General features: G+C 38.3%; 1 protein-coding gene, 1 long non-coding RNA gene and 2 pseudogenes across 13 annotated transcripts in view; all 4 read right to left on the bottom strand.

Moving 5' to 3' along the window:
• LOC118650081 overlaps window positions 1-848 on the bottom strand; it is a 2882-nt gene extending 2034 nt beyond the window's left edge. The window contains exon 1 of the long non-coding RNA XR_004965848.1: window positions 1-848. This exon is cut by the window's left edge and continues 188 nt beyond it. This is a non-coding gene — a long non-coding RNA (uncharacterized LOC118650081).
• Window positions 849-9734: 8886 nt separating this feature from the next.
• LOC118650601 lies at window positions 9735-10533 on the bottom strand (annotated as a pseudogene).
• Window positions 10534-23750: 13217 nt separating this feature from the next.
• PPP1R12A (protein phosphatase 1 regulatory subunit 12A) lies at window positions 23751-180709 on the bottom strand. Of its 12 annotated transcripts, none has more exons than XM_036297875.1 (25): window positions 180211-180706; window positions 126395-126525; window positions 103402-103520; window positions 88428-88587; window positions 82714-82858; window positions 75033-75107; window positions 74319-74407; window positions 74006-74163; window positions 68725-68849; window positions 62157-62372; window positions 60866-60960; window positions 59977-60081; window positions 58650-58838; window positions 58076-58252; window positions 50932-51022; window positions 49485-49685; window positions 49073-49241; window positions 46592-46713; window positions 42574-42639; window positions 38151-38167; window positions 36380-36515; window positions 34354-34458; window positions 31654-31701; window positions 27609-27659; window positions 23751-25177 (listed from the first exon to the last, which is right to left on the bottom strand). In XM_036297875.1, exons 1-25 carry the CDS (start codon window positions 180445-180447, stop codon window positions 25091-25093), a joined length of 3114 nt encoding a protein of 1037 aa, XP_036153768.1. In that variant the 5' UTR covers window positions 180448-180706; the 3' UTR covers window positions 23751-25090. The 12 variants fall into 12 exon arrangements, 9 of the variants coding, with proteins under 9 accessions (XP_036153768.1, XP_036153769.1, XP_036153770.1 ...); XM_036297876.1 differs by having other exon boundaries at window positions 58650-58817; XM_036297877.1 differs by lacking the exon at window positions 58076-58252.
• Window positions 180710-225615: 44906 nt separating this feature from the next.
• On the bottom strand, window positions 225616-225832 carry LOC118649730 (annotated as a pseudogene).
• Between the last annotated feature and the right edge of the window lie 21732 nt (window positions 225833-247564).

Raw genomic sequence — 247564 nt, 5'->3', positions numbered from 1 at the left:
AGAATATGAACAATAAAAGATCAGCTCAGATTGAGTCTTCAAGTAATTATGAGAGGTGTTTGTTAAAAAAGACACTCCTAGGGATTCATATATTCAAAGAGAAAAAGAATGAATTCAAAGGTAATGTCATGGCGATGCATATGATTGATGAAAAGGATAGCATTAATGGTTATAGGAAAAGTGCTTTTATATAACTTAAAAAAGGTAGAATAAATACACAACCTCAAAATACGTCATTGACCAGGAATGTATTCTCCCCTGAGGCGCAAGAGCTTTAAAGCCACATAAAATATTTCATTGTCTTGTGATTCATAATGCTGGCACATCTTACATCATATTCAATTAAAGAACAGTGCTTGTTTCTCTACATCGGCTTCCCACAGAGAAATGAGGGACATAAAGGCAAGTAGCATTGTCAGAAGTAAAATCTTGGTTGGAATCCCCATACCTCACTTTAAAGTGTCTGCTTCCAATATTACTATGTGCTCATATATTTTTCAGCTGGCAACAGTTTAGTTTGGGTTTAAACAAAGCAGATGGTGCCTGGAGGTCCTTTTTACATGCATTTGCTTTGACTCTGAAAGGAATGAGTCAGTATGGCAGAGTAGTTCAAGTTTAGCATTCGGTTTCACAAAGATCCAGTTCAAACACTTTATTTCAAGTTTCTAAGTCTCACTTTCCTCAATTGTAGAATAAAGAGTTATAATAATGCCCACTGCATTTGGTTGTAAAGAGCCTTAATCACATATAAACCAACCAACACAGAGTCTGGCACATGGTAAAAGCTAAGGTACTATAATTATTTTTTAGCTTTTTATTAGATAATGTTTGAAGAATTATAGGACTTATATGATGGCATTTACTTATTATGATGGGAATTCAAGTCAAGTCCTTCTTGCTTCATGAAGTATCCTTAAGCTATAACAATCTCTTCTGCATTTGACACTAATTGTACACTTGGAGATATCTTTATTATAATTTGCCATGGTATGGTAGAGATTATTGCCTCAAAGCGTGAGATGAAATGATCATAAATGAGACTTCTGGGAAGAGGGACTAATTATATTTTTTCCTACTTCTCCCATTAAATATAATGTAAAATGTGCCCATTACCCATAAAACAAACATAAATAGACTCTGAAATATGGAGAGAAAAAGACAGACCACCTGGGGACATTATGATGGTAAATTCCCTGGGTTTTCTTCTTGCCTTATATATCCTGGAATGGGTGTTGGAAAAGCTGTTAACCTAGAAATACTAATAGGTACATACAAAAACAAGCAAGCAAACAAATAAACAACCCCAGGTTTATCTAACCGAAGGGCCAAGAAAGGGCAGCCTAGCAATATAGAAAACTTTGAGACAATAACCACTCTACTCCAGCCAAACACCACAGTAAAAAACTCTCCTCACCCCCATCCACATCAGGTAAGGCCAAATGGGAGCCTGGACTTCCATCCTCTCCAGGCTGCAGTGAAGATACCAATGTGCCAACAATGGGGTGTCGGAGAAGACCAAGGTGGGAAACTGGAACTTTTACCCCCGTTAGGCAGTGATGAGCTCTCACTGCATACTGCCCAATGACAGTATAAACCATCTGGGAACACCCCTTCCTGGAACTCATGCACATTCCTTCCTACTTCCCATTGTGGTGGTGCCAGGGGAGGCCTTGTGGGAAGATAGGACTTCCACCATTGCCCAGTGGTAATGGTTACAAGGCCATTCTGCCCACCCCTCCTTGCTGTGAACAGAAGTCACAAGGAGAGCAGTACTGAGGCACTCCTACCTCTCCCAGCCAAGGAGATAGCAGTGGAGGCCTAGCAGGAAGCTAGAACTCACACCCACACCCAGCAGTAATAAGAGCCCCCACCCGAGCTGCCAATAAAGACTGAGTCTTGATCCTCTACTTCACCCGGAAATAATAAGGCAGCGTTCCCACTCATCTCTTCCCCTACTGAAGTGGTGTCAGAGGAAGCGAGCTAAACAGAAGGTTTAAATAAGATTCAGAGTGTCATAACATAATACCCATAATGTCCCCATTTCAATGGAAATTCAGTCACTGTACCAAGAACCAGGAAAATCTCAAATTGAATGAAAACAAAATAGGTACCAACTACTAGAAAAACTAGCACCAATTACACATAAGTTTTTATTCCTCCTGAAAATACTTCCTCATTCATTCTATGAAGCTATTATTACTCTGATGCCCAAACTAGACAAAGACAGTTAAAAAAAAACAAATAAAAAACCCCACAAGCCAATATCCTTCATAAATGTAGATGCAAAGATCCTTAACAAATATTACCAAATAAAATTCAGACATCCATATACATCCATATTTACATATATAATACACATATATAAAAATTATACATACTTGGTGTAATATTTGAAAATTAATCAATGTAATTCCCCATTAATATACTAACAATAAAGTCGCATGATTATACCAAGTAATGCACAAAAAACATTTGACAAAATTCAACACATGATAAAAATGTTTAGCTTGACCAGTGTGGCTGAATGGTTGAGCATCAACCCATGAACCAAAGGTCACAGGTTCCATTCCCTGTCAGGACACATTACCAGTTTGTGGCTCAATCCCTAGTATGAGACTTGCAGGAGGTAACCGTTCGATGTTTCTCTCTCATCAATGTTTCTAAATCTCTATCCTTCTTCCTTCCTCTCTCTCTAAAATCAATAAAAAACATTTAAAAAATCTTTACAAAAATAGGAATAGAGAACCTCCCCAATTTGATCAAGATCTTCCATAAAAAACCTACAGGTAACATTATACTCAATGGTGGATGATTATGCTTTTCATTTAAGATCAAGAACAAGAAAAGAATGTCTCGCCCTAACCGGTTTGGCTCAGTGGATAGAGCATCGGCCTGCGAACTGAAAGGTCCCAGGTTCAATTCCGGTCAAGGGGCATGTACCTTGGTTGCAGGCACATCCCCAGTAGGGGGTGTGCAGGAAGCAGCTGATCGATGTTTCTCTCTCATTGATGTTTCTAACTCTCTATCCCCCACCCTTCCTCTCTGTAAAAAATCAATAAAATATATTAAAAAAAAAAAAAGAATGTCTCCTCTTACCACTCTTATTCACCATAGTGCTAAAGTTCTAGCCAGTGCAATAAAGGGCAGAGAAAGGTATATAAACCAAGAGGGAAGAAATAAAAACTGTCCTTATTTACAGTCTGCATAGAAAATCCCAAGAGATCTACAAAAAACCTCCTACAACTAATAAGTGAGTTCATTAAGGCCACAGGATACAAACTGAGCATATTAAAACCAATTACATTTCTATATACTAACAATTACTAGTAATATGTTGACATCAACATTAAAAACACAATACCATTTACAATCACTCCAAACATTAAAATACTTAGGTATAAATATCAAAAAAACAGGATGCCTGTACTGAAAATCACAAAACACTAGTAAAAGAAATAAAAGGAGGTCTAAATAAATGGAGAGATATACCATGTTCATTGATTGGAAGATTCAACATAATGAAGATGTCCATTTTTCCTGATTTGATATATAAATTTAATGCAATTTCTATCAAAATCCCAGCACGATTTTTGTAGCTATAAAAAAGATCATTCTAAAATTTATATGAAAAATCAAAGACAGGAGAAGAGTTAAAACTATTTTGAAAAAGAAGAATGAAGTGGGAGGAATCAATCTACCCAATTTCATGATTTTTATATACTTCACTAGAGGCCCGGTGCATGAAATTCGTGCACGGGGGGGGGGGGATCCCTCAGCCAGGCCTTCGCCTCTTGCAGTCAGGGACTCCTTGAGGGATGTCCGCCGGCTGGCTTAGGCCTGATCCCCAGCAGTTAGACATCCCTTCCGCAGTCCGGGACCCCTCGTTCCTTACTGTGGGAGAGGCTCCCGCCACTGCTGCTGCACTTGCCAGCTGTGAGCCCTGCTTCTGGCTGAGTGGTGCTCCCCCTGTCGGAGTGCACTGACCATCAGGGGGCAGCTCCTGTGTTGAGCATCTGCCCCCTGGTGGTCAGTGTGCATCACAGTGACTAGTCATTCTGGTCGTTCTACCATAATGGTAGCTTCGGCTTTTATTATATAGATTAATCAAAACAGTGTGTTATCAGTGGAGAGATAGACAAATTAAACAGTGGAATATAATAGAGAGCCAGAAAATAGATCTATATAAATATGCCTACCTGATTTTTTGACAAAGTTACAAATGCAATTCAGTGAAATAAAAATTGCCTTTAAAAAAAAGTGCTACTAAAAAGAAAAATAAGGTACTAGAGCAATTGGAGCAAATGCATTAAAAAAGCAACAGAATTTCACCTGGTAGACATGGCTCAGTGGTTGAGCGTTGATCTATGAACCAGGAGGTCACGGTTCAATCCAGTTAGGGCACATGTCAGTCCCCAGGGTGAGGCATGCAAGAGGTGCCAACCAATGATTCTCTCCCATCATTGATATTTCTCTCTCTCTCCCTCTCCCTTCTTCTCTGAAATCAATAAAATATATATTTTTTAAAAAAACCAACAGAATTTCAACCTAAACCTCAGATCTTATCCAAAAATTATCTCAAAATAGATCAACTACATAAATGTAAATTTAAAAATTATAAAATTTCAGAAAAACTCACAGTAAAAAAATCTTTGAAATCTAGAGATAGACAGAGTCCTTAGACTTGACCCAAAAACAAGATTGCCGGGAGCCGGTCCATGCTTGCTGTTTCAAGGGACCTGGCATATATGGCATACTGTTTTTAATATGTTTGCTCACCTTCTTGGCACTATGTGTTTTAACCAAGGTCTCTGAGAAAGATATATGCCAGGTCCCTTGAAACAGCAAGCATGGACCGGCTCCCGGCACAAGATCCATAAAATAATGATTAAAATGAAAAACTTATGCTTTGTGAAAGCTCCTGTTAAAGAGGATGAAGACAGACTAGTGTTTAAGTGCATAAAGAACTCTCAACAGTACAGAACAAAAAAAGCCAATTAGAAAATGAACAAAAGGCCTAAAGAGACATTTCACCAAAAAGGGAAGTACAGATAGCAAATAAGCACATGAAAAGATGTTTAACATTATTAGCATTTGGAAAATACAAATTAAAACCACAATGACGTATCATTACACACCTATCAGAATGGCTAAAATTTAAAAAAAGTAGTGAAAACACTACATTGCTGGTGGAAATGTAAATTAGTATACCTGTTCTGGAAATTATTTAGCAGTTCCTTAAAAAATTAAACATGGCCCTAGCTGGTTTGGTTCAGTGCATGGGGCCTGCAGACTGAAGGGTCCCAGGTTGTATTCCAGCCAAGGGCACATGTCTGGGTTGAGGGCTCAATCCCCAGTGGGGGGCGTGCAGGAGGCAGCCGATCAATGATTCTGTCTCATCATTGATGTTTCTATCTCTCTCTCCCTCTCCCTTTCTCTCTGACATCAATAAAAATATATTAAAACAAACAAACTAACTAACTAAACATGCAATTACATAATGACTCAGCAATCTCACCCCTGAGCATTTATCCTGAAAAAATAAAAACTTATGTTTACATGAAAGCCTATACACAAATGCTATAGTAGCTTTACGCATAAGAGCCAAAACCTAAAAACAACCCAGATAATCTTCCTGGATGAATGGTTAAATATCTGCGGTACATCATATCATGGAGTGCTCTTCAATCAAATGGAATGAATGTTTGATACATGGGACAATCTGGATAAATCTATAGAGAATAATGATGAGTGAGAATGTAAATCCTGAAAAGGCTACATACTATATGATTCCGTTTATATCATATTCTTGAAATGACAAAATTAAAAGAACTGGAGAACAAATTAGTGGTTCCTAGGGTGGGGATACTAAGCAGGGAGTTGGGGCAGGAGGGAGGCAGGTGTAGCTTTGAAAGTACAACACAGGGATTCCTGGGGTGGTGGAATTTTCTGGATTGTCTTAATGCCAATACTTGGTTGTGATATGGTGCCATAATTTTGCAAATGTTACCATTGGGGGAAACGGGGTAAATGGTACATGGAATTTCTCTGTGTTATTTTTTACAACTGCATATGAATATATACTTTTTTCAAAAGAAAGTTTAAATATATATATATATATATATATATATATATATATATATATATTCTGGATTCTGATCCTATATCCAGATGAACTTTAAAAAGACAGTAATTACTCAGCCTCCGTTTACTCATTTGTAAAAGAGTAAATAAAGGGTGTACTATATCCTGGAATTGGGCAAGTAAAGAGAAAATGTTTAAGAATTTGCACATAGCTACATACTTGGAATCAGACTTCTGGAACAGAAGGGACCCATACTAATTTTCTATTTCATTGCTCTCCAGATTATTATTTTCTGGGCCATGGAAACCATGGGTTGGACATTGTAGAGAGTGATGGGAAGTAGAGTAGAAAGTGTGTCCATATATCCTTCTCCTTCTAACATTCCACCCCCATTCAGTCAGCCTTGCTTTCATTTGTTTTCCATACTAGAATTCTCAGGGATTTTGTAGAAAAAAAAAGTTTTTTTTTCTTCCCTATTTCACTAACTAGGAGACTGGCAACCAGAAAGGTTTAGTGACTTACTCAAAATGCGATTGTTGGCGGTGGAGCTATAAACAGAACCAGCACTATTGACTCTAAGTCCAGTGTTTTTTCACTAAATCATGATGCCTTGTTATTTTGATTGAATTCTCAGTATTTTTGTCAACAATGCAAGTAGCTTCTTAAACAGCTAGTAATTTGCTAAAGTAATAACATTTATTGCTGTCTAGAGCCATAACTTTATATACCATTTTCCTTAAACGGATGGGTCGAAATTGTAGACCTGTTGATAGTGGTGGCATTGGATATTGTTTATAGGTGGAAAGCATTCAAGGAGTGTCTTACACATCATTCAGAGTACATATTTGGTAAAAGCTTGTTAGTGCCACCTAGTGGTTCAAGTGAAAAGCACTAATTCAGAAGACATTTTAGATTCCCCCTTTTGTTAAGGCTATTTCAATTACTATACTAATAAAAAACTTTCTTCTCTGATAGAGCAAATTAATTACATGAGTTATTTTCAAGCCCAAATTACTTAATAGTTGTAATTAATTTTAAATCAAAATAGTGAATCTTTACTTAATCCAGATCCTTAGGATTTGCGTAAAAAAACTAATAGGCAGGTTACTCTAGGGACTTAAAAGTCTTAACTCATTCTTAAAAAATAAAATCTGCAATCCATATTTTTTATTAAATCAAGTGTTACTCTGAGTGAAAAAAATATCTCATGATCATGTTAAAAACTCATGTCACATGGCTGCAATTAGAATTAAGTGTTCAACTAAACCACTAAAAGGGTTTTTAACTCTTTGAAGTTTTCTAATGAACATACATTTCTTTCAATGAAAACCTATACTTAACGGATACAATCCTTCTAACATCAAAGCAATTATTTGAGCAGACCAAACCCATCTCAACAACTATTGAATCCTTACAACACTTAATTACTTCAATATTCTTATCATAAAACAATTTTCTTTCTTTTATGAGGGGTCATGAAAGGAGTGAATCATAAAATCATTTATTTGCTCAAGGTGTTAGTAACTTTAGAAACTGCTGGTCTTCTGGGATGGCCCACATAACAAGGCTATTTTCAGAACAATTATGACAATGGTGACTAAATACTTAAGTACACAAAAATATCTGGTAGACAAGGATAAGGGAAGTTGTTAACAAGTCTGTGGAGGGAACAAATCCAAGAACATAGGCTACAAAAGCAGCCATTGAGAGGAATGGAACCAGGGACAGGAAGAGAAGAGAAAAAGATAATAGGAACAAAGGTGAGGTACCATCTGGCAAAAAAAAAAATAAAAGTCTGAGACAGTGCTTGAGAGGGCTGAAAAAGTTTAACAGGAGAAATTTGGAAAACAAATTTAAGTGCCCATTTAAAAGTTTCAACCTGTGCAAATTATACTTTACATTGTACAAGATTTATTTTAATAATTGAATACTTTATTAATTTATTTATTTTACTCCTCACTTGAAGATATTTTTCCATTGATTTTGAGAGAGAGTGGAAGAGAGGGAAAGACAGAGAGAAATATTGATGTGGGAGAAACACATAGATTGGTTGCCTTCTGCACAAGCCCCGACCAGGGTTGGGAAGGAACCTGCAACCGAGGTATGTGCCCTTGACTGGAATTGAACCTGGGACCCTTTGGTGTGCAGGCCGACACTATCCACTGAGCTAAACCAGCTAGGGCAATAACTGAATATTTTTAAAGCATTGACAAGGTATATTTTCACACTACCAATTAAAAAAATTGTTAAGAAAATGTGAAGCAAATGTAGCCCACTTCCAAATGCTAGGGTCAGAGATGAAGTTTATGAGTAGCACTCATTAGTATATCAGGCAATATTAAGTTCTTTATGTAAGTTACCAACTGACTAATTGAAGTTATTTCCTGCTTTTAAAAAAATCTGAACATTCTTGGAATACCCTCAGGTTTTTCCAGTTAAACGGTTAGACTGAATGTTGATGTTGAAGACAGGTGGGAGCAAAATAGGTTTTGAAGGAAAAGTACATGAAGCCTTTTGTGGTTGACTTCTTGAAGTTACGTGAAGTGGAATGGGTGTGGAGTCAGATTGTTTAGATCCTGGCTTCATTGCTTATGTATGCCCTGAGCTCATGACTTCAGTTTCTCCCTCTGTAAACTGGGAATTATTCTGCCTCTTATGGTCATTGTGAGGATTCAATCATATAAATATATTGTGGCACTCGGTAGGTGATCAAGAAATGTTCATTTCTTTTTTCTTGGAGACTAAACATACCAGACAATATTAGTAAAGCAATCAGCAAAGCATTCAGCGTTCTTTCCCAGGGTCTTTTGGCTTCACTGGCAGCACAGATCTGTACCGGCAAAGAAATCAGGAGCTGTTTTTAATAAGTTTCACATAAAATTCTTATGCCCTAAGAATGTATTATTACACATAATTATAACAAGTAGATTTTGGATCTAGGGAGCTATATTTTTAAATCTAATAATTACAGAAACTCGCTTGTTCTATATTAACTTGAGGTCGCTAATTTCTTAGTGTAGAGCCAACATGGAATTTTTTAAAGAATAAGAGAATAAGAAGTATGTAGGCTACAAAAAGAACACTTCTATTTTTAGAACCAGTTATCCACCAAATGGGAAATGTTGGTGGTGTCTAATGAGATTTTTGTACAAAGATTTGAGAAAATACTCTTGCTTCTATTAACATTTACAAAGATGTATAAATGAATACAGATGATGATTTTTAAGGATTTTTGAATCATTCCCCCTTCCAATGTTATTACTGTTTAAAACCCAGAGCATAAATATGCTACAACTGATTAAAGGCCACCATCGAGATGTGATGTTTATATTAGGGGCTCTCAACAACTGTTTAACACTCACCTACGCTCATATTAATAAGTTGTGTTTATTGATGTATCCATTACTTTTAAAAATAATTTTATAAGTTTAATGTGAAATTTTTAAAAATGCAAATAGGCCACTTTCTTTTTTTTTTTTTTTTAAATATATTTTATTTTATTTTTTACAGAGAGGAAAGGAGAGGGATAGAGAGTCAGAAACATCAATGAGAGAGAAACATTGATCAGCTGCTTCCTGCACACCTCCCACTGGGGATGTGCCCGCAACCAAGGTACATGCCCCTGACCGGAATCGAATCCGGGACCCTTCAGTCCGCAGGCCGACGCTCTAGCCACTGAGCCAAACCAGCCAGGGCGGCCACTTTCTTTAATTTACAAAAACACACGAGTAGAAACAAAAGCAAATTAAACATTCCCACATTTGTTTACACCACTATTTTTTCATATCAACATCACCATTCAAACACTAGGAAGCAGGTGGCGATTTATGACTGGGAAAGAAAGAAAACAAAGACAACCTTTCTACCATGTGGGTTCTATACTGTGTAGAGCTGTGCTCACAGAGACAGTGTCTCTGGCTTCTCCACTGTGCGGGAGTTCAGTTGTATATAACATGGAAGCTGTTCAAAAGCTGAGGGAGACCAGAAATGATGGGTTTTACCCTGGTGCATTGTCACACCTTTCAAACAACAGTAGGGCTACCAGCTTGTCATTTTTAGGCACTGAAAACAAGGCTTTCTCTTGAAGTTGAACCAAAAACAACTTCTTATGTTCCCTCGGTTTTGAAATATGTGCAGGACTCTATGATTACTGAGGAGGTTCAAAATTTGGTCTCCACCAGTTACCAATACAGTCCCCAATGACCCAGTCTTACAGGACTCCATCCTGATGACTATCTCTGTCATTAACGTTAGTCCTTCAACTTCATCTTCTCCTGGGTTCAGTTCACCACCAGGTAGTTTGAAGAAAGTTGTTCCCAGCTGGAGCAGTAACATTTGGGGTAGCCGGCGCCCATGTACAATCAGAACCCCTTCTACAGTCCTGCTCATCCAATTTTATCAAATTCCTCACTTATGCATTGAAATCTGTCTGCCACATAGAAGCTCTTCCTCCCTCCCTCCCTCCCTCCCTCCCTCCTTCCTTCCATCCTTCCTTCCTTCCATTTTATTTTTAAATATATTTATTGATTTTTAGAGATAGGTGAAGGGAGAGAGATAGAAGAACATTGATTGGAGAGCAAAACATCAGATTGGCTGCCTCCTGCACATGCCCTACCGGGTGGGATCCAGCCTGCAACCCAGGCATGTGGCCTGATGGGGAACTGAACCAGCTGCCCTTCTGTGCAAAGAACGACACCCAACCAACTGAGCCAGTCCAGCCAGGGCGAGAGGCTCTTTTGTATCAAAAGTATAATTGATGAGAGGATAGAGGGTGATGGTGGGTTCCAAGGTGAGGGGCTTGGTCTGCTGGGTGTACTTGTTGACACCCCACCCCTCCGCCAGTGGGTCTGCGAGCTATAGGACCTGGGTGGCGCCGCAGTCTTGCTGGTGAGCAAAGGGGGAGAGACAGGGAGGCAGACTGGCCCGTTTGGGCAGTGGTTATCTGCATCCCACTCAGCAGCCATTAACATAGACATACTCATTCTTAACTCAGTGGTTTACTGATGAACTGAGCAAAAGAAAAAAAAAAAGATTGATAAAGGGCAAATTCAGCCCCTTTTCAAAAAATCTGGCAATATTTAAAGTAAAATTATAATGGAAATTTTAACTAAACTTTTAAAACATTGACTAATAATTATATGTAAGAAGTTGTCCTTAAGTGTGCCTATTTATATAATTTTCCACTTGAAATCTTGTTTAACATTTCCCTTATGAAACCTCTAAACGTATTTGTCTCTTTATTTTTTCAAAGTAGATCATTTTAAAAATTAAAACCCCTCAATATTGTTCTTTGCTTTTCTGAATTGATATTATTCTCTTTATTGACATCTAATATTATTTTACTTAATTATTGAACCATTTATTCACACAGTTTTAGGTGCATCTCACACTGTAGGGGTTTGGATTTGCCTGTGTGCCTTATGCATAATTCTAGCCAAGGCAGCAGGAGAAACACTTAGAAGTGCGTTTCTTTGACTATTCTGAGCAGCCATGGTAACTTGCCTTTAGGGTTACAATCTCAGGGGGAGAAGGGTGGAAGTGAGTTACCCACCCCCCCAGATCCAGATGGAAAGGAAAGAGGACAGGTGAGGGGTGAACTCCACAGTTACAGTCACTGGCATGAGCCTCCCAGGTACATGCCCTTGACAGGAATCGAACCTGGGACCTTTCAGTCCGCAGGCCGACGCTCTATCCACTGAGCCAAACCGGTTTCGGCCAACATGCTTCTTTAAGCATAGATATTACTGTATAATATTTTTGTTAGATTCAATGCATATCTCTTTTTTCTGTTACTGCACTAGTTTTACCTCCTAACATATCACACATATTTTGCATGCTTAAAATAGCCTCTAAAATGAATTCAATTTGTATGAAGTGTAAAGGGAAGAAATGACTCATTTCAGGGACTTCGACAAAAATAAGACTTGCTGCTGACATGGTCTGGTAGGAGGACTGATGAAACCCATGGCCTATATAACTCCTGGGAGGTGCAGGGGCGGGAGGGGAGTCGGGGAGAAAACCAGGCTTCACAAAGTGGGGCCTATTTTAGCCGAGTCTTGACAGCTGTGTAGGAAACAAGGTAGCTCATGGGCAAAAACATGGAAAGTCTGGGGTTTCTTCTGAGAGTGCAAATATATTACTGTGAATGGAGCTTAGCTGGCTGGGGCCTTAATCATTAAACTCTCAGAACAATGAGGTGCTTGGTTCTGGTCAGCATCAAACAAGTCTTAGGAACAAAGCCTGTGGCTTGTGGACCACAGAAACAGCGTTTTAGTCAAACTAAATATAACATCGGCCCAGAAAAGCAGAATGACCGCACTGTCCACATCCTTGAGAAGATAGGCAGAACAACGCCATAGGTGACATCAGGACCAGGTGCAATGATCACCTACCCCTGTCCTGGCCTCAACCCATCAGTAGAGTCGGAGACCCTAACTCCCTTAGTCACCATGATTAATGATGGCCCCCTATATAACCCATCTCCTGATAGCATCTGAAAATTGAAATCTGCTTTCAAAATCTCTCCAAAAATCATCACTCTACAAATAAGTTGTTTTCCTTTTTCCATATCCGTTTCTGATTTGCATCCAAAGGCATATATTTTAGTTGTATATGTATTTTTATTCCTTACTTTGTGTAATATTAGGTTGAAAATATTAAATAAAATATTCATGGTTCTTTCTGGCAAATTTAGTTATTCTTCTACTACATAAGGTAATTCAACAGGTTTAAAACCCAGGCTTTTGGCAATGAGTTGACAATAATTACCTCTGTATAATGATGGAGTCCCCTTGTTTCTTTACACTTCTCCACTCTTGCAAACCATCCTGCTCCCACCAAACAGCTGACCCAAGGATGACTCATGTTATTCACACAAACACACCTTTAATTTATTCACGTCCTACATCTGAAATGCCTCTTACTCCATTCAAACTCTTCCCATAAAAAAATGTTTAATTAAAAAAAAAAAAAAAGCCAAATTACAGGAAATGTTATACACTTCCCCACTGGGATGCCTCTCTCCATGCAAATTCTATTCATTAAAAACAGTTTAATTTTAAAAATATCACTTTATAGAAAACTTGGAAAATACAAGAAGAAATATTACCTGTAAAAGTACTCCCTGTACAAAATGATATATTTTTGTCCATTTGGCCTAGCCTTTTCTAAAACTAGTTTTTAAAATTGTGTAATACAGAGCTTTTCTTTCCAGTAATGGCAGAACAGCTTGGACTAAGTCTCCCACAAATAACAATTATGGATTCTGGGCACTCTCCCTCCTGGGAACACAGCCACGCCTTCTGCCTCTCTCCCCTTCCCAATCTCCTTCCCCCCACCAGGCTGGGTTTCCTTGCCTCTCTCATTCTCCTAAGCTCTGGGGGTCCTTCTTTTGCCTTTGTAACTTGTTTCCTGAGCCCATTTCTTTTACTAATCACTTCTTCTACCTCTGTGAGTTTCTAAATAAACTTCCTTTTATTTAACAAACAAACAAACAAACAAACAAACAAACAAAGAAATAAGCAATTACTGACTCTGGACAAAATATAAGAAATAATTAGAGAATGACCAAAAGCAGGCATAAATTGGAGAGAACTCCGCCCTGGGAAAAAGGGAACTACACTTGGTGAGATCCATGTTTAAACAGATTTACTCCTGAGGGTGTCCCCTGTGAGTGCAGGGGAGGGCAGCTGGAGCTTAAGCTGGATCTTGAAGCCTGAGGTGTGAGAGGACAGAGTCTGGGGCTGCTGGAACAATTGAAAACTGAGGGAAGATTTTGGAGATAAGAGCCATAGAGATGAGAGTCCTCAAATCTGTGTATAAACTTCCTTCAAGCCCTAGCTGGTTTGGCTCACTGGATAGAGCCTGGGGACTGAAGAGTACCGAGTTTGATTCCGGTCAAGGGCATGTACCTTGTTGTGGGCACATCCCCAGTGGGGGGTGTGCAGGAGGCAGCTGATCGATGCTTCTCTCTCATCGATGTTTCTAACTTTCTATCCCTCTCCCTTCCTCTCTGTAAAAAAATCAATAAAATATATTTTTAAAAAACCCCAAAATAAACTTCCTTCAAATTCTTGGATGGCCTCTTAATTGCGCATGCATGGTCTCTGAAAGCCCAGGAAAGCAGCAACTAGAAAATGCTAAGGAGATATTTTGGTTGTTGCCCACCAGGAAAGAGCTAGAGTATGGGTTTGAAACCTACCTATATTTTTAGTCCACTTGGCTATTATAACAAAACTAGTAACCCAGTGCACGGATATGTGCACATTGAAAGGAAATAAATTACGTGGCCAGTGGGGCTGGACTAGGCAAGGTGGGCTGGACACACCCTGGAGCCAACCTTCCAAGGTCCCTCCCCAGCTGGCTGCACCTGGGGTGGTGCAGTGAGCAGGGTCCTTCCAGCAGGTTGGGGTCCTTTGGCCTGGTGGAATCGCAGGGCTCCATGAGGAATCGGGCTCCCTCCCCTCTGGTTCTGGGGTGCATCACCTGAGAACTGCCACTGCCAAGTCACCACAGCTTGGCAGCTCCTGCATTGAGCGTCTGCCCTCTGTTGGTCAGTGCGCATCATTTCTACCAGCTGGTTGGATGGTTACTTAGCCTTTTATATATATAGCTGTCACAGGCTGGCTTATAAATATTTATTTCTCACAGTTCTGGAGGCTGGAAGTCCAAGGTCAGGGTGCCAGCAGGGCCAGGGAGGGCCTTCTTCCAGGTCACAGACTTCTTGTTGTGTCCTTACATGGTGGAAGGATCGAGGGAGCTCTGTAGGATCTCTTTTATAAAAGCACTAATCCCATTTGTGAAAGCTCCACCCCATGACCTAATCACCTCCTAAGGCCCGTTCCTAATACTATAACATTGGGTGTTAGAAATGAATCGTGAATTTTAGGGAGACACAAACATTCAAACCACAGTAACTACCAACTCAAAGGGGCCTGGTAAACACTTCAAAAAAAGTTTTCTTGGGGAGAGAGATATAGAAACATTAATGAGAGAGGAACATTGATCAGCTGCCTTCTGCAGGACCCCTACCTACTAAGGGTCGAGCCCGCAACCCAGGCATGTGCCCAGACCGGAATCTCTGGCTTATAGGTCAACCACTGAGCCACACTGGCTGGGCAACACTTCAAGTTTTCAATAAAAACTAGAGAGGGGCCATACCTTTAGAGTAAAAACTATTTTCCAGGACTAAAGTTTTGCTTAGAGGTTAAGAATAAATTGGAAATAGATCCATCATAAAAGTATATTAAGTAAGCTTACAGAAGTTCAGAGTCATCAGCCAGTAACTTAGCTGCCCGCTAGAATGGAAATCAGAACACTTCAGAGGAAAATGAATTCATGTTCATGGACAATTATTATCTACAATGTCAAGGATAAAATATATTAAACATGTAGAGAAACAGACAATGTGACTCAAGATCAAGAGAAAAAGTAGTTAATAGTAACAGACCCTGACATGACCCATATGTTAGAATTAGCAGGCAAGAACTTTAAAGCTGTTATAATTTTTTTCAAAGACTTGAAAAAAATAGTCATAGGCCTCAAAGGTGAGAAGACAGTTGATTTTTTAAAATTTAAGCTTGTAAGACACCTTGATTTTTAAGACACTTGCCTTCCCATACCTGCAAGTTTAGGCTTTTTGTCTCCCTAGCAAGCAGAGAAAAAGTGATGTTAAGGGGATTGGCTACCTCCCTTCCCCACCCCACCCTGAAGTGTATGGGACTGTTATGAAATTGCTTGTCTCATATATATAAAAAAAAAAATCCTTCTGGCTGGGCCGATGTGGCTTGAGTGTAGACCTATGAGCCATGAGGATACGGTTCGATTCCTGGTCAGGGCACATGCCCTGGTTGCAGGCTCCATCCCTCCTGTGGGACATGCAGGAGGCAGCCGATTAATGATTCTCTCTCATCATTGATGTTTCTCTCTCTCTCCCTCTCGCTTCCTCTCTGAAATCAATAAAAATATATTTTTTAAAAAACCCTTCTGTTTTATTTGATTTCCTAGTAAAATGAACTCAATTTGTCTGCATGCGCCCTTTTCCCCATCCAGGGTATATGTGCGATGATGGGACACATGAGCTTTTATTTTTAAACAATCACTGGTGTTACTCAAGGCTTGTTCTCTATATGATCACTTATCTATTAATGTAGGATACTGTACCTACGTTTTAGGTTATCACAAGGGATTTTATTTTTGAATTCTCTATTTCTCTTCAGAAGATTAACAACTGATGATAGAATGCAGTATGTCTCAAAACATGGCCCCTGGACCAGCAGTATCAGAATCACCTGGGGAATTGATAGAAATGCAAACTCACTGGTCCCACCCCAGATTCTAAATACTGAATTAGAAATAGGAGTGAGGCCCAACTATGTCTGAACAAGCTCTCTAGGGCAGTGGTTCTCAACCTTCTGGCCCTTTAAATACAGTTCCTCATGCTGTGACCCAACCATAAAATTATTTTCATTGCTACTTCATAACTGTAATGTTGCTACTGTTATGAATCATAATGTAAATATGATACGCAGGATGGTCTTAGGCGACCCCTGTGAAAGGGTTGTTCGACAGCCAAAGGGGTCGCGACCCACAGGTTGAGAACCTCTGCTCTAGGGAATTCAAGTTTGAGAACCACTGTTTTAGAGGAATGATAAAGCTAACCATTCCTGGGACATTGCTCGGACAAGAAAAATGGTGAATACTACACACTTGGATTATAGTACTCTGATCCCTCTTGGAACATCATGACACGGAAGCACATCTTTTATTCCAGATTTTGCTTTTGAAAGCAGAAATAAGAAACCAGCGTCTGAACAGAAACACTACAAAAAAAGTAGAGACATGGGAAAACAATGTATATTATATGTATAAATCATTGGTAAAATCCATGAGAAAAATCATTTCCTGAGAATTGATCTAAAATGTTCATTTTGTCCCATGAACTGATGTGTTTCTTTGATATCATGATGACTCTAATAGTCCATTTTTCCATTTCTAACTTGGTGTCAGGAGTCTTTGCAAAAGTTTTACATTTGATTAAATGCTTCCCCTTATGAAACTCAACCTAGGTTTCCTAGTACAGTTATTCTCAATTTATAATCTGATTCTTATCTCTTATAAAAATAATTTTATAATTTAGCCCTGGCCAGTTGTAGCTCAGTTGGTTGGGCACTGTCCCGAGCAACAAGAGGTTGCCAGTTTCATTCCTTGTCAGGGCACATACCCAGGTTGCGAGCTCAATCCCTGGTTGGGGGTGTGCAGGAGCCAGCAGATCGGTATTTTTCTCTCACATGGATGCTTCTCCCTCTTCCTTCTTCTCCTTCTAAAAATCAATTAAAAATTTCTATAAAAATTTTACAATTTATAGGTAAAAGTAGTAAAGTTCTGGAAGGATCAAGTCTATCACTACCAAGAAAGTGTAGTGCACAGCTGTGGTCCGTAAATGTCTAAACCAAGTCCTTCATCTAGCTCCTTGGTGCCCCTCTCTCCCACTACTCTTCTTGCTCACTTGTCTATAACCACATCAGCCTTACTGTCTGTCAAACACTTGAGAACATGTGCACCTCTTGGCTTTTGCTTTTGTTGCTCCCTCTGGTTGGAAATTCTCTTTTCCCAGATGTCTGCATTTCTTGTTCTCCCCTTCTTTGAGTTTTGGCTCAAATGTTACTCAGTGAGGCCTTCTCTGACTATCTCGCTCCTCAGTCCTGAAATCGCTCATCCTTCTCTATCCTTTCCATATTATCTTCTAAATTAGGGTACTTGCTTATTTTCAATCTTTCCCCTCGTTGATGTAACCTTCACAAAGCGGGGACTTAATTTTGCCTGTTTTGCTTCAGGGTTTATCGCCACCACAGAGGCAAATGTCAGGCATGTACATGCTAACAAGAACTTATTGAATCACAGAGACAAGTTTGCAGGAATCAGAATGTTTATATTTAACTAGAGGTCCAGTGCACGAATTCATGCATGGGTGGGGTCCGGCCGCCTGCCCCAATGGGGGGCTGATTGGGCTGCGCCTGCAGGGGAGAAGGGCCACGTATGGGCAGCTGGCTGGCCGATCCCACTCCCTATGCGCAGGGTGGGTGGGGGGGGGGGGGAGGGTAAGAGCTTATTGTAGAGTAAAATAAAGGAAATAGCTTAAAAATATTAAAACCAGGAAACAAAGCTATGCATAGGGTCTGATACACAGACAATACTAAAATCCAGCTCCCTTCCTCCCTGGTTTTCCTTACTACTGGTCACAGTAAAGCAAGTACCGACACCAGAGTTGCAGTCTAGCATGGAGTAAGAATGAGATGGTAGGACTCTAATTTTAAACAAAGGAATAGATGAGACTATAAAACTCTTATGCAAATCATTATGTAACAAGATTAGTGTAATGTGGAGGCTGATAAATGGTCCAGATGATCTCATATTTTGAGTACTATAAGTTTTAGAAGCATCCACATTAGTGATAATCCTGACATTCCAACAACTATAAATTTTAATGGAAACAAGGACTATTGAGAGCAGCAATTAACAACAAATATTTTCTATGGCAAATGCATTTGTATGTTACACCTATAAACTCCCTGCCACTCTCCCCTATTTTTTTTCTCTGCTAACAACAATTGGAGCTATAAATAGATTAGATTCACATAAGTAGTCAGTGTTCCTGGTACCCATCAGATGTGACATGGTTACAGAGGTGTACTTTTTCCTACTTTCCAATGATTGAAGGAAGTTCTCCAAAAGCTACCTCGATCTTTTCCCCTTACTGGTCCCAGAGTTAAAAAATTAGGCATTTATGGTAACTATGTAAATTATTCCAAAATTTTGCTTTAAAATATTCTAAGACAAGCATGTCAAACTCGCAGCCCATGGGCTGCATGTGGCCCACAAGGAATATTTTTGCAGCCCAGCCAATAAAACGATATGCAAGAAACATTTTAATAAAAATTTCATAACTTAATTTTTATAATATCCTGTTACACGTAATTATTAATAACAAAACACAATGTTTGCTAATGACTGATTACTATAATCGTGTTGCATTCATTTCCCTTACGCACCTTACGCGCAGGCGCACCATTTCTCTCCACTAAATACTAGCAGTGAATATTTTAGCAGCCGATAGCCACGTCATGAACTTCGTACTGACTTGTTTGGTATTCGCAACAGGAAATATTTCGCTTTTGGAGAACAAGAAATAGGTTTATTTGCATTACACTTATTAATTTGTGCAGTTATCCAGTGTCTGGTAAGTTAATGTTCAAGAAAAAATATTAATTTTTATTAAAATGTTCTATTATTTTGTTAACGATTACTCATTTATTTCAGCCCTCTGTATTCAGCATGTCTCTATCAAAATAAACCTGTTTCTATGAAAATTGAAGATTTTGGTTTTTTAGGGCCCACATAAACTTAAACCTTATTTGGCCTGTGCTAGCCTTTGAGTTTGACATGCTTGTTCTAAGACAAAACAATACTATTAACGTTTTCTTTTAATTAATCCTTACCCAAGGATATGTTTTTCATTGATTCTAGAGCAAGAGGAAGGGAGGGAGAAAGAAAAATGTTGATGTGAGAAACATCGATAGGTTGTCTCCCACATGTGCCCTGGGGACCAAACCCAGAATCTGGGTACGTACCCTTACCAGGAAACGAACCTGCGATCCTCCCATGCACGTCAACACTGCAACCACTGGGCAATACCAGCCAGGGCAATACTATTACATTTTTTAATACCACAAGATTGTTTGGAATTACTAGTTATCAGCTAGTGAAGCTGAGATTTACATTTACACCTGAATCCAAAGCTTTTTCCACCATGTCAAGTGTTTAAAAATCGGTACCCTAAATCTTAGCTCTATGGACCCCTTTACAAAAGTCTGATTCAAATTGTGTGCTAAAATGCTCTTAAAAAGTTATAAAAACAATACACTTAGACACATGCACAACTGCAAAACACTAGAGAGCACTTATGGTCTACTTACACTGCCAAGTGACCTTATTTTTGTGTGGAGCTTTTCCTGCCCTATACCTGTGTTTGATATTCTTTAGGGCAGAACATATTCACTCATATAAAATAGAGTAGTACCAAAACATTGGCTTAGCACATTTATTATAAAAGCAAGTGCAGATAAGGTGCATATACTCAGCAGTACTCTAAAACCCATACAGTAACAAATGAGGGGGTCATGCTGTCTTATAGAGGCCTATTTTGAGTATTTCTTTTGGGGTGGGGTCAACTCTATGGGTAATATAAAATACACATTTATCTGTTTTATACATTGGTATCCCACATTTTTTCACTGGAGAAAAATTTGCTGCTAAACCACAGCATATTAATGTTACTTGGGAATAAAAGATTCTTGGGAATTAAGCTCTGATCAATTTTTAAAAATCTGTTTTTGAAGAATGCAAAGGAAGTTCTTTTGCATATTGGTATGTGAAAATCTTTTACAAACTTACAATGGTCTGTCGGGTATAGTTAGAATTTATACCAGGGAGTCAACTGGCTCCTTGGGCAATAAGACATTAATATTTAAGTCCCGCCAAAACCGGTTTGGCTCAATGGATAGAGCGTCGGCCTGCGGACTGAAGGGTCCCAGGTTCGATTCCGGTCAAGGGCATGTACCTGGGTTGCGGGCACGTCCCCAGTAGGGAGTGCAGGAGGCAGCTGATCGATGTTTCTCTCTCATCGATGTTTCTAACTCTCTTTCTCTCTCCCTTCCTCTCTGTAAAAAATCAATAAAATATATTTTTTTTTAAAAAAAATATTTAAGTCCCATTGAAGAGCAAGTGGTTTAGTAACAGTAGGCCCTAACTAGATGTGGGGGTGAGGATGGCGTATTAGAGGGGAAAAAAAACACACCAAGGAACACATTTCCCAAGGATAACCAAGTATTTTAAGCCTAAAATATAGACTCATAGGTGATTATGCAATTTCATGCAAATATACCATCATACTGACACCGTGGGAAAAGTCCTCGATTAAGAACTGGCAATAAACAATAACCAACACTAAATTGGGTTAAGAGCTCTATTCTGTATGAGGCTTGGAATGTTGAACAGTTAATAATCTATAAATCTTAGCTTTCTCACATATAAAATGAAGACAGACTTTATCCAATCTGTTTTAAGGATCAAATAAGGTAGACTACTGAAATGGACTTGTATCCAAACAAATCTTCAAGAAAAATTGAGTGTAAGGAAGGGAAAGTAAATCTTTCTTTTCTATTCCCATTCTCTCAGTTCTACAAAGTACAGACCCACAAGGACAAAATACAAACCCTACTACCCTGGGTTACTCAGGGCAGAATCTACTTATATTGTTCATTTATTCAAAATATTCCCCCTTCTTTCTCTTCAGCCTTTAAAAATGAAAATGTAGTAAATTTTTGTGACCTAGATGTTTACTAAAATGTAAGCAGTAAAAATCTTGGATAACTTAGCTCAAAAAACTTTACACCTAATAAACTTTAGAAAACTTTCAATAAAATTATAATAAGATAGAATTATTTATGTGACCTGATTATAGAATCTTAAACTTCTGACTCCTGTTTTTATTTTGAATTCATTACTTTGTAATCCGGTCACTTTGTAGGCATGGGACAGCAATATGACACTCTCCATACCACTTGCCTAAGAAAAAGACCACTCTGTTTAAATAGCACTCAAAAAACCTTTCCAAAATGTAAGTCAAGAAATTTAGTTATATATAGAATAAAATAGGAAAATAAATATTTCATTCTATACCCAATCCTCTCGACAGCAGCTCTCGTATGCACATTATCTCTGTTGAACATGCACATTCAAGGTACACAAAGACCACACACATACAACTTGGAACATCACAGAAAAGATTGCTTATCAGCCAGCTTTCATCTTTGCAACCAACGATTTTCACAAGCAAGATATGACTAATGGATAGTTAATTAACATGAGATTTGCTCTGTATTCTGCTTATATGAAAAAGTGAAGGACAACCCACAAGGCTATTATATCCTATGAGAAATACATGATCCTAGTTTGAAGAAAATTTGGCTCTCTGGATATTTTCTTCCTACAAGACTCAATGAGTGTTGACACTGAGAATCATGACTATTTCAAATCAGCCAGGATTAAATCTTGAAGCAAGATAATACAGCCTAATGGATTGATGAATATCTACTTTGCTTTTTTATATGAATACTCTCCTAGAAAGTTCTATAGCTGCTTTTCATTTGGTTTTGAAGTACTGGCATGTGGAATTATTTTTTTTATGGAGGACAGACAACAACTGTAAAAATCTATCATTCTGTGAGCATTGCACAGGGAAAGTACTGGGAAGTAAAAAAGAAGAGAGTCTAATTCTCGTATTGATTTAAACACAGGCTTATTATAAATCCTCTACCAAAGCTCCCCACTGAAAGTGCCTCTTACCTACTTATATGTGTTAGTAGATTGGGGTTGAACAAATCTAGGTTGGAAAATGATCTAATATTTTACATCTCAATGGAATATTATCTTTATCTGTATCTCAAGCCGATGCTTGCAGCTAAAAAAAAGCACAGGTTTATTTTAGAAGCCACCAAATGTTTATGCAAATGAAACATTGTGCTACAAAGCTACTACCTTGAAACATAGTTAGCATTATTTTTTACCCACTTATCATAAAAAACTAGTTCTCAGATTCTGCATACAGACAGCTTTATGTAAAATATATAAACATTTGTCCAAATTGGTACACAGATTGCATAAACAAGGCAATTAAGACTGCATTTACAGATGTGCATGTACAATGTTATGCAAATTGTCACAATATTACAATTTCAAAAATTATTCAAATTGGAATCAAAGTAAAGCAATTAGTGAAAAAATATCCATGCAGAATTTAAATGTCTCAGAACAAAATTTAAAATGTCTCAGTAAAAGTTCACACATTTAAAATAGTTTTATTCATTTTATTTGTATATGTCAAAATACATTTTTATTTCCAAAATAGTGGGTTTTGCAACTAGTTTCATGCAGAAACAAGGTCTGCTCAATACTACCAATAAAATCAATATAGCACAGTAGCTGTTCAGTTTTAGATACAAAGAATAAATAACCTAAATACAAAACACTAAAATATTAGAAACATGTATTTAATCATTCTTCACAGGCATCCAAACTTCACAAATATAGTCCTTAGCATGCCTAACTGTTGTGCAACCAGAACATGTTGCAGTCACTCAAACTGATCAATTATCTGGATATTTTACGTCCATATAAGACCATGGAAATTCTCTATATTCAGATCCACCATTCATACAGTTCAAATATAACCAAAAATAAAATTCCCACAACTATCCTTGTACCTTTAAAAATCAAGAATCCTGAGCTTGGTAGTAAGAGCATAACCTTCTATCTTCATAAAACCAATCGAGAGAGAGGACATGAAATCCTGCTTACCAAAACACCTTTTCCCAACCCCAAAGTAATCTAAAATAGGCAGTAGAACACAATGACCTTTTAAAATGAAGGGGTACAAATTCACATTTGATATAGTATACAATACAATCAATATTACAATTAGCTACTATAAGCTTTACAATGTACAATTTATTCAAATGGCTGAACTGTTCAGTGGTTAAGGAGACAGTTATGTGCCCGAAAGATGTAATATTTTTTGCATGGTTTAATGAAAATATAAAAGCTATTTGTCCAAATAAAAGCCATCTCCATTATGTACTTGGTTTTACTTTTTTTTTTTTTTTTAAAGGCCACTGAAATGTATAAAATGGTCTGAACATCATGGTGGTATAGAAGTCAATGCCTCTTCACATGGCAATAACAGTGCATTTAACATTAATTCACGGTTAAGTCTGCAAATGATTTCATAGCATTACTTTGGCTAGCACAACAGTTTTAGACAGCACTCAGATAAATATCAGTATGTGAAATGTGAAGCAATTATCTTATGCAACTTTAATTATGGTTGAATACTATCAAAAACTGAAAATAAGAGTAAAAGCACTTTACAGTAGAAAACTTTTATAAAGATAGGGCTCCACATAATGTGTTACTTTTAAAGTCTTTATATCACATTGTTAGCAAATTCAGTTTTTAACACTATGATGGAGTAGCCTACTTTGCATTAACAGACATTTGAAATAAGAAATAGTCAAGCATGCCATGGTGTTCTAAAAATCAAAACAATACACTTATTTATATATACAGCATCACTCAGTACCTGCTAAAATGAATGTGAAGATTATAGAATCTAACATCTTGTACTACAATAATAAAAAACAAACAAAAACAAAAAAGTGACCAATGAAGGCAGAAAACAGGACTTAAAAGAACCTAACCTCAACTGACTTTAAAGCATTCATATAAGAAATAAATGCAATATTGCACAAATAGTGAAAGCAAATGTTCCACCAAGCAGTTCAGTTCCAGGTGGGACACAACACAGCATCCGCCTAATACATGAGCCTAATACATGACAATGACCTCAGAAGAGCAAGTGTTCTTTTCTGTAAGTGAAAAAGCCGTGAAAACATAGAAAAGTCTGCCACATGAAGCATTACAAGGAAAAACATACAAACCCAAACTTAAATGTAAAGCAAAAAAAATTTAAATATCGAAAAACTGGAAACGGTGGCACATCAAAAATGTTGAATAACTGTCTTCTGTGAGAGCTGCAAGTTTTTGTTGACACAAAAGTATTTATGTACAACTAAGGCTTACTGGTTAAATATCTGAGGCATATCTGGCCTTGAACACTTTCCTTATATGCTGGAGCTGTAAACAAGTTTTCTCAGTCTTTAAAAAAAATCTTCTCAGCAGCTGCATTAACATGAAACAATGGTCTTGATACAAGAGAAAACAAAACAAAAAACAAACCCAGAAAATTTAAACAAAACTCCAAGATAAGAGGGCATTTGGCAGGATATCCAGAAATGACAGTCTCCAAAGACTCTTTCCAGGTTTCCAGTGACTGTCAATTATGGTCCACTGGGTTACTAATATGTGCAATTCCATTATTTGCTGCTTTTTATTTTATTTGGAAAGTTTGCTTATAACTCTGATCAAGGCCCCATTTTCGTCCTTTAGCCTCTGGTTGTCTGCTTTTAGGTCTGGTAACATCTATAAGGGGAAAAATGAAGAAAAAGTTTTTCCTCAGTAAAAATATAAAATATTATTCTTAATAAATGTTATATTTTCACCACAAGACACATGAACAAGCTTTGTCAGTTATATATTTTCCTAGTGGCTAAAACATATAGCAGGACGTAAAAAAATCCAACCCCCAACTTGTGAAGCTCATTAGTTGAATAAATGATGGAATGAACAGCTTATTCTCCCAAAGTTATCAGTTAAAATGTACTAAGTCACTTGATATTATGACCCACAAGCACACCATATTAGAACAGCCAGGAAAAAGGAAGCCTGTTTTTGTTAGGCTAAAATGGAGCTGAAAGGGAGCTCCTTTTAAGAGTTCCTATCAGTATTAAACCAAGGCTTTTTGCTCAATTTACTTCAGAGCTCAAACCATAACACTTAGATGTTTCACAAAAAAAATCATCATATTTGGGAAAGATTTGAGGGAGTTAGACTTGTTCTAAATTTTTAAAATTCTTTAAAGGATTCGTATATGGTACTAAGTTTAAGTACCTAGTACAATGTCCGAAACTAGGTGCTCATTAAATGACAACAAAGCAATTATTACTATTATGAGATAGAATAAAATTACATATAAGCAAAAGTAGTAAGCCTGTATTTATAAAAATGTTCAAGAATAGAAAAATAACCAGTTATTTGGAGCAAACAGAGAAACACACCCTCACATTCTCAAAATAAAGCAAATCCATTTTCTTTTTGCAGACAAACTGAACGAGAGGGTGAAAATATTGTAAAATGACATGGATTTTCCACCAAGTAGAATGATTTAAATTACATGTGCTCTGCTAGATTTGCTAGGAAATGAAACAGCTTATATTTTGGACATTAAAGCATACTTTTAAAGATATTTAGCAAAATATAAGCAAAATCTATATGAAAAGTTAAATTTTATGTGGACCCAACCAATTCTTACCTGTGTTTGAAATGTATGGATATAAAATACAGTAATCTGAAGTGTATGTATGAAGTTTATGTATTAAGAGAACTAAGTGAATATTAAGATGGCCCTTACTGAAAGTGACATTTTGGAAAACAGATGATGCATGCTTAATCTTCATCTTCAACATATATGCGTACAACACGTTACATTATGTTCCATTTTCTTTCTAGTTAAGAATTTAATATTCGTAGAGCCAAAATGTGTACAAGCTTTGTGAAAGTGCAGACAAGTCTTTTACTTAAATTCCAAAATCATTCTCTAAGTTTACTGTAGTTTAAATATAGAATTAGTGACACTTTCTAACATTCTGAGAAGCCATGCATAATTAAGGTTATATGATAAGCTCCAGACAAAATGGCATTAATTTGTAAAAGTGAACTCAAGACACGCTTACTAATACAAAAACACCTGCCTGGCTCTACCAAGAAGAAATGATGAAACTATAAATTATAGGTTCACAGACTGCAGTTTCCTACACAACCCTGAGCGCTTGGCTACCACTCGTGTCAAGGCCCTATTCTCAGTCAACAGTCGTTCATTTAACTCTCTCAGAGTTTGAATTTGCTTTATTTGATGCAGGTTCTGCAGGAATCAGAACATAAAGAAATAAAAATAAAAAATAAGAAAATGGAGAAGAATACAATAAAAACATAAAGAATCACAGACAATGAATATAAGAAAAAATTAATTCTTAAAAAATATTCCATGAGCTCTACAAAGATATACAGTGTAGTCCTAAAATTCCATATCAAACAAAATACATAAGCAAATAAAATCCAAAAAATTTGTCTACAAAGGCACTCAATAATAATGTTCTATGAAGTAATCAAATAATTTAATACTAAAACACTTAAATCTTGAAATTCTAGTTCTATGGGCCCAACTTCCTATTCATTAGTTTCTAATTCATAGTGTGAAAGAGATATTTTATGCGAGACAATGTGATAAGAGTTAATGAATTAACTATGCTGTTTTTTCTGTTTCTGCAAAGAGTGTTCCTCCCAACATACAAAACAAATAGTTATTTCCATAGGAAATGCAGAACTTGATAAAATATAGCTCTGCTTGTCTACTATTTTAATATCCTTTATTTTCAAAGGAGAATATTTTTATATTGAAACGTCTCCACCATTTATTCTCCAAGAAACAGAGCATGTGAATGCGAAGAACAAATAATGAATCCCAAATCTTAGTCATTATTGTCTAATATGTTCTGTACTGAACATCAAAAGTTCCACAAAAATTCATTAACGAAAAGATATATGTGTTAAGTACTTTTCTAGTCCACCTACGATCTGGATTTAGGAAGAAAGAGAAGCTTGGATATAGATAAAATCACAAATTGCATAAACAGCCTTGAGAACAATTACTGTGAACATAACACCTATAACAGTACTGTAAAATTTGAGTTCCTAAACAGCACTATGTCTCATAAGTAGCATGGTTTATACTTACTTTGAGCTCTTCTTCCATTTCAGATATTCTTCTTTCTAGAGCTCTTCGTTCCTAGGTCAATTTAAAAGAACAATATTAAGTATATAATAATTATATTCTTATGTTCTCTTCTAAATTGTGAAATAGTGCCACTTGAGAATCAAAAATCAAATCAGGAGCAGTGTAGAAAAAGGTGTGATGCCAGTGATGTGTAAAGAGCTTTCCAATATTTGAGAAAGAAAGATGAAAGTCATTATTTGCATTACTTTCTATAAGCTCTTTCTTTAAAGCTTTGACTTTCTGGTAAGATGCTACATAACATCTTCAAACTATTTTAGCTCACGTAAAATGCAAGGATAGAGTAAACCAATACTGAAGACTTAGGATTGTATAGGAAAAAAACAAAAACAAAAAACTCACACAAAGATGCAATTATTCTATAGTGTTAGAAGCAGAAAAGCAAGAGCAAACGTGCCTAAAATACCCGTACTTTAAAATTTCCATAGGATTTAAGAGAAGTTCATCTCTTCCACCCAAATTATTTACTAGCCATTATTTACCCAATTGACTTCAAAGCTTATTCAGTTGATACTGTGTAGCATTAATGCAGTGAATCTAATAAGAAGCAACTGCAGCATTTTATTTTACATTACCTTATTTCAAAGAGTGACGGGCAAAGGCAACATACATTTTTGCAGTGTACTGTTTTATACTCCCTCAAATAATAAGCATTCTAGGGTGTTATGCAAAAAAGCAAGCAGCAATAATTAATGTGCTGTAAAACTTTGGTTAGGTCATACCGCCCAGAAGATACTGACTCTTGCCGGTCACCTTTCAGATACAAACCATTTAAATTACTTTAATTATACCAAAACTACTTCCAAGACATTCTTTCCCAGATTAATAATTAATGTTCATATTTAGTGAATCAGTACATTTACTGTAAATGTTAATGTTTTTAAGGGTATGTAATTTAAAAAAATAGATGAAATCTTACTAGTTTGATAAGTACCATGTTATTCTATTATCAGCATGTTATTTTCATAAACAGACCTTTCTCCTAGTTAATAATACAGCTATGACAAATTTATAAAAAACAATGAACTTCTCAAAATACTAGGACATATGTCATATTTAATTCTTATAAATTTTTGAAATACCAGAAATAGCATAACAGCATATTTTCTCCTACTGATAAGTAATTGCCCCACCACCTTCAATTTTATTAGGTGACTTCAAGATTTTAACTACTTAGTGATAAAGACAAGAACACCATACTAAATTGCCTTGTTGCCCAACTGACAACCATAAAGTTATAGGAACTTCTGATGTCTGACAAATAAACTACTAACATTAAAAATATGGTTATGAGAAAATGCATGTAAAGTGCTTACCCCAGAATCTGCACTTAAGAAAGTGCTGAAGGAGTGTTAGTAGTTATTATTAATACTATGACTGTCAATGTCTGTTAAATTGAGAATGAATTAGCTACTTTGTAACTTATCTGCATTTGACAGACAGAAGAGGTCAGGTGAGAATGTCAGAAAACAAAAATATGTATCGTGTGCCTAAGCTTAGGATAAACATAAAAATATCAGTTATCTCTCATGACAGGGTGATGGATGATTTTATTTTTTTCTTTTGCTAAATTTTTTGTAATAAGTATATATTTTTGATTAAGTTATCTGCCTTTTCATCTCAACCATAATATGGATAACAGAGGAGTGGTTTTTATTTCTACATGTTAGATATAAAATTCAATAATAGTTCTATTGTGAAAGAATATAATATTAAATTTAATAAGTGATTCAAATTTTAGCAATTAGTTATACAAATAGTTTACACACACACACACACACAAACACACACACACTTTTTTATTGACTGATTTGAGAGAGAGAGAGAAACATTGATTTGTTGTTCCACGTATTTGTGTAATCACTGGTTGACTCCTGTATGTGCCCTGACCAGGGATCAAACCTGCAACCTTAGCACAACAGGACAATGCTCTAACCAACTAAGTCACTTGGCCAGGGCACCAAAATTTTTTTAAATGGTCTAGAACAGTGGTCGGCAAACTCATTAGTCAACAGAGCCAAATATCAACAGTACAAGGATTGAAATCTCTTTTGAGAGCCAAATTTTTTAAACTTAAACTATATAGGTAGGTACACTGTTATTAACTTAATTAGTGTACTCCTAAGGCTTAGGAAGAGCCACACTCAAGGGGCCAAAGAGCCGCATGTGGCTCGCGATCCGCAGTTTGCTGACCACAGGTAGAACAGTGGTTCTCAACCTTCCTAATGCCGCGACCCTTTATTACAGTTCCTCATGTTGTGGTGACCCCCAATCATAACATTATTTTCGTTGCTACTTCATAACTGTAATTTTGCTACTGTTATGAATCGTAATGTAAATATCTGATATGCAGGATGTATTTTCATTGTTACAAATTGAACATAATTAAAGCATAGTGATTAATCACAAAAACAATATGTAATTATATATGTGTTTTCTGATGGTCTTAGACGACCCCTGTGAAAGGGTCGTTCGACCCCCAAAGGGGTCACGACCCACAGGTTGAGAACGACCGTCTACAACCTTAGTTGATGTGGCTCAGTGGCCACTAGAGCATCAGCCTGCAGACTGAAAGGTCCTGGTTTCAATTCCAGTCAAGGGCATATACCTCGGTGGCAGGCTCAATCCCCTGCTCTGGTCATCCCCTGCCCTGGTTGGGGTGTGTGCAGGAGGCAACCAATCGATGTGTCTCTCTCACATGGATGTTTCTTCTGCTCTGTCTTTCCCCCTCCCTTCCACTCTCTCTAAAAATCAATGGAAAAATATCCTTGGGCAAGGATTAACAACAACAACAACAAAATGGTCTAGAACATAATTTTTTAAAACTGCTGAAAGCATAATAAAACAAGTAGTTATTTCAAGACACAATTTAGTAAAAGGCACAGACACTAACAGACTGTTTATTTATGGACTCTGACTCTGTATTTTAGTATCATTTCTCTCTCTCTTTTTTCAGTCAGAATGGTAAATTGGCTATTTTTAAAATGGAATGAGAGAAAATGTTTTTATATCAACTGCTTCTAATTATTTATTCTTTGATCTAGAGATCATATATGCCCAGGATGTAATTTCTTCTCTGCTTGAAATCTTACAAGTCACCACTCACTTGCATTATAGATACTCTTAGAGCACTTGTCCTTTAACTTTTGATCTTTTATACATTTTCAACTGCTCAGACTAAACTTGTAGAGTTATTCCTATGACCCTGAGCAATAAAAATAATAAACAGAGAGAAATGAAAGTGAATATATTAGAGCCAGATAAAAAATTTAGAAAGACATAAAATGGCAAAAGAATTTCCTTATAATCATTTTTTTTTTGTTTAAAAGATTTTACTTAAGTAAAATACTTAAACTCAAAATGAAATAAATATTATTAACTTTTAAAAGAATTTGAAAATTTGATGCTCACTGAAGCTTTAAAAAAATTACTTCAAGAATGAAAGTATTTTAATTTTGCAAAGAATTAAACTAAATGTATGCATGATTACAATGTTTTCAGTATATTACTATAAAAATCAAAGAGATAAATGGCATCTCAAAAATATCAGATTCACTATCATAATGTGTGTTTACATTTCAGAATTAAGGCAATATATTTTTAATCAATTAAAAGAATAATATGACAAATTGTCTTATTTAATAAGACAATTTCACACCTACAGATACCCCACAGACACCCCAAAGAAGGTAAGCTAGAAAACATTCTAATTAAATTTAAGAGTATTAATTTAAACTCATTAAAACTACCATCCACAAAAACTAAAGGGAAAAGAACTACTGTTGCTTACACAAAACAATAAAATGGGAAAATGATCTATAATAATAAAAGCGTAATATGCTAATCAGTCCAACGTCCTTCCAGACGGCCTTCAGGATGAAGCAGGGGCTGCGAGGGAAGCTGGTGCTGGCAGCTGGGGGAAGGAAGGCCTACTCTTGCATGAATTTCATGCACCGGGCCTCTAGTAGTCAATAAAATGGACACTTACCCTTTTTTCCATTTCCAATAGTGACCTATCAGTGTATCTTTCTTGTCTCTGCAAGAAAAGTAAGAAATATATAAGGGATATAAGTGTAATGAAAAATAAACAGGGTGTGTGTGTCATTTCAGATGTTTATTGTTATAAATCAAATTCAGAATTTCTATCATGATGAAACTGTTTCAGCTAATCCTTATTTCTTTCTGAAATTTAAATTTATATTTTAATTGCAAGAAATTTAAAACAAAGGCTAATATATATACCAGTTCAGAACATGAAATGAATCCTAAGAATGCTTAAAAGATTGAAGAATTAAATTACATTCAAAAGCACCTGGAATAAATCAGAAATAGATGGAACAATGCCATCAAGTAGACATTAAATAAGTTTTAGATTGAAAATTAGTATTTTATTGGGGATTTTTTTCCATATAACAACATTTTAGCAATTTTATGATTCATTTACCAATTTCTTAGGTTAAAAACATCAACTTTTGTTAATATTTCTGATAAATATTCTTGATGTTATATTAAAATCAGATTTAGTAAATGTGGTGAATTGACATTTGACAAAATTTATCAAACCAGTTTCTGGCCCTGACCAGTTTGGCTCAGTGGATAGAGCATCGGCCTGTGGACTCAAGGGTCCCAGGTTGGATTCCAGTCAAGGGCATGTACCTTGGTTGCGGGCACATACCCAGTAGGGAGTGTGCAGGAGGCAGCTGATTGATGTTTCTAACTCTCTATCCCTCTCCCTTCCTCTCTGTAAAAAATCAATAAAATATATTTAAAACAACAACAACAAAAAAAAACCAGTTTCTGGTAAGTTAACCTATTTCCCTCCCTTGGAGACTATATATGGAGGAAGGTGGCTGAGCTAAGGCAGGATTCAAGGATTCTAGAGTCCATTGGCTAAATACTATCAAATACACCTAAACTTAAAGATTTTTAGTAGAATAATAGTTACCAAATCTCTAGACCTAAAACTATTTTCAGAAAACTAGTTATATTTTCATGTACAGAGGCTCATTAAGCTACTAATGTAACCTGAAGAATGATGACATTCCAGTTTACTATGAAGCTTAAGGATAAGCCAGCAAATTTTAACTTGTATAACATTCTAAGTATTTGACATGTCACTATGAAATGTGTTCACTTACTTCTCTGTGTATCTTTCCCGCCCCCCTACTTTTTAATTTTAAAAAAATATATTTTTATTGATTTTAGAGAGAAGCATCAATGATGAAAGAGAATTATTGATCAGCTGCCACCTGCACGTCCCACACTGGGGATTGAGCTCGGGCTTGTGCCCTGACAGGGAATTGAACCATGACCTCCTGGTTCATAGGTCAATGTTCAATCACTGAGCCACACCAGCTGGGCTCCCTCCCATTATTAAAATTAAATTTATTGGGCTGATATTGGTTAGTAACATTATATGAATTTCAATTCTATAATACATCAAATGTATATTGCTCACCACCCAAAATCTTGTCTCCTTCTGTCACCATGTATTTGACCCCATTTACTTCTAGTAAGCACCATACTTATCTGTGTCTAAAGTTTGTTTGCTTTGTTTGTTCTGTGTATCTTTACAGTAAAATCTCATTAATTAATAAAATCTGAAGAGCCTTCATAACCTCATAAGGTTAGCTTGGGCCCTAGAATTTTAGCACAGCTTGCATTCTGCATAGACAATTGCTTTACAACATAATAATGGCTAACAGCAACAATAAAAAGTGGTAACAAGTACAAGTTCAACACAGAAAATTAATTTTAAAAATTATGAAAAAGATGAGTGTAAAAAAAGGAGCCAAAGAAAGCATGCAGCATAATTTATTGAATTTTAATCAGTGTTTTCAAACTGGATTCTAAGAGTTGTACTGCAGAAATGTGCTTATGCTAAAAAATCCCATGTGAAATTTAAACAAGTTTGTTTTCTTAACAATGACAGGATCCCTTAGAGCCTTTGATATATAAATAGACCCTGTAAAATCTCTGAGATGTAGAATATATAGTATTTCCCAAGTTTCTTGGATCACAAAGCTTTTTTTTTTTTTTTTGAAGTGGGGGCAGGAGGAGGAGAAGGGAATATGCCTATTATTGTCTCCCAGGACTAGTGTTCCAAGAAAGAGCTTGGGAAACAATTCCTACACCCTACACATCTTAGAAAAAATGAACAAGGTTTTTAATTCTGCTTAGCTATTTTTCTTGTCTAAAATACTCTCCTCTAGGCTATTGCATAGAAGGAAGGCAAAATGAGTTATAACTACAATTATCTTCTTCCAGTATTACTATATCATATCACCATTTTTTTGAATAGGAAATATTTATAATGAATAAAAATTATTATAAAGAAATGTTATAACTTTAAGGAGATTCTGTATAGATGCTTTCAATGCCTTGCTACATTTGGTATTCTGGAAATAAGCACTTAAATCCTTCATGTACTACATAAGTATTAAAAGGCTTAAAAATATTTAGACTTTCCATTATGAGGCTATACTTCTAGATTTTCAATTCACTTTAAAAAAAGGTAGATAAAATGATCATTAAGCTGTATTATATTGTTTCTTTCTGACTAATAAATAAGCTATTATCAGTAACCAAACTTATGTTTAGAACACTAGAGAACACTGCAATGTAATCTTTTGGATAGAATAAATCACAACCATTGCCTATAGAGTAACGGAAGGAAAAAGGTTCAAACCTGGGTAGCCTTTTCCAACTGCAATTTAAGATCTGTCAGTTCCATGTTTGTATCATGTAGCTGTGCTTTCAGCTTTTCATTTTCAGCCAGAATTTGTTCATAAAGCTACAAAAATAAGGGAAGAAGAACAAATTACTTTTGTGCCCTAATAGTTTAATTACTTTTCCTATTGATTACTTCACAATATTAAAACTTGTATTGAAAGATTAAGGTAACATGAGATTTTAAAGGATACATTAAAATATATTTTAATGCTTTGTGGTTGCAATGCAGACAGTTTTGATTACACAGGTATATTTGTTCTACATAAACTCTTAGAAACTAACTCTAGTATTTAAAATAAAAGCACTAAAAAGTCAGACTTTTGAGTATCCATTAAAGAAATTCAGTTTTCTGATAAAGAGGGACAGAAACTGCACAGTAATAGCTGGAGCTCTGGAGACACTGTGATTTTTATTTGTGGTCTATGAGCTTTTCTGCCTATCATGCCCTCTTCAATTCCTGATAGTGAGAAGTATCAATTGCATTTATCATTATATTTGTATTATTTTTTCTAAAGTTAAAAGACAAGTGAAATATATCTTGAACACTCACAGAATGCCTGAATTTACTACTACTTTTTCTCTCATCTCTACTACAACCACGAAAAATGGCGATAATATTCTCTTAGCTAAACTATTCTAATGCTAGACTTACTCTCCTGACCTCCATCTAATCTGTTTTGTATGTAGCAGCAAATTAACTTTTCAAAATGACAATCTCAATTTTCATATACCAACCATTCCATTAACACCTCCATTTAATACATTAAAAACCCTCTAATGGCATCCCAATGTTCTCAGTATAAGGATATCCTTAAAATAGCCTGTAAAGCACCATATGGTTTTTGTCCCAGCCTTACACATCTAGTTGCAATCTCATACCACCATCCCTTCCATTAACTAGCCCTAATGAAAATTTAACTACTTCAATGTATCACGTACCCTTCCACCATCAGGTCTATGTGCCTGCAGTTCACTCTCTCTGGAACACTTTTTTCTCTCCCATTTTTTGCCAGTTAACTACTAATCATCTTCCTGTTCTTTTGCTCCAGTTTCACTTCCTTAGGAAATCCATTGTCAGGCACTGACACTTTCCTTTATAGATTCATTTATAAAACTGTTTCCTTACTGTATAAAACTTTATATAACTTTGTTAACACTTTATAAAACTGTTTCAGAATACTTGTTTTAAGGTATACATACATTAGTATGATTGTAATGTCTGTCTCTCCCAATACATGGAAGATACCCATACAAGCAGGGACAATATCTCCATCTACATTGCCCATGAGTGGAAGTTCACTCCTGTAACACAGTTCAGTGTTCACTTCTTTACTGAAAAAAAGAAAAGTGACTGAATCTTATTCATAATGAAAACTAACCTTTCTGGTTTGGCTTGTAAGAAAGTGGGTAATTCAAACAGCTGCCAAATACCTGGGAACATATACAAATTCTACAAGCCTTCTTTTTCCCCAACATACTTCATCAGGTTTATGCCAAGCTCATAATATGAAGAATTGTGACAATCAGAATCCTCGATTATTGACTTTCCATTTATTTCTTAATTACTTCCCCCTTAATCATTAACAGCAGTTGAGCTACCACAGTTTTTGACTTACTAGGAAAAACTATATTCTCCTAGCAGAAGTTGCATTCTTTGGCTGCTTCCTAGTAACAAATAAAGAAGTGTGTGTACATGCTTGTATACACACATGCACACCCTGCCCCAAAGCCTCTTTTCAGCTAAGTCACAGTATCAGAGTTACTGGTCTGAGACATTTAAATGTAAAATAAAGTCTTGGGCACTTTCCCCTTTCCTTTAAAAAACAAACAAATGAACAGCTATTTATATTCTACTTACCATCAATTGCTCCAAACTAAAAATTAGAGTAAGATATTGATTTCATTATGAGTTTCTAGGAATATCTCAACATATATATCTTAACAAACAGATTATTTTAAATTAAACTAAATAACCCAAGTACCTTTTTAAAGTCAGTTGAGTCATCCTTTTCTAGCCTGCTACTGTAAGATTTTCTTTCTTCTAAGTAACTGTATGATCCAGAGCGACCCAGCAAGGAATCATACCGATCACTAGCTGACGTAGAACTGGTTTCATATCTTCAAAAGATGAGTTTAAGTCAAAATCTTTATTATAGGCTTTCACAACTTACATCAACACACATCCTACTATATATTAACTTGATAGTCCAAATAGTAGATAACATTCTCCCTCATTTGTTATCTAATCAACTTTTATAATATACTAGAGGTCTGGTGCCGTGCACAGGTGGGATCCCTTGGCCTGGCTGGTTATCAGGGCCAATTGGGACCGGCCAGCTAGGGGGAGGGACCACAGGAGGCTGGCCAGCAGTGGGAGGCTGGCTGTGGAAATGCCAGGGGGCAGCTCCTGCATTGAGCGTCTGTGTCCTGGTGATCAGTGTGCATCATAGTGACTGGTCGTTTGGTCGACTGGTTGTAACAGTCACTTAGGCTTTTATATATATATATAGATAATAAATGCAAAGTTATTTTTAATACTACTAATTTCCATTTTTTGGGGAAGAGATTCAATATTTCTATATCTAAAAGTCAAACCTGGTTTCACATTATGATAAATTATATCAAAATTTTTAAATTGTACATTTTTTTCATATTTTATCATCTTTGAAATCAGAACATGGCTTACAACTGATGGCGTATTATAATTTAACTAGAGGCCTGATGCACGAAATTTGTGCAAGGGGCTCGGCCGCCGCCACCACGGTGGCTGCCTTAGCCCCCGCCTGCCGTGGCTTCGTCTGGAAGGACATCTGGTCTAATTAGCATATTATGCTTTTATTATTATAGACTAGAAGCCCGATACACAAGATTCATGCACTTGGGGGGGGGAGGGTCCCTCAGCCCGGCCTGCGTCCTCTCACAGTCTGAGAGCCCTTGGGGGATGTCTGACTGCCGGCTTAGGCCTGCTCCTCGTGGCTGCCCTTGGCCCTTGCAGCCCTGGTTTTGCCCAGAAGGTCATTTGGCTGTCTGGTCTAGTTAGCATATTACGCTTTTATTATTATAGATTGGTAGCAGTTTTCTTATTTTTAAAGTGGTATATAATTATGCTTTAAAATTATAACATTTTTTATTTGATGAATTAATAACAGTCTATTCAAAGTGATGGATAACAGATTTGTAAATAAGAATTCTCTTATCTGGTTCAGAATTCAGGGTACATTTTCTAATAATGCCTCTACATTTCAACTCAATACAATCATCAGTACATAAAACCTTATTCCTGGTATTATAAGGCTTTGGATAACAATTATGGTAAGGAAAATGGAATGGAGATTAGATTCAAGGAAGTTCTCTAAAAAGATCAATAATTTTGAGCTAGATGACATTTTTTTAGTGTTTGCATGGCTTTCTTTTACTTAAAAGCAAATATGAGAGAAGATTCTGAATACCTAATGAAATAAATTTCTGGTGGGTTTCATCAGACTCTGTTGTTAATAATAACATAGTCATTATTGAGGTAACTTAGGAAGCTTAGGAAAACTTAAAAGTTATCATTGTTGTAAAGATAAGAAAAATCGTAACTTACTGGGACTAAGAATTAGAAGTAAAGACTTTGACAAAGACAGTTACTAGGTCATCTAAATTATGGATAGATTTTTACTACTCAAAATATTTTATCAACTTATAAAATCCATAAATATCTAGCCACATAGTTTTTAGAGAGAATGAAAAGGAGAAGGTAGTAAAACATACCTAGAAATGGAATCCGTCTAGAAAAAAAAGAGAAAAACAGAGATACTAAATTTTATGCTTCATTAAAGTAACTTGTTGATTAATCAAGTAAATTTAACAATAAAATAAATACCGTTTTCACACTATTAAACTAACATCTAATTACTATATCTGTTTTAACTTTAACATGGTTGTCCTTAGAAATAAGTTCAACAACACAGTCACTGTTTATTTTTACATGCACAATATTATATAATTACATTGGGCAATTTATGGTCAATTTTTTTGTGAATTCCTACAAATTCCACCATATATTATTTTTTTAAATAGAAAAAAAATAGACCAAGACACATATCCATTACTATACCCACTCAGCAGAAAAAAAATAACATACTTTCATTAAAAAATGTCAAGTTTACTATGTGCTAATTCAAACAACTACTTTTCTCATTTTTCTATTTTTGAGGCAATGACATGAGAAACAAACAAATGAATACCTAAGGTATTTTATATATAACAGTATATATATATTTCATTTAAAATTTACTTTCTTGAAAACCCAGCTATATGTCCTTTAAAGTTTAGAAATTAGAGGTAGAAAATTATATAATTATTTAAAAAATTTCCAAACAAGTGGTATGCTACACTGAAGTTCCAATAACTCTTCTTATCTAAGTTGTGTAATAATAAATAGTACAAAAATAATCTTACTGAGTTTGGCCGGTGTGGCTTAGTGGTTGTGGGCTGGATCCACAGTAGGGGCCATGCAGGAGGAAGCCAATCAACGATTCTCACTCATCATTGATGTTTCTATCTCCCTCTCCCTCTCCCTTCCTCTCAAAAATCAACAAAAATATTTGTATTTTCCTATTACATTTATCTTCAACTGCACCATAACATTATTGGTTCCTTTGGGACTGTTTGAAGTCTAATTCACAGACTAAGAATGTCTTACTAAGTTGTATTTAATTTTTTTTGCAAAATCAATTTTTCATTTGTTTCCTATTTTCTTTTCTTTTTTAAAAAATATTTTTTATTGATTTCAGAGAGGAAGGGAGAGAAAGAGAGAGATAGAAACATCAATGATGAGAGAATAATTGATAGGCTGCCTCCTGCATGCCCTCTACTGGAATCAAACCTGGGACCCTTCAGTCCGGCTAGGGTACTTGTTTCCCATTTTCTGATGTAAAGCTTTTTTTTATTAATTTATTCTTTAGTTACATAACAATTTTTTTTAAAAATATATTTTATTGATTTTTTACAGAGAGGAAAAGAGAGGGATAGAGAGTTAGAAACATCAATGAGAGAGAAACATCGATCAGCTGCCTCCTGCACACCTCCCACTGGCGATGTGCCCACAACCAAGGTACATGCCCTTGACCGGAATTGAACCTGGGACCTTTCAGTCGCAGGCCGATGCTCTATCCACTAAGCCAAATCGGTTACGGCAACAATTTTTAAGTTAAAATTTAATTTTAAAAATATTCAAATTTATAAGTTACTAAGAGTGTAAGTATAGCATGAAAGTTCCCACCACAAAAAATTATTTTTGTACCTTTGTGTGGTGATGGATGTTAACTAGACTTAATGTGGTGATTTCTCAATATATACAAACATTGACTTATCGTTCTGTACACCTGAAACTAATATGTTACATAGCAATTATATCTCAATAAAAAAGGTGCAGAAATAAAAAAAAAGATATTCAAATTCAGGAGAATATTTACACATAAAATGTGTACATATCAAACAAAAACATCACATCTCACCTCACAGTTTGCACTCTGATTCACTGATTTAAACTTAAAAAATAAAAACTCTATGCAGTTACTGAATTCACTCATATTCTATTTCTTTTCTTTAAAAAATCATGGTGTTGTCATTGTTTTAAAAATATATATATTTAAATTGTGGTAAAAAACATAACTTTTACTATCTAAATTAGTTTTAAGAGTATAGTTCAGTGGTTAACTATATACACAATGTTGTGCAACAGATCTCTAGAACTTTTTTATCTAGCAAAACTGAAGCTCTAGGCCAGGGGTGGGCAAACTTTTTGACTCGAGGGCCACAATGGGTTCTTAAACTGGACTGGAGGGCCGGAACAAAAGCATGGATGGAGTGTTTGTGTGAACTAATATAAATTCAAAGTAAACATCATTACATAAAAGGGTACGGTCTTTTTTTTTTTTTAGTTTTATTCATTTCAAACGGGCCGAATTCGGCCCGTGGGCCGTAGTTTGCCCATGGCTGCTCTAGACCTACTGAATAACTCAATATATCTTCCTATCCCTAACCCCTGGCCACCACAGTTCCACTTTATGTTTCTATGAGTTTGACTACTTTAGATACCTAATATAAGGGGAATCAAACAGTATGTCTTTTTTTGTGACCAGCTTATTTCACTTTATGATGTCCTTGCTCTTTGTGCTCCAAAATCCTTTTCCAAGTAAGAATACCCTTTTAATTTTTCTGATTACAGTGCCATAAGCTCATACAAAAGCACTGCAATATAAAAAATTTCTCTAGCTGCTCTGTCTGTGGAATAGCCTACTCTCTGATTCACTTCTTCACTAATAAACCCTTTCACTTTAAATTCTAAAAAAATAACAAGTTTCTCTATTAATTCCCCATCCCTCAAATCCCTTAGTTAACTTTTATATACATATCCATGTGAACACATAAAATATCTATCTATGCAAATACATTTTATTTAATCTATTCACTACCAACAGACGTTTAGGAGTGTTTTCAATATTTTGCTTAAAGAGCCACATTGTTATGAACACCACTGTAGATTTATCTTTACACTAGAGGCCCAGCGCCCTCGGCCTGGCCTATGGGACTGGGCTGAAACTGAATCTCCAATATCCCCCGAGGGGTCCCGGATTGCAAGAGGGCGCAGGCCAGGCTGAAGGAACCCACTGGTGCACGATCAGAGCCAGGGAGGGACCACAGGAGGGCTCCAGGGCATGTCGGCTGGATCAGCCAGACCCCAGCAGCAAGCTAACCTACCGATCGGAGCATCTGCCCCCTGGTGGTCAGTGCATGTCATAGCAAGTGGTTGAGTGGACTTAGCATATCATTAGCATATTACGCCTTGATTGGTTGGACGGCTGACCAGATGACTGGATACTTAGCATATTAGGCTTTTATTATATAGGATAATTCAGTTACTTCTAGATTTCTAGAACTGAATTGCTAAATTTAAAGGCATAAACTTTTATGCAAGGTTTCTGTATTGTATTGCTAAACTAATCCCCCAAAAGGATACATTTATTACAATCCTAAAATCTTCTATGAAATGCCTATTTCAAAACTATGCCAAATCTGATCATTATCAACCTCTGCAATTTTATTTTATATTATGTCTTTGATTATTAATGAAATTAAGTACATTTTCAAGCTGCTGGCCATTTGTATTCATTCTTTTGTAAATTGATACATTTTAAGTATTATGCCCCAATTATTTTTTCACTGTACAAATTTATACAGTACAAATACTAATATACAGTACAAATACTAATCTTTTAAATGTTAGAAAAAAAGGCTAAGATTCTTTTCTTCTACCTGAACAAAAAACATGTCTCTGTGTTTTAAACATGTCTTATTAAGGGCTTCTTTTCTGACATATTATAGTTTTACATGTTTAAATAATCAAATTGAAAAAGAAATTAAATCTCTTAATCTTTTTTTATGGTTTCTTGCTTAGTGTCACATTTAAATTCGTAATTACTACTGTCACTTATATGGTAAAAGTATTACCATACAACAGCTTAATGAGAGCAAATCATAATAACCCATGTAACAAAAGCCCCAGTTTTGAAGTAATAATAGTATTATGATAAAGTAATTCAAATTCTCTGTGATAAAATTTATTAATTTTCTTTAAAGATATATCCTGAAGGCCGGCAGCTTGAGCTTCACATGCAATTCAGAATTTTCAAGATTGTTGAAAAGTCCTTTAGAGATACTAAATTTCTAAACAAATATGAAGAAAATTAAAAAGGGCTATGGCCTTTTCCAGAACATAACTGCATTTTAAAAAACTAAAATCTGGGTCTGGTAATTTATGAATATTCTTTAGATACTTCTCTTTGCTGAAGGGTACTATTCTATTTTTGTTTTTCTTTTCAACTTTGAAGACTTATTTACATGCAAGAAACTACATCTACCTTAGAGTATACAGTTTGATGAGCTTTGACAGTTGTGTATATCCATAAATTCAGTACAATCAAGATTCAGAACATTTTCACTGCCTCTAAAATATTCTTTGCGCACCTTTCCAGTCCTTCCACCCCAGATACCAGCAAACCACTGGTAAGTCTATCCCTAGCATGAAGGTACAGTGTGGAGCAACTGTCTTTCATGGATAAATATAAACACAAAAAGTAATACCTGGAAAATAATACATACTTCAAAATCCAAAAAATAAAGGTTTTACCTGAGTTTCTTTCTTATTGGATCCCTCTTCTGTATCTGATTGTTGCTCTTGTTCATTTTCATCGCTCTAAAATAGATAGTCAATTTCAAACAGTTGATATTTACATACTTTAGGGCTTTTCTGGTTTAAAATGGCCCTTGCGAAAGATCTACCAGGGAAATAAATCAAAAAGTACACTGACTTTTACATGGACACTTTTTCTACCCTATTTTTCTGGCCTATTTGTCAGCATGGCATCATCCAAGTAGTTTAGCATACATGGTGAAGAAAGGCAATCTACCTAACAACTTCATAATAGGAATGAGGAAGCCAGAGGCCTAGCATGAGGAAGGAGATAGTCCATTTTATATTTTAACTAGAGACCATGGCAACTCAGCACTGACTGCAGGACTGACTTCCAGTCGCTCCAGCCTTTGGTCGTTTTGGATGTTACAGACCCTGGGTTTTTATATATTAGGATAGTACTGCATGTACTTCAATCATCAATATAAGTACTATTTAGTCATTCTATATGTACTATATTCAATCATCAATATAAGTACTATTTAGTCATTCTATATAACTATAACGAGGCAACAAAAATAGTTAAGTCATGATCTTAAGCAAGAAAAGCTGCATTCTATAAGCCCAGCAAGATTTATTCAACAGTGTTAATATGTTTAGGTCGTTTATCTATCTGGAAATTCGTTTGGAGTTTATAATACACCAAACAGAAAATCAGTTTCAGCATATTAAAAACCTAGAATCCCAGAATATAGGAATATCCTATTAGAAGGTCTTGAACATCTCAACAAACCTTAAAGGGTTGAAAGAAAAGGGAAATTTGCATTCAAACATATCTGTCTTAGGCTCACCATAAAAATATCACAGGCTTTACAATTAGATCACTCAAGAGTCACATTGGTATAGCTATTTTTAGCTATGTGACTTAGGGCAAACTTATTTTAATTTCTCTGAGCTGCAGTTACCTTACACATAAAAGTAAGGAAATAAACTTTATAGAATTGCTGTGAGGATTAGTGAGAATCTGTACAAGCTATCATTTTGGTAACTAGTAAAAAATTATATGTGAACACCAGGTTGGGAACAGGCGAAATCAATGCTGCTGCTGCTATTATTACTAATTAATATATAAATATTTTAATTCCATATCATGGACTAATTGTCTTTATACATTGCAGCTTCATGGGAAAACACAGGAACTGAAAATTAAAACAGGGGGAAAGCTTCGAGGTCCTGAAAAGTAGTAGCTAAAAAAAAAGGAACCTACTAATACAATAGAGCAAAAAGCTGCCCAAGTGCACACTACCCTTTCTTTTTGTATGTTGTATGATAGAGGTGTGGCTATGAAGGGGAAAGGAGGGCTCTGCTTTGCTGGCTGATTAGAACACAATTCAATGCAGGCTCAAATTAAAAAGACAAGTGTTGCCAATATGGATTTCAGGAAGGACCCTTATAATGCCAGAAACTGGAGTTGTAAGGAGGGCTGGTCTGAATAACAGTGGGGGAAAATAAATACTATACTGTAACTAATACAGCTTTGCCTATTAAACAACTAACATGTAGTTTCTTAGTTATTCAGAAGAAAAAAGAATTTTACACAGTAAGTTACTCTGTCAGGGTGCTAAACTGTGGGATTTTATTTTACTGTTATTAAAATGTTACCAGGCAGTCAATTAAAATCAACCATACATTATGTACTTCCTGATGGAGGCTAAAAATACCTTGCCAGCCCTGGCTGGTGTGTCTAGATAGTTAGAGCGTAGGCCTGTGCACCAAAGGGGTTTAGGGTTCGATTCCTGATCAAGAGCAAGTACCTGGGTTGCAGGTTCGATCACCACACGCCGTTGGGGTGTGTGCAGATGTCAAAGTTTCTCTCTCCCTCCCTTCCACTCTCTCTAAAAACCCAAATGGAAAAAAATATCCTCAGGTGAGGATAAACAAACAGAAAAACCTTGCCAAAGGAATACTGAATCAGAATCTGATCAATTCTCTACCAGTTGATGGGAAATAGGAAAAACTACACTTCAAGAATATGAGAATCCAGTTCATTACAAAGCAATTGTAAGGGGGAAAAAAAGGGAGAAACTTACTGATTAAAAGAAACATTAAAGAGATAATCATCATGTATGGTCCTAGTTGAGTCCTAATCAAATCAGCAAAGTATAAAACTACAACAACAAACCATTTATAGCATATATGAATTAAATTTATATTAAAACTGACTGAATATTCAATGTTAAAGATTTAGTGTTTATTTAACAATAAGTCTAATCTGGTATTGTGCTCATTATGTCATAATATTGTGGTTACTATTTTTAATTATTTTTATCCCTTAAAAATATATACTAACATTTTTACAGATAAAGTGATATGTCTAAGATTTTCTCAAAATAATATGGGAGTTGGAGAAGTGGTGAGGAATTAGCTTAAATAATGGATAGTTGGGGTGGGATCATTATACTTTTGCATTATTTTTGTATGGCTTAATTTTTCTATATTAAAAAATTAAATGAGTCTGGCCAGTGTGGCTCAGTGGTTGAGTGCTGAACCATGAACCAGGAGATCACGGGTTCCGATTGCCTGTCAGGGCACATAGCCAGGTTTCGGGCTCCATCCCCAGCAAGGGGCATACAGGAGGCAGCCAATCAATGATTCTCTCTCATCATTGATATTTCTATCCCTTTCTCTCTCCCCCTTACTCTCTCTCAAATTAATAAAAACATGCATTTTTTTAAAAATTGAAAGAAAAAAGGGAAAAAGCAAAGTAAAAAATCAAACAAACAAAAAATAAGATAAAACAAATTATATTTGTCCTACTACAGTTGTACACTGTATTGAAATAGTATAAATTTCTCCTTAACTGAGCTAATTCATAGTTCTTTTTTCTCCTGCATATGAACAGCAATGCCAGGCATACAATTAGGAATCAGGAAAGAAATGAAATTCTATAGGATCATTATAATTTGGTAAGTAAAGCACTGCTTCTAACCAGCATCATTGGATGGAAATAACAGTTATGTATTTATCTTATAATCATGTTCATAAAATGGGATTAAATGTAAAGCATCTTTCAAGAACCTCTAAGATGAGAGCAGTTTAGTCATTATACAATAATCAATATACGTATGCTGAGCTGCAGCTATTATTACAAAAGAGCTCCTGCTTTTAACACACAAAAAATCTTAGTAGTTATTAACTACCCTTTATAAATTTTCCTATTTCATAACTTGGCTTAACAACACATAGTGATGATCTAAAGCAGCGGTTCTCAACCTGTAGGTCGCGACCCCTTTGGCAGTTGAACGACCCCTTTCACAGGGGTCACCTAAGACCATCCTGCATATCAGATATTTACATTATGATTCATAACAGTAGCAACATTACAGTTACGAAGTAGCAACGAAAATAATTTTATGGTTGAGTCACAACATGAGGAACTGTATTTAAAGGGCCAGAAGGTTGAGAACCACTGATAGCAACTGGTTGACTGTCTTCCCCCTGGTGGTTAGTGCACGTCATAGCAAGTGGTTGAGTGGCCATAGCATATCATTAGCATATTACACTTTGCTTAGTTGAACGGCCGAACTTTTATGTACGTTTATGAACTTCTATTTCATAACTTGGCTCAACAACACATAGTGATGATCTAAACAGTATATAAACTGAGGCATGTAAGATATTACTAATTATTAGTATGCACTTTGGAAAAGAAGCATACTAGTCTGGCCAGGTAGCTCAATTGGTTAGAGCGTTGTCTTGATATGCCAAGGTTGTGGGTTCACCTATAATCAGGACACATACAAGAATGAACCAGTGAATACATAAATAAGTGGAACAACAAATCAAAGTTTCTCTCTCTCCCTACCTCCTCCCTAAAATAATTTAAATAGGATTTGAAAAAAGAACAAGAAGAAGAAGGAGGAGAAGGAGAAGGAGAAGAAGGAGAAGGAGAAGAAGGAGAAGGAGAAGAAGGAGAAGCATACTATCAGGAAATTATATTTTAATAGGTTCTCACATCTTGTGTCCAAAATGAAACTCCAGTAGATCTTCTTTTCTCTCTTGGTCGCCGTCGCTCCCTGATTGACTTAGGCTGTGATTTATCTTCTCCTTCTTTCTCCTCTTCTCTCTTTTCTCCTTCTGTTAAGGATTACAATGCACCACATGGTAGCAATATATCTTGACAGTATTTTACAAGGCAAATGTAAAAACAATTCCAAGTCAACCTCCTTTGTGAAGCCTTCTAAAATTCTCTAATCATTATCAAATTTTTCCCCTTCCTATAACACTTGGTGTAAATATATATGTGTATTTCTCATCAGATACATTCATCAGGATCAAGACAAGAACTAATTTTAATTACTTAATTTTCCTAGTGCCTAAACAAGTTTTGCTCCAAAGATATACTTAGTAATATTTGCTGATCAGAAAATAATTAAATCCTAAGAAGATTCAATTGGGGCTCTTTTGGAAGGAAGATGGTTATTATACCCAAAGTTAACACTTCAAGAAAACAAACAAACAAACAAACAAACAAACAAACAAACAGTTCTTAATGATAGAATAGCTAGTAGGCATCATAAAACTTTATCAGTTTCTGCTTCTACTATTCCCAGTCCTCATTCAGCAGAATGCAGTATTCATTTCATTTCTATTAGACAGCATCTAAGAGAAAATCAATTTTTCTGGAAAAAATATTTATCTTTCTTTAAATCAATGTAAAAAAATATTAGTCTTAAAATTTGTTTCCTTCCTGGGACAGCTAAAATGGCTTCAGACATACATGCTTAGGGAATACTAGGGCCTTTGAATATGCTTTAAGAAGTACACATATATGGAACAAAAAAAAATGATTTTTAAAAGGCTCCTTGTATCATTAACAAAGAGTCACAGCAAAGGACAACCCAAAATTATAGTATTAAGAGGAGTTTTAAAAATTATTTTTGGAATCAGTTTAGAGCAAAGATCTTAAATTCCAATGCCTGCAGTGGCAATCCAGGTAATGAAAATGTACAAAGGGGCCAGGAGGGCACTTTTCCAGGGGGGTGGAGGGCTGCTATTATTTGGCTCAAGTCAATTGATGACATGTGAAAATTCAGACCGAGTGATGCCAAATCTTTTAAATATTCAATAGACAATGGAAAGCTGAACTATTATGCAAATATACATAAGTTTAAATGTTGGCTCAAAATTTTTATAGCTGAAACCGGTTTGGCTCAGTGGATAGAGCGTCGGCCTGCGGACTCAAGGGTCCCGGGTTCGATTCCGGTCAAGGGCATGTACCTGGGTTGCGGGAACATCCCCAGTGGGAGATGTGCAGGAGGCAGCTGATCGATGTTTCTCTCTCATCGATGTTTCTAACTCTCTATCTCTCTCCCTTCCTCTCTGCAAAAAATCAATAAAACATATTTAAAAAAGAAAATTTTATAAACATTACTAGAGGCCTGGTGCACAAAATTCATGCACTCAGGGGTGGGGGAGTGTCCCTCAGCCTGGCCTGCGCCCTCTCGCAGTCTGGGAGCCCTCGGGAGATGTCCGATTGACGGCTTAGGCCCGCTCCCCATGTGACATCCTTAGCGTTGCCATGGAAGTGGGAGAGGCTCCCACCACTGCCACTGCACTCGCCAGCTTTGAGCCTGGCTCAGTGGCACTCCCCCTGTGGAAGCACACTGACCACTGGAGGGCAGCTCCTGTGTTGACCGTCTGCCCCCTGGTGGTCAGTGCACGTCATAGGGCCGGTCACGCTGCCATTTGGTCAATTTGCATATTAGCCTTTTATTATATAGGATGTGCACCTCTCAACTTAGTGGATCAAAAAACTAAAATATCTCAATGACCAACAAAAAAGCAGCTGGAAATTAGGAAAAACTTAATTTTCTGAAGTCTATATCTTACATAATTACTGCTATAATCTCATGGCTGAAACTATGAAATTTTGCTTTTAAAACATAAAATGCCTATAATTAGAAATAATCTTATTTAGTACCCATCTCTGATTTAAAGTAGAAATTAATTAGAATTTAAATAGAAAGCTTATATGTAATAATAAGAAATGTTAATATTGAGCATCAGGATGCCAATATAGCTGAAAAAATCTATTTCTCGAGAAATAAACATAAAAACTATTTTGTTTTAGCAGGGACATTATATGTGTTAAGTGATTTTAGTTTAAATCAATTTCACAAAATCATGTAAGAGACATGATACACATAACAGGCAATAAATAAATACAAGCACTCATAGACTCATAAACAATTCTTCTATACTGACTTTTCTACACTGGTAGATACAAAGATTTTTGTGGCATCTTAGGTTATAAAGATGTGTATCAATGCCAGTTCACATAATTTTCTTTTGACTTTATACTATTCTCACTCCCAACCATCTTATCAGGCTCCCAGTTTGGAATGTTGTTTCTTTTCTGTTGAAATATTAATTAGAAAAACCAATTCAAATGATTTGAAGGAAACAAAGTTTTTTCAAAATTTGGTTTTCTTACCTCTTTCATTTTCTTTTGTTAATCCTCGTGAGTAAGCAGAAGTTATACCTACAAGGCTATTTGGCCTACTTAGTTGACTTGAAGCATAGAGTGAACTGCTCATGGTAGAAAGTGAAGAGGATGGAGTGGTTGAACTTGAAGTTGATACTGATCTGTAACGCTGATAAGTCTGTAAAATATTAGATTTAAAATCCATTTAAAATATTAAACACACTTAAAAACATAGAACACTTAAATTTATTTCAATGAAAAAGTAATGTTCTACTCATGTCAAAATAATTCGGATATCTATTAAAACCCTTTTGAGTATTTTGTATATGGTTTGCTGGCATACAAATCTCCCTTGGATTTTGAAAATCACAGAAATTATTCCTACCATTTTACCTAGCTGTGACATTGGTATACTATTTACCTCATCATATGTTCTGGAGTACTTTTGCTTATAGTCATCTTCTCGAGAGGTTTCTGACTCCTTTTTTTCTTCTTGCTTCTCTTTATCTTGTTTTTCTTTTTCCTCTTTTTCTTTTTCTTCATTTTCTTGTTCTCTGGTTCGAATAGAACGACTTCTTCCTATTGTTTTTTCAGCTTCCTGAAGATCAGTCAATGTCACCCCCTGTACATAAAAATGATAAACTTAATTATGAGGCGTTAAAGCTCACTTTGAAGGAATACTATAATAAAGAAAATGTGAATTAAAAGTCAAATATGCATGTTTGAAATTGGTTTGCAAAATGAAACAATTTCTACTTAGCAATTAACATTCATTCTATGAACAATCATCAGAAACAAGCATAATAAAAGAGGTAAAAAATAAAATGTGTAAGAAATTGTCTCTATATCCAACTAATTAACAAAATAGCATGGATGACAAAAATACCATTATGAATATAAATACTCCCAAAATGTCAGCAAATGAAGAAAAAGCCAAAAAATCAGTTTATATATCAAACTTATATGTATTTATGGTTTTATATATGTATATACCCACAGAGATTTCAGTAAAAAAATAATTTTGAAGGTTAAGCCTTGAAGAACAGGAAGTTGATACTGATCTGTAACTGATCTGTAAAGGTCAGATTTTAAGAAGTAAAAGTATAAAGACAAAAAAATATGTTAATATTCTAGCTTGACATGTGAGTAATGGTAACGCTGAAATAGCTGACCCAGGACTTTGGTGCTCAACTGGGGGAAAAGAAAGACACAAAGGGATATATGGAATATAATTACAGTGGCAAGGAGGAGGTAATGAGATGATAACCAGTCTGAGTGTCATTTTTCTCATACTTGCACAGCAATTATTTAATATACCAAATAGACCCATTTCCCCAAACTCCAAATATTCTTGGAATTCTTTAGTAATTATTATAAATCACATATGATTAATTCATTTTAACACAGATATTCTGTGCCAGATATCACAATAGAAATAAAAAATACTCAAAGAGATATAAGGCATATGCTAATTAGATAAAATACAATATTAACAGTGTAATCATATAAAAAAATACTATGAGAGGGGTACTAAAACAACTTTTAAAAATATTTTTACTGATTTTTAGAAAGAGAGGGAGAGATGGAAACATCGATGTGAGGGTGAACCATCAATCAGCTGCCTCCCGCATACCTCTAGGGATAGAGCCCAAGACCTAGGCATGTGCCCTGACCAGGAACCAAACTGGCAACCTTTTGGTGCAAGGGATGATGCCCCACCAACTGAGCCACACTGGCTAGAGCTAAAGCAACTTTTATCTTTAAAGATTTACTCACATTATATAATGACATCAATATATTTATAGCACAGTAAAAAAGGAAAAGGTAACTTATTTTAAAGTTTCATATATTACAAACATTAAATATACCTGTGTTGACCTTCTAGACTGTCTTGCTTGTCTAGATCTTGCTTTTCTTTGGGATTCAGACTCTTCATCTCTAACAGGAGTGAGGTATGATCTACAGTAATATATAATAATCGTTAGTTGGAGATACAATAACTGTGAATGCTGTTACATATGAATGTGTGAGTGAAACATACAAGTTTAGCATTTTTAATATATTTTAAGAAAACTAGTCTTCAGAAAATGGTTACATCCACTCTGAAATTCAACAATGCAATCTGATAATCTTTTAGATTACATAGAACTAATCATATTTACATATCATATTTTTCAAATTCTTCCTAACTATAGATTTTAAAAGAACAACTATCTCCTTAGCCCCTTTTTGATTCCCTACAACACTTCCTAAGGTCATATCTCAAGTTACTGGCTAAACTCTAGACCGTCTATGCCTATATGGTACAATGGGTAGGACTGAATGCAACCCTCAGGATACAGGATGACTAGTGAGTAAGCAGCACTCCCTGTACTCATGTCCTTACACATTTATTAATGTTTTTGGCAGATCTATACTCTTGTTCACAATAAAAGTACTCTAAAAATTCAAGTGGTTTTATACATGAACTTCTTTAAAATCAGCATTTCTCTTGGGTAATTGATTTTCTGATATAAAGAACTTAGCATTTATTTTCACTAAATCTCATCTTAAAAATCTAAGCCTATGTTCCATTCTGTCTTAGGACATGCATAATTTCAAAAGCATGCAATCTATGCTGTGAAATAATTAAAGAGTTAAACAAATATAAGTCAGAGTCTTGCTAAACAACAATAAAAAAACTTCGCTCTAATGACTAGTATTACTTTAGTTTTCTTTTTGTATTGCAGGGCTCTGTCTCATAATTTTCATTCTGTCTATACATCAACTCCCTAGAGTTCTAAGTTTTTAAAAATTAATTAATTAATCTTCACCCAAGGATATTCTTATGGATCCTAGAGTGAGGGGACAGGAAGAGAAATGGGTGGAGAGTGAGAGTGAGAGTGATGGACATAGCGGGAGACAGAGAGAGAGAGAGAGAGAAGAAAGAGAGGGAAACATTGATGTGACAGAGAACATTGAACCTGCAACCCTTCAGTATATAGGACAACACCCCAACCAACTGAGCCACGCAGGCCAGGTCTAGAGTTTTAGGTTTTTAGATATGAAAGATACTTCCTATTTTTATAACAATATTAGAGGCCCAGTACACAAAATTCGTGCATGGTTAGGGTCCCTAAGCCTGGCCAGCAATCAGGGCAGATCAGGGTCTTCTGGCTGCCAGCCAGGGACTTCCTTCATTCTGCACCACCCCCTGGTGGTCAGCACATGTCATAGCAAGCGATCGAACTCTCAAGAGAACACCTTGCCTATTAGCCTTTTATATGTATAGATGACGAAAAGCTTGTTTGTTGACATTAGTGTTTTAATTTAGAAAATGTTATACATTCTAACATGTCTCCAGGAAGATCACACCATATTGAATGGTTTGAGAAGTACTGAGAGAAGAAACTGGTTTGTGTTTAACTCAGCATTTAAGTAGGGAATACTGCCTCCCCCGCCTTTCTGGTGGTACAACTATTTTTTTTAAAATATATTTTATTGATTTTTTTTTTACAGGGAGGAAGGGAGGGGGATAGAGAGTTAGAAACATCGATGAGAGAGAAGCATCGATCAGCTGCCTCCTGCACACCCCCTACTGGGGATGTGCCCGCAACCAAGGTACATGCCCTTGACCAGAATCGAACCTGGGACCCTTTAGTCTACAAGCCGATGCTCTATCCACTGAGCCAAACCGGTTAGGGCGATGGTGGTACAACTATTAAATGTGAAAAAGTGCTCCATAAGACAACAGCTTGGAAATATAGTCCAATGAGTATCTCTGCCTCCATTCATTTAAAACTTCTTTATGCACCAACTAACCCTATTCAATTTATTGCTTTTTGTACTTCTACCAAATGAGGAGAAAAAAAGTAACAAAAGGAGGTGAAACCTAAATGTGATGGGAAATCCGGTTAAGCAAAAATTTACAGCAGCTCATATGGCTGCATACCACTTTAGCATTTCATGAGCTCCTATAAAAGTAAACATGAACACAACACACTGAATTCTAACTACTATTATTTACATGGTCAAAGTTTTCATATTTAATTTTAAATAGGGTAATACGCATTGCCACTTTGCCCTTTTAACCCCATGACAAATCACTAACCAACCATCACTCTCTTCTAAGTAGCCAAGATTCTTTTTAAACAATTTCAAGTGACCATGAAAGTTAATAAATCTATTTATCATATCCAGTTTATTATATTCAGGTTAGAGGGATGAAAGTTAATAGACTTGTAAAATCTGTTCATTTAAATTTCCCATACAACATTTCCCCAAATTAGCATAAAAATCTGGCCTATCAATTTCTAATACATATATTTGCTATATTTGATAGTCTCCATATGATATTCAGTTCCTTTCTCCAACCTTGGAGTGCCTCTACTCTAAGAATAAGATGTAGAGAAGAAAAATAGTTCATATATTTTGTTTTTTTATTCCAAAGAGCTGATCATTGCTGGAAGCCGGTCCATCCTTGCTGCTTGACACAGTCGCTGCAGGATAGAAACATCTGCACAGCATATGTTTCAAGGGACCTGGCGTATATAGCATACTGTTCTTAATATGTTTGCTCCCCTTAGCGCTGTGTGTTTTAACCAAGGTCACCTCTCCGAGAAAGGTTGTTTCCCCAGGTAGGAATTTTTCCCTGAAGTCAGGGAGGGGATGAAACTCCTTAACTAAGTGCCAGGCGGGCAGTTAATCACTACAAACAATCATGCTTAAGCTACATAATCTTTACTCCCTGGAATGGAGATAAGAAACGCCCTAACCTTTGTAATAGAAATTGACAGGATTAAAATCAACTGGGATAAATACGGATGTAACAAGACAATAAACAGAACTTCGCTGGAGATCCAGACCAGAACTTGGCTGGAGATCCTGGCTAGAGATCCTGGCTAGGCTGCTGATCAACTGAACGCTGTCTCTGTGTCATTCCTTCTTCGCCGACTCCATCCACACCTTTGGGGACCCCTGGACCTGCTGGGGTTGGACCCCGGCAGATCATCAAGAAGACAGCAGAATACAGCGAACTCCATTGAAGCCTTAATTATTATCCTAGATAATAAAAGGCTAGTATGCAAATTGACTGAATGGTGGAATGACCAGTCGCTATGATGTGCACTGACCACCAGGGGGCAGATGCTCACTGCAGGAGCTGCCCCCTGGTCATCAGTGCACTCCCCCAGGGGGAGTGCTGCTCAGCCAGAAGCTGGGCTCGGGCTCACTGCTGGCAAGCACAGTGGCGGTGGCAGGAGCCTGTCTCGCCTCCACGGCAGTGCTAAGGACTCCCGGGGAAGAGCAGGCCTAAGCTGGCAGTCAGACATCCCCCGACGGGTCCCGGACTGCGAGAAGGCACAGGCTGGGCTGATGTTGTGCACTGGGCTTCTAGTGATACCATACTGTCAGACTGTATCTCTCTCTTTTTTTTAATCCTACCAGAGGATGTGTTTTTTTAATTGATTTTAGAGAGAGAGGAAGGGAAGGAGAGAGAGAAAAAATTGATGTTAGAGAGAAACATCAATCAGTTGCCTCTACTACGAGCTCCAACTGGAGATTGAACTCGCAGCCTAGGTATGTGCCCTGACCAGGAACTGAACCCACAGCCTTTTGGTTCACTGGACAATGTTCCAACCAACTGAACCACCTGGCCAGGGCAGACTGGCTCTTTTATATAACAACATAGGATATATAAGTTTATTACTTAGTAGTCTTACACTGCTTACAATTTTCTGAGCAATGGAAAGGTTGTTATTTTTAAAGTAAAACTTTTCTTTTCCAATAAATGCAATTATTCCATATATATTTTTTAATTCACTGGCATTTACTGTCTGAAAAACATATTTATTTATAATGTTTACATTTTGGCTAGTCAAACAAATTACATCTTTAAAAATCTGAATACCAACCCTTGCTTCATACTTAGCTTTTTTCCTTCCAGAGGGAATATAAATGGGCAAAGGGAGCTGCCTGAGCAAAAGGGAAATGGTGGAAGAGAGCGGTTATATTGAAGCAACAGTTCAATGTGAATCTGTGCTGCAAATACAAAGTTATTAGTAAGATACTGCTTTTTTTTTTTAAATCCTCACCTGAGGATATGTTTCTATGGATTTTTAGAGAGAGAGGCAGAGAGAGAAACAGAGAGAGTGAGAACCATCAATCAGTTGCCTCCTGTACGCTCCCTGGGGATCGAACCTGCAACCTGGGTATGTGCCCTGACTAGGAATCAAACCCACAACCGTTTGGTGTACAGGACGACCCACTGAACCACACTGGTCAGGGCAGTAAGGACTATCTTACAGTTTGAAAAGACTATGAAAAATTAGAAATACTTAAACAATAGAAGAATTTGCTACCATGCTCCATTTATCTAAAGCTAGCTTCTCTACTCCACCTTCCCAAAACTAATCCTTTGGAAATCTTAACTAATAAAAACAGGACTCCTCACCCAATCAGATCAATAAAAACAGGGAAATTCTAAAATACGCTGGAATTCAATAGTGTTCATAGTAACTTTCCATAATATCCCAACGTACATATGTAATAGTACCTAAAGTAGCATAAATGTGTTGATTTGTTTTCAGCCACCTATATTCTTAAATCATCATATATACATTTTGGGGGAAAAATTTTTAACCATCTACATTTCAAAAAAATTAATGAAATTTAATTAAAAGACGAACAGAAGAGGCCAACAATGTATTCAAATTGCAAACAAATACTTGACATGAAACAAAACACAAACATCAATATTACTGCAAACATCATTGAAACAAGGTAAGACAAATTTTCTGTAAGAGACTAGGAAAAATGTCATTAGGCACATTTTGTTTCTAATGCTATTAGAATCTGCTCTGTCCTTACAATTATCTCCAAATATTTAATTCCCAATCTTTAATGTCTTCTAGGATTAATCCTAAAAAGTTGAAACTCAACTTTCTATAACAACATAAAAAAATGTGAGATTAAGAATTATAATTTGTTCTTAAACAACATATGATTCTAGGTATATATTCATTAGATATTGTCACTGAAGAATTTTTAAAAGCATGTAATGCTACAGTTAAAAAGGATTCTGGAAGTTAAAAATTATGTAAATCAAATACCTCAATTTACAGAAGAAATTCTGACCTGTAGAAAATTCTAACTTTAGGATTAAGGAAGAACAAGGAATAAAAAAAACCCAAAGACTCCTAACCCTTTCTTTCCTTGGTGACCCCAACCCATAAAAGCAAAACACTCAAATTTATTTTTACTTAAGAGAATGATGGATGCCTATGCCTCTCTAATTTCTGTTGGCTGATGGTCTTATTAAGAACACTTCAAATAACCCAAACTGACTTAAATTCATAAAAAAATAAAGAAGGAATAATTCAAATATGATATGACCTATATAGGTACTCCAATCACAAAATTCAAACCACTTGTAATGGCATTATTAAATTGGATTACAAAAATATATGAAATGTAAATTTAATGACAGAAACTAAAGATGCAATGATAGGAAAGAAAATATTTAACATTAAAAATAACATTTTGTTACTTTTTATATGTTCACCACAAATATTACTGTAAGAATCTTACTGTTAGGATGCACTATGAGGCACCAAAGACAAAGGCTGTATAAAACTGTCCATTTATGAATACTATGTGTCAGAAATAAAACAAAGTTAACCTGGTCGGTATTTTACAAAAAAAAAATCAGTTATGTAGCTAATTAAATTCTGCAAGAGTGAAATATAAAAAAGGTTACACATAGCTTCCCACTTTCCTTCTTTCTCAAGAGGAAAAACAAAATTCAAAGCTGGACCTGTCCAGTGTAGTTCAGTAGTTGAGCATGGACCTATGAATCAGGAGGACCTATGTCTGAGTTGCTGGCTCGATCCCCAGTGGGGAGCATGCAGGAGGCAGCTGATCAATGATTCTCTCTCATCATTCATGTTTCCATCTCTCTCTTCCTCTCTCTTCTGCTCTGAAATCAATAAAAAACATAAAGCTAGGGACTATGATATAGAAGAAAGAAGACTGTACTGATTCTTCTTGGATGCAGCTTTAGCTCTCACACTAACTAAATAAAAGTGGAAAAGTCACTTATTTCTGGATCTCAGTTTCCTTCTGTAAATTGAGAAGATATCCTTTCCACATCTATGATTCCACACCACTGACAGAACACAAAATAAATTCATAGCTTCTAAAAATATTTAATTAACGAGTGCCTTCTATATACCAGAATTAAAACTAAGTGAATGAATTAAACAGTTAAAATTATTTGGCTTATACATATGCACAAGAAGCCACTTTTCACCAAGAGAATCTTAAAATGAAATTCTCAAAGGTAACAGCAAAAACCATTTAACATCCATCAGATTTCTTAATAATGAGGGGAAAAAATGAGAAGAATAAAAAAAACCTGTTTTTGTCATGTTGTATCTGGTTTTCTTTTAAATATATTTTTATTGATTTCAGAGAGGGAGGGAGAGGGTGAGTGCAAGATAGAAACATCAATGATGAGAGAGAATCACTGATTGGCTGCTTCCTGCATGACCCCTACTGGAGACCAAGCCAGCAACCCTGGTATGTGCCCCTGAGTAGAATCGAACCTAGAACCCTTCAGTCTGCAGGCCAACACTCTATCCACTGAGCCAAACCAGCTAGGTGCATTTGGTTTTCCATGAGTATGATCATGTGTGAATAGATCTTCATTACAAAAATATTTTGAATGAAACCAACCATTAAAAACAGTAAGATGGCTAAGTAAACAGACAACTGTTTGTCTCAAAGCCTTTAAACAAAACCATCAATTCTGTTCTGGGTGGGTTAGCAAGCCTGAATGCTAATTAATGATTAACTATATCAATTTTCATAGTTCTGAGCTGATATAGATTACTTCCTTTATTATCCTAATGGAGAGATGGTGGTCAATTTCACAAGATTACAGAAACAAAACAAAACAAAACAAAACAAAACAAAACAAACAACTTCCATCACTGGGCAAGATATAGCAGCAGTTCTATTAGGACCTTTACACACCTGCGTCTCTCCCTGACCTCTGACGTGGAGGAGACAGTGCCAGCAGTAGTTGTAGTCAGGGTTGTGGTAGAGGCTGCAGCATTTACAACAGTTGGAGCAACAGGAATGGTCACTGCCGTAGGAACACTGTCCTTTTCTTTTTCAGTACTATCCTCAGCCCACAAACGATTTGAGGTACTATAGCATCACAAGCAGCAACACAAAAAGAGAAAAGGAAAACAGCTAAACAATGAAAGCACTTTCTAGCAGCTGAAAACATGTGACTACAGGGATGGATTTTTTTAAAATACAAGGCAAGACGTTTTTTAACTATGAACCAAAAAGCTCAACCAGAGCTGTCAAAGAGAGAAATTTGTATTTTAAGCAGCCTAATTCAAGGAAAGTTTGCAATTCAGGAATCTAATTTATTTCCCCAGACATGCATCACAGCAACTTTTTGGAACCAATTTTTGTTCGTAAATGATTTTAACATGGTAAATGAAAAAATCCAGAGCCCCACAATTTTCTAAACAAAAACGCATGCACGTACGTAAGCACATAGTAAGCCTGAACACAAAGTGTATCTGTGACTCACCTGCTTTGTGTGCCTGCTGAGGAAGAACCCGTTGTAATCTTTGTAGTAGTGCTTGTGCTGGAAAGCAGGCTTTTCTGAAGCCCAGCTGCAGAGGTAACTGTTGGTGTTGATGTGGTGCTTGGAACACTAGAACTAATCAAATCATCTTGTCTTCTACCAAAGGAGCAACTAAAGGAAAGAGTCATATCTCTATAGAATGTGTTTGTATGTGTATTCTATAGTCAATGTCTATACATTTTAAGATTCACAAGGCTAGGGGAAATCTAAAAAACTGTGTTCCTAAATACACCACCAGCTCCAGCACCAAGAGTTGCACCTACAACTTGCTAGAGTTTAGATAATTTCACTAATTTGGTAGTGTATCATTTTACTGCCTCCCCCCCTCCTTCAACAAAATGCAAAGATGATCTGATCTGATATTTTACATTATCTGGAACTGTTCCAGACCATAAGGTCATGTCTGTCTGGGTCTGAGAAAAAATACTGTGGTTTGGATTTACTCAAGGAAAGTTAAGACTTTGACATTTTTGAAGAAAATTGTTTCAGCAATGGGTCACATCCTTAGGAGTGATCCATGCCTTATTATATTTCTTTGTCTTTTACTCTATTTTTTGGTTGCTTTTAGCCATGAAATAATTATTTACCCCCCTAGCCCCCCATATAATATTACCAACATTCTAATTCAAAACATTTCCATAGCTCTGAGTCCTAAGACAATTGAAAAATTTCTAGGTCACCAAATAATGACCAGGTCAATTAAGACACTGATCTATTTCAATTGCTCCAGTCAATTATATAAGGAGCTCCTTTTTCACATGCTACAATTGAAAAGATACTTCATAATATATCAAATTAATTATATATATATGTGTGTATACACACACACACACACACACACACGCACACACATACATATACACACATATATATATACATACACACGCACACACACAGCAGGTCCTCAAATAACATCGTTCGCTCAATGTCATTTCATTATAATGTTGATGAGAAGCCGTAGGAACTCAACTCTTATTTATATTAATCAGCCTAAAGTAAAATTGGTTTCATCATATGACGTCTTGCTTAAAGTAGCAGAACCTACTGACATTATGTGAGGACTAAATGTAATATAATAGGAAGGCATCAGTAGGTGCAAAGTTTCACTCATTTTAAAATATATTCTGTTTTTCAACGTTTTATTTAAACATCAAATGATATATATTTTTAAAAGCACATTTTCTTATATAATATTAAATTGAGGAATTCAAACCAACGGCCTCATATTTTTATAAAATACATAAAAGTCACTTAAGAATTATATTACTACCTTTTATGATAAGTTGATCCTTCATTAATTGAGCTATTCCTTTTGAGATCATCTTCCCATTTTCTTCTTGTATAGGAACTACTTGTTCGCAAACTTGAAGAGTCTCTGAAAAACAATATACTTCAGATTCTGATAGATAATTTGTAAGTAGGGTTAAGGAAGCTGTACATTAATAAACATTAGTAGAAATAGAAACTAAAAAAAAAAAATCCCTTGGGAAAATACTTTGGCATATTTATTAAGAAGTGGAAGTAATTTTAGTTCTAAAATTCTATCCCTAAGGTATAATGCTATTTATAGGGGGGAAATTAAGATGTTTGCAGACATTTAAATTATGATCACAAAATATTAGAAATTTAAATGTCTATAGTTTTAGGAGGGGAAGTGGTTACTTTAATTCAACAGATCTACGCTATGGAATATTATGTACTGATGAAAAACAATCTAAGATTGCATATGAGATGTTAGATTTAAAAAAAGTCAAGATACAAAATTGGAGGCTTTAACATGATTACAACTATATTAAAAAGCTCACACTCTATCTGCTGAAAAATAGGAGGAAACAAACTAAATTAAATAGGGCATTTTTTCTACCCTTCTTTTTTCCCCCTTTTCTGTATGTTTTACATATTTAGAGAGTATGTACTACCTTGTGACCTCATTTGCCACCACTGTCCCCTCGCTGTGCTCCACCACATATCTTTTTTCACTATTCATGAACAGAGCAAGCCAGAACTTCCTCAAGAGTCCTTGGTATTCTATTAGGAATACCCTCCTTCTCTTCCCATAACCCATATCCCACATAATTACAACAATGCTCATGCTTTAACTCTCATGCTAGATAATAAAGACTTTATAGGAAAGACAAAGCAAATCATAATGAATCTACCTGTTTTCCTTCTCTTCAATGTCAGATGTACTGGCTAGTCGTCTTGGTATTGTAGGTGCAACATATGCAAGCCTAGTTCCTTTACTATCTTTCTCCTATAAGACAGAAAAAAACCAACAAAAAACCCACGAGTGAAAATAAATGTGTGATAATTATAGGTACTGCCAAGAGTATTTATTTAACAGCCATCACAGTTTATAGTATTTCCATAGCTAAAATCTAAAATTGATACCTATTAATAGTCAAGTACTATAAACACTTACGGACAGCCTATTCAAACTAATTTTCTTTTCTTTCTCTTTTGATCTAAAATTAGACAGCATTCTAACATAAGAAAAGAAAAATTCCTCCACATTTTAATGACTCTTTCTAAAACTACTGTAACAGATTACTTAAAGTAATGCTGTATCAGAAGGTAAACTATCCTTATGGTTCATTAATTAAGTCCCAATGACTTAACACTTATGTTATATAAGGTATTATCTTGATATTCTACCCTTTAAAATGTAACAATACTATATTCAAAACAAAATTATTTTAATTATATATAAATAAATATCTCCAAGTTTGGTTGAGTGTTTAAACAATAACATCTGATACATCCCAACTATATTGGCAGCCATATATATGTTGGAAACAATAGGGCAATAAATTCATACAAAATAAAAATATTAAAATTACTTGATGCAAAATTCCATTTCTGAATTTCTGATACAATAAAACACTCCTAAACAGAGAGAGAAAACTCTATGGAAAAAGAGTCCAAGCACTAAAAATGCAGAATATAAATAATCTAACTATATAAAATAACACTGAATGAACTGTGGTACATTCCATGTGATGCAATATAATACTGCCTTTCAAAATACAGTTATTAAAACTACTCATGAAGACAAAATTGCCTGTGATGCATCAGATGGAAAAGCAGGTAAAAAAGTTGCAGATACTAGATAAATGCAACTTAGGAGTATAATCACATTCTAGAATAAATGTGTTCCGAAACTTTGGAAAACTTATCTAATAAATAAACTTGCTCCTTGATATATTTTATGGTAAATTCTCAAGTAAGATAAAGAGTTCCTTTATTGAACGTAGTCTAATCATATGTAATGATTCCATATAGATATTTGTTTAAGGTAGGGACATTTGTATTGACATTAAATTATTAAGTCAGGTGAATTAAGTTGATACATAGATCTAATGATACATAGTAGAAAATCCAAGGGATCTGATGTTGCTAAAAAACAAATCATTAGAGTTTTCATAGAAACCAGATTTTGAAATACATTACCTTTTCTTTATTATCCAAAGAGGAGGAAAGCCTGGGACTTGATGCTGAACGCATAACACCCGCAGTGTCTTTTTCTTTCTGAGCCTCTTTAGATGCCGTGATCTCTGCAAGTGCACCATAACTACCAGTCTTCCTAAGTCCTAACCTCCACGATGCAGGAGACTCATCTTTTCTCTCTTCATCTTTGGAAGAAATTTTTGTAGCTGAGGTTGGAAACTGTTTTTATTATTAAGGAGAAACAAAAAAGAATTATCAAGAGATCATTCCTTAAGCTGGAAATAGTAAGTTTACAGAAAAAAAAAGTTTAAAATTAGTTAATAGTTTCAAGAATAACACTTTTACTAAGCAGGTTAATGTCTTAGTCAAAAGTGAAAAGATCTAAAACTGAAAAAGGAATGAACTACCTTTCCAGGAGTTAGATTTAGAAAACACACTGCACACTTTATGTCACACAGAAAAATTACGCTGCAAATACAGAGAAAAGAAATGAGCACACCAATAAGGACTTAAAACCATGCATTTTTGGAACCAATATTCATATTAAACTTGTTATGTTGTAACCGAACATAAACCCTTACACATTGAAATGCCTCACCATAGATTTTTCTCCCTTACTGGGCACAAGAACAATGCCAGTTTTGCGCAAGCCCTGCCTCCATGATGCGGGATCTACTGATTCCACCACAGGCATGATAGGAGCAATGAACTCATACTAAAGCCAATTAAAATAAGACAGGTAAAGAGATAGATTGAAAGCATGAAAACAGAAAAGAAAGTTATGAAAAAAAAAACCACACCTTTTTCTTTCATAAAAAATTTTTACAAATAAGTTAAAATCCAGTAAGTGGGTAATAATTCAATCTTTAAAAGTTACTGAAAACAAGTTCCACTTTTAGCATGAAAAAAATCTAAAGAATATAATAAACGTCTAAAGCAGTAAAAGGCACATAGAGCAGATAATATTATAGAATGTGAATGAATAAACTATTTCACTTCAAATTTTTTTAAATTCATTTATATATTTGGGTTAAAAATTTTAAATTCAGCATAATCAATAAAAAAGTAATGTGACATCTTCTGGTTACAATTTTTTTCAGTAATATTTTAATATCATAACCTTATATTTACTGTTTGATTTTTCCACTAAACATTAAACATTTTAACTAAAAACTTTGGTACAAATATTAATTTCATTTCCAGGGCTTTCCTTCCAACAGTCCTAAAACTGAAACATCTGTTATCTTTAACTAGTTCACATCATCAACTTCACTTACAGAATTTAAATATTCAATCACAGTGAAATATGGATGGTGAATATGCAACTAACTAGTTGCTGCAAGCATAGGATATGACTATTTAAAAAAAATCACTTCTTTCATATTTACTGCCAAAATTTGCTATAATTAGCAGATTAATAGAGCTTGCTGAAGCACCCATGATGACAGAGGGCCATTTCACCAGACAAAACTGTTATAAGATACCTCTGGTACTTCCAGTAGTTAATTCCCATCAACAGGGATGAAAACAGACATATGATATACAACATTCCCCGAAGTGTGTACTGAGGCACTCCAGGGTGCAGAACAAAATCACAGGAGCACTATGGGATATTTTAAAGTTTTGAAAGAAGCAGAGTAACACCTGTTGGACACTGTACAAACTTTCATTATTAACTTATTTGCACTTAACTACTTAATAAATGAAACAAGTATTTCTTTCAGCCAAGTGGCACTGTGAAAAGATAAATTAGTAAGACACTAGGGGCTCCATGAATCGAAAAAGCTCAGGAACCACATGGCAGGCATTGAGGTGACTGGTTATTGATTTCTGAGATTAAAGTTATAGTCCTCTAGAACAGGCGTTGGCAAACTCTTTTCTGTAAAGGGCCAAACTGTAAATTTTAGACTTTGAGACCACAGAGTCTGTTATAGCTACCCAACTATGTTGTTGTAGCACAAAAGCAGCCACAGGAAATACATAAGTGAAAAATGTGGCTGTATTCCAATAAAACTTTATGTAGAAACACTGAAATTGGAATTTATGTCACAAAATACTCTTTTGATTTCCTTCCCTACAACCATTAAAAAAATTTGGAAGCCATTCTTACTTGTAGGCTATATAAAAGCAGGTAGTGGGGTCCAGCTTTGGTTCACAGACCATGGATACCAATCCCTACCCATGAACCTCCCCAAAACTGGAAACAAATGTTACTTCTCTATGATAAGAAGGTCAGATAGCAGATAACATTTACTGAATGTTGTAATGGAAACAAACATTTAACAAATGTTTATTGGTGTCAGGCCCTAAGCTAAGTGCTTCACATGGGTTATCTCATTTAATTCTTACAACCACCAAATGAAATACTATTACTATTGTAGAGTTGAGAAAAATGAGGCAATATTATAAATTCTGAAATAAATATTGGTTGCACTATAATGACTGACATACTTCCATTCTGTCCAACATGAATTTGCTTTTAAGTTCTGGTGTATATATTCAAAAGCACCTTTCAATTTTATTTGAAATATAAAGGACCTCTCTAAAATACTCACCTATACTCACTCCCTGAAACTCTTATTTTAGCTTTAATGATAGGGCACTACTTTGACTTTCCTACTCTTCGGATCAGTCCCCCTTTTTGATCTTTTTGTCATTCTTGTAGTTGGCAAGTTTCCTTGTCATAGCCCTGCAACATAAGTACTACAAGAGTTTATTATCAGATCTCCTATGTTCTCTTTCCAGTTTCTTCTCCTGGTGGTTGGGTGTAGGGTGCTGTCTACTTCTTCAGGCTAAATATTAATTGCATTCAGCTTATTCTTCAATTTGTTACTCTCTAGCTCAGTTTGACTTCTAAATTCCCATTCTTGATCATCCCTGAATTTCTATTTACCTTTAGAAAAAACACACAACACAACTTGTTATAGTTCATATATCTTACCATTTAGTTTGGGGCTCTATATTACTTTGAATGAGCCTTAAATCAATGTGGTTTTAATCAATGGTTTGTTCTTTGAATGGTTGCTAATACTGTACATAATCTTACTGAGTATTATACAAAATGAAGGTGTGGTATCAAACTTCAGGTTGAAACAAACTTAAGAAAAACTATAATGTTAAACTGAAGTACATAAAGTAGTACTGAACATTGCCGGGAGCCGGTCCATGCTTGCTGTTTCAAGGGACCTGGCATATATGGCATACTGTTCTTAATATGTTTGCTCACCTTCTTGGCACTATGTGTTTTAACCAAGGTCTCTGAGAAAGGTTATTTCCCCAGGTAGAGATTTTCCCCTGAAGTTAGGGAGGGAATAAAACCTCTTAACTAGTGCCAGGTGGGTAATTAATCACTTTAACTACGAACAATCATGCTTAAGCTACATAATCTTTACCTCCTGGAATGGAGATAAGAAACGCCCTAACCTTTGTAATAGAGATTGGTAGGATTGAATCAACTGGTATAAATACAGATGTAGTAAGACAGCAAGAGACAGAACTTAGTATACGGAACCAAGAGAGACAGAACCTAGGCACAGAACCTACACAGAACGTTCTCTAGAGACAGAAGAACTTTGCTGGAGAGAACATGGCAAAAGATCCTGGACTGAACCTGACTACAGAAATTGGCAAGAGAACCTGACTAGAACCTGGTGACTGAACCTGGCTGGAGAACCTGGACAGAACCTGGCTGAAGAACCTAGCGAGGGAACATGGCTACAGAACCTGGCTGGAGAACCTGGAGAACCTAGCAAGAGAACATGGACACAAAACCTGGCTGGAGATCCTAAGCAGAACCTCTCTGGAGATCCATACCAGAACTTGGCTGGAGATCCTGGCTAGAGGAACCTGGCTATGATGATCACCCGAAGGCTGCCTCCGTGTCATTCCTTCTTTGCCGACTCCAGACCACACCTTTGGGGACCCCTGGACCCGCTGGGGTTGGACCCCGGCAGAACATAATAAGAGGCTTTAAAAAAATCATACACTAATGATAAAAAGATCACACCAACCATTAAAAAATAACACATCAATTTTTTTGTACACTATGAATTTACTGCTTTGAATAAAATTTGTCTATTAAACCTTAAAAAACAAAGACTGAAACAATATAACCTTTAAATTAGGTTATGATGCTTGAAATTGAGAATTGGTATTTCTAAATATTCAAGTTATAGAAGCAAATAATTATCAAGTTAATTTAATTACAAAATCAGAATTCTGAATAAGAATTTTATAAGCAAACAAGTTATTAGCTCACTAATCTAACAGAGCTATTAAGTGTTTGTTTTCAATTAGGGTAATTGGCATAAATCAAGAGGTAAATTGCCATAAATTTGGAGCTATGCTTGAGAAAAATACAATTAATCACAAGAAGTCTATTGCAATTATTTGACTCTGGTAAGAAAGACATGGCTTAGCCAAGTACTCAAAAGAATGACAGCCAGTTTAATGGCCAACTATTCCAAGGGGATGGAGCTTTTGAGGAACTTTGGCTAATCCACATTCTAACAAATAATAAATCAAAAGAGCTAAAATTCATTGAAGAAGTATATAGAGGTTATATAATTAAATAAGACTTTAGTTAAAGCAGCTTGTGGTGACACCAGTTATGTATGACATGATAACCAAATTCTCTATAAGCAGCTAGAGAATTCCATTTGAAAGCATATATAATTTTAATCATATGAACATGGGATCTAGCTGAACTCAAGAAACCCTTAGTTCTAGACTGTAGAAGGTTAAGACAACTACTCATTCATACAGTTTTCTGATACTCAAACCACACAAGTGAAATCCATACATTTCTACCACTAAGATTCACATTATTGATTTCATTAGGAAAAGTTTTAGAAGAGGATTAGTACTAACAGTATAGATTTAAAAAAATTCTCTTCTTTATGATTTTAAAAGACTCACATTTTGACCACTTGGAGCCAAGCCCAAAGATTAGCAAGATTGACACTATAATAGAAACACTATAGGGATTTTAACATTAGTCCTCAAACCCATGCAAACCAAATAATGTCAGATAAGCAACAAAATAAAAAATGACAGCTACACAAAATGTACAATCCCTGAGTGCACCCTTGATTTGAAAAAAGAAGTTAGGAAAACATAACTGTAACCAGGAGGGAAACTGGGGAAATCTTGAGTATGGTCTGCACATTAGTGAACGCAGATAATAACAGTATTATATCAAAGTTAAATTTCCTAAGTATGATAATTTTAGTGTGGGAGTGAAAGATAATGACTTTGTGCCTATGAGATACTCAAGTATTTACAGCCAAGTGTTATACTGACTGTAACCAGTTCTTAAATGGTTCAGCAAAAAAGATGTGTGGAGTTTGTGCATGTGTGTTTGTGTTTATATAAAAAGAGGTACATGAGTATACTCCTTAAAGATAAGTAAGGGGCAGTGGAAAAGAAGTCTTTGAAAACAGATAAGTAGGTAAAAAAACAACTACACAGAACTCTTAATCTTAAATTTGGGTTTAAAGAGGTACAGGTTCTGGAGTAGAAGGAAAAATAAAGTATTTAAAAAGATTAACACACTAGTTGAAAAGCACTGGTTGGTGAGAAAAGAAAACAAGAAGGACAAAGAACAAATGGAGGACAGAATAAGGGAGAAGAGGAAGAAATGACTAACATTTTGGGAGCTTTAGTCACTAGCCAGGCTCTCAACAAAAGATTACAATGTTAACTTACTTTCTTTGTTTATTGTTTATATATACACTAGAGACCCGATGCACGAAATTCAGGCCTTCTTTCTCCTGGCTGCTGGCACTGGTTTTCCTCTGGCACCCGGGCTTCCCTTTGGCACTAGGGATCTAGGCTTCCCCCCCGGCCGCTGGCAGGCACGTGGGACCCAGGCTTCCCTCTGGCCGCCAGCAGGCACCTGAGACCTGGACTTCCCTTGCAGGCCCAGCTTCGTCCAGAAGGACATCCGGTCTAATTAGCATATTACGCTTTTATTATTATAGATATCTTTTTTCTTTTTTGACAGGTAAGGAAGATAGTAACTCACTCAAGGCATAAACTTAAAAGAAGTGGGGGTCAGGAGGTAATCTCTGATTTGTCATCAAAGATAATGCTTTTACTGGTAAGCCGTACTTGCATGCTTAGTGCTTTGTATTGAGCTAGAAAATCTATATTCTAGTTTTTTCATTGACTTGTGGTAGTACTTTTTGGGCTTAATTTAACGTTCATGTAAAACATGCACCTACAAAAATGCACCTTTGCCTAACAGAGATAAATGATAAAAAAAAAAATCTGTTTCTCAGTTTCAACTGAAATAAAAACTACCATGATTATTAATTTTCATATGAAAAGTTTAATCTTTCCACCACTGATTTCTGATAACTATTAACTATAATATCAACTGCAAAAAGCATTAAAATATAAGGATTCAGAGGAAATCTAGTCAAATTAAAGAAAGAAAAATATATTCTTACTCTAAAACCTTAAATATTTGGGGGATAAATTATAAAAATTTAGAACTGTCTTAATGTTTTAACCCAAACAGTACTTAAACAGAAGATATGCATTTTTAGCAAACATAATTTTGGCTTACCTTTTTTATAGGTGATGTAGGTGTTGCCTGACCAGATGGCACAGTAGGTGTTGTAACAGCTACAGGAGCTGCTTGTGTACTAGAAGTATTGGCATTAGTTACAGAAGCCATGGGTTTTGTCTTATCTATTTTAATAAAAAAAAATAAAAAAAAAGGAAGAACATTAAGAGTTCAGATTCTATATGAATTTGATTTCAATGGCTTGGAAAATACAATTTTATATTCCATTTTTGTTTAAGGTTTTGTTAATTCAAAGTCTTTCCCCACTATTAGTATCCCTTTTAACAAGTAAATTTTTAATGGAGTTTCTAGAAATGTCTCAGTATATATGTTAAAGTAAATGAAATAATATGAAAAAATACAAAGCTTTAAAAAATAAAAAGCATAAATAGAATCTGACTTGTACTTTTAACATATGGAAATTTAAAACATATTTAAAATTAATCTTTAAAACTTGAATGCATAAGTTCATGTAAGTAAAAAAATTACAAGAGCTGTGCAATTTTTTAATGTTTAAAAACTTATATATCTAAAGCTGATATTCTTTATTCCAGAAATCTAGAAGTGCTTTTTGTCAATAATCAGCTTAGATTCCTGACAAAAAAAGTATGCTTCAAAGTCATAAAAAACATGCCTTTTCATCCCTAAAAAGTCTATAGTTAAATGGGTATAATATCAGGTAAAATCTCTTTTCACAATATATCAAGACAATTTCTAACTAGTAATGAATGACTTAGAGAAAGATTTTTGAAAATATTAGAAAAATCAATCTGATGATAGAAAAAATCCAGACTGTATGTGAACATATAAATCAGACTGGCTTTTACCAAAATGATCACATATAATTTAAATCCTTAAATTAACTGTAATTTATAAATGAACTAGAAAAGTTACTTTCCAAATGGTCATAGGTCATTTTACCTAGTTTTAAAGTATTCCTTTGGTTTCAAAATGGGGTAGGACAGGTGTCCTTCTAGAATCTAGACTTTGAGAAAGAAGTATAGTGCTTTAAAACCTTATGAGAAACTCATTTTCATTATACTACCTTACTCCCTCCTTCAGATCACCAGCTTTCCAAAAAAAATCTTCCATCTTATCATTATTGTATGTTGTTATACTTTAAAAGTAGACTCCGGGGCAAGTATAGACATCCTACCAACAATGTGAATTTGCAATGATTCATTCACTTCTATTTACATTTACATAAACATCCATAAGATGTTAAGTTGAAAAGCATATCTTAAACTATACCCAAGGACACGGCTAAACTGTCACATTTGAAAACTACTATAACCTTAGGTTTTCAAATAAACTGAATCAGCTAGACTCAGTCCAGTAAAATTTATTTTCATTGTTAACTAATACCTCTTTTCCTTCAACAGAAGCTAAGTTTATCAGCACAGTTAAATACAAATCATGAATAATCTAATTAGCCCATCTTCCTAGAAAATAATCCATTTAAATGGAGCAAGTAATTCAACATATATTTGTTGTCTGCAAACTGCAAGAACTGTCTAGGTCTAGGTCCTGGAATGTATCAGTCAATGAAAAGACAAACTATTTTAATTGCACAAAGTTTACAGTCTAGTCGAAGAGATAAATAATAAAAGATAAACTTCAAAAGATTTTATTTTTTCTTTTCTCCCTATTTGCTTTTCGTTTAAAAATTTGTTTCTTATCAGTGAAATATACAAATCAAAGAATGTATATGCATGCATGTAAACATTTATGGTTTAAGAATAATGAAACAAACTCCAGGTGTCTACTAGCTAGCTTAAATAAACATTATTAATATTGCACAAGTTTTTCTATCCATTTGATTTCAATGAAGAATGAAAATTTTCCAAGTCCTAATGGCAAAAGAACCTAAAAGCAAAAATATAACTCCTTTTTCTCATTCCCTCAACTACTTCTCAAACTTATAAATTATTTGAAAGGAAATTATACTTTTGGTTAAGTTCCTACTTTCATATGATTTATGAAAAGAATACCAATTTAAAAACTGGTTTAGTACATAATTGGTGAAAGAAAATTCAGCAAAATTGTTATTTTATGTCAAAGAGTTTCCCAAGAACCTAACCATACAAAAAGTAGAAAAAAAGAAACAGTTTAGAAATTGTCAAATCAAGCTGTAGCTCTACAGGGAAATGGTTACTTTCTTAAGCTTGCCAAATAAAAGTATGATAAAGTCTTGTTGATATTAAAAAAGAGAAGGAGCCACACAGCATTTACATGGATTAATTCTCGAGATGGAGTCAAATTTTCCTGGCACAACTCACTATTAGCAACAGGAAGAACAAAATTATCATAGTACAATGCTTCAGAAGAATGTTTAAACTTAGCTCAATGAGAAACTAAGCAGAGAGTGACTGGTATGTTTAAGCTCCAAACAAGGAACTGATACAATACAATTTGATGATAATTAGTTCTATTTATATTTATAGAATAGTAGAGTTTAAAGAACTATCCAGATCATCAAGTCAAATTCTTCTCATTTTACAAGCAAGGAAATTTCAACCAAAAGAGGTCAGGAATATTGCTATTCAGTGGCAAGACAGCCTAAATCTGTCTTTTGATTGTTTTAAATAGCTCCTCAGTGCCTACCATTGAACAGTGAAGTATATAGAAGGGACCAATTTAAAAATATATATATCAAAAATCTCTGTGCGATGCCTGGATTTTCAGTTCTTAAATTCTACCGTGAGTAGTAAAAGATTTGACAAATTAGGAGATCTGGGTGCTAGTCCTGGCTTTTTTGTTCACATGTGCATATAATCTAATTCCTAATTATATATTTTACTATAGATTGGGGGCCAAGGCATGTTGCACAAGGAGAGTAACCATATAAAAATAATGTTAAGTACTTACAAAAGTATCTGGGACAATTTAAATTTAAATGATACCGTTTCATCTTGAACATGAGAAATAGCACAAATTTAACTGAAGTGATATTAGGTTAAATCAATAGTGTAGAATTTTATACAATTATTATATGAAAACCAACACGTACTAGTAAAGCAATTGACTGCTATATAATTCCCATTTAAAGCAGGTATTATAAGCATGATTTTAGAGAAATCTGAAATTAAATATATCAACCACACCTATAATTACATCCATGAATCAGTCCATGTTCTTAAATACTGTGCATGCTGATTCTCATATAATTTGCTTTTATAATTAGAAACATTTTAATTAGTGTTATAGAAATAAATTATAATATTCAATAACTATTGCTTTTGCTTCCAATTTTACCCACATTACTGTCTCACCAAGGCAAAAGGTATGCTTACCTAAACAGCAATGTGACAGCAATAAATAAAAACAATTAAAGCCCCAAGTGACAAGAATGTAACTACATATATATATGTGTGTGTGTATATATATATATATATATATATATATATATATACACACACACATATATATGTGTGTGTGTGTATATATACACACATATACATATATGAACTCTGTGTATTACTGAAAAATAATTGTATGATTAGCCATCTTTCTAAAAAAAAAGAGGGGGGAATCCAAAACATATTACCTGTTAACAAAGCTAGTCTGTATCTGTTTAGCAATATCTTGTTTTTAATGGGAAACTTATGTTCCTCAACATGTGTTTATATGGTAAACTTTGTCTTCTCCCATTTTCTTATATAAAATATTTTGTTGAGTAAAGATAAAGTGATTCAAAACTGTTATTGTTTCTAGAGGAGATATAGGTAGTACAAGAAATTCTAGGGTTCCATTTTGTGTTTACTAATGACCAAACTGGTTTTGATAATGATGACAGATTTTTCAGTGAACTAAAAAATCTTACTGGAAATAGTATATTTTTTTCTGAGAAAGCTGTATTAAAACACCAGGTTATATAATTCAAAGACTGTCAAATGGAATCTCATACTGTTCAGAAGTTTTGACTGATTAACTGATACAGAATAAGATAATAAATGTTAATTAGTAAAAGCAATTTGGTAAAATTTACAAAAATGTGGGCAAGAGAAAAAATACAGAAACAATTTCCTTGACTATATAAAGGAAAAGAATGTAAACTGTTATGGCAGCATTGGTAATGCAATTTAGTAGCATCTATGAAAATTGAAAGCATGGCTAATATCTGGTGACAGATGATTTGACTTTGGGTGGTGGGCACAAAATGCAATATATAGATCTTGTATATTAGAAATTTACACCTGAAACCTATATAACCTATTAACCATGTCACCCCAATACATTTAATTTAAAAATTAAAAATAAACTAACAAAATAAAATTAAAAAAGAAAATGTGACTAATATTTCAATTTTAAAGTATATCTACTAGAAAATCTCTTGCACTTATACACAAAGAGGCAATTACACAAATGATTACTGCAGCATTATTTGCAACAACAAAAAAATGGGAATAAGGTATGTATTTATCAGAAGGAAAATGAATGTATTTAATGAATATTATTTAGCAACTAAGGGGTAAATTGATATAGATATGAACAAATCTAAAAAATACAACTTTTGAATGAAACAAAGCAAGTTGCATAACAATTCCTAGAGGGTAAAAATAAAAACAAAGAACAACGTTATAATTACTTTGTATTATTTCTGAATGTACTTGTAAGGTAAGAGTATAGAAATGGACTAGAAGATTACTGAAAAAAGTCATGATAGTAACTGCCTTTGGAAAGAAAGCAAAGGGATGTAGACTAGGGTATATAAAGAAGACAACTATAATGTTTTAATTTTATTAAAAGACAATTTTAAAGCAAATATAGCTAAATGTCAATAGTTATTAAGTCTTGGTAGTTAAAATATGAATGTTTATTATACTTTTACTGTCTTTAAAATTTCTCAAAGTAAATTTCCCTACACTCCTACATGAAAGTAGGAATGTAGGGAAATCTTGATTCATCTCCAACTTTCTAAAATTTTACTATATCTTGGGTAATATTTGGGATGCTGCTGGGACCTGCTTTTGGACTTTAGGGCCTCAGAAAATAATAAGAATATAGTTGAATTACTGTAAGTCCATTTAGACCTTATCTACAACATCCTAAGGGAGAATTAGAAGTCTCTTTACTGTCAAACCTAAAAAGGTAAGAAAGAGACAGAGGTGGACAGGAGCCTCCAGGTAATTAGAAAAAAGAAAAAAGAAAAAAAAAAAAAGATCACAACTATACTCCCTGAAAGGTAATTTACTGGTTTGGTAGATATCCAAACAAGTAGCAAATAAGTCTGAAAAGTTTCAAAATTACTTAACACTTCCTTCTATCCTTCAAATTTTACCTGTTTCAGCTTCTGATTCTGAATCATCTTCCTCATCTTCTTCACTCGAGCAGCTAGATTCATCTTTCTTTCCTTCTTCTTCATCATCAACCTTTTCTTGTTCCAGAGATTCAATACGAGATGCATTTTTCTCTGGCTCAATAATCAATGTCTCTTTGCTGTGAAAGGAAAATAGCTTTCAAATAATTATAAGCACAAAAGGTCAAAATACATAACTCTTACCCAGACTTACAATATTTAACAATCATTCCTGTGGCCAGCATGCCAACTCATTCATAACAATAACAAAACCTACTTTTAATATTTTACTTACTTTTTAAAGGTCTTCTGTGACTGATTATTGTCCATATTAGCTGTTGATTCAATTAGTGGAGATTTCTTCTCCCGTTTTTCACTATGGAGCTTTATGAAAGTTATGCAAAGGAAAAGAAGAATATTATTAAAATAATATTAATTAGTAATATACAAAATTTAAAATTATAACAAAATAGTTTTCCAAACACTAAAGACAACCAAAATAAAACAAATAAAATTTTTAAGTTGCACCTAAAAAGGGCTTAGGTAAAGAATAAAAAAGACAAGATAATTAAAAAAACTCCATGAATTTGGATTATTTTAGATCCCTCTCAACTTTATTTCACTAAAAAGTCAGGGCCCAATCACCACATAGGATGTCTGATAATATTTTACTTAAAAATCTGTTTCCTAGTAATATCATTCCTTGCTTATCCAGGGCCTGCTATTTGAGAAATCTGAGATTTTATAGCCTCTGCTTTCTAATTAAATTAGAACATATTATTTAGGACATATACATTATAGAAGGATTCATTTTGTGAAGGGGAATTTAGAAATATGGGTATAAGCAACACAGGCAAACACCACACTACTTTGTTCTCTTTCACTGTCATTATAGTTTGATGGCCAGAAAGCATAAAACATCACAATAATTTTTTTTACCTATCTGAAATTCAAAGCTATTAAGAGAATTCACTAATGTGGACAATTTTTAGACAGTCATCAAACATACCAGATTTTGTTTCTTTTGCAATTCTTCTAAATATCCTAAAATGTCTTCATCTGCTACATCAAAGGCTGTCTGGCCCTAGGTAGAAAACAAGGGGGGTGGTAATGGTATAAAATCAATAAATTATAAAATGCATTTGGTGATTCTGTATGATTATATAGAAAAAAGTTAGATAACTATTTTATGGTAGTTATAAAACACAGTATACATAACTCAAAGGAGATATATGAGAAATCCATGTGAGATAGAAGTAGCTATACACCTTCCCTTACTTTTTTGTAACAACTTTATATATTCACATACCATATAAATCACCCATTTAAAGGATACAATTCAATGTTTTTTTTTTTTTTTAGTATATTCACACAGTTTTACAACACAATCAACTTTAGAACATTTTGATCACCCAAAAAAGAAAAGACAAACCCATCAGCAGTCACCTCCCCACTTAACCATCTCCAACTCCTAGCCTGAGGCAACCACTAATCTACTTTCTGTTACTATGGATTTGCCTATTCTGGGCATTTCATATAAATGGAATCACACAATATGTGATCCTTTGACTGGCTTTTTTCACTCTGAATGATGTTTTCAAGGTTCATCCACGCTGTAGCATGCTTCACTTCTACATTTCTTTTTATCGTTGAATAATATTCCATTGTATGACACACCACATTTGCTAATCTATTCATCAGCTGATAAACATTTACTTTTGTTTTCTGCTTTTTGCTATATCTAATGAATAATGCTGTGAATATTTGTGTACAAGTTTTTGTTTGGACATCTGTTTTCATTTTCTTGGGTGTATAGTTTATGAGTGGAATGACTGGGTCATGTGGTAACTCTATGTTTAACCTTTGGAGGCCTTACTACTTTTTGATTCCTCTACAAAAATTATCACATTTCTTAGAGTAATAAAATTTAAAAATATATTTCAAAACTGCTGAAAGTTCAGCCTGCCACAGGTACGGCATAGTTTAAAATAATCAATCCAAATGAACACCTGTCAATATATTTTTATTCAGTGTAGAAAAGAAAATCTAAAAGAGTTGCTGGTCAAATACAGGATTTTTCCTGCTGCTTGTATTAGTTCTTATAATAACCCTACTGGTACAAGTTTCCAACATGCCAAAAGGTTCATTATTTATAATACATTCTACCCTATACATTAGCCAGTGTATGATTCTTTCTCAGAAAACATTGAACTTTTTTCAACTAGAAATCACTCTGAAAGGAAATTCAAATTTCTTATATAATAGATGTCCTCATAGCCACACCAAAGCCACATGGATAGATAATAATGACACAAATAAATTCTTTCATTTAAAGCAAACAAAATTACAATCCTCAAGTCTACTCTATTAGCAGGGTGCTGACATCTACTTAGATAGGAATTACATTTCCCAACACTATGAAATGAAATATAAGCTACTCAATATTTGAGCTAGTTTTTCCATTGTCTGTTTATAAAATAAAAGATATGGCTTAAAACATATATCTTAAAAATGCATAAAATGTTTCTTAATCACAATAGGGGAATGTATGACATTTAAAATTTACAAGATTGAAGAACACTTTTATATCTGCCTTTTTTTTTGTTAGAAAGTCTTCCCAGTAGGAAATTAAGAGGCAATCTATGTTTCCCACCTAGTTCAAAAGTTTTAGCTTTAATAAATCTTTTTTCCTCATTGCCACCTTGAGTATTAAATGCTGAGAATTAATTTCGTAAAGAATAAAGGGCTTTGAGACAAAATAACTAGCTCAAAATTACAAAGTGACTTTTAGAGTAGCCATACATATTAATCCCTGTTTTGCAATACCATACTCTCGCTGTATGATTAGATCTATAATATTACATATGCAGTACTTGCTAAGCAAACTGTGTTCAAGATCATGTTATTATGTGAAATATCTAACTGGCTTCTTTATAAGTATTATTTTAAGTATTTATCAACCTTTCTCATAAAGAAATACCGCACCTTGAGCATTTTTAAAAATTGTAATAAAATTTTAGCAGTAATTAAGTACAATGCGGTTATTTTAGAACCAAGGAATTTTCTTTTATAAGAGAAACAAGATCACCTTACTAACCTTTCTTTTTACTTTCTCCCTTAATAATCGAGTCTACTTCACAAACAGCAGCTGATAGAGAATAAAAACTAGAGTAAAATGTAGGCCATAAACACTGAGAAGTTTCTAATTTTAAAGAGCACACCCATTAACTTAACTCAATAACTTAACCATTATCTTTAAACAATAACTAAAACAGTCCTGAAGCCTAACCAACTGTAACTACTATAAGGCTACAATGCTTCATTAATAGGGTACTAACAAAGTAGGGCATATAAGCAGTCACTCAAAGCAACCAGGAAACTATTGAGGAGGTCACAATGCTTAAATCAGTTCAATACATCTGTAAATTACTAGAGCCACTGTTTAACTTGTACAGTCTCTTCATTCTTCCTTCCTCATTTACTCTAACTAAATTGCCTTTGCAGGTATGATCTTTATCTTTACAACAGTGAAGTAGTCAGGACAAGCACTATTATGATTCCCATTATACAAATGAGGAAACTCAGGCTCTGAGGATATGGTACTTGCCCAAGGTCATCCAGTTAATGAAGAGAAAGTGGGAACAGCATCTGTCTCTACTGCTATATTATCTTTACAGAAAATAAGAATAAGCTCAAATAGAATCAGGAAAAACAATCCTTGTGTCCATTAATAACAGCAGGTTTTGTTATTCACTTAAATCTTTATAATGACAGCTATGAAGCTAAAGAGTTGTTTAGTAATGATTGTAATACTGCATTTAGAGAAAATTCCAACTATAAAGGCACCATAGTTAATATTTGGGTAAATTTTAGTAAAAGCAATTCTTTTAATTAGTTAGGGAAGCAAAACAAAAGCTTTTCTATTTAAAATCTGTATCAGAACTTGTAGTAAGTTAAAATGACAGCAAATGTGTTTAGAGTTTGCAAATAAATTAAAGAAACAAGACTAAATTTATAAATATAACTTGAGCACATTTCCCCCATTTTCACATAGAAAAACTTTTAAGCTTTCTCTACAGTTTCCATATTACACATTTCCCCAAATTATGTTTTCTATTAGTAAAGAATTTATCTAAACTCTCTGAAAGTACCTTTACATTTTTGATATCATTTAAAAAAGAAATGTAGTAAAAAAAATTCAATCTACAAGTACTGAAGAAACTATTAAATGACAAGACAAATTCATATAGGCAGGCTTACACAATTAAGACTAATTTGTTTTGATTGAACATGAAGTATGACATGTTATTTTAAAATGTAGCCAATGAAAAGAGAGACAGCCTAAGTCACAAAGGCAACATTATAAATAAATAAAAAGCTTATATTTGGTTATATTTATGCCACAAAAGCCTTCAAAATCCTATGTATATTATGCAGCCCCTTCCTATTAAATCTTGATATTTTAAGGGGAAAAAATTTGAATAAAAATTTAAAAATCATATTTTTACAACTTATGAGTCAGTATCTCATAGAATATGTAAGAACTCAAAAACTAAGAAAAGTTGCAGAAAAACTTAGCAGACTAAAAGGAAACAATTAGGGCATTATGAAAATTAATTTCTCTGATTATGTTTCTCCTGAATTTGCAAAACTCAGATAACAACTTCATATAGTTGTTAAAAGGCTAGCATTGTCTTAAATAAGCTGAAAACCAAAAAATTCTAAGGAATTATGAGGCACAATTCTCTTAAGTACAGATAAAGATCTACTAAAGTGATAAAATGAGGAGATAAGGTATTAAAATATACCTTAATACTAGGTGTAGCAATTTTAATAATGCGGATTTTTTTCAATAGATGGAGTTACACGTATGTTGATATATATGTGATCTGATATGTATGCTATTTTGTTGTACTGACAACAAGCTTCAAAACTGCATGTCAAATTTGCTGAAGGTGTTAACAACATAGATATTTTTATGCTTAAAAATGTCGAATTTTGTGCCAAAAAATGAGCATTTGCAGGAAGTTTTAATTCATTACTTTATTTCGAAAAAAATGTTATCGCATACTTCAGGAAGCTTATGGTGAACATGCTCCATCTCAAGATACTTGTGAATGCTGGTTTACGCTTTAAAAGTAATGATTTTGATGTGAAAGATAAAGAACGTCCAGGTCAACCGAAAAGGTTTGAAGACAACAATTAAAAGCATTATTGGATGAAAATGCGTTTCAAACTCATAAACAACTTGCAGAAAGATTAAATGTTGCTCAGCAAACAATTTCTGATCATTTACAAGAAATGGGCAAGATTTTTTTAAAAAATATATTTCTTTACTGATTTCAGAGAAGGGAAAAGGAGAGAGAGACAGAAACATCAATGATCCGTTGCCTCCTGCATGCCCCCCACTGGGGATCGAGCCCACAACCTGGACATGTACCCTTGGCTGGAATCGAACCTGGGACCCCCCAGTCCGCAGGTCGACACTCTATCCACTGAGGCAAACAAGCTAGGGCAGTGGTCGGCAAACTGCGGCTCGCGAGCCACATGCAGCTCTTTGGCCCGTTGTGTGTGGCTCTTCCACAAAATACCGACTTCTGTGCATGGGCCACGAAGTTTCAATCGCACTGTACGTGCGCACCCACACGTGTTTTGTGGAAGAGCCACACTCAAGGGGCCAAAGAGCCAGCCGCATGTGGATCGCGAGCCGCGGTTTGCCAACCACGGGGCTAGGGCAATGAAAAAGATTTTAAAGGAAGAAAAATGGGTGCCACATCAACTGAACGAAAGACAAATGGAAAACCGAAAAGTCATCAGTAAAATGTTGCTTCAATGGCATGAAAGAAAGTCTCTTTTGCATCAAATTGTGACTGGTGATGAAAAGTTGATTTATTTTTAGCAGGGGGCGGGGTAGAGGGTAACGTGGGGACAAGGACACATATGTAATATCTTAATCAATAAAAATATATTAAAAAAAAAAGTTGATTTATTTTTAAAATCCCAAACACACACAATCATGGGTTGATCCAGGTCAACCATCAACATTGACTGCAAGGCCAAATCACTTCGGAAAGAAGACAATGCTCTGCGTTGGTGGGATCAGGAAGGTGTGGTGTATTATGAACTTCTAAAACCAGGTGAAACCATTAATACTGATCGCTACTGACAACGAATAATCAATTTGAACCATGCTTTGATCGTGAAATGACCAGAACGGGCCAGAAGACATGGCAAAGCAATTTTGCTTCATGATGACTAACCATCACACACTTCAAAACCAGTTAAAGACACGTTAAAAGATCTTGCCTGGGAAGTATTAACCCATCCGCTATATTCACCAGACTTTGCTCCTTCAGATTACCACTTGTTCCGATAGATGGCACATGCACTTTATGATCAGCACTTCAAAATATACGAAGAAGTGGAAAATTGGGTCTCTGAAGGGTTTGCCTCAAAACAAGAGAAGTTCTATTGGGACAGTATCCGCAAATTACCTGAAAGATGGGGGAAATGTGTAGCTAGCGATGGACATTACTTTGAATAAAGCACTTTGGATGTTTTTCTTGAAATTATCATGTTTTCTTTGATTACAAAATCTGCATTATTAACTGGTACACCCAGTACATTAAAAACGGTGACCCAAGGAACTGCTAGCATAGTAATATAGAAACAAGATAAAGCAAAATGATTGCTTAAATTATTTGAGAGAGAGAGGAATGAGAGGGACAGAGAGAAACACTGATGTAAAAGAGAAACAGATCGGTTGTCTCCTAAACACACCTTGATCATGGATCAAACCCGAAACCTGGGTATGTGCCCTGACTGGAATCCAACTTGCTACCCTTCAGTGCACAGGATGATGCTCAACCAACTGCAGCCACACTGGCTAGGGCCAAAATTATTTTATATGTAGTTTTTTTTTCCTAGAGCATAATTATAAATTAAAAGGAATAGGAACTAAACAATGATAGAACAAATATACGATAAAATGACTTTTTCTCATACATACTATGTAATATGCACGTTGTAGAGCAAAATAACATGTTTAAAGTAGGAAGTGATATAACCTTTTTTGAAAACCATTTCAAGTAATAAGCTTTTCTCTTCTGGTCCTTATCTGGAGGCCATTATCACTGAATAAACCAGTATCAGCACTCGCCTTGTCAATGGACAAGTGGCTTATGGGGGCACAATTTGGGAGACAGGAATGCAGAACAGAGATCAGAAGGTAACAGATATTCATTTGCTAATTTCTCCAGAAAAATTCCAACTGCTGAGGGGAATTTCTACATAGGAGAGGAATATAAATTGTCAAGCTAAAATTAGCTGGCCTTTAGCTTAAAATTAAATAGTATCAACATGTGTTTGTCTTCTAATGCTGATTACAAAACAGAAAACTGTTATTTTAAAAATAGACAAAGCAAGTTATCAAGTTTTGATAAAAATTCAAATTGAAGACACTTATTTATAAGGGCAAACCTATACTTACAGATGTATCATTCTCAAACATTTTTTATCTTGACTTTCCTGCAGATTTTCACCACTTCCTATGATTTTCTTGCCTGCACATTTCTTACTTAAAATAATTTATAAATACATACATAAAATACTCCAGAAAGAACAAAGAAGTTCAGAGGGCTTCTTTATCCTTTTATGTCAGCAACCAGGACATGAATCTGCACTACTACCTCAACCTACAAACACTTACTCGTGGGAAAATCTTGGATATGTATATCTCTTCCCTTTGCAGACCCCCAGTTAGAACATGCAGTTACTAGAGCAACCAGTACAAGCACCCATATTTAATGAACACAATAGAATTAGATGTATCCATCTGGACAAAAAAAAAATGAGATCATTTTAGGAACCTATACTAAGTAATTTAGTATACATTACTAAATTAGCCTATGAAATGCAATATATGAGGGATATTCAATGGAATTAAGGATAATTAAGCTCACTAAAAGAATCAAGTTTTGAGCTCTGCCAAACCAGCTGTTGGTAAATGATACTTATTACCTACTGACAGGGAGTGGGAGGGAACTAGTAAGAATATTGGTGACACTGGTAACTCACTGATGGCACTTGAAAGGGAGCAGAGGAGAAAAATCTAATCTAATAAGGAATCTGATAACTTGAATATGTTCATGACATTTGCTCACTCTACCTAACTGGGTGATATTAAAGTGAATTATTTACCTCACTAAACTTTTCCCATCTGCAAAACTAGGAGACTAGCTGTTGCATCTCAACGATCTTATTTGGCATAAAACTTTATGGTTTTTACCATTCTTTTCTGATATAAGACCCTACTATCCATGTCAGTTAAAAAGCAGTAGCTAGTAAGCCAAGCTAACAGGACTATCAGGTACAAAGAATTAGAAACTGACTTCTTTATGTGTTCCAATTCATAAATATAATGACGGAAGAAAACATATAGAGATGCAAAATGTTCTAAAGTTATGAATTCTTAAGAATATAATTTCAACTGAAGGACCCAAATCTATGCTATATGTATGAAAATATGATTACTGAAAGAGTAATAATTCTTTCTTTGCAGAATAAGGCCAAAACCACACCATAGGTAGCTGAAAAAGACTTTAATTAATAAATCATATTCTTTTAATATTCTAAGACTAAAATTATATTTCTAAAAGTTAAAATGTTTAAAATACAGTAAAAAGGCCTACCACTTTGTTGACCATCTCCATATCACACAGATTGTCCACTAATATTCGACATGCTTCTTCTTTACCCCAGTGAGCTGCAGCATGGAGAGGTGTCCAGCCATCAAAATCTTTAATATTAACATCATAGCCTGCCTGTATTAAAAGTCTAAAGAAATTATAGTAAGTTAGATAATCATTAAAATCTAGAAATGAACAAATGTAACCAATAGCTTTATACCATGCGAGTTAACAAAAATTTGCAATATAGTTCTCTTTTCATAGTTCAACCCTTACATCAATGAAACAGGGCAAAAGAAATTCTCAGAAAACACTGGCAAAGAGCATCTTGAGTTACTGCCATAATAATGCATTCAGCTTTAATTAATTCCTAGTGATTACAAGTCTTATGGTGTGACACTGATTACTTCTTGTTAATATGACCTATAATTAAAATTTTCAGAGGAAAGCCTGTAATTTTTCAATGTGAGATCATTCATTGCAGGGAAGTCTTCAGGTGTCCATATGAAAAATCATCTCAGGCTAAATATAATCTAAAAAATATACCTGGATCAAGCAAGCTTACTTTGTAGTATTTTTGTTGCCTTACAGTATAGGAATTAGTTTAAGTTTTCACAAATCTTTATGATCTACCGTGGAAGATTTTCATAGGAAAATGACAATCTGACTATTAGGAACAAACAAAACAAAGCAAAATTCCAAGGGGCCCAGTCTACTTTTCTGCAGCAGTAGAAAGCAGATATCCAATCATCAACAAAGCTAGAAACAGGAATACATTTTAATACAATGCAAAGAGTTGCACAAATTATGTTAGTATGCCCTTCTAACTGTACACTGACATCAACCTTTATTTTACTTAGAAATTAAGCTCACAGAGAGCAAAGAATGGGCCCATAAAATGCACATAGCACAGCTCCACACACACAGGCAAAACACTGAATACTTTACAACTCATGAAATCTGGTGACCTTTACCTTACTTTCCAAGATGTTGAACTTGAGAAGGGCTTCTTTTTACCTACAGAAGGTGGTAGTGATAGCTAATACATAACCCTTCCTTTATTTATGTTTTAAGTACTAATTCCCTATTTCCTAACAATATCTAAAGCAGTGGTATCAAATTCTGGCTCCAGAACAGAATCACTTGAAGTGTTTGTTAAAGAACAACAAAAAAGATTCCCTAGCTCCACCTCAGACCTCTTGGATTAAGCAGCATATTAGGATAAGTCCCTGTAAATCTATTTTTTTAATAAGTCCCCCATATGATTCTCATACCATGCTTGTCACCTACCTGCAGACCAACTTTTAAGAGACACCAATCTTTTATTTTATTATTTTTTTATTAGTTACCCTTTTTTATTTAAATTTTTATTGTTTAAGTATTACGTAAGTCTCCTTTTCCTCCCATTGACCTCTACCCGGCCACCCCAACCCTCAGCACATGCCTCATCTTTCCCCCACATCTGTGTTCACTGGATAGGCTCATATGCATGCATACAAATGCTTTGGTGGATCTCTTACCCCCTCACCCCACATCTTCCCTCATAGGTTAGACAGTCTGTTCAATGCTTCTATGACTCTGGTTCTACTGTTGTTCATCGTTTATGTTGTTCATTATATTCTACAAATGAGTGAGATCTTGTGATGTTTATCTTTCTCTGACTGGCTTATTTTGCTTAGCATAATGCTCTCCAGTCCCATCCATGCTGTTGCAAAGAAGAAGAATTCTTTTTTATAGCATTGTAGTATTCCATCGTGAAGATGTACCACAGTTTTCTAATCCACTCATCTGCTGATGGGCACTTCGGCTATTTCCAAATCTTAGCTATTGTAAATTGTGCTGCTATGGACACAGGGTTCATATATCCTTTCTGATTGGTGTTTCTATTTTCTTGGGATATATATTCCTAGAAGTGGGATTACTGCATCAGATGGAAGTCCAATTTTTAATTTTTTGAGGAAATGCCATACTGTTCTCCACAGTGGCTGCACCAGTCTGCATTCCCACTAGCAGGAGACACCAATCTTTTAAAGAACAGGCTAACACATATATATCCAGAGGTTTAAATAAAAAATATGTCCATTAATATATGAATTATCAGAAAATTTATATAATAGAGACAGAAATACTACTGGGATATAAGATAATAAAATATATCCCCCATTAGAAAATATGAATTATAATATTAAATATCCTGAACAATATAAAATTTTAAGTATCTGGGAGCCTGTTTGGAGAGAAAAGAGTCAGGAAGGTAAATACATTCCTCCCCTCTCCACCCCCAAATAGATGGTTCTCTGTATATGCCAGGCCATAAAAGGATACTAAAAAATATAAGACAGTACTTACATTCAAAGAGCTTCTAATGAAGGACAAAAATCTAGTAAGTAATTTAAAACAACAATCAACCCCCACAGACAGGTTCTGTGATGGGGATGCAATGGAATTACAGAACTGAAAAACATCAAAATCAACTGAAAGGGAATTTTGTGTGTTTTTTGGGGAAGGGGTACGTGGGAAGAATAAGCCAGTCAGAGGAAGCCATGTATCACATGATCTCACTCATATGTGGAATCTAAAGAACAAAATTAACTGATGAACAAAACAGATCCAGATACACAGAAGCATGAAACAGACTGTCAAACCTTAGAGGGAAGGCAGGGTGGGTGGGAAGAGATTAACTAAAGAACTTATATGCATAATAGGGGTTCGGTGCATGAATTTGTGCATGGGTGGGGTCTGGTCGGCCTGCCCCAATTGGGGCCAATCAGGCCGGGCCAGCCGGGGCGGGGGCGGGGCTGGGGTGGTTGGCTGGCCAGCCCCGTCCCTGATGGGGTGGGGGTGGGCGACTGGGGACAGGACTGGCTGTGGGGGTGGGGACATGGGCTGTTGGCCGCCTGCCCCGCCCCTGGTCGAACTCCCGGTTGAACTCCTGGTCAAGAGGATAATTTGCATATTAGCCTTTTATTATATAGGATTATTATATAGGATATGCATAACCCATGGACACAGACAATAGTGTGGTGAAAGCCTGGAAGGGAGGGGGCGGGTGTGGGCTAGAAGGGATCAATGGGGGAAAAAAGGGGACATCTTTAATACTTACAACAGTAAAGATAAATTTTTTAAAAAAGGATACATTTGAAAAAGATACTCTATTATTTATTTCACATGTATTTTTATTTATTTTCATAAATAATATATTCACACGCTTCAAAAATGAAAAAGAATAAGTGACTATATAGCAAAGTCATTCTCTTGCTGCTGACCTTTAACCAGTTTCACCTCCCTATAGATAACCATACTATATATTTTGATTGAATGCTTAGGGAAATTTTATGCATATTAAGCAAGTACAACTAAAAGATGTTACAGATTATACACACTTTTCTCCTTGGTTTTGACATTTAAAAATATGCCCTAGCGCTCTTTCCATATTTTTATGTAGTGTTTTTTGTGTTTTTTAATCTTCACCCAAGGAGTGAGGATATTTTTTACATTGATTTTTAGAGAGAGTGGGAGAAAGGGGAAAGGGGAGGGGGAGGGAAAAACATGGATGTGATAGAGACACATTGATTAGTTGCCTCCTGTATGAGTCCCAACTAGGGCTGGGGTTCAAACCTGCAACCCAGGTACCTGCTCCTGACTGGAATTGAACCTGTGATCCTCCAGTGTGCAGGCTGATGCTCTACAGCACTGAGCCACAGGACCAGGGCTATATATAGTGTTTTAATTGCTACAGAGTATTCAAGTGAAAGGATGTATCATATTCATTCAACCGTTCTCCTACACCTATTACAAACAACACTGCTAGCACATACCTTACTTCATATGTGAGTGAGAATATCTGTTAAAAAAAATTCCCAGAGGTAGAACTGATAAGCTAAAGAATAACTGTTACTTTAACAGAATTTGCTCAATTGTCATTTATACTGCCAAATATTTTGATTTTTGTTATATGATAGATAAAAATGGTAATTCATTATAGTTTATCTGCACTTATTATGAATGAGGTTGAACATTTAATTTTTCATAGGCTTAAGAGGCTTGAACTGAGTTAAAACATTGAAAGAAATGTGCCTTCAAGTTGAAGTAATGATGAATAAAGGTTACCTAGACAGAAACAAGAGTAGGTATTAAGACATTATGACAGAATTTCAAGTACATAGATGGAATAATGCATACTTAAAGAGCAATGATAGCAGCTAAATTTAAAAAAGGAGCCAGTGGCCAGATGACAAATGGTCTTATGTGCTAAGTTCAGTAATATAACATATATTCTAATCTCTACTGAGAATCTTAAAGGATTTTAAGAGCCTGGATAACCTAATTACAAAGACTACTTGAGAGTAGTCTAGAATCTATTTTACAGTGTAATCCAGTATATATATACTATTACATGTTTACAGAAAAAAGAGTTTTAACAAATCATATTTACCTTTACCATATGCAATATCCTTTGATATTTCCAATTCTTTCTTTAAAAAAAGCTATTGGCGCCCTAACCAGTTTGGCTCAGTGGATAGAGCGTCGGCCTGCAGACTGAAAGGTCTTGGGTTCGATTCCGGTCAAGGGCTTGTACCTTGGTTGCAGGCACATCCCCAGTGGAAGGTGTGCAGGAGGCAGCTGATCGATGTTTCTCTCTCATCATCGATGTTTCTAACTCTCTATCCCTCTCCTTTCCTCTCTGTAAAAAATCAATAAAGTATATTTAAAAAAAAAAAAAAAAGCTATTGGCGACTCACTAAGTTCATTTCATGACCTGCTAATAGAGTCTGAAAGTTTGAAAAATTTTGGATTAGAGAGAACCAGACAGGGGACAAGGAAACTAATAAGTTAACTGTACTACTCTAGGAGAAGGCTTAAATTATTGAAGTGTAGGGATTGAAAAAAGGAGGAAATCTGGGAATAGTTGACACACACTGCGTCACTTTTTTTACTGAGGAGAGGGAATAAGAACATGACATCAGAAACACAAGAGGAATAAAAGCAATATAAAGGACACAGTATATTTTGCTAGGGCCAGTCTTATTTCCTTTCACATACACATAACAAAAGCTATGCATTAAATTATTTTTTTCACTTAGTTGCCAACACCTTTGTATTGCATAAGTAAAAAACAAATAAAACCCACAAAAATTTGTGATATAAAGAAACTTTGCTCCAAAAAAATTTGCTGATCAAAATATATCCCTATATAGTCTAAGTTGCTTACAGTTTGATATTTAATATTATGCTAATAGCACTTGAGACCCAGAGTACACATAGTAAAAAGAAACTATTTTAGATAAATTACATGTTAATAAATATTCAATAGAAACCAAACTCTTAGAATTTTGAGAATTAAGCTCTCAGAATATATAAACAGAAATATGTTAACATATGACATTGTTCTTAGTCTCAGAAACCAGAGTTTGCCAATCTGAGAACCCCAAAATGACTGTAATAATTTATTAGCCCAGAAGGTAACAGATAATGGTCGTCTGATACTTATTTACTTACTGGAAAATTGCAACTGTGAAATAATAAAAATTTGAGAGTGAAACAACGAGCTTTAGAAAGAAAGCAATAATATTTAAGGTAGTTTTTCCTCTGTAAAGTAATGTTAAATAACTCTTATAAGCTGTTTTGAAATGTTTGCAAGGTATTTTAAGAAAAGGAATACCGAATAGAAGAAAACAAATCAAAGTAAGAAAACAACTGTGAAAAGTAATACTTACTTTAAAACTTCTGTATAGCCTTTAGCTGCTGCAACATGAAGTGCTGTACCTCCAGATTTTGCATGCCGGACATCATTTATATGACCACTATTTAGCCATTGTCTTGCATCTCTTAGCATTATCCGTTCTTCTTCCTTTCGAGCTGCTTCTATATCAACACCTGATAAAATTAAAATTTTTATTTTTCTTCACATAAAATGTTTTTCTATGTTGGAAAATAAAATTTTCTAAAACATTTTAAGTTTAAATAAAAATTAGAAGTGAAATTATATTTTTGAAAAATGGGCTGCTTATAACAAACTGGTTAAATGAAAAATGTGGGAATATTGTGGAAATTTTATTAGACTTCTCTGCTGATTACTTAGTTTTTGTCCCACAATATTATTTTGGCTCTCTTTTTAACTTTTCTGATTTTTCCTTTTGTTTTTAAAATGTGAATATTTACGTAGGTATATCATCTCTTGATAAAAAATTTATTTTTAATCAATCATACATAATTAAGCCTCATATTCCTATATACTGCTTTAACCAGTTTACTAAACACTTCAACTTGGAGGTGCTGTCTTCATCTAAAATTTACCAGACCTTAAAACAGATTATCTAACAAACACCCTTTCCTTTTCCAACATACCTACATTGTCCATACCATTAGTATTAGTTTTATAATTTTAATATGTAGCTATTCATTAATTTAAAAGAATTTACTAAGCACTGTGCTAGGTTAAGATAGTAAGAGTGGGAAGAACTCAAAAGGAACAGGATACTCTATTCTTACCTTCAAAGAGATCAGTATCCTGAGAAAAAAAGTAAAATAGAAAAGATAATCCTGAAATTTACGAATGAGCTCATGTCTTATAGCTTCATCTGCAGGCTATTTAACAATACATTAACAATCTTACTAGAGAAAAATATTAAAGTTAAAGATAGTGCTTTTTTATCTTTATCCCCACTGTGTGGATGAGGTGGATGAGTGCCTGATACAAAGTAAAAAGGATCAATAAGTAAATGTTTACTAAATGAATAGAGTAAATAAATAAGTACAAAATCACACACAACACACACATACATCCCCTCAGTTAAGATATCTCCTACAAATCAACATATATGTATCCAACTATCCAGGATTTTTCATCCATCCATCCATTCAATATGTACTGAGTGTCTACTATATGTTGGCTACTTTATAAGTTCCTATGGGTATAGAAGTGAATTTATGTGGTAGAAGATGATACATCTGTGAAGAAAAATAAAGCAGAATAGAAGGACAGAGGGTAAATAGAAAGAGGTGTTATCTCATATGAGTTGGTAAAGAACAGTCTCTTTGATAAGGTGGTATTTGGAGCAAGAAAAGAAGTGAGTGACAGCTAATCTACAACATGGGAGAACATTTCAAGCAGAGGGAAGTAGTAATAGGCTCTGAGACAGAAACTTACTAAGAATGATCTTTTGATTAGAAAAATCAGGGTATCTACAATGAGCAGGGTGATACAATATAAAACTTAAGAGGACCATTTAAACTAGAAAGTTAAGAGTAGAAAATGAAGTATTAATTAGAAAATTACTGCAATAATCCAGGGAAAAGGTTATAGTTACTAAAACCGGGGTGGTAGCAGTGAAGTTAGTAAAGAGGTTAGATTTTGGGTTCTTCAATAAAACTGATAAAATTTGTTGTTAGTTTGGATGTAGGAGAAAAAGAGAAGTCAAGAATAAAGCAAAGGTTTTTAGCCTGAGCAATTTGAAAAACTAAGTTTTTTTTAAAATATATTTTTATTGATTTTTTACAGAGAGGAAGGGAGAGAGATAGAGTCAGAAACATCGATGAGAGAGAAACACCGATCAGCCGCCCCCTGCACGCCCCCCACTGGGGATGTGCCCGCAACCCAGGCACATGCCCCTGACCGGAATCGAACCCGGAACCCTTCAGTCCGCAGGCCGACGCTCTATCCACTGAGCCAAACCGGTTTTGGCAAAAACTAAGTTTTTAATATGAACAATTTAAAGTTTGAGATGTCCCAATAGACATTTAATTGGAGATATCAAGTAGTCAGGTGGATATCTGAGTATGGAGAACAGAAAAGAGGTCAAGATGAGGCAAATGATTTAATCTATATAAAACGCCAGCGACCATAACACCGTAACGACCAGAACGACCAGTTGCTATTACGCCCACTGAGGCCAACGAACCGACCAGAGCGGGGCTGGGGCTGGCCGGCCAATCTCCTGGGGCCCCTCCCTCAAGCCGCCCTGCCCGATTGGCCTCTCCCTGACTGAGGGCAGGGTGGCCAGCCACCACCCCGTGGCCTTTCCCCCAGCCAGCCCCACCCCACCCTGATCGGTCCCCAAACTCTCCCCCCGGCCTGCCCCACCCCTGATCACCCCCCCTACCCCAATAGGGGGTGGGGCTGGCTGGCCAACCTCCTATAGCCCTCCCCCTGGCTGGCTCCACCCCAGATGGGCCACCACCACTCTGATCAGGGGCAGGGCTGGTGGGTGAACGACCTGCGGACCCTCCCCCCAGCCAGCTCCGCGCTCAATCGACCCCCCTCCACTCCGATCAGGCCAGCCAACCACCCATGACTCCTCTTCCAGGCTGCTGACCCCTAATTGCCCCCCCATTGGGGGGTGGGGCTGGCTGGCCCACTGCCCCTCTCAACCACAGCCATGCCCTGATCAGCCTCCACCACCCCGACTGGCCCACGGCCCCTCCCCCCAGCCAGCGTGGCCCTTACCGGGCCCTGATCAGGGTGGGCTGGCTGGCCAACGTCCCACCATCTCCTCCTCCTGACAGGCCCAGCCCCAATCGGACCCCACCTGTGCACGAATTCATGCACTGGGCCTCTAGTATAAAATAATATGCCATGGGTACCTCAACTCAATGCTAAAATCTTAACTCAATTTCCCCACGCCAAGCTTCTTGCTGTCTCTCTCTCTCTGTCTCTCTCTCTTTTATGCTTTTATTGATTTGGGAGAGAGAGAGGATGGGAGAGGACTAGAGATAGAAACATCTGTCAGCTGCCTCTTGCATACCCCCTATTGAGGATCCAAATCCACAACCCGGGCATGACTAGGACTCGAACCAGTGAATTCTTGGTTCATGGATCAACGCTCAATCACTGAGTCACACTGGCCATGGCCTGCTGTTTGTCTTGTATTTACTATGCTAGGTAACAATATTTGCCCAGCAACTTGGAAGACATCCTTAATCCATCCTTTTAATAAGCAGATTTTGAGATGCCATCCCTTTTTTATGGCCCCCTATCACCATTCTTAGCTCATATCTTATGTCTCATACTTTGACTACTAATACTGGCTTTTAACTCATTCAGCCTCAGTCCCTTCCGATTCATTCCCCACACCAATGTCACAATAGTTTTGCTGTACCAAAATATAATTATTTTGTCTCATTTTCTATATAAGTTGCTCACCTCCTATAAGACAAAGCTAAAGTTCTTTGTAGCATACAAAGCCTCTTATAGCCTGGTCTCAATGCTTTCTTAGTCTCTAGTCTTTCTCTTCTATCATCACACAGTGTTGTAACCATCTAGATCTCTTCCTGGGTCCCTGGGTGCATTATGCTTGTGTGCTGTTGTACAAGCTTTATCCTCTACCTGGATTGTGTCCTTCTCTCACCTGCTTAACAAATTACCATTTATCCAAGACATAGCTAAACTCTTAAAAAATAAACCATAATTGAAAAAAAATATTTTTAAATCCCAAGATTACACAAGTACAGGCAAAGTCATCTTCAAACTAAAGATTGTAGTATCTCATTACCACATTTGAAAGAAACTTGCAATAAGAGTTTCCAAATAGATTTTATAAAAACAATCAATCGTTTTTATATATGTGTAAAGAACAAAGCCTATTATAATCTTTATTTTAAAAGTATCACCATTTCCATAATAAAGTAATTTTATGTAGTAAAAATTTCCTACCAAAAGATAATCAGCCCATCTTATTTAAGATGTCTTCTAATGTTTACTCAGAAAAAAATTATAATGCTGCATTAAAACACATTAAGGATAACTTTTACTAAATGATTTTTCTCAGACTGATTTTTTCTTATGCTTTATTCTTTTACTATATATTTTAAAACAGGAACCTCTTTATTATCTTTATACCTTTTTTGCCTTTACCATATCAAACATTCTGAGTTTTACGTCCTTTACTATTCAAAATTTCTTCTGAAAAACAAACAAAAAACACCTACTTATGTCTAGATTTATCTAATTTCACCTTGTTTACCTAATTACAAAAAATAACTTTTTTGCTTCCAAATAGTGCTTTTATATGAATTATATAAAAACAAAACAACTCGAGTTTAAAACTCAAGTATATGTAAAGGGAAAGTTCTTATGCTTAAGAAACTCCACAAACTATGGGGAGAACCAAGATGGCGGCATAGGTTAACGCCGGAGTTTGCTGCTTTGAACAACTACTTCAAAAGTGAAACCAGAAAACGGAAGGGACATCACCCAGAACCACAGGAACGCTGGCTGAGTGGAAGTCCTACAACTAGGAGGAAAGAGAAACGCATACAGACACTCAGAGGAGGCGCAGTGCTGAAGTCAAATTCTGAGGTGCGGAGTGCGCAGAGCGGGCTGGCGGCGGAGGGCGCGGTTGGCGTTTTCAATCGGGAGGGAGTCGCAGACTCTGAGCTCCAGATACGGCCGAGTCTTTAGGGACCCAGACTCAAACGGGAGCAGCGGGACTGTCTGGCTTCGGTCAGAGCGAGTGCAGCTTTCTCTCCGAGCTTTGCAGCGGGTGCTGGGACTCAGAGAGGCAGAGCCCCTGGGGACAGGACTGAGAGCCGCCATAACTGCTCTCTCCGGCCCACCCTGTTGATCCTGTGCGACCCGCCCCGCCCAAGCCCTGCACAGAGGCTTTTGCCAGATAGCCTCAGGCAAAGGCTAGATTAGCACCTCCCTAGAGGACAGAAGTTCTCTCACTGCTGACACAGCTGATTCTCATAGCCACTTGGCCTGGAGGTCAAACCCTCCCTGGAATTAGCTACAACAATCAAGATTTAACTATAAGACTTCGAACAAAGACCACTAGGGGGTGCACCAAGAAAGCATAACAAAATGCGGAGACAAAGAAACAGGACAAAATTGTCAATGGAAGATATAGAGTTCAGAACCACACTTTTAAGGTCTCTCAAGAACTGTTTAGAAGCCGCCGATAAACTTAATGAGATCTACAAGAAAACTAATGAGACCCTCGATCTTATATTGGGGAACCAACTAGAAATTAAGCATACACGGACTGAAATAACGAATATTATACAGACTCCCAACAGCAGACCAGAGGAGCGCAAGAATCAAGTCAATGATTTGAAATGCGAGGAAGCAAAAAACACCCAACCGGAAAAGCAAAATGAAAAAAGAATCCAAAAATGCGAGGATAGTGTAAGGAGCCTCTGGGACAGCTTCAAGCGTACCAACATCAGAATTATAGGGGTGCCAGAAGATGAGAGAGAGCAAGATATTGAAAACCTATTTGAAGAAATAATGACAGAAAACTTCCCCCACCTGGTGAAAGAAATGGACTTACAGGTCCAAGAAGCGCGGAGAACCCCAAACAAAAGGAATCCAAAGAGGACCACACCAAGACACATCATCATTAAAATGCCAAGAGCAAAAGATAAAGAGAGAATCTTAAAAACAGCAAGAGAAAGAAACTCAGTTACCTACAAGGGAATACCCATACGACTGTCAGCTGATTTCTCAACAGAAACTTTGCAGGCCAGAAGGGAGTGGCAAGAAATATTCAAAGTGATGAATACCAAGAACCTACAACCAAGATTACTTTATCCAGCAAAGCTAACATTCAGAATTGAAGGTCAGATAAAGAGCTTCACAGATAAGGAAAAACTAAAGGAGTTCATCACCACCAAACCAGGATTATATGAAATGCTGAAAGGTATCCTTTAAGAAGAGGAAGAGGAAGTAAAAGATAAAGATACAAATTATGAACAACAAATATGCATCTATCAACAAGTGAATCTAAGAATCAAGTGAATAAATAATCTGATGAACAGAATGAACTGGTGATTATAATAGAATCAGGGACATAGAAAGGGAATGGACTGACTATTCCTGGGGGGGAAAGGGGTGTGGGAGATGCGGGAAGAGACTGGACAAAAATCGTGCACCTATGGATGAGGACAGTGGGTGGGGAGTGAGGGCGGAGGGTGGGGCAAGAACTGGGAGGAGGGGAGTTATGGGGGGAAAAAAAAGAGGAACAAATGTAATAATCTGAACAATAAAGATTTAATTAAAAAAAAAAAGAAAAAAAAAAAAAAAAAAAAAAAAAAAAAAAAGAAACTCCAATTAGCCTAGCTGGCGTGGCTCAGTGGTTGAGTGTCGGCCCATTGAACCAAGAGGTCACTGTTCGATTCCCTTCCTGGTGAGGGCACATGCCCGGGTTGTAAGCTCGATCTCCAGTGTGGGGCATGTAGGAGGCAGCCAATCAATGATTCTCTCTCATCACTGATGTTTCTATCCCCCTCTCCCTTCCTCTCTCTGAAATAAAAAAAACACCAAAATTTAAAAAAAAAGAAACTCCCAATTAGAAAAAACTCTTCTCTAATTCTTAAAATTAAAAAAAAAAATACTGATTAGAGTTATAGACCCTGCTTATTAGTTCATTAACATTTTTTATAAAAACCCTCATAGTATTATATATTACAACACTTGTTTTATAATTCTAGTGCTTTACCTAGTGACCTTGAGAAAGCTGTAAATTCTTTGAATATTAGTATAATGAGTTAAGAACAGGTACTAAAACTAGACTGCTAAGTTTCAATCCCTGATCTGTCATTTATTTACACTTACTAGTTTTATTTTATTGGGTGAGACACTTAAACTATGCTAATATTCAGTTTCTTTACTTGTAAGATAGGGGTAATAAAACTACCTATCCCATAGGGTTGCTGTGAGGATTAAATTAGTTGATGTATGTGAAGTGCTGATCAGGAGTAAGCACCAAAGTGTTAACTACCATTATCAGATCTAAAAGTCTATGATTCTGCTTCTCTCTCTCTCTCTCTCTCTCTCTCTCTCTTTTTTTTTTTTTTTTTTTTTTTTTGGTTAATCCTCACCCAAGGATATCTTTCCATTGATTTTTTTTTTAGTTTTTTTTTATTTTTTTAAATATATTTTATTGATTTTTTTACAGAGAGGAAGGGAGAGAGATAGAGAGTTAGAAACATCGATGAGAGAGAAACATCGACCAGTTGCCTCCTGCACATCTCCCACTGGGGATATGCCCGCAACCCAGGCACATGCCCTTGACCAGAATCGAACCTGGGACCCTTCAGTCCGTAGGCCGACGCTCTATCCACTGAGCCAAACTGGCTTCGGCAGTTTTTTTTTTTTTTGTTTTTTTTTTTAGGGAGAGTGAAAACAATAGATATTAAAACAAAATTGGGTATATTATAAAGTGATTAGACTATTTAACATCTGTCATTATTATTGAAAAACAATAAATATTAGATTGAAATGTAGCCAAATCTCTTAGGTAAGAAAAAAAATAGAATTAAGCTGTTTTTGGTCAGTCAAGAGATATAAAAATTAACTTGTGTCCCAGGAAAATTATATTAAAATATAAATTAGAAATAGGTTTAGCTACTGTTCAATTATTACTACTTTTTAAACATTTATATTTATTGATTGATTTTAGAGAGAGAGGGTTGAGGAAGATCAAGAAATAGATAGATCAATTTGTTGTTCCACTTATGCATTCATTGGTTGTATGGGCCCTGACTGGGGATCAAACCTGCAATCTTGGCATACCGGGATGACGCTCTAACCAACTGAGCTACGTGGCCAGGGCCAATCATTACTACTTTCAAAGGAAATTTACTTAAACATTAACTAGTTATTGATCAAATATATTATCCTATCTAATAAAAGAGAAACATGGTAATTGGCGTATGACCGCTACCCTTCCCATTGGCTAATCAGCGAGATATGCAAATTAACTGTCAGCCAAGATGGCGGCCGGCAGCCAGGCAGCTTGAAACTAACATGAGGATTGCTTGCTTCAGTGACAGAAGAAACTAACGTTCCCCGCCTGCTTTGCCGGCCTCTGAGACTGCAGGTTAAGAAACATTGTAACAAATATAGAAGCTAAATAAAACCCCAGAAACCTGCTTTCAGCGAGCCCGGGATCTCAGAGCTGGAGTTATACAGTGTTTCGATTATAGAACCGAAACAAACCAGATACCTTCTTTCAGCAGCAGAAGCCTCAGAGCTGGAGCCAGAGCTAAAGCTGGCCCAGAATAAAAAAAGAAAAGAAAAAAAGGAGCAGTTGGGAGCTTCAGTCAGCCTGAAAACAGCCCTCAGCCCCTCACCCAGACTGGCCAGGCACCCCAGTGGGGACCCCCACCCTGAAGGGTGTGTGACCAGCTGCAAACAGCCATCATCCCCTCACCCAGGCTGGCCAGGCACCCTAGTGGGGACCCCCACCCTGATCCAGGACACCCTTCAGGGCAAACCAGCCGGCCCCCACACGTGCACCAGGCCTCTATCCTATATAGTAAAAGGGTAATATGCCTCCCAGCACCGGGATCAGCGGAGCTGCGAGGCCTCCCGGCACTGGGATCAGCGTGACAGGGGGCAGCGCCCAAACGCCCTGATAGCCCTGTGGCTCTGTGTGTGACAGGGGAAGGCGCCCCAACCCCCTGATCAGCCCTGCTCTGTGCCTGATAGGGGGGAGCTCCCCAACCCCCTGATCGCCCTGCGGCTCTGTGTGTGACAGGGTGCGGCACCCCAACCTCCTGATCGGCTCTGCTCTGTGTGTGAAAGGGTGTGGCGCCCCAACCCCTCCCCCTCACGGGCCCTGCTCTGTGTGTGACGGGGTAGAGCCATAACCTCCCCATCGGCCCTGCCCTGAGTGTGACAGGGTACAGCACCCCAACCCCCTGATCCGCCCTGCTCTGTGTGTGACAGGGGGCGGTGCCCCAACTCCCCTATCGGCCCTACTCTGTGAGTGTCATGGGGGAGCTCCCCAACCTCCTGATCGGCCCTGCTCTGTGTGACAGGGGGAGCTCCCCAACCCCCTGATGGGCCCTGCTCTGTGCGTGACAGGGTACGGAGCCCCAACCCCCCTGATGGGCCCTGCTCTGTCAGTGACAGGGGGCAGCGCCCCAACCCCCTGATGGGCCCTGCTCTGTGCGTGACAGGGGGTGGCGCCGCAACCTCCCCATCGACCCTGCCCTGAGTGTGAAAGGGGGTGGTGTCCCAACCCCTCAATCAGTCCTACCCTGAGCGTGACTGAGGGTGGCATCGCAACCTCCCGATCCGCCCTGCTCTGTGCATGACAGGGGCGGCACCCCAATTCCCCAATCGGCCCTGCTCTGAGCCCGACCAGGGGCTGTACCTAGGGATTGGGCCTGCCCTCTGCCACCCGGGAGCAGGCCTAAGCCAGCAGGTCCTTATCTCCCGAGGGGTCCCAGACTGCGAGAGGGCACAAGCCAGGCTGAGGGACTCCCCCCTTCCCCCTGAGTGCACAAATTTTTGTGCACCGGGCCTCTAGTAATAAGAAATAAGAGCCAAAAGAATGACTAAAGAATTTTAAAATATTAAATAATAACTTTCATACCCAGATAAACAATTTGAGAAATATTATCACTACCAGAGATAATATTTAGGGTGCTCTTTTTATAATTATTAAAATCTATTAGAGAAGTCCCTATCTTTTGGTTTCTTTGGAATATAGTTATGCTATATAAATTCATGTATTCCCATTATGTAAAAAATAAACATCATTACGTTTTCCAGGAGACATTCTTAATAAATATAGTCTGGGACAGTAATGAAGAGTGTGAGCTAAAAATATCTATCACACTCTTTGGGACTGAACAATAGCACCACTTCCTACCCATATGACTTTGGGCAAATCACTAAGTCTCAATTTCTCATCTGTAAAATAGGAATAATAGTAGTATTAACTCTTAAATTGCTGCGAGGCTGAAATGAAATGAAATAATGTACACAAAGCCCTTTGCTTAATGTCTGGCATATAACCAACATTTAATAAGAGTTAGCTACTATGGAGTAAAGACAGTCTCTTTAACAAATGGTGCTGGGAAAACTGGACAGACATATACAAAAAGATGAAACTAGACCACCAACTGACACCATACACAAGAATAAATTCAAGGTGGATAAAAGACTTAAATGTAAGGCATGAAACCATAAAAATCTTACAGGAGAACATAGGCAGTAAAATCTGACATTTCACATAGCGATATATTCACAGATACATCTCCTAGGGCAGTGGTAGGCAAACCGCGGCTTGCAATCCACATGTGCCTCTTTGGCCCCTTGAGTGTGGCTCTTTCACAAAGTACACGTGCGGGTGCGCACATACAGTGCGATTGAAACTTCGTGGCCCATGCGCAGAAGTCGGTTTTTGGCCTGGGCAAGTCTATTTTGAAGAAGTGGCGTTAGAAGAAGTGGGGGGTGTCTGTCAGTGGGTCGGGCGGGCAACGGGATATGCAACGTGGGGAGGCGCCAAATATCAACAGTAGTTAAACTATATAGGTAGGTTAATAACAATGTGCCTACCTATATAGTTTAAGTTTTTTAAAATTTGGCTCTCAAAAGAAATTTCAATCGTTGTACTGTTTGTATTTGGCTCTGTTGACTAATGAGTTTGCCGACCACTGTCCTAGGGCAAAGGAAACTAAGGAGAAAAGAAACAAATGGGACTACATCAAAATAAAAAGCTTCGGCACAGCAAAAGAAACCACCATCAAATTAAAAAGGGAACCCACTGAATAGGCGAACATATTTGCCAATGATACATCTGATAAGGAGTTAATATCTAAAATATATAAAGTATTCATACAACTCAACAAAAAGACAAACAATTCAATTAAAAAATGGGCAGAAGACCTGAATAGACATTTCTCCAAAGAGTACATACAAATGGCCAAGAGACACTAGAAAAAAATGCTCCAAGTAACTAATCATCAGAGAAATGCAAATTGAAACCACAATAAGATATTACCTCACAACTGTCAGAATGGCTATCATCAAAAAATCAACAAACAGCCCTAGCTGGTTTGGCTCAGTGGATAGAGCAGCCATGGGCAAACTACGGACCGCGGGCCGGATCCGGCCCGTTTGAAATGAATAAAACTATTGAAAAAAAAGATCGTACCCTTTTATGTACAGATGTTTACTTTGAATTCATATTAGTTCACACAAACACTCCATCCATGCTTTTGTTCCGGCCCTCCGGTCCAGTTTAAGAACCCATTGTGGCCCTCGAGTCAAAAAGTTTGCCCACCCCTGGGATAGAGTGTTGGCCTGCGGACTGAAGGGTCCCAGGTTTGATTCTGGTCAAGGGCACAAGCGTGGGTTGTGGGCTCGATCCCTAGTGGGGGGCGTGCAGGAGGCCATTGATCAATGATTCTCTCTCATCATGGATGTTTCTATCTCTCCCTCTCCTTTCCTCTCTGAAGTCAATAAAAATATATCAACAAACAACAAGTGCTGACGAGGATGTGGAGAAAAAGGAACACTAATTCACTGCTGCTGATGGGAATGCAGATAGGTACTGCCACTATGAAAAACAGTATGGAGTTTCCTCAAAAAATTAAAAATGGAACTTCCATTTGACCCAGTGATCCCTTCTGGGAATATATCCTAAAAAACCGAAACACCAATCAGAAAGAGTATATGCACCCCTATGTTCATAGTAATGTTATTTACAATAGCTAAGATTTGGTAACAGCTCAATTGCCCATCAGATGAGTGGATAAAAAAGCTATGGGACACTTACATTATGGAATACTATGCAGCTGTAAACAAAGATGGATACCTTACCCTTTGAGACAGCATGGATGGACCTGGAAAATATTATGCTAAGTGAAATAAGCCAAACTGAGAAAGACAAGTATCACATGATCTCACTTATTTGTGGAATCTAATGAACAAAATGAATTGACCAACAAAATAAGACCTGACGCAGGGAGGCACGGAACAGACTGATTTGGGGTCGGGGGGATGAGAAGAGATAAAATAAAGAACTTATATGCATAGACCATGGACATGGTCAATAGGGTAGTGAAGACTTGAGGGGGCAGTATGGGCTGGGAGGAGGGGGGCAAAGGGTGGGAACCTGGGAGATACCTGTAATACTATCAACAATAAAAATATATTTAAAATGTCAAACACACACACACACACAGAGTTAGCTACTATTATTAGTATTAGTTCTTCCCTTTTCAGTTCCAGGGTCATTCATCCACTATTTCCCGGAATTCTCTCTCATGTATTATTCTCCCAGATTTACATTTTCCACTCTGACATCTCCAAGTTCCAATAGTACACCAGACACTGTCCTCTAGAAATGCTTTAGCCACCACAAACTCAGTATGTCCCAAAACAAACTCATAAATCTTCTGTTTCATCCCACATTTTCCCATATAAATTTGAGCCATCACTTCTTACACTGGAAACTTCAGTAAGCAAATGATTTTTTTCTATCTCCACATTCAATTCTTCACCAAACTGTTTTAATTTTACCTTAATATTTTTCTCAAGACAGCCCTACTTTCCCATCTTAAATGTAATAATTTGGGCCCTTATCATCTGTAATATTTAAGAGCCTTCTTCACCCCCCCATTTTAATTCATTGCCATCAGCTTTATTACTAAAAACCAAATCCAATCAGGTTAATTTTTTGCTGAGGTCTGTGTTGCATCTGTTTATGCCTACCAAATATATATCCTCACCATCCGGCTTGAGCCCTATCTTTTTCGGGCTTACCTCCAGCTCTTACTAATCCCATCCTGACGTTCTATCTCCATTACAATTCTAATGAATTCTCCACATATGCTATATCTCCAATTCCTTTTCTTTGCATATATTGGTAGCTCTGCCTGACATGTCTTTTCTGTCCATTGCCTCTCTTCTCTGCCAAGCAAACTCTTTCTCAAATGTCACTGTTCTGAAACCTTTCCTGACCACTACAGTTAGTCACAGCCTTTTCTGTTCTCCCACAACATTCTGTTTCTATCTATATTTTACAAATAGCACACTTCACTGTGAAGCTCATTATATATTTGCCACTGTGAAATTCTTAAGAAAAAAGATTGCCTTTTTTTTTCCTTCTTCAATACCCAGCACTCAGAACATCTGCTGGCACATTAATCAATACTGAATGAATCATTACAATTAAAATCAGCATTGCTAACAGTTTCCCTTATATAAAAGGGAACCAAAGGCAAGAGGTTTTCAGTATATCTCCATACCTTTCTTAGTTCATAATAATTGCTAATATTAGACAGTATAAAAAGATTTATTTTAACCAGTTTTCCAGGAAACTGTTAGATATCTGGGCACTCATCAGGGCAAGATGGCAGATAAGGTACCCTTCTTTTTAGCTTGTGATGTGTTATATACTTCCAGCTCTTCAAGTCTTGAAGATCCCATTACTCCAAAATGCCTGCCTAGAGCCTAGTTGTTAAAAGCTCTTCTGTGTACTTATTCAAGCTTCAGTTTAAGACAACTTTTCTAATGTGTGTCCTATTCTCCTATTATCTTCAACCACTTGTTATAATGCCTCAATTCTATTTAGGCATTTAAATATTTTCTCAGTTTCAGTGCCTAAGATTTTTCTTTTTAAACAACTGAATAGTCATTATGCATTTCCTTAATCCCAAGGAATAAAAATCTCTTTCCCAGGAACAACTGAGAAGACATTAGGAATTCTCCTAATCCCAAGGAATAAAAATCTCTTTTCAAGGAACTGGTTTAGCTTCTATGCCTTTAACCCTATTTCCTGATGAATCACATTTCAGCAGCAGTCAACCCTCTAAACCAGTGGTTCTCAACCTTCCTAATGCCGTGACCCTTTAATACAGTTCCTCATGTTGTGGTGACCCCCAACCATAAAATTATTTTCGTTGCTACTTCATAACTGTAATTTTGCTACTGTTATGAATCGTAATGTAAATATCTGATATGCAGGGTGTATTTTCATTGTTACAAATTGAACATAATTAAAGCATAGTGATTAATCACAAAAACAATATGTAATTATATATGTGTTTTCTGATGGTCTTAGACGAACCCTGTGAAAGGGTTGTTCGACCCCCAAAGGGGTCGCGACCCACAGGTTGAGAACCGTTGCTCTAAACCAATATTCATACATTTTCTTTATCCTTTAACCTTAGTAAAACACATTTCTCTTCTGATAATACCCATTTAATCATTGCCACAATGACATATAGTGGGAATCACTATATATGATTTATATATATTTACAATTTTAATTGTAGTAAAATACACAGAATGTAAAATTTGCCATCTTCAATAACCATTTTGAAGTATAGAGCTAAGTAGTGTTAAGTACATTTATATTGTTGTGTAAACCAATTTCCTTATGTAATGTGGCTCACTGTTACTTCTGTGTCGTCATCTCCTTCCAGCTCCTTCCTTGTTCTGCCTGTTCCAGTCACACTGGTCTACTTGCTGCTTCTCTGAATACACCAGGTACCCTCCTATCTTTGCATTGGTTGTTCTCCATGTCTGGAATGTTCTTTCCCCATAACCACATAATTCAGTCCTCACCTCATTCAGATTTTAGCTTAAATACCACCTTATCAGTGAGAACTTCTTGACTGCTTTATTTATATTTACAATGTGTCACATTCATCCTATGTACATCTTACCCTTTTTGCCTGTTTTATTTCTCTCCAAAGCTCTTAATAGCATATAATTTTATGCCTGATTCCACCACTTACGATACCTCTTTCAACTTAAAAATATTAAGATATAGAGCTGAGAAACATGTATTTTTCAAATAGAATCATACTGCACATTAGGTAAGCTGACTCCTCCCTCCAAATTATAATTGTCTTTCAATGCCAACAATTATTTTACTAAAGATGTATCATGTTCTTTCTAAAACAGTTGTAAATAATTATTTTCCATTTAGACTGCTTTTACACTACCTTGCCGATTAACTTCATTTTGAAGTAGCTCTTCCATTGCCTCCTCCTCAGCAATATCTAAAGGCGTGTCACCTTCACTGTTGACAGCTCCTACATGTGCTCCATGACCAATCAAAAACCTGTAAAATCAAAGGTAAGATGGTTAAGCAATGATATTGAAATAAGATTAAATACATAACAATGAGGAAAACTATGTAAGAGCAGCCATAAAAACCAATAGGGCCCTAACCAGTGTGGCAGGCTCAATTTCTGGTAGGGGGCATGCAGGAGGTAACTGAAAGATGTCTGTCTGTCTGTCTATCTATCTATCTATCTATCTATCTATCTATCATCATCTCCCTTCCTCACTTCTAAAAATCAATAACATATCAACATATCTTAACGCACCAAAAAGCCAAAAAACAGGATATGTATTCAGTTCTAAAAAACTACAGTAGAGCATATTTTCTTTTTTTTATATTTCTTAATTTTTCTATAATGTACATACATTGTATAAAAAATGCTGATTTTAGAGAGGAAGAGAGAGAGAGAGAGAGAGAGAGAGAGAGACTGAATGGTTGCCTCCCATATGCACCCAGACTGGAGAGTAAACCTGCAACCTAGTCATGTGCCCTGACAATTGACCAGCAACCCTTTTGGCATATGGTCTGACACTTCAACCAACTGAGCAACTGGTAATAATTAGAAAGTCTTACATGGGATCATTTCAAACTGTCTCCACTAAGGTTTTTCATTATCTCCATACTGACTGGTTTCCTAACTGATCTCCATGCTCCCAGTCTTGTGCTATAAGCAATAGTTCTTAACTTGGGGTCCATGGACGGAATTCAAAAGACCATTTCACTGACACAGATATCTTAAAATATTATTTATGCTCACCACTATTTTGAAATTAAAATAGTCATTAGACCACCATTAGACCTTTTTATTTATTATGTTACTAAAGAAGCACATATGTAACTATACCACAAATGTGTTTTTTAATACTTTGATAAATGAAATTCAAGATAATTGGTTTTCACTGTAGTTTGTATTTAATGCACCCAAAGCACAATCCTCAGAAAGTATCCACAGGACTCATCAAACCTGCCAAAAGGGATCCAGATACAAAGGTTCTCAATCACTTTCATGTGTTAACTGCACATCTCCTAGAATCTATGTAACACTAGAGGCCCGATGCACGAAAATTCATGCAAGAGTAGGCCTTCCTTCCCCCGGCTGCTGGCACCGGCTTCCCTCCGGCAGGTACCCAGGACTCGAGCTGGCTTTCCTCCGGTCCCGGTTTCGTCAGGAAGGATGTCCGGAAGACATCTGGTCTAATTAGCATATTACCCTTTTATTATTATAAATAACCAATGTCAATTCCCAACACTAAAACATTTTTGAATGGTTGTACCATCAGTAGGAGAAACACACATGACCCTCAATAATCTAGTTTTATATTCTTTTCAGCCTCATTCTTCTTTCCTGTATCACACTTTAAGCTCCAACAATATGGAACTGCTTGTAGTTCCAGGTTAAACCATGCTCTTTTGGCATCCCTGATTTTCCTTTTCTATATGTAAAGAATGGGCAGTTTTTCCCTATGCCCCTAAACAACTCAACTTGTGGTTATTTTTCTTTTTCTTTTTGACTGACTACATAAAAAGTCCACAGAGTTAAAAAGAAAAAGGAAAGACCTTCCTTAAACCTCTTCTTCTACTATCATGATCTCTTCCCAGAGAAAAACACTACTAACAGCATGGCAAATATCTTTCCAGTACCTTTGCTCTGAATTTAGATGTCGGTATATAAACATATATGCATAGTCATTTGGAGGCTCCTTTTGTAAAACAAAAATTAATGAGATTATTTTAAATGCACTGGAATGCACTAACCAGTTTGGTTCAGTGGATAGAACGTTGGCCTGCGGACTGAAGGGTCCCACGTTTGATTCCGGTCAAGGGCATTGTACCTTGGTTGTGGGCACATCCCCAGGAGGGGTTGTGCAAGAGGCAGCTGATTGATGTTTCTCTCTCATCAATGTTTCAAACTCTCTATCTCTCTTCCTTCCTCTCTGTAAAAAATCAATAAACTATATTTTTTTAAAAAATAAATGCACTGGAGTGCAATGCTTCCCTTCTAATAGCTGAAAATATTCTACAGTATGGCTGGTTGATACTTCTACTTGATAGCGTCCAGCTAATGGACATGTTTTAAAATGAACACTTGACATTAACAATCTTTTAAAATTTCCTCAACATGATGGGCATGAAACATCTTATCATTGTTTTAACATCTTTTCTGATTACACGAGTTTGAAAATATTTTAATGTTTACTGGCATTTGTATTTTCTCCTTTTGTGAATTTCTTATTTACATCTTTTGCTTGTATTTCTTATGTGGTAATTCAACAAATACTTATGGGGTGCTGTTATGGACTCAATGTTTGTGTCCCTGCCAAAATTCAATGTGACGTTATTAGGTAATTAGGTTTAGATGAGGTCATGAAGGTGGAGCACCCATGATGGTATTAGCTTCCTTATAGAAGAGGAAGACACTCGAGTTTACAACCTCTGTGCCTGAGGACACAGCAAGATGACCATCTGCAAGGCAGGAAAAGGGCCCTCACAAGGGCCAGCATCTTGGACTCCATAGTCTCCCAAACTGTGAGAACCAAATGCCTGCTGTTTAAGTTACCTAGTCTATGGTATTTTGTTATAGCAGCCAAAGCTGACTAAAACAGGTGTCTAGAATGTATCTAGCACTACATTACATGCCAGCAATACAACTGTAAACATAAACAAACATGGTCCTTCTCTCAAAGAGCCTACAGTCTAGTAAAAGAGTTAGATGAATCACCCCAATAAATGTAAAATTGTGATAAGTCTATGACAGAGAATTTTGTTGTATCTAGCAGTGAATAACAACTTGATTTGGTCAGGTTCGAAAAGTATTCTCTGAAGAATATGTAGATACTAACAAAGATAACTGAAAGAGTGTGTTCCAGGAACAGAAAATAAAAGGCACCAAAACCCAACAACAGGAAGTGTGTATGGCTAGACAGGGGGCAGGTCTTTTTTTCCTGAGTAACTGAAATAACTGATCACTCTCTATATATTTCTGTCTCTGATAAACATAAACACACACACCGAAGTCAGTGAACGTTTATTTTTGCTTACATTATCAGGAATGTATTTCAAAAAGATCATTTTGTGCAGTATGAAAGATAAACTAGAATGGAGAAAGAATGAGAGCAGGCAGACCAGTTAAATAGCTATAGTTGTGGTATAAAACAATTATGTTGGAAGCTTGAATTTGATGGAGGAAATGGATGAATTCCAGAGATAACTAGGAGATACTGGAAGATCAGATGAATAGAAGTGAGGGTAAAAAAGGTGTTTAAGCTCATTAAAGTTCTTGACTTATATGATGTGATAAATGGGATGGTGGTACTAATTAATAATATACAAAAACTTAAGTTATTCCCTGCATCTGACTAATAGATGTGTTGCAAATATTTTTTCCAAATTGTCACTGCATTAAAAACTTTTCTTATAGTATTCTGTATTTTACTGAATTTTAAAGATTTTATGAAGTCAGGTTTGTCAATCTTTTGCTTTAAGAAGACCTTTACCCATCTAGCTAGATGTATCTATGTGGAGATGTAACTTTTACAGACACACACACACAGAGAGACAAAGAAAAATGAAAGAATATACACTATACACAGACAATAGTGCAGTGAAGGCCTGGGCAGCAGGGGGCAGTGAGCTGGATTGTGGGGTGGAGAGGAAGAGGATCAATGAGGGATTAAAAAAAGAATATTAAGAACATATACTATAAAGTTAACAGGTCATCCTTAAGAGGTAGGATTAGAAGGGATGTGTGTTAGTTGTGTTTTTATAGTAAGAAGAAATTTTTTTGTAATCCAAGTTTTCTGCAGCAAGTATATTTTGTGTATCAGACCACAAAATAGACTGCCATATCATTTTGTAGCTTGTTTTTTATTTTAGTTTTTACTGTCTAAAGTTTGTAGCTTGTTTTTAAACTTAATAACATGTTATAAACATTTCTTTCTCCCTGTGCAAAGTAATGTTTCATTTTTTTATTATTTTCATGTTTGTTTGTTTTTTACAAATAAATGTCATACTTGAATTTGAATTGAGGTAACTTTTTCTTTCTCACAGTTTTGAAAAATATAATAGAAAATTAAAAAAAAATTTATATACTACAAATAAATAAATGAATCTGAAGAAAAAAAAAAAGATGTGCTATGCTCCAAGAGAATATGAAACTATTCTACTAGGCAAAACCTTGATCAAGTAATTAGTGATATTTACACATAAAACCCCACTTCTACTTTGCTTAGGTATAGTATTAGAAATCATTCACCAGATATAAACACTGAGAATAAAAGGAATATCTCAGTGTAGCCTCAATGCTTGCAGCAGTGCAATCTATATGAGAAGCAGAGTCTCAAGGGCATACCAGGTCAAGGCCAAATACAGACAATCCAAAATTTATATAAACAGGAAGGATGTTAAAAGAAAATAACAAGAGTAAAGTTCCAAAACTACTGGCAAGGAAGCGGGGCCTGGAGCAATCCCTGAGCCAAAAATTTATATATATACTTGGTATAGTTCACAAACCTCTCCTGTACTCCAGAACTAGTCTGCAAACGTAAATAAAAAATAAAAGATATATTAATATACATAAAATCTCATTGCATTAATTCTTATCTCCCATGAATAATCTCAAAAGCCATTCAAATATTGGTTGGATAAAAAAAAAAGCATAAATGTTTAAGTTCTGTAGACTTTGGGTTAGACTCCTACCTCTGCCTGGACAGCTGTGTGACATTCATTAACTTAAAATATTTGAAGTTCCATTTATAAGTTACTTAAAGGGTTGTGTGAAGTTTAAATGAGTTAGCTCAGGTAATGTCTAAAAATAAAATTAAAATTCTGTTATCACATCATGCAAAATTATGACATTTAGAAAGTAATGTTTAAGATAATGTGAAAGAAAATACGTTATCTCAGAAATTCACTTTGAGGGACCCTGGAGATACTGAAAACAGATGGCTACATGTCCTTCAGAACAAACAAGCTGGGGTATTTTAAGCAGCTCATGTGACTGCTAATTAGAAAAAATATACTATATTTATTTTAATATTTCTTAGAAGAAAAAAAAGAATTTCTCATAGGAGTCCCAAAATGAAAGTGAGAAGACTGAGCTAGTTCTCAGATGGGCAACTTTTTTGATGCTTCAAGATGTAAACAGTTAGTGATTTATTCAAATAATGCAAAGTGCAAAATAGAAAATTCCACTTAGTAAATAATGACATTCTTTATGAAGTGCAGAAGTGAAAAAGGTAAACTACCAGGTTTATAATAATCTAATAAGATTTATAATAAGATTTATAATAATCTAATAGCTTTGAGTCAATAAATAATTTTGGACAAATAAATTAATTTACCTCAAAATGAAAATGTGACCCAAATGGGAATTTTACAAAATTATTAAAAAATCTAACAAAAGGTATAAACTAACCAAGTCACTGGTTGCAATTTGGATATGGTATATTAAATAAGCAGGTAGTATTATATCTGTGTTAGAATTACTCAGTGATGAGAGGGGAGCTATGAGGCTGTGTGGAAAAGGTGAATTAGCCCTGACTGGTTTGGCTCAGTGGATAGAGCGTCGGCCTGCAGATTGAGGGGTCCCAGGTTCGATTCCAGTCAAGGGCATGTACCTTGGTTGTGGGCACATCTTCAGTAGGGGGTGTGCAGGAGGCAGCTGATCGATGTTTCTCTCTCATCGATGTTTCTAACTCTCTATAGCTCTCCCTTCCTCTCTGTAAAACGTCAATAAAATATATTTTTAAAAAAAAGGAAAAAAGAAAAGAAAAGAAAAGGTGAATTAAGAGGTACAAATTGGTAGTTACAGAATAGTCACAGGGATGTAAAGTACAGCATAAGGAATAGAGTCAAGTAGAGGCCTGGTGCATGATACTCGTGCACTGCGGAAGAGGGACAGGGTCCTTCAGCCCAGCCTGTGTCCTTTCGCAGTCTGGGAGCCGTCGGTCTGACATCCTTAATGCTGCCGCAGAGGCAGGAGAGGCTCCTGCCACCGCCGCTGCGCTTGCCAGCTATGAGCCCGGCTTCTGGCTGAGTGGTGCTCCCCTGTGGGAGCGCACTGACCACTAGGGGCCAGCTCCTGCGTTGAGCATCTGGCCCCTGGTGGTCAGTGCGCGTCATAGTGACCGGTTGTTCGGCAGTTTGGCCAATTTGCATATTGCCCTTTTATTATATAGGATAATCTACACTAATAAAAGAGAAACATGCAAATTGGTGTCACTCCGCTACGCCCACCAGCCAATCAGAATGACTATGCAAATTAACCCAACAAAGATGGAGGTTAATTTGTATATGCAAGCATGGAGCGAAGACTGAAGGCTCTGGCTGGAGTGAAGACTGAAGACTGAAGACTGAAGAGGCTTGGCAATCGCAGTGGAGAAGCCAAGCCTCACTGTGGCCAGAGGGGAGAACCCTAGCCTCGAGGCTTGGCTTCTCTGCTGTGGCCAGATCCAAGGCCTGCGTCCTGGGTGCTGGAGGAAAACTGGTGCCGGCAGCTAGGGGAAGGAAGGCCTATTGCACGAATCTTCGTGCAACGGGCTTCCAGTATTGTAATAACTATGTATGGTGCCAGGTGGGTATTAGACTTATCAGGGGGATCACTTTATAAGCTATATAAATGTTCAGTAAGTTCTAGAACCACTATACTATACACCTGAAACTAATATAATATTGAATGCCAATTGTAATTTTTAATTTTCTTAAAGAATTATTCAGTGTTAACTGAATTTGCAAACAATTTTTGACAGTCTCTATTAATTATCTTGGATTCTGAGTTTCGTCAAATATCAAAGTACAGATAAAAATTTTTGAGACAGAGAAATAGTTCATTTAAAAATTTTGATTTTTTAATTAAAATTTTGTCTTTAAATCAGAAGCTGAGAACACACAATAATCAAAGAAACAAGGATAAAGTAACTTCATAAGCAAGAACTGAATATATTTAGTGTCCAAATTTAATAGACAAATACTAAGTTTCTTATATACTGTAGGGAAACTAGTATCAAGAAGTCCTTTTCACTAATATATGAATGCTTCATGTATGCAATATATGAATTTTTAAATCTGAGAAAGTCAGTGTGTGCAGCTTTAAAAAAGGAAACTCTGTTACAAAGATGAACCTCAAGACCATATACTAAGCAAAATAAGCCAGTCACAAGAGGACAAATGTTTTATGATTCCACTTATAGGAATATCTAAAGTCAAAATAATAAAAACAGAAAATAGAAAAGTGGTAATCAAAGACAATGAGGAGAGGAGAGGACAAATAATTGTTTAATGGGTAATTTCAGTATTGCTAGATAAAAAATTCTAGAGATCTGCAGCACAATGAATAAACAACACCTACTGAACTGTATACTTAAAAACGGTTAAGATGGCCTTAGCCAGATAGCTCAGTTGGTTAGAGCATTGTACCAATACGCCAACATCAGGGCACATACAAGAAGCAACTAATGAATATATAAATAAGTAGAACAACAAATTGATGTTTCTCTCTCTCTCTAAAAAAAAAATAAATAAATTTTTTTAAAAGGTTGTAATCTATTGATCTAGATCAGTATTTTAAAAAATGGCTAAGATGATAAAGTTAATATTACGTTTTTAATAATGATAAAACATTTTTATAATATCAGAAAGTCAGCAGAATACCACTAAAACAGTTGTTTCTTAAAAATCCAAATGAATTACTCAAAGTCATACAATAAAACAGAAATTATAAAAACTAAGCTACCTGAACTTTTCAAAGTGGGTAAACAGAACATCACATCATTAACTTCAGAAATAAATGCTATTTTCTTTTGGAAGTCTCTGAGAAACAAAAATTACAAAATAAGTATAAATATCTATGCATCTTCAGTGGGAATGCACTTTGCTATTTCATTTTTTAAGTTCTATACCACAACGAAAAATAGTTGTAACAGTAAGAATCCAAAAATTTGACTTTGGAAGTATGTTTAGAAATATGCTCTTTTCTTTCAGCTTGACAAATGTGTGCCACTTTCTTCTGGCCTGATGAGAAATCTGTCATTTAATTTTTGCCCCCTATAGTGTAGTTTCTTTCTCACTGCTTTCATGATTTTTAATTTGTCTTTAGTTTTTCAGAGGTTTGTATACAGCATGTCTTGGTGTGGAATGCTGTGGTTTAACCTCTTTAGAATTTGCTAAGCTTCGTGCACCTGTAGGTTTATATCTTTTGTCCAGTTTGGGTATGTTTTTGGCCATCCTTTTTTTTTTTTAAAATACGTTTCACTGATTTTAGAGAGGAAGGGAGAGGAAGAGAGAGCTAGAAACATCAATTATGAGAAAGAACCACTGATTGGCTGCCTCTCGCATGCCCCACACTGGGGGTAGAGCCTGCAACCTGAGCATGTGCCCTGACCAGGAATTGAACCGTGACCTCCTGGTTCATAGGTCGACACTCAACCACTGAGCCATGCCAGTTGGATCCTTTATTATTCTTTTAAATACTTTTTCAGATAGTCCCTCTTTCTCCTCTTCTTCTGGCACTCCAATAGCACAAATACTAGCTCTCTGTTACAGTCCCATAGGCCCCTGAGGCTCTGTTCATTTTATTTTACTAGTAGTCTATTTTCTCTGTTGCTCAGATTTGGTAATTTCTGTTGTTCAATTTTTCAGGTCACTAATTCTTTCTTATCCTCTCCATTCTGCTGTTGAGGCTATCCACTGAATTTTTATTTATTTTGGTTACTGATTTTTTTAAGTTCTAAAATTTCCATTTGGTTCTTTCTGATATCTTCCTTCTATTTCTTTTTAAAAATATATATATTTTATTGATTTTTTTTTTTTTTTTTTTTTTTTACAGTGAGGAAGGGAGAGTCAGAAACATCGATGAGAGAGAAACATCGATCAACTGCCTCCTGTACACCCCCCCCACCCCCCCGACTGGGGATATGCCCACAACCAAAGTACATGCCCTCGACTGGAATCAAACCTGGGACCCCTCAGCACACAGGCTGACACTCTACCCACTGAGCCAAACCGATTAGGGCTCCTTCTATTTCTTTGTGGACTTTCTATTTTTTTTTTCATTTAAGCATGCTCTTAATTATTTGTTGAAGTATTTTTATGCTATCTGCTTTATATTTGTCAAATAGTAATATTGCTATCAAGCAATGTTGATTGGTCTCTATTGATTATCTTCTTCCATTTAATTAGAGATTTTCATTGGTATGACAATTGATTTTCAATTAAAATCTGAACACTTTGAGTACCATGTTATGACTCTAGAACAGGGGTGGGCAAACTTTTTGACTCGAGGGCCACAATGGGTTTTTAAACTGGACCGGAGGGCCGGAACAAAAGCATGGATGGAGTGTTTGTGTGAACTAATATAAATTCAAAGTAAACATCATTACATAAAAGGGTACGATCTTTTTTTTCAATAGTTTTATTCATTTCAAACGGGCCGGATCCGGCCTGCAGGCCGTAGTTCGCCCACGGCTGCTCTAGAGGTTGCTTAAATCTTCTATGTCAGCTGGCTTTGTCTGGCCCTGCTCTAGCAGAGGAAGGTGAGGATATAAGCCCAGGTTCCCCACTCAACCTTCAGTGATACCAGAGATGGGGCAAGCTCCTTGTTATTTCTTGCTTCCTGCCCAACCTACATTGATACTTCCCTGGCTCAGAAGGCTATCAGTGTCTCACTATTCCCCATGTAGCTTCCACTGACACCATGACGGGAGGGAAAGAGGACTCTTTAATGCTTGGTGGTGATGGTGCAAAGTATTCACTGGCCAGTAAGCCTCTTTAGACACCACCCCAGCAGGCAGGACTAAGAGCTCATCCTTACTGCCAGGTGGGGTGGAAGGCCAGGCTTCCCACATGGTCACTATTAGAAGCGCAGGGAGTGCTAGTTAACCATCTGATGGGTATTAAAGTCTTGTCTAGCTCTGTATCTAGCCTAATCTGACATCACCACAGTGTGGGTGTTGGGGTGCCTTATTACAGCCTGGTAAGGGTGGAAGTCTACACCCCCGACTTGCCCTATTGAGTGTATAGGTGGGACTAAGATTTATTTTTCCCATGGTATATGGCTGGAGTAGAGTGGTTGTTTTTGTTGTTGTTGTTGTTATTATTATTATTATTATTATTATTATTATTTTAGTTTTCTGCCTTGCCAATGTTGCCCCTCTCCTCGTATTTGGCTAAAGAGATTAGGCTTTTATTGGGGCTTTTTTGCGCTGCATTCACTGGCGCTTTGGGTTACCAGCTACCTCAGCTCCAAGTATGGGATATATGAGGCAAAAAGAAAAGCCAAAAACTCATCCCTGTGTCATTCTTTGGACCTTAAGATGCCTAGCTGCTCTGCCTTCTCTCTACTTTTAGAGGTTCCTTATATTTATATGTAATGTTGAGGCTTTTTAGGTGTACTTAGCAGAAAAAACAGAATAAAGCATGTCTATTCATCTACCTAAGAGGCAGAAATTCTCTTTCCCATTTTTAATTGTCAATAAATTGCAAAATTTACAACATTACTATTTTAAACCTTTGTAAAAAATTTCAATTTGCCAAAACCCAAAGGTTATTTCTATATTATTTTTGTACATAAATCATGTTATTAGTACAATTGTTAGTAGTCCTGACATCTTGCTAAATTTTAATTTCTAACATCATGATTCCATAAGTATGCTACAGATATAATTAATTACACCAATAGAAAAGACCAAGTTAATATCTGTGAGAGAAATTAGTGTATTTGTGAAACTGGGCTCTATTTCCAATTGTCTAAGCACCTGGGTTGTCATTTGCAAATTCAAAATGTGGGGAAATTTCAATTCCTCTCTTCTCTTTGTAGAGCCACCTTTAAATTTAAGAAATTCTGAAGGTTTTGTCTTCAGCATTTTTAATTTCTCTCAATTATTCACTAGAACAGTAACTCTATACTTCTTTGATCATGCACTAACTCCTGAAAACACACATTTATTAAAATCAATTTCTTTATTACTGCAGCTCCCAATTCCCAGAGACAAAACCCCTACTTACTGTGTAACAATTCTAAGATGTACATTTCCCTTATGTTTAAATATCACTGAAATCCTCTACAATCAATGGATCTTACAATCAATAATGTCTTAAAATGAATATTGGTCAGGTGGTAGATAAGACATAGTTGTCAATATCTGTCCTCACTTCAATAGATTTATGTGCATTGATATTACCTTATTTGTTGAGCTTAACTGTTGCTTAAAATGTTTTCCAAAACTTTCTGTTGATACCTTCTGGTAAGAGAAAGAAAGCACCAACATCAAAACTTGCTAATTGACTATCAGTGACTTAGACGAAAATCCCAAAGTTTACATCAGAACATTCTTAAGCAATGTTACATGACATCAATGACACTAAATTGCCCAGAGAAAAATACTGTGTGGAAAAAACCACAAAAAATCTAGGAGATTAAAAAGTAAAAAGAACAACCACCCCAAATTATAGTTTGATTTTTTTTTTTACCTTTTCAATTAGTACATAAAATACTGGCATCTTAGATTTGATAAAATCCAGTATATGCATTATAAACATATCCAAAATATTCCTGGGTTCCTATTGCACCTTTACCATTGGCACCTCAAATTAGGTCTATCTAAATCCACATTCCACTTTCTCCTCTGCTTCACCCTATTTTGCTCTTTAGAACCCTTAATAAGTTTAATGGCACCATTTTCCCAATTACAAAGGCTAGAAAGAAAGGCAGAATAGTGTAGGGGCAAATGTACAGACATGGAAAGTTAGACTGTACTGGTTCAAATCCTAACTCTGCCATTTACTGTGTGATTTCTATGACTCGGTTTCCTCATCTATACTATAAGAATTTTTAATATAGGTCTACCATCACACAGAAAAATATAAAATTATTCATATTTTAGAAATATTATAGATTATTTAACAACTAAACTGAGCCAAAGGCAGTATTCTCTAACCAAACACATTAATATTTTTGCAAAAAATACATTTAAAGGCTTAACAAGGGAACCAGACCAGTGTGACTAAATGAGAGAGCTTGAAGATAAGTGAAAAAAATGAAGTCGAAAGGTGACAAGTGGCCAAACATGGCCTTGTAGGCCACCAGAACTCTGGCTTTTAGCTTGAATGCATTATGAACTTATAGGAGAGTTTTGAGTAAAAAATGTGATATTATCCCACTTACAATATTTTAAAAGGATCACTCTGGCTGCTATATGAGAAATACATGGGGAGAAGAGGACAGTTACGGTTGTGCCAGGATCAAGGAGAAATGAAAGAGGCGATGAAAAATAGTTTAATACTGGATATATTCTGAAGGACAAGCCAAGAAAAATTGTGAGGATACTGATGGATGTTTATGGAATAAAGGTTAAAATGAAGAAAAGCCAAGTTATAAATATGTCACCACAAATATTTAAAAGTTTTCATATCCTTAAAAGCTGGTTCTTTAATGATCAAGTGACAAAGCTAATGGAACTTTTTCCAAGCTGTAAATAAAACCATGAAAATGTCATTGATGTAAATACTACTAGCATTTTACAATGATATGAGAGCCTCAACAGTAGTGTTTTTAAAATGACTTCAAACAAGAAGAAAAACATATTAAATATACTAATTAATCAATATTTCATTCTATATACCATGAAGCTAAATAACATTAGCCTAATACAGAGCTAATTTTCTCTACTATTGGAAAATTTTATGGCAAATACTAATGCAACTAAAGATTAAAGCATTCCTGCCTAGCTGACATGGCTCAGTGGTTGAGCATTGACCTTTGAACCAGGAGATCGCGGTTTGACTCCTGGTCAGGGAACATGCCCAGGATGCAGGCTCAATCCTCAGTATGGGGCATGCAAGAGGCAGCCAATCAATGGTTCTCTCTCATCTTTGATGCTTCTCTCTCTCTCTCCCTCTCCTTTCCCCCCTGAAATCAATAAAAAAATAAAAAACATTCCTTAAACATCTGTACTGGAGGCCTAAAAAATATGGTGATGAAATTAAAACATAAAACGATTATATCAGAACAATAAGCACATCAATAACCAAAGTGTTAATAAAGTAAGTCATTTAAGTTTTATTACTCAAACATAAAACATTTTTCACTAACATAAAAATTTCTATGATTTACAAGAATACAAAAACAAAAACACAACAACCCCAAAACAATTCTAAGGATAAAACTGTAGTCATTCAAATAACGTTCATTGGTCAAGCAACAGGGATAGGCTGAATAAACCACAATGACATACTGTACAATGGAGTACTAAACCTAAAAAGAATAATGAGAAATATCTGTATTTTCTAGCATTTTCCATAATAGACTGTTAAGTGAAAAAAGCAAAGTGAAGGAATATGTGTATGATGTTCTATCATTTATCTACAAAGGAGGAGTAATACTTACTTTAAATAATACATTAAAAACCACACTGGGATAAAATATAAAATTAAAAAATTATAGGATGTGGGAGGAAATAGAGTGGTAGAACAGGGATTGCCATTAGAACCTGGTATTTTATATAAACCATAAAACAAAATTAAATTTTTAAAAAAACAAACTCTAAAAAATAAAAAAAAATTAAACAGTGAACTTAACAGCACACCTAGTTGGTGGTATAATCACACAAAATAGAACTATTTCAACTGATTTCTATACAGAGTAATTTGATGATATATTTCAAGTGGGATACTTAAGGACAAAAAGAAATGAACCACCTTCCTCCTCCCCCTCAAACCCAACCAACCAAACTTCAAACTGCTTTTAGTAATCATATTGTTGCTGTTGGTGGTATTGCTGTTATATTACAATGTAATGTATGTGTAACATCTAATGAAACAAATAGTAATTATGCGTTATTTTAATCTTGTAGTTCCTGGCAATGAAGTGGAGGAGAAAGGAAATATTGATATATAAGATAGAAGAGATTACAGAACAACACCCTGCTGCTGAATTTAAATTGGAAACAGTAACCAGTAGTAACAATGAGCACTTCTAGCACCCATTACAAGGAAGGGGATCCTTGGAAAAATGGCAAGTCTAGACCCGGGGCAGGAAATGTAAAACATGTCTGGAACACCTTATAATACTAAAGTGCAAGTTTACTTTATCTGGTAATGTCCCAAGGACTCACAAGCCAATATGAACAGATTCTTGATGACCAAAGATGGTATAATGCTGAACATTAATATGATACTCACAAACTCACTTCATTTATACTTCCTCTAATCCACTCTGGAGAAGGGGCATTATTAATCTCTATTGTTAGTTTTTCTTAAGACTTCTACCTGATTCAAAGCAGGGAGAGGTTGAGGGTAATTATCTTGGTGAAAAGGTGAGATAATTGAGTCAGAATATGAAGAAATATCATTCATCTATTCAACTGGTTTCTGCTAGGTTACAGACCAGACACGAACTGTCTAAAAACTAAACTGTAACCTCATATTCTTTGTTCTACTATCTCCAACAAAAGTCAAAAATTTAGAACTCACTGTAGCCCAATCAGCTTCAAATTCTTAGAGTAAACCATCCCCTTCACTGTTTGCTTCGGCTCATTTCAATAGGGAAGAATTAGCACTATTCTGTGTACAATGCAGTTGGTAAAGGAGGATGTAAACAATTGATGTGTTAGAGATGATGATGAATCAGCCAGGAATATCAGAAAGGTTTGAGTTTGGTAAGAACCGATCAAGTAAAGAAATGAGGCAAATGAACTGCTGTGTGCAAAGACACTATGATGTGAACCAGCAAGGACTGTCAGGAAACTAAAAGTAGCCCAGTACTGACATAGTGAAAAACGTGGAAAGCAATATGAGAAGTAAGAGCTAGGAAGATGCCTGATCATTCCCTAATCATATTTTTTCATAAATACTATTAATCATAGAGACTACGTAGCTTGGCCAAGGGCACAAGACTAGCGAATGCAGAACCAGGATTTGGAACAAATTTAACTCCAAATATTTCATTTAGCAGAGTGACGCATTTTTCCAAGGTTATTCCTGGTTTGTAACAGTTGTCTCTACATTAGTATTAATGGGGCCTTTTACCCTAACAAGTGCTCTGATTTGGGAGATATCTTCACCCTTTCTCTTAAGCCACCACCATGCTATATCTTTCTAGGCCCAAGAAAACTAGGGTTTCATTAACTTCTCACATTCATTAGTGGAATTAATTGCTGAAAGAGATAATGCTGATAAAAATAATCATGCATTTGGAAAAGTTTGGGGCTATCACCTTAACAAATAACCCGTTATATACTAATTTCTATAAACATTGTCATAATTTAAAAAAATTCTTATGGCAAAAATAGAAAAGTCATAATTTTCTAATTTTAATTTGGTTCGGAGACACTATGTATTATACTGCAGCCATAAATTCTAACTTCCGATAGGAAGGTAGTTAGATCAGCAAAATTCTAGTCAAGCTTAGTCAAAATAGGACCTAAGAAGCTCATATTCCATATCCCATCTCCCCCAAAATAAAAAGTTATAGTTACTCTATTGAAAATGTTAACATTTGAACAGACCGTTCACCCCCCTCACACTTGTTTACTGGCATGTAAAAAACTGGATATGCCAGATTCTTGCTTTTCCAGAGTAGACGGAGGCAAATATTAAGCCAGGCCAATGGAAGTACCTTAAGAGGAAATAAGCTGCAGTCAGAGGGTTCCCCTCCCTTGACATACACAGAATATGGGGAAGATAATTTCCACTCCTCAACCAATTTTTATTTTGCTCTTGGGATGGGCATATGGAAAAACACAATTCAGGAGCTGTGGTGATCATCTTGCACTAAGCGGGGGGACAGGGTAGGAATAAGGTCTGTATTTGGGAAAGTCAGATGAAGAAAAAGCCTGAAAGACCCCAGGCCCTAAATCAGCCATGGGCAAACTACGGCCCGCGGGCCGGATGCGGCCCATTTGAAATGAATAAAACTAAAAAAAAAAAAGACCGTACCCTTTTATGTAATGATGTTTACTTTGAATTTATATTAGTTCACACAAACACTCCATCCATGCTTTTGTTCCGGCCCTCCGGTCCAGTTTAAGAACCCATTGTGGCCCTCGAGTCAAAAAGTTTGCCCACCCCTGCCCTAGATCAGTGGTCGGCAAACTGCGGCTCGCGAGCCACATGCGGCTCTTTGGCCTCTTGAGTGTGGCTCTTCCACAAAATACCACGTGCGCACGTACAGTGCGATTGAAACTTCGTGGCCCATGCGCAGAAGTAGGTCTTCGGCCTGGGCGAGTCTATTTTGAAGAAGTGTTAGAAGAAGTGGGGGGTGCCGGTCGGTTGGCTGACGGGAGACGCGGTGCAGGTGGGCCGCGGGATACGGAGCGTGGGGGAGGTACATTGTTTTGAGGTACGTTTGCTGAGGTCGACCCCTTCCAACTCTCCCATCTACACTCGGCTATCTGAAATAAGTATACAAGATGAGTGTGGATGGGAGAGTTGGAAGGGGTCGACCTCAGCGAAAGTACCTCAATCAGATTGAGGACGTTTTTAGCAAAGGCCAGCTTAGGAGTACCCTAATTAAGTTAATAACAATGTACCTACCAATATAGTTTAAGTTAAAAAAATTTGGCTCTCAAAAGAAATTTCAATCGTTGTACTGTTGATATTTGGCTCTGTTGACTAATAAGTTTGCCGACCACTGCCCTAGATGATCATCAAGCAGTTTTATAAACCTCAATGCCCTTCCTCTTAAGTATCCTATCTAATAATAGAGAAACATGGTAATTAGCGTACGACCACTACCCTTCCCATTGGCTAATCAGGGGGATATGCAAATTAACTGCCAACTAAGATGGCAGTTAATTTGCATATGTAGGCACAATGCTGAGAGGCGAAAGGAAAAGGACGGAAGAAGCCCCCTGCCACTGACGGTGATCCGAAACCCAGTGGGGAGCTAAGAGCTGGGGGCCCCAGCCGTGATCAGAGAACCGGGCGCCTTTGCCACCCCCAACCAGTGATTGCGGGAAGCAGGGGTGGAGCCCGCGATGGGAGCTGGGCAGGGGTGGAGCCTGCAATCAGGGGATCTGGGGGTCCCCTGCATAGACCTAACGCCTTGGCCAGAGGCGTTAGGCCTGGGCAGGGGTGGAACCAGCCATCGCAGGGAGCAGGGGCGGAGTCAGCGATCCTGGGCAGCGGGGGTCCCCTGCCCAGGCCTAATGCCTTGGCCAGAGGCGTTAGGCCTGGGCAGGGGCGGAACCAGCCATCGTGGGGCGGAGTCAGCGATCCTGGGCAGCTGGGGGTCCCCTGCCCAGGCCTAATGCCTTGGCCAGAGGCATTAGGCCTGGGTAGGGGCGGAACCAGCCATCGCGGGGAGCAGGGGCAGAGTCAGCAATTGTGAGCCGCTGGGGGTCCCCTGCCCAGGCCTAATGCCTTGGCCAGAAGCATTAGGCCTGGGCAGGGGCAGAGCCTGCAATCGCAGGGAGCTGGGGGTCCCCTGCACAGGAATAATGCCTCGGCCAGAGGCGTTAGGCCTGGGCAGGGCCAGAGCCTGAAACCGTGGGGAGCTGGGGGACCCCTGCCCAGGCCTAATGCCTCGGCTAGAGGCATTAGGTCTAGGCCGGGGCAGAGCAGGAGATCGCGGGGAGCTGGGGGTCTCCTGCCCAGGACTAAAGCCTCCACCAGAGGCCTTAGGTCTGGGTAGGGGCGGTGCCAGAGATCATGGGTAGCAGGGGCGGAGCCAGGGGTGGTGGGAGCTGGGGGTCCCCTGCCCAGGCCTGACGCCTCTGCCGGAGGCCTCAGGCCTGGGCCAGGGGCGGAGCAGGCAATTGGAGAATGATGAGGGTCAACTTCTCTGGCCGAGGCATCAGGCCTGGGCGGGGGGCAGAGCCAGCAATCGGAGGGGTCTGGGGGTCCCCTGCCCAGGCCTGAGGCCTGACGCCTGAGCCAGAGGCATCAGGCCTGGGCGGGGGGCAGAGCCAGTGATGGGGGGAAATGAGGGTCCCCTGCCCAGGCCTGATGCCTCTGGCAGAGGCATCAGGCCTGGGCAAGGGGCCGATCCTGCAATTGGAGGGTGATGGGGGTCAACGCCTTTGGCCCAGGCGTCAGGCCTGGGCGAGGGGTGGAGCCGTCAATCGGAGGGGTGTGCAGGTCCCCTTGTCAGGCCTGATACCTGGGCCAGAGGCGTCAGGCCTGGGCGGGGGGCGGAGCCAGCTATGGGAGGGAGATGGGGGTCCCCTGCCCAGGCCTTACACCTCTGACGGAGGCATCAGGCCTGGGCAAGGGGCCAATTTGGCAATCGGAGGGTGATGGGGGTCAATGCCTCTGGCCAAGGGGTCAGGCCTGGGCAAGGGTGGAGCCCATGATCGGGGGAGATGGGGTTCCCCTGCCCAGGCCTGAAGCCTGGGCCAGAGGCGTCAAGCCTGGGGCAGGGGTGGGTGGGGTACCAAGTCGCAGATTGATGTGAACTACAGAGGAAGCACCTTTTCTGACCGCTCATTGGTTAAGCTCCCTGTATGCCACTGGTAATATTCTTTGTAACTTGGGTAAGAATCCAAAACGGTGATCTAGGGTTTTTCACCACACTCCTGGTGAAAAAAACGAAGGTCCGCTGCTGGAGGGCTAAGAAATGTCATATCCTGCCCTAGCCACTTTGGCTCAGTGGATAATGCCTTGGCCTGCCGATGGCAGGGTCTGGGTTCAATTCTGACCAAGGGCATGTACCTAGGTTGCAGGGTCCTCCCTGGCCGGGGCCCAGGTCAGGGCTCATACAGGTGGCAACCAATCAAAGTGTTCCTCTCATTTTGATGTTTCTCTCTGTCTTTCCCTTTCTCTTTCACATTCTCTAAAAATCAATGGAAACATATCCTCAGGTGAGGGTAAAAAAATAATAAAGAAATTATTATTATATGAAAGACACATCTTGAAAATGCCTAAAAAAAAGTTGTCATTTTTTCATGGTGATGGGACTGGAGTCCGTGTTGATGAAAAAACCTTGCTGGCTGTGGTGACTGGCAGTGGCTGCAGCAGCGGGGTGATGGGGCTGGTGCCTTCCCCTGATCAGCCCACTCACCTCCCACAAAGGGAGGCCAGACTGCGGGTTAGACCCGCTCCCCAAGGGGAGCTGGTAGCGGGCCTAAGCAGTCAATAGGACATCCCCTGAGGGCTCCCAGTATGTGAGAGGGGGCAGGCTGGGCTGAGGGACACCCCCCCCCCGCCGTGCACGAATTTCGTGCACCGGGCCCCTAGTCCTATCTAATAAAAGAGAAACATGGTAATTGGCGTACGACCGCTACCCTTCCCATTGGCTAATCAGGGCGATATACAAATTAACTGCCAGCCAAGATGGCGGCCAGCAGCCAGGCAGCTTAAACTGAACATGAGGCTTGCTTGCTTCAGTGACGGAGGACTCCAACGTTCCCCGCCTGCCTTGTCGGCCTCTGAGCCTGCAGTTTGAACATTGTAACAAATATAGAAGCTAAACAAAACCCCAGAAACCTGCTTTCAGCGAGCTGGGATCTCAGAGCTGGAGTTGATGCAGAGTTTCAATTATAGAACCTAAACAAACCAGATACCTACTTTCAGCAGCTGAGGCCTCAGAGCTGGAGCCAAGCCTCAGAGCTAAAGCTGGCCCAGAATAAAAAAAAAAAAAAGAAAAAAGGAGCGGTTGGGAGCTTCAGTCCCAGCCTGAAAACAGCCCTCAGCCCCTCACCCAGACTGGCCAGGCACCCCAGTGGGGACCCCCACCCTGAAGGGTGTGTGACCGGCTGCAAACAGCCATCATCCCCTCACCCAGGCTGGCCAGGCACCCCAGTGGGGACCCCCACCCTGATCCAGGACACCCTTCAGGGCAAACCAGCTGGCCCCAACCCGTGCACCAGGCCTCTAGCCTACATAGTAAAAGGGTAATATGCCTCCTAGCACCGGGATCAGCGTGACAGGGGGCAGCTCCCAAACCCCCTGATCGCCCTGCAGCTCTGTGTGTGACAGGGGGCAGGGCCACAGCCTCCCTATCAGCCCTGCCCTGAGTGTGACAGTGGCGGCGCCCCAACCCCCTGATCGGCCCTGCTCTGTTGGTGATAGAGGGCGGCGCCCCAACCCCTCCACCCCACGGGCCCTGCTCTGTGTGTGATGGGGTAGAGCCATAACCTCCCCATTGGCCCTGCCCTGAGTGTGACAGTGGCGGCACCCCAACCCCCTGATCGGCGCTGCTCTGTGGGTGATAGAGGGCGGCGCCCCAACCCCCTGATCTGCCCTGCTCTGTGCATGACGGGGGGAGCTCCCCAACCCCCTGATGGGCCCTGCTCTGTGCGTGACGGGGGGAGCTCCCCAACCCCCTGATGGGCCCTGCTCTGTGCGTGACAGGGGGCAGTGCCCCAAAACCCCGATTGACCCTGCTCTGTGCATGACAGGGGGCAGTGCCCCAACCCCCTGATTGGCCCTGCTCTGTGCGTGACAGGGGGTGGCGCCGCAACCTCCCCATCGACCCTGCCTTGAGTGTGACAGGAGGCGGTGCCCCAACCCACCAATCGGCCCTACCCTGAGTGTGACTGAGGGTGGCATCGCAATCTTCCAATCCGCCCTGCTCTGTGCATGACAGGGGGCGACGCCCCAACTCCCCAATCGGCCTTGCTCTGAGCCCGACCAGGGGCTGCACCTAGGGATTGGGCCTGCCCTCTGCCACCCGGGAGCAGGCCTAAGCCAGCAGGTCGTTATCTCCCGAGGGGTTCCAGACTGCGAGGGGGCACAGGCTGGGCTGAGGGACCCCCCCTCCCCCCCGAGTGCACAAATTTTTGTGCACCAGGCCTCTAGTATATTATCTATAATAATAAAAGCCTAAGCGACCATTACAACTGAACAGACAACTGAACAGTCTGTGTGGGACGACTAGGCCGGCAGGGGGGTTAGTGAGGGATGACCAAACAACTGAACAGCAGGCTGTGTGGGGCAACCAGGTCCGCAGGGGGGGGGCAGTTAGGGCGACCAGGCCGGTGGGGTGGAGGGGGGGACAGTGAGGAGTGACCAGGCCAGCAGAGGGGGGCAGTGAGGGGCGACCAGGCCAGCAGAGGGGGGCTGTGAGGGGTGACCAGGCTGGCAGGGGGAGGAGGGGCAGTTGGGGGCAACCAGGCCAGCAGGGGGGGCAGTAAGGGGCAACCAGGCCGGTGGGGGGGCAGTTAGGGGTGAACAGGCCATTGGGGGGGGAAGTTGGGGGCAACCAGTCCAGCGGGGGGGGGCAGTAAGGGGCAACCAGGCCAGTGGGGGTGGGGGGAAATTAGGGGCAACCAGGCCGGCAAGGGGGTGGCAGTTGGGGGCAACTAGGCCGGCGGCAGGGGGACGGGGGGGCAGTTGGGGGTGACCAGGCCAGTGGGAGGGGGCCGTTAGGGACGATCAGGCAGGCAGGCAGGTGAGCAGTTAGGAGCCAGCGGTCCCAGATGGTGAGAGGGTTGTCCAACTGCCGGTTTAGGCCCTAAGGATCGGGCCTAAACCGGCAGTTGGACATCCCCTGAGGGGTCCCAGATTGGAGAGGGTGCAGGCTTGGCTGAGGGGAACCCCTCCCCTGTGCAGGAATATCATGCACCGGGCCTCTGGACCTCTATAACAAGAGAGAATCATTCATCAGCTGCCTCCTGCACGCCCTCTACTGGGGACTGAGCGCAAGCTGGGCATGTACCATGACTAGGAATCGAACTGGTGACTTGTTGGTTCCTGAGTCAATGCTAAACCACCAAGCCTCACGGACCAGAGAAATCACATAAAGAAGGCAAGGCCCAGAAAGAAGAAACAAATTACTAAAAGATGTCGTGCAGTTAGTGTTAAGAGTCAGTAATCAAACCCAATGCAGAGCTTTTGATTCCAAAGTCAGAGCACTTTTCATTTCACCAAACACTGCCTCTCCTTTAAATTGAAGATCTTCAATATACATGGTGTGTGTGTGTGTGTGTGTGTGTGTGTGTGTGAAATATACAAAGAAATAAAACTGAAAGTTTACTAAGAGAGATTTACAAAGTTAGCTGAAAAGCTTTGATGTGAGCAGACAGACAATAAGTGTTTGTAGTGTTGACACAAAGTAAGAAGAAAAACAATTGAGTAAAAAAATTATTTTGTCAAGATATTCATACTTCCTGTTAAAAGCTTAAATAATTGAATTTTCTTAGAAAGTACCCACTCATTAAAGGTAGTTAATACAATGACTCTTTCTCACTGAATTTGGAAGTAATCTTAATAAAAACTAAACAAGCATAAATTGACTAAATGGAGAACTATGTATCATATTCTCACTATAACAAAGTAACCAAATTGAAAATTATCGTTAATGTCCCCTAACAATTCATAATTACATAGAGATAGACTTGAATTATTTGACAATCCTGTACATGTATTCAAAAGAAAAGGAGATGGAGGTGAAGCATGTGTACAATCAATTACAGTGGGGCCTTGACTTACGAGTTTAATTTGTTCCGTGATGGAGCTCGTAACTCAAATTACTCGTATGTCAAATCTTAAAGTGAGCGAGTGAGACACGTTATGCTGGGCTGATTGATGTTGTGGCGTTCACTGTGACGTTCGCTGCGCCAACTAGCGGTGGGGTATCTGAAGCTGGCTCGTAACCCGAATTTTAGCTCGCAACTCAAAGCAAAAAATCGGCCGAGAGACAGCTCGTATCTCGAAAAACTCGTTAGTAGGGACACCTGTAAATCAAGGCCCCACTGTACTCACATTAATACAAAGTACCAAAAGCGAGAGGTGGGGAGACAGGGTGAGGATCTCATATGGGTATCAATGAACTCAGTATTAGGATTCCCAAGAACCATTTATTCTCTTTCTTGGGAAGAATAATTTTCATTAATTACAGTAATATAACATGTTGCTCACTTACCTTTAAGAATAATTTCTGTAAAATCTAAGGTCTCTATAATTGTATTTGAATAAAAGTAAACAGAGAACTGGCTTACTCTGCAATATCAAGATATCCACAGGAAGCAGCTGCGTGTAGTGGTATCCAGCCTTCATTATCAGGTTGATTAATATTTGCTCCATTTTCTACCAGAAACTTCACCATATCGACATTGTCATCAATGCAAGCCTAAAAACACAAAAAATTACAAAAAGATTTGATTCAACACTCCTAATAACTTAATAATGCAACAGAATTCCTACTTTGCAGCCTTTATAATATAAATATTCTCTGAAAATTAGTCTGTTGCTATTTTGATTGTACTGCCATCAAACAGGCCAATGTACTAAGAATTTAAATTGTAAGAGTCCTTAATTAGATACATGTACAACAGTAGTATATGTGACTAGACAATGCCAACCCCATGGGAAAAACAAGTACATTTCATTAAAATGAAAACAATCAAAACTTTGTAACTAAGCACCAAAAATATCCTCCATAGCAATGGTTCCCAAAATGTGGTCTGCTAAGGGGGGAGACATCCTTTTAGAGAGCTGACATGGTCAAAACAATTTTTAAAATGATATTAAGATGGTATTTCCCTTTTTCACTGTGTTGACATGTGCATTTAAAGGTGCAAAAGCACTAGTGGTAAAACTGCTAGTACCTTAGCACAAATTAAGGCAGTGGCAAAAACAAACAAACAAACAAACAATCTCTAACAATCACTGTCTTTGCACTATGCCCACAATTTTAAAAAGGCTATTTTTATTTATGAATGTCCATTACAAAGCAGAGCAAATCATAAATTTTATTAAATTTTCATCCTTAAATATACATCTTTTTAATCTGTGGAACTAGACAGAAGTGTGCATATAAAGCACTTCTTATAATAATAGTCCTGACAAAAGCACTTATGAAGCTGAGATGAAAGCTGAACCTGCCCCTTTTTCCAATGTAACATTTTTTTTACTTAAATAACAAACCACCGTTAGTCTAACTTAATTTTAACTTCTAGTATTGTAAACATTAATACATACAATTCACATAAACAAAGCTCTTTCAATAATTTTTAAGTTTCTCTCTCATCGATGTTTCTCTCTCTCCCTTCCTCTCTCTCTAAATAAAAACATTTTAAAAATTATATTATATTAGAAAATAGTTTATGCTATTTGAGCAGCTTGAAATAACAGAACTATTTATAAGCTAATTGTTAATTTTTCTTGAGAAAAGCTATTAAATTATATTCTCCTATTTTGCGAAGAGGCTCCAAAGCAGTATTCTGATTTTTATCATCAATATAAAACATACTCTATTTAATAAATGCATCTAATACAAATATGATTATTGGTTTTTAAAAATGGAATATGTTAAGAAAGAAAATATGATTCTACATAATAAAAGCATAGTATGCAAATTGTCCCCTCTACCGAAGTTCTTCCAGAAGTTCTACCAGAGAGCAGGCCAGCCAGGGGAAGGAAGGGAGGCCCCGGCCAGCAGCTGGCAGCCACTAGCGACATTACCAGTGCACGAATTCCATGCACTGGGCCTCTAGTTCTTTATAAAAGGATATGGGAAAATGTTCACAATATATTAAGTTTTTATTTTTTAAAAAAATTTTAAATACATTTTTATTGATTTCAGAGAGGGAAGGGGGAGAGAGATAGAAACATCAATGATGATAGAGAGTCATTAATTGACTGCCTCCTGCCCGCCCCCCACTGGAAATCAAGCTAGCAACCCAAGCATGTGCCCTGACCGGAATCTAACCATGACCTCCTGGTTCATAGACTGACATTCAACCACTGAGCCACACTGGCTGGGCTTTTTTTTTTTTTAATTGATTTTTAGAGAGAAAAGAAGGGAGAGGGAGAGATAGAAACATGGATGAGAGAGGAACATCACTGACTGGCTGCCTCCAGCACGACCCCTACTGGGGATCTAGCCCGCAACCTGGGCATGTGCCCTGACCGGGAATTGAACCGGTGACCTCATGGTTCCTGGGTCTACACTCAAAGGCTGAGCCACACCACCCAGACACAATATATTAAGTTTTTAAAAGAGGATGCAAAACAAATTGCCTAATGAGTCCAATTTTACTAAAATTATATAAACAAAATGACTAGAAGAATATATGCTAAAGGTTAATAGTGATTATCATTGGTTGTGAAACTGAGTAATTTTTATTTTCTTCTTTAAATTTTCTATATAAAGAAACAACCAAATTGCTACTGAAAGTGTAAAATTCATTTAACTCTTTCAGAAAAAGCATTCAACAGTATCTACTAAAAAGTGTATATAAATAATAAATAAATGGTATGGACTATATGTGGGGGTAGAGATTCTATTCATGTAATAGAATTCTATGCATCAAGAAATAAAGAACATGAAACAAAAATAACTACTGCTACCGTCAACAACATGAATTATCCTCACAGACATATAGATGAGTAGAAAAAGGCAGACAAAGGATATAATATATTGTAAGTTTCGCCCTGGTGGGTGGTGGGTTCAATTTCCAGTCAGGGCACATACCTAGGTTGCAGGTTCAATCCTTAGTTGGGGCGGATATGGGAAGCAACCAATCAATGCTTTTTTTTTTCTCAGAGTCTCTCTCTCTCCCTTCCTCTCTCTAAAATCAATAAGCATATCCTTCTTGGGTGAGGATAAAAAACACATAAAAAACATACTGTAGGTTTCCAGTCAAAGCTAATCTCTGGTGGTTAAGCTCAGAATCATGGTTAAATGTATGGAAAACTGATGGGAGGGGCATGAGGAAGCTCTCTGGAAGATTGGAAATGTTCTCTACCTTTCTGATTTTTTACTTAGACATTGATAACATGTAAAAATTTATGGAATTATACACTTAAAAGCTGTGTAGTCTATTATATATAAATTATACCTCAATTTAAAAAGAAAAAATAATAGGCTGCCATTTATTGAAAGCCTACTATGTATTACCTCCAGTATAAGACATTTACCTTTTTCTAAATTGTACATGCTAAAATGTCTTTCTTTAATTTCTATCCGCTGCCTCCTGAAGCTTCACATATCAAATGGAATTACTCTTTTAATGGTTAACCTTTAAATATTATAAAAACCTTCCCCCTTAACAATTATCACATATTTTAGGCTAAATATGCCTAATTTCTTTAGCTACTCTTCATATTATATATGATAAAAACTATAGAGTACACCCCAAGGCCCTAGGAACACAGAGGATGGAAAAGGTCATATTATAATATGGGAGACTAGTCCATAAATAACAATGATCATGTAAGGGCATTAATAGCAGAGGGTAGAAAGTTCTAAAATATCACTAGTGACATAGAAAGATATTCTTTTGCCAGGCTGATGTGGCTCAGTGGTTGTGTGTCAACCTGTGAACCGGGAGGTTGTGGTTTGATTCCTGGTTGGGTACACGCCCCAGTTGTGGGCTCGATCCCCTAAGGGGGCTGTGGAGGAGGCAGGCAATCGATGATTCTCTCTCATCGATGTTTCTATCTCTCTCCCTCTCCCTTCTTCTCTCTGACATCAATTTAAAAAAACCCTATTTTTTTAAAAAAGATAGTCTTTTAACTCGAATGGTCCATACAGTCTCTTTGAAAAATATATATTTGAGGAAAGTTTTGAAGATTACATAGGAATTGTTCACTTAGAAAGTTAACTGGAAGGAACTTCAATGAGCAAATGCACTACGATTTTTAAAAGAAGCATGGAATAACCAAACAGCAAGTCATCCAGTAGTATAGAGTATCTATAAATTACAAAACAGGATAAGGCTAGGTCATAAAAGGTCTAAATATAGTGTGTGTAAAAGATTTGAATATAATGCAAAGGTGACTGGATTGGATACAAAGGTTGTATTAACCCTTTGCGGTCATATTAAATTTGGACATGGGTGTCGTACTGGTCGGAATTAATTTCCATTGAAAGAGCAGTGATACATAACATGCAAGATTATGAAGGATAAACAAGATTTATTAATTCTTTTTTGGAACTACGTCATTACTAGTAGAATCACTACAAACGTTATCACTTTCTACGTCAGAGTCAGTATTCAAGGTGCCAAAATAAAACTCTTCATCGTTACTTTCAGATTCGCAGTACACTTCTTTCGGTAACTTTCTTTTTGCCATTTTGGAGTATTATTTTGAAATATCTTAACAAGCGAGAATGCCTAATTACAGTTAAACGTAATTTGTAAAGCTTTATTTGAAATTCTGCTAAGTATCTCCTAAGCTTGTTGATTTCTTCACTCTCAAAAGGCGACTGACTGGCCACGGTGTTTTGCATGGCGAGTGTGGAATGACCGCGTTTGTTTATATTGAATTTCGATATCTCCGATTTGTCGGGAAAATGTTTTGGTTCGTGACAAGGTCGCTTAGACACTTAAGAGCTTTTGGAGAAATTATGAACTGATACATGAATGAATAGAGTTAAGATTCGTACGGTTCCTTGCTGTGGTGGCTGAGAGCAGACATAAGACCGGAACGGTAAAAAAGCTTTGGTGGCTGAGAGTAGACAAATGACCGCAAAGGGTGAAATCTGCTTTCTATTCCTACACATCAGGGAACCTGCTACATTGAGCCACTGAATTGACAGTGGCTCAATTCAGCAGTAGGGTGAAGTAGTAGAAAACATTTTAGAATTTCAAGATGATGTTTGAAAAGCTATTCAGAGTTTTTAAGCAGAGGGAGTGACATGATCAGATCAATATTTCAGAAAGAATACTGAAAGCAATATGAAGAGGGAAGAGTACTCAGACTGGATCTATATTTTAAAAAACTTAGGAGAAAATGTGCAAGATTAATTAAAGATTAAGTATGAAGAGTGAATGACAGAGAGAAGCCATTCATGGAAATAAATACCACAAATTCAAGGAGCAGTTTGAGGAAAATAAGTTGATTTTTAGCTTTGGATATGCTGAATTTATAGATATCTGTATCTCTATCCAATCACCTGTATCTAGTGGCCAATTGGATACGCAGATCTTTGAAAATAAATGTGGGATGAAAGTATCAATTTGGGGATTATCTGCGTTAAGGTAATAATTAAAACAATAGCACCTGAAATCACTCAGAGAGAATGCAGAGAAGTGACCATGGAAACATTAAGAGAAGGGTTAGATTAAATTATGACCAGTAATTTTACTTGGAAGACAAAGACATTTGTGATATTTTATTCATTAGTTAAAGAGATACAAAGTTCTCAACGTAAGGAAGACATATACACAAGTAGATGATTATATCAAAAGGAATGTGATAAATACAATTACAGAGCTGTGCACTGCTTATTGTGGAAGCTCAGAAAAAAAAAGAACTAAGCAATAATGGTGGTAGTCAGGAAATATTTCCTGGAGGAGGCTCTACACCTAAGCTTAACATATGAATAAGTGAAACCTTTCCTGGTGTATAAAGAGTCAAAGTCAAGATACATGATGACGATAAAGGTAGGCAGGATCCAGAATAGTCTTATTTGCTTTATTGTATGAATAATACTTTGAGATTGAGGATAAAATATTTTCAGGAGGAATGATTAATTTTTAAAGTTTCTCCATTTTAGGAAGGTGAATGACTAGGCTAGTTGAAAAACTTTTATTTTTTTCCAGTATAATGTAAGAAAAACCGGCAAAAATACCTAATGCAGTTATTGTTAAATATGATTATTTTGTTACAAGCTTTTGAAATGTTTAAATATAAATTAAATGCTAAGAACAGTCACAAAATATACATTATATAAGAACCTCAAGTTTGTGGTATAAATTGTTCCAAGTATTCTCTTGAGCATTTATAAAGCACAGTCAAGAAACTGGCAAAGCTTTCTCATAACAATATTGTTGCTAAGAGAATCAAAAGCTAGCACATGCAACACATTAAGAGACACATGATTTGCTGACTTTAAATATTTGACTAAATATGGAAAGAAACAGAACTCAAATATACGTGCAAAATATTATCTGACATGGTCTATCTTGAATTTTTCTTGAACACATATCCAGAGCAATTACAAATAATAAATGGCTGTGTGAAGACACTCTGTCTTTTTAAATCCAGGTAGAGGCAGCTTTGTCAACCTGAACTGTAAACGAATTCAATAAACTAGTTTAAGTATATAAGTCATCTGTTTTTCTTTTAAAGGGGGCCTATCATTTTTTCTCAGGTAATTAGCTGAAGGACAAACTCTGTTCCCCACACATTTTAAGGAAAAAGCTGGATAATGAAGCTGAACAACATTGGCTCAAAATAGAGTCCAGGGCTTAAAGACAGATTTTGGGTAGGGCATGCGTATCTTTAAAAAATCATTAAATTTCATTCCTAGAAAAGATAAAAACAAATGTGTTTAGCAACTATGGAATTCAATTGAGTAAAATCATGATTACAAATTTAGCAGCATCTGAAATATATTCTGATAGTGTTATATTCCTTTTCATGAAAGCGGTTTTGTTAAAAGTACACTCTGTCTGGGATTAATCCAGTTTGCCAATAGTGTCACTGGATAAATTACTTAAAATTCTGTGTACCACAGTTTGCTTTGGAAAAGGAGAATAATGGTACCCACCTCAAAAGTTTACTATGAGAAATATATGAATTAATACATACAGCACATAGAGAGTAGTACCTGTCAAAAACTAAGTGCTACAGTTTGTATCAATACATATGCCACGTGCTATATCATCCATTTAAATTTTTCTTTTTTCTATTCTTATCCAAAACTTACTTTTTCATCCCTCTATAAATTGCAAAACAAAATTAAATGGTGGAGAGTTGTCAAATATTCCTTTTAGTACTACTACTTTTGGTAAAAGTCCCATCCACCAATGATTTCTAAGAGGGTGATTAACTTTTAACCTTAGAAATATCTTCCAAACCCCCTTCAAACACTTTTATATATATAAGTTTTATATAAGCTTATTCATACAAATTATATACAATGCAGAATAAAACAGAAGAAAAGATTTAGTTGTATAAATGCAATTATAACAACTTAGGTGAAAATGTGATTTTAGTGAATTAGTTGAAATGCTTACAATTTGTGCCTAACCATTAGTAACAATTACTGATAAATAATAGACAAATTAACTTGAATAGAAAGTTCTCTATATCAATTTATATATCCTTGAAACAACTCTTTGACTCCTTAGTAAGGAAAACTCAGTTCTGTTCAACTGGTGGGAGCAGAAATTTTTAGATATACTAGAAAATTGCCCATGCCCTAAGCCAGGGGTGGGCAACCTTTTTGTGAGTGCTTGCCAAAACCAGCAAAATCTCTGACTCAAAAGTCGTCTGCGTGCCAACCCTAATTTTTTGAGAACATGTTACGCCTACTTGATATCTCTTAAGGTGTACATATGTGAAGAACCTTGAAGAAATAATAAAATTCTTTCGAGCGACAAAAGCACAGTATATGACAGTGATGGCGAACCTATGACATGCGTGCCAGAGGTGACACACAAACTCATTTTTTTGGTTGATTTTCCTTTGTTAAATGACATTTAAATATATAAAATAAATATCAAAAATATAAGTCTTTACTATGGTTGCAAATATCAAAAAATTTCTATATGTGACACAGCACCAGAGTTAAGTTAGGGTTTTTCAAAATGCTGACACGCCGAGCTCAAAAGGTTCGCCATCATTGGTATATGATGATGAAAAATACATTTATTTTTTAATGTATACATGTACACTGATAGTCCGACAGAAAACTTTATGACTCCGTTTGATATTATCAGTGGGACTTTTGCTGCTGCATCACTGATGACAGAGATTTTACATCAGGTTTATATTTCGTGACCTTCAGAGATATGCACGAGCTACTACTTTCATCCGTCAGGCTACTCCTACTACGAGACTTAACAAAATTCACCATTGAGAACAAAGATTCACAAGCGTATGTTTCATCTGTCAAGCTACTCCTATTACGAGACTTAACAAAATTCACCACTGAGAACAAAGATTCACAAGCATATGTGGATGAAACCAAACACTGGTCGGATCTAGGAAGGCAGGGAGAGTTAAGGCAGAGGCATAGAAATTGCTCTTTCCCTCTCTCGTCAATCCATGTCTATGGTCTTTAGGATAACTTGTTATGTAAAATTATTTATTTATCTAAGATGCACCTACACTGAATTTATCTGAAAAATAAAAAAGTCGATATTAAGAAAAAAACTGTAAATGGAAGATTATAAGAGAGGGTTTCACGTGCCAGCAAAAGTTACTGGTGTGCCATGTTTGGCACGCATGCCAGGGGTTGCCCACCCCTGCTCTAAGCATTCTGAGTGACAGATGTCAGTGAGTATGCTTAAAGAAGAACAACTGAAGATATATAAGCAAGGTTTTGTTCTATTTTAAAGAAAACTGAATTGGATACATCAAAGAAGAACTATGGGTATGGTTTATACAAAACAATGAAAAACTCCAAGTAGTACTCCCATACTAAAAATAAAAATAAACACCTTGGTTTTGCATTAAGACTGGCAAATAAAAGAGCATGTATAATCTTAGGAGGTCATCTGTTACACTTAGTTATAAAAACAGCTAACAAGTTCAGCATTGCATTTAGGTTTAATTACTTATTTTGGTCTTTCTACTCTTACCATATAAACAAGTAGGAAATCTAGACGTAAAAACAAATACCTGCCCTCACAATAAATCATATATTCAAATGATAAAATTATGGAACAATAAATTCAAAATAGATTATGCACAATGGCTAGACCATAGGAAATTCTTAATTTGGATTTTAAAAGTTCAGACTCTTATGTATAGGCAGCATCCTAGAGAAAATATAGAAGACACTATATATTTGTGGAATGAATGAACTAGACCTCCAAACAGATGATAAAACATGAAAAAGAACACACACAGCAAAAGAAAACATTTTTTAGATTATAAAAAAAGGCCAAAACCGGTTTGGCTCAGTGGATAGAGCGTCGGCCTGCGGACTGAAGGGTCCCGGGTTCGGTTCCGGTCAAGGGCATGTACCTGGGTTGCGGGTACATCCCCAGTGGGGGATGTGCAGGAGGCAGCTGATCGATGTTTCTCTCTCATCGATGTTTCTGGCTCTCTATCTCTCTCTCTCTTCCACTCTGTAAAAAAATCAATAAAAATATATTTAAAAAAAAAAATAAAAAAAATAAAAAAAATGAAAAAGAATGAAAGTTTCTAGGGTAAAAGTAATCTAAGTACTACTTAAACATTTATACTTTACCCAGTAAGTACTAAGTACTTGAATGAGGACATCAAAAACTGAAAACCATATTCAAAGATTAAAGTCTGCCCTTTATCTAATCTTATTCCACAGCATTGTTATTTTCTTTATGGATAAATATCTGTAAATACAGTACTAAGTTAAACCTAGATCCTTAGAAGCCAACACTTTTATAAGGGAAGAGGATTTCCTTTAGTGTTTAAAATTCTTAGGGATATAAAAAAATTCAGAAATCAAGACAAAATGGTCAAAAGATTCATAATAAGTGAATCAAAAAGAATGTAAACATTATAAATTCTAGCAAGGTAGAAATGTTAATATGGCTAACAAAATGAGATGGGGGGGAAACAGCAAAAATATCTGTGAGTTCTAGAATTCATAAAATCTTTCTAAAATTGGAACGTGGCTTAAAAAATCCTATTGCAACATATTCATAGCCTATTTTCTTAATATTAAAAAACTATTTAAGGTAATACTCTCTAGTTGCAAAAAAAACAAAAAAACCCTAAAATTTAATCATTATTCTTCTGGGTTTTTTTTTTTCCTTTCGGCAAATTAAGTTTAATACATTCTAATTAAAATAGTTATGTGATATGTGTCCTTTTAAATAAAAGTGTGTCAAAGGATTTGCATCGGAAATGTTCCCTAAATGAATGATGATTAGCTATGGATAATCAACATCCATTAAGTAAATTATTTTTACTCTTTGAGCATATAGCACAGTGCTTAGATCCAAGTTTGAAAAGAGCCAAACTGCCCAGTCAGTGTGGTTAAGTGGTTGAGCATTGACCTATGAACCAGGAGGTCATGGTTTGATTCCCAGTCAGGTCACATATTCAGGTTGCCAGCTCAATCCTCAGTGTGGGGCTTGCAGGAGGCAGCCGATCAATGATTCTCTCTCATCATTAATGTTTCTAGCTCTCTCCCTTGATCCCTTCCTCTCTGAAATAAAATATATATATTTAAAAATAAAGAAAATGTGAGATAATAAATGTTTAGTGTTTTAAGTTTAGGGGTAATTTGTTATGCTGCAATAAATAATGGTTACATTGCTAGATTTTTATCTTGTTAATCCTCACCCGAGGATATTTTTCCATTGAGTTTTAGAGAGAGTGGAAGGGAGAGGAAGAGAGAGAAACATCGATGTAAGAGAGACAAATGTACTGGTTGCCTCCTGCACACACCTGACTGGTGCCAAGAATCATACATGCCCTTGACCAGAATCGAACCTGGCACCCTTCAGTCTACTGGGCTGAAGTTCTATCCACTGAGCCAAACCGGCTAGGTGGGCTACTGCTAGATTTTTTAACATAGAAGGTATTATTTATATACCAGTTTTGATTGCTTTAGCTTGTATGTATCCAAGCATCATGTTCCCTTCTCTACTTAATCTCTAATCTGCCTTTTCTCCTGTATTTCTTAAATGTCATCGGTTAGTTGTTTAAGCTAAAGAATTATCTAAATTTTAATCTATCACAAATTAAAACTCTAACACTGAACCATCTCTATTTCTTGAAATTCCAAAACAATCTGAAATTATAACTTCAAAAAAATAAGCAACAATAATCTGCTAATGTGTCAGCACTTGTGCTTGATGAGTAAATAAAAGGTATAAAAGAATAACTCTTTAACGAATAAATAATAAAAATTATTATTCCACCCAGCAGGTGTGGTTCAGTGGTTGAGCGTCAACCTATGATTCCCAGTTAGGACACATGCCTGGGTTGCAGGATAGATCCCCACTAACGGGCATGCAGGAAGCAGCCAATCAATGTTTCTCTCTCATCATTGATATTTTTATCTCTTTCCCTTTCTCTCTAAAATTAAACAAAAACTTGTTTTGGAAAAAAAAAAAAAGAAAGAAAAAAAGAAAGCAATCACCATCACCACTTAATTTCCTATATATTAGCAATACCAAGTATTAATTAATTCACTTTCCTCAAACTATTATAAAAATATGCCAGTACTTATATATAGGGTGTTCCCCAAAATGTATATATATGCTTTGAATAATTATAAAGGTAGTGTTTATTAAAATACATTTTCAAAATTGAGCTATCAGCTGTGAAAGTGTGTATGTATTTTTTGGGACACCCTTATTTACAGATAATTTATCACAAAAATTTACTGCAATATTTCCAAATGTTTCCATGAAACTACTGAACTAGAAAAGTTAAATGGTTTTCGACATGAAGGATCTTGAAACGAATTAAATTTAGAAAATACTGTAATAAAACAGTTTTACTGCAGAACTTGTCAACAAATCCCTTTTTCCACTAACATCTAGATTTATGTCCAAGTTGAGGCACACAGTCTGGTAACCATTGTACCATACATAAAATCCTATATAATAAAAGGGTAATATGCAAATTGACCCTAACGGCATAACAACTGCTCGACCAGTCACTATGAGGCACACTGACCACCTCTTGGTCCCTTTCCCTGGCCAGCAGGCTCCAATCACCTGATGGCAAACAGGAACCAGGGGTGGGTAGCAGGGGACAAGGGTGGCACCAGACTAAGACCCCCACCCCGCCAGTCACCTCGCACACAGAGACCCATGGCGGGGGAGGGGGTGGTGAGAGGGCAGGAACGGCCAACCTCTCAGTTCCTTCCCCTGTCCAACAGGCTCCGATCACCCTATGGCGAATGGGAACCGGGGTGGGTGGCGGTGGGGGGTGGGGCTGGAGAGCGGGTGAACGGCCAACCTCTCAGTTCCTCCCCTCAGCTGGCAGGCTCTGATTGCCCAATGGCGAACGGGGAACCTGGGGTGGGTGGTGGGGGATGTAGGTGGCGCCAGGCTAAGGCCCCCGCCCTGCCGGTCACCCCACACACAGAGGGTGACCCAAGGCGGGGGCGGGGATGGCAAGCGGGCAGGAATGGCCAACCTCTTGGTCCCTTCTCCTGGCCATCAGGCTCCGATCGCACATGGCGAACGGGGAACCGGGGGTTGGGAGATGGTGGGGGGGCAGGGCCAGATGTGGGCAGCCAGGGAAGATGGCCCTGATCACAGGCCAGGCCCAGGGCCCGTACCTGCGCAGAAATTTCATGTGCTGGGCCTCTAGTCTATATAATAAAACCCTAAGTGACCATTATGGCGGAACGACCAGAACTGGTTGCCATGATGCGCACTGACCACCAGGGGGCAGATGCTCAATGCAGGAGCTGCCCCCCAGGTGGTCAGTGCACTCCGATAGGGGAAGCACCGCTCAGCCAGAAACCGGGCTCATGGCTGGTGAGCACAGCGGTAAGGAGCAGCAAACAGTAAGGAGCGAGGGGTCCTGGACTGCGAGAGGGCACAGGCAGGGCTGAGGGGACCTCCCCATCCCAGTGCAAGAATTTCATGCACCGGGCCTCTAGTCTATCTATAATATAATACATGTGTGCATTATTGCATGGTGAATTTTAAGTCTCTCTCAAATATAGATAATTGATAACAAATTAATAATTTCACAATTTTATACTATTTTTCACCTTTAGGGAGGAAAACTGTAGATTTTATGCTTGCAAAGTCAAGGACACTATTATCTATCTAATAATAGGGTAATATGCAAATTGGTCGGGACACCATCAAAGTAATGACCAATCAGCAGGCTGCGCATGCAGTAGGCGCAGGTGGGCGGGGACTTCCAGCGCTGGAGATGCAATGGCGGCTGCCACTTGCCCAGGGCCGGCCCGGGGCTTAGGCAAGCCACTGATGGCCACTGTCACTGCAAGGGCCCGAGGCTCAGGCAATGAGGGCCAGGCAAGGCTTAGGCAAGCCATAGTGGCTGCGAAGGCCGAGGCTCAGGCAGCTTTGTGGCTGGCAGTGGCAGCAACAAAGGCATGATGGGGGTGTTGCCTTCCCCTGATCGCTGGGTCGCCTCCTGTAGAGGGAGGCCAGAGGCAGCAGCAGTGAGGGGGTGATAGAGGTGGTGCCTTTCCCTGATCAGCCAGTCGCCTCCAGCAGAGGGAGGCCAGGATGCGGCTTAGGTCCACTCGTAAGCTGTCAGTAGGACATCCCCTGAGGGCTCCTAGACTGAGAAGGGGCAGGCTGGGCTGAGGGACCCTTCTGCCCCAGTGCACAAATTTCATGCACCGGGCCTCTAGTATATTCATAACAGTATCCAATAAACTTCTTTTGGTATGGTTCTCCAGCTATCTAAAAGACTTTGACACACATAAATATTTCTGCCAGACAGACAGAGGCTACAAAACTGCTGAGGCAGACATGACAAATAAAAGGACATCAGATAAAACAAAACCCAGTTTAAAAACCTACCAAAAGCACATTCTTAGCTCTATCACAAAAAAGCAGGTTGGCAGGAGAAGGTTGAGTCCAGTTGCCAAGAAAAAAGTAACCTGATGATAAAATTTCAATTCTTTTTGATCATAAGGATTAACTAAGGTACTTTGGGACTTTATAACTTCTCTGGAAGAAGACAAAAAGTACCCCTGAATAATGGCTAAGGCATTGCTGGACCCTACAGATTGCTCCTCAATTTAGTCTTCTTTTAACCATCTGAAGCCTTTATTTCTAAGGCCTTCCCCAGCATATATTAATGTAACCAGAGTTAAATCACCCTCTCCTTCCATTCTCTGTAATATTGCAAACATATCTATCCTAACACACTTAAAAAATTATGGCATCAACTATAATTTTCTACCAATATGTACTATCTCTGCATTCATTTCCTTTCCCTTTTGGATCCACTATTCTATGAACTCCTAAATGCAAGAACCCCATCATCTCTACATAATAGTATCTAGAATACAAATGACAGTAATCAACTGTTGAATGGAGGAACCTACAAGTATGATTTTAGCTTTAGTGGTAAGACTCATAAATAGGTTGCTGATTCTTTGTCACCTGTAGATGACAGTATTAGAGAAATTAACTTTTCCATGTCATATCTGACTTACTACACGAGAATGAGTAAGTTACAGAACATTTTGCAATTTTATTTATGTTAGAGGAAATAGTTTCTCTTTTCCCACATGAAAAATGTATAATTTATACCAAGAAATTGAATATCTACAAAATATTAAAATATCTTGGAGTTAAATGTACAAATGAGTGATACTCATGATCACTCAAAAACAAAACATCACATTCTTCAGAGCAAAAAATGACTAGGGCTGAAAAGATCATACCAGTGTTAAAATAAGTTATTGTTTTCATAGTCCTTTTTTGATATCACTGCTATTTTTGAATGTTCACCTTTTGCAAACCTGCGCCCTCTAACCAGGCAGCAGGAGCTCCAAGGTAGGAAAGACTGCAAACAAATAATTTCACTTTCATTTTCTCGAATACCTGACATTAGTGAAACTTACAATTCCCACTGCACCACATGCAGATATGATCCCCTCCTTTTTACATAAAATAACCAGAACTGCCTCTAAGTTTCCTTTAAAAAAAAAAAAAATCACATTACTTAAGCAATAGCATTAGCATCTAGCATAGAACTACTGCCACAAAAGGAATTCCTTCTACTGGTAAGACAGACTCCCAATGCACATAAAGTTCTCAGTAATTTAGCTACTGTGGTAATAAAGTCAGCCAAGAAGAGAGCACAGAAGACAAAGTGAAAGCCAACTACTCTGGTTTTCTTTCTTTTTTGGAGTGGTGCCTTGCATTTCACGGAAAGTCTAAAAGCTAAGTCTTGACCATATAAGGCTTTGGGATTCCCATGGATGGAAAGGCCTAGATGGCAGTCAAATCTAATAACCTTAAAATACATGAAACATGGGTACTAAACTGTGAGAGGGGTTTTCTTTTTTATCCTAGATTCACTTAAATATATTCTCACTGATAATTTCAAGTGTTCCTGCAAAATATTATGATCAAATCCATAAAGTTAAAATACATAAAGAAGTGTATACATTAATTACTGACATTTCCTTAACAAACAACTTTTGGTGAAAATCTTTCCAAAGTCTGTTACACATTCCTTTGTCATTTCAAACAAGTACAAAAAAATGTAACTTAACTTTTCTCTATTAACTCATTATGGTATCAACTATTAAACTCTGATGTTTTACAACAATGTCCTTGTTGCCAATAGTTTATGTAGTTAAAATAATACCTAAAATGCTTTTGGGGATAGCTTTTAATAGGTTTTCTGCCTTCTGTCTTGCTTTCATCCATCATCCCTTTAAACTATCTGATAGCTTCCTCTATTCTTTAATTCTTATTGTTGAGAGTATTACAGATAATCTCCCTTTTTCTCCTCATTACCCCCCTCCACTTGGTTCCCTCCCCACCCTAGACTTTCATTCACTACACTATTGTCTGTGTCCATATGCTATATAATAAAAGCCTAATATGCAAATTGTGCCCTTAACCAGGAGTTCAACCACTCGCTATGACGTGTGCTGACCACCAGGGGGTGGTGCAGAACATGGTGGGCGTTGGTGACGAGGTGCTGGCAGTGGGCGGCAGTGGAGGTGCTGTAGGCCCCAATGGGCTTCTGGGTGAGCCGGGCCACAGCCGCCGGGATTGCACGGGCTGGTAGGGCTCCCCGTGGGTTTGTGCAGGAGCCGGTCTGTGAGGCTGGCCGGAAGAGAGCGAGCTGCCTGCCTGGCTTCCGGGCAGCGTCGATAGGTGGCCCAGAGGCCCATGTTGTGCCCCAGCCCATGGTGTCTAGCCGCGCTAACCGCATCTCCGCGTGAGGACTCGGGTGCCATGACTCAGGTGGAGGGGGTTGTGCTGAGGCCTGGAGGCCCAGGGCCCAGAGGTCAGCTGGGACCTGCCCTTCCATGCTAGATGCTTGCACTTCGATTGCCTGCCAGGCCTAGGGACCGCACTTGTGCATGAATTTCATGCACCGGGCCTCTAGTATGCATATAAATTCTTTGGTTAATCTCTACATGTCCTCTCTCCCCCTTCCCTCTGAGATCCATCAGTTTGTGCCATACTTCCATGCCTCTGGACCTATTTTGGTTGTCATTTCATTTTCACTAGATTCCACATACTAGTATTAGTGAGATCATGTGATACCTGTCTTTCTCTGACTGGCTTATTTTGCTTATGATAGCTTCTTCTTTAATGAAAAGTAATATCTTCATTTTAATTTGTAGCTCTTAATTTACCAAGCATTTTTAAAAGGAGCATAAAAAAAGCACATAAAAACCATGTGAGGGCTTCTCCCAAATAACTGAAAAGTATTTGGGGATTCTGCAAGTTGGTTTCAGTCCTATGAGTAATGTTTATTTTCCAATGTTTTTACTTTTAGGTCATAAAGTATCCAATATGAGAAAAAATTATTAGAAAAATCATATCCTGTAAAATGTAGAGGGATGACATATAACTCAATAACATCAAAACTGACAACTGCTGCCCTGCCTGGGTGGCTTGGTTGGATCATTGTCCCCATATACCAAGGTTTTGGGTTCAATCCCTGGTCAGGACACAGACAAAAGGCAAACAGTGAGAGCATAGGTAAGTAGAACAATAGATCCAAGTCTGTCTGTCTGTCTCCATCTCTGCCTAAAAATCAATCAATAAATTAAAAAAACAAAAAAACTAAAAACTGCTGAAAAAAAGGAAACTATTTTATTATTGGCAATGTTTTCTTTGCATGGGAGTGATTATGAGCAATCATGTGACACAACTAGTGCTGATCCTTTCAGAGCTCTTGGGAAAAACAGTGATGACCCTAGGAAAATGAGCAAAGACACTGAGATAACTGTTCACTTTTCTATTATTTATATTTTATTTACAACTTTGCACACTCATATCTTTAGAATAATAAAGGTACTAATAACTTACTCTGTAAATTAATTTCCAAAAGTTAACAATAAAAGGGAAAGGAGAAGTTCATTTTATAGAATTTAGCAATGTGTAAAGCTCAATGGAATAGTCATGTCTGATACAAATGGAAGACTCTTTTGTTACAGCTGTTTCATGTTAATATGAGAACAGAATAGATAAATAAGACATGGAGGTAAACCTCAAAGCTCTGTTTTACGACAATAATAAACTTCAGAAGATTAAAAACTGTTTCTGGACTTTAATGCCCCTCACCAGCACTGTTACACGGTTCAGATCTTTTCAACAATTACTGAACATCTATCATTTATCCTATATAATAAAAGGCTAATATGCAAATCGACCAAACAATAAAACAACCAGTCTCTGATGCACACTGATCACGAGGGGGCAGACACTCAATGCAGGAGCTGTCCCCTGGTGGTCAGTGCACTCTCACAGTGGGAGCGCTGTTCAGCCAGAAGCCGGGCTCACAGCTGGTGAGCACAGCAGTGGTAGTGGGACCCTCTCCCGCCTCCACGGCAGCACTAAGGATGTCCAACTGATGGCTTAGGCCCGTTCCCTCTGGGCCTGAGCCATCAGTCGGACATTCCCTGAGCGCTCCCAGACTGGGAGAGGGCGCACCTGGGCTGAGGGGACTCCCCACCCCCAGTGCATGCATTTCATGCACTGGGCCTCTAGTTAAGTATAATATGCTGGGCATATAAAGATGAATCATGATTGATACAGATACTTAGGAAATCTATGATTTTAATTTTAAGCCAAATAGGAAATAAGATGATCTTTATTTAATATGGCAAGTGCTATATTTTGTAGGAGTTCAGAGGATAGGAATAGCCTAGGAAGGAGTCAGAGCTTTTGGGAGAAACCTAATTTGTACCTTTAAGGATTAAAAAACGGTAAACACCAAAACAAGTTTACTTAAAGCAGCGGTTCTCAACCTGTGGGTCGCGACCCCTTTGGGGGTAGAACGGCCCTTTCACAGGGGTTGCCTAAGCCCATCAGAAAACACATATATAATTACATATTGTTTTTGTGATTAATCACTATGCTTTAATTATGTTCAATTTGTAACAATGAAAATACATCCTGCATATCAAATATTTACATTAGGATTCATAACAGTAGCAAAATTACAGTTATGAAGTAGCAACAAAAATAATTTTATGGTTCGGGGTCACCACAACATGAGGAACTGTATTAAAGCGTCGCGGCATTAGGAAGGTTGAGAACCACTGACTTAAAGTTGGGGTGGTGGTGGTAGTGGTGAGTAACAGTATATCGGATAGAAAGTATCAGTATTGCTGAAAGATCATAAAAGTGCAAGAAAAAGTGGTAGGTGATTAGGGAGAATTAAGTAGAGATGAGGAGGGAGATTGTGACTGGCCTTATAAAGCAGGCTAAGGAGACTGACTACTCTGTACAACAGTACCTGTCAAATATGAATAACATAAGGAATGCCTCAGAAAAATCCCCCCAGAGGTGTCCCTAAAATTGAGTGAAATTTTATTTATCATGCTATTTAAATAGCTATCAACATAAACCTAAGTCTTTACACATGCTTTAGTATACATATTAATCAAAACAAATTTATAAAAAGTCTTAATATTTTTTTCTTTAGTCTGTAAAAGGAGTTTGTGATTCTCATTTGTCTGGGAATTGTCCCTCATCCATTGAAGCCATGACATTTTCATTAAATTCATCTTGGTCTTTCCTCATCTGTCTGTGACCATTAAGTCTGTTATATTCATAAATGTAAGCAACTGAAACTAAGAAGAGGTATCAGTTGTCATGGGTATATCTACCTATATATATAGCTACTCATGCTTATATTTTAGATTATCTTCACAATGAAAACTAAAGAATTAAACATTCTTGCTGAAATGGAAATTATGAGACGAGGTTTAAGACAAAGTCTCCTAAATTTCTGGCTTATGTGAGTGACTACAGTGGGGCCTTGACTTACGAGTTTAATTCATTCCGAGACCGAGCTCGTTAAGGAGCTCGTTAACTCAAATTACTCTGTCAACTCAATGCAAAAAATCAGCAGAGAGACAGCTGGTATCTCAAAAAACTCATTAGTCGGGACACTCGTATATCAAGGCCCCACTGTATTTGGAGGGTAATGCCACCACTTCCAAATGTATCACCCCTAAGATCTCAGAACTCTGAAATTCCCAGAGGAGAACATGGTATCCCAGTCTCCATCTCCTTCTCCCTCTTTTGACTAAACCTTTTTTGTGTGTGTCCTTATTTTGAATACTTGATTTGGTTTGACCCCTTTCAATTCTTCCCAGACCACCATTCACAGGCTTTATTGCATACTCTCTATGTCAACTACCCATTCACCCCAGAATTCCTTATATCTCTTGACATTCTCAGCAAGCATGTCAAACTCATGGCCCACAATGAATATTTTTGTGGCCTAGCCAATGTAACAGTATTAAGAAACGTGTTGTTGTTGTTTTTTTAAGATTTTTGTCTTCTTTAAAAAATATTTTATTGATTTTTTACAAAGAGGAAGGGAGAGGGATAGAAAGTTAGAAACATCGATGAGAGAGAAACATCAATCAGTCGCCTCCTGCACACCCCCAACTGGGGATGTGCCCACAACCAAGGTACATGCCCTTGACCAGAATCGAACCCGGGATCTTTTAGTCGGCAGGCGAAGCTCTATCCACTAAGCCAAACCGGTCAGGGCTTAAGAAACATTTTAATAAAAATTTTATAACTTAATTTTTACAATATCCTGTTAAACATAATTACTAATAACGAACTACAACGTTCGCTAATGACTGATTACTATAATCATGTTGCATTCATTTCCCTTACACACCTTACGCGCAGGCGTACCATTTCTCTCCACTAATACTAGCAGTGAATATTTTAGCAGCCGATGGCCACATCATTAGTTTTGTACTGACTTGTTTGGTGTGCACAACAGGAAATATTTCGCTTTCAGAGAACAAGAAAAATAGGTTCATTTGTGTTACACTTATTAATCTGTGCAGTTATTCAGTGTCTGGTAAGTTAACGTTCAAGAAAAAATTAATTTTTATTAAAATGTTCTATTATTGTATGTTAACGATTACTCATTTATTTCTGCCCTTTGTATTCAGCATGTCTTTATCGAAATAAACCTACATTTCTATGAAAATTGAAGTTTTTTTGTTTGTTTGTTTTTTTGCGGCCCACATAAACTTAAACCTTGTTTATTTGGTCCGTGTTAGCCTTTGAGTTTGACTTGCTTGCTCTAGAGCAGGGGTGGGCAAACTTTTTGACTCAAGGGCCACAATGGGTTCTTAAACTGGACCAGAGGGCCGGAACAAAAGCATGGATGGAGTGTTTGTGTGAACTAATATAAATTCAAAGTAAACATCATTACATAAAAGGGTACGGTCTTTTTTTTTTAGTTTTATTTATTTCAAACGGCCGGATCAGGCCCGCGGGCTGTAGTTTGCCCACGGCTGCTCTAGAGCCAATACCATCCATTTGCTCTCTGTGCTCTTATGCAGATGCTGTCAAGCGATGCTAGAAAAATCATGAAACCAGGTTGCTTTGGTCCACTATAATTTCACCTAAACTCATTGCAATATTTCGCTAACAGATTATTGTTAAATGCATTTTGCCCATATTCCTATAACATTGTATTTACTACCCCAAATCTCCTTCAGTCTCCCTAAGATCCCATTGATATTAAATCCTACTGCTCTATAATGCCACTTATGATAAATACCAAATAGCTATATATTCTTACACAAGCAAGAAAACTTAAGTGATCAATGGTAATTTTTTCAGAATCTCACTCCACATTTAAGTTCTTATATATTCACACCCCGCTTCTTTCTTTCCTTTGGCTTAGCAGTGGTTCTCAACCTTCTGGCCCTTTAAACGCAGTTCCTCATGTTGTGACCCAACCATAAAATTATTTTCGTTGCTACTTCATAACTGTAATGTTGCTACTGTTATGAATCGTAATGTAAATATCTGATATGCAAGATGGTCTAACTCTAAGGCGACCCCTGTGAAAGGGTCATTCGACCGCCAAAGGCGTTGCTACCCACAGGTTGAGAACAGCTGACTTAGAGGAAGAAATGTCCCCTCCCCCCAAATTCCTAATGACTTCTCACACAAATGTTTCCTACTTTTCTATGTTTATGTTTTAATATTTTACCCTATGTTTAAGCCAAACTGAACTACTCACTAGTCTAATTCTTATTCTGGCATTTCTTCAAATGCTGCTCCTTCTTCCTATAATGCTTTCCTATACCTCTGCCTATATAAATCCTACCCTCCTCCAAAAATATCCTTTACATTCTTTTACATCCTAAAAATCACATAAAACATAAAAATCCTTCCGATACTACCTTCCACATGTAATATTCCCCTCTTTTCCTCCACGTTGCTATAAAAATGTTCAAAAATGTGAATATCTATGTATCCGCCATCTAGATTCTACTATTAACATGTTACTATTGGCTTTGGCACATACTTACCTATCTTGTCATTTCTTTATCCATCTAGAAATCTGGCTATTTTGAAATGTACCAAAGGTATAAAACTGTAGAAATTAGTATAATTAGTAAATATCTCCCTACATACTTCAGTGTGTGTATGTTTAAGTGGAACTTAATGTTTAGTTTTCTTTTTTATATAATGAGCCCTCCTTCCTCCCACTCATACCCTGAAACAACCACTGTTCTGGTTTGTTCCACCCTAAGAGTAAGATGTGCCCTGGCCGGGAGTCAGTTGGTTGGGTGTCATCTCAGGCATCAAAGGGTTGCTGGTTTGATTTTGGTCAGGGCACATACCCGGGTTTCAGGCTCCAAGGGGGCGTGCAGGAGGCAGCAGATCGATGCTACACTCTCTTCTCCCTTCCTCTCTAAAAATCAATAAACTATTCTTAAAAAAAAAAAAGATGTGGCCATTCTAAAATTCATTTTTGTGAATTCTTATTTTGGGAAAAACTTCTTTAAGCAAAATATTTAAGAGATTCACTCATGTAGCTGTGGGTATCAGTAGTTTGTCTTTTTTTGCCCAGTAGTTTAACCATTTCCTTATTAATAAATACCTGGACTTTACCAGATTTAAACTATTAAGAATAAAGCTGCTATGAATATTCTGCTATAAGTCTTTTTAGAACATATGTTTTCCTTTCTCTTGGGTAAGCGTTAGGAATGGAATTTCTGGGCAGGTGTACGTTTACTTTTATAAGATAACTAAAGGCCTGGTGCACGGCACCAGTGGGGTCCCACGGCCTGGCCTGTGGACATCCTCTGAGGGGTCCTGGATTGTGAGAGAGTGCAGGGCCGGGGAGGGATAGCGGAAGGGCTCCAGGGCGTGCCCAGCCTGTCTTGCCCAGTCCCGATCGGCAAAACCCAAGCAAGATAACCTACCGGTCGGAGCATCTACCCCCTGGTGGTCAATGCGCGTCATAGCGACTGGTCGAATGGTCGAATTAACAGTCAGATGCTTAGCATATTAGGCTTTTATTATATAGGACTAGAGGCCCAGAGCGCGAAATCGTACAAGACCCAGACCCGCCAGAAGACCCAGACCCGCAGAGCACGAGTAGCTCACCGCCGTGAGCCACTGCACCGCGTGAGCCACGAGCCACAAGCCCCACCTCGCCGCGAGCCCTGCCTCACCACACGAGCCTTGCCCCGCTGCCACAAGCGGCTCATGAGCCGAAGAGACCAAGTGGTACTCCACGCACCTCCTGGTGACCGGTCGTTTGGTCGTTATGACGTTACAGCCACTGGCTTTTTATAATATAGACTAGAGGCCAGGTACACAAAAATTTGTGCACTCGGGGGGGGGGGGGGTCCCTCAGCCCAGCCTGTGCCCTCTTGCAGTCTGGGACCCCTCGGGAGATAACGACCTGCTGGCTCAGGCCTGCTCCCGGGTGGCAGAGGGCAGGCCTAATCCCTAGGTGCAGCCCCTGGTCGGGCTCAGAGCAGGGCCGATTGGGGAGTTGGGGTGCCGCCCCCTGTCATGCACAGAGCAGGGCGGATTGGGAGGTTGCGATGCCACCCTCAGTCATGCTCAGGGTAGGGCCGATTGGGGGTTTGGGGCACCGCCCCCTGTCACACTCAAGGCAGGGTCGATGGGGAGGTTGTGGCGCCACCCCCTGTCACACACAGAGCAGGGCCCATCAGGGGGGTTGGGGCTCCATACCCTATCATGCACAGAGCAGGGTCGATCAGGGGATTGGGGAGCTCCCCCGTCACGCACGGAGCAGGGTCAATCAGGGGATTGGGGAGCTCCACCCTGTCATACACAGAGCAAGGCCCATCAGGGGGTTGGGGAGCTCCCCCCTGTCACTCACAGAGCAGGGCCCATCAGGGGGTTGAGGAGCTCCCGCCTGTCACTCTCAGAGCAGGGACCATCAGGGGGGTTGGGGAGCTCCCCCCTGTCACGCACAGAGCAGGGCCCATTAGGGGGTTGAGGAGCTCCCCCCTGTCACTCACAGAGTAGGGCTGATAGGGGAGTTGGGGCACTGCCCCGTCACACACAGAGCAGGGAGGATCAGGGGATTGTGGCGCCGCCCTCTATCACCCACAGAGCAGGGCTGATCAGGGGGTTGGGGCGCCACCACTGTCACACTCAGGGCAGGGCCGATGGGGAGGTTATGGCTCTACCCCGTCACACACAGAGCAGGGCCCGTGGGAGGGGTGGTTGGGGCGCCACAGCCTGTCACACACAGAGCCGCAGGGCGATCAGGGGGTTGGGGAGCTCCCCCCTATCAGGCATAGAGCAGGGCTGATCAGGGGGTTGGGGCGCCTTCCCGTGTCACGAACAGAGCAGGGTGGATAGGGAGGTTGTGGCCCCGCCCCCTGTCACACACAGAGCCACAGGGTGATTAGGGGGTTTGGGCGCTGCCCCCTGTCACGCTGATCCCGGTGCCGGGAGGCCTCGTGGCTCCGCTGATCCCGGTGCTGGGAGGCATATTACCCTTTTACTCTATAGGATAGAGGCCTGGTGCATGGGTGGGGCCGGCTGGTTTGCCCTGGATCAGGGTGGGGGTTCCCCTGGGGTGCCTGGCCAGCCTGGATGAAGGGATGATGGCTGTTTGCAGCTGGTCACACACCCTTCAGGGTGGGGGTCCCCACTGGGGTGCCTGGCCAGTCTGGGTGAGGGACTGAGGGCTGTTTTCAGGCTGGTGGGTGACTGAAGCTCCCAACCGCTCCTTTTTTTCTTTTTCTTTTTCTTTTTTTTTTTTTTAATTCTGGGCCAGCTTTAGCTCTGGCTCCAGCTCTGAGGCCTCTGCTGCTGAAAGCAGGTATCTGGTTTGTTTGGGTTCTATAATCGAAACTCTATATCAACTCCAGCTCTGAGATCCCGGCCGGCTTCTCGGGTTTTGTTTAGCTTCTATATTTGTTACAATGTTTCTTAAACTGCAAGCTCAGAGGCCAGCAAGGCAGGCAGGGAACATTGGAGTCCTCCGTCACTGAAGCAAGCAAGCCTCATGTTCGCTTCCAGCTGCCTGGCTGCCGGCCGCCATCTTGGCTGGCAGTTAATTTGCATATCGCCCTGATTAGCCAATGGGAAGGGTAGGGGTTGTACGCTAATTACCATGTTTCTCTTTTATTAGATAGGATGATAAACATTTTCCCAAAGTAATTGTGGAAAAATTTACATCTCCAACAATAATAACAGTTCAATTACTATTACATCCTTGCCAGCATTTGATGATTTGAGTTTTATTTAGCCACTGATTGTGTAACATCCCCCTTTGTGAATATAACTGGCATTGGGTTGTACCTTTTACTTTATTCTGTATGGTATTACTTCTGTGTGCACTTGACTTATCTCTATTGGACTACATGCTTGAAATTACAAATTGTGTTTTCCCTCTTTTTCCTTCTATAATGTTCATAGCAGAGTGCTACATGCTGACAATGAATATGAGTTTAATTAAATTGCTTATTAAAATTTACTTGTCCTTCCTATTCCGGTTAAGCCACACACACACACACACACACACACACACACACACACACTCCAAAAGGCACATCTGTGAAATGAGGTTACAGACAATCAAGGGTTGGTAACTACCCTCCAATTTATTCCTTCCAGATATAGACTGAGGTTTCTTTCTAGGATATAAAATGTTTTCCAAAGTGTACATTCACACAAATGGAATGGTAATTCTCTTTAACTTAAGTACAGAATACAACTTCAGGAAGCATACTCTATGAATTTTAAAGAAAGGAGAAGGCTCCTGAATAGCTACCACAGAAGTACCAAATCAAGTCAGCAGTCAATGAGATGTCCTGTACCATAATATAAAAATATCATCCACCTATTAAAATCGTAATTTAACTATTCGATGTATCTATGCATCAAATAAGTTATGGAGAACAATTTCCAAATGTCCACTTCTATTCAAAGCCCTAAGACAGAAGTCTTTGAAATGGCTGATTGTGAAGAAAATTCTTAATATTATTAATTATTTCCTGACGTCTAGGAATCAGTATTCTAGGTAATGTGCTAGGTGCTAAGGCTACTTATGAAGGAACATATGCTTTATTGAAAGAGATAGGCAAGTAAATTGACAATTATGAAACTGGAACAGCAATAAGCAAGAATTCAAGGATAACATACAAGAGGGCTCTAGATCAGAAACAAGTTAGGATAAGTTTCTTAGCAAAAGTGACTGCATGAGACACCTAATCTCATAAGCCAGAAAAAATAGGGTCATCCCTGAAGGAAAAATTCAGTAGTAATCATGCTCAAGAGCCAACTTTCTCTAGAGCAACTGATTCTTTTCAGAAGGGTTCCTATTGTTACAGGGAGTAAATGAAGGATTTTTGGGTTCTTGGCATGACAGCAAAAGGGCATTTGATTTGTTTTCAGTTCTTGGTGATTATAAATAAAAATTTGCAGTTTTGTGTGTGTGTGTACGCACATGTTTTTCATTTTTTAAAATTAAATTTATTGGGGTGACATTGGTTAATAACATTAAGTTTCAAGTGTACAATTGTATTATACATCATCTATATATTGTATTGTATGCACACCACCCAGGTCTACTCTCCCTCCTTCACCTTATATTTGACCTTCTGTACCCTTTCCCCACCTCCCTTTCCTCTAGTAACCTTTCCTCTAGTAACCTTTCCTCTAGTAACCTAACACTATTGTCTGTGTCAATGAGTTTGTTTATTCTGTTTGTTCAATTGTTGTTCTCTGTTTTATATCCCACATATGAGTGAAATTATATGGTTATCATTTTCCATCTGACTTATCTGGCTTTCAATGATACTGTTAAGATCCATCCATATGGTCACAAATGACAGTATTTCATCCTTTCTCATGGCTGCGTAGTATCAATGCATAAAGAAGCTAAGTAGATGATTGCATAAAGAAGCTAAGTATTTATGCATAGCTTCTTTATGCAATCATCCAATGAAGAAAACTTAGGTTGTTCCCATGTCTTGACTATTGTGAATAATTTCTGCAATGCCCCAGCCAGATAGCTCAGTTGGTTGGAGCATTGCCTGGTAAACCAAAAGGTTGCAGGTTTTGATTCTCGGTCAGGGCACATACCTAGGTATGGGAGGCAACCAATCGATGATTCTCTCTCTCTCCCTTTCTATCTTTCTAAAATCAATAAACATATCCTTGGGTGAGGATTAAAAAAATTAAAAATGTTGCAATGAACACAGGGGTACATATATCTTTATGAATATACGTTTTCGGTTTTTTCAAGTAGATACCCAGATAGGGATTGCTGGGGCATATGTTCTACTCTGACTATACCAATTTACATTCCCACCAGCAGTGTGTGAGGGTTCCTTTTTTCCACATCCTCTCCAACACTTATTTTTTGTCTTAATGATAACAGCCATTCTAACAGTTATCAGGTGATATCTCATTGTGGTTTTGATTTGTATTTCCTTTATACTGGTAGCTAGTGAAGTGGAGCAACTTTCCATATATCTGTTGGCCATTTGTATGTCTTCTTGGAAAAGTTGTCTGTTCAGGTTCTCTGCTCATTTTGTAATAGGACTGAAGCTGCTGAATTTTTAAACTTAATCACCCAACAATTATTTAGTAAGTGTTCACAATGAGCTAGGCACTATGATAAATGCTTGAATTTTACTTGTAGACAAGTAACAAATAAATATATATATGACTACACCCTAAAAGAAGAGGTATGAAAGAACAGGGTTCTAACAGGGAAAGGCAAATTTGCAGAGAATAAGACAAGGAGTCAGTGAAGGCTCCCTTCAGGAAGTCACAAAGCTTAATGAACAGGAGTTATCTAAGAGGTGGAGAGGTTGTTCCAGGCAAAGGGAAAACATACAGTGTCTGGAGGTATGAAAGAGCTCGGTACATTTAAGGGTCTGAAGGAAATATAGCTAGAACATAGATGAACTAGGGGAAAAGACCACAAAAGTCAGCAAGGTCCTGACAGGTCTTAAGGATTTGGGATCTTATTCCCTAACAACTTTGTTTAACAAAGAACATCATTTCCTATAAGCTTCAAGTGTCACAGATAATATCAGTACCAATGTTTAAGGTGAAAACTTAACATTTCTTCTTAAACTCTTTTATTAGTATTGCTTCTTATAAATTTAGTATTTCATCCAATTGGTCCAATTTTTTCTAGCAAATGCTAGATTTCTGAAATAGTTGATTCCCAAATTTTAAAAAAAATAGCACGAGATTCTTATTTTATTTATTTATTTATTTATTATTGATTTTATTTATTTCACAGATGGAGAGGGAGAGAGAGATAGAAACATCAGTGATGAGAGAGAATCATTGATGGCTGCCTCGTGCACGCCCCACACTGGGGATCAAGCCTGCAACCGGGCATATGCCCTGACCAGGAATTGAACCCGTGACCTCCATCCAGGTTCATAGGTTGACGCTCAACCACTGAGCCATGCCGCCCGGACAAGAGATTTTTATTTTAAAATTATAAAATGCAGTTCAACAAACATGTATTTATCTGATACACAAAATATGGTTTTAAAAGAAATAAACAATAAATGTGGGACTTGGAAAGTTACTTTTTTTTTTTTTTTGCAAAGTCTTGCTTCCATGCTGTTTACCTCTTGTTACTTTGAACCAATTCTACCTAAAATACCAATCAAGCAGAACCTAATTTTAAAAAAAAAATGTTTTTATTGATTTTTGGAGAGAGAGGAAGGGAGAGGAATATATAGACAAATCGATGAGAGAGAAACACCATCAATTGCTGCCTCCTGCATGACCCCCACTGGGGATCGAGCCTACAACCCAGGCATATGCCCTGACTGGGAATTGAATCGGTGAACTCTTTTTGTTCATGCATGGATTCTCAATTACTGAGTCACACAGAATTTTTTTAGTATTCTAAATATCACAACCTGGATCTTAATGAAAGCCCATATCTTTTTTTCTTCTAGTTTCACGCATATACACTTTCTTTTATCTATTTTCCTTATTATAATTCTTTGGGGAAGTGAAGGTAAATATATATATGATCATTAATTCACAGCTTTTCAGAAAAAAAAAAAAAGTAAAACTACACTACAAACTATTAATGTCTAGCTAACCCATTTGCCCCTCTACTCAATATCAATAACTCTGCCTCTCCCTCAACATCACATTCAGTTTCCAACCTCTGAAAATCTGTTTGTGTATATTGTCTACAAACAGGAAAGTAATTACTTTTATGAAAAAGCTCTTCCTTTTCTTCCCAATTTTGCTGGACTAGAATAAAATGATACCATTTATATGGCTTCAAATGGTACCACATATGGTGTTTAATTAAACATAGAGAAAAGGTTTCCAAAGTCATTTCAGATACATTCATTTTGTATCCCCAAACAGACTACTAACTAAAAGGTAGATACTTTCTACTTGTGCCACAACACCTAATAAAGGTCTGAAATAAATATTAACTCCTTTTCCCTTTGGTGGGAAAGGCTGGGCTAGGTATTTTCACATATACCATTCTCATTTCATCCTCTGAGAACCCTACTGTGGAACATTATTATACTTACTTCACAGACTCTGAAGGGGAAAGGACCCAGAGATGAAGTAGCTCACTGCAGTGGTGTAAGTTCTTCCCTCCATACTTCACTAGTTCTCTATTTTTTAAACACCTACACCACTTTACAATATAACATTTTATTAAGGAAGTGACTGTTTAATACACTTGAAAATACAAAATTTCACTTGCTTCATATTCAACTTTTTAAAGGCAACAGCTGTAGGTGCTTATAAGAGCCAAACAAAAGTGTGTGTGGCCCTGGCTGGCTGGCGAGATTGGTGCAGTGTCCCATACACTAAAAGTTTGCGGTTCGATCCAGGTAGGGGCACGTACAGGAGGCAACCAATCGATGTTTCTCTCTAACATCAGTATTCCCCGGCCCCCACTCCCCATACCGCTCTCCCTATTTTTTTTTTTTTAAGTGTGATATAGAGGTTAAAGCAGAAAGCAAGGTAAGAAAATAATTATTGTAATTCTTCAAGACACAATGAAGCATCTTCACTTTGCTTAAAGTGAATACCAAGACCATGCAAAAGTTCCAAAACCTAAAATAGCAAAATTCATGTTTGAAAATCCTTTAACACATTATACTGTAATTCAATTAACAGATGGTTTGGTTAATCTTTCTTCCAGCTGCCATGTTACTAAAATAATCTTTCTCCACTAATTTTATTCATGTTTTACTATAGCTATTATTTTAGTACTTGATATACTTAAAAGCCTACACCTAATTTTTTACAAGCTATTCTGCAAAATTTTGTGTAAGCATTCTAGCAAAATAAATTGAAAATCTCACTAATCTAACGATAGCACCATTAGAGCTAAAATGGTAACAATAATTGGGAGCTGGAGCTACACAAAGAAAAGTTGTTAAAATATTCTACTCTAGAATCTTTTTTCCTAAAGGGGAGGCATACCGTATGTCTTCCAAATCTTCTTCCCTGCTTTTCCTGGCTATTATTTCCCAGGCTTTCATTATCCACATTCTACAAAAGGGGAAACAAGCTCAGAGAAGAAAGCTAATAAAAGGAACAGGAAATATTTAAGCCTGAGGCAGAACCAGCATTCTTTCCAGCTACCTTCTTTCTACATGCATTGTTAAATTTGACTCATTATTTGTTATTATAACTTTCTTTCCAATTAAACACATTTTTGTTGTACATTTATGTTTTTGCTTTATTCTTAACTCTTGTGTAAATATTTTTAATTATGATTTTGATTCAAGCATTTTTTTGTGGAAGAAACCACAGAAATTATGAAACGGATTTCATTTACACACGTTTTTTTAAATTATGTAATCTAACTACCTGTAATATATTTAGATGCTAAAAATTAACCGTACCTCTACATTCATCCACAAGATGTATACAGTACAAGTGAGATTAGAAAAAAACAGACTCCCATTTCAAAAGGTCAATCAGATTGCAGCAACCCTTTGGGAGCCATTTGATAGTGCTTATAATAAGTGGTTTAAAATATTCCTTCATTTTGACCCAGAAAATTCAGTTCTGACAGTCTATGCTAAAGAAATTATCCTACTTTCACTGAAAAAATTCTTATAGGTTAAAATGTACACCAAATGAGTGCAAGAGCAAACACACAATAAATATTTGCTAGCAGAATGAATCTATATATATAAAAGCCCAGCGATCAAACAGTGGAACAACCAAACGATCGGTCGATCAGTCACACAGGAGCTGCCCCCTGGTGGTCAGTGCCCTCCCACAGTGAGAGCGCAACTTGACTGACCGGGATGAGCAGCGTTCCCACAGCAGGCTGATCTCCGCAGGCCACGCTCCTCCCCACCCCCCCCCACCAGTGCACAAATCCGTGCACCGGGCCTCTAGCAAATTAATGAATGAGTAAGCTATGAATAATAAAAACCTAGAAACAGAATCGGAATGATTAAGAAAACGATTAACATCCAAACAAATACTATTCAATGGTAAAAATTAAGAAAAATTAGCTACATGGAAAGTTATATGAAAACTGTATCTATAGTTCAACCACAAGTATATAAAAAATACACACAAACACATACCCATGCAAGGTAGAGTGCTGTAAAAAAAATACTAATACATTAATGCAACTTTTTCTTTTTTTTAAAAAACATTTTCCAAGTTTTCTATAGGGTAAGTATATAAGCATTAAAATTAAAAAGATAAAAAATCTAATGAACTTAAACATTTAAAAAATATCAATAGGAAAAATCCAGCTTGCTTTCATTGCTATTTTATATAAAACTAATTACACTTCATAAATTACCTCACTAAGATTCTCTTTATCCCTGCATAGTTAAATTTTGAAATGTACTTCATTAATATGTAAGAATGGATTATAATAATTATTTGGCTTCTCTTACTCAACAGTCTCTTAGGTATATTTCTATGCGAGAGATGCAGGTGTAAGGAGTGTAGCTGCCATCTAGAAGAAAGTCCTTGTAGAAAAGATTCTAAAGAAAATTAAATGTCTTTTGATAAACTGCCAAATAATCATAAGAAATTAGTTAAGTCCTAATCCTTTTCTTAGTTCTACTGGCACTCATTTGCTCATGAATTTTAATTTACAATAAACATATCCTGGCTTTCAAAGATACCTAAAAACATAAAACTGAACTCTAAACATTGCCTTCAAAATTAGGGCAAAAATATTGAGTGTCCAAAGATATTTAGCCTATGCTAACAAAAAGATCATCAAGTAAAAAAAAGTTAAATATTTTAGTGTAGACTATTTCCTTGGCAGGGAATGAAAAGAAGAAATTGGTAAACAGAGCAAGAACCTTCAAAGGAAGATAAAGTTCATTTTACTACTGTCTACTTTCGATAACGGTGGGATTACCCTAATTTTATTACTCTAAATCAGCGACTTTAAACTGGTGTGTCACAGAATTTTTAAAGTGTGCAATATCTGACTAGTTAGTCAGGGGCACTGACCTCGTTTCCCTAAGATTGTCAAATTAAAAAATAACAACAGCCAACACAACAATAGCTGTCTCATGTGAATGACATCAAAATTATACCTATTTTTTTGGTCAAATTGGAAAAAAATGTATTTCTTTGTGCCACAGAATTTTAGTAATTAGTTTATGCATGACAGGAGATTAAAATGGTTGAAAAGCACTGCTCTAAATAAAAATAAATATTTTCCGTAAAAATTGGAAGACAGCTCTAGCTGGTTTGGCTCAGTGGATACAGCATCAGCCTGCAGACTGAAGGGTCCCAGGCTCAATTCCGGTCAAGGGCACATGCCTGGGTTGCAACTTGGCCCCAAGTAGGGGGCGTGCAGGAGGCAGTTGATCAATGCTTCTCTCTCATCATTGATGTTTCTCTCTCTCCCTCTCCCTTCCTCTCTGAAATAAATAAAATTATTATAAATCCGTAAGCTATATTGTTTGGCACATAGGTCAGTAAGGGTTTATAGTACAACTAGAGGCCCGATGCATGAAATTTGTGCAAGAGTAGGCCTTCCTTTCTCTGGCTGCCAGCACCGGCTTCCCTCTGACACACGGGACCCAGGCTTCCCTCCGGCCGCTGGCAGCTGCCTCGGCCATTGCAGCCCCAGCTTCGTCTGGAAGGTCATCAGGAAAGTTGTCCAGAAGGACGTCCAGTCTAATTAGCATATTACGGTTTCATTATTATAGATAAATGGAGTAATCTCCATTGTTAACCTAGGCAGCAACCAGATTGCTTACTACAGTAAATAATTTCTGAAAGAACAGAAGACTTCTTCATATAAATGGGTCTCTGAGAGTGAAAATGGTTAGCTAGGATACTACCTCATAATTGTTTTTTCCTATATAAGGCTTTCTTTAAACAACGTTAAATTTTACAGTGTCTTGCGGAGTAATTGAAGAATAGAATCTTTCTTGAACTTCTATTTAAAACAGGGTAAACCAAACCATTTTATTTATTTCAGATCTTCAAAGAGCATACTGCTTTCAGTACTGTATCTATGATAACTACCATACCTAAACTAGGCTCTAGTTTTACTTTTATTCCAAAATAGGAAGAGAGCAGTTAATAATAGAAAGAAAAGAAAGAAAAAAACCCCAGATGTCTTTGAATTTTCTGCTTAAACTAGGAACTGCTTTTCTTGTAGTCTTTTAGTTTTTTATCTCCCTGTCATCCACAGTCCTATAAAACGTAGACGTTCTAAACTTGGAATCAGATTATCCAACAAAAACAAACAAGCTTTTAGTAATGGAAAAAATTACTTAATACAGGAGCAGAAGCTAACAGAGAAGCAGGTAGAAATCCCATATATGTAAATTTAAAAAAAAATGAAACAGAAGCAATTAATAAGGCTTTTTACATAATGTCTTCTGACAAAAGGAACATTTTAAAGAACTTAATGGAAGACATAAAATGCTCACATAAGACCTATGACCTGCTAGTTGTTATATTTTAGTCATTATATGTTCAGTTAACATTTCTTAGGTAAAGGTATTTAGAAGCAAGGACCAATAACATAACCATACCTAACAGGGTCCTAAATTACTTGTCCAAAGGACCTACAATCATAAACAGTGAGCCCTGGGAGAGTAGAGCATGTTAGGTGGCAAAAGCTAAACCTTGGTGTATCCTGGCTATATCTAGGAAGTTTCTTGGAGCACCCTGGGTACAGCTTTAGAAGATAACTGACCTATGAGATCTGCTCTGGCCTATCTTATAGTCCCATAATTTAGCCCCAGGGTTTCCTGAGGATTCTATAGAGATACAATCTGGTGATTCAAGTAGTCCACAGGGGATAAACATAGTGTTTAAGAGAACACTGTTGAGTCAAACTGCCCAGTTTCAACTCCCAACTCCACAATTTAGAAGCTTTGTTGTGACCTTGCAGTTACAACTGTAACCTCAATTCCTTCATTTGTATAATGAAGTAATAAGAACAAAAAATAGCCCTGACCAGTGTAGCTCAGTTGGTTGAACGTCATCCTGTGCACCAAAAGGTTCAATTCCGTCAGGGCACATGCCCAGGTTTTGGGTCCCATCCTTGGGTTCCATCTCTCTCCACTCTCCCTTCCTCTCTCTCTAAACCAATAAAAACATACTAAAAAAAATAATAAATATTTATTTCATATTGTTGTGAGACAATAACTGCCTAAAACAGTGTATATTATATAAACACTATTATAAAAGTGTTCACATTTATTATTCCAATGAAATAGGTCCCTCTGAAGATACTATAAGAACCGTTAAAAGTACAAGTTCTATGCCCTGACCATAGCCCCTCTTTAAGGCCATATCCTTTTCACAAATGAAAGAGGAGGAACAAATTATATTTACCAAATGGGTGGTAGTAAAGAAGAAAGGAGTTTATTGGATGAGAAAAGGGACTATGTGAGTTAGTCTAAAAGACCCAACTAAAACAAAATAGGATGGGATAACTATGACTTCAATTAAAATGAAATGTCAAGATACAATATCCATGAATTACTTTGTTCTTAAATTTTTTTATGATATTGTAAGAGTTACATAAAATTAAAATGGCTTCAATTTTGTTTTACTTTACTATTAATTTCACTCTGAAAAAAATTATAATACAGTAGGTCCTTGGGTTATGTCAGAGATCTGTTTCTATGGTGTGACCTAACGCGATTTCCACCGTAAGTAGGAACCCATCTCCATAAGCACTTACATCACTCACATAGCAGTAATGAAGTGAAACAGTAAAAAAAATTTAAAAGAAAGATAACAATTTAAAAGAAAGATAACAATTCCTGACCTTTACTTGTGGTAAATAAATAATAAAAAACATAAAGCCCATATGTACATACGTCAAAATGACGGAACTTATAATTTTTATAAATAAATGGGAGATGGTGACACGAAACGAAGTAACCCAAGGTCTCTGTATACTGCTAGAACATACTTTATAAAACCCTCCAATTTCAAGGATTAGTAATAGTACAAAGATGAATATGAAGAGTTCAATTACTTAAAAACTTGTCAATTTAGTGTTAAATATATGCAATTCTATTAAAACATAGAACATAGTTAATGGCTAAGAAAGTTAAAATTACTGACTTGAGGGAAAGCAGAAAAAAATTTATCAATCAATTACTAACTTATAGCTTCTAATACAAATCACTTTGTAACTTAAGTACAAAATTCTAGGGATTAAAATTATAAAATATTGATAAAAAACAGAATTCTTTTTTGGTAAATAGGAAATTTACAGTATCAAATAAAATCAAAGGTAGACTAAAAGCAATATTTTCATCTTGGATGAACTACTGAAATGGCTTCCCAGCTGCTGTGTCCTAATCTATTTTCCATAACTATCAAATTAATCCTCTTACAGTAGACCTTAGTTCATTCATTCTGTTACAAATTCTTAACCAATTTATAAATCAAGTCTATGTTTCCAGACTTGCCAGGATCCACCCTCCCAACCTTTCTTCACAGTCTATTCCTCCATTTCTTAAAACCAAATCTCCTTCAGGCTAAAATAAGCCCATTCCTTTTCTATCACTTGAGTTCACCTCCTTTCTCATTCACCTTTCAGCACTTTTTAAAGAGTGTGAATAATTCTAGCAAAATCTACTTAACCTTATGTTATGAAACATCTCTTAAACATATTGACCAAAGAATTCTCCCCTACCCTCTACCCCCTTTAGCATGCCTTTTAACATTTTGTAAAATACCAGTGTTCAACTAAAGAGTGAGCCATCAGAGAACAGATCTCTAGTCTAAACTACTGCAATAGCCTCAGGAACTGGTCTACAGGTATTAATCGTCGTCACCCTCCACCCTAATTTTTTCCATAGGCAGCAGTTGTCTCTTAAAAATGAAAATCTGCCTAGACCGGTTTGGCTCAGTGGGTAGAGCGTCGGCCTGTGGACTGAAGGGTCCCGGGTTCGATTCAGGTCAAGGGCATGTACCTTGGTTGTGGGCACATCCCCGGTAGAGGGTGTGCAGGAGGCAGCTGATCGATGTTTCTAACTCTCTGTCCCTCTCCCTTCCTCTCTGTAAAAAATCAATAAAATATATTTAAAAAAAAAAAAAAAATAAAAATAAAAAAAAAAAAAAAAATAAAAAATAAAAATGAAAATCTGATTACATTAAGGCAATTACAAGTCTCAGATGCCTTTCTAGAGCTCTTTTTGTAAGAAATGGATTTAAAGGGTTTCCTGGGTCCTACTAGATCTGCCGCCTACCTAACTTCTCCAAATCTCTTGACACATCATTCTTCTCCTCACCCACTGAGCTCCATTCACCTTGCCCCCTCTTCCTCCTTCCTATGAAGGGCTTTTATATTATTTCCTTTGGCCAGCCAGAAACTATTTCTCCACTTTCTACCACCAAGAATCTACCTCTCCACTTTCTACCAACTCTTTACCAAGTTACACTTATTCGTCTTTCATTTCTCAGTTCAAGCATCATTTCAAGAGATATCCCATTCAAAGTCTCAAAACCTTTTGCTCCCTCATAATATTGTATTATTTATTTATTGAAATACATTTGACATATACAGGGTAGGGGAAAAGTAGGTTTACAGATGTTTGTATGGAAAATGATACAAATAATTAATGTTACCCTATATAATAAAACCCTAATACGCAAATCGACCGAACTGCAGAATGACCAGCCTCTATGATGCACACTGACCATCACGGGCAGACGTTCAATGTAGGAACTGCCCCAGGGGAGCAGGGCAGGCCAGCGGGAGGTGACAGGCCGCTAGCCAAGGCAGGTGCCAGCGGGGGTCCCCCTATCACCCCACAGATTGGCCCAGATCACCAGTCAGGCCTAGGGACCCTACCCTATATATTAGGAACAGTCTCTTAGATTAAAAATTAAAACCTGGCAAGGCTACTTTAATACTGAAAAAATCAGGATGATGCAGTGATGACATGCATGGACTCTGGCTTGCACATTTTGTAGTCAGCCCTGGTTCTAACACTTATAACTGAGTAACAAAGCCAATTACTTAACTTCTTTCTGCTTCGTTTTTCCACCCATAAGATGGGAAAAATGGTACTACTGCCTCAGAAGAATCATGTTATGTACTTTTTATAATCAGGGCAAAAAAATGTAGCTGCCCATACAACAGCAAGATGCCTTTTACCTGTATGAAAAGTATGGTCACTGGTGCATGCAGCATCCCAGATTGTGAGAGGGATGTCCAACTGTCAGGATCGGGCCCAAACCAGCAGTTGGACATCCCCTGAGGGCACAGGCTGGGCTGAGGGACCCCCCAATGAACAAATTTTGTGCACTGGGCCTCTAGTCTATATAAGAAAAGCCTAAGCAAACATAATGGCGGAACGACCAGAACGACCGGTCGCTATGATGCACAATGACCCCCTGGGGGCAGACACTCAACGCAGGAGCTGCCCCCTGGTGGTCAGTGCGCTCCCACAGGGGGAACGCCGCTCAGCCAGAAGCCGGGCTCACGGCTGGCAAGCACAGCAGCGGTGGCGGGAGCCTCTCCCGCCTCCGCGGCAGCACTAAGAAGCAGCGAGCCAAGCAGTAAGGAGCAGCGAGCAGGCAGGCGGTAAGGAGCAAGGGCTCTCAGGCTGCAAGAGGGTGCAGGCTGGGCTGAGGGACCTCCCCGCCCAGTGCATGAATTTCGTGCATTGGGCCTGTAGTACAAGAATAAACTGTGTTTTGCATATTCACAACCGTAAACCTATTTTTGCCCCATGCTATGGAGTATTTTACAATTTTCCTTCAAAATACTTAACACAACTCACATTAATTGTTTAATTAATAAGAGCAGTCTTGTCTTCTTTTGCTAATCTCTGTATTCCCTACCTCCTAGCAAGAAGCCTGGCACATACAAGGCACCCAACAATCCTTTGTTAAATTCATGAAAAGGGACAGTTCAATCACCAACTAATCAGTATAAGAGAATATTTACCATCTATAAATATAAATTCTAACTTTTATATAGTTAATCAGTTTAACAAGGAGCCTCAGCAGATTCTTGTGAAATTTTGGCTTTAAAATGTACATTAATCCAGAGTAAATGTTTTCTTTGGTATTATGTATGTCCAATTCAGTAACAGATTTTTATATACTTGAATACATTTCAAATTTCGCATGTTTCTTATACTAGCAGTGTATGAGAAATCTAGTTTCTCCACACATTGCCAATTAGTCTTTCCTTATGATATAAAAGGTCGAGAGAAAAGGCAGTCATAATACAGAAATACTAGCCTCCTTGAGTAGCCAAAGACTAAAATTCATTAATTATGTTACTGTATCTACATTTAATACATTAATGGAAGTAGCCAATTAGGCATTATTCTCCATTTCAGATTCATATACATCTTTTTTTCCTACTGTAAGAGATTCAAAGATGGCATAATTCAAAATTTGCTATATTTCCCTCCCAGAGATAAACACTTAATAGTTGGGGTAATTTCCCCAGATTATTTTTTCCCCTACATAAACAATTTTTGCCTCCAAATGGAATCATACCATACATCTTGTCTTGCAACTAACTTTTTGACAGTTAAGTGGTTTTTGAAGAAGAACAATTTATATACTATCAGTATACGATCAGTTCATTTCACACATAAAACAAGCAAACAACTTACCCCCACCTCCTCCTCAAGAATGACTGTAAATGTCAGGGGAGGTTGAAAAGGGAAAAAGGTACCATGTTAATTTTGAGTTAAAGTTTAATATATAATAAGCATTTATTGTTTCATAAGCTGAAACAAGTCTAATTATGCTTGCTCAAAGTCAAAATGACCCATACAACTTTACTGCTCCTTTTCTCATTACTTGTACAACTTTAAATAGTTTTAAATTTTCAATACAGTTATAAAAACTCAAAGCAATTCTAGTAATATTTTAAGCAAAATAATACTAAAATATATTAGGCAAAAGTAAAAATATATATCAAGGTAGAAGTTTCTTAATTATAGTATTTTATTTTCCCTGAAAACACCATTTGTTAATGGTGTTTAGAAACCAAGAGAAGTTAGATTGTTGAATAAATTCTTTATCCGTTCAATTCTTAGCAAAAATGTATTCTCACCTCTTATTCTAACTTATGACCTTGTTTTCACAGTGCATTATTTCAGGCAATAAAAATTATTTAGATTGTTATTATTACCACTCCTTTATTCCTCTACATCAGGTCTATGCTCTAATCCTCCCATACCTCTAAAAAAACATATACTCAGCTTTCCCCCACAATATCATAAAAGTAAATTTGGCTGTACTTAGGAGTTCTTAATTTTTCTAAACTGAAAGGTGTAGAAAAACAAACACACAATTTTGCAAGAATTTTCATTTCACCAAACTCTAAAACAATCTAACCATCTTTTATCCTGTGGTTTTCCTGTAGCCTCATAAATTGTTTTGCATTTGGTATTCACACTTCCAGATAACAAAAAAGACCAAGAAAACAGGCTAAGTCCAAGACAAGATAAAACAAACAAATAAAACAAACCTCCAAACAAGGTTTTGATACCTTGTTTATAGTTAGGCCACCCTTCTCCATGCTAGCTCAACATCTTCTATCTATCCTTTTAGCATACATTTCACACTTGTCATTTCTTGTTTACTGACTGTATCCCCAATATCAATTAAATATACTCTGCTCCTGACCTATAGAGTAAGCACACAAAGTATTTATTAAATGAATACATGCTGTGAAAAGTAATCCACATTCACCTAGTTCTCCAAACCTGAAATCAAGTGTACGCACACCTGTGACTCTTAGTCCCTTAGGCCAATCCATTTACAATTCCTACCAATTTTATTTCGTAAATGTGTCTTGAGTTCACCTACTATTTTCCAACTCTACTACTACCATTAAATAACATTACACATAACTGACATAAATGTATCTATCTATATTCCCTAGTGCACTGCAAGCTGTGTTAGGGCAGGAATAATGTCTTCTTTGTCATCATACTACAATGAAGAATACCAAGCATATACTGGGGTTGGGGGATGGGCAGAATATAATTACAGCCTTTGCCAGTGCCTCAATTTTTAGTGGTGAACACTGGTCAAAACATAAGTAATTTCATTCTCTAAAAAAATATAACAGCTTATTGACATATAATTCACACATCATACAATAACTAAGTTCAAGTATACAGAGTTTTAGCATAGTCAGAGATGTAGAATCACTACAAAATTATTACAATCACCATAGCGAAGACCTGGAAACAGCCTAAGTGCCCATCAGCAGATGAATGGATTAGAAAACTGTGGTACATCTACACAATGGAATACTAAGCTGCTGTAAAAAGGAAGGAATTCATACCATTTGCAACAGCATGGATGGAACTGGAGAGCATTATGCTAAGTGAAATAAGCCAGTCAATGTAAGAAAAATACTACATGATCTCACTCATTTATGGATAATAAAGACCATTATAAAATGATGAACAAAAATAGATACAGAGGCAGAGCAGCCTTGAACAGACTGTCAAATTACAGCCGGAAGGCTGGGGAGGGTTGGGAGGCGGGAGGGGCGGCAGTAAGAGATCAACCGAAGGACTTGTATGCATGCATAGAAGCATAACCAATGGGCATAAGACACTGGGGGGTAGGGGAGGCCGGGGGATTGTCAAGGGGGGGAAAAAAGGAGACATATGTAATACTCTTTGTAATACTTTAAGCAATAAAAATTAAAAAAATCATTACAATCAATTTCAGAACATTTTTATCACCCTAAAATGGAATGTTAAACTTATTAGCAGTCACGTCCCACTTCCCCTCAACACCTTCACCCTTTGGCAACCATTAATCTATCTTCTGTCTCTATAGAACTGGCTATTCTGAACATTTCACATAAATTGGAATCATACAATATGTGGTCTTTTGTGACTGGTCTCCTTCAGTTAGCATGTCCTCAAGATTCATCTATGGTGTAGCAAGTGTTCATACTCTGTTTCTTTTTCTCTTCCCTTCTCTCTCTCTCTCACTCTCACTCTCACTCTCTCTCTCCTCCTTTCTTTCTTTTTAGTCCTCACCGTAGGATATGTTCATTGATTTTAGAGGGGGAAGAAGGAGGAGAGGGAGGGAGGGAGAGTGGAGGAGGAGCAGGAGGGGGGGGAGAGAGAGAGAGAGAGAGAGAGAGACCGACCATTTATCGGATGCTTCCCATACACACCCAGCTGGGGATCTAATCCGCAACCTAGGTATGTGCCCTGACTGGGAATTGAACCCCCAACCTTTTGGTGTACAGCAGGGGTCCTCAGTCTCTATAGAACTGGCTATTCTGAACATTTCACATAAATTGGAATCATACAATATGTGGTCTTTTGTGACTGGTCTCCTTCAGTTAGCATGTCCTCAAGATTCATCTATGGTGTAGCAAGTGTTCATACTCTGTTTCTTTTTCTCTTCCCTTCTCTCTCTCTCTCTCTCTCTCTCTCTCACTCTCTCTCTCACTCTCACTCTCACTCTCTCTCTCCTCCTTTCTTTCTTTTTAGTCCTCACCGTAGGATATGTTCATTGATTTTAGAGGGGGAAGAAGGAGGAGAGGGAGGGAGGGAGAGTGGAGGAGGAGCAGGGGGGGGGGGGAGAGAGAGAGAGAGAGAGAGAGAGACCGACCATTTATCGGATGCTTCCCATACACACCCAGCTGGGGATCTAATCCGCAACCTAGGTATGTGCCCTGACTGGGAATTGAACCCCCAACCTTTTGGTGTACAGCAGGGGTCCTCAAACTATGGCCCAGGGGCCACATGCGGCCTTCCGAAAACATTTATCCTGCCCACCGGGTGTTTTTGCCGTGCTACCTGTTGCTTAGCAGCCGACTCATCCCAGGCGGCAGTGCCCATGTGTGGAATGTGCGCCGCACTCTCTGACTCCCCTCCTACTGTCTCTCGACTCCTCCTCTCAGTCTTGGGTGTGATCGGACGAGTCACGAGCTTGCCTGTGCAGAGCCTGCTGCTGCCTGAGGACCGAGGTAAGAACAAGTTAGGATTTTTTTTTTTTAAGTTAGGAGGTCTATTGTTTTTTTATTTTGCAGTTAGTAGGGCTTTTTTTTTTTTTTTTTTTTTTTTTTTTAAGTTAGGAGAGCCTTTTTTTTTGAAGTTAGGAGAGCCTTTTTCCAGAATGAAACATCTGAAATCTCCAACCAGATCTAGACTAACTGATGCACACTTGCATCACTTGTTACGACTAGCAGTGACAAATATGGAACCGGACATTGACCATCTCATTAGCCAAAAGCAGGCCCATAGTTCCCATTGAACTACTGGTAAGTTTGTTGATTTAACTTTACTTGTTCTTCATTTTAAATATTGTATTTGTTCCTGTTTTGTTTTTTTACTTCAAAATAAGATATGTGCAGTGTGCATAGGAATTTGTTCATAGTTTTTTTTTAAACTATAGTCTGGCCCTCCAATGGTCTGAGGGACAGTGAACTGGCCCCCTGTTTAAAAAGTTTGAGGACCCCTGGTGTACAAGATGACGCTCCAACCAATTGAGCCATCCTGCCAGGGCAGTACTTTGTTTCTTTTTATTGCCCAATAATATTACACTGATTCCAGTAACAATATATACACTACATTTTATTCATCCATTCATCAGCTGATAGACAATTGTGTTGTTTGTACTTTCTGCCTAATATGAACAATGCTTCTATAAACATTAATGTACATGTTTTCGTGTAGACATGTTTTCAATTCTCCTAGATGTATTTTCTACTCACCTAGGAGTAGAATTGCTGGGCTATTAACCTTTTGAGGAACTGTCAGACTTATTTAGAAAGTGGATGCACCATTTTACATTAATTACTACTAGCATTGTAGGAAGATTTAATTTCCCCATACCCTAGTCAATAATTGGTATTATTTGTTGTTTTTATTATAGCCATTCTAGTGGTTGCAGAGTGGTAACTCATTATGGTTCTGATGTGCACTACCCTGATAGCTAAGTATTTTCATTTTACTGTAAACTCCATGGAGGTAGTGTTGTTATCTGTTTTGCTTTAAAACATATCCCCCAGCACTTAATAGTGTATGGCACATAGCAGGCCTTTAATTCTGTTAAATGAGTATCTTGGGGTGGTGACCACACAATACAATATCCAGATGATATATTACAGAATTGTACACCAGAAACCTATATAATGTTATTAAACAATGTCACCCCAATAAATTCAATTTAAAAAATGAATATCTAAAAACTAGTATGCATTTGGGAGTATTTCTTTTGCAGCTGTGCATGTAATAGGAGTTACTGACTATATGTAGGAAGTAAAGGAAAAAATAGAAGATGACCCTGCAATTTTAGTTTATTAAAAGAATGAATTATGATGCCAAAAATAAGATGTAGATTATATAAAAAGAACAGATGACATAAAAAGAGAACAGTTGAAACTATAAGAATGAATGATATGGAAAAGGAAAAATACACATTTAACAACCTTGAAATAGATTTAAAAAAGAGGCATTCAGAAGACAAACAAGGAGGGAGCAGGCTTAATTTGTTAAATTACCTATAACTTAAACATAACTTTCTCAGGAATGACTTTCCTGACATTCTAGGTTAAATCCTCCTAATAAAAAATTTCATCTCACCATATTCTAACATTTACTAAAATTGTAATTATTTGTTCACACTGCCATTTCCACTACATTGTATAACATGTAGGCAGGGACTGGTGCTTTTAGATATTAGTATAGTGCCAGGCTTTCCGTAAATAATGATTTATTTATTTGTTGCATGAATGAGTTAATAACTAATTGAAATAAATAACAGCACCATATATCTGTAATATGCAAATAAACTGTTTAATATATTCAAAACTTATACAACACAAATTTTATTAATATACTAGAGGCCCAGTGCACAAAATTTGTGCACAGGTAGGATCCCTAGCTGCTGCCGGCTGAGGCCTTCCTTTGCACCTGCCTTGGCCTGACACCGCCTGCTCACCTGCTCCACCATCCTGCCACGGTCTCACTCTTGTCGGGGCCCATTGGGGCTGGCAGTGCGTCCACTGCTGCCCACTGCCAGTGCTGCATTGCCAATGTCTGCCATGTTCCGCACCGCCCCCTGGTGGTCAGCGCATGTCTAACTCCCTGTCAGTCGAACTCCCGCTCTTGGGGACAATTTGCATATTAGCCTTTTATTATATAGGATATTCACTAACAAAGTAAAACAGATTTTCCTATGGGTGCCTTAGAGAAGAAAGATAACATCACATTATGAATGTAACAGATATTTGTCAGCAGGACTATTTTCAAGGTTAGTCTTCTACACTAGATAGATATACTAGAAACTTTACTGAAAATGTATTTTGCATAAAGAAACATTAAAGCAGCATGTTATTTTGAGCAAAACATGTCAAATTTCTAAAAAGTAATCCTTGCAATAGTGTCATGAGTGAGCAAAGATGTACATCAGTAATTTTCAAGTTTTTTCATCTTATGGCACACATAAACTACTGAAATTCTACAGCACGCCAGAAAATGTATTTTTTATCGATCTGACAAAAAAAAAGTAGGTATAATTTTGATTTATTCACACTGGACGGCTACTGTTGTGTTGGCTGCTGTCATTTTTTTTTTTATTTGCCCCTGACTAAATAGTCAGGTAATGCATGTTTTTAAAATTCTTGTGGCACATCGGCTGAAAATCACTGATGTACGTATAGTATAATATCCACCAGTAAAAAGAAATTGGAAATATACTAAATATTCATCATCAGACAACTTTGGGATGTACATGTATACTCACACACATATACACAGAGTGAAATCAATATTCATTAACAGAGAAATATTTCTTAAATGTGTAATATAAAAAGCAGGTTATAAACCAGAAAATTAAGTATAATTATAGAAAATTATGTTAGATAGAGATGGATAAAATGAATTTACCAAAGTTTTAAATGGGGTTACCTCCAGGCCTGAAAATTTGGATAGCATTTAGTTTCTTTTTTTATATTTCTCTTTGATGCTTTAAATATTTTTCTTAATATTTTTTAGCTAAAATTCATATAGAACATTAAACAAATTTGAAAATGTCATGTTTGAAAATAAAATGAAGATGGGAAAGACAAAAAGGTAGAAGGCATCAAAGGCTTAAGAAATACGTAAGGCACTTTCATGTATAACATCTATACTAATAAAAGGGTAAAATGCTAATTAGACAGGATAGACTGGACGTCTTCCGAATGTCCTTACAGACAAAGCCGTGGCTGCAAGTGCCAAGGCAAGCCGCCACGGCTGGGAGAGCCCATTGCAGAACCCCGGCCGGATGGGCAGGGCCTCCATCAGAGAGCCTCCACAGGGTGGGCAGGGCCTCCCTGTGGGTGGTGATGAATGGCAGAGCCCAGGCTGGATGGGAAGGGCCTCCCTGTGGGTGGGGATCAATGGCAGAGCCCAGGCCAGGTGAGAAGGGCCTCCCTCTGCTCTGCAATTGATCCCAGAGCCCCAGCAGGGTGGGGAGGGCCTCCCTGTGGGTGGGGATCAATGACGGAGCCCAGGCTGGGTGGCCGGGCTTAGGGAACACCTCTTCCCCCCCACGCCCCGCCAGTGCATGAATTTCATGCATTGGGCCTCTAATAAGATAAATAAAAACACTGAGAAGATCAGAAAATTAAAGGCATTTTACTGTAAAAAAATTATGGTTGGAAGAGTTAAAAAGTAATAGCTATTTTGAAAGAAAAAAACCTTGAATATGAGGCAAAGTGTTTATGCAGATTATTCCATGTACTTGGAAAGGATATAGAAATTGCTGAAAAAGTCATGTTTTAATCTTTTTAAGAAAAACTGTACAAATTAGGGAAAACAATAGCTCTTAATAAAATACAGTCTTATGATCTGGCAAAAGCAGCATTAAATTCTTTTGTGGGAAATACAACATCCACAAAAAAAGATCATGTTCAAATCACAAGCTATAATCTTGAGTTGTTTCATGTAAAATCTAGAAAACACTTGGTTAACATGAAGAAACTCTGAAGCAAACTCAAGCCCAAACAACATAAAGAGTTGACTAAAATCTAAGATGGCTTTTTTATGATCATGCTCCAATTAAGAATAAGCTTTTTAGATAATATCACCTAATCAGATAGCCTTTATTAAACTATGATTATCCATGATCTACCTATCCGCCATACTTGTCTCCAAATGACTATCATTTTCAAAATTAACACACACACACACACACACACACAAACCCTCAACACCGAAAATATTCAAAAGAATGTTCTGGAGCTAAAGCTCTAATAGAAGACTTCCAGAAATGTTAAAGGCAAAAGTATAAATACTGAAATAAGTTTATAGCCATCTAAAATAATTTTGAAGGCAAATAAAATATATACTTCAGTATGTTTAATGCAAAGTAAAGATAATTGGGGTGTGTGTGTGTGTATGTTTTAACAGTTAATCCAGGAAAATACACTTTCCCACATACTTAATTTCTAAGAGGGTATATCAGTTCACATCTCATAAAAGTTCTCCTTTGCCCTTTTCAGGTATTCAAGAAAATGAACTTTCTACAGCCATATGATTTTTTGTTAAAGAACATGTTAAACAAACAAACAAAAAAGTAATTTCACCTCAAATATGAGTTAATAATCAAGTTAAAGTAATGCTTTTTATTCAGTGAAGCTCTCCCTGCAGAATCTCTCACTCAATGAACATAATGCATTTAAATAGATTACTAAAAAGATGACAGCTGAGGAATGTCTTAATTTCTTTCCATGGTTTCTACCGAATGTCATTTCAGAAATGCCTATATGACACATGACAATGTGGAATGTCTCCACCCATGAAAGAACATTCAAGTCGAGCAAGCACACTTAGGATAGTAGCACAGAGCTCAAATTTGTCTTTTTATGGTTACCCAGCACAACACTGAAAAGATAAACCACCAAAATACTAATAAGGTCAAGAAAATACTGGCATGCAGGGATCCATAGTGAAAATGTTATTTAGAAAAAAAGGTGTGATTAAAATTGTTAGAAAACATAAATCAGTTTCTAATGCCAGTATACTAGGGATTCCTTTTCTAAACAAATACCCAATGATTTGTTTAAAGAAATTAATTTTTAAAATGTTACATAAACTGAGCAAAATTCTACTTGTACTGGTAATCAGGAATATATTCCATTTCAAAAATAAATCTAAAATCCTGCCAAATTTATATAAGTGTTACAAAATTAAGTTTTTGGTATCCAATTTTTTATTAGAACATTTTTAATGTTTGTTAGCTCTTATATTGATCAACACAAACTGTCATCATTTTGTTTTCTATGAATTCAGTTCTTCACGAGATTAGTCTACTTTGTGTTCAAATTTTTTAAATCAACACTTACTTTGTACCTGCTAAAAAATGCAATTACCACAGGAATTTAAAAAAAAATGAATCAAAGCCCCTACTTGAAGAAATTGACTATTTTGCCAGGAGATAAGATATACTAACGAAAGCAGGTAGTGTATATGGGTTTACCTAAAATTTATCTCTTTTCTGCATATAACGGCTAGTTAAACACAATATTGGCAGTTCTCAAAATTTAGGATAGATTCTGATAGTACTTACTGCATTTCAATTACCATAGAAAGTTCTTGTAAGTGTTGGCTAGCTATAAAAAAGTAGATGAAGAAAAAATTATATATACTTGTGTGTTTCATTTCATTCTTTGCTGATTAATGGGGGAAACCTCCAACTACTAATCATCAACCATAATGACTGGAAGATTTAACAATATTTTCTTTCTTCTGTAGACTTAAAAGAAGACATCAAACACAGTGTTAAGTTTGGGCTTTTAGAACCCAGTTCTGCCATTTATTATCTTAGTAACTTTGATCAAGAGAAAAGGGATGTTCTGAGAATTAAATGAGATATTGGTTGCAAATGTACCTACCATAGTGTTTCACATATAACAAATCCTCAGCAATGTTCACCAGCCAATTCCACTTCTCAATGAAAGACTGATACATCATGGCTATTACATATTTAACCCCATCTTAAAATAACACAAAATGACTGTTAGAGATTTTCGATCTTTCAGAGATGTTTATCAAAATCCCAATACTCCATCTTTTCAACATAACTGTTGAACTTTCAAAAGAAAAGTGGGGTAAAAATGGCAATTTTTTTGCAGGCAGAAATGCAATGAAAACAGCAACTTTGGGAAGTGTCAATAAGTAACATGTTACAGCAGTAACAAAACTGCTTTATATCCCCTCCCAAAATAATTATATATTAAAAATCATCTAGCTAGATTTCTTTTTAAGTACAGATACTTTTCTTATGTGAACAGTGTTTTCTAAAATATGGTAACAAATGGATAATGAAAAAGTTTCTCTATTCCATCTAGTGCTGCTACTTGGCTACACTAGAAAATGCTCAGTCACAGCTTGCAATCACACTGTAGCTGCAGCACATGAAAGATGGTCTTGGTTGTGACACTTCAAAATCAGACCACAAAACTGCTGTCAGGAAGCACAAAGGCAGTAACTGCAGAGAAGGCATTATAACAGCAACAGCGTGGGCACCGATGCCCTACCAGCACAACCCATATATGGCTAGGGTTGTCCATTTATTTGCAGGAAGTGAGGGGCCTATATGGGGTTAGGAGTTTTGTTTGTTTGTTTAGATAGGGTTTTTAAAAAATGAATTTATGATGATTTCAATAAAAATTTTTAAGAGTCATCAGCTTAAAGTGTTATAGCTTCCTAACGAGAATATTATTTAGAGAAAATAATCTAAACTGCACATTCTTTTAATCACATATTTTAACATTATTTATGAGTGATCCAATAGATTATTATTCTAAGATCTTACTATCTCCCACCAAAAAGAAAAAAAAAAGGGGGCGGGGAACAATTATAAACTCTGTATTCAGTTTTAAATAGATGTCTCATATGTACCAATTACACGATTGCCTAACAAGAGACTCAATATCAGCTGCTTCCAGTCTCTTTTCCTTCTGGTTGGAAAACACTTTAAGTAGCCCTATTAGAATACTTTTAAAAAGAGAGTTACATTTCAGATTACAGTCCAGTGAAAACGGATTGGCTGAGAAGATTAAACACTTAAGAAAAGACTGCACAAAAGTACTCCTTTTACTGACAAGACGGGAGTCACATATTTTTACAAAGAAGCTTCAAATGGCTTCTTTAGAAGTTGATAAAATTTGTTTTTTAAGGGCAAAAGTATTTAATACTAAACATATCTGCAAGTCTGTATTGAAAAGTATAACTTTAGTATTTTAAAATAATAATCACATAGAACATGGATCTATTTCTACTTGGTACTCCTCTATAGGACCTAGTTCAGATCCTTATAAAAGAAGGTAGCAAATTAATTAATGACTCAACTGAAATTTTTCTCTATCATTTAAACAAGATTTAAACAGGTTTAGGATTTTTTTAATAGGAAGGTTATATTAAGAAATGTTAAAAATCTCAAGATAATAAAAAAATCTGTACAAAATATCTACACAAAGTTATTCATTTCTTTATAAAAATACAAGTTCTACTAAGTGCAAGAACAATACTCTAATCTGGATGTGAAGATTTTAAAGATTTACCTCATGACATACAAATAAACTATGTATCTACAATACGAGGCAAAAAATACAATTCAATAAATTTTTAGTGAGCACCTACTATGTGCCAGCCTCTGGAAATACAAAATGTGGAGACTGGGTCCTTACAATCATCCAGAAAAGACAAACTTACAAACACTATTCAAGTAAGATCCCTTCTGGCTGGCAATTGGGTTGAACCTTGAAGAATGAATAGGATTTTGACTGGCAAAGGATAGGGAGGATATTCTAATAGAAGAAAAATATGACCACAGGCATGGAAATAAAAAAGTAAAGAGTAAAAATTACAACACAATGGAAATATATCAGGTATAAGTTAAAGAATTTAAATCTGAATTTAAGGAGTGACACAAAGTGGTACTGTTAAAAGATCAGTCAGATAGCAATATGAATGCTGGATTGGACCAGGGAGATAAGATATGGGGAAAGCAATTAGCTATTACTATACTCTAGGAATAAAAATAATAAAGGCATAAACTAGGTTGATAGTGAGAATGGCAAGGAAAAGCACTGATGCAAAGGCAAGTATGAAGAAGACCGATTGGATATATGACGACAAGGAAATGAGGAAAAAATAATTAAAATGTTTAAAACTTGATCTAGATGTCTAAAGCTTCCTAACAAGAATCTTATGTAGAGAAAATAATTTAAAGGGCACATTCTTTTAATCATATAGTGATTTAATGACATTATTAACAGAAACTGGCATCAATGAGAAGAGCAAACTTGGTGAAGAAAGAAAAGTTTCATTTCAGGTTGAAGTGATAAAATAGATTATAAAACTAAATTACAATGATAAAAACCCATATTTGAATAAGATCCTTTGAAGAAATCACTAAGGTAAATGTAAATAAAGTACAGTACTCGCTATTCTATGGCAAAAGGATGGACCTCTATTTACTATATTACCACCTAAAGATATATTTTTAAATATAAACTCACAATGTATTGAATAAAAAATTAATACTTCATCATCAGTAGAAAAATGGAAATGAGGGATTGGAGCACTGAAGAAATATGAGAAATGGAAACTGACTTAGAAGCCGCTGGCACAGAGGAAGTAGATAAGATTTTAAGGTAAAAACCAAAAGGCTATACTAAAAACTAATGGAAGAAATCTCAGTCCTGCCTTTTATGCACACCAATATTAGTAAGAATTGGCAATAAAACATTCTATTGAAAACTCTAATATTTCTCTCCTAAAATCTTTATAAACTGAAGTATAAATTACATAAGTGTAAAACTACCAGGTAGCTATAAAATTAGACCTGATTATCGCCCACTGTAGAAATGAAAATATACTCTAGACCTCAGTTCTAGAAAATCATATGTTTATATCACTAGCTCCATACAGTTTTCTAGCTATGGGGGAGTGGGCTATTCTAGAGACCAAGATAGCAAATTTGACAAGAAACACAGCTTTTTTTTCCCTACAGGCATGACATACTTCTTTCTTTTTTAAATTGATTTTAGAGGAGGAGGAAGCGGGGAGAGAGGGAGAGAAAGAGACAGAGAGAGAAACATCTGTGTTAGAGAGATACATGGATCAGTTGCCTCCCATACTCCTGGGGATGGACTGGGGAACCCAGGTATGTATGTGCCTGACAGGGATTGAACCCATGACCTTACGCTGCAGGGGAGGAAGCTCCAACCAACTAAGCCACACTGGCTAGGGCTGCATAGCATATTTCTATACAAAAAGAATAGCCAAAAACTGATTATCTTTTGTAACTTCTAATGAGAGCACATTTAAACAAAGAAACTTTCAAATATAATCTGCTTATATTAAAAAATGGAGGCAAAATATTATATTAAGAAGTATATTTGCATGTTGTGATATCCCTAAAACGTTTCTCCTAACAGTGAAATTTAGGACACTTGATCAGAATCAGAAAAGTAAATAAATATTCCAAAACACTAACCAATAATTAATCTAGTAAAAACATTTTAAGTATTCTATGATCTTTCTAGAAGCTAAATAAAAAACTATTCAAGGACTATTAAATAAATCAGTGAGTCAACTTTAGGTTTTATAATTTAAGTATTTAGAACAATTGGCAATCAAGAGATCCCTTAAAAACTTAACATTTTCTTGTAATCCTTTTATTTAAATGATGAGTTTTATTTATCACCTTTTACTATCTGCAATCTGTTATCCTGAATTCCCCAAACTCCTTGCACTCAATGGGGGGGAAAGGTAGAAGAGTTAATAAAGGAAAAATGAGAGTGAAGAAAAAGTAATAAACATCTTAATGCTTGATATATTAAAGACCTTGGCTTCACTGATTTAAGGAATGTGCAGATAAATTAACAAAAAAAATGTTATGCAAATGATTATGTATGAACTTGGAAACTTCTGCTTAACCACTTGTCAGCTAAAACAAAATACCCAATAAAGACTAAACCTATATAATGCCAAACTAACCACTGAATTCAATTAGGGAAGACACTGATAAGTCTCATAATTCTTGCACCATGCCCAAATTGAGAGGAGATAAAAAAAAAACTTTAAGAAGCCTGTTACATGTTTTTCTCTGCCTACCTAAGCCAATAATATTATTAGAAAATTTCCTTCACAAATTGATTCCTCCACAACAGTAATAACTTAACATTTCTATTTGACAATTTTAGTGAAACATCTTGATGTAAACCATTATCCAACTGTATCCTGACCTCAGGCATACAATAACTGTCTTTCAGAATCAATTCCATATTAAAATGTGTAAATCACACTTGAAAGAAATGTGGAAAGATTCATTTCATATAATTACCATTAAGATTCATTCTTAATGCCAAACTTATTTTCACTCTCAACACCATGTTTTTAGAACTTAGAATTATGCTATGCCTTAAAATAAACTTCAGCCAAATAATATATTACAGACTCTGAATTAATGAAAAAGAGAAAGATTTAAAAATCTTGGTATATTTTTACGGGGTGCCACATTCTGAATTCCAGATTTGTCCTGTAGTTTGTCAGTCATTTCAGTTCATCCAGTCAACTTTGTAAACACAGGCTTATAAGCCAAGTTTGATATTAGAATTCAATTAAACTTAAAGCAATGGTCATTCATTAAACAGGAAGAAGTAAAAGGAAAAATGCCACCACACACCTCTCTGAAAAAGGCAGCGAGGTAATACACATAAAATATAAAGCCTTAACTTTCAACCTCCCGAACAAGTTTTTGTGACAAGTATAAATCTAAATGAAGCTCCAATCGTCCACATATAACCAAGGCAACTTTGAGACATTGTACACGTCTCTCCAATGTAAGGGCAACCTTCCCTGTAAAGTCGTTTTCTAGGAACTCCGGAGTTGCCCACTAAGAATTAATATATGTCTTTGTCACCTATTACCGTGACTGAAAGACTGTTCTTTTTTTTTTTTTTTATGCAGAACGCTACGGGGTTGTGTTGCTTTTGGCCTGTTAAAGGCAAAGGCACATTATCTCCGGATTGCCAATAGTTTCTCCTTATTTGGCTAACATTGAGAGATCCCAATCAGACTACTATAAAACTTTAACATGCACAAAGCATCCATTTTGAGAAAAGTTTGTGACCAGCTTCCCACCGCCACAAAAAATAAATAAAATAAATTTTAAAAAAATCAGGGCCTGGTGACTGGCTGTGAAAAGAGTGCCCCGTGTTTATGCCCCTCTTTCTAACCCCAGCGCACACCCCGGGCCCTGGGGCTCCCGGATCTCTGACACTGCGGCCAACTCCTCATTCAACACTTTGGGGTCCGGCGGCGGTCGGCATGCCCCTCCCTTTCGGCCGGTGCACATCAGCTCATTACACCCCGCTTTCCCCTCCCCAGCGACCAAGAGGAATAAAGCAGAAAACAGGAAATCGTCCGCGCTGGGCTCTAGGCTTAGGCTCTTGAATACTATCATCATCATCATCATCATCATCATCACCGTCGTCGTCATCATCTGTAACCAAGTCCTACAAACTACAACACATCCGATGCCCCCTGAAAGCCAAAGACGTCCGACTGCCCCGCGTCCCGAATGCCCCTGGCGGGTCCTTGCCCTCAGCATCTCCCGTCCTCCCCAGCAGATCCCTGACATCGGGCCCCGGGCACAGCCACGCTACACCCACCCCTCCCGGCCTCGACCCCAAAGCCCAGGCACACGTCCGTCCACATGTGGCCCGGGGGCCCCCAGCCGACCACAGTCCCCTTTCCCCTCTGCCCCGGAAATCGGCCGGCTCCAACTCCACCACCGACCCGGCTGAAGGGGCCTCCAGCCCGGCGCCCTCCCGCCGCCAGCCCTCTCCCTCCCTCGCTCCCTCCCTCCCTGCCTCCGTCCCTCCATCCGCAGCGGGCAGCCGGCCCTGGCCTCGGGAGGCCCGGAGCGGAGGAGGGAGGCCCGGCCCCGGCGGGAGAGCGAGGGCCCGCGGGGTCGGAGAAGGGGAGGCGGGGCGCACAGACCTGGTGCAGGGCAGTGAGTCCGTCCACATTGGCGTAATTGATGTCGGCGCCGCGGTGCAGCAGCTTGAGGACCTCGTCCGTGTCGCCGCTGGAACAAGCAGCCAGGAAGACGGCGCCATCGTCGAACTTCACCTTGGTCTTCTGGCGCTTCACCACGGGAGGCTCGAGGTCCGTCTCGGAGCCGATCCAGCGCTTCAGCTGCTCGTTCCGCTTCTGCTTCGCGTCCGCCATCTTCATCCCCTCTCCTGCCGCCGGGTCTTCTTATCGGGAGGAGGAAGGGGGAGGCGGCGAGGGGAGAGAGCGAGGGCAGGGGGTGTGTGACGGCTCGGGGAGTGCGGGCCGGAGGCGGGCTGGGAGCCGGGAGGCGACGCTCGAGACTTCCAGTATCCCACAGAGCACTGGGGCGGCGCGCCCGGCCGAGCGGACCTCCCTTTCTAGCCGCGAAGCCCTCCCGCCCCCGGCCGGCCACCCGTCACCGGCGGCCCGAGGAGCGTAACTTCGCGAGATCCGGGCAGGGAGGCGCCGGCGCTCGGGGCGCATGCGCACTAGCCCGCGCCCGCGCCCGCCCCAGGAAGAGCGCTGCCGCGCACTGGCGGGGGCGGCGGCCACCGGAGGGAAGCGGGTGTGGTCCGGCCGCCCGGGCTGCGCGGGGGCTGGGACCGACCTGGAAGGGCGGGGACGGGGACGGGGCAGGAAGGTTGGCCTGCCGGGCTGAGGGCTCCTGAGGTTCCGGAGGCCAACCGTCGGGCTGTCGGGCGGCTCTGACGGGGCAGTTTTGCTTCCCGGGCTGTCACTGCTCCGCCGAGTCGTTTGCTCTGGGCGGGTATTCCGATTGGCTGCGTTCTTTGAATGGAGTGGAGGATAGGCTGTGCATGTAGTGCTTGTGGTTTCCCTAAGGAGCTCGGGTGAACTTGGACGTGTCCGTATCGATCAGAACTTTCTAAAAGTGGGGTCCGCGGAGCCAGGGGCGTGGGTGGTCCAGACGCCCGAGCTCAGCGAGGTGACGCCTGATGACAAGGGTTGGCCTGGGTAACTGCGCTGGCTTCCTGCCAGCCTCCGCTATTAGAAACGTCTTTCCTCTTTCGCTTGTTTGTTTTGTTTTGTTTTATACTTTATTTTGTTTCGTTTTTTTTCTCTTACACGTATTTGGGGTCCTCTTTCCTCCCTTTCCTTCCAGGCTTTAAGCCTGTCGTCCGGTACTACCCACGAGCTGAGCTCAGCTCCGTTACTTGTCCTGACCTTTTAAGGGATTTCTGTTTCTGCTCCATCGCTTTCTAAGGATGGGTAAAGACCCAACTGCTTCTAGAGTTAAAAAGGAATGTTAATAGTACACAGTTAATTCAACCGGTATTTATTCAATACATATTATGAGCATTGTTCTAGGCACTATTGATACAATCACGATAGTGGCATTTAAACCACCTTTTGAGGTCACGTGTTAAAAAAGGATGTAATTTGTCAACACAAAAGACTTTGTAACTGACTTTATGATGCACTACACACGATTTGTAACAAATACTAATGTCTTGCGTATTTTTAAATTTTTTCTATTACAGTTGACATTCAATGTTATATTAGTTTCAGGTGTACAGCACCGTGGTTAGACCTTTGTATATGAAGTGATCCCCTACTATTAAGTCTAGTACTCACCTGGCACCATACGTAGTTATTACAATATTATTGACTGTATTACCTACCTATGCTGTACTTTATATTCGCAGGATTATCCGCAGGACTAACTACCAATTTGTACTTCTTAATCCCTTCATCTTAACCTTCCTCCTCTCCCCTCCACCCCCAAATACTACTGTCTTTTGAGCTATTTACAGTCTCCACCAATTGCTATTCTAAACTCTCCACTATTTTCATCTATTTTTCAGAGCATAGAGGCAAGATAAGAAACACTTTACCACTTCACCATTGACTGAAACTCTAGGGGCCTTCTATTCTGAGTCCCCAAAGAGTTTTTTTAACTCGGCAAAAGGATAAGGATTTCTTCAACAAATTGTGTGCACCTGGGCTGTGTCAAGAATTATTCTAGATGTGGCAGATACAGCAGTGAACAATTAAGCTTTTCTTATTCTCCGGTAAACTGCATCGAAGCCTATCTTGTTGAGAAACAAAATAACTGGGTAAAATGTGACTAGGAAACCACCTGCCTGTTAGACTGGATTTTCTGAACTGCAATTACTAGGATAGTAATAGAACCCGTTAGTATAAAAACATTTCCCCTGAAATATTATAGAAATAGCATGTAACATGCATAAAATGCATCAATGGTAATATCAGGCCTTTGACTATGATGGTGTTAGGTGATGAAGAATTCTGTTAGTAATAAAATACAAAAATTCCTATTCACTTAAAAGACTCCAGACTACATCTCTTAGAATAAAAGATAGGAATTTGAGGATTGCCTTGTCAGCTACTTTTTCTCCTTAGGAAAACTGACAGCATAGCCTTACTCTTTTCCAAGAATGTTATGTTCTATTTGGTAGCTCTTAAAAGTGCTCTGGGTTATGGATTGGTATCCAAGTTTTCATTTGAGCAAGAGTGTGGTGGGAATTATGCTATTTCTATTCAAGCACTCCAGGATATAAAATTAATAAAACAACATAATAGTTCATTAATAAAACATAAATAGTTAAGTATCAGTTCCCAAAGGCTACCTGTCAAAAACCCACCTGGGCTGTTAATGTATGAAAATTTCACCTGAGTTTAGCTTTTCTTCCCCAGGTCTACTTCCTAGTTCTAGGTTCATCTAATTGGAAGTGCCCTTTTTTCTCCCCACTTTGGAGGTACTCTTAAATGCCACTTGCTTGGATTTTTTAGGGAGAATTTTTTTAAATGTTATTATTGAACTAACAATACTGAAGGCTTACATTTTTTTTCCCCAGAACAGGCAAAGCATTTAAAAAAGAACACTAAGTTGCTCATCAGGTGTGGCTCAGTGGTTGCGTGTTGACCTATGAGCGAGGAGGTCAAGGTTCAATTCCTGGTTAGGGCACATGCCTGAATTTGGTTTAGGGCTCATTCCCCAATGATGAAACATCTCTCATCATTGATGTTTCTAGCTCTCTCTTCCTCTCCCTTCCTCTATGAAATCAAACAAAAAAAGCCGGTTGTTCATATTACCTTAATAGCTGAGTGAACTTAAAAATTTAAGCAGCCCGGGCTGGTGTGGCTCACCCCCTGGCTGGTGTGGGTCAGTGGCTAAAGTGTTGGCCTGCAGACTGAAGGGTCCCGGGTTCAATTCCCAGTCAAGGCACATGCCCTGGCTGTGGGCTCGATTCCCAGTAGTGGGCATGCAGGAGACAGCTGATCAGTGATTCTCTCTTATCATTGATATTTCTATCTCTCCCTCTCCCTTCCTCTCTGAAATCAATAAACACATTTTTTAAAAAAACATTAAGCATAAGAAGAAACTGAGAAATGCGAATATTTTCATTTCCTAATGGCCTCTAAGTAGATTGGGGTGTGAGGATACTTTTTAGCACCTTTAAAATAAAACAACCTAAGCCTTAAAATAGAAGTGAAACTTAAACTATATTAATTTGCTAATTGTTTTTCTTCGTTGCAGCAAATCGTTCATTCATTTTGGGGTATTCAGTTATTAATATCTTTTCAAAGCTTAATTACATTACAGATATCCTCTAATAATCATCAATTTACTTGTTAAAAAGTCCAAGCTTTGTGTGAATTTTTTTCTGTGCTTTCTCTATCTCTCTCTGATATACCATCACCTAAAGAATCCAGCATAATATGATACTATTATTAACATCTAGAGAATGTAATACAAAAGCTTGTGTATGTATGGCCTTAGTTTAGTATTAACTTAACCAACGTGGAATTTTATGTATTCATTTATTACTGAACCTAAACTTGAAAATGTATTATTTGATTATGTTGCAATATGTGAACACAGAGAAAATGAAAATTTTAAAGTAAACCCAAGGGAAAAAAATAAGAATTTCAGAATTAGTTCTGTAAAAGATTAGTTATTTGCCATTTGGTAAAAAACTTTTTCACATGCAAAAAGAAGTTAGTTTCTGTTATAAAGAAAATACTGTGAATCCTTCAGATCTAAGTTGTTTCTTTGTTGAATTGATAGCTCACAGCTTTACTGATCATTACATTCTTTATGAAATAATAATGAAGGTATATATAATTTATACAATGTAATATATGAAAAGTTTCTATAAACCAACTTTTCTGTTCAGTGAATCTTTTATTATACAATTGGAAATGTATTTTGGTACAAAATGCACATAATATATTGATAAATACTTTTAAGTCATACATTTAAATTCTCCTCATCCCCAGTCCAAACCTGAGATTCTAATTTACATTTATACATTTGAGAATAGAATAGTTAACAAGGCAGTTTGTTCCTATTTCCTGTACTCTACACCTAGGCTCTCTCTACTGTGTAATAATTTCTTTCCAATGTTGCTTTTAGAAACCTGAAGAAAAGTTTATAATTTGCTAGCATTTTATTTTTTATTGATTTTTTAGAGAAACAAAGGGAGAGAGAGAAACATCAATTTGTTGTTCCACTTATTTATGCTTTCGTTGGTGGATGCTTTTGTGTGGCCTGACCTGGGATCAAATTTGTCATCTTGATTTATTGGGACAGTGCTCTAACCAACTGAGCTACCAGGTCAGGGCCATAATTTGCTAGAATTTTAAATTAGTCCCACCCACTTTGTTAACTGGAACCAACACTGAACCACCCTAAATTGCTTCAGACTCCACTTTTAGACCAATCTTGATTTCCCGTCATAGCAACCCCTTGCCTTACCTCTGGGTTACAAAGTCACCCTCACTCCCCAACTTGCTTTTAACTATTCAGGGTATATTCTCTCCCCCATTTGGCTTTTTCCCAAGAACTTAACTCTAGTGAAGCTCCTCTGGTCCCTATAAATAAGGAATCAGATGAGTGACAACAATCCAAAGTATAGCCATAGTGTTAAAGAGATAATAACTTGCCTCTAATGCACATGACCTGCAACCTGTATCATTGTCAGTGTCAGAACATCACATCGCCATTCATAGGAATGGCTTAATTTAATGTTTCCCAAACTTTGTCTTGATTTTTGCTAAATCCAGGATTATTATTTAACAAATACTATTATTAACAAATATTAATTAACCTTTTAAAAAACTTAAATATATTTCTTTTAAATAGATTTGTTTTAAAAGGGCCTAGCTGGTTTGGCTCAGTGGCTAGAGTGCCAGCCTGTGGACTGAATGAGCCAGGATGCAATTCCAGTCAAGGGCACATGCCTGGGTTGTGGGCTTGATCCCCAGTGGTGGACGTGCAGGAGACAGCAATCAATGATTCTCTCTCATCATTGATGTTTTTCTCTTTCCCTCTCCCTTCCTCTCTGAAATCAATAAAAATATATTTTAAAAAATTAACCACTATTCATTTTAAAAAAGGAAATACTATATCCTTCATAAGTAAAAAACATTTCCAGTTGGCATAAAGAAAAGAAGACCTTAAACATAAATGCAATGAAAACAAAATGTTAGTCTAGTTAGGTAGTCTATCAAAGGTCTGAGCCCAAGGCTGACTCTCAATTTAAAAAAAATTTTTTTTTATTGATTTCAGAAAGGAATGGAGAGGGTGAAAGAGATAGAAACATCAATGATGGGAGAAAATCATTGATTGGCTGCTTCCTGAACACCACCACTGGGGATTGAGCCCACTACCCAGGCATGTGCCTTGACCAGGAATCAAACCATGATCTCCTGGTTCATAGGTTGACTTTCAACCGCTGAGCCCCACAGGCTAGGCTCAATTTGTTAAAAAAAAAAAAAAAAAAAGGAAGATTGGTAAGAATTGCACACATTAGCCTCAACCTAATATTTTTCTACTTAATATAATCAGGAAGATTAAAGGATATTGAAAGAAGAATAGTTGTTTTGCTGAGTGGCTTCACTGGTATTTTAATGTCCCATCCATCTAAAATTATCTCATGTAGGCCAGGGGAACAGGAGCCAAAGTGAGGAGGAGGAGGATTAAGCCACCCATCCCTCCTGAACTGGTGGAGTGTCTAGTTTTCCAGTCAGATAATAAAACAGATCAACACTTTAAAAAAATAAAAATAAAATGACCTCATGTACCACTAGTCTACATGTCCCACACTGTAAGAAACACTGGCTGGCTTTAATTACCACGTGTAATAATTATTATAATTAATGTAGTGAAGGTTACAGGAAAGGCCTTTGTGGCACACTCACCTGGAGATATCAAGGGAGACTATTGGAAGGCCAATTTACATGAAAGTATCTATGAGCTCCGGAAAAAAGACAAAGGGAACTGAACAATTCAGAGTCATCCTCCATAGCACTGAAATGATGGGGACATTAAAGTTTGCTCCAACATCTGGAGGGAGAGTATTGGTGCATGAGCTCCAACTGAAACACTAGCACCCTGTAGAGGGATTCATTCAAATGTCCTTCAGCTCAAATCCTAGAAAAGCTTCTAAATTCCTCCAGAGACCGGAGGACAAAATGGGACAGAGTGGGATACTAGTGAGGATAAACATGTGCAGTGATAACAGACACAGCATCAAGGGTAATGGCTATGTTCAGTTTTGGCAGATGGAAATAATATCAGCTTTATGTGGTTGTTTTAAGATTAGATGAATACTGTATATGAGGAAGAAAAAAATTGAGATCTTGTTTGTTTTCTTGTATTTGCCTCTTTTCCTTCCCTCATTTAAGCTGATAGCAACTCTGCTTCCTTGTCTCAGGGGATGTTTGTGGCAGAGAAGAAAGCAGAAGTTGTTTCAAAACACATTTCCTCCTAGCTTGAAATGGCCACCCCTAAATTTCTACTTAATGAGTTTAGGGCTAGTAGTCTGGTTGGAAGTAGTGTACCAGGTGGCTAGGAAATTATTGAAACTACATTTGTATAGAATTATAAATCAACTAGAGGCCCAGTGCATGAAATTCGTGCACAGGTAGGGTCCCTAGGCCTGGCCAGTGATCAGGGCTGATCAGAGTCCCCATCTCCTTACCTCCCAGCCTCCTCCTTCCCTCACCACCTATGGGCTGCCACCACACGGTTTCCCCTGCCGCCCTGCCTCCCCACCTTCCTGCCTTCTCCTTCCCTCACTCCCTCAGCAACCCACTGCTGCTGCTGGTCACCCACCATGTTCCGCACCTTCCCCTGGTGGTCAGCGCACATCATAGCAAGTGATCGAACTCCCATTCTCCCAGTTGAACTCCCAAGGGGACACTTTGCATATTAGCCTTTTATATATATATATATATATATATATATATAGAGAGAGAGAGAGAGAGAGAGAGAGAGAGAGAGAGAGAGAGATGCGAATAGGAACATTTTCTAAATTTGCTTTCATTCCACTTTAAAAAATGTTAATTCATAATATAATTTTATTTAAGGTAGAGAAGAAGGTTCTCCCAAGCCATCCTTGTGTACTGCCATGGGAAAGAAGGATTTCACTGAGAATAAAAAGTGACGCCTAGACTAAAAAGATGAGAAAGAATTTGGTGGATCTCTAGAGCAGTGGGATTTACCTCCTGATCCCTGGAGTTGTCTCTAGAATGTGACAGGATCTCAGACTGAATGGCTAGGCCTGGGACTCCCACTAGGAACTCCTACTAGCCAAACATAGCTGTGCCACAAACTTGTCTGACGCCATGATCTTGATGTTTATGTCCCCCCAAAAACTCGTATGTTGAAATCCTATTATTAGTTAGGGCCTTTGAGAGGTGGTTAGGTCGTATTAGTGCCCTTACAAAGAGGCCCCAGAGAGCTCCCTGAATCCTTCCACCAGGTGAGGACACAGTGAAAAGACCAGCATCTATGAACCAGTAAGTGAGCACTCACCAGACACAGAGTCTGCCAGTAACTTGATCTTAAGAGTTAGCAGCCTCCAGAACTGTGAGAAATAAATGTTTGTTGTTTATAAACTGCCCAATTTATGGTATTTTGTTATAGCAGTCTGGACTAAAACAGCCAGAATGTAACAGTTTGGTAAACATGAGATCAATAAGTCAGTACATATTGATTGACACCTATTATTTGTCAATCATTATTCTAGGTTCTGGGGATATAGGAATGACTGAAATAAATGATGTGCCTACCTTCCACAAGCTTACATTCTAGTAGGAAGGGACAGGAAATGAACACATTTGAAATTAATAAATTCAGTTATTTAAGTGTAGTGAAAAAAGTTAGTAGGACAAGAGAGAAAGTAAAAGACAATGTCTAAAGTTACTGTCAGTTAAGGGGATGTGAAGGTAGGGAAGAGGAATTACTGTAGTTAGTTAATCAGTAAAGTTCTGAGCTGAGGGAAAATCCAGGTTTTGTGGTACCTGACTTTCATATAGTTTGGGAATTCCTCTTTAAGAAAAAAAAGATATAAAATTGCAAATAAGTATAGGGCCTTGGAAGGGATTCATTCAAATGAGAGGCCCTGAAGTTGCACAATAAATCTGTCCTTAGCTGAGACTTAAATGTCAGGAATACACCTGAAGAGGTCATCCAGACTAGGATAAATATTCCAGCATTAACTAGTGTGCAAACATGACTGATGACTACAGAAGCACTATGTAGTGTACCTCAGCAACTTGTCACATCCCTGGTGGTGGTGAAAGACCTCCAAGAATGACTGATACAGAGTTCTCTACTAGCCAGGTGTGAAGATTGAAATTAAGTTCTTTACAGAAAATTCGGAAAGGAGTCTTTAAGTGAAACTCATTCCCAGTATGTATGTAAAGAGCTTTGCGTGTGTAGTTGATACATAGGTCATTTTCTATTGGTGCTGTAATATATTGCTACACACACAACACCTTATAACAATATCCAGTTCTGTAGATCAGAAGTCCAGATGGGCTCAGCTAGATTCTGTGCTCGGAATCACAAAGCAGAGCTGGGCTCTTATCTGGAGGCTCATTGGAACTCATTCAAGTTGCAGTGCAGGACTGAGATCCTCATTTCCTTGTTGGTGGTAAACTGAGAGTCCCTCCCAACACCTAGGGGCCTCTTTTGTACACATGGCCTCCTCCACCTTCAAAGCCACTTCTCATGCTTTGCTTCCTCTCTGACTTTCACCGATTTGAGAGAGCTGTCTTGTTCTTAAGAGTTGCTGAGATTAGATAATCTCCTTATTTCAAAGTCAATTGACCATATAGCAGATCCCAATAATAGGTACTATATCATATTTATAGGTTCCAGGGGTTAAAGCAGGGATGTCTCTGAGGGACTGCTTTAGAAATCCTGCCTGACACAGGCTCAATTAATAATAGTTCCTTACCATGCTACATCTCAATGAACATTCTGTGATCACCCACGTATAATCCAAGAACTAAGTAAAATAAAAAGGAATAAGACATTGTGTTTTAGGTTAATGAGTTTATACTTTAGTGGAGGAAGGTGATACTGAAATATGTAATTTTAATACAATGATAAGAGTTAATATTTATACAAATTTTATGTCTATGAAGGGATACGTAGTGGTTCTCAACCTTCTGGCCTCATGTTGTGACCCAACCATAAAATTATCTTCGTTGCTACTTCATAACTGTAATGTTGCTACTGTTATGAATCGTAATGTAAATATCTGATATGCAGGATGGTCTTAGGTGACCCCTGTGAAAGGGTCATTCGACTGCCAAAGGGGTCGCGACCCACAAGTTGAGAACCGCTGGGATACAGGTAAAGCCATGTATACTGTTGTAGGATAGGAGAGTATACTTTAGGGGAGGGGCTGAGGGGAAGGGCAAACAGGTGTAGCCTGTTTTGAAAATCTTTGAGAAGGTAATGATACATGACCGCATCCTCAAGGAAGAGTAGGAATTGGCTAGGTGCAAATAATGATGTGTATGTGTGTGAGGGAAGGGGGAGTGGGAATTTTATATGTATAAAGGCAAAAAGAGGGACAGTTAAATACTATCAGAGCACAACACATCAAGAAAATCATAGTGGTACAAAGCTGGGGAAATAGGGAGTAGCCTTATCATGGAAAATCTTGTATACAAAGGGACATACTTATAAAATGATGGGCTGACTGAAGAATTTATAAAGGATCACACAGAATTATTCAGAGTACCTCAGAGAGCTGTAGGTAAAATGTGAAGAAAGCTTAATTTATCTTTGAAGCTTTTCTCTCCTTCCCAAGCATTTATCCTGTGACTCATTCTTGCTATTAGCAGGTTTAATTAATCATTGACATAAACTAAGAATTTAAATCCTATTTAATGAGGCTTACGTAAAATATGATCTATCTAATTTTAAAAGAAAATTCTCAAAGTCATCAGTTCAATGACAAGCCACCAAAACCCTCATATATTTAGACGAGACAGGAAATGCTTTTCCTTTCTGTTTGGGAGACTAGTTTGAATGGCAGCTGGAGTTGTAGAGGCAAACTGATGGGATGATATGAGGACTGTGTGTCCAGCTACTTCCTTCCTCTGCTCATTTGTCCATTCTGATTGCAAGTAGGAGCATTAGGTGTGTTCTACTGGGTTGTCCCCATTTGTACTTCAGTCAAATGGTCTGGCTCAAGTACAAGACCTCACAGTTCCTTACAGAGAAAATGTATTTCTACCCCAGCCTCATAACTTAAAGATAAAAATAAATGAAGACTTGGAACACTGCTCTAAGACAATGGACACAATGTGGTTAGAAACTGATACTAAAAACTGGAAGAAAATTAGATATAAAATAATAGGTAGATAGCAAGTTAACTTCTAAGTAAAATATACACCTATACACATACATACATCTGTTTTTTAATTTTTTAAATTTCACCTGGTGGCATGCCTTCCCCCTTCTATTAATAGTAATGCATAGGTTTTTCTGGAAGGGAGGGGGGATTATTTATTTCATGGCACAGAGTCTTGGAATTATCTATCGAGGTTCCCTAGCCAAGCATAGATACATGAGCTAGTCAGGATGTTAGCTTGCAATAACAGACTAAGACTGCCTATTTCTAATAGTTCTCTTTTGTGTGCAACACATTTCAACAAATTGGGTAGCTTAAACACCACAGATTTTGAAATCAGAGTTTCTGTGGGTCAAGAGCCTGGCTCTATCTTCTGCTTAGGGTTTGAAGCTGAAATCCAGATGCTGCCAGCCTCATCCTCAACTGAGCCTTGGGATCCTTTTCCAAGATCACTGACTGTTGGCAGAATTCAATTCTCTACAGCATTCAATTCTCTGCAGAACTGAGGTCCCCATTTTCTTGCTGGCTGTCAGCTGGAGGCTGCTCTCAGCTCATAGAGGCTGCCCTCAGGTCCTCACCATGAGGTCTCCTCAAACAGAGTGTCCATGCCAGCAGGAGCATCTCCCTCCAGGTAGGGCCCAGTCCCTCTTGTCCTATTAACTCAGGCCCACTCAGGATAATCTCCTTAAAACAGGCTACATTTTATTTTATTTTATTTTATTTTATTTTATTTTATTTTATTTTATTAATGTATATTTTTATTATTTCAAAGACAGGAAGGGAGAGGGAGAGAGATAGAAACATCAATGATGAGAGAGAATCATCGATAGGCTTCCTCCTGCACACCCCATACTGAGAATCTGCAGGAGCACCATCACAGGGGTAGAGCCCGAGGGTGAGCCGCCCATCGTCGCGGCCTCCACACTGAGCAGGCTGTGGAGGAGACCGAAGACCTAGACTGCCCGGGGTCGAATTTGACCACTCTCCCACCCAGCCTGGAAGTCATTGCCGCCATTCCCCAATCAACCTCACGTAGATCAGGACAGATACCCCCAGCCCAGTCCTGAAGTGCAACCCTGGGTGCTCCCCCAACATGTGCAAATGGAGCCGCAGCAGCAGCACTATCAGCAGCGGGGGAGACCAAGGAGGAGTCGCCCATGAATTGGCCTCCACACTGGGCATACTGCGGAGGATACCGAAGACCTAGACTGCTGGGGTCAAACCTGACCACACCCCCACCCAGCCTGGAAGCCATTGCCGCCATTCCCCAATCAACCCCACTGAGATCAGGACAGCTACCCCCAGCCCAGTCCTGAAGCGCGGGCCTGGGGACTCCCACACCAATCTCAACAGAATCTGCAGGAGCACCATCACAGGGGTAGAGCCCGAGGGTGAGCCGCCCATGAAAGCGGCCTCCACACTGGGCAGGCTGAGGAGGAGACTGAAAACCTAGACTCCTCGGGGTCGAATTTGACCACTCCCCCACCCAGCCTGGTGGAAACCCATTTTTTTCTTTTGTTTTGCATTTTGGGGTTGCCATGTCTTCTGTCTTGGCAACATCCTTGTCTCTCTTTTCAACCCCTCCCATGATCCAGGTGGGCTTCGTTGGTAATTATGTGCTCTGGAGAACCATCAGGAAGGGGGCCTGGGCTATGGTGAGCTTGTCCCGGCACATGCCTACTGCCACGGATGTGGTTATTTAAACCATCAGTAAGAAGGGCTGTCCTGTTTCCCTCAAGAAGCCTATTGTCTTCACAGCATACACCACCCGGACGACATTATTTGAGGTGATTGCCACCAAGGACAAGCTTTACCTGGCGATGCAGCACGCGAGGGGAGGGTATCTATGAGAGCACCTGGCGAACTAGGTCCGCCTGACTGAGCTAGAAGTGCGCACTGTGTTGCAACAGCTCGTGTCCGCAATACAGTACTACAACCAGAGGTGCATCGCCCACCAGGACCTGAAGCCAGCCAACATCCTGTTAGATGCCAACAAGAGCATCAAACTGCCTGACTTTGGTCCCCCAGCCGACCCCCTGAGTTGAGGACAGCTACCCCAGCCCAGTCCTGAAGCGCGGCCCTGGGGCTCCCACAACAATCTCAACAGAATCCGCAGGAGCACCATCAGCAGAGATAGAGCCCGAGGGCGAGCCGCCCATCGACCCGACCTCCACACTGGGCAGGCTGAGGAGGAGACCGAAGACCTAGACTGCCCGGGGTCGAATGTGACCACTCCCCGACCCAGCCTGGAAGTCATTGTCGCCATTCCCTAATCAACCTCACGTAGATCAGGACAGCTACCCCCAGCCCAGTCCTGAAGTGCAACCCTGGGTGCTCCCCCAACATGTGCAAAAGGAGCCGCAGCAGCAGCACTATCAGCAGCGGGGGAGACCAAGGAGGAGTCGCCCATGAATTGGCCTCCACACTGGGCATACTGCGGAGGAGACCGAAGACCTAGACAGCCGGGGTCAAACCTGACGACACCCCCACCCAGCCTGGAAGCCATCGCCGCCATTCCCCAATCAACCCCACTGAGAACAGGACAGCTACCCCCAGCCCAGGCATGAATCGCGGCCCTGGGGGCTCCCACACCAATCTCAACAGAATCTGCAGGAGCACCATCACAGGGGCAGAGCCCGAGGGTGAGCCGCCCATCGTCGCGGCCTCCACACTGGGCAGGCTGAGGAGGAGACCGAAGACCTAGACTGCCCGGGGTCGAATGTGACCACTCCCTCACCCAGCCTAGAAGTCATTGCCGCCATTCCCCAATGAACCTCACGTAGATCAGGACAGCTACCCCCAGCCCAGTCCTGAATCGCGGCCCTGGGGGCTCCCACACCAATCTCAACAGAATCTGCAGGAGCACCATCAGCAGGGGTAGAGCTCGAGGGTGAGCCGCCCATCAATGCGGCCTCCACACTGGGCAGGCTGAGGAGGAGACCGAAGACCTAGACTGCCCGGGGTCGACCGCGACCACTCCCCCACCCAGCCTGGAAGTCATTGCCGCCATTCCCCAATCAACCTCACTTAGATCAGGACAGCTACCCCCAGCTCAGTCCTGAAGTGCAACCCTGGGTGCTCCCCCAACATGTGCAAAAGGAGCCGCAGCAGCAGCACTATCAGCAGCGGGGGAGACCAAGGAGGAGTCGCCCATGAATTGGCCTCCACACTGGGCATACTGCGGAGGAGACCGAAGACCTAGACTGCTGGGGTCAAACCTGACGACACCCCCAACCAGCCTGGAAGCCATCGCCGCCATTCCCCAATCAACCCCACTGAGATCAGGACAGCTACCCCCAGCCCAGTCCTGAAGCGCAGGCCTGGGGGCTCCCACACCAATCTCAACAGAATCTGCAGGAGCACCATCACAGGGGTAGAGCCCGAGGGTGAGCCGCCCATAGACGCGGCCTCCACACTGGGCAGGCTGAGGAGTAGACCGAAGACCTAGACTGCCCGGGGTCGAATTTGACCACTCCCTCACCCAGCCTGGAAGTCATTGCCGCCATTCCCCAATCAACCTCACGTAGATCAGGACAGCTACCCCCAGCCCAGTCCTGAAGTGCAACCCTGGGTGCTCCCCCAACATGTGCAAAAGGAGCCGCAGCAGCAGCACTATCAGCAGCGGGGGAGACCAAGGAGGAGTCGCCCATGAATTGGCCTCCACACTGGGCATACTGCGGAGGATACCGAAGACCTAGACTGCCGGGGTCAAACCTGACCACACCCCCACCCAGCCTGGAAGCCATTGCCGCCATTCCCCAATCAACCCCACTGAGATCAGGACAGCTACCCCCAGCCCAGTCCTGAAGCGCGGGCCTGGGGGCTCCCCCACCAATCTCAACAGAATCTGCAGGAGCACCATCACAGGGGTAGAGCCCGAGGGTGAGCCGCCCATCGACGCGGCCTCCACACTGGGCAGGCTGAGGAGGAGACCGAAGACCTAGACTCCTCAGGGTCGAATTTGACCACTCCCCCACCCAGCCTGGCGGAAACCCATTTTTTTCTTTTGTTTTGCATTTTGGAGTTGCCATGTCTTCTGACTTGGCAACATCCTTGTCTCACTTTTCAACCCCTCCCATGATCCAGGTGCGCTTCGTTGGTAATTATGTGCTCTGGAGAACCATCAGGAAGGGGTCTGGGCTATGGTGAGCTTGTCCCGGCACATGCCTACTGCCACGGATGTGGTTATTTAAACCATCAGTAAGAAGGGCTGTCCTGTTTCCCTCAAGAAGCCTATTGTCTTCACAGCATAAACCACCCGGACGACATTATTTGAGGTGATTGCCACCCAGGACAAGTTTTACCTGGTGATGCAGCACGCGAGGGGAGGGTATCTACGAGAGCACCTGGCGACCTAGGTCCGCCTTACTGAGCTAGAAGTGCGCACTGTGTTGCAACAGCTCGTGTCCGCAATACAGTACTACAACCAGAGGTGCATCGCCCACCAGGACCTGAAGCCAGCCAACATCCTGTTAGATGCCAACAAGAGCATCAAACTGCCTGACTTTGGTCGCCCAGCCGACCCCCTGAGTTGAGGACAGCTACCCCAGCCCAGTCCTGAAGCGCGGCCCTGGGGCTCCCACACCAATCTCAACAGAATCCGCAGGAGCACCATCAGCAGAGATAGAGCCCGAGGGCGAGCCGCCCATCCACGCGACCTCCACACTGGGCAGGCTGAGGAGGAGACCGAAGACCTAGACTGCCCGGGGTCGAATGTGACCACTCCCCGACCCAGCCTGGAAGTCATTGTCGCCATTCCCTAATCAACCTCACGTAGATCAGGACAGCTACCCCCAGGCCAGTCCTGAAGTGCAACCCTGGGTGCTCCCCCAACATGTGCAAAAGGAGCCGCAGCAGCAGCACTATCAGCAGCGGGGGAGACCAAGGAGGAGTCGCCCATGAATTGGCCTCCACACTGGGCATACTGCGGAGGAGACCGAAGACCTAGACAGCCGGGGTCAAACCTGACGACACCCCCACCCAGCCTGGAAGCCATCGCCGCCATTCCCCAATCAACCCCACTGAGATCAGGACAGCTACACCCAGCCCAGTCCTGAAGCGCGGGCCTGGGGACTCCCCCACCAATCTCAACAGAATCTGCAGGAGCACCATCACAGGGGTAGAGCTCGAGGGTGAGCCGCCCATCAATGCGGCCTCCACACTGGGCATACTGAGGAGGAGACCGAAGACCTAGACTGCCCGGGGTCGAATGTGACCACTCCCCCACCCAGCCTGGAAGTCATTGCCGCCATTCCCCAATCAACCTCACTTAGATCAGGACAGCTACCCCCAGCCCAGTCCTGAAGTGCAACCCTGGGTGCTCCCCCAACATGTGCAAAAGGAGGCGCAGCAGCAGCACTATCAGCAGCGGGGGAGACCAAGGAGGAGTCGCCCATGAATTGGCCTCCACACTGGGCATACTGCGGAGGAGACCGAAGACCTAGACTGCAGGGGTCAAACCTGAACACACCCCCACCCAGCCTGGAAGTCATTGCCGCCATTCCCCAATCAACCCCACTGAGATCAGGACAGCTACCCCCAGCCCAGTCCTGAATCGCGGGCCTGGGGGCTCCCACACCAATCTCAACAGAATCTGCAGGAGCACCATCACAGGGGTAGAGCCCGAGGGTGAGCCGCCCATCGTCCCGGCCTCCACACTGGTCAGGCTGAGGAGGAGACCTAAGAACTAGACTGCCCGGGGTCGAATTTGACCACTCTCCCACCCAGCCTGGAAGTCATTGCCGCCATTCCCTAATCAACCTCACTTAGATCAGGACAGCTACCCCCAGCCCAGTCCTGAAGTGCAACCCTGGGTGCTCCCCCAACATGTGCAAAAGGAGCCGCAGCAGCAGCACTATCAGCAGCGGGGGAGACCAAGGAGGAGTCGCCCATGAATTGGCCTCCACACTGGGCATACTGCGGAGGAGACCTAAGACCTAGACTGCTGGCGTCAAACCTGAACACACCCCCACCCAGCCTGGAAGCCATTGCCGCCATTCCCCAATCAACCCCACTGAGATCAGGACAGCTACCCCCAGCCCAGTCCTGAATCGCGGCCCTGGGGGCTCCCACACCAATCTCAACAGAATCTGCAGGAGCACCATCAGCAGGGGTAGAGCTCGAGGGTGAGCCGCCCATCAATGCGGCCTCCACACTGGGCAGGCTGAGGAGGAGACCGAAGACCTAGACTGCCCGCGGTCGAATGTGACCACTCCCCCACCCAGCCTGGAAGTCATTGCCGCCATTCCCCAATCAACCTCACTTAGATCAGGACAGCTACCCCCAGCCCAGTCCTGAAGTGCAACCCTGGGTGCTCCCCCAACATGTGCAAAAGGAGCCGCAGCAGCAGCACTATCAGCAGCGGGGGAGACCAGGAGGAGTCGCCCATGAATTGGCCTCCACACTGGGCATACTGCGGAGGAGACCGAAGACCTAGACAGACGGGGTCAAACCTGACGACACCCCCACCATGTGCCCTGACTGGGAATCAAACCATGACCTCCTGGTTCATAGGTCAACCACATTCTATTTTCTGTTTGTATGAATTTGACTACTTTAAGTACCTCCTATAAGATGCATGTTAGTTATATTTGATTATTGGTAAAACTGAATATGGATTGGATTTTAGATTGATATTAAGGAATTTTTTGTTGTTTGTGTTCCAAGATATGGCAATAATGTTGTGATTATAGATTCTATCTTAATTTAGAGCTAAACATTCATAAAGCCTCATGATTTTTACAACTTTGTTTCAAATTGTCAGCAAAATGAAAAGTAAATACAAACACACATAAGTAGATAAAGTAAATTGGCAAGATGTTAACAATTTCTGAATCTTGCTAATAGGTGTTTAAGTATTTATTATACTATTTTTTGTGTAAAATTTTTCACAAAATGTTGAGAGAAAAGGAGATCCTATTGTGGTTTGCAGGGTTTGTTGGTTTGCTTTTTCAATCCCAGGGGCATTTGGAAATGAGGCTGGGGGCATTTATGGTTATCAAAATGACTGGGAAGCACTTCTGTGGTTTACTGGGGACGGAGGTGGCAGGAATGCTAAGTAAATGGTAATATGAGGAAATTCTCCTCACAACAATGAATTATGTTTCTCAAAATACCCATACCTCTCCTGTTGAGAAATACTTAGTAAATAGCTCTTCCAAAAATACCTTAACCCCATATAAAATTCTAGTGGGTTTTTTTTTTTCAATTCGCAAAAATAATAGAATAATCTTTATTCATGGTCTCCACTTCCTCATTTTTTTACTCCTTAATTCACACCAGTTTGGTTTCACAACCACCTTTCCTTAAAAACTGGTCCTGGTCTTGTCAGGATGGCCACTGCTGTCATTGCTAAATGCAGTGGACGTGTTGCCGTATTTGTCCAATGACTACTTCTGCCTTCTTAAAAATTTCCCCTCGACTTCCATGATACCACTTGTTTTCCTCTGAAGTTTCTAACTACTTTTAAAACTCCTCCTATAACTGTAACCGGTTTGGCTCAGTGGATAGAGCATCGGCCTGCAAACTGAAGGGTCCCACGCTCGATTCCGGTCAAGGGCATGTACCTTGGTTGTGGGCACATCCTCAGTAGGGGGTGTGCAGGAGGCAGCTGATCGATGTTTCTACCTCTCTATCCCTCTCCCTTCTTCTCTGTAAAAAAATCAATAAAAATATATTTTAAAAAACACTCCTCCTATATACTCCTTTTCCCCTGCCTACACCTTACGTCACAGGATTTCTTCTGCAGCCCTCTTTTCTTTCCCCCTTCCAAAGTTTTTTTCAGATTTCCCACCTCAAGGCCAGATATTGCTTCCTTCCTAGTTATACAATTACCTACTGACATGAAATAACCAACCAAGTCTAACAAACTGGAAATGGAGCTTAGCTCCCCACATATATTTGCTCCTCCTTTTAGAATCTTTATTTCAGATAATGACTGGGATTTACTTAATGCTTTGGGAACCCACCGTAAAGGCATCTATTTTAGATGATAAAGGAGGGCAGGGATGGCTTCTGGGAGGAGGTGACACTTTGGGGAGGTAATCAATCCAAGAGGAATTGGATGAGATGTTTGGGAGGGATGCCGTGTTAGTAAAAAGGACAATCCACCAGAGGAACATGGGCAGAAAGTACAACTACACTTCTACTGGGACCGAAGGTGATACACAAGTGATGAAGCACATGCTTTTTGGGGGGAAGGAAGAACTGGCAAGAAGTAGGGTTGAAAGATCGGCAGGAAGCATTTCATGAAGAGCCTTTTATGCCATGCTGAGGAGTTTGGGTTTTATCCTGTGGATCAGGTCAGAGTTGACTGATTGCCCACAGGCTACAGAAGTGGTTTGTTTGGCTCTTACTGTGTGGTTTTTTAAATTGAATTAGTTGTCAGCATTTGAAAATTGAGACATTTCACATACAAACCCGGATTTCTAGGTTCTCCTGAAGAACTGGGAGTTCTGGCCACATTTCCCCAAATTTGACAGACTCTGCTGTCACCACTCGGCAGTAGCTCCCCTCCTATCTGCTTTCATCAACTGCTGCTTAGGCCACCTACTTGGCCCCTGTGGCCACAGGGAATCGCTACTTTTCCTTCAGATGATGGGGAGCCATTGAAGAACTGTTATCAGGGGAGTAGAATCATCAGCTTGAATCAGAAGGAGCATTCTGGAAAAAAATATGGAGGTTAGATTCTGGGGCATAGGGAAAGGGTGCCATAAAGAAAATAAACTGAATTCTAGAGCACAGCTCTTGCACTTTCTAGCCATGCTGGTGGTTTTACTGCGGCAGTCTCTTTGACTTCCTTTATCTCCAACGCTAGATCACAGTTCAACCCTGTTTACCCCATTTCTAGAGATGAATGTTTTCTCTTTTGCAAAGATTTCCGGTATGTTGTTGACTTAATTCTGAAGACAAATGTTTCCTCTTACCTTGATAAGAGAAGAAAAGAGAAAATTTCAAAAAAAAGAAAGTAGTACTAATATTTTGAAGTTGTTCTATATCTTGATTATGGTGATGATTATACAATGGTATATTTGTCAAAAATCATAGAAGTGTACATAAAAAAGAATGAAATTTACTATGAATTACACCTCATTAAGAACGAGAGGAGAGAGAGACCACCTAAATTCTAAGACTGTCAGTGTCACAGCCAGGAGAAACTATGCTATATTCATGAAATCACATTCAGAATTTAGATGACGATTTTCCTGTTAAGATTGTAAATACTACCAATATAACCCTCAATATACCAGGAAGCTGATTCTTCTCTCTAAAACTTTGAAAGAAAACAGTTAAGATCTCAAAAGCCATCTTACATTCGAATCATTTGTTTCTCAGAAATTTAAATTTAAACTTCAGTTACCAATATCAAACTGGTTAACGAAGTGTGATTGATAGAGAGCATGCCTCCAAAGCGGTCCCCAGTGATTCTCACCCCCTGGTGTTACACCCTGTGTAGTTCAGTCCCACAGTGAAAGGGCTGACTGTGTAACCAATAGGATAGTGAGGAAATGACAGAGTGTAACTTTATAGCTTAGGTCATAAAAGCATTAAAGTTTCTGTCTTGCTCTCTCAGGAATGACATGCTCTGGGAGAAACCAATTACCATATAAGAACACTCAAGGAATCATCTGTGTGAGGGAGACTTCTTGGAAGGGGATCCTTTAGTCCAAGTGAAGCCTTCTTTGACTGATGTTTTGAATGAAAACTCGTAAGACATCTAGAGCCAAAATCATCTAGCTATGCTGCTTCCAAATTCTTGACTCATAGACACTGAGATAATAAATGTTATTGTTTTAAGCTGCTAAATTTTGGGATAATTTGTTATATAGAGACAACTAAAACACTAGTATTTTATTTTTATGAAACATATTCAAACCTAAATATGCCAGGCCATACTACATTGATGTGGATTACCATCCACTGGAATTTTAAGCTGTTATATTAATTGATAAAATGAGGATATTGTAATATGTAGACTTGCATTGAGTCTAATTTCTAATAAGAATTAGAAATTAGTCTAATTTCTAATATCATGGGGGAATATATTTTAGTCAGAGACTGTTTATTTGCAAGGAACTGAAATGTAATCAAAGTAACTTAAGTAAAAACAAGGGTATACTGAAAGGATAAACTTCATAAAATATTCAAGAGGAATACCTTGATTCTTGGGAATTAGAAAGCTGTTAGGTGGTATATCCCTTCCTTCCTTCTTTTTTCTCCTTTTCTCTATTACTTTGTTTCTATGCTTCTACTTCTCTACCTCCTCCCTTTATTTCTTTTCTTTCTGTCTGTTTTTCTCGCTCTTCACATTTCAATTTCTCCTTCCCCACTGCTGCTTTAGTTTTCTCTCCTCCCCTTTTTTTCATCCCTTCTCTACATCCCTTTCCCCCCTCTCTAAATATTTCCATCTCTTCTCCCCTCTCTCATTGTTCCTAATCTCCTCACATCCTCTTCTTCTTGCCTTTTCCTCTTCTTTCCCTTTTCACTTTCCTCCCCCTTTCTTTTTGTTTTTATAATCTTTTGTCACTTATTCAATGTATCTCTTTTATCCTTTTCTTCTGAAGAATGCCTGCCCTCAAACTTAAAATATTATGAAGATTTCAAAATCAACTTAATAGGTCCCATCAAAGTTTTCTGAAATGTAAAACATCTCAAATATGACGATTATGAAATGCTCAGCAATCTATGGCAGCATTAAATGCCTAGAAGATGAAAAAAGACCTGTGAGTAGCTAATGCAAATGTCTCATTGTCCATGAGCCCATGCATTTGACATAAGAGAGTTCCAACCTTTACCTACCCAGGTTCTCAATTTTAGCCTGCAGCAAATTAGAAAAAGATATTAGATGAGGAGTTTCCCTAAAGTCACATTCTTAACAGCAAGTTACAGGTGGTACCTGAAAAACAAAAGATTATATAAACTAAAAACTATGTCAAAAAATAGACACAAGAACTGAGAAAACATAACAGCATGGATCTAATCAATGAAAGGGCAAACAGACTTATATTTTTTAGTAGTCTGGAACAAATCTTTAATAATGGCTATATGTTATAATAAACTGGAGAAAGCATCAAATCCTATATAACAAAAGGCTAATATGCAAATTGTCTTCTTGGGAGCTTGATTAACTAGGAGTTTGACCGCTCGCTATGATGTGTGCTGACCATCAGGGGTGGCACAAAAGGAAAGAAGGCCCCAGTTGGCAGCCAGCAGCCAGCAGCCAGCAGCCAGGGCAAGGAAGGCCCCCAAGGGCCCTGATTGCTGGCCAGGCCTAGGGACCCTACCCATGCACAATTTCATGCACTGGGCCTCCAGTTTATTTATTTATTTAAGAAGGAAGGAATATATTTTGTGAATAGTTTGGTAAAATTTTGAAAAGTGTGACCCTTCAAAAGTAAGCTCTGGACATTGAGAAAATTTAGATATAAAGAATGTCACATTTTCAGGTGATTTAAATAAACTGTTAATTATATTTAACAAAGTGTGAACTTTCATTGTTGTAGGAGAAAAAAATAATAAATTCATAAATATAACTTTTGGAACAGTAGAGTCCAACAGATCCTAAGACACTGATGCCTTTAAAATTAGAACATTTAAATGATAAAAAAAGTATACGCACAAACATGAAACTGGTTCAACAAGTAGCTATAACTTCCTTCTGCTCATGAAATAAGTTAGCAAGTTTTACATTCCTCACTAGTTTGTAGTAAAAATTGGGTATGCTTTCATTCTTCACTTGGTTATAAGGTCCTGTAAGGCATAGTCAATTTCTTCTATTCTCCTACAATGTGAAATATCATGTTTCTCACGTTGTACATGTTTGACAAATGCTTATAACTGATTAATTGACATAATGTAGTTTGCAAATGGGAATGTATCAAACATAATAGATTCCTTTCAAATGTGCTACATACATGGACATTGCTACTATTTCTCATGGACCATAGAATAATCTCCCCCAAAATGCCCATCAGAGTTATTTTTAGCAATTTTTTTTCTGATTATAAAGCTAATTTATTCTCATTGAAAAATTATCAGGAAATATTTTAAAAATACAAAGAAGGAAATAATGTCACTTGTAACACCATTACTCAGAGATTTGCTAACATTTTGTACTAAACATATTTTCCAGATGTTTTTCTTTGAATACATTCATGAATATATACACATTTATTTATTTATTTATTGAGGTATAATTGACATATAATATATTAGTTTCAGCAGTGGAATTGCTGGATTTATTATAGTTTTATTTTTAATTTCTTGAAGAACCTACATACTGTTTTCCATAGTAACCAGACCAATTTACATTCCTACCAACAGTGCTTGAGGGTTCCCTTTTCTCCATATCTTTGCTAACACTTGTTATTTCTTGTATTTTTTATAATAACCAACAGGTGATATCTCATTGTGATTTTGAACAGGTTTTTTAAAAAATAAAATGAGATCACTTTACACATAAAGTTTAATAATCACCTTTTCCATTTAGCTATGTATCATGAACATCTTCCCGTGTCAATGATAATATGTCATTCTATGTACTGCATTTTATTTAATCAATCTTCTTTTGTTGTTTTTTTAGGCATTTTTACAATTTTTAAAACATTGATTTTAGAGAGGGAGAGGGAGAGGTGAGAGAGAGAGAGAGAGAGAGAGAGAGAGAGAGAGAGAGAGAGAATTTGTTGTTCTACCTATTTATGCATTCATTGATTGATTCTTGTATGTGTCCTAACCAGGGATTGAACTTGCAACCGTGGCATCTTGGGGCAAGGCTCTAACCAACTGAAGTACCCAGCTAGGGCCACACTTTTTTTTATTATAAAAAAATGCATAGTTGAATATCTTTGACTCATATTTCTTAAGGAAAAATTTCTTAAAATGGAATTGTATAACAGAAGTTTGAGCTCTGAGCATAAGATCAGTAAATACATTATATATAATCAGTATATATCCCTATACTGATTATAGGGATACAACTATTGTTTAGCTAATTTGGAATGGTTAATTTTTTATCCACATGAAAGTATATTATAAAAGTATATTTTTAGGTACTTCTAATGAACTCCACCGACATTTTGAAATGGTCGTTTAGTAAGGAAATTTTTGAGACTCTTTGTGGTAAATTTGGAATAAACTCAATACGTTGTTAACCATCAAAGTCTAGATATCAACATCTGCCTGGGAAAATACCAAACCAGTTATTCTTGCATTGATATTATCTGTGATGTTAAGCATTAATAATGTTCCCTAGCAATAATAGAATGACCAATAGGTATTTGGTTGTAACATATCAGAGCAAGTGGTAAATTCAAATTAAAGTTTTTTTTTTTTTTTTTTTTTTTTTTTTTTTTAGTAACTCAAGGATCTTGGACAGATATTGACTTTTTATATGAGGGAGTTAATATAAAAAAGTTAACATAACATGATTTTAAGGAGCATGGATAGGCTTTGATATTTGACAACTTGGGATGGAATCTCACCATTTTCTCTAGGGCAACTAATAACTTCTTTCAGTATTAGTTTTCTCATTTTTAAAAATGGAGATGCTATTAAATCCTTATCAGATGTATTGGCAAATATGTTCTCCCAATCAGTGGGTTGTCTTTTCATTTTGTTGATAGTTTCCTTTACTTTGAAAAGCTTTTTAGTTTGATGTAGTCCCATTTGTTTATTTTTTGTTTTGTTTTCCTTGCCAGAGGAGATAGATCAGAAAAAACATTGCTACAAGAAATGTCTGAGATTTTACTGCCTGTGTTTTCTTCTAGGATTTTTATAGCTTCAATTCGAACATTTAATCTTTAATCCATTTTTAGTTTATTCTTGTGTATAGTGTAAGTTGCTGGTCTAGTTTCATTTTTTGCATGTATCTATCCAATTTTCCCAACACTATTATTGAATAGACTATTTTATCCCATTGTGTGTTTTTGCCTCCTCTGTCAAATATTAATTGATTATAAAAGCTTGGGTTTATTTCTTGGCTTTCTGTTCTATTTCATTGACCTGTGTCTGTTTTCATGCCAGTGCTATTTTTATTACTATGGCCCTGTAGCATAGTTTGATATCAGGTAGTATAATTCCTCCAAGAGTCCCAAAACACTAATTCAAAAGAATATATGCACCCTTATATTTATTGCAGCATTATTTACAATAGCCAAGATTTAGAAGCAGGCCAAGTGCCTATTAGTAGATGAGTGGATAAACAAGCTGTGGTACATTTACACAATGGAATAATTCTTAGTCTTAAAAAAGAAGGAAATCTTACCTTTTGAGACAGCATGAATGGACTTGGAGAATGTTATGTGAAGTGAAATAAGCTAGTTAGAGAAACACAAGTATCATATGATTTCACTTATACGTGGATCCTAATGAACAAAATAAACTGACAACAAAATGGAATCAGACTCACAGATACAGAGAACAGATTGATAGCTGTCAGAGGGGAAGGGGCTTTGGAATTGGGTGGAAAAGGTGAAGTGATTAAGCAAAGGAAAAAAAAACCCTCATAGACATAAACAACAGTATGGTGATTACAAGAGGTGAAGGGAGGTGGGGGGAGGTAGAAGAGGGCAAAGGCTGGGATAAATGATGATGGAAGGAGACTTAATGAGGTGGTGAACACACAATACAATATACAGATGATATATTATAGAGTTGTACACCTGAAATGTATATAATTTTATTAACCAATGTCACCCCAGTAAATTCAATTTAAAAAATGGAGATGATAATGTAACCTTGGAGAGAGTCAAATGAGATAATGCAAGGTACCTGTCATATGATAGTCAAAAAATATTACTCTCTCTCCCTCAAGATCATAATGATGATCTATATCTACCACTAATACATTTGAAAAATGTCTGTTCAATCTCAACACTCATTACATTAATTAATATTAAATTAATTCCATTTTCATATGGAGTTTTGTATAATTTTTGTATAGTCATATAAGTATGTCAAACCACACTAATTTTATTGATAGTGAGAAACCTGAATTAGGAAAAAGCATGAATTTCAGAATTTTTAAAAAAGTAAAGATATATTATTTTTAAATTTATTTAGTACTTAGAAGTAAACTAAATGGAGGGTTGTCAAGAAGTTATTTGAGGGAATACGTTTTGTTATAGAAGTAAAACTAGTGCCTTTTGTCTTCCACATTGCTAGTAAGAGCTGTTGAAACTTCTTGAGATACCTGCACAACCTGAACAAGTAATTTGAAACATTCTTCCCCCCTGAAACCTCATTTTCTTAGAGAATATTTTACTCACAAAGGCAAAATTTGTCAATCCACATTTTTTAAAGCACAGGTGATTTTCTCACTGCATGAGTGTCCCTTACACAAGCTGGATTTTTAAAATGTGGTAAAAATAACATTCTCTGAGACCATCTAGATTTTCTTTTTAAACTTAGCATTAAAAGCAATATTAGTTTAGAACTAAAACACTGTAAAGCAATGCATTAGATATCATGGGGCAACTCCATTCCAATTCAACTAATAAATATTAAGCTCATATTACGTGTCCAGCATTGTTTCAGGAACACAAAGATCAATTTAATGTAGATGTTAATTCTGGGAGGGAATTTAGAGATAATTTAACACAAACCCCTTAACAGAGAGAGGAAGAACTTAAGACCTCTGAGACATGAAGTAATGCTAGGTCAGTAATAGAGCCAAGACTAGAACACTTCCAATTTGGTACTCCTTGTATTGCCTCACACTTCTGACAGGTTTTATAGAAGACACTTGCTACACTTTTACTTTGACTAGAGCTCTTGTGGCCAGGCTATCCATGCAAAGCAGGTTGGGAAAATTTCCATGATAGTCAGCATCTCAAAATAGCAGCAGGTCGCTGCAGCTTTGTTCCTAACTCTGCAAGAATGAAAGAAATTCTAATTATACAACTGGCACTGGACAAATAGTTCCTCTCAACAAACATTTGAGTGCTTGCTATGTGCCTGGCTCCGTGTTACACCCAGGAATATAAAGCAGACTCAAAGGTCCTTATCCTTAAGAAACTAATAGTCTAATGGAGGAAACAAACCTGTAAGGAGATAATTTCAGTAACAGTATACAGCCAAAACTAATGCCTAGGAAAATGCATACCAATTTTAAAAAATCATTACAGTGTATTTGTTAAAATTTTGTTATATTTTGTGTGTTTTGGCCAGGCACAAATAAAATCTTACTCAAACAGGCCTGCAAAAAGTTTCTGTGCCAGGAATATGCAGAAGAATCAATGGAAAAATAAAGTTAGCATTTTGGCTTTTATTTTCAACACAAGGGAATATGATACACTTAACTATAATTTTAGGGGACCAACCAGTTTTCTAATCTAATTGGATTTAAATGACATTAGGCCAGAGCACCATCTGGCATTCAAACCCACATTTTGTTCGTTTGTTGTTGTTGTTGTTTTGATCACATGGAACTGAAATAATTGTGAAATTGAGATGAGATAGCTGATTGGGCCTCTGATGTTCTGCGCCAGACCCAGTCCATAATCTGTGATGGCCTAGAAGGAAGAGAATCAGAGGGAGCCCCTACCTCTGCTATTTAACACTTGAAAACCCCATCCATTATCAAACACTGCCTAATTAATGACTTCAAACCTAATCAACACTCCTCTCTACTTGGGTAATTTGCTGCCCTTGCATATGGCATTATTTCCTCCCTAGAGTGTTCTTTTTTCCTTCTTCCTGCTAGATAATCTTGAAAACTCCACTTAAATTTTATTTGCAAAACCTTTCTTTTTTTTTTTTCCTCTGTCCAGGCAGTTCAGTTGGTTGGAGCATCCTCTGGCACACTAAAAAGAAGCAGGTTCTATTGCCCGTCAGGGCACATACCTAGGTTGCAGGTTCAATCACTGGGGTTTGTACAGGAGACGATCAATGGATGTTTCTCTCTCATGATGCTTCTCTCTCTCTCCCTTCCTCTCTCTCTAAAAATCAATAGAAGACATATCCTCAGGTGAGGATCAAAAACACAAACAAAAAAAATCTTTTTGATGTTAGCATATTTTGATTAATCCTTTTATTATACCCTATCACCTCTTATGTTTACAAAAATATAAACCTAATACTTAGCTTGCTCTCCCCAGTTAACAGAAGAGTTAAAATGTAAACAAAACTGACCACCCATAAAGAACTTTAAATATTTTTAGATAAATTATGAAAGTGACACAAACATTGTGAATTATTATAGCTCTCCAATTCTACTGTGTACCCAATTTTATTTTTGAAACTCTTTTGCCAGTTAACCTTGGCATTACTCAAGAAACAGACAGTCTGACATAATTTGATGGTTATCTCATGAGGAAGTACAGCTACATACAATAAAAAGCAATAACATGGTAACTTTGGTTTACAAAGCTTTGCTTTTAATCTTATCTTTCCATAAACCCTAAGCATTCCATAATACAAGGTGGTTTGCTTATTAAAATTTATCACTGTTGCATGACATTGGGCTGATAAATTTTTGCCTGTCAAACCTCAATGGTTTCCAAAAAAATCACATTATAATATTCTCATGGAAGAAACATTTAATTAGCTTGCTTTCTAGACTATAATATGCAAGAAAGTTTTATTTAGAAATTCAAGGCCATTGAACACACATCCATTGTGTGCCTCCTATGTGGCAAGCCATGTGCCAGGTGCTGGCAGTTCAAAGGTGGGGAATTCACAGTGTGTGTAAAGGTAGATGGACTAGACAGCTATGCTAAAATACTGGCAAATGCTATAGGAGCACAACACTAAAGAAAGGCAGAACATGAAGGCATAATTCTTTCTGGGTGAACGGGAGAGCAGTTTTGGGGAAAAGCAAGTATTGGGATCATTGTCACTATAATATGGTATCCAATTTCAGCTTTCCAACAAGGCTTATTGACATTCTGATTTTACACCCCAATCCAGCTGCTTCTTCTGTTCTCTTTGTTAACTATTCCAACATTCACCATCCTTTATGAAACTGAATCCTTTTCTTGTGTTTCATCTTCCTTTCCTTGCTCTCTTTCCTTCCAGCAAACGATCAGAAAATAGTTTGTCTCACACAAACTACCTCAACTTTCTGCTTTCCCCCCCTCACCCCTAGTATTTCAAAGGGTATATGCTTTTTTTTAAAAAAAAAATTAATGTCTGTACTCTTCCATAATGCCAAGCTCAAAGTAGTAACTCAGTTAAAACTTGTTGCTTTGGTATGTAAATTATTGGTTACCAAACCTGGCTGATTATCAAAGTTTTCTGGAAAATTAAAAAAAAATATGTGGAATTTATTCTGGAAAATTACATTTGTATTTGTCATCTGACCTAGCAATCCTACTTCTAGGAATCAACTCTGGAGACTAGTTGATTTAAAAAACTATGATGCTGCCATTTTAATTATTATGTAGCTATAAAAAGAATAAGAAAGATCTCCATGATATGTGGCTAAGTGAAAAAATCAAGGCGCATATGTTTTGTTTATTTTTGCAAAAAGAAACATGGGCAGTGTAAACAAGGGAACTAAAGTAATTGTTATCCATAGGGTGATTTTGGAATGGAATGGACGGGAAAAGGAAAGATGTAAGACTTAGAAATCTAAGTATGCTTTTAAATTTAATCTAGAGTTTGAATCATGTAAATGTTTTACATATTAAAAACACAGGATTAATATTTTTAAAAATCTCTAAAATTGAAAACAAGCAAATAGACCTTAATTGTATATCCAATTGCTAACATAATCACCCAGAGGAAAAAAATTATTTCCAGTGAAATTTGAATGTAGTGGTTACTCTGTGCATCCTTAGTGAGATAAAATCTAAAGACCAAAATAACTACAAAGAAAACTTAAGCATTACTTAGTGATTTTATTGTTAGTAGTAATATTGTTATTATAATTTTTAACCATTATTGCCTATTTGAGGGAAAATAAGTGTTTTAGAAAATTAGATTTTGTGTATGAAAAGGATCTAATAATATGAAATCAAAGAAGTTAAGGAAAAAACATTCTCTTAATGTTATATTTGAATAGGAAATATTGATATGACATATCCTATCTCTGTAAACTGAACAGGTCTGGAAGAAAGATTCTGTGGTGTCCGATCTCGATTATTAAATTCTCTGAAAGGAACCAGATTTACCTAATGAAATGGCTGATTCCAAGTCTGAGGCATTTAGGTAAAAGTTGAGCTTGCAAGATCTTGTGCCAGAAAGCAAAGAAGTCCTCAAATATAGGAGCCCTCTTGAAGCAGCTTCCATTGACCAAATTTGGAACAAGCCAAATATCCCAAAATAATAACTGCATGATTATACAACATTGAATGAAATAAATCCATGAGTTGTGGCTTCCATTAATCAAATGTGGAACAAATTTGATTTAGCATCCCCCTAAAAATAGTTAAATCACTATAATATATTTAAATAAATAAAAATTTCATGAGTTTTGAGGTGTGGGGAGGAGAGAGAGAGAGAGAGAGAGAGAGAGAGAGAGAGAGAGAGAGAGAGAGAGAGGAGGTTTATTTCCACCTTTGGAAGTGATACTATATATTATATTAACACTTCGCTCTGAAAATAGGTAAGAAATTATTTATAATGTCTGTCGAAACCATTAATGTGTAAAAGCTCCCTTAAAAACAAAACACAATCACACACAAAAAAGAATGCCAGCTCCTTAATCTGAAAGAAATAATAGAATTAGAAAAATCACCATTTGGAACCCTTGATGCCATTAATTATTGATTCAGGCAAACATCATCTATAGGAAGCTAAATCATTCCATGAGAAGCTGAATGGGAGGAGGGTATTTGCATAGAGTGTCCAAGAATACATGGATTACTTGTTGATTGCAAAGGGAAAAAACCTTACCTTTACAATGGAGGCACCCGGTCACTTCACTAGCTATCAAACCAAGTGTCACTGACAGACACGCTGAATTATGTGGCTCCGGGTATGTGGTGACAGGATTATAGTATCAGTATGAAGTATTTGTGTCCAAAATATTTAAACTAAGTTTAATCAAGTTTTAGACCTAATTCTCAAGTGTAGGGGAAAAAATGTAAAAAACAAAGCAAGTTTAATGACACCTGAAGGCAGGTCACACTGCCAGAAGGCAATTTTTGTATGTAGCTAGCAAACAGTTTGAGCAGAGAAGCCTGAATGAAGGACCCTTGCATTTTGAAGTTAGATAAACAGGGTTGTTTCCCTCAGTTTTTATTCAAAACCTCCTTCTCCTTTATAAGGGTAGCATGCTGCTGCTGCTGCTGCTACTGGTCAGGGCAAATAAGAAGGAATATTTTCATGTGATACACAGAAAAACAACTCCAATTTCAACATGAGGAAGCAATTCAAATTTGAGAAACATTGAGCTCTACCTAGCACTGAGACCTTTCTCTAAAAAAGAGAAGAAACTGTTCTTGTCTAAATACGGGCATTCGGCTGCTCAGTCCCACTGATCCCTTTTTGCTGCTGCTACAGTAAGTTCTCACTGGATGTGCACTTGCCTTCTTTGCAATGAAACAGATTAATCTCTGACACTGATTTCCAAAATGTTCTTCAGACTTTTCTCTGGATCATTTCTGGGTGATGCAGTTGCACTGCTATGACGTTTGGACTGAGTGAAGATCGTTGAAAATCACCTCCCTCAAATTGTATTTACCCTCTAGTGAAACAACAGGGAGATAGCTTGGGTGAAGGGCTCTCCTCGGTTTGGAGGGGAGGGGTGGGAGAGATGGCAGAGCAGCTACATCCTGCTTTTGAGAGAGGAGCATTCAGGCTCACCCGCTGGGAGCTGCCAGGCAGCATAGCTTCTGAGCAGAACTGCCCTATTTTTGCCATTGGCAACTCCACCCTTGCCGCTCCCAGAAACACCCTCCAGTTTCTCCTCTTTTCAAACTATGCCATTTTCTTCCCCTACCGGTTTGCACATGCCACTACTGTTTGTCAACAATTCAATACATTTTCTTGTATAGTTTGGGGAAATCTACTTTATAGTCTTGCTACCTTCATGCTAAATCTTAGGTAGCATTTCTATCTTGTATGCGTGGGTACAAGAACTAGGTTAACTGCATATATGGATAGAGCACTTTGTAGTCTTACAATAATGCACTCTTATGGTAAGCTAGTAGTTCTCAGTGTGTAATTTCTAGACTGCAGCATCAGTATCACCTGGGAACTGGTTAAAATTGCAAGATTTTGGACCCAAACTCAGACTTACTGAATCAGAAACTCTGGGGATAGAGCCCAGCAATCTGTCTTTTAGCTAACCCTTCAGGTGATTTCTTTTTTTTTTTTTTTTATTGCTTAAAGTATTACAAAGGGTATTACATATGTGTCCATTTTATCCCCCCGCCCTAGACAGTCCCCTAGCCTCCCCTACCCCCCAGTGTCTTATGTCCATTGGTTATGCTTATATACATGCATACAAGTCCTTTAGTTGATCTGTTACCCCCCTACCTCCTGCCCCCCAACCCTCCCCTGCCTTCCCGCTGCAGTTTGACAGTCTGTTTGAGGCAGCAGGTGATTTCTTATGCATGCTAAATGTTGGCAATCTGTTTAAGCCACGAGATACCCCATGTTCCTTTATTAAGCCAGTAAATATTTTTAAGCAACTTCTGTATACTATGATCCATTAAAAAATATAATATCTTCTGCCTGTGAGGGGCATATGATACATGGGGAGAACAGATTCACACAAAAAGCTAAAACAGGCACTTATTATAATTCCCCCAACTTCTGGGTGTTCCCAGGTTAGTTTCTGTAGGTATGAGTGGCTAAACCATGCGAACCAATGGCTAGGAGACTAACCCGACATATATATCTGTAGAAAGGAACAGCTCCTGATGTGTTTGAAGACAAAGAGTGAGTTTTCAGACTCAGAGTATAAAAAGAAGAACATGAAAAGAAGACTCCGTTCTATTTTATATTGAAAAAAACACCTAATGAATAAAGAGTGTTTGGAAATGGTGGGAGAGATGGTAGGAAAACTGCGATGATCTGGTTTGAAGAGAACATTTAAATTATGACCTGTCTGTGTGAACAGCATTATCTATCCTTAGCCTGTTCATTCAGCTGGTTAGAGTTTCCTGCAGAGGACAGTTCCCCACAGAAACTAGAGACATTATTCCTGTTCTTGGCCACAGTCTACATCTCACTTACAATCCAAGGCATCAGGTACAGGTGGAATGGGGCATTGGGAAGGTCGTAGATCACTATACATTCGTTCCTACTCCTGGGCAAATAACTGAAGACTACTGAAGGTGGGGGGTAGCACCATCTTTGTAGGAGGTAGTAAATAGTAAGTGGCAAATTTCTCAAATTCTTTCCCAAAGTTTTCATTGGTGCAAAGACTGTGTGTGTGTGTGTGTTTGTGTGTGTGTGTGTGTGTGTGTGTGTGAGTTTAAGGCAAATTTACCTTTCTGAAGAAAGAGCATTCTAGTTTCTCAAGGAAAGTTACTAATGTTTACCTTAGTGCCATTATGATTTTTATGTTATATAACTTCTAAAATGTTTCATTCGATAAGATTAGTTTATTTAAATATTTATGTCAGCACATTTACATGTAGCTCTTTTTCTATGCACACTAAATAGATCTTAAAGATATTAAAAATTTTAGAAGTTAATCTCTTACAACCTTATAAGGACACAAAAATTAAATGCCTCACTTTTAAATATAGCAGATTACAACCACTAACATTAGGTAAGGGTGCCTCAGTGTTTCCATGCAACCTCAGTAAAGTGACTGAAGGTAAAACTTGAACGATACATGTGTTTTTCAGCAAATTGTTTCATAAAGTTTCTGAGTTTAAAATCACCATGAAAATACACAGTGTGTTGGTATATTCATATGCCCAGTTTCCCCCTGTACCTAATGTTTGAATAAATATGAAAAGTTTATAGTGGACGTAATAATAATATTGAAAGTCAATGTCCAAAAAGAAAATTTTCTGTATATTTTCTCATCATAAATTAATACTACACACTTCTACATACTATAAAGAAAAATCCCAAAGATTTCTTTTTTAAAAAATTACTTTTGCCCTAGCTCAGTGGTCGGCAAACTGTGGCCCCTTGAGTGTGGCTCTTCCACAAAATACCACGTGTGGGCGCGCACATACAGTGTGATTGAAACTTCGTGGTCACACTCAAGGGGCTTGTGAGCCACAGTTTGCCGACCACTGCCCTAGCTGGTTTGGCTCAGTGGATAGAGCGTCAGCTTGCGGACTGAAGCGTCCCAAGTTCAATTCCAGTCAAGGGCACCTGCCTGGGTTTCGGGCTTGATCCCCATTAGGGGACATACAGGAGGCAGCCAATCAATGATTCTCTCTCATCCTTGATATTTCTCTCTCTCTCTCCCTTCCTCTCTGAAATCAATAAAGATACATATTTTTAAAAATTACTTTTAAAGAAATAAAAGGCAGGATGTCCATACACACAGATACTTCCAAAGCTGATGTCTGACTACCTGGTCTTAGACTACTTCCATGGAAATATGCAATGTTTTGTATATGAGGATAACGTTGTTTGTCAACTGTCATTAAGACTGTTTATCTAGTAAAGAGGTAAATAATTATATGGAAATCTGAATTTACAAAAGTATTTTTCAAAAATCTGAGAATCCAGTTAGTAGAAAGACTTGACTTCCCGGGTTTTAAAACAACTAGCAAAAAGGATTTTGTTTTTTGTTTGTTTGTTTGTTTGTTTAAGGATTATAGTTCCTTACAAAAGATCATTTTGAAAGTTAATAGACAGAATATTTTATCAATATCCTCCACTATAGGGTAGGAAGGAAACAGAGAAAATAAATTTTTGATTGACCAATATACCAGACAATTAAATTAGACTCTCTGGAAACTAGGGATTGCAACTTCAAATGCCGCAGGAGGCAGGCAAGTAATATGAGTGGCAAAGCAGTCTGTGTATAGCATGGACCCAATCCTTGAACACACCCAGTCTAAAGGAGGTAGCACTACTCAATCCATATAGGAATGAGCGCCCAATATTCCCATATCATTTGTGAAGAGAAACTTCAAATGTAGATTTTAAAAATAAAATCTGCAAAGCATTTTATGCTGGGATTTAAGTACTTCTTAAAAAAATATTGTGTTTGTCAAACAAATATACCTGCTGGTTAGAGTTGTCCTACCAATTAATTCATCTATTATTTTGTGACTCTTCATTTCAACCCTAAATTCTCATCTGTCTTTCTCTGCCACATAAAACCGTGAATATCAGATGTAGGTAATCACATGTTATTGTAAAATATAAGGAAAAGACTCATTGCTATTTAATATTTGTTAAGAAAACTAATACAATTGGTATATTTTGGGCAAAGGCTTCACCAGTGTCAACACACACACCCATTGGCATGTGAACCTGATTCCATGGAATGAATGAGATAGGAATGTTAATTTTACTGACCCAACACTACTGACTCACTGAGGGGTGGAGGGGAGAAAGCTGGCCTTACTCTCTCTCTCCATTCTCCCTTCTCATCACACACACACACACACACACACACACACACACACACACACACACTGTAACAGTAAATGCATCAGTAGAAGTCACTGCAATTGCAAGTCTGAAAGGTCAGTGTTCATATCTCTATACAGAAAGTTCTAACATAGTATCTTCAACCTAGTGCTGGGTGTCTAGTAAAGCATGTGCAAACATTGAATGATTAGTTTCCAGAACTTAATAGAGCAGGCCATTTAAAAGTGAAAGAGATCTTGCCTTTAAAATTCTTATCTTCACAATATAGATCATTGATAGAAACAGGCAGTCCTTACCATAAATGAATGAGCTTGTTTTATGAATAAAGAGATGCATGTTGAGGAAAATATAAAGATTAGCGATAGTTTAGAGTTGCCATCATTTCTGGTGCCTATTAAATGTGTTAGAGGGTATGCAATTTTTCAAGTACACTTTAAAATGAAAGTATAACACAAACATCCAGAAAAGTGCATAAGTCATTAAATAGCTTAATGATTTTTTACAAAGTAAACACAGGCTGTGTATTATTTTTCAAAGGCTCAAAATTTAATTTTTTTGCATATTTGGTCACCTCTGAAAATATTATCTCTAACTTGTGCCTTTTATTTTTCCCCTTGGCCCTTTGGTTAAACTTTAGATCATGTGTTTCTACAAAGCATATATCACCTATAGTTTTTTCATCAAACAACACTAAGCAATTTTACTACAAAGCACCTACCTATAAACATATTATGTAATGTTGCTTGTCTGAATAGTTAAAGCAGGTTACATATCACATCAAAACAAAGATAAACACATGTGGTAACCTAGAAACATGATTAAAATGTTCATTATCTTACATAATCAAAACATCATGTAAGTAGGTGAGCCAAAATGATTACATATAACTAAGTCTATTAATTCATAAATGCAGAAGAAAATTCAATGTCTGCTCATGGTAAGAATGTTCTGTTCTTGTGTCTACATAGAGTTTTTGATTGATTATTTAGGTGAAGTTAGACTATTATGGTATAGTTTTAAAACTAATGCCCAAAGATACTCTGGATCTTCTCCAGAATGATGGTGCAAAGTAGGCTCTCTATAATTATAAATGAAGGCGACAGCCCAAGTTTGGAATGTTTTCTTTCATCTTCAGGGATATAATATGCATATTACAGAATCACAGGCCATTGCATCCACAAATTGCTGATGAAAATAAATCATGTCATCTAAGTAAAAGATTCTAATAAAGTAGAATGTTGTCTATTATTTCAGACCAAGTCTGGTTCACTGCACTGTCAGTGCCAAAGAAAAGCTTTTTACACTATCGTCCCAAGACAACCCACTGTTGAAAGGATCTACTGATCCAGTTTTGCTTTTAAGTGTATAAATACTCAGAGACTTGGTTCACTTCCATAGACAATATATTAGGTACCGAGGATTCAAAGATGAACTCTTATGTTTGCGTAACTGAGCATCTAGTCATGAGGACTGACATATAAACCCATAATTACAGTATAATATTATAATTGTCAAATAGGAAGCAGGCATAGAATGCTATGGGAACACAGAGGAACTATGTGGACCATGGTTTTCAGGAATGTATATCAAAGTAGGGAATCCAGTTAGGGCACAATTGCAGTGCTTTCCCCAAATGATGAGGGCTTGAATCAGGGCATCAGTTTTTGGGAGTGGAGGGAAGGAGATGGAATCAAGCAATATATGATGAATTTTGGATTAATGAGTGCTATTAATTGAGCCTGGCAATTGAGGAGAATAGCCACATTTTGAGGGAAATATTGTATTGGCTGGGCAAGAAGAGGTGGGAGATGAAGTGGGAAGTTGAAATTGGGTATCTGTGTCACATCTTTGTATCCAACAAGCAGTTTAAAATAAGAGTCTGAAACATGTTCAAAGGTAAAGTGTCAGTACTGGAGGAGATATTTAAGACCTAAGTAAGAGGATAATAATGGCCCCCATGACGACACTCTGAACTTTATTATTACCCTGATCTTTCTACCTCTAACATCTTAAATACTTCTGCATTCTGTAATTCATCACTCAGCTTCACCAAAGCCAACCATGTTCTCATTCAAAGGTAGCATTTGAGAGAGAACTTAACATCAAGTCAGCCTTATGGCTGGTCTCACTTTAACTTCACCTATGGTCTTGCCCTTCCCCTTAGTCTAGTAATGGTTCCCAATTACATGTCTCTTGACTGAGCCTCATTTCTGTGGATGCTCCAATCTGGGCTCTGAGTCTTCTGGTATTACCTTACTCTCATCAGTGCTCCCAGGCACTTTATAAAGTTTTATCTAAACCTAACTTTTGGGTCCCTGACTCAGCATGGCACCCTCATGCCTGATTTGCTTTAGGCAATCAGCAATTGGCATCCTCCTAACTCTGTGATTGGCTCAAAAATGGCGTATGATCCAAGCAGAGGCAACGCAATATGCTTTCCTCTCTAATGCATGTGTGTGAAAGACTTTCTCCCTTTTTCTCCTGGATGAGACTAGGGAATAATGTAGTCCTGGGAAGTCCTGGTGGTCTGAGAATGGAGTCATCCAACGGAAAGGATGGGAAGACCACATCCTGATGATAATATTTAGTCCCTGCAATCAGCTCTTCTGAAGTCAGATCTAAACCTGGATTCCTCAGTTATGTTATTTTATTATTGTTGTTTAAAAGGATCTGTGGCCCTGGCCGAGGTGGTGCAGTTGGTTAGAGTGGCATCCCATGCACCAAAAGGTGGTGAATTCAGTCCCTGGTCTGTTTGAATATGGGAGGCACCCATTCGATGTTTCTCTTGTTTTTCTCTCACATCCATGTTTCTCGCTCTCAAACCAATTTAAAATAAAAGAATTTGTGATGGGGCTTGTTACCTTCAACTGAAAAAAATCTTATTCACTCAATAAATAATCATTGAGAATGCACAACATATCAGGAATTAGCTGGATATTGTGGAAATGGAAGAGGATAATCAGGGACAGTCTCTGCCCTCATGAAGCTCACAGTTGACTGGAGGAACACTGTTAGATTTCTTTGAGGTTGACTTGCCTGCCTGCCTGGATTTCTGCCAAGACTTCTGTTGAAAAGACTTCTGATTCTGGGCTTTGTTCGTCAGGTCTTCTAGAGTCTCTATCACTGAACCTGCAAATAATTCATTTTCTTGTTTGGAGAGTGTCATAGTTATGGGCCATCAGCAACAGGGGCCATCTCACTCTGTTAGATTTTGCTAGACTCTGGGTCTCCACTATTGCCTGACTGACTTATACCACTGCTCTCGTAGCTTCAGCATGTTACTGCTCATGCTTCACTTTATTTGCTGGTTTCAGTTGTCATAAAAATATAAGGATTGAATAACTTTAAAAATTCACATAGTAAGAAGGAAGGTGGGGACTGTGATGAGTTAGGGAAAGTTAGGTGCACATTTATTTATCACACATGTCTTCTTTCAAGGAACATTTCAGAGCCACTTTGGTAGAAAAAAATGTGAATAATAGTGATCATAAATTAATATGGACTATGCACATAATTGTCTTCTTCTTTCCTTCCCTTCAATTTTCTCTCTCACCTTCCCTCCCTTCCTTCCTTCAAAATATATTTATTAAACCAGTCCTTGGTACTGTTGTGAGGGTTGAAGTACAGATCTGTCCTTATGAAACTTGCATTCTAGTGTAACAAGGCACTGAGTTCAGAGATTTTTTATGTAATCCATTTGAACTGTACAAGAATTCATTTTTACCACCAAGGAAATGGAGACTAAGGGGTGGGTATGAGTATGTAATTTGTACAAGATCAGAGCAAGGGCAGAGGTAGAGCTCCAGACGCAGAGCAGGGATCAGAAAGAGACCACGCAGAAACCTCAGCTTTGTAGGCAGTGGCAGCAGCCTGTGCAGCAGGGACACGCTACATGTGTTTGAGGCCCACAAGGAAGGCAGTGCAAGGAAGGGGAGGGTTTCAGGAGAGGAGGTCACAGGGATAGACAGAAGTTTGGTGATGAAGCACCTCATGGACCATAGTTAAGGACGCTGGTTTACTGATACCCGTCACTCTTGATCCAGTTCTACAAATGCTAGGTCTTTCTGTTCAAGGTTCAGAGAGTTGAGAAAGAATGAATCAGAGATAGGACTTTGAGAGCTCAGGGAGTGGGTTAAACAGATGAGATAACAATGCTCAGGCGCTGGCCAAACTCAGATCACACAGGGTAGCCACACCCTGTTTGGATTTCATTTCTATCTTTAAACTGGAGTTTGAGCAATTGGGAGTGGAGGGTCAAACTGCCTCCCTTGAAGAATTCTTTTCTGATCTCTTCCCACTGTGCCTGGGCAGAGAAAAAGGAAGATCGGCACAAGTAGGTGTGAGATCAGAGAATTACACAGCTGATACTTTGTTTAAAAGAATTCCAGTGTTCACCCCCACTCCAAAATATCAGTGTGTATTTCTGCCAACACAAAGGCTTGACTGCGACGTTATACTGATTTGCTCTTCATTTTATCAGGAAGTACATTTGTATAATTCTTTAAAACTCAAAGACAGAATAAGTCAAACAGAAGACCCTATGTAATGTTATCTCTAAACTTGTCCTTATCTTATAGTTTAAAGTAAATCTCTCTGAAAGTATTGGCTAATTTACACTGCTTAGAAAAATCTTCACTATTTGCTTTAAATGTTAGATCTAAGTGTGATCTTCTTTCTTCTACATTTTATTTGTTGAATGGGATTTCATTTCATAGTAGGAAAAAAAGCCTTCTTAAAATAAAGATGATGCCATAAATAAATAATCTGTTTGAAAAACATTTTACTTTAGATTTGGATCAAAGTAAATGACAATACTCAGATTTTGGGTTGTCAGAAGAGGAGAATAGAAAAAAACAGAATAATAGAATAGAATCAAGTATTTTGAAAGTTTAAACATTCTTTGAAAAAATTAAGTTTGGAAAAGTTAAGCTTAAAATTTTATTTTCCAAACTTCAAGTTCTCTCTGTTTTAACTTTTAGTTATTCCTGGGCTTGTCTGAGGTCATCATTTTATTGTATTGTTATGGATGACTATGAACATTATGGTGGAGAGCATCTATAGGGTTGGTATAATATTTTGGGGAGAGTCTCCCTGCTCTTTCTTTTCTATATAACTCTATATTTATATCCATATCTATGTCTGTGTCTGTATATATTTTTAAACTATAATCCGCAGGAAAAATATGCTTTATTTTATTTTAATTATTTTTAAAATACATTTTTATTAATTTCAGTGAGGATGGGAGAAGGAGGAAGAGAGATAGAAGCATCAATGATGAGAGAGAATCATTGATGAGCTGCCTCCTGCACACTCCCTACCGGGGATCAAGCCTGCAACCCAGGCATGTGCCCTTGACCAGAATCAAACCTGGGACCCTTTAGTCCGCAGGCTGACGCTCTATCCACTTAGCCAAACCAGGTAGGGCAAAAATATATTTTATATTGGGAACCAGCGCGCGCGCACACACACACACACACACACACACACACACACACACACCTAGTTTTCTTTCTTATCTTTGCTTATCTTTTCTACTCTTTAGTTCTACTTTATTCTTTTCTGTCTATTAAAAACTCTAGTCCCAATACATAGCAATGATTTTATAACCCACTTATGAGTCTCAATTCACAGGTAGAAATGAAGGCATAATTTTCAAAAAAGTTGGCTAACCCTGGCCGGCTTGGCTCAGTGGATAGAGCGTCAGCCTGTGGACTGAGGGGTCCCGGGTTCGATTCTGGCCAAGGGCACATGCCTGGGTTGCTGGCTCAGTCCCCAGTGGGGGGTGTGCAGGAGGCAGCCGATCAATGATTCTCTCTCATCACTGGTGTTTCTATCTCTCTATCCCTCTCCCTTCCTCTCTGAAATCAATAAAGAAATATATTTTAAAAAAGTTGGCTAATAATAAAAAACCCTGATTGTTGCAAAAGGAAGCTGAGAGTATTTTGGGATTATATTTTTAGGGTTTGGTGGTTACTATCATAGAATCAAGCCATTCTCTACTCCTGGGCTAGATGGGCAATGGCCATGAGATTGATCTCAAATAGTACTTGTTATCTTCTTATCTCTTTATTCTTGGTGTCATTAATTAGCTGAATTGGCCTTGCAGTGCTAGGAAGAATAGTCACAAGTTTTTGAAGCATTCGCTGCATACTATAATCTGTAAGCATATGAGTATAGCTTTCAATAGTCGGAAAGAGGGAAATGAAAAGAGAGCAAAGTTCATTACTGCATTCACACATGAAACTCAATCATCAGTTCAAAGTTCACTTAGAACTTTCAAGAAACCATGAAGACGTCAGTCCTATCCAATACATTAAGATCACATGAATTCTACAGTAGTTAATGATCTTGGATGGATCTAGAGCTGAAATCTTTCAGAATACACACCATCATTTTTCTGTTCTTTTTTTTTTTCATTAGACCACAGTACTGCATTGAAATTCACAGTTGGGGGACAGCTTTTGTTTTTGCCAACTCTATGTCCATGAACTCTTCCTTTGGTAAAACAGTAACTCGTGTTTCTTCTGGGGAACCATCTCCCCATTCTCTTCTTAGGTCTTACAGTGCAAGTCATGAGGTTAGGGACCAATTCTCCGTGCTGTCGGCTGGATTTTGCAGTACTTTCCACTTCAATGCTAATTGTACTTGAACCCTAAGGTATATTCAACCTTGCCCTAACCTTCAGGACCAATTCTGAGGAGAGATAACAGTAAAGGATTCTGTAATGCAACATTATGATTTTTGCTCTAAGTTGGTTTCTGATTTTTGTGCCTCAGTTCTAACAATGGACCACTCACCTTGATATCTGGGACCTTACTCACTGTGTGTAATTTTTCCCTGAAAATCTGACATCTTACCTTACTCTTGTTTGTTCCTGGAGACTTGGATTTTGACTGCATCAATTGACTGACTTCACTGGTACTGATGAGTTGACTTACTGGCTTTCTCATTTTTTTTCCTGAAAGCTTCTGGAGGACTAGACTATAGTTATTAGACATCATGGTTAGAAGTGTTCCTATTTCTTGGTAAAGGTTACCTGAGGGACTTTCTTAGGATAGGCAGCCCCCCCGCCCCCCCCCCCCCAATTGTTTGTTGTAATGTTTCAGATACAGAGTATAGTTCTCTCACTGGGCCTCTCCCAGCATCTGAGTTGGTTGAAAATGTTTGCCACACTCCTACGGACGGGTCTGTTATCAGAGCCGAGCCCCTGCTTTATGTCCCTGCTGTTAACTGGACCATATCTCGTGGATTCTAAAGATATAGAAACTAACTTTTTGGTATCTTTCCCCATTTCCAACATAGACTCTTGCTCAGGAAATAGAGGTTGAATAAGCATGTCCAAGCGAAAATTACTACCACTTGTCACAGCTAAAAAAAAACAAAACAAAAAAACAAAACAAAAACAAAAACAAAACCCCAACAATATTTTATTTCTAGTCTTTTTTTAAATTTAAATTCTTTATTGTTTAAAGTATTACATAAGTCTCCTTTCCCCCCCATTGACCTCTCCCCAGACACTCCCACATCCCAGCACATGCCCTCACCCCCCTACTGTCTGTGTCCATTGGTTATGCTTCCATGCATGCATACAGGTCTTTTGGTTGATCTCTTAACACACACACACACCCCTTCTTCCCTCTGAGGTTTTATTTTTAGCTTTTGAATTACAAATTCTGTTCCTAGAATTGTTTAAGATCATGAATTTTATAGATGCTCATATCTAAGTTAATCTATTGTTTGCTTATTTTTTTTCCTTTTCCGTTGAATGGTACCCCTCATAAATACAGAAAATGTAAGACCTTGCATTATTTTCCTTGTTCTCTCTTAAAAAATCTATTTCTAATATTGCATTCCCCATTGGACTACTTCATAAGGGCATGACAGGAAAATTAAAACAAGAGAGGAAAAAGAAAAACACAAAGAAAGACCAAATAGGCTCCATCTCACCACTAGAATTCACCATAAAAATCCAAAGTGTACCAGAATTCATACAACATTTCCTAGACCAGTTTCTTAGGGAGCTGAGATCTCCTATGAAAAATATGGCAACTGGGAAAGGCAGGAACAAGATGTGGGACAACAGTGAATAAGTACAGAAAAAACAGGCTCTGAGAAATACACATAATTTTGTCTGCTTTAGATCACAATATAATTTCAATAAATAAATTTATTTTATTTTCTGTTTTTTAAGATGCTTTTTTGAAATAGTAGATTTAGCCTAGTCACTTGTGTCATTTTTAATACAGTCTCTTTTTTATTGTTTGCTTCCTGTAACTTTGTAAATGTTTTAGATTTGAGGAAATTGTACCTTGATAACTGTTTTAAGTGAGAAAATTTGGGGAAGAATAAGTCTACTTCTTTAAGGCTTATTATGAAATAAAATGTCAAAAGGCCAACTTCAGAAGGATGTTTATTTTACTGCAACATTAAAACTCTATGAGGGTGTTCCATGTAACTTCAAATAGTTTTAAAACATTATTATTATAAAACTAAAACATTATGATATTATTATGATATGAAAATGTTTAATAACACAACAAAGTAAGAGGGAAAGAAGAAAGAAAGAAGGAAAGAAAGAAAGAGAGAGAAGGGAAGGAAAGGAAAGAAAATGTCGGGTTCCATTGTAGTCCCCTGATGGCACATACTAACCCAGAGATCGTGAACTTTATTGTGTTTATTTGGGAACACTATTTTGAAGAAACTAAAGATTTGGTTTAATTAATATTATTATGTGCCAAGTTTCAGTTGGAGAAACAACACCCTGTTAATAGAGGAAAAGTAGATTGTTCTGCTTCCCAAGGAAATGCTTTAGATGCAGTAAGTTATGCTGATAAGTTAAATGTAAGATAACTAATAAAAATATACTAGTTACATTTCCTTAAAAATGCACTCACAGGATTGAAAAGTTCTCTAAAGGGTCTTTGTGGGTTTGGGCATTCAATAATTAGAAAACACAATTGAAACACTTATTTGGCCCTTTTTTTAAAAAAAGTTTTTTATTGATTTCAGAGAGGAAGGCAGAGGGAGAGAGAAATAGAAACATTAGTAATGAGAAAGAATCATTGATGGGCTGCCTCCTGCACGCCCCACACTGGGGATCGAGCCTGAAACCCTGGCATGTGTTCTAACCAGGAATCAAACCGTGACCTCCTGATTCATAGGTCGATGCTCAACCACTGAGCCATGCCTGCCTGGCTATTAGGCCCTTCTTAAAGATAAGCTTATCAACCTTGCATACAGATGTTTTCTTCTGTGCCTGGGTGTGAGAGTAGCAAAATAGAAGGTTCAGCTGGGAAGAGTTAAGTGTAGAAAGGGAAATTAGTGTAGCAAGAGAGAAAGCAGGACAAAATACTGTTATCATTGCTTTAAGTGCAGCATCATGGGCTATTTGCATTTTTGTCAGTTATGCTTAAGCACCAGACTACTCAAACTAGCTTTCAAAATAGAACCAGAGGCATAGATGCATGGAACAAATTAATAGAGGTCAGAAGGGAGGAGGATGGGGAGGGGGAAAGAAGGTGAAGAGAACAGCCAAAGAAGATATAAGCATAGCTCATGGACAGAGACAACAGTGCGCTGAAGGCCAGAGTCGGGGATGGGTGTTGGTGGGGTTGAGGAGTAGGGGCTGGGTGGAAGTGGGTAAAAGAGGGAGAGAAATAGGGGACATCTGTACTAGTGTCAACAATAAATTTAAAAAACAAGAAACTAGCTTTCAAGGAGCTCCCTGCCTCAGCCCAAAGGCAGACATGCAAACAAATACTTGGGATGTAATCTAATGGCAGAGCAGTGGAATGAGAGACAAACTGGGTAAGTGAGCCATGAAAGCTCCACAGTGTAGATCTCAAAGGGGGATAAGAATTTGTTCGATGGAGAGGAGAAGAAAGGCATTGCAGGCCAGAGACCAGCTAGAGCGCAGACATTTTTTCCTGTGAAAGTGCCAGGCATGTTGAGGGAAACAGTGAAGGGCCTGGTGTGGCTCTAGGAAACATACATGTGGGGAAAGGGGTTTTGGCATAAAGTGACTAGAGAGGTAGATTGGGAGCAAATGATGCAGAACTTTGCATGTCAGCCAGAGGCTTGTGGACCTGATCTTAGCAGTCATCAGAATGGTTCTGTGTTGTTTTATTTTTAAATAAAGGAATTTAATATGACAACTGTACATGACTTGATTTCCACAATGGAACAGGCCCATTGGAGAGGGGACAAGTGGAAGCAATGTATTTCCTCTGGTGAACACAGTCATTATTTACACTTTTTCAGAGGCTTCTAGCATGATGACACACTTCCTTGTATTACCGCCACTCCAATACTATTCTGTGGCTCCTGGTTGTGATCTCTACACATCCATCTATTACAGGATTCATAAAGGGACCAAATCCCCTTCCTTGGACATGTTTGCTACTATTTAATTTTCAAGATAACTTCTTACATTTTTTCAATTCTCGAGGGTGAGCTATGCTCATGGCGTCTACTTAGTGGCTTAGTGTTACCTTGAAATGGAAATTGTGTGCTCTCTCTCACACTCTCGCGGTTTGTAAAGAGGATAGTGCAATGGATTACCAAGCAATTCCTTCTAGTTCAGTGGTTCTCAACCTTCCTAATGCTGCGACCCTTTAGTACAGTTCCTCATGTTGTGGTGACCCCCAACCATAAAATTATTTTCGTTGCTACTTCATAACTGTAATTTTGCTACTGTTATGAATTGTAATGTAAATAACTGATATGCAGGATGTATTTTTGGCGACCCCTGTGAAAGGGTCATTTGACCCCCAAAGGTTGAGAACCGCTGTTCTAGTCTAATCTACCTGGGCCACTATCCCCACCTGCCTTGTTAGAGGAAATTGCTACCTTCTGGGTCATTGCCACCTCTCACTCATCTCTCCAACCTCACTAAGCAATCCATCATATGCTCCTTCTAACTTCCCACCCCTCACACCCCCCTCTCCCACCCCACCCCATTCCTCTCAGCTTCCTTAAAAACCTACCAAGTTCCAATAGCTTCTTTCTTTCTTATTTCTAGCAACTGGTGATCGCCTTTGCTTCCCAGACTATATTTGATCTTTGAAACATCTGTGGTTTTTATCTTGTTAACCAGGACAAGTTAACACCCTATCAATGGTCATCCATAGTATCCGTGACCTTGGACATATGACTGTCACCTCAAAACAAGCAAGTTCTGCATCTGTAACAGAGAGTAGACTATTCATCTGTTCAATACTTTTTTATTGAGCACCTGTTATTGGAGAGATTATTTTAGGCACTGGGGAGACAATTAGGAATAAAATAAATGAGACATTCACTCTCTGGAAGTTTATGGTCTATAACAGGATTTAGCAAACCATAGCTATTGGATCAAATCTGGCCCACCATCTGGTTGTTTTTTTTTTAATAATATATATATTTTTTATTGATTTCAGAGAGGAAGGGAGAGGGAGAGAGATAGAGATAGAGAGAAACATCAATGTTGAGAGAGAATCATTGATTGGCTGCCTCCTGCATGCTCCATACTGGGGATCGAGCCCACAACCATGGGCCCTTGATTGAAATCAAACCTAGGCTGATGTTCTATCCACTGAGCCAAAAAAGCGAGGGCCCATCTGTTTTTGAACATAAAGATTGATTGAAACACAGCCATGTTCATTCATTTAGATTACCTATGGCTGCTTTCATGCTAAAAGAGTAGAGTTATGTACTTGCAACAGAGACTATATGGCCTGAAAAGCCCATATACTTATTTACACAGAACATTTGCTGATTCCTGGTGCAGAAATGTGCTTCTTGAACTACCTTTAATGAAAGATCAGTTGTATTTTATATTTTATCCTATTGTGAGATAATCACTTAATATAAGATCTACTCTTTTAACCAGTGTTTTAGTGTAAACCGTATTATCACTGACTAGAGGTACAGTGTTATACAGCATATCTCTAGAACTTATTTGTATTGCTTGTCTGAAACTTTATTGATTGGTATCTCCCCTTTCCCCCCTCTTCTCAACTCCTGACAACCACTACTCCACATTTTGATTCTATGAATTTGATTATTTTTGATGCTTCATGTAAGTGGAAGTAAGTATTTAATACAGTCACATATTCCATAACAACAGAATATGTTCTGAGAGATGTGCTGTTAGCTGATTTTGTTGTGCAAACATCACAGAGTGCACTTACACAAACCTAGATGGTACAGCCTAGTACCTACCTAGGCTGTATGGTATAACCTAGGGCTCTTAGGCTACAAACCTAAACAGCATGTTACTGAATACTGTAGGAAATTATAACACAACTAGAGGCCCAGTGCACAAAATTCGTGCATGGGTAGGGTCCCTAGGCCTGGCCAGCAATCAGGGCTGATCAGGGCCTTCCGGCTGCCGGCCAGGGCCTTCCTTCGTTCCATGCCGCCCCCTGGTGGTCAGCACACATCATAGTAAGAGATTGACCTCCCAGTCTCTGGGTCGAACACCCAAGGAGACACTTTGCATATTAGCCTTTTATATATATACTAGTGGCCCGGTGCACAAAAATTTGTGCACTCGGTGGGGGGGGGGAGGGTCCCTCAGCCGGGCCTGTGCCCTCTCGCAGTCTGGGACCCCTCGGGAGATAACGAACTGCTGGCTTAGGCCTGCTCCCGGGTGGCAGAGGGCAGGCCTAATCCCTAGGTGCAGCCCCTGGTCGGGCTCAGAGCAGGGCCGATTGGGGAGTTGGGGCGCTGCCCCCTGTCATGCACAGAGCAGGGCAGATTGGGAGGTTGCAATGCCACCCTCAGTCACGCTCAGGGTAGGGCCGATTGGGGGGTTGGGGCACCGCCCCCTGTCACACTCGAGGCAGGGTCGATGGGGAGGTTGCGGCACCACCCCCTGTCATGTACAGAGCAGGGCCAAACAGGGGGTTGGGGCGCTGCCCCCTGTCACACTCAAGGCAGGGTCGATGGGGAGATTGCGGCGCCACCCCCTGTCACGCACAGAACAGGGCTGATCAGGGGGTTGGGGAGCTCCTCCCGTCACGCACAGAGCAGGGTCAATCAGGGGGTTGGGGAGCTCCCCCCTGTCACGCACAGAGCAGGGCCCATGAGGAGGTTGGGGAGCTCCCCCCTGTCACGCACAGAGCAGGGCCCATCAGGGGGTTGGGGAACTCCCCCCTGTCACTCACAGAGCAGGGCCCATCAGGGGGTTGAGGAGCTCCACCCTGTCACTCACAGAGTAGGGCCGATAGGGGAGTTGGGGCACCACCCCCTGTCACGCACAGAGCAGGGCCGATCAGGGGGTTGGGGCGCCACCACTGTCACACTCAGGGCAGGGCCGATGGGGAGGTTATGGCTCTACCCCGTCACACACAGAGCAGGGCCCGTGGGGTGGGGGGGTTGGGGCGCCACACCCTGTCACACACAGAGCCGCAGGGCGATCAGGGGGTTGGGGTGCTCCTCCCTATCAGGCACAGAGCAGGGCTGATCAGGGGGTTGGGGCGCCTTCCCCTGTCAGGAACAGAGCAGTGCCGATAGGGAGGTTGTGGCCCTGCCCCCTGTCACACACAGAGCCGCAGGGCGATCAGGGGGTTTGGGTGCTGCCCCCTGTCACGCTGATCCCGGTGCCAGGAGGCCTCGCTGCTCCGCTGATCCCTGTGCTGGGAGGCATATTACCTTTTACTATATAGGATAGAGGCCTGGTGCATGGGTGGGGCTGGCTGGTTTGCCCTGAAGGGTGTCCTGGATCAGGGTGGGGGTCTCCACTGGGGTGCCTGGCCAGTCTGGATGAGGGGATGATGGCTGTTTGCAGCTGGTCACATACCCTTCAGGGTGGGGGTCCCCACTGGTGTGCCTGGCCAGCCTGGGTGAGGGGCTGAGGGCTGTTTTCAGGCTGGGACTGAAGTTCCCAACTACTCTTTTTTTTCTTTTTCTTTTTTTTTATTCTGAGCCAGCTTTAGCCTGGCTCCAGCTCTGAGGCCTCTGCTGCTGAAAGATGGTATCTGGTTTGTTTGGGTTCTATAATCGAAACTCTGTATCAACTCCAGCTCTGAGATCCCAGCTCACTGAAAGCTGGTTTCTGGGGTTTTGTTTAGCTTCTATCTTTGTAACTATGTTTCAAACTGCAGGCTCAGAGGCCGGCAAGGCAGGCGTGGAACGTTGCAGTCCTCCTTCAAGCTGCCTGGCTGCTGGCCGCCATCTTGGCTGGCAGTTAATTTGCATATCGCCCTGTTTAGCCAATGGGAAGGGTAGCGGTCGTACGCCAATTACCATGTTTCTCTTTTATTAGATAGGATAGATGGTAAGTCTTTGCATACCTAAACACTTAAACATAGAAAAAGTACAGTCAAAATATGGTCTCTTTCACAGGTTTTAAGGATTATAATGTTAGCATATCTTATTTTTTGGAGAGACACAGTTTGACCCACATAGGCTCCAATATCACATTTACATTTGATTCTGCAAAAATAATAATGGAAGACAGAGGCTTTGCCTCTTGCCTGTAAGAACACTTTCTATATGGTGTACAGAAAAATTTTGCTTACACTGGTCATACTTGGATGCAAAGGCCAGCTTTGTGCCTGGCTAAATTGGAGTTTCTGTTACTAAGGAAGAAAGAATGAACCTATTTTGGGTGATGACAAGCCTGTGTTTTAAAATTACTCTTCAAACCAGTTACACTAGTTAGTTTGATCTATTGGATTGCGATGTTTGGCCCTCTCACTGAAAACTACATAAGCATATCATCTGTTTTAGGCCGGGACAGAAATATATGGCTTCTTGGAAGTTTCTATCAAGCGCTATCATAGTGTGGTTGTGTAACTTAGTGATACTCTCTTAAGCTAGTCAATAAATTTCTCTCATTCCCAATGTTCTCATTTATAAACTAAAGATGGTACATACCTCATATTATTGTTATATGGCTTACATGGGATAATATACATGTGAAAATTCCTGGCCTAAATAGGTACTTTATACCCATTTGTTAAATATTAATCCAGGAAGAAGATAGAGGGAAAGAGAAAAGGAATGAGGAAGGGAAAGAAAAATAATTGCTTTCTGGATATAACATTCTAATGAAAAGAAAAGCTTATGTGAGGGAAATGTGTATTTTTTTCCGTCGTTTTAAGTAAGTCATGGTTCTTTTGAGAAAATATTGATCTATTTGCTCTCAGAAGTTCTTTTGATTTGATATAAAGCCATACCACATAATTTGAATTCTTATTTGAGGGATAATGTTCACCCAGTCAAGTGAGAAAACAATCATTGAACAGATAATATCACATGACCTGATAAAGTAGCAGTGATTGCTATTTTATTTATTTATTTATTTATTTATTTATTTATTTATTTATTTATTTATTTTGCCATTGTGTGTAATTCAGAGCAGTAATCCAAAGGATGCTTTTGACATTGAATAGTTAATGTACTCAGCTTTTCCAATAGACATTGTAGCAGAGTCTACTAGTTTCCCCCCAATATCCAGTCGCTCCCTTTTTCTATGTGGTTGAATTTTTTGGTTGGGACATGTGGCCATGCACTGACTGATTACACTTCTCAGCCTCCCTTGCCACCAGGTGTAACTTTGATGAATGGATAGGAGCATAAGTAACGTGTGCAATTTCTGGGTCATGCCCTTAAGGGGGAGAAGCATATCTGTCCCTGTTCTCTCTTCTCCTCCTGCTATCTGAGATGTGGATGTGATGCGGAAACTTCTTTGATGAAGGCAACTATTTAGGACAGCAGAGCAACAAGATAACATGAGCCCTGGGTTTCTAATATCACGAAGCTGCCATAGCAACCCAGTTCTGCGTAAAGTTGGATTGTTACATGAAAATAAACATTTGTTTAAACCACTGTTATTCTGAGATTTATTATAACAACTGAACCTTCGTCTGAAGAAAATATGGTAAGGGGGAGAGATCAACCAAAGGACTTGTATGCATGCATATAAGCATAGGCGATGGACGCAGACAACAGGGGGTGAGGGTGAGGGCAGGATTGGGGGAATGAGGGGACAATGGGGGGGATAAAGACTCATTTGTAATACCTTAATCAATAAAAATTAAAAAAAAGAAAATATGGAATAGGTACCTAAAAGTGGGAATTGGCTGAGTGGTGAGTCCAAGAGCAGTTATTGCTATCTGGAAGGTGGGTACTGTTATTCCACGGAGGAAAGCTATTTGGAGAACTGTCATCTGTAATAACTTGGACTAAATGCTCATGAAGACCATAGCTCTACGGGAAAAGATAAAGAATAATTTTGGATGTTGGACTGTAATGGCTGCTCCTTTATTTCTTCCAGTGAAGTTTTAAAGGCAAGATAGAGATTCATACTGGATTGAGTCTATTGCAAGCACAGATGGAAAGGAGTACAACTTTCCTAACAGAAGATCTCCCCACTTATGCCAGAAATCTTAAATTGACTAAGCACTGAGTATTTAGGAAGGATTAGAAAACCCCAGCTCCTTCTGCAGACCAAATGGTAGCAATGATAAAGGGTTTGATATGATACGAGATGAACAGGATATGAGCAGGAGTGGCAAGAAGCTGGTTTTAGTTCCTCATTAATCTCTACCCAAAGCTTCTCAAGCGAGTCCAAATAAAAATAATTATACATTTCCAAGTTGATTTTCTTCGATGTTCAATAGAAAGCATCATTACAAAACTTCAATGGTTTATTGACCGCCACAAACAATCTATGTAAAATAATGTGCTTACTATTTAAATGTAATCTTAGGTAAATTCCTCTAGCTTAAAAATCTTCAAACCAGTCTGCAATGCCTGGGATACAAGATTTCCCCATGGGTCTTGGACACATATGACTTTATGAGAGTCCATTTATAGATATTAAACGTTTGTGTTTATTCTTTCTAAAAATGGATCTACCTGAGAATTTCTCCCTGGTCAAGAGTCATTGTACTTTGCTGCTTTTTCTTTCACAATTGTCCTTCTCCCACTTGATTAAAAAAGGCCTACTAGCTCTCTCCCATCTCCAATCCCAGCATACTGTGAATGTGTGATACTTTATGGGGATGACAATTATTGATCATTAATACTAACGATGGCCAGAAGGTTTTTAATGAAACACTTAGATCATTGTTGTTACAGGAAAAGAACTCCATTTAATTTCAATTTCTATACATAGTTCTATTGCAAAGAAACATTACAGAGATGATTGAAATGAAGTAGAAAACACCAAATATATTACATCATGCAATTTTGTGAAGGATGTGAAAAGAAAATAAGAATTCAAGGAGCAAAAGGAACTGTTAAAGAAGAACTTGTTTATATGTTTTTAAAATAAATGATGTGCTGTCAAATCACTATATTCTTTCTGACACATTGAAAAAGTGTTATAACCATTTTATTTTTAAAATGTCAAAATATGCAATATGTTGGATTTGCTTCTTTTTTACTATATAAACTTATGTGGGAGGAAAATTATATATTTAGATTTAAACATTTTGTGGGGGCTTCACAGCATTTAAATGGTTTTTAAATGTATACTCAGGCAAAATGTTTGAAGACCCCCTTCTTTCCCCATTGTAACTGGATTACTGCCCATAAGCCCCTCCTATATAGAATTAGGGAACTTCTGTTGCTCCAGAGCAAATAATGCTTTGTTTAGAATTGCTGATGACTTCTGGATGGTTGTGTATTGTCTATGGGAGCCAAATGAAATCAGCACAAGTTTTGAAGAGGTTAAGCTTCAGACTTGGGTAGAATGGATGGACCTTTCAGTTTAAGTGTAAACAGTAACATTAGGTTATTTGAGGTGAAGAAGCATATATGGAAACAGTAACAATGTATGCCTGTGTTTTTTTTTCTCCTTTTGATGGGTTTTTCCTTTTCTTTCAGAAAAGGTTGAAAGTATACTTTCTCATTTCTTCCATATTTCACACTGTCACATGGAGATGATCTTGCTGAAACACTGTTATTCTACGTGCTTTTCTTGTATCCAAAGCAAATACTAGTTTCCAGTCCTTTGTATTTTTTTCAAATAGGACTGTTAGAGAGCCCAGTTATGAACTGTATTCATTCTATTACAGCTGGAAGGCTTGGCAAGTGTTTTTTAATGAAACATTGTGTACCTTATTAGGTTTGCCACCTTTTTTTTTTTTTTTTTTTTTTTTTTTATAACAAAGGAGATAGAGAAGAATAAGTCAATGGAATGTTTTTAAAAACACGTTAGCTTGATTTTCTAATAAGGAAACAAGTATTAGACTTGTATTAGCACACTGATCACTTTTTAAAAACACCTGAGAATGAGGGTTGAATATAATTTCATTAAAACTTTAATTTGTCTTTTAACAGAAATATCCTCTCCACTATAGATCATACTAATTGCTCTCATTAGAGCCAACTGTGAAAGAGACTTTTAGAAGTATGGTGTAATCTGTTTTCTAATAGGAATATATTGATTTCCCACTATTTGGTCCTATTGAAATAAGAGGAATACAATTTGCATTGGTTTTAGCTGTGAAGTTGGGTACTCAAGGGGGATTCTCCCTAGCCAAATTTCTCTGGGAACTTCCCATTCTACCGCAGGCATGTCTCCCTCCCCTAACAGACTTATTTCCATGAAAAGGCCCATTTCCAAAGTACTCAAATGTTTAGACCAGGGGTTGCAGCCGTCCCTCCCTCCCTTCCTCCCCAACCTAAATTGAGCCAATCAGACTCTCTCCCAGACTCCTTCAGAGTTAGAGCTGAGGCACTGGAGTCTGTTCTCCTCCCGTGACTGAGCCTATTGCTTGTTACCTTGGAGCTGGGGATACAACCTACCTTTGGGAAAGAATTGAATTACCCCCAATATTATTGGGACCAGGAGCAAGAGTACAGATGGTAGCCCCCATATCATGTGTTTAAATATTTAAAAGGCATAAATTAAGAAAACGAACTATTACACAATATATTTTCTATCTTTCTATCTTGGCAAATATAATTAATTCATAATAATCTGGGAGGTGATGTTTAACAATTTAAAATTCTGAGAATCTTCAGAATTCCACAATGGAAAGTGATTTTGGAGGAGAGAGATGGTCTGCAGGCTCTCCTCTTTTATCAGTATCACAAAGGGCCACTTGTTACATGCACATGGACACCCCAGGAGCTCATTCAAGCACCATCCACCTGCACCATGCCTTGGGGCTAGAGGGCCATACCGGCAGACCAGTCTGTCCTCATGAAGACAGGACCAGGAAAGAGGCTGGTGCAGGTTGCAGATATAAACTCAGGTGCCAGAAGCCGGCCCACCCTTGTTGCTTGACACAGTCGCTGCAGGGAAGAAACATCTGCACAGCTTATGTTTCAAGGGACCTGGCATATATGGCATATGTTTGCTACCCCTCTTAGCGCTATGTGTTTTAAACAGGACCACCTCCCCAAAAAAGGTTTCTTTCCCCAGGTGACCATTTTTTCCTGGAGTTAGGGATTACCAGGACTAAGGAAGAGACTTATGAAGAACTTGGACTAAGACTGTTGGCAATAAATTAGGGATTTGTTGGGCCCACATCCCCAGGGGTCTGCCCACTAGGGAAAGCACCAAAGCCTATATCCCTGGAGACCCACCGACAGAGGGCAGTTCCAGGGAAGGCAAGCAGCAGGGCTGGGAGAACATAACCTTTACTGGGTAGGATAATCTCCTTCAGTCACTTCCTTGTAGCTTATCAGTAGAGCAATGACCTTGGAATAGCCCTTATAATGGAACACAGAGATTAACTTAGACAAGATTAAAATCAACAGAACTAGATAGAGACAGGATTTTTGGCAAAGGTCAGATAAGAAACTATGGAAATGAAACAAGGAACTGTAGAAGGTTACCCAAAACATACCATGCTGTGATTATAGAGGCATGCTTATAGGATCAAATGGTATAAATACAGATGTAACAGTACAATAAAAAGAGAGAACCTTGCTTTGCTGATCAACTGAACGCTGCCTCCATGACATTCTTTCTTCACCTACTCCGTCCACAGCTTGGGGAACCTCTGGACCTGCTGGGGCTGGATCCCAACACTCAGGCACACGGGGGGGGGGGGGGGGGGGCGGGGGTAAGGGGGGGTTGGGGTGGAATTCTGGCGCCTTGAGTTCCCAGACCATGTTCTAGAAGGGGCTATGGGGGATCGGGAAGAGCACAGCTTCTTTTTTTAAATGGACTTTATTTCTTAGAGAGTGTTTTGTTCATAGCAATATTGAGCAGATAGTACAGAGAGTTCCCAAGTACTCCCTGCCCCCAGACATACTGGGGGAGGCTATGCATACATGGGGCCATGTCCCTTTAAACCCATTGACTGTTTGCCTCATGGGAGTGGGCACAGCCAGGGAAGGGCAAGAGCAGAAACCTCTAAAATTCTGAGCCAAGGGCAGAGGTCCCTCTTGCCTGGGTCTAGGGTAGTATTGGAGAAGAATAAGGGAGACACAACTAAAAAAATAAGACAAGGTAGAAGGCGTCCCAGGCTCTAGTTTTTGTTGTTGTTGTTGTTTTAAGATATCATGGTGTTCGGGGGGAAGGTCAAGGGGGAAAGAAAACAAAAGGAGACATATGTAATACTCTTTGTAATACCTTAAGCAATAAAAAAAAAATTTTAAAAAAAGATATCATGGTGTTCTTTCTTTTTTTCTGTTTATTTTTATTTATTTATTTTCTTAACTTCTTTATTGGCTAAGGTATTACAAATGTGTCCTCATTTCCCATTAACCCTCAACCTCCCTGCCCCCCTTTTTCTGTTTATTTTTAAATAATAACTGATAAACAATATTATGTTAGCCTCAAGTGAACAACATAGTGACTAGACAATTATTTACCTGATGAAGTGATCATCCTGATAAGTCTAATACCCATCTGACACTAGACATAATTATTACAATATTATTAAATATATTCCCTATGCTGTACTTTATATCCCATGCACCATGGCAGTCTTATAAAACATTGTTCTATTTTTTTAAAGCTAGTTTTACATGATTTGTATTACTTGTAATCAATGAGACCTAACTAAGAAAACCAGGACCTCTGACTAGGAGGCTGAGTTATTGGTCCAATGAAAATTTCATTATCTGAATTTATATGATGTGTTATGAATGATTTCACATTCACTTCTTCATCTTTACAATGCCATGTGATGCAAGAGTCATTTTGCATATAGATAAATGGAAGCTCGTCCAAATTTCAAAACAAGATTTCCTTGTGGTGAAGAAAGGGGACTTGTGTATATTCTTCTCCAGATATTGGTGTGTGTAACAAATTATACAGCCGGTGCTAACTGTGAAGTCAGAACACCTCTTCCCATAAAAACTATTAGAAATATTAGATTAACACATAATTTATATTCATTTTAAAAGCAAATATGATCCCTTAGAAGTTTCCTTTGAAGACAGTGCAAATGGCATGAATGAGGGACTTCAATGGCCAATCCTTCCATTGGTGGCCTACACCAGGCACACTTTCTCAGTGTGAGCGTGCAGGATGCAAATGCAAGAAACACTCTTTCCAGACTCAGTGGGAACTTGGGATGGGGAAGGGAAGCAGGTGTTCAATCTCTAACTGAGGTACCTGGTTCTATTTCTGGTTACAGAGTGAAAGTGAGGGTGTGCTATGTGGGCACAGAACTCTTCTCTGATTTTGGCAATATGCCTCCTGAAAATGGATCTGGGGCAGGTGCATAGGGTGCATAGAGTCTGCTGGAGGTTCACAGTCCCTTGGGTAGCCTAAGAAATGATGTGTGTGTGTGTGTATGTGTGTGTGTGTGTGTGTGTCCCTCAAGCCATCTAATATATCAGGGTTGGTATAGAAAAATAAAAAGACTCCAAAAAAAAAAGCACAAATAAAACAAATAAATATTAAATAAAACGGTAGGACTTGAAGAGCTTTTCCTAATGAATGTGGGATGAGAGCCAGGATTGGTGTTCAAGTTCCCTCACCTCAGAGCCTGAAGAATGAAACCTCAGTCATGGCCGTGGCATCACAAATGTTGCTATTGATTCAATAGCAAAGGTCAGTTTCTAAGGGGCTCCTTAAATGCAGGGTCAGGATCCAGCACTGTGGTGACCTGAAGCAATGGGAAGGGGCCTGGTACAGAGGTCTTGCTTATCCCCCCGCTTTTTTTCCTCTTTTTTTCAGAGGGAGAAGGAGGGAGAGATTTCCCCTGTTGCATATTTCACACTGAGCTCCAGGCACAACGCTGCTCCAGGTTCTTCTGAGCGCCCTGACAGAGTCTTCTTCCCACGCTGCTCCTGAGGGCTCGCCCCTCCAGGCAGGAGCCCAGGCCCTGCTTGCAGGTCTGAGCACCAGGGAGACTCCTCGTTGGTCTCAGTAGGCCCCGGGGCCTGCCTTTCCCATCAAGGAGCAGCACATGCTGGAAAGCTCTAGAGCAGTGGTTCTCAACCTGTGGGTCATGACCCCTTTGGGAGTCGACCAACCCTTTCACAGGGGTCGCCTAAGACCATCCTGCATATCAGATATTTACATTACAATTCATAACAGCAGCAACATTACAGTTATGAAGTAGCAACGAAAATAATTTTATGGTTGGGTCACAAAATGAGGAACTGTATTTAAAAGGCCAGAAGGTTGAGAACCACTGCTCTAGAGCCAGACCCACAGCCTCCGCTAGGGTCGGCCCCCTGGCTACAAGAGGAGAGGCTGTCCCACTAGCTCTGCACTGCTCCTCCAAACCACCTCTCTGCGGCCTCAGAGCCTGGCACTGCGCTCAGAGCTTCAGCGGTGAGCCCACAGGCCCAGGCGGGGCAGGAAACGCTGGAGAAAGAGCCTCCAGAGCAAGAGCAGATTGGCTCCTTGGCTGCTTCCCAGAGCCAGGCAGGCTTTGCGGAGTCTGAGAGCGGCTGATGGCTGTGCTGAAGGAGGGAAACATACCGAATGTCGGTTTCTCTCTTCCGCTTTCACCACATACCTGCCTGTCTTGTGTGGCCTTCTGGACTGAGGTGTTGTGTCCAAATCACCTGCATTTTAGGTTCTTAAGAAATCTTTGTTATATAGCTTTGTTTCCTCCCCCCACCCCCAGTACATTAATATTCTTGGTCATTTTGAAAGAGTTTTGTATGAGATTTAAAAAAAAATTTCACTGTATGTATTTGGTAGAATTCACTAGTGAAATCATCTGGGCTTGCAACTTTCTTTGTGGGAATGTTTATTGAGAATGAATCCAATTTCCTCAGTAGATACAGAGCTATCCACAATTATTATTTCATCCATGTTAGTTTAGTTAAGATGCATTTTTTAAGGTATTTGTCCATTTCATTTAAGTTGTTTAATGAGTGGCATAAAATTACTTGTAGTATTTGTTATTATTCTTTTAATGTCTCTAGAATTTGTAGCAATATGCCCTTTTTCTAATATTTATAACCTATATTCTTTTTTTTCATATTTCCTGAGGAATGTAATTATGGGTTTATCAATTTTGTAGGACTTTTCAAAGAATCAGCTTTGGCTTTCCACATTTTCTCTATTATTTGTTTTTATTTCATTGACTAGAGGCCTGGTGCATGAAAATTCACGCACTGGAGGGGGGTCCCTCAGCCTGGCCTGCCCCCTCTCACAGTCTAGGAGCCCTCAGGGGTGGGAGGTGACCTGATGATTAGGGAAAGGCAACACCCCATCACGCCTCTGCTGCTGCCACTGCCGGCAGCACAAGCCTCGACTGGCCCTGGTTACCTGAGCCTCGAGCATCCCTGGGTGGCTGGGGGGTTGAGGGGACTGGGGGACTCCGGAGGCAGTGTGCCTGCTGCCCCAGTGGCGGAGCTGAGGGGACTGGGCACGCCATCTTTGAGGGTGTGGCAGTCAATTAGCATATTCCCTCTTTATTGGCTGTGGGTGCTGCCATCTTTGAGGGTGGTTAGTCAATTAGCATATTTCCTCCTTATTGGCTGTGGGCACTGCCATCTTTGCAATGGCATGAGTGTCAGTTAGCATATTCCCTCTTTACTAGATAGGATTTCTTCTCTTTGTTATTTTCTTTGTTTACTTTTTTTTTCTATTCTTGTTTTTCTAATTTCCTAGATAATTTTATATCGTTCTTCCTTTTTAATATAAAAACATTTAAAACTATAAGTTTTCCTCTAAGCACAAATTTCGACATGTTGTATTTTCCTTGGAAAGCCCACAAAATTTGAAATGTATTTTCATTGTCATTACACTTGAAATATTTTTTAATTTTCCCTGAGTTCTTCATTAATACATGTTATGTAAAAGTATGTTGTCTAATTTGTAAACATTTTGAATATTTTTTATATTTTATTATTATTGGTTTCTAAATTATATCTATTATGGTCATAATATGGCCAGAGAACAAAGTCTGACCATATTTCAATCCTTTAAATGTATTTAGACTTGTTTTAGAGCCCAGAATATGCTCTATTTTGGACATTGTTCCATGTGCACTTGCAAAGAATGTGTTTTCTGCTCTTGGGTGTAGTACTATATAAATATCTTTAGGTCAAGCAGGTTAATACTGTTGTTTAATTCTTCTATGTTTTTACTGAGTTTGTCTTGTTCTATCAGTTGCTGAGAGAGGGGTGTTAAAATCTTCAATGGTGACTTGTTTATATTTCTACTTAAAGTTGTCAACTTTTGTTTCATAATTTTGGAAGCTCTATGATTAGGCACATAGACATCTATGATTATCACGTATTCCTGATTATTGAGCTTTAAATTGTTATGAAATGTCTCTATCTCTGGCAATGGTCTTTGCCTTGAAGTCTATTTGGACAGATATTAATATGTCCCTCTAGCCTTCTTATGCTTGTTATTTTTATAATATATCATTTTTTTTGCATCCAATTACTTTAATCCAGTCTGTGTATTTATATTTAAAATGGACTTTTCTGGGCAGCATTTAGTTGTTGCTTTTTAATCCATTCTAATCTATTTCTTATTTTATAATCTTATTTCTATTTTTTCTCTTGTCTTATTTGGTTGGTAGGATCTTCAGTAGCATATTGAATAGTAGCAGTGATAGCACTATCCTTGTTCTGGGCTCTAAAAAAATGTATCTACATTTTTACTATTCATTGTAATATTTGTTTCAGTTATTTTTACAGATAGCTTTTATCAAATTAATGAATTTATAGTTGTAGTGTTCTTAGTTTTTCCTGCATATATGTGTTAAATTTATCAATGCTTTCTTTTTGGATTTACTTAAATCATTATTATTATCATTAATTTTGTTAATCCTCACCCGAGGATATTTTTTCCCATTGATTTTTTTAGAGCAAGTGGAAGGGAGAGGTCGAGACAGAGAGAAACATCTATTTGAGAGAGACACATCAATTGGTTGCCTCCCACATGCACCCTGACTGGCCAGAGATGGAGCCTTCAACCGAGATACGTGACTTTGACCCGAATTGAACCTTTGACCCTTCAGTCCGCAGGTGGATGATCTAACCACTAAGTAAAACCAGCCAGGGCTTAAATCATTATTTTTTGGTATTCCTTTCTTATTTGAATTTGGAGTAATAAGATGAGTTAGTTTTTTTTAATTCTTTGGAATGATATGTAAAAAGGAAGGTTTACTTCTTAAAATTTTGAAGCATATACATGTAAAATAATTTGCACATGGGGCCTTTTTGGTGGTTTTGAGGAGGTCTTTAATTAACATTTCAACTTGTTTAATGGATATTTATTTAAGCTTTCAATTTGTATTTTAGTATTAAATTAAATTTACTAATTTTGTCTAGTTTTCATATTTATCAGCCTAATGTTGTTTATAATATTTTTTTCAACCTGTTGTATTTGTCATTGTTTGTGTTTATTTCTCTTCTTTTGTCTAACTTTAAAAGGCCCAGATTATGCTCTTCCAGGCGGGCGAGTGGGGTGATGCTCAAAGTGGAGACCCTCTGGCTGGGCCACTCTCATTCATGTGGTCCTCTCTCCCTCACCATGTCCTACCACGTGTTCCATTCCAGCACCCTTTCCCTGTGTATGGCTCTTTTTAAGAAACTGTGTTCTCATTTGTATTTATAGATTATGGTATATGGGGGCAGAAGGATAGGAAAAAGTAAAGAAATGAGGGAAGGGAATGCTCAAGATGGGTCCGGCCTGCCTGTACGTGTAGGTTTTCACTGTCATCCCGCCTGAGCTCCTGCGCTCTCCTGTGGCTGTTCTCCTCTAGCCTGCTGGTCCTCAGCTGCTCTGCTTCGCTCTGGCAAAGAGATGAGTGACGGCATTTTAGGGCAATGTTATGGAAAGCAATGGGCCCCATTAGAAAGCTCTTTGCCAGACTTTCCCCTGTTATTGCATCTCAGGCTTCTGCATTTGGTCACTGTCTTACCCTCAGCCCTCCTCCTCCAGTTACAACAGGCTCTGACCTCTATCCCTAAGAGCTCCCAATACTTTTGGTGCAAAGTTCTGAGATTCCTCAACCTCCGTCTCATTTCTGTGGCATCTTCAGAGTTTTGTTTCAGGGGAAGTAGCCAGAAATTCTTGTTACTTGCCCTCTTTTCTGTGACAACCAGTAGATTATTTGTAAAATAGAGAATCTATTTACCAGGTAATTAATTATATTCTAATTTATTTTTCTTAATTGTCATAATTATCAGTGCTGGTCATCACATTGTTTTTGCTTCTTCTCCTGGGCACAGACAGGGTAGGATTGCACTGCTTCACCTCTGCTGAAATCCAGGGTAGCTATGTGACTTGCTTTAGACAATGAGTGTGAGCAGAAGTCTGTGTGCCACTGGTAGCTGGAAGCCCGATGAGTGCGTGGTTTCCCATTCTTTCTTCTACTGTCTGCACGGTGACCAGCAGTGCTCTAGTTCAAGGGTCGGAAACATGTTTCTGTAAAGGGCCACATGACAAATATTTTAGGCTTCTGTTGCAACTACTCAACTACTCTGTTGTAGAGCAAAAACAGCCCTGGGAGATGTGTAAGTGAACGAGCGTGGCTGTGTTTCGATAACACTTCATTTATGGACACTGAGATGTAAATGTCATATAGTTTTTATAGAAAATATTATTCCTTAAAAAGTTATTTTAACGCAATATGTTTAAACCAATCCTATCTCCTGGGTCCTGCAGAACCGGGCAGCAGGCCAGATGTGGTCTACCGGCCACAGTTGTTGGCCTTCGCTCTGGATGAAGGCCACGCCCTGAACCTGATTCCCAGGGGAAGAATAACACAGAGCAAAGCCCCCGACCAATCCACTAAGCATATCTGGTGTGTGAAAAAATAAAACTTGTTATTTTAAGCCATTAGGATTTTCTTTCAGATGACACTATAACCCAGCCCAATCTGACACACTGATTCTGTTGTTGTTGTTGTTTTTTTTAAAATGACAAGGCAGCAATGAATAACTAGAAGACAAAGTGAATGGAAAGAAAAAGGGAAAGGGAAGCTGAGAAAGGACTAGTAGGAACTGGGACTGGAAGTTAAACTCCACGTCTTCAAATCTCAGTCATCTGCCCATTTGCATGTTTAATAAAGTATCTTCTGCTCTTTCTGGGAAGCTGGCATGTTGATTGCTTTAAATAATTTTTAAAAAAGAAGAAAGAAAGTCAGGGAAATATTTTGAAGTAGATCTGAAAACTGCGTCAGAAAGTCAGGAAGGCCAAAATAAGGAGCTCTGTTAAGAGACATTCCATCAACAAAAATATCTCTTCTCTTCTCTGCCATGGCAACTCCAAAATAGTAAAGAATATGTAATATGCAGTATCCTTGTTTGAACCAGGATGCTGAGAATTGTGCAGCCAACAAATGTCTGTTTTGTTGGCTGCACAAGAAGGGGCAGCCTCTGAAGAGAGAGTACCGATTCTGTAGCATGTGTTGAGCTTTCCCAATTGTTAGTGGCAGAATTGCAGAGATGCTCTAAGTATCCACTTTCCAATGGCTTAAAACTGGATATTCACCTTGTGTCTTTGTAATGGAGCCCTAATTCTAACACGGTCGGGGTGTGCTAAATAATCTTTTTCTTTGGACGTGTCAGAGCAGGAAAGAGAAGAGATGTTTGTGGTGATAAAGGTTGCACTTGTCAGAGCCTCTTGCCCTAGAAATGTTGGTGGGGAAGCAGTCCTTATTTGATCATTTTTAGGGTGAGGGAAATGAAAATAAGTGGTGTGCAGAAGCGCTAACTCCCTCAGGGCAGAGTGGGAGAGAGAGGCTCTGTTGGAAAACCTACAGTTTATTCTTACAAAACAATGTAGCCTCTAAGAAGTGGAAACATTTGAAGAAAGTACAGAAATGAAAAGCATTATTGTGTGAAGTTCAAAATCTAAAGGGGGGCGGGGGGAAAGAGGTGTTCTATGAAAGATCCAGACTTTATTTTTTGCCTTGGAAATCCTCCGGCCTACAATAATATGATTTGTTTAAAATATGGCACTTAAATATTTAAATGTAGCAGGCCCTATGTGTTTAATTTCTTTGTTTAACTGATGCATAGTTTCCCAACTATGTAGTGACTGGTGAGAAGTGTGAGGCTGTTCTATATTTATGTGGCTCAGCTTTCCAGAATATTTGGATACTGGCCTTGAATATGTACAGTATCATTCCTCTGCAGCAGCGTGGACAATGCCCAAATATATTCATTTTATACCCCCAGAGCCCACTTTTCTGAAGCATGATTTACAATGAGAAAAGTAAATTAAACTTACCAAGTAGCTTATAAAAAATGCAGGGACTACAGAGAATTACAAAGTAAAATTTTCACTTACTATGTAAAAAGTCACATGCCTGGTGAATCTTCTATTTATTTGAATTTTAAAGGATTATGCCTTTACTATATGGATTCTTCGTGCGATGTCAGTATGTATTCTGACAGAATTACAGTCATTTAATAGCATGAAACAGCGGCACAGTAAGAATTTTAAAAAAGTCATTTAGCTGTCGTTTTTTTTCCCCTTTTAAATCAGAAGCAGTGAAAACTGTTTTTGAAAGAAAAAAGAAGTGAAATGTTACTCTCCAGTGAATGGTTTTACACAGAATGTATCTGTCTTCTAACAAAGGTTTGACTATGCTGGCGCCCTGTGGCACTCAGACATTGTTCTAATGCGCAGAAGAGTGAACGTGGGTGCCACAGTCTGGCCATGACCTCTCTGGGTGCACGGAACCTCTCCCTGGGCCTGACTTTGACTGGAGTGAGGTCAGTGACAAGAACGTGGCCTTGAAGGCATCACAAATGAATGAGCAGGCAGAGAAAATCAAAGAGTGCATTTTCTACCAATCAGCCCAGTCAGTCCCTGGGAAGAGTGCATATGGTTCAGATAAAGTAGTCCCCACTCCTGGGAATTGGGGCCCAGGGGGATAAATGAATGAAAGAATAAGAAAACAGGCTGAGAGGCCAAAGAAAGCTAAGCATTTATATTATAAAGCACATACTGGATTCCTTAATGTACAATGTTCAAAATAAACACGGTTTTAAATAATACAGATGTTCCCGAGATATGAAACACTTTGCAGTTTAAGAGTTCTTCGGCAGCTGCACAGACTTTTGTAGTTCACACGCTGTGATATAGTGTTTCTGTGTATTCTATAGGACACCATTGATCCAATCCATTCTGCACAGCTTCCTAAAACACTTTGTCAACTCTGGAAAAACCTGTCTCAACAGACTATTTTTTCTTCTGTTTTTGTTATTGCTGTTAGTCTAATGTTAGAGAAGACACCTGTTACAGGCTGAATTATGTCCATCCAAATTCATGTGCTGAAGCCCTAACCCCACAGCGAGTCAGAATTTGGAGATGGGACTTTTAAAGAGGCAATGAAGTTAACACGAAGCCTTTAGAGAGGGCTCTAATCCAATCTGACTGGAAGTTTCTTTCTCAACTCCTGGTTGTGTCAACTTGTCTTATTGTTGGACCACCCCACTCACCCCCAGATTTTGGGGTGGACTAGAAGCATGGATTTGGTGTATGTGTTTGACCCTTGACCTTAATTCCAATTTCAGACAATCCCTGGCTTTTTGTAATCCAGCCTACCATCACGGCTTTGGTCCCCTCAAGCCTGCTCATGCTCACGCTCTGATTCCACCTTCTATGTAGAAAGTTGAGATAACCACTTCTAGAATGCTACTTAATCGACCTTCCTCCTGTCTGGGTGTTCCACACATCCATAAAAGTAAATCTTAAAAAACAAAAATATTCATGTTGTCAGAAGTTTTGACTTTCATAACCACCGAAAACTTTCTTAACCTTTGTCTATCTTCTTTTCTGTACTTTTAAAATGCAATTAATGGCTATAGCTCCATGATTCAGAAATAAACAGTTTTTTTGGTGTTTTGTAGTTAAATAAAAATGATTTTTCTTTATTTTTTTTCTTTAGAACTTATTCTTAATATTAAAGCTGGTATAGGATGGGTGAACATTTTTGGATACCAGATTATCAGGAAAACACAAAGAATTAAGACTACATAAAAGTGTTGATTGGTTTCTCTTAGAATTGTGGTAATGCAGTGGATGCTTGTTAAACCCAGAAGCTGGCAGAAGAAAGAGTGCCCCAAAGTAATTACAGTTCATAAAGGCACGGATTGAAAAGTTGAGTTATAGCAGGAAGCACCATCAGCTCACAAGCACGTGTGTAAGAAGCACAACATACACAGTTTTTGTGATTGAAATTCATATCCATTTTGAGCACTAGTTACATGGAGTGGTTGAAACATCACTTCAGTCAGTTCAGAATTACATCTTCCTTTTCCCCAAGCTTTAGGCCAATTTCCAGTTATGTTTATGGAATATCAGTGCAATAGTGTGGAAGTTTTACAATTTGCCTGATTGTTCTGACCAATTCACCCAGGTGATGAGAGGGACATTATCTATCTGGTCCTGCTCATCAGTCTTTGTAGGTTGTGGTGACCTGTCTCCTGCTTGTGGCCTAGTGGGAAGGAAAACATTTGGTTGCTAGTTGACACCTCGAGGGGCCATGGTATCTCTGTGAGCTGTCTTAGCCTCTCTCTGCCTCTACATTCCCTGCAGCCATTACTGAGTTCTGGGAGCTCAGAGTCTTGCTGTTTTCTTGACTATCATCTGTGAGAGAGAGCTCCAAGCCCCTCTTAGTCCCACTCGCCTGCCCAAAATTCTGGTTTGGTCTGTGGGACAAGAACTCCTATAGAGACCTGGAGTTCACATTCTTTTCTTCTGTTCTCTGCATCATTATCTTTCTCTAGTCTGATTTTCAATGAGGGCTATAAACACTGCTTATAACTGATAATATGATTTCACAGAGATTTTATTTATAGACTAGAGACCCGATGCACGAAATTTGTGCAAGGGGCTTGGCCCTCACAGCCATGGTGGTTTGCCTTGGCCCTGGCAGCTCCAGTTTCATCCAGAAAGTCATCCAGAAGGACATCCAGAAGGTTGTTTGGTTGTCTGGTCTAATTAGCATATTGTGCTTTTATTATTATAGATATTATTGTTTATATATTTATGCCCCAAGCTCTTTATTAACTACTTTTGAAGTTATAAAGCTCAGGTCCTAGAAACTCAAAAGTTAAACATTTTGACACTTTTGTTGTGCTTTGTTCTAAGGGGCTTAAACTACTGCATAAATGGGAGAAAGCAAACATGAAGTATGAAAAAATGAAACCAAACCAAACCAACCAAAGCAAAATGAGTGATTATAACAAAACTGGAGAAGTGCATAGAATTAATACTTAACTACTAATACAAGTCTCTGAGCCAAAAGTCCAGTTACCAAAGATAAGACAGTCCAAACACTAGACAGGTTGTTATCTATCTATCTATCTATCTATCTATCTATCTATCTATCTATCTATCATCTATCGATCAATCGATTAATCCATCCATCCATACATCCATCCATTCATCCATCCATCATCTATTCTAAAATCCATGATCCTAGAAAGCTTTAGACAGGCATGAATTGTAAATGGGGTGTAGTCATCAGTGGTTATGAAAGAGGACCAAAAGCAGGCCTAGAGTAATTTTACCTGTCCTTTAAAGGCAATGACTTCTTGCCTCTGGTTGTATTCAGGCCCTGTGGTCCTGGATGAGGGGCAAATTCTGAATGGTTAAAGGTTAGAAATGGACATAAGTCCTGGCTATTATATCAGGCTACAAATGTTAAGTAGAACCAACTTGGATCCAGATATGATTTAGGGTTCATTCTTTTGAACTCAGAACTTTGTAATGATAATACAATGGGTGAGAATGACTCTAATCACACTGAGGAATAGACTTGTAGTTTGCATTGACTATGAATGGTGTGGCTCCATGGTCATGAAAATGTACCCTGATGTCCTATATGTCTTGAGCTGGAAACTTAGTTTTA

The sequence above is a fragment of the Myotis myotis genome, unplaced genomic scaffold, assembly GCF_014108235.1.
Source record: "Myotis myotis isolate mMyoMyo1 unplaced genomic scaffold, mMyoMyo1.p scaffold_m19_p_3, whole genome shotgun sequence".
Taxonomy (NCBI): Eukaryota; Metazoa; Chordata; class Mammalia; order Chiroptera; family Vespertilionidae; genus Myotis; species Myotis myotis.
The sequence above is the reverse complement of the archived record's forward strand: the minus strand, read 5'-3'. Positions and strand labels throughout refer to the sequence as shown.

Excerpts from the sequence above, each read along its gene's own strand:
- PPP1R12A (XM_036297875.1), bottom strand. The coding sequence starts at position 180,447 with ATGAAGATGGCGGACGCGAAGCAGAAGCGGAACGAGCAGCTGAAGCGC. Across the intron at positions 82,859-88,427 it reads GGCTATACAGAAGTTTTAAA|ACTTTTAATACAGGCAGGCT; the intron begins GTAAGTATTACT and ends TAATTTCTTTAG. Across the intron at positions 60,961-62,156 it reads CTTTGGATAATAAAGAAAAG|GAGAAAGATAGTAAAGGAAC; the intron begins GTAATGTATTTC and ends TCTGTCTTATAG.